Source organism: Triplophysa dalaica, chromosome 23 (assembly GCF_015846415.1).
Source record: "Triplophysa dalaica isolate WHDGS20190420 chromosome 23, ASM1584641v1, whole genome shotgun sequence".
NCBI classification, from domain to species: Eukaryota; Metazoa; Chordata; class Actinopteri; order Cypriniformes; family Nemacheilidae; genus Triplophysa; species Triplophysa dalaica.
Window position 1 is genome coordinate 10,410,835 of NC_079564.1, and position 285,505 is coordinate 10,696,339.

At 37.4% G+C, this 285,505-nt stretch overlaps 12 protein-coding genes across 14 annotated transcripts in view; 7 read left to right on the forward strand and 5 right to left on the reverse strand.

Moving 5' to 3' along the window:
• The first annotated feature begins 5,149 nt into the window (after window positions 1–5,149).
• On the forward strand, window positions 5,150–11,745 carry LOC130413469 (uncharacterized). The gene is made up of 13 exons (XM_056738707.1): window positions 5,150–5,366; window positions 5,785–5,984; window positions 7,402–7,539; window positions 7,664–7,778; window positions 8,175–8,373; window positions 8,787–8,928; window positions 9,304–9,459; window positions 9,543–9,598; window positions 10,020–10,195; window positions 10,328–10,728; window positions 10,950–11,046; window positions 11,131–11,311; window positions 11,398–11,745. Exons 1-13 carry the CDS (start codon window positions 5,241–5,243, stop codon window positions 11,550–11,552), a joined length of 2,142 nt encoding a protein of 713 aa, XP_056594685.1. The 5' UTR covers window positions 5,150–5,240; the 3' UTR covers window positions 11,553–11,745.
• A 9,180-nt stretch (window positions 11,746–20,925) lies between these two features.
• LOC130413546 (CUB and zona pellucida-like domain-containing protein 1) lies at window positions 20,926–23,841 on the forward strand. Its single transcript, XM_056738829.1, has 9 exons — window positions 20,926–21,124; window positions 21,206–21,347; window positions 21,465–21,611; window positions 21,701–21,756; window positions 22,475–22,653; window positions 22,747–23,144; window positions 23,229–23,325; window positions 23,413–23,602; window positions 23,686–23,841. Exons 1-9 carry the CDS (start codon window positions 20,995–20,997, stop codon window positions 23,829–23,831), a joined length of 1,485 nt encoding a protein of 494 aa, XP_056594807.1. The 5' UTR covers window positions 20,926–20,994; the 3' UTR covers window positions 23,832–23,841.
• A 17,930-nt stretch (window positions 23,842–41,771) lies between these two features.
• LOC130413434 (uncharacterized) lies at window positions 41,772–46,742 on the forward strand. Its single transcript, XM_056738658.1, has 13 exons — window positions 41,772–41,929; window positions 42,331–42,524; window positions 42,619–42,759; window positions 43,205–43,343; window positions 43,456–43,648; window positions 43,730–43,871; window positions 43,989–44,135; window positions 44,225–44,280; window positions 45,080–45,258; window positions 45,352–45,749; window positions 45,834–45,930; window positions 46,018–46,207; window positions 46,291–46,742. The coding sequence occupies exons 1-13, from the start codon at window positions 41,810–41,812 to the stop codon at window positions 46,434–46,436; spliced, it is 2,142 nt and encodes a 713-aa protein (XP_056594636.1). The 5' UTR covers window positions 41,772–41,809; the 3' UTR covers window positions 46,437–46,742.
• A 2,076-nt stretch (window positions 46,743–48,818) lies between these two features.
• On the forward strand, window positions 48,819–61,130 carry dipk1c (divergent protein kinase domain 1C). Of its 2 annotated transcripts, none has more exons than XM_056738859.1 (4): window positions 48,819–49,473; window positions 56,561–57,295; window positions 58,731–58,895; window positions 60,605–61,130. In XM_056738859.1, the coding sequence occupies exons 1-4, from the start codon at window positions 49,261–49,263 to the stop codon at window positions 60,857–60,859; spliced, it is 1,368 nt and encodes a 455-aa protein (XP_056594837.1). In that variant the 5' UTR covers window positions 48,819–49,260; the 3' UTR covers window positions 60,860–61,130. The 2 variants fall into 2 exon arrangements, with proteins under 2 accessions (XP_056594837.1, XP_056594838.1); XM_056738860.1 differs by having other exon boundaries at window positions 48,819–49,211.
• Window positions 61,131–75,616: 14,486 nt separating this feature from the next.
• LOC130413164 (uncharacterized protein C18orf63-like) lies at window positions 75,617–87,602 on the reverse strand. The gene is made up of 15 exons (XM_056738182.1): window positions 87,345–87,602; window positions 87,124–87,248; window positions 86,769–86,903; window positions 86,516–86,594; window positions 85,097–85,153; window positions 84,428–84,539; window positions 82,777–82,818; window positions 82,221–82,297; window positions 81,431–81,537; window positions 81,127–81,223; window positions 80,050–80,135; window positions 78,897–79,080; window positions 76,805–77,389; window positions 76,570–76,647; window positions 75,617–75,998 (listed from the first exon to the last, which is right to left on the reverse strand). Exons 3-15 carry the CDS (start codon window positions 86,900–86,902, stop codon window positions 75,876–75,878), a joined length of 1,761 nt encoding a protein of 586 aa, XP_056594160.1. The 5' UTR covers window position 86,903; window positions 87,124–87,248; window positions 87,345–87,602; the 3' UTR covers window positions 75,617–75,875.
• A 114-nt stretch (window positions 87,603–87,716) lies between these two features.
• LOC130413166 (cytochrome b5) lies at window positions 87,717–90,592 on the forward strand. The gene is made up of 5 exons (XM_056738185.1): window positions 87,717–87,964; window positions 88,749–88,877; window positions 89,729–89,758; window positions 89,864–89,898; window positions 90,162–90,592. Exons 1-5 carry the CDS (start codon window positions 87,830–87,832, stop codon window positions 90,244–90,246), a joined length of 414 nt encoding a protein of 137 aa, XP_056594163.1. The 5' UTR covers window positions 87,717–87,829; the 3' UTR covers window positions 90,247–90,592.
• Window positions 90,593–92,062: 1,470 nt separating this feature from the next.
• On the forward strand, window positions 92,063–94,068 carry ppp1r3g (protein phosphatase 1 regulatory subunit 3G). The gene has a single exon (XM_056738184.1). It carries the CDS (start codon window positions 92,516–92,518, stop codon window positions 93,278–93,280), a length of 765 nt encoding a protein of 254 aa, XP_056594162.1. The 5' UTR covers window positions 92,063–92,515; the 3' UTR covers window positions 93,281–94,068.
• Window positions 94,069–95,131: 1,063 nt separating this feature from the next.
• On the reverse strand, window positions 95,132–136,310 carry LOC130413291 (LYR motif-containing protein 4B). The gene is made up of 3 exons (XM_056738385.1): window positions 136,205–136,310; window positions 125,385–125,505; window positions 95,132–95,755 (listed from the first exon to the last, which is right to left on the reverse strand). Exons 1-3 carry the CDS (start codon window positions 136,288–136,290, stop codon window positions 95,696–95,698), a joined length of 267 nt encoding a protein of 88 aa, XP_056594363.1. The 5' UTR covers window positions 136,291–136,310; the 3' UTR covers window positions 95,132–95,695.
• A 152-nt stretch (window positions 136,311–136,462) lies between these two features.
• Window positions 136,463–243,539, forward strand: fars2 (phenylalanyl-tRNA synthetase 2, mitochondrial). Of its 2 annotated transcripts, none has more exons than XM_056738986.1 (7): window positions 136,463–136,558; window positions 169,958–170,608; window positions 170,997–171,159; window positions 171,239–171,370; window positions 195,275–195,435; window positions 200,162–200,313; window positions 241,649–243,539. In XM_056738986.1, the coding sequence occupies exons 2-7, from the start codon at window positions 169,976–169,978 to the stop codon at window positions 241,785–241,787; spliced, it is 1,380 nt and encodes a 459-aa protein (XP_056594964.1). In that variant the 5' UTR covers window positions 136,463–136,558; window positions 169,958–169,975; the 3' UTR covers window positions 241,788–243,539. The 2 variants fall into 2 exon arrangements, with proteins under 2 accessions (XP_056594964.1, XP_056594963.1); XM_056738985.1 differs by lacking the exon at window positions 136,463–136,558 and adding an exon at window positions 167,520–167,602.
• A 15,488-nt stretch (window positions 243,540–259,027) lies between these two features.
• nrn1a (neuritin 1a) lies at window positions 259,028–265,584 on the reverse strand. Its single transcript, XM_056739096.1, has 3 exons — window positions 265,215–265,584; window positions 262,596–262,740; window positions 259,028–260,657 (listed from the first exon to the last, which is right to left on the reverse strand). The coding sequence occupies exons 1-3, from the start codon at window positions 265,267–265,269 to the stop codon at window positions 260,429–260,431; spliced, it is 429 nt and encodes a 142-aa protein (XP_056595074.1). The 5' UTR covers window positions 265,270–265,584; the 3' UTR covers window positions 259,028–260,428.
• A 2,846-nt stretch (window positions 265,585–268,430) lies between these two features.
• On the reverse strand, window positions 268,431–275,732 carry LOC130412859 (coagulation factor XIII A chain-like). The gene is made up of 14 exons (XM_056737639.1): window positions 275,591–275,732; window positions 275,155–275,340; window positions 274,050–274,301; window positions 273,817–273,935; window positions 272,923–273,030; window positions 272,662–272,839; window positions 272,312–272,450; window positions 271,706–271,809; window positions 270,444–270,532; window positions 270,168–270,321; window positions 269,805–270,083; window positions 269,561–269,721; window positions 269,330–269,466; window positions 268,431–268,575 (listed from the first exon to the last, which is right to left on the reverse strand). The coding sequence occupies exons 1-14, from the start codon at window positions 275,730–275,732 to the stop codon at window positions 268,431–268,433; spliced, it is 2,193 nt and encodes a 730-aa protein (XP_056593617.1).
• A 6,835-nt stretch (window positions 275,733–282,567) lies between these two features.
• The window catches only part of LOC130412860 (coagulation factor XIII A chain-like), an 8,952-nt gene continuing 6,014 nt past the window's right edge, over window positions 282,568–285,505 (reverse strand). Inside the window, exons 9-14 of the mRNA XM_056737640.1 lie at window positions 285,353–285,441; window positions 285,075–285,228; window positions 284,580–284,858; window positions 284,228–284,388; window positions 283,987–284,123; window positions 282,568–283,037 (exon numbers count right to left, since the gene is read on the reverse strand). Coding sequence (XP_056593618.1) covers window positions 282,800–283,037; window positions 283,987–284,123; window positions 284,228–284,388; window positions 284,580–284,858; window positions 285,075–285,228; window positions 285,353–285,441 — 1,058 coding nt within the window. The 3' untranslated portion in view covers window positions 282,568–282,799. The remainder of the gene's footprint in view (window positions 283,038–283,986; window positions 284,124–284,227; window positions 284,389–284,579; window positions 284,859–285,074; window positions 285,229–285,352; window positions 285,442–285,505) is intronic.

The following is a 285,505-nucleotide window of genomic DNA, read 5'->3' on the forward strand; positions in this document are numbered from 1 at the left end:
TGTGTGCTTTGCAGTTGACTCACTGGCACTGCTAGGATGTTAAGGGGGGTTGCCAGGGGGTTGCTATGGTTACTGAGCCAAGTCAAACAGCCCGCCCCAAGTCACCCCAAGGCCTGGGTCATTCGTTCTGCGTTTTAATGTTTTGTGCTGTTTTATTTTGTGTTTTATCATTGCAAAGGAAATGTTAAGTAAAAGAATAAGATATAAGTACTAGGTCATTATTCCAGTGTAAGCAAATTAATGACATGGCCGTCTTCCTATCCTGCTCAAAAACATAGTTTTTTTCTTCATCGAAGCACACAGTAAGATTCCCAGATCAGAGTTCATGCCAGCTCAAGCACTGTTGCATCAAGCAGGTAAACAAATGGACCAGTCACTTTCTATCCTTAATAACCTCTTAAGGCCAATACAATTGATGTATAAAAATCTAGCCATAAATGAAAAAAAAGAAAAATTCAAGTATTTTTACTTGTGTTGTGTCACAAGCCACTGAGCACAGCATTGCATGGACCCGATGTCATTCCTCACTGGCAACACGGGATCTAACATAACATCCATAAAAAATACATGTTTCATTCCCATGTGCTGCAGACCTACTTATGCATGTGATGTTCTTCATTTTTAATACTGCGGGCGCCCCCTGGTGCTCATTCACAGAAACCGCATCTCTCTACACCCATCCCCCATCAGCATCCTCTTTAGAAAACCAAATTATGCAATTTATGGATAAACATGCCCGCTTAACTTTAGTCTCTAATGCAGATGTAAAATAACCCATGTAAAGCATTTTGTAATTCATCATGCTCCTACACGACTCTATAGATTATCAATGGTTTATGCAATGAGTGCAGTTTCAGTGCAATGCTCTGCTGTGACGATCGACACCTAACAGCACCGAATCAGCGCTGTAAAGCTGTAAAATGTATTTTTTCCCATATAGTTAACCCACAAAGTGACATCTATGGATTAGCAACGGAAATTGTTATCTATTGTTGGTGTGTAAAAATGGATATATATTGGTGTTATTAAAGATACAATGTGTCCCCCTTTTTCATGCGTACTGGTTCAAGTGTCACGTGTGGTTGAAGTGTCGTTGTTGGCATCTGCTGCCATCTGCTGTATAGTATCTGAATCTTCAGTTTTTGCACCGCAGTCCTGCTTCAGCGCCATCTGGTGGATGACCGAAAAAAGGGCAACCAATGTACTATTCCTGCCTAAAAACAGTAGCCTACTTATGACTTATAGTGTAGTTGTAAGGTTTATTCCACTCATATGCTGTTTTCCGTGATGTATATAATCATTTTCAAATGTTATCATATTACAAAACTCAATTTTCAGCTAAAGAAAAAAGTATGGAATCAATTTTACAGTGCGATTGCTTTTCATGTTATTTATAGTGTAAAATCCCTAAAAATACCATTTTCCCAATGAAGTATTTTGAATCTGAATCAGTGCGATTTGTAGTCAACCATATATTGGACAGGGTGAAGGAAAATCAACATAAGATGACTCTTAAAAACCAAATGGTATCTACACAGGCATACTTTAAAGCGCCACAATCCCAGAAAATGCCATTTTAAATGTTTATCTACCAGAAATCGAGTCGCCAGATGACTTGTGACCGACATCATTTCTGTAAAGCTTATTCACTACAACGAAAGAAAGTTATAGCACTGTCTTTCTCGGTGAGTTCAGTGTTTTCTCATGTACACTGTAAAAAATGTTCCGTAATTTTTACGGAAAAATACCGGCAGCTGTGGTTGGCAGGAAAATTCTGTAAAAAATACAGGAAAAGAACGTAAACAGTCTTGCAGTTTAAAACTTCAGGGCACAAACTTCAAGCTGTGAATGAACTTAATACATTTTAGTATTTTATATCAACAGCATTTCTTTATATACAATGAAAACTTGGTCCAAAGTGAAAACATAACATTTACTTAATTTATTTCTTTGTAATTCTTTATTAAAACATCAAAGTCACTTTTAAACAAAGCAACATGCAGCATGACATCAGCACCTCATTGCTGACCTTGAGTTAAACACAGACTCCACTCATTAGCATAGTGGTGACCCACCAAACATTTAATATCAGAAAAGAAAAGAGAAAATACAAGAAAAATACCGGCAGCTGTGGTTGCCAGCAAACTAGCGTAAAATTACGGGAACATGCTGTTTTTATTCATCCAATCAATTCACAGTAGAAAACATGAGCCACACCAACTATTCATTTTGGAAACACGTCAGAATACTGAAGACGATCACCACTTCTGCTTCACAGGGACTGCAGCATAACAGCCATGAATTGATGCTTTATTGATGTATTCAAAGTCACCGTTTTTGTGATCAGGGTTTGCTTTAGTTGGCCTCTTTCAGCCGTCATCAATAAGTTTCCAGTTATCTTTGGGCTGCTATGACATTGTTTTATATAAAACATAGTTTTGTAGCAAATGATATCAAATTAAAATGTGTTTAGATATTTTCAAAAGCTTTTTCTGGGATGTTGTTTGATTACTTAATGTTTTTTTGTTACAAATGTCTCAATGGATTTACATTTAAAATTCACAATTCCTGCAATTGTCAATATAAAAAGTATTTGAACCGTTAAAAAGCTTGCATTTGGTCTTTGACTCATAACTCAAGAATCAGAGTATGAATCTCAACAGTGGTGACTAACAAATGAAAAGCTTACAGCCGCAATGCATGCTGGGAGTCATTGATGAGTTTTGTGCTTTGATGATAGCCAGAATGCATTGCGTTTATCTTAAGTGTTTTTCTGTTGTCACCATTGTTGAGACAAACTGTTATATTCTTGGTATCGGCTAGAACATTTATCATGTATTAGATTAGCCGTTGAAGATATTCAGTATATTATTTTATCTCATATTATATCATAGATGTGGACAACAAATAACATTAAAGCACTACTTAAACTCTCAAACATGTAATTCCTCTCCAATCTAAAGAAGTTAATGCGTTAGCTTTTTCTGAACTTTTTACCCTGCTGTTTTGGCGTCTGTTTCCCCACACAGATATCAAAACTGGGCAAAGACTTCTTCACATGGAAAGCAAAGGGTCAAGACCACAACTAAAGCAAACACTCATCACCATAATGGTGACTCAACAAAACCATCAACATGTTAACTTGTGTTAATTTTCAATTAGAACTTTTGTAGACGTGCAACAGAAATAAAGTGACAGTGGTGTCTGTTAGTGAAGGTGATAAAAGTTATTGTGGAGTTGAAAAAAAACTCCTTGTGAAAACTTTGGAATTTCACTGCTCATTTCCCAGAGAATTTGACAATGTTTTTTTTGAACAAATGTGCTGATGGAAGATCTAACCATGAACCATTTGAATATTTCAGGTTTGATTTTTGTACTTGTTGGTATTTGATATAAAACATGATGACATGTATCTGAACAAAATGTCCAGAACCTCTGGTGTAAAAATAATTTAACACTGGAGTAAAAATAGGTTCACAACAATGCAGATCTGGTGACATTTAACTGTGGACATGGGGCATTCTTTTATTCCTGTGTGCACCAAACCTATCTTGTGTTATTGCTGCCAAAAAAACTATTTTTCACTCCATCATCAGGTGATGCAAAAGCCTACAGCACGTCCAGAGCTTACCTGAAGAGGGGCATCAAAGAGGCCAAGAATTGCTACAAGCTAAAGATGGAGGAGCAATACGACTGAATTATGGACTTTCTGACCAACAGACCCCAGCATGTTCGATCAGGCTCCATTTGCTCCACCACCATCACAGTCAACACTGGTGTACCACTGGGCTGTGTGCAAACCCCCTTCCTCTACTCCTTCCTCAACCCCGACTGCAGGCCTGTGAACGGATCTAACTCCATCATATTACGGTGATCGGTCTCATCAGCAACAACGATGAGACTTCCTACAGGGAGGAGATCCAGCACCTGGCCACATGTGCACTGACAATAACTTGCTCCTAAACACCACCAAAACGAAGTAGCTCATTGTGGACTTCAGCAAAGAGTCAAGAGGCACACATGACCCCATCCACATCAATGTTGTTGAGCATGTCTCCAGCTTCAAGTTCCTGGGGATCCACATCTCGGCGACCTGTCCTGGACAACCAACACCTCCTGCCTGGTCAAGAAGGCTCACAAGCGCCTTTTCTTCCTGAGGACACTAAAGAAGAACCAGCTGTCCCAGGCTATCCTGGTGAACTTCTGCCGCTGCGAAATAGAGAGCATCCTGACCAACTGTGTCACAGTATGGTATGGGAGCTGTTCTGTTACAGACTGCAAGGCACTGCAGCCGGTGGTGAAAACCACCCAGCGCATCACAGAGATTCCACTTCCAGCCATTGTGGACATCGAGAGGAAACGCTGTCTGCGTAGAGCTCGCAGGATTCTTAAGGACTCCTCCCATGCCGCCCAGAGACTGTTTTCACTCCTGCCCTCCGCCAGGGGTTTCAGGTGCCTCCGGACCAGGACCGGCAGACTTGAAGAACAGCTTTTTCCCCAGAGCTGTATCCGCATTGAACTCTGCCCCTCGCTGATCCCACTGCCCTCATGTACCACTTTACTCTCCTCTCCCCCCTCACTGCACATCTGGCTAAATCTTGCATTATTCCATATCCATTGCACTACTGTTATAACTGCTATAACTGATGATTGTATATACTCATCTGTAAATTTTCTGTTTATAGTTATTGCCACCTGTATATTATGTTCATTGTACATACCCGTCTGTAAACTCAAAACCATTAAACAGTTTTTTCCTGCACTTAATCAACCGCTTTATATCCTGCAGTTGCTGCTTCTGCACTTGTTGTGAGATAAAATGACTTTTCGTTGCCCTGTACGTATACATGTGTAAGACAATAAGGTTGAATGTAAACTAACAAACATAAACAACATGTATCGTTTTACAGTAATTGTCATTTACCTCGGTTAAATTACATTTATGAAAAAATGTGCTAACAGTTTTTTGGAAGCATGTACTAAAAATATATGTCTATAAAATAGGTAAAAAACAAAAACACATTATGTAAAATATTTGCATGTAGAACTTGTTCATAATCATGTTCTCATCAGGAAATAACCTCTGAAAACAGATATCCCTGTGACTTAAGGAAACTGTTAAGTGTTATCAGAAAGACATTTTTTCCTTATTAAACTGGTAGAACAAGCCAGACAGTAAAAGTGTTGATGCAGTTCTTTGTGTATGTGGCTTTGCTCACTGTGTGGTTTTATTAAACAATATGTCAAACACTGTGCTGCTTTTGCTGCTGATCTGCTCGGCCATCTCTGTTGATCCAGCCGTGGGTTTCCATGGGGGGTCTATGACTTTTTCACCTGAAAACAGATATCCAGATGGAACAGTGGAGGTAAGGCCAGATTATTACACCCTTCAGTCATAAATTGACCATAGCATGACTCAAGAGGCCAGAAATGTGATTATAATATTATATATTTGTTGTATTATATTATTCAGAGTTATTATAGTTTTGATTTTAGTTTAATTTAGTTGACATTATTTAATTTGTTATGTCATGTCTCAAACTGTGCTCAGATTTGCTAATTTGCTGAGGTCTTCTATTCTTTAAAGGTCAAATGACAAGATCTACACTATTCATTTACTTGTACAGTATTTCATTGATTATTTAATTGTTGTCTACATTCTTAAACAGAAGGAGACATTTATGAGACTTTATAGTCTCGTGTGTATACTTAATATAACAATAGTTAATATTAAAATTCAAGCATATTGTGAATTATTGCGCATGTTGCGTGTGTTCCTGGCAGATGCATTTTTACTACAGAGAGTCGGGCAGAGGCCCGTGTGATCCAAAGTACTCATGGCGATGTGAATCTGAAGATTGTGGACATCTCATATCTGCAGAACCTCAGCTGACATATCAGGACCGCTTAGATCAAAGTTCATGGTGCCAGACAGAGCGTCACATGATCACTAATGTCACAAGTAATGACGTCTTTATTCTGGGGTAAGATTAATAAGATCACATTGTTACTAATCAAATATTACTAAAAGTGCTTTGACCTAATTATATATTATATGAATAGAACCTGAGATTAAAGACATGTGTTGATGCCATATCCAACAATCAAAGATCACCTTGGACCCTTCAAATATGGTTGACAACCTGTGTATCAGTGACCCTTAGAGACAGATGCTAATGGGCATCTATGTATAAATACTGGATATAAAGACGTGCTCAAATTTGTTGGTGCCCTTACAGCTTATTGAAATAATGCTCCATTCCTCCTGAAGAGTGATGAAATTAAAAGCTGTTGTATCATGTAAACTGAGGTATGTCATAGAATAAAGCAAAGAAGGTGTGGAAAGAGATGAATTCTTTTATGTCAGTTTCTGATCGGACCATTCGTCGCTTTTTGAGCATGGAAGAAGACCCAGGAGGACTCCACCTTTGAAAGAAAAAACATAAAAAAGGCAGAGTAGAATTTTCTAAAATTCATATTGACCAGCCAAAATCCTTCTGGGAGAATGTCCTTTGGACAGATGTGTCCAAACTGGAGCTTTTGGGCAAGTCACATCAGCTCTATGTTCACAGAAGAAAAAATCGAGCTTTCAAAGAAGTGAACACCATACCTACTGTGAAACAGGGAGTAGGTTTTGGAGCTGGTTTACTTGAATATGTGCAGGGCACAATGAAATCTCAAAACTATCAAGGCATTCTGTAGTGAATTAGACTTTTCTGAAGTGGCCTGATCTGTATCCTATCGAATATCTATGGATAGAGCTGAAACTTGCAGTGTGGAGAAGGCACCCATCAAACCTGAGACAGCTGGAACAGTTTGCTCATGAAGGGTGTGCCAAACTACCTGTTAACAGGTGCAGAAGTCTCATTGAGAGCTACAGAAAACGTTTGCTTGCAGCGTTTGCCTCTAAAGGTTGTGCAACAACATATTAGGATAGGGGTCCCATCATTTATGTCCATGACCTTTTCATTTGTTTTATTATTTACAATATTATGTTGAATAAATATCAAAAGCAAAGTCTGATTTCTATTAAATATGGGATAAACAACGTTGTATGCCAATTACTTTTGTTAGATTCAAGTTATTTCAGAGACAAATAAGCATTTTTTTGTGGAGGGGTACCAACAAATTTGAGCACGTCTGTATACTGTATGTTTAAGATTTCTAAATTCATGAGTCACAATTGACATAAATATCTTGAGCACATTAAAATGTGTACAATATATCAAACGATTCCAAACATTTCATGTTCTTTAACAAATGTAATGACAAGTAATGGCTTTGTTATAACATAGTTTCAACACAGCTGTTACACTGTAATGACATATGAGGAACACATTTTAAAAAAATCACCATTTTGACATTGCAGAAGCTAAGCTAGAATTTAAAATCTTTTTTCAGTGGTGGGAGTTGCTGCTGGGCAAATAATGTCAATGATATCCGTGAATTGACACTTCACACACATGTTGACGCAAGACAACGTTCAGACACTCGCACTCCAAACAGATCTCCAGTTTCAGCAGCAATCCCAAACATGAGGTGTGCTTGAAATTAAACAACATCTGATACTCACAAATACATATACATTACTGTAACACACCAAACTATATCCATGATACATAATACAGTGACTTTAAATCATTTTCATAATTATGCAAATCAGGGTTCCACAGAACTGCTTCGAGACTCTTCAACTGCTGGCATATGACCCTGACGGAGATCAAGTGAGATGCAAGTGTCCATCTTGTAATCAACATCCAAACATATATGTTGACGAGGTAATGTTTACAAACACATGTGAAAACATCTAATACAGATTGTGGAGAGGAAACACATATGGCAATACCACAATGGCAATATCACCTACCTGTCCTCCTCTGAAAACGACCTTGTTTGTCAATTGTGCTTATTACAGCTTCTAGTTAAGCGCCCTCTAGCTGACGTACAAAACAACATCATGAAGCGATGTTTGAGCTTATTCCCAAAAGCAAAAATGTTATTGTTGTATGGAGGCAATAAGCTTAATTACAAAAACAAATATTGTTAACAAAAATAGCAAACAACAGAAACAATACAATATACCGTATAGTGTAAATTTAGTGTCTTCACTATAAGACAATTGAAAACTCCAGACTATGTGTACATTTTTCTAAATTATATCACATTGTGTGCAGGGGTTGTGCGCTCTGAAGAGAAACGGTTTGTTGGGTGTGGGACTGCATGTGTTTCAACTCATTCTGGAAGATTATTCTGTTTCAAACATCACTCTGACGAATGGAAAAGGGATTTCCACACTCAAAAGTGCTTTTAACAGGACCACAAGCAGTGATGCAACTCCTCTCAGTCAAGTGCCACTGCAGTTTGCTGTTGAAAGTGAGTGACAATCATTTAAAGAGACAGTTCACACACAAAAAATTATATTTATACTCTGGAGTAAAATATTCAAGTTTCAAGTTTATTTTTCTTACATTTTTTTCCATTTCTTTGGTCACTTTTATTTTAAGTAAATACAAATTTAAGATTTTTTTAGATATTTTAGACAATTTCTATTTAAATAAAGATGAAATGTGTTTTCGTCAGGTCACTGGGAATTGTCAAAGTGCTCCTGATGGCTAGTCCAGGCCTGGAGAGAAACTAAGACCTTTTGTTAAACGTCGAGCTTAAATTAGTTTTTGATAAATTAAATTTTGACAATGCAATTACAACGACTCCGTACAAAGCAAAATCTAAATGTATTTAATGTGCAGTATAAAGGGCATTTAAGTTTGCCCTCTATATATTTGCAGTTCTTCCTCCAGTTGAGAGCTGTGTTCCAGGAGTCACCAGTCCAATATTCTTGACACCCACTCCATTACATGGAGATGTGCAGCACGCAGCTGTGGGAAAGATTCATGTCATCAACCTCCGTGCCCAAAGCTCAGGCCGCAGGTCTGAAATAAACACAAAACATCAAATAAAATGCAAAGTTTCAGGTGCAAGTCAGGCCATTCTGAATAACCATTGTCTACAGCAGATGGTTAAAGTCAATATAGTTTACTCTATTACCATTTTACACAATCATATGTCTTTTGTACAAACTCAGTTTAGATTTATCAGATTGGTCTGTATCTGATTTGTCGCTAGGCAGAGGTTAAGTATGTGTCGACAGCATATGATAAATATGTCTAATCAAGTTACCAGATCACAGTGTTAAGAGACCGGCCCACTTGATCCATTTTGTTCCAGAACAAGTTTGACATGTAATGACTATGTCATGCACCCGACCAGTAAATCTTATCTTATCTTACTTTTAATCTTGTGCAGGATTAATGATTTTCAGGTGAGTGCTCCGTGGAATATGTCAAAGTCCTTACAGAATGAAAGTGATGGGGTTACTGTGGCAACACTGACCTGGACCCCGCAGGTAAAAGACCTCCATCGTCACGTACCCGTGTGTTTCTCTGCCGAGACACTTTACAGGTAGAAGAAAGTCTGTGTTTGGGCTCACTGGTTACGTTTAAGTTTCTCAAAACCTCATGTTTGTCTTTTTTCTTCTTAATCAGCCAGTCAAAGATGAGATGCATTGTGGTAATTGTGGCAAAATCAGAGGTTCTCTCAGGTAAATAAAATAATTAGACACAGTTGACCCAAAACCGGAGAGTCTGTCCCCATTTACTCAAAAGGATAGTCATATTCGTGCAAATCTGTGTTTTTGTTGTCTCTCGTTTGCGATAACAGATGGAATGTAGATGTATAGGTTGCAATTGAAAGAGCAAAAAGCAGTGCCAAGAAGTGAAAAATCCTACAACAACATGTTCATTTTTTACAGAGGCTGAGAAAAGAACACAACGAAGTGCAAACTTTCTAAAATTCAATTTTCTTCAATGGACATAGCAACTGTAAAAACACACCTGCGATGTGAAAATCCCTATAGATTTAGAACAGCATTAAAGTATGACAACAATTTCTGTTTTGGGTGAACTTTCTTCCGACACCCTAGAACAGCAAGACTCACCACTAAATGTATATCATCTGTCAAGGTGAAGCTGAGATCCTTTGTGAAGATAATAGTATCAGCATTGCAGTACAAAAAAACTCCATGAAGGGGATTGACCAGAACTGGCTCAAACTGAGAGACCCCACATGTTCTCTTACCTCCAATGAAACTCATATTCTAGGCACCATGTCCCTCAATACATGCGGCACTACAATTGAGGTAAACTTACTTCTTTCTGTACCTGTGTCATTCAACCCAAATTGTCAGTCTAATGACATGTATCTCTTTAATTTCTGTTTTACATGTGCATTCGAAACACAAATGCACACTGTCCTCTTCAACAACATCCAGGAATCCGGAGATTTCCTGGTCTTCAAAAATGAGATCAATTCTTTTGAGAACCCCACTGAAGTAATAACCAGACGCAGTCAAGTTAAGATCAGCTTCTCTTGTCAGTATCCCAGAGTGTCCAGTGTCTCAAACCACTACAAGAACCTTAAGTCGGACTACATCTTTACTGAATCCAGCTTTGGCACTTTCGGTTACTCGTTTGACATTTTTACTGACCAAAACTTCACTAGACAAGTGGATTCCAGCCTGCATGCGATGGAGGTGAATGTGATGGATGTGCTCTACGTGGGCATTGAAGCCCATTCTGCTCTTCCAGATGTCAGACTCTTCGTTGAGTCTTGCAGAGCAACACCAGATGACAACCCATATAGTGTTCTCTTTTATGACATCATCAAAAATGGGTGAGGCCGGCCCTCATGCTGTGTCTAAACAAAACTCAACATGATAGTGACAAGCCGTAAAATGGCAAATAAGAAAGAATGAATAAAGGGATAAACGATAAATGATCTTGACAATAGTGATCACATTTCATTTTATTTCATTGAATGATGAATTCACATTACTGATAACTTCCAGGATCTCATCAAAGAAGTCACTGAGCTCTTGTAATGTGTTTCTACAGATGTGTCTTGGATGATACAGTCAATGTCTTTTCTGGTGATGTAAGAGAGTTTAAATTTGGGATCAAAGCTTTTAAGTTCACAGGAGACTACAGTGAGGTACAGCAGATTTTTGTAAAGTTAATGTTGCTCATGTTTTGAGTAGAAACATTACACTACAAGAAACTGTTAATCTGTTGACAGGTGTACATTAGCTGTTCTGTAATTCTGTGCGCTGAAGCAAGTGTGAACTCCAGATGTGCCCAAGGCTGCCTCGAAGAAACCGCACTCAGACGCAAAAGAGATGTGACGCAAGAAACTGCCACACATTACATCACTCAGGGTCCCTTCCGTGTGTTGAGACACAATCAGCATGCTGAAGCAGGTAGAAACGATGTGGATTTGCCTAAATAAAGGAGATTGTTTCATGTCATTTTCATGAATTTATCCTTTTTGATCGTTATTCTGCAGCTTCAGGAAATGAAGATTCTCTCCACATCAGTGTAAGCACCGGTGTCTTTGCTGGACTCTTCATCCTCTGTCTTATGACGCTGGTGGGACTGTTGGTGTATTATGCAAAAAAAGCAAGAGCACAAGACAGCATGTATCTGTTATCCAGCTTCTGAGATACATCAGTGTTGGTTAATGTGCTCACATATATCATATGTGTCACATATCTGTCTCTCTTTCTGTTATCTACAGTATGTCTACATGTATCTACACACACAGTTGTTGGGTTTAATGTTTTAGGGACTTTACATAGACAATGATTTTTATACCCTACAAGCAATTAATAAAGAAATAATTAATAATAAAAAATGTAAATAAATGACAGGATCTGACTGATATTTTTGGTAATTGATGATTGTCTGAATTTGTGATATTTGATTAAAACTTTCTTTTCATTTTGAATAAAAAATGTTTATAAATCAATTAACTGTTACAAACATTGTATCCTTCGATATTTTTTCCAATCGACACGTAAAACACATAATTCACCTAATATGCAGTTTTGCAATAACTCTAACGCTAAAGCTAAACATGTGCTTTCTTTTGGAGGCATGTTATTTAATTTATCTTTAAGAAAAATAAGACAGCTTTGTAGTGTGCACAAATGAAAAAGATTCAGATTAATTTGTGGGGCTTTTAAAACTAAAAGTAACCCTCAAGGCTCAAGGAAATATTTTTAGTGTTGGTGACTCATCTCAACGATTAAGTGTGTAGTGAAGTGAGACTGTGACCATTTGCTACAGTTAGTGGGCAGAGTTTTCTTGCTGACACTCTTGAAGTTAGTAATATACTGACATTATATAAGAATTTACTTAAGGTTAAAAGTTAGAAGAAGTAAAAAATCACAACTTTTATTCACCGTTTTCTTTATAGAAGTAGATTTATTAGAGATCATATATGCAAATCTGAACAACACAACACAATTGTTTTACTAGGATTTTCAGGAACTTCAGTGGTATGAGCCAAAATGCAAACTTTTCCAGTACCTAGAAAAGTTACAATAAAAGTTCTTTCCTGTAGGTCATTCACCTGCTTAGTTTATGATGTATTATTTTTAACAAAACACTATATTCAGTTTTTTTACAAAGTTTAACAAATGTACTAATCTTACTACTGTGTCAGTAATTTGAAATAAACCAAATGTGCTTATTTTTCAACTTGTAATAGTAAGAAATGGCTTGGCAGAGTTATATGTTGACCAAACATCAATAGATCAAGCAAAATTCAATCCAAAATCTAAAATAAGAATTGCAGATATTTCCATCCAAAACCTTTCATTTCTAATGATCTGTGTGATTTAAATGAGTCATGATATGATAATTATTGGCCAAGTCATTTGATCATTGCCTTATACTGTACTGGACATCTCTAGCTCATTACTGAACCATGTTGAGGTGACCACTCAAAGTTTGTTTTATTTTCTGAAACAAAACCCAGAAAGTTCACAATAGTGATAAGATGTATAAAATATTTATCACAGGTTTAAAATGATCACAAGAACAATCAAGACATTTTTAAAGGAAATAAAAGATGTTGTCTTCCACAACAATGTTGCAGTATCAGCAGGACTGGAAATTCATGTTCTTTAACACACTCTAAACACACTTCACACCTTAAAATCTCATCCACTGTTGACTCTCATTGTATTTCATTTCCCTTATGTCATCAAATGGGGTATGACATCTGTTTTGTAACCGACATTCTTCCAAATATCTTTCTCTGTGTTTAGTAGAACAAAGAAATCCTACCAATATGGTTCATTAATGAGCTAGAGATGTGCATTACAGTATAAGACAATGATCAAATTACTTGGCCAATAATTATCATTTCATAACAAATTTAAATCACACAGATGAGGATGTGGACATTTCTTCGGTGAGGATGAGTTAATGATGACAGAATTTTCACTTTTTGGTGTACTGTCCCTTTAAAGGACAATGTATTTATCAAGCAGATTTAAAATGTATATCAAACATTCAGCCCTAGCACAAGCAGGCAAAAACGTGATTGTCAAATCCAGTTGAATTTTAAATATGTGAAAAACATATGATGTAAGAATGGATAGTTCCCCCAAAAATGAAAATTCTGTCATCATTTACTTACTCTCATGTTGTTCCAAACCTGCATAATTGTTTTGTTTAAACACAGAGAAAGATATATTGAAGAATGTCAGTTACTAAACAGATCTCATCCACCTTTGACTCTCCTACTATTTATAATTATTGCCCAAGTAATTTGATCATCCGGCAGCAATATCATCCTATAGCCCAAAACTGGTTTCCCACTGAAGCTAAGCACGGACGAGCCTGGTCAGTACCTGGATGGGAGATCTCCTAGGGAAGCTAGGTTGCTGCTGGAAGAGGTGTTAGTAAGACCAGCAGGTGGTGCTTACCCTGTGATCTGTATTGGTCCTTATGCCCCGGTATATCGGGGACACTATACTGTAAAATATGGATGAGGTGTTAAACCGAGGTCCTGACTCTCTGTGGTCATTTAAGATCCCATTGCACTTCTCGTTAAGAGTAGGGGTGTTACCCCGGTGTCCTGGCCAGATTCCCTGCAGTGGCCCTTGTCAATAGCTGGTGTGTGGTGAGCGCCTTGTGCCGTAGTACTGTGGCTGCCGTCACATCATCCAGGTGGATGCTGCACAGTGGTGGAGGTTGAGGAGAGACCCCATATGATTGTAAAGCGTGTTGGGCGTACATCAATACACAATAAAACGCTATATCAATGCTTCATTCATTCATCATTGTCGTATATACCGTACTGGATATCTTATTACTGAGACATGTTAACAGAGGCGACCACTCAAAGTTTGTTTCATTTTTCAGAAACAAATCTCAGAATGTTCGCACTAGTGATAAGATGTATAAAATACAAAAGCAGGAACCATCACGGTATCTTTTACTGGAAAAAAAGAGATGTTGTCTTCCACAACAATGTTGCAGTATCAGCAGGACTGGAAAATCACGTTCTTTAACATGTTACATGAATTAGACTGTAATTAAAACACCCTTTGAGTTTGTTCTTAGGAAAACATAGGTTGACCTGGAACAATATACATAAAAGTGAAGTATGACCAAAAATGCCCTAAATGTTTTTATGAAGAGTAGATCATTATCACTCAGGTGATAAAATGTACATGTAATAAGCATAATTGGTTTATTTATCAAGTGGATGTGGGGATGTGTATAGTCGGTTAAAGAAGCTCACTCTGCAGTTTTTAAAACTTCACTTTGTGGAGGACAGCTTCACTACAGGCCACTTTCATACATATGCCATATTTTCACCTGCCAGCAAGAAGTTGTAGTCCTCTTGTGTGACTGTAACAAAGTCTGTTGAGTTGATCTTGTGCATCAATTCTTTTTTCAGTGGTCAACCAAGTGTCTAGATCTGACTTAATGTGTGAGTTCAGTATGTTGGAGAGATTTTATCAGTCTTTAGTTGAAGCTGATTTCTCAACTCAACTCAACTCAACTCAACGTTAATTATATAGTGCTTTTTACAATTTTCAATGTTACCACGCAGCTGTACATGAGACAAGTTGAATACAAGAAAAACAACTAAAGTCATATACCTGTAAAAACAAGAAAAATGTGAAATCAACAAAAGACAGACATACAAATGCTCCACACACACAATATGCATACATACTTACACACATTGACATAGACGCATACACGCAAACACACTCGCACACACGCGCAGTGAAAGCACACATAGGAGAGTGAAACACAGGTCAAATATTAAACGGACTATAAATTCTTAAATGCAATACTAATCATGTCTAACTTCTAAATTCTAAAGCAGCCCCCCCGGCTATGCAAATAGTGTAAAACAATATGCAAACGGTGGCGAGGAACCCAAGACTCCAATCGAGAGTTCTGGCTAACTCACCTTTTTTCTGATAAAAAGTGCCCTAAAAAGTTTTAACAACAAAGAAGAACATCCTTTGCTATTTGAATATACAAGCCATGGGTGATGGATCTGTTGCGCTTTTAGATATATTTATTCTTTTTTTGTTTCATTCTTTCTGTACAAAACATGGGCGGTCTGTAATTGTTAAATCTTGTTAAGATCAAACAAATCAAACTCGACACAACAAATCAAACATCAAAAGCAAAAAAAACCTTTCATAATGTCTACCATCATCAAGGTGTTTCTAGAGTTTTCCATTTCAAAGGAAGTATGAAAATGTTTTGCAATAAGGTACTATATATTTCCAGCATCCTCATACCACCCAAACATTCCCAAAACATGATGCTATACAACATGATTACTGAGAAACGATACCTTTCTTTTTTAATTACACAAACGCACACCATTGAAACAGGCTATTAAACAAAAATAAACACAATCGAAAAATTTAACATCTTCCTTTCAGCTAAACTCAAATTCAGAAGAGAACATAAATATAGAGCAGAATTTTCAGTTGTAGGATAATAAATTGTCTACAGTGTTAATATCAAAATATAAACCCTCTGCTAGTGAAAACACACATTTGTGTTATTTGACTTGTGACACCAAACTCCAAGACTAGCATGCACTGTAAAAAATCCAACTTGAATTTTTTTCTCCCTACAAAGATAAATAAGTAACTTGAACCTTTTGTTAAAGGAGTCTTGATTGTTTTGCGTTTTGCTAAATTTGTTTCTAACAAAGATTATTTTGTTGAATGGACTTAGATTCTCAGGTTTTTGGCCAAAATGCATCAGAAAGTTAACAAAACAGTGTATTCTGAACAAGCAATATTGCAAGAGTTTGAAAGTTCCCAAGATGCATTGCATTTGTTATCTGTTGAGTTTAGAGTTCTGTTAAAGAATGTTAGCTTTTGGATTGTTTCCATGGTTGAAGTTTGTGTGTTCAATGTTGAGCGGTCATGTTGCCATAGCACAATGTCAATGCCGGTATATAAACACTCATCACAAACTTTATTAAACTTCATTAAACATTTATTTGATTATTTGAAGTTTGGGTCTGTTTGAGGCAGAAAACATTTACAATTGTAGTAAAAGACAAATAGATTTGTTTTTTTTGTATTTAACAGTACTTAAAGATTACTTGTTGAACTCTAAATGCTAAAGGTAACTTACAATGACAACAAAAACAAAAAATATAGACAGCAAACACTAAAATAGCAATCATTTTAATCATTTTAACTAGCAAATTGAAAATTCTGCAAAGGATGCAGGGAACTTTCAAACACTAGAATTGTTTTTTGAGATTTCGCACATTATTTTTGATGTGCTTTTGAAATTCACTTAGATATCTAAGTACAGTCAACAAAATAATCTTTGTTGGTACCACATTTTCACTAATTTTGTTCAGCACACTCAAAATAATTAATGCTTCTTTTCTACAAAAAAAACCTTCAATTTACTTTAATACTTGTTGGGAGAACGATTTGAAATTGTATTTTTACAGTGCACAGACTGGGTCACATATCATATATTATAATAAAAAAATGGACATGCTGATCTGAACATGACCCCAGTTATCTTCTTACTGTTTCTGCTTGCAGATTACATGCTCCTCTATTTCGTTATTAAGTAGATACTGTACCATTTTTACATCTGATCCCATCATGTTCACTTTTTATTTTGGTTTTGTTTGGTTTGATCACGCACTTAGCTGTTACCAAATGTCAAACTTTCATATCAAATTATTTACTTTTTGAGAACCTGAGGCAACAAGAACAAGAACAACAGGAATTGTTTCACTTCCTTATAAGCAGAGTTTTCCATTACACGTGTATTTGCCACATCTTTAAATCTGCCTATAGAGAAATAAAAATCCAATGTTTTCCTTGTTTCATATTTTATTAGTTGTCGTCCTTGCACCATGTTTGCCAGCGGGTTTTTGCAAATATTTAACAATAGAATAGATTGAATAGAACTTGTCTATGTTGAAAACGCAGTGTTTAATTACAGAAAAAATATTGTGTCTATTCATCTTCTGTAAAGCAGCTGGTTTGGATAGCTTTTAGTCAACAATATATTTGTTGTCACCCAATACTCTAAAAAAGTTGGGTTATTTCAACCAAGCATTGGGTTTAAAATGGACCAACCCAAACGTTGTGTCATAAATTACCCGACGCTGGGCTATTTCAGCTCAGAGTTTGGGTTGTTTTAACCCATTGTTATGGTCTAAAATAAAAGGTTAAAAGGTTAAACTTTTGCTTAGGTTGTGTAATATCAATGTGATACTATTAATGAATTTACCATTTGTATGGTCTTATAAGGTAGGCATACTCATGTATATGCACAATTGTTAATTTATGAGGTTAAATTATCTAATACTATTAGTTTGAGTGGGTCTGTTCTGGTCTTGACATGCAAATGTAAATAAATAGTGAAGTACTGACAGCATCTAACAGGATTCATAAAACGATTTGGTACACATGCCAGAATGTATTTCAATGAATTAAAGTAAGTTTGTACTTCTTATTAGAAAAATTTGTTTAAACTAGGCCTACTTGTAAAGTTTACTTATTTATCGAGTTTAATGCCTTCTATTTATTAAATACTTTTTTTGGATTAATATGACATTTTAAGAAAAAGTTAAAGCACAAAGTCATCATGTCATTGATAGAAGAAAATGGGACACACTGAATTGCATTATATGCTGGAAAAATCTTTGATTTGGGTATTTCTTTGGCGTTTTTTACAAACAAGCACTTGTAGTTTCTTTAAGAAACCGCTTCTGTAAGCTAAATATTTAACAACTATCTTGCTCCGATTCTTTCATAGCCTACATCCTTCTGATGGTTTGATGGGAAAATCGCACCAGATGAAACAGTCGGACACCCTCTTGCCTAATTATTTAAAGGAATGTCCTACGCTATACAAAAACATTTAGACGTTAATGAGAACCCTCAATCAGGATGTGACAGTTGAAAATACACAATTGATCAACTACATTGTCATACCAATCATTCTTTATAAGTTGAATGTACAAAATAATGCACAACATTTAACTTCCTCAATCAGGTCCTTTAAAAAGGGACCGAGAATTAGAGAGTCAGACAAGATTGATAGAGCCTCACAGCATCATGGCACTCCACATTCATCTCTTGTCTCTCCTGCTTCTGGCCACAACAGCCACTGCTTCACACTTCTATGGAGGATCAATGACCTTCAACCAAAGACGGACCAATGATGGTAGCTATAAGGTGAGAATTTTACCTTTAATTTTCTATCAAAACATTTGCTAAATTCACAAATAAACATATTTAATTGCTCTATGATTGTGCAAAGTTATGTAAGCAAAACTGTTTTATTTATTTATATCCAAATACTTAAAAAAAGAAATAACTTAAAGGGATACTTCACCCATAAATGCATTTACTAACCTCCGAGTTGTTCTAAATCTGTATAAATTACTCTGTTTTGATGAACACAGAGAAAGATATTTTAAAGAATGTATTTTCCAGACAGATTTTGTCCCCCATTGATTACCATAGTAGCAAAAATAAAATGGTAGTCAAAAGTGCCCCAGAACTGTTTGCTGTCCTACATTCTTCAAAATATGAACGAATGAATGAATGAATGAGGCATTTATATAGCGCTTTTTTGTGTATTGCTGTACACCCAAAGCACTTTACAATCACATAAGGGGGTTCCCACCACCAGCGGTTTAAAGATCTATTTATTAAATAAAAGCTTCTGCCAAATGCTTAAATGTAAATAAAATTTATTTTGGGCTAGTGTATGGTCATTTCAGTAATTGTTTATAACCTTCTGTTATATGGGGATGGTGGTCTAGTGGGTTAAACCACTGAACTGGTAAATCAAAGGTTGCTGGTTCGATCCCAGCAGCCACCACCAGTGTGTCCTTGAGCAAGACACTTTACTCCATGTTGCTCCAGGGGGATTGTCCCTGTAATAAGTGCACTGTGAGTTGCTTTGGATAAAAGCGTCTGCCAAATGGCTAAATGTAAATGTTATAATTTTTTTTGATGCTGTGTCATCACTTGGTATCCATTGTCAATTCTGGGTCTCGAAGCAAAACCATTTGAGTGAAAAATGTTGTATTATTACAGGTGGATATTCGATTTAAGGAGGCCTATCACGACTGTGATACAAATGATTATTGGACGTGCTCGTCTGGAAACTGTGGCCCCAAAACAAGTTATAAGAGTGGTCGTATAGATTCAAGTCGCAATGGTGGATCCTGGTGTCAAACTGAGGCCGTCATGACAAGAACCCTCACCAGCAACTTGCCGTTTCAGCTACAGTAAGCTCACACATTCAACAAGTCTTCAGCACAAGAAATTAATCATAAAAAAGAAAAAATATACAATAAACTTCTACATGTATCAACAGAAAATTTAGCTGCTGTTGGATTTTTAACGTAATCACAACAGGTGGAAACTGGAGACTTACCACGACCATCGACCTCGGAGTCAGATCTGACACCTCTCAGCCCAACAGATCTCCAGTCGCAACCACACTACCCATCGTTAGGTAAAAGCACATGAACCACATCTGAAATATAAAAAATTATAAAGATTTTAATTTGTAATTTGAGGGTTTAGGTTTTGCTTTGTTGACCTTTAGGACCTTAAGAAGTGTCTCGTATTATTCAGATTTTGCAAGAAATCTAAGGGTTTTCCTTTCAGCTGCACTGTTATAATAATATGTTAGAGTGACAGTACTGTTAAATGATAGATAATGAGCCTTTATATCACAGTAATGCCATCTTTTCATAATTAATTCTCAAGTGTTAATGTTACATGCAATGTTTACACAAAAATGAAATTAGTGTCATCATTTCAAACCTGTGTGACCTTCTTTTTTCAACAGAACACAAGAAGATATTTTGAAGCATGTTGGTAACCAGATAATGACATTGACTTACATAGATTTTGTGTTCATACAATGGAAATCAATGGGATCCGATGTTGTTCGGTTACCAACATTCTTTAAAATATCTTATTTTGTGTTCTGTAGAAGAATGAAAGTCATATAGGTTTTAAATGACGAGATGGTGAGTAATTGATGACATAATTTGGTTGACCTAACCCATTGAATGTGCAAATACCTTTTACAATCTAAAAAATACTGAGTTTCTAATCCATTGTTGGGTCAAACATAAACATAAACATTTTCTGGATTAATTTAATTTACGGTTGTGTTTTGTCCAACCCAACCACACCCGGGTTGACACCAAGAATTTTTGAGAGCGTGGGTTGATTTGCCTCTTTGAAAATAATGTCAAGGTCATTGGAAGATGACTATGTTTGGTCTGTTTCTAGAGTTCCTCAGAACTGCCCCAGGAACTACAACCTGCTTTCCTGTGATCCAGATAAAGATCAGGTTCGATGCAGATATGGACTCCTGAGTGCAGGCGAATGTGGAATGTGTAACCAACATGCAGGATTCACTCTGGATCAGGTCAGAATGAACAAGTGTATTCTGCAACATATGATCTAAAGCAGAATTATCTCGTTCAGTGTATCAAACTATGAAGCTTACTGTTCATTTCCTTATATAGAATACCTGCACTCTGTCCTATAACAACACTTCAACACGTGGTGTTTACGGATTCGAACTCGTCATGGAAGATTATCCTACAAAGAACATTAGTTTGGGATATTCCAATAATTCCACAGCGCTCAGAGTGCCTTTTTCCAACAGTCCTTCCATTCAACCATTGAGCAAAATCCCTCTCCAGTTTTCTTTGGAAGGTACATTATATAACATGACTTGGGGATGCATTTACAACATTCCTCTGCAATGTTGTGTTTATGGTTATATTGTGGTTTCAGTGGAGGCTCCAGCACCATCTTGCGTTGAGGGCGATTACATGCCTCGATTCATCCACCCAACACCTGCACACGGGGAACACCTGGCGGCTCGCGTTAACCAAGAGCTGGAGATCAGAATAAAGGCTACTGCCATCTATACAAGGTATGATAAAAAAGTCTGTTCGCTTTAACATGTCACATGTAGTTACTTGAACATAAATGGAGCTTAATTTTTCATCATTTAACCACATTTTAATGATGTTTGTATTTGGTTATCTAGTATCGTTGATGTGGTCATTAGTGGACCTCTGAACAGCACAAAGGAGGTCACCACCTCTGGAGAGTATGTGATCAACTGGACACCAAATCCAGACAACCTTGGCCAACATTTCCCATTTTGCTTCATTGCAGAAGCTGCCCAGAATGCGTACGTTCGTACAGACAAATCACTCTGAGAAAAACACAGTATGTCTTTAAAAAGATTTAAGGCTAATTTATATCCAATAAACATTTTAGGTCCAGAACATACCAATCTGAGATGAGATGTGTCATTGTTGTGGTTGGTCGTGCAGGTATTTACAGTTTTCTTCAAAATATTATTTGAAAATGATCTCTTTAAAATTTGATCAGAATTGTGAAATAATAGATAAAAAATAAGATGGTCGAGTGGTCCGTGCTCGGATACATGGCACCGACGTGTCCCAGGCGACCTCATTTTGAATCCTGGCTCGTGGTCCTTTCCCTCTCTCTCTCATCCACGTCGCTTCCTGTCCTCTGTACTAATAAAGGCATAAAATGGCCAAAAAAATTATTATTAATAAAATGATCATATTTATACATTGTAGAACCATTAACATTTACTCCAGTGATGGTAAGGGGAGGACTTCAGTGTGGCGTTTTTCCTGTCATTCTACATTTCAAAATGAAAGATTCACATGAAAGATTCTGGATTCACAAAACATTCTTAAGAAGAAGATTCTGCTTAACCGCCAAATTTTGCCACAAGGGAAAGGTTCTTGACAGCGATGCCATAGAAGAAGCTTTTTTCACAAAGAACCATATTCTTCTTCCCTTTTTAAAAATTGAAAAATATTTCTTTACCACAAAGATGCTTTTGTAAAACAGAAATTATTTTTGTTGAACTGTACAAACGTCCTGTTTTGGCCAACAAAGAAGCATCAATCAAAGTGAAATTTTTGTACAACATTGCATGTCTTCTTTTCATTTTGGAAACTATGTGGCTCAGTAATGACTGTTACATCTATATTCGGATTTTTTTCCATTGTTTAGGTCCAAAAGCTGATGTTGTATGCACTAAGGATCGAATGTCAGTGACAGTAGAACGAGCCAATATTTCTGGTATCCATAGCAATCACCTGCGGCTCAACGATCCTTCCTGTCCCGTTACTTCCAATGACACCCATGTTTTCGCCAATTTCTCCTTGAACGCCTGTGGGACTCAGATGGAAGTAAGAAGCTATGAAGACTCATTTCGAACAAAAAGAGGTTAAATTTGTGTCCATGGAATGTCTGCATCTTTCATCTTTATCATTCCATTCTAGGAGACAGATGAACATCTAATTTTCAAGAATGAAATTGTCACATATGATAATGCAAAAGATATCATAACCAGGAGACACGAGGTGGAAATCGAAGTCATGTGCAAGTTCCACAAGCAGAGCAGTATAACGGGAAAATTTGACGCTCACAGGCCGTCCATCAACATCACAGAGAGGGGCTTCGGCACATTCTGCTATCAGTTTGAGTTTTATGAATCTGGTTTCACCACCAGAAAAAGTCCAACCTCTTACCCACTGGAGTACGAAGTGGCAGAGACCATCTACATGCAGATTTCACCCGTCAATTTGGTGAAAAATACAGAATTGTTCCTGGAGTCCTGTTCAGCAAAACCCCACGATAATCCCAGTTATCCCATCTCTTACCCCATCATTGCAAATGGGTAAGACGAGACATCATCTAACTCAAATCCATCAATTCTTTGCCATATTGCTCTATCTCAAGATTGTTTTGTTATGTTTTTCAGATGCAAGCTTGATAGCACTGTTAAGTTCCTCTCCAGTCGTCAGTCCAGTGTCAAGTTCAGTATGGAAGCCTTCAAGTTCATTGGACAGTTTGACCAGGTAAAGACAAAACTGCATTGTTTTGTACTTTACGACTGAGTTACTGTGATTTTACTCTTTTCATTTCCCTCTCGTCTTTTCGTTTAGGTATTCATCACCTGTTCAATCATCATTTGTGAAGCCAACAACCCCTACACCCGCTGTGCTCAGGGCTGCACCAATGGCTCAGTACCTCTTCCATCCTCTCACGTGCACAAAAGAGAAGCTCCAATGCAGACCGCAAGTCACTTCATCTCTCAGGGTCCTCTGAGACTCAGGAGGAGTTCATCTCTTACTGGTACATCTCATTTTTACTTTGATAGTTTATGTAAGGAGTGAAATGAACAAGTGTGCCTGATACTGTTTCTTTTTGGCTTTCAGAGTTCGCAAGCCAAAGCCTGAATCTGAATCTGGTGTTCGTCGCCGGATGTCTTCTCGCTGTAGTTGGCATGGTGTGTGGAGTGATGGTCTACAAATCTAGGACTTCAAAGATCAACTATCAGCTTTTGAAATCAGATGAGATTTGATTCGATCAGTTTCATCAGCAGTAAACCATTTCATGGAATTTTTGCACTAGGTGTTTGTTTGGGAACTATAAGTGGGAAATATTAAACATTATTAAAATAAGAATAAATGTATTTTAACCCTCCTAAACATTTAGATAATGCAATATATGTATGCCAGAGGTGTTGGTAAATAGGTACACTTTTTTAATGCTTATTGTTATAAAAGTCTTTCGGGGCTTTAAAATATATATTTACCATATCAACTTGTTCATTTTCCATGCTATGTAACTGCATCTTTTCTGAGTTGACAAATAAAGCTTGTAATGTATACAATCAAATTTCCCTTTTCAGTGCATTACTTGACAATTGTTGCATTGATGTCTGTGATAAACAACCGAATTGACAAATCAGACATCCATAATCATAATTTTTTTTACACTTCTACAATTACCTTTAAACTAATATAATTATTTGTCTAAAAGCTGAAAAGCTACTTTCAAATTGAAATCACACTAGAAGGAAATGTTTCTACATGGCGTTCATATGACAAGATTATGCTAAAACTGTATGTCTAAATGGTCTTCAGATATGAGCAAGGGTAACCACATGAGCCATTTTTTCCATACACGTCCTTGCCAGAATTTCATGTGCGTCCTTAAAAACATTATGAATCAAACATTTATTTATCTAAAGCAGATAATCATTGTAGTTTTATTCTTACCTTGAAATAAAACGGTTTCTTTTCTGAAATAAAACCTGAAATAATAAACCTCGATGATGTAGGCTATGCGGTGGACAAATGCGTCCTCCGGAGGAGGCACCCGAAATCCTGGCCAGGACGTGTCCGGGAAAAGTGTCACGTATGGTCACTCTATCTAGCCCAGCTCTGTTTTTGCACAATAATTCTTTTCATTTTCAAACCTACTTATTCGTTAACATTATACCGAAACTAAAGCTATAAAAGCACAGATAACATCCATTTTAAGCTTTTATTAGAAATTGTGAATTAGAATTGTGTTTATACAATTGGTTTAAGGCATCAACCTGTTGCTAATAGCTGACTTCTGTTGTAAACATGTTTACATGTATTTAAAACACTCATTTAGTGCTACAATGTGATGTTTTATGACAACAACAAAGTTCACATGTACAGTTGGTATTGATTACAGAGTTAATAAATAAATTAAGGATGAATTAATGCTGTCTTAACACTCCTGTTTTCTGCCCAACAGAGCCATGTCTTTTATGTGGAGAAAGTCCATGGCATTGTTTCGGTTGTGTAATGCCATGCTCTCTCTACAGTGTCCCATCCTTTAGCCCCTTTTAAGTGTTTTCCTCCTTTGTGGATTTTTGTTTTAAGAAAGTTTTTGTGTTGCTCCTTGGCTGTCCTGCATTTGGGTTCTTCTACCTTTGTCCTGATATAACACTTCAAACACTGTTTTCTTTAATTAAATATGTGTCATTATGCAAATGACAAAGGAGTTTGCGTTTGAGTAAACATTCCCTCTTAAAAGTATAAAAGAGGTTTAAATTTGAGTTGTAAGTAAACCAAAATAAATGCTAAATTAAAGTAAATTCTCTCAATCACATAGCATTTACATTTCCACCGTAAATACCCCTGCGTGTGATGTTGTTACTGTGTCACACGTTTTTAATTTAAGTTTTAAACTATTCTAATTTTATTTCTTTAATTTTATTTCTGAGCCAACATTAAACTTTTCGTTTAGTTAGTTTCTTCCCAAAAACGTTATGCCAATATTAATTTTTTGATTTCATAAACCGAAACAACTTAAAAGATTTTATTCAAATAAAACTACAATTACCTTTATATTATTTTGTTTGTCATGTCATGTCTCAAACTGTGCTCAGATTTGCTGAAGTCTTTTATTCTTTAAAGGTCAAATGATCAGATCTATGCTATTCTAGTACTTTTACGGTATTTCATTGATTGTTTTTAATTGTTGTCTACATTCTTAAACAGCAGGAGACATTTCTGAGACTTTATAGCATGTTGCGTGTGTTCCTTCCTGGCAGATGCATTTTTACTGCAGAGAGTCGGGCAGAGGGCCATGTGATTCACAGTTCCCCTTCAGTCGGTCTCTCGACCGTGTGTTGAGAGACAGACTGGGGTTTGATTCTGAGACTGAACCTATCATCTCCGAGATAAAACTAAAACGCCAATGGGGATTGGCGAATGGCCCGCCCACGCCAGTCTCTGCCCCGTACATATGGGTATAAAAGGAAGATGGCGGCGGTCATTTATCATCCTTTGTTCTTTGGAACCTGATGCTGACAGCTACTAGCTTACGGTATCTTCTCTCTTCGAGACTTCTACCGCTGGATATACGACGCAGAGCAGCGGACCTCCCCCCACTGAGAGCGGACTTCCCCTGGGCGTTTCCGCAGAGAGACAGAAGTCTAAAAGAGAAAAAGGCCCTTTTCATGGCCGCATTTTCCCACAGCTGTGGGCATGTCTCGAAGCTGTGTCCTGGGGTGTGACAGACTCATCCCTGAGTCAGACGGCCATGATACCTGCCTCATGTGTTTGGGGGTCAAACATGCTGAGGCCGGTTTCTCTGATCCCTCATGTTCTGTCTGCGAGAACATGGCAATCAAGGTGTTGCGGTCACGGTTGATGGCGTTCTTTGTGAGTGCCGCCACCACCCCGTCTATCTCCCAGGTGTCGACTACCGCTACGTTGGATTCGACACCTTCGGCGAGCGACGGGGCCGATTCAGGGGTTCCTATGGATGTTGTTCTGCCAGCTCCACAGACCACCCAAACCCCGGTACGCTAACCTGGTGCATCCCCGATGGGCGGCGGTCGTCCGTCCCATAACGGCCAGACTCGGAAAAGGGATGAGGACGAAATTTCTGTCTATGCATCGGACAGCTACCTTTTCGCATCAGATGCAGAAGACTCCTCTGCTCTCCCGTCTTCGGCCGGTCGAGGAGTCCGAAGCTGAGATGTCAGCCATGCTAAACCGAGCGGCCGGAGCATTGGGCTGTGCTGCGGTACGGTGCCTTCACCCATGTGCTCGCGGCTGGATTCTTGGTTTTCTTTGGTCGGGGCGTGACCGAAGGCCGCGTTCCGCCCCGGTGCCTTTTTTCCCGGAGGTGCATGAGGAGTTATCGAAGTCCTGGAACGCGCCCTTCTCGATGCGTTCTAAATTTAGGAGCTCTGTAGCTGTCACTTCCCTGAAGGGGGGGCAGCTAGAGGACACGTCGACATCTCCCAGGTGGAGCTTGCTGTCGTGGGACACTTGTGCCGGCAGACAGCGGCCACCTGGAGGGGCCGGCCTAGACTCCCGTCCAATGTTTGTAAGCTCTCCTCGACACTCGTGTCCAAGGCTTTCAATTCCGCTGGACAGGCTGCTAGAGCCCTTCGCACTATGGCGATTCTCCAGGTCTATCAGGTCAAAGCCCTGAAGGAGCTGGGGGATGGGAAGCCTGACCCAACTCGCATGAGCGAGCTCCGCACTGCCACGGATTATGGCACGTGCCTTGGGTCGGTCGATGTCCACCATGGTGGCCCAGGATAGACATTTGTGGCTCCACCTTGCGCAGATGAGTGACGTCCAGAAGGTCCGCCTTCTGGATGCACCCCTTTCGCAAGCTGGGCTGTTTCGTGATACCGTGGAGACGTGTCACGACAGTTCTCCGCGGTACAGAAGCAGACTGAGGCAATAAAGCAGATATTGCCTCGCCGCGACGTGGCCACCCATAGGTCGACACAATCTCGTGCACAGCCTGCTTCCCAGCAGCCCCGTCCGCCTGCGATGACCCCTCCGGTACCAGGATCCGCACGGCAGGATGTGGTTTCCGTAACACACTCTCCAAGGAGAGCAGTGTTTTTCCCGGCTCCGGACGGCGCCTCACTTACAAGGCGAACACCCTGTCCTTGATGACTGTCAGTACAGGCTTCGAAGTATGTCCACTACTATTCAGTGGAAGGTTACATCTCGCTGCACCGCTCACTTGGACTCGCCAGACTAGTCAGTGTCGCTCAGCTCGAGGTCGTAATGCGGCTCAGCGCCGTGGCGTGTTAAGATAGATCTTAGACAGATCTAGACATCTCGGTTACGTCTGTAACCTTCGTTCCCTGATGGAGGGAACAAGAGATTGTCTTCATGCCACAAAGCTTTGCCGATCCGCTGCAAGGAGCACCTCACAGGTTCCTCAGCACAAAGGGTGATGAATGACCGCCGGCATCTTCCTTTTATACCCGTGTGTACGAGGCAGAGACTGGCGTGGGGGGGCCATTCGTCAATCCCCATTGCCGTTTTAGTTTTATCTCGGAGATAATAGGTTCTCAGAATCAAACCCCAGTCTGTCTCTCAACACAACGTCTCGTTCCCTCCATCAGGGAACGAAGGTTACAGACGTAACCGAGACGTTTTCACAAGGAGTTTTTTTTTCAACTCCACAAAAACTAATATCACCTTCACTTACAGACACCACTGTCACTTTATTTCTGTTGCACTTCTACAAAAGTTCTAATTGAGAATTAACACAAGTTAACATGTTGATGATTTTGTTGAGTCACCATTATGGTGATGAGTGTTTGCTTTAGTTGGGATCTTGGCCCTTTGCTTTTTATGTTAAGTTTTGCCCTGGTTTAATATCTATTTGTTGAAACAGACACCAAAATGGGTGGGGAAAAAAGCTTGGCAAAGTTACTGCAATGGCTTCTCTAGTTGGGGGTGTTTTTACATGTTCAAGAGTTTAGTTAGTGATATAAAGTGATTTGTTGTCCTCATTCATGATATAGTATGATATTAAATAATATACTGAAGGTCTTTAACAGCATGTCCGTCACATGACGGATGTTCTAACAGACATCAAGAATAAAACACTTTGTCGCAAACACTGATCACAATAACGGTGACTTTAAACAAGAAAAAAACATCAAGTCGTGGATGTTATGCTCCAGTCCCTGTGAAGCAGAAGTGATGATCGTCTTCAGTATTCTGACGTATTTCCAAGATAAATAGTGGGTATGGCTCATGTTTTCTACTGTGAATTGATTGGATGAATAAAAACAGGATGTTCCCGTAATTTTACGGTAGTTTGCTGCCAACCACAGCTGCCGGTATTTTTCTTGTATTTTCTCTTTTCTTTTCTGATATTAAATGTTTTGTGGGTCACCATTATGCTGAAGAGTGGAGTCTGTGTTTAAGTCAAGGTCAGACAATGAGATGCTGATGTCATGCTGCATGTTGCTTTGTTTAAAAGTGACTTTGATGTTTTAATAATGAATTGCAAAGAAATAAATTAACTAAATGTAATGTTTTCAATTTTATTCAATTGGACCAATTTTTCATTTTATATAAAGAAATGCTGTTAATATAAAAGACTCAAATGTATTGTTCATACACAGTTTGAAGTTAGTGCCCTGAAGTTTTAAACTGCAAAGCTGTTTACGTTCTTTTCCTGTATTTTTAACGTAATTTTACTGGCAACCACAGCTGTCGGTATTTTACCGTAAAAAATTACGGAATTTTTTTTACAGTGTAGAGAGCCAGATTTAAAACGCAGAGGTTGCAAGTTCAATGCACAGGCTGGCAGGTTTCCAAGGGTTTATTAGGTGACCCCCAATGGGATCACCATGGCATACTGTCCACGTTTAAATTCTTATTTTAATTTTATATCCATTTACATAAAAAAATACATAAGAATTTGACATAAGATTTTCATAGTGACTGCATTACTTAAAACTGTCTTTCTGATCCTCAGCCTGCTCCTACAGTTTAGTATTGAATGGCCATTCTCCAAATTACTATAAGCCTATCAGGATAGGCCGTTTCCACCTCTTTTAACATTTATTTTAGCAAACAAAGTAAAAAGAAACTAAATGTATGTGTATTTGAAAGGGATATATAAAAGCTACATGATTATTATGTTTGACTGGGCCTAACATTTTAAACCTCGACCTCTGTCCCAGCAGACCTTTATCCTATGCTGTAATACATTATCATTCATAGTGTAGTGTACTGAAAAGCATTACACATTTGTTTTCCAAAATTATGACCAATGTAGTAGTTTCTAGAATTAAAAGAGTCTCCATTGATATGACTTCATCAGCAACTGTTGCAAATAAAGAAAACCAAAGAAAGGTAGATTTTTTAGGGAACATACAGAGAAGGAACATAATTTTGAATGCTGGCTTCAAAATAAGTAATGTGATTAAATACATATACATAAAACTATCATGGTAAAATACCATGAACACATTAATATAATAGTTACAAACATCTCAGCAAATGTACACTTTATGAACAAAGACAGCCATGATGAGTAAATATTTTAAATATTATAGTATAAAACACTGCATATAGTTATATACTTAATTAAACAATTAATTTATAGCGTTTATAGTTTAATAAATTTAAATAATTTAATTTTATGATTTTTATTCCACACCTTATACACTTGATGCAGATTTAAGTCTTCTGTGAAAAGAACCTCTGATTTGTAACGTTGTTTACAGTCCCGGCCGTTTCCATGGTGACTCGTGAAATCTGTGATCCATTGACAATGTCTTTATGTTGTTTCTGTGAGCGTGCATTGACTCTGGGTATCTTTCAGGAGGTCGATTAAACAAACTCTTCTCAGGTGTTTTGGAACCGACATACCCAGAGTAAGCAAGGTTTGGGTCAATCAATTGTGAGTTCAGGGTTTCGCTGACGGAAAGTAAACCCTGCTTTCTGGAATACACCCCAGGACCGCTTAGATAAAAGCTCATGATGCCAGACAGAATGTCACATGATCACTAATGTCACCAGTAATGACCTCTTTTTTTCTGCATGGGGTAAGATTAAAAAGATCAAATTATTAGCCTCAATTATCACTAATAGTGCAGTGCCCTTTCCATATTTTATGAATAAAACCAGAGATTACAGACATATGTCGATGCCATGTCCAACAATCAAAGACCACCTTGGACCCTTCAAATATGGTTGACAATGTTTGTATATTAGTGGAACTTGGGACAGATGATGATGGGCATTTATGTATATACATCTATGTTTAAGATGCAGGGCGAGTCAGCGTTTAGCCATTACGCCACCCGTAGCTGGAATCTGCTTCCAGAAGATATCAGACATTCACCAACAGCAGCTACTTTTAAATCCAGATTAAAAACACACTTGTTTAGCTGTGCATTCACAACCTGAGCACTGTGCTGGTTAACATCAACTGCACTTTTAACGCCATTTCTAATTTATTTTTATTTTGCTCTTATTCTTTTAACATTTTTTTAATCAATTTTATTGCTGTTTTACTATTTCTTAAAAATTTAAAGTTCTTGTGATCTTAAATCATTTGCACTTTAAAGATACATTTTACCTCTTTCTGTAAATTATTTTATGTAAAGCACTTTGAATTGCACAGTGTATGAAATGTGCTACATAAATAAACTTGCCTTGCCATGCCTTGCCTAAGATTTCAAAATTCATGATTCATGATGGTTCATATTTTTTGTTTAATTCCCATTAAGGGCTGATTTAGATTGGATTTAAAAATTACACAAACAGTAGTCATAAATATCTTCTGCACATTGGTCAAACCATTCTAAACACTCAATGTTCTATAGCAAATGTTATGATATGTAAACTTAGAAATATGATATAATTACAACACAGCTGTTACATTGTAAATACATCTGAGGAACATATATATTTTTTAAATCCATATTTTGACACAGCAGAGGCTATGCTTTTATGACTATACATGATAACGGAACGTTTCATCATTAATAATCTTTTTTCAGTGGTGGGAGTTGCTGCTGGGCAAATAATGTTAATGATATCCATGAATTGACACTTCACACTCTTGTTGATGTGTGACGACGTTCAGACACTCGCACTCCAAACACATCTCCAGTTTCAGCAGCAATCCCAAACATGAGCTGTGCTTGAAATTAAACATTATCTGATACTCACAAATACATCTACATTACTTTAACACACCAAATTAATCATTGATAGATAATACAGTGACTTTAAATCATTTTATCTTTCATAGTAATGCAATCAGGTTTCCACAGAAATGCTTTGAAACTCTTCAAGTGTCCATCTTGTAATCAACATCCAAACATATATGTTGATGAGGTAATGGTTACTAAAACATGTGAAAACATCTAATACAGACTGTGGAGAGGAAACACATATGGCAATACCACAATGGCAATATCACCTACCTGTCCTCCTCTGCATTTCAACTCATTCTGGAAAAGGGATTTCCACACTCAAAAGTGCTTTTAACTGGACTACAAGCAATGATGCAACTCCTCTCAGTCAAGTGCCACTGCAGTTTGCTGTTGAAAGTGAGTGACAATCATTTAAAGAAACAGTTCACACACAAACTATTATTTCTTTCAATATTAACTCCTTAAGTCAATATTATTTCACTGCTATTTTTACTGCTATATAAGAAAAGAGATAAAAGAGAAAACATGGATAATAAACGTTACTCAATATTTTTGAATTACATGGAGATGTGCAGCACGCAGATGTGGGAAAGATTCATGTCATCAACCTCCGTGCCCAAAGCTCACAAAATCCCCACAAAACTTCAAATAAAACACAATGATTCTCTACAATTAATTTTAACAAAAGTCAGGCCATTCTGAATAACCATAGTCTACAGCAGATGTTTAAAGTCAATATAGTTTACTCTATTACCATTTTACACAAACATATGACTTTTGTACAAACTCAGTTTAGATTTATCAGATTGGTCTGTATCTGATTTGTCGGTAGCAAGAGGTTAAGTATGTGTCGACAGCATATGATAAATATGTCTAATCAAGTTACCAGATCACAGTGTTAAGAGACATGCCCACTTGATCACTTTTGTTCCAGAACAAGTTTGACATGTAATGACTATGTGATGTACCCGACCAGTAAATCTTGTTTTATCTTACTGTTAATCTTGTTTAAGTTAGTGTTGCTCATGTTATGAGTAGAAACATTACAATACAATAAACTATTATTCTGTTGACGGGTGTATATTAGCTGTTCTGTAATTCTGTGCGCTGATGAATAAAGGAGATTGTTTCATGTCATTTTCATGAGTTTATCCTTTTTGATTCTTTATTCTGCAGCTTCAGGAAATGAAGATTCTCTCCACATCAGTGTAAGCGCCAGTGTCTTTGCTGGACTCTTCATCCTCTGTCTTATGACGCTGGTGGGACTGTTGGTGTATTATGCAAAAAAAGCAAGAGCACAAGACAGCATGTATCTGTTATCCAGCTTCTGAGATACATCAGTGTTGGTTAATGTGCTCACATATATCATATGTGTCACATATCTCTCTCTCTTTCTGTTATCTACAGTATGTCTACATGTATCTACACACAGTTGTTGGGTTTCATGTTTTAGGGACTTTCCATAGACAATGATTTTTATACCCTACAAGCAATTAATAAAGAAATAATTAATAATAAAAAATGTAAATAAATGACAGGATCTGACTGATATTTTTGGTAATTGATGATTGGCTGAATTTGTGACACTTGATTAGAACTTTTTTAAATAAAATTGTTTATAAAGTAGTTAAGTGTCAATCCACAGGTTATTCACCTAATATGCATGTAATAATCTCCATAAAAGGGAAGGAAGGAGGCGGGAACCGGCAAACATTTAAACGTTTAATACAAATAATAACAGCCGGCGACCCCTCACAGCCGACTGCCGGCGAACAAAACATAAATACATATACAAACACTTCGGGCCCGGACCTCTCTCTTCGACGGTCCGGTCACTCGCTCTCTTATATGCTCCCAATCTCCTACGTGATTCGAGCCCGGTGTGCGCACAGCTGGCGCTCATTCCCAATTACTCACCGGTCTCGAACCACGGTCTCGCCCCGCCTACTCTACTACAATGCAGTTTTGCATTTATGCAATAACTCTAAGCTAAACATTTGCTCTCTTTAATAGATATGTTGTTTAATTTATCTTTAAGAAAAATAAGACAGCTTTGTAGTGTGCACAAATGAAAAAGATTCAGATTAATTTGTGGGGCTTTTAAATCTAAAAGTAACCTCAAGGCTCAAGGAAATATTTTTATTGTTGGTGACTCATCTCAACGATTAAGTGTGTAGTGAAGTGCGACAGTGATCATTTGCCACAGTTAGTGGGCAGAGTTTTCTTGCTGACACTCTTGGGAACTTGAAGTTAGTAATATACTGACATTATATAAGAATTTACTTAATGTTAAAAGTTAGAAGAAGTAAAAAATCATTTGACTTCAATAAGACATGAGATTGATCTGTGAATAATGAAAGAATTGACATATTTTTCCATTGTGCTATTATGCACTTAGAACTTGAATTCACCATTTTCTATACAGAACTGGATTTATTAGAGACCACATATGCAAATCTGAACAAAACAATTGCTTCAAACACAATGACACAATCACATGATGTGAGGCATAAGATCAAATTTGCTGAAAGAATGAAGTATAGGTGGTTTTTAATGATTTCCAGGTACTTGAGTAGTATGAGCCAAAAAAACATTTTTTCTGTAACTGCGAAATAACCAATGGCATGTTTGAATAACTAGAAAAGTTACATTAGGGTTCTTTCCTTTAAAAAGTTACCAGGTCAGTCATTCACCTGCTTAGTTCATGACATTTTATCTTTAACAATACACTACATTTAGTTTTTTTACAAAGCTTTACAAATTTAGCAATCATACTACTGTGTCCACTTTTATTTATATTTTTTACAATTTATAATCGTTACAAATGGCTTAGCAGAGTAATATGTTTACATTAATAGATCAAATAAAATCCAAGCCAAAATATAAAATAAATATAAAAAACTGAAGATACTTCTATTTAAAACCTTTGATTTCTAATGATCTTTGTTATTTTTTTATTTTTGTATGATAAGATAAATCCCCAAAGTAATAATGGATGATCAAACAAACAAAAAGCAGATGATTGAAAAGCAAGAAACAGTCTGTTTTCTGCAAAGGTTTTCATTACTAATCCAGAGATGAAACAAAAGTTTTATTAATAACAAGTTGTGTCAGATGTCACGGCTCTCCTGTTTTTGCCAAGTGGTTGATATGCCTGGGACAACATTTAAATCAACCAATCAGATTTCAGAAATAAGTTTACAGTTCATTTAAAATATAATCTTCCAACCAGGATTAGGTGCTTCTAGACGATTGTTTTTCACTTATCATTTCCCTCTAATTTTAGGGGTAAGTTATGGTTAGGGTTGGGGTTTAGTGCGGGTTTAAGTTTTATTTATAAAAATGTTGTCCTTAGGTCAACAAAATATATTGACCTGAGGACATGAACCACTTGACAAAATCAGGTCGAGCCAGATGTCACAGCATGAAGGTCATTAACATATGTCATGATCCTGCCTCATCTTGTCTTACTTTTCTAGTGTCATGACAGCCCCATGTGTTTTTTGTGGAACAAATGGTCATTGTTTGTTTATGATGGCCATGTGTTCTCCTGTCTCATCCCCCACATTTAGCTTCCTGCCAGTGTTACCTTTCTGTCTGTCTCTCGACGTTGTGTCAAACCGACAGATTGGGTTTGTCATGAGAACCTATCAACTAGACTTAGAAAAGGCCAATTAATTTTTTTCTCTGAAAAAAGCTAATTTCTCCAGCGTGGCATGTCGTGCTGTTCTCGGGGGTGCAACAGACTCATGGAGGAGAGGGATCGACATGATGTCTGCCTCAAGTGTTTGGGTTTCCACCACGCGGATCGTTCACACCTCATCTCATTCGTCTGATCATTCCCCAAGAGAACATATTCAGAAACGGTGCGTGATGATGAGATGTTCCTTGCAGCATCGGAGGGTGACTTACTGCTATCCGACTCCGACGATTCCTCGGAGATCCCTCCCTCGGGGGGTCGATCCCAGCAAGAAGCGGATGTCGAAATGTCAGCCATGCTTTCCCGGGGCGCAGTGAGCATTGGGTTGCTCATCTTTTTAATCTTGCATACACTACACCTCCATAATATTAATCCTCAGAGGATTTAGGCTGCATTATCTAGATCAACCGGAACCAGGAACACATCCAACAACAAATGATGTACTTGTTGCATCAAAGAGTGCAGAACAGTACTCTACTCTCAGCCAGTCTTGTCTCTTTGTTCCAAGGTTACCGCAGGATGCAGTTCATGCCCAGACCTGATGGCAGAGCTGAGAATGGGAAGCGGTGACCTGACAAGAGCTAAGAGGATAGAGCTGGATAAAGGACGCGACAACTTTGTTTTTCCTACAGCATTTCAAATGCTATTAGATTGTTAATGATAATCTTAAATCCTTAATTTTTATATTTTTATTAAGCCTTGTTGTGCAAGCACTGTTGAGCTTGTGCAGAGGCAGCAGCTTTTGCCAGAGGGGAACTGGAATCCTCTGGTTGGGCCTGGGTTCCCCTGAGGTTTTTTTTCTCGATGGGAGTTTTGGGTTCCTCACCACCGTTTGCATATTGTTTTATGCCTGGCCGGGGGGGCTGCTTTAGAATTCATACTTGTATTCAATGTGACTCATGTACAGCTGCTTTGTAACAATGAAAATTGTAAAAAGCGCTATATAAATAAAGTTGAGTTGAGGTTGCAGTGCACCGTACTGCCTCTCCCCCAACGCTCATGGCTGGATACCCACTTCCGCCCCCAGTGCCCCTTTTTCAAACTAGTTCCATCACCCTTTCTTCCCTCGATGGTGGGGATAGAGGATACGTCGATGTCCCCCAGGTGGAGTGTGCCTACGGGTGACCAAGGTGACTGCGCGAGCCCTGGGTCGAACGATGTCCACACTTGGGACACCTCAGGCTGAACCTTGCACAGATGAGTGACGCTGAGGAAGTCCACTGGGGGCCTCCCCAAGGCAAGGGATTTGCACTGCCAGCCATCGAACCAACCCCAGGAGGTCCATAAAGCAAATCGTTCCCCTAGCCCCCCTGCTTCGGTCCCTGGGAGCCTGACAAGAGCTTCCCAAACTGTCATGGTGGCTACAGGATAGGATCCGTCTCGGCTATGCGATCCAACTCACCAGACGCTTGCCCAAGTTTCGGGGCATCCTCTTAACCTCAGTCAGAGGCAAGGATGCTCCCGTGCTTCGTGTAGAGGTCGCCACCCTTCTAGTGAAGGATGTGATCGTGTTCATCTCTCTAGCCGAGATGTTCATCGGGTCTTACAGCCTGTACTTCATCGTCCCCGAAAAAAGGTTGAGCCCCATTAAAGATCTGCATACCCTGAACAGGCACCTATGCAAGCTGCCGTTCAGGATGCTCACGCAGAAGCGCATCCTGTTGCTATCAGATGTCAGGATTGGTACATGGCAATTGACCTGAAGGTTACGTACTTTAATTTCTCGATTCTCCCTCGTCATCGCCCGATCCTACGGTTCGCTTTCGAGGGGCGAGCATATCAGTACAGAGTCCTCCCTCTCACTCTGTCCCTGTCCCCGCAAAGGCCGTGTAAGCTACCCTGGCTTCCCCCAGGGGGAAAGGCGTGCAGGTACTAAACTATCTCTATGACTGGCTATTCTTGTCAACACTCGCAAGATCTAATGTGTACACACAGGGACCTGGTGCTCCGACACCCAGATTTCTTGGGACTACAGGTCAACAGGGAAAAGAGCAAGCTCTCCCCTGTGCTGAGCCTCTTTTTTCTGGGTATGGAACTTGACTCTGTCTCCATGACTACCTAGCACACAAAGTCAGTGTTGAAACACTTGAACCTTTTCAAGCAGCCAGAGGTCACCCTGAAACAATTGAAGAGGCTCCTGGGACACATGGCAACCTCAGCGGGGGTGATACCCCTCAGGTTGATGCACATGAGACCCCTCCAACACTGGCTACATAGTCAAGTTAACTGGAGAGCATGGCACATCGGCAGCAGGCGCAACGCGCCTCTCTGCCAACGCACCGGTCCTATGCAAGGTCAGGGAAGAGGAGTATCAAGTTCTACAAGTTGCGCCGTACTGGCCCAACCAGACTTGGTTCTCGGAGCTAATGCTCTTGATGACAACTCCCCCCTGGCCGATTCCTATGATGAAGGACCTGCTTTCCCAGGGGAAGGTCACGTTATGGCATCCCAGACCAGACCTCTAGAACCTCTATATCTGGCTCCTGTATGGAACATGAGATCCTGAGTGGCCTACCCTTGGCGGTGGTTGAGCCTACCACTCTGGCTAGGGTCCCTGCCACTAGGCGTCTATATGCCTAAAAGTGGCGCTTCTTCTCGTCTTGGTGCTCTTCTCGAAGAGAAGACCCATGGAAGTGCTCGATTGGGAACGTGCTGTCCTTTTTACAACAGAGACTTGAGAGTAATCTCTCCCATTCCACACTGAAAGTGTATGTAGCCGCCATTGCCGCTCATCACGACCTAGTTGCTGGTAAGTCTCTTGGCTAGCGAGAAGAGTGAATCCACCTCGTACACGCTCCGTACTCTCTTGGGACCTCCAGAGGCCGCCCTTTGAGCCCCTCCGAGATGCCACTCTTTCTCACCTCAAGATGAAAACGGCTCCCTCAAGAGGGTAGAGGATCTACAAGCATTCTCTGTGTCCACAGATTGCCTAGAACTCGGGACTGGTGATTCTTACGTTATCCTGAGACCAAAGCCCGGCTAAATGCCCAAAGTTCCCACCACTCCCCCTTGAGACCAAGTGGTGAACTTGCAGGCACTCTCCACCAGGGAGGAAGACCCAACCCCATCCGTGCTGTGTCCAGTATGCGCATTGCGCCTCTACTTGGATCACACACACAAAGCTTCAGGAGCTCTCAGCAGCTTTTTGTCTGGATAATGGATGCCGTCACTAGGGTGTACGGGTCCCAAAATCACCCGGAACTGGCTAATGGCACCTCAGATCCTCCTGTCCACCCTCAAGGCTATGGGTGTCTCCGGAATGGTGCTACAATGGTTCAGATCTTACCTCTCAGGTAGGTCATTTAGAGTATCCTGGAGAGGTGAGGTGTCTGAGTCCCAACATCTCGACACAGGTGTGGCTCGGGGCTCAGTGCTTGGTCCGTTGCTATTCTCTGTATACATGACATCCTTAGGCTCTGTCATTCGGAAACATGGTATTTCCTTTCACTGTTGTGCAGATGATACCCAACTCTACCTGTCCTTTTGGCCTGACGATCCGACTGTTTCTGCATGCATCTCAGCTTGCCTAGCCGACATCTTGCTCTGGATGAATGGCCATCACCTGCAGCTGAACCTTACAAAAAGAGAATTGCTTGTAATCCGGGCCGACACAAAGACTCATCACAACCTCTCCATTCAACTCTGGTCATCAACCATCACATCTTCCAGAAAGGGAAGAAACCTGGGAGTGGTGATCAATGATCAGCTTAAGTTGCCATTACCGCCCGGTCATGTAGATTCATCCTCTACAATATTAGGAAGATTAGACCCTTCCTATCAGAGCATGCTACGCAAGTCCTAGTACAGGCTCTTGCCCTGTCCAGACTGGACTACTGCAATGCGCTACTGGGTGGACTTCCAGCTTGCACAACCAAACCTCTACAGATGATCCAGAATGCCTCGGCAAGAGTTATCTTTAATGAACACGTCACTCCTCTATTCATTAAGCTACATTGGCTCCCTATAGTCGCTCGCATCAAATCCAAACTCTGCTCCTGGCCTACAAGACCACCACTGGTTTGGCACCCCCTTATCTTCACTTACTAATGCAGACTTACGTACCCGCCAGATCCCTACCCTATGCAAACGAACAACGTCTTGTGGTGCCATCCCAAAAAGGTAAAAAATCTCCCTCACGTACCGTCTCCAGATCGGTTCCACCTATGTGGAATGATCTGCCCACTGCTACAAGATCTGCAGATTCTGTAGCCATCTTTAAGAATCGTCTGAAAACACATCTCTTCCGTCAACACCTGACTGATCAGATCTTACTTATAATGAGTCCTTCCGAAGTGGTGGTGAAGGAACCCATGCTGATAACTTTGGCGTCCATTGAGTGGGCGATCACTGGCGGATGGAGAGGAAAAAGGGAAAGCCCTCTCTCACAAGCCCACGCTTCATAAACAAAGTTGCCCTCTGCTCCAGAATCAACAAGAGCCGACACAAGGAAGGAGACAGGGTAGAAGGGTGCAGGTTCCTAGACTAGGGGAGATTGAAGTGCTGCTTGCCAGGACTCCCCTGGTTACTGATGAGCAGGGCTTTTAGCGGACAAGCTTGGTGGCCTTGCCCCCACAATAATGACAAACTCCATCATTTATACTTAGCTGCTTGGGTTCAGCCTCATCTGCGGGGACCTGAGGTTTTCGAAGCGAAGACCAAGGATCCATTTGGAAGCTTGATGAAGACTTGCCGCGCTGCCAGACCTCTCTTCTACCATCCAGCCGAATGGCCAAATCAACTAGATCAACTGGGAAATCTCAACGTAAATCTCATCCTTAATATCACCAATAAGACCCTCTAGGAACCACGCCATTAGAGCCTCGGAATTCCAGGAGCAGGTGGCGGCCAGATCTTGAGATGTCGCATCGAATAGATGTGTGTGTTTCAGCCGGGACAAAATATTGTGCACTAGGGTGGACAACGTCTCCACCGTCAATTTTGATGGCGGCCCAATAACTACCCCTGCCGCTCCATGGATGTGCGCAGGATGGAAGCTTCTGCTGAGTCCATGCTGGCCAGTATGTTCTGTCACAAAAGCAAATGAATTACATTAGTTTATTTGAACACAAAAAGGCAAACAGAAGTATACTGCCGTCGGGCCGAGCAAAAGGCAGGAAAAGGCAAGAATCAGAGTCGAGCAGGCGTAGGTCGGTTGAGGCATCAACAGTGTCCGTGGAAGTGAAGATAGCTTGTGGTCAGGCATCCGGAAAAACAGCGGCGAGACAGCAACCCTACGGAAAGCACCCCCCAGTATGATACTGGGGAAAAGGTTATTAAATAATAACTAGGCTAGACAAGACAAGACAAGAACTCTGAGTGGTAAACGCTAAGAAAGCAAACACGCTGGCCACGGAAAGCTGCAGGAAAATATGAAGTGAAGGGAAATATTGAGAAACAAGTGAGCGAGGGTGAGAGAGCGTTTGTGAGAACAGCTGTTCTCTCGTTTCAAAACGGGATTGAGTTACCCCGCTTTCTCGGGTTTGACATACCTCGCATTCTGAAATTGAAATCCAAGAGTTACCCTCTTTTCAGGGTTAATTTAATCACAGTTTTCACTAAACCTTCTTTCTGAAACGAGCCCCTGGTCTTGTCATGCAAACGGAAATAAATAGTGAAGTACTGACAGCATCTTATGCAACAGGATTCATAAAACTATATTTGTTACACATGCACAAATTAATTAAAATTAATTAAAGACAGTTCGTACTTATTAGAAAATTATGTATAAACTACTTGTAAAGTTTGTTATATATTGAGTTTAATGCCTTCTATTTGTTTAATAATGCCTTTGGATTAATATAACATTTTAAGAAAAAGATAAAGCACAAAGTCATCATGTTATTAAAAAGAAGAAAATGGGACACCGAATTGCATAATATGCTGGAAAAATCTAATTCCTACAACATTTGACAAACCAAAAATTGCAAACTTTGATTTGGGTATTTCTTTGGAGTCTTTACAAACAAGCATTCAAAGTTGATTTAAGAAACCGCTTCTATAAGCTACACATTTAACAACTATCTTGCTCTGATTCTTTCATAGCCTACATCCTTCTGATGGTTTGATGGTGAAGTTGCACCAGAAAAAATAATCCGACACCCTCTTGCCTAATTGTTTAAAGGAACTTTTCGAAAAAATGAAGATGTTAATCAGAACCGTCAATCAGAATGTGCCAGTTGAAAAGTAACACTGGGTCAACAACATTGTCATGCCAATCATTCTTTATAAGTAGGAGGTACAATGTAAAGCCTTTCGCTTACTGGAATATGTATAATGACAGAGTGCAGAGTGATAACTTCCTTAATCAGGTCCTTTAAAAAGGGACCGAGAATTAGAGAGTCGGAGAAGATTGATAGAGGTTCAGAGCATCATGGCACTCCACATTCATCTCTTGGCCCTGCTGCTTCTGGCCGCAACAGCCACTGCTTCACACTTCTATGGAGGATCAATGACCTTCAACCAGAGACAGACCAGTGATGGTAGCTATAAGGTGAGAAATTTTACTTTAATTATCAAGTAAAACATTTGCTAAAGTCACAAATAAACATATTTAATTGCCATATGATTGTGCAATGTTATGAAAGCAAACAATTTTGTTTACTTATTTATTTATTTCCAAATACTTAAAAAAACTTTGTTCTTAAAACATTTTTGTAGCTGTCAATCAAAAGTTTTTGTATTATGGTGCATATTCACCTATTGCATTTATATGAGACTTCTATTGAATAAAAAAAAATATATATACATATTTTGGGCTAGTGTATGGTCATTTCAGTAATTCTTTACAACCTTTTTTATAAAAAAATTGGTACTTTATCATCACTTGTTATCCAATGTCAAATCTGGGCCCTGAAGTAAAATCATTTGAGTGAAAATGTTATATTATTACAGGTGGATATTCGTTTTAAGGAGGCCTATCACGTCTGTGATATAGGTGATGAATGGTACTGTACGCTTGGAAACTGCGGCACCAGAACCAGATTTGTGAGTGGTCGTATAGATTCAAGTCACAATGGTGGATCCTGGTGTCAATCTGAGGCCGTCATGACAAGAACCCTCACCAGCAACTTGCCGTTTCAGCTACGGTAAGCTTACACATTCTGATCAACAAGACTTCAGCACAAGAAATGAATCATAAAAAAGAAAAAATATACAATAAACTTCTGCGTGTATCAACAGAAAAGCTAGCTGCTGTTGGATTTCAAACGTAATCACAACAGGTGGAAACTGGAGACTTACAACGACCATCGACCTCGGAGTCAGATCTGACACCTCTCAGCCCAACAGATCTCCAGTCGCAACCACACTACCCATCGTTAGGTAAAAGCACATGAACCACATCTAAAATATGAAGAATTAAAAAGACCTTAAGGGGCTCTGTCCAACAAGGCGTTTACCCCTGCGGCCAACGTGTTTTTCCATTTTTTTAGGACGGAATCACCGCGTTCAAAAAAAAGCCATCAGTTGACATTTTTTCTGTGCTCAGCACTGTTGCTATGCGTTTTTCAAACTATCAGTGCCGGCGTTCGACCGGGGCAGAATTGAGAAATGCTCAAGTTTAGCCAGAACGCTTTTTCAGGCTGTTTTCGATGGAAAACTATGCGGGTCAAACTTTTTTTTTTTAATTCTGGGTTTAATTATTTAATTAATTTTAATTTAACCTAACGGCTGGGTTGACACCCATCATTTTTTTTTATGTTCATGTACCTCCATGAAAATAATGTCAAGCTCATTGCCAGATTGACTGCCTTTGGTCTGTTTCTAGAGTTCCTCAGAACTGCCCCAGGAACTACAACCTCCTTTCCTGTGATCCAGATAAAGATCAGGTTCGATGCAGATATGGACTCCTGAATGCAGATGAATGTGGAATGTGTAACCAACATGCAGGATTCACTCTGGATCAGGTGAGAATGAACAAGTGTATTCTGAAACATATGATCTAAAGTAGAATTAACTCATTCAATTTGCTACTCCGTGTATCCAACTATGAAGCTTACTATTCATTCCCTTATATAGAATACCTGCACTCTGTCCTATAACAACACTTCAACACGTGGTGTTTACGTATTCGAGCTCGTCATGGAAGATTATCCTACAAAGAACATTAGTTTGGGATATTCCAATAATTCCACAGTGCTCAGAGTGCCTTTTTCCAACAGTCCTTCCTTTCAACCACTGAGCAAAATCCCTCTCCAGTTTTCTTTGGAAGGTACAGTATATAACATAATTTGGTCATGTATTCACCACATTCCTCTGCAATGTTGTGTTTATGGTTATATTCTGGTTTCAGTGGAGGCTCCAGCACCGTCTTGTGTTGAGGGCTATTACATGCCTCGGTTCATCCACCCAACACCTGCACACGGGGAACACCTGGCTGCTCGCGTTAACCAAGAGCTGGAAATCAGAATAAAGGCAACTGCCATCTATACAAGGTATGATAAAAAAGTCTGTTCGCTTTAACATGTCACATGTAGTTACTTGAACATAAATGGAGCTTAATTTTTCATCATTTAACCACATTTTAATGATGTTTGTATTTGGTTATCTAGTATCGTTGATGTGGTCATTAGTGGACCTCTGAACAGCACAAAGGAGGTCACCACCTCTGGAGAGTATGTGATCAACTGGACACCAACGCCAGACAACCTTGGCCAACATTTCCCATTTTGCTTCATTGCAGAAGCTGCCCAGAATGCGTACGTTCATACAGACAAATCACTCTGAGAAAAACACAGTATGTCTTTAAAAAGATTTAAGGCTAATTTATATCCAATAAACATTTTAGGTCCAGAACATACCAATCTGAGATGAGATGTGTCATTGTTGTGGTTGGTCGTGCAGGTATTTACAGTTTTCTTAAAAATATCTTTTGAAAATGATCTCTTTGAAATTTGATTTCATTTGATTTTTTTTCAAACATCGTATTCATACATTGTAGTACCATTTACATCCGCTCCAGTGACAGTTAGGAGAGGGGCTTCAGTGTAGCATTTTTCATATATTTTTTTTTATGAAAGATTTGGATAGTACAAATTCACACAGATTAATCCTGTGAGATAAGATTCTGGATACACAAAACATTATTTAGAAGAAGATTCTGCTTAACTGCCAAAAAAAATCCTAAATTCGAAAATATGTATTCCTAAAAAACTTCTTAAGTTTTTCATTATTATCTTAAGATTGATTTACAAAGCATATTTCATTTTATTCTTATGAAAAAAATCAAGCTGTTCTTAAGAATACATTTGAAAGCTTCTCCAGAAGGAATGCTCTTATGAACTTTCTGTCATTTATCATAAAATCTATCTTTTATTTTATCTCTTTTTTTGTGAATCTGGCTCCCGATTGGTAGCTCACTAGCTGGATTTCTAAAGGGGCATGACATGAAAAGCAGAGGGGCGTAGTTTAGGGAACACTCTTAAAACTAAAGGCGCTTGAAAAGTTCTTGTCAGCGATGCCATAAAAGAACAATTTTTTTAACCTTCTTCTTACCTTTTTGCAAATTGAAAAACATTTCTTCACAACAAAGAACCTTTTGTTAAACAGAAATTATTGTTGTTGAACTGACCATACAACCTTTTTTGGCCAACAGTTAATGACTGTTACATCTATATTCTGATATATTTCCATTTTTGTTTAGGTCCAAAAGCTGAGGTTGTATGCACTAAGGATCTAATGTCCGTGACAGTAGAACGAGCCAATATTTCTGGTATCCATAGCAATCACCTGCGGCTCAACGATCCTTCCTGTCCCGTTACTTCCAATGACACCCATGTTTTCGCCAATTTCTCCTTGAACGCCTGTGGGACTCAGATGGAAGTAAGAAGCTATGAAGACTCATTTTGAACAAAAAGAGGTTAAATTTATGTCCATAGAATGTCTGCATCTTTCATCTTTATCATTCCATTCTAGGAGACAGATGAACATCTAATTTTCAAGAATGAAATTGTCACATATGATAATCCAAAAGATATCATAACCAGGAGACACGAGGTGGAAATCGAAGTCATGTGCAAGTTCCACAAGCAGAGCAGTATAACGGCTAAATTTGACGCTCACAGGCCGTCCATCAACATCACAGAGAGGGGCTTCGGTACATTCAGCTATCAGTTTGAGTTTTATGAATCTGGTTTCACCACCAGAAAAAGTCCAAACTCTTACCCACTGGAGTACGAAGTGGCAGAGACCATCTACATGCAGATTTCACCCGTCAATTTGGTGAAAAATACAGAATTGTTCCTGGAGTCCTGTTCAGCAAAACCCTACGATAATCCCAGTTATCCCATCTCTTACCCCATCATTGCAAATGGGTAAGACGAGACATCATTTAACTCAAATCCATCAATTCTTTGCCATATTGCTCTGTCTGAAGATTGTTTTGTAATGTTTTTCAGATGCAAGCTTGATAGCACTGTTAAGTTCCTCTCCAGTCGTCAGTCCAGTGTCAAGTTCAGTATGGAAGCCTTCAAGTTCATTGGACAGTTTGACCAGGTAAAGACAAAACTGCATTGTTTTGTACTTTACGACTGAGTTACTGTGATTTTACTCTTTTCATTTCCCTCTCGTCTTTTCGTTTAGGTATTCATCACCTGTTCAATCATCATTTGTGAAGCCAACAACCCCTACACCCGCTGTGCTCAGGGCTGCACCAATGGCTCAGTACCTCTTCCATCCTCTCACGTGCACAAAAGAGAAGCTCCCATGCAGACTGCAAGTCACTTCATCTCTCAGGGTCCTCTGAGACTCAGGAGGAGTTCATCTCTTACTGGTACATCTCATTTTTACTTTGATAGTTTATGTAAGGAGTGAAATGAACAAGTGTGCCTGATACTGTTTCTTTTTGGCTTTCAGAGTTCGCAAGCCAAAGCCTGAATCTGAATCTGGTGTTCGTCGCCGGATGTCTTCTCGCTGTAGTTGGCATGGTGTGTGGAGTGATGGTCTACAAATCTAGGACTTCAAAGATCAACTATCAGCTTTTGAAATCAGATGAGATTTGATTCGATCAGTTTCATCAGCAACACGTTTAGTGAATTTTTGAACTAGGTGTTTTTTAGGTTAAGGGAAATCTAAGTGGAAAATAATAATAAAAAAACATGATTAAAATAATGATTTTAAACATTTAGATAATGCAATATATGTATGCCAGAGGTGTTGGCAAATAGGTGCATTTTTTTAAATACTTATTGTCATAAAAGTCTTTCGGGGCTTAAAAGTATGTTTTTTCAAATCAACTTGTTTGTTTTCCATGCTGTGTATTTGCAACTTTTCTGAGGTGACAAATAAAGCTTGTAATGTCAAATTTCCCTTTTCAGTGCATTATTGTATTATTATTGCATTGATGTGTGTAATAGTTATAAAAGCTCATGTGAATCAAACGAAATAACCGAATTGACAAAAAAAAAACATAATCATCATCTTTTTTGTTTAACACTTCTACAATTACCTTTAAACTCATATAAATACTTGTCTAAGAGTTAAAAAGCTTGTTAAGTTGAAATCACTCTAAAAAGGAAATGTTTCTACATTGCGTTTACATGACAAGATTATGCTAAAACTTTATGTCTAAATGGTCTTCAGCTATTAGCTAGAGTGACCACACGTGCCATTTTCCAAAGACCTGTCCTGTGCATCATTCTTAGGTCTCATTTGTGCAGTTAAAAAACATTATAAAACTAACATGAATTTCTCTTAAGGGGTCATTTGACTCGGCTAAAACGAATATCATTGTTCGCTTTAGATGTAATACAATGTGTGTATCCGATTTAAGGTTAAAAAACGCTAAGTTTAATTCTTACCTTGAAATAAAATGATGCTTTTTTTAAATAAAACCTGAAACATTAAACCTCGATGACGTATGCTATAGGGGGGACAAATGCGACCCTCGGAGGAGGCTCAAGCACTGTTCTGTTTTTGCACATTTTAAAACCTACGTATTCGTTTAGCGTTCACATTGAAACTGAAGTCATTATGAAACGGAAGTTACGATTGACCTATTTTACCTGTATCCGAGCGAAACAACTTCTGAAAATAGAGTTTGGAATCGTTCTCTCTTAAAAGTATAATAAATGTTTAAATTTGAGTTGAAAGTAAACCAAAAGTTGTGCCGTAATCGATTGATAAATTGATAAATTACATCCGAAAAGCTTATTAAAGCTAATTTAAAGTACATTCTTTCAGTCACGTAGCATTTACGTTTCCTACTGTACCCTGCGTGTGATGTTTTTAAATGTAAAAGTGTCATACAACCACAAGATGGCAATATTACACCATCTAAAAAATCAAAGACTTCGAGCGTTGGATTTTTGTTACCTTTGACATTATACATTTATAAGCTTTATGTTCTTATTTTTTTCAGCTCAAACAATAATCAGATAAAATGATATATGAAATAAAATATATTAAATAAACAATTACAAATTCAAGTTACAAATAAGTGCAATATTTAGTATTCAAATGTAGTTTTACAGCAATGCCATTATCAGTAAATCTACAATTCTACTTTTAATTCAATCACAGAAACAATTTGTGATGAATTTTCACTTTACAGATGTGTTTCTCAATGCCCTCACAATCAAATTTGCCAGAAGTTTAAAATCCATGACCATTTTAACAATGTGTGCATTTAACAGTGCACAACAAAGCAGAGGGCATCTCAAGAGTATCTGCAATTTGATGATGGCTTTAATACGTTTGAAAACTCACAGAGCACATTTATACATCTATCTAATTGGCAATTAAAGCAACCCGAGGCATTCCCCATCAACGTGTAGAGACTTAGAGAAAAACATATTAAATGAATAAATTATTCTTGTCCTTGGCTGCAAAGCTTTTTCTTTTCTAAAGCCGGCGATTAGGGATTCTGTGCACCTGCGGCCGTTCCTGCAGACTCCAACAATCGACGGGAAAGCGTCCGCTGAGATTCCCGCTGCTGCAGTTCCAACCGCAACTTGCAAGCTCAGCCCTCCACTCTCTCCTGATCCTGGAAATTAAATTCCTGGTTATTATTACCGTGGGAGAACCCGTCCCAGATCAAATAACCAGTAATACTGGTCCAAAGGGCAGCTTGTGTATTAGTGTTTTATTTTGGTGGGGTTGAAAATACAAACAGGATTTTAAGTGAGAGCTGAAGGCTGTGGAGTGTCCGAGTCTGCCGCGGTTGGCACAAGCATTTGGCAGAGCTCGCACAACACCGCAGCCCAGGAGTGGTCTGTGCGCCGGCAGGAAAGGCCTCGCTGCCTTGGAAACAGAGAAGAAGGCGACCCAGAGGAGGCAAGCGCTCAAGAAGGGGGCGGGAGGCAAAGGGAAAAAAGGTGGAGTGTTGTATAGAGAGAGAGAGAGAGAGAGAGAGAGGGAATTGAGAGCCAGAATCAGAGAGAAGACAAGGGGAGTAGGTGGAAGACAGAATTCAAGACGTTGGAGAAGACTGAGAAACACATTAAGCGTTCAGAAAAAGGTGAGTCGCCGAAGGACAACTTGTGGGAAATGAAGTGCTGAAATGAGACTGAAAGACAGTCAAGCAATCTGGGCCAGACTCTGAGACTTTCTCCACACACCACTGCCTGCCTCCTTCATTCACAACACAAATGCAGGAAGGCAGAGAGGAAGCTGGGCGACAGAGATCCGCAAGCCGCTCCGCTTAACAGTACGGCGCGACCAGGCATGCGAGCCCCCCCAGAAGAAGGCAGGAGGTTAACCGCTGACACGGACCCCAGAGAAGAGCAACAGGGCAGATATCCTCAACAAAACCACCACAGATGTCCGGGGAAGAAACGGTGAGGAAGATTCGCAGCTCCAGCAGACTCCTGAGGGAAGGGGTCCCAGATGCGGCGGTCCCTGCGCGGGGCCCTGGGGTCGGCCCGCGGGGGCTGCGTCCTCAGGTGGCTGGGGGTGAAGGTGTGCCGTAGGAGCGCACTGGTTGTCGTTCTGGTCTGGCTGGTCTCCTGGCTGTTCCTCAACAGCCTGGTGTTCGTTCACAGAAATATGTTCTCTGACTTCTGCACCGACGACAAGAGCAAACAGATTCTGCAGAGGGTGGTAAAGCTAATTTTGAACTTTATTCAGTTGTATGAAAAGATGAGCGCATGTTAGATAATTTTACTTGTAGTAAGATGCAAAGTAGTTATTGTTTTAAGAAACAGACTTGTATTATAACTTGTCAGTCTTGCTTGAGGAAAAACAAGAGGCAACAAATTACTAGTGCAAAGTACTTGTCTGGATTCGCTTGGATTGTGGAATATGTAGGCAGGTAGATTAAAATGTGGAAGGAAAAATTGAAAATTTTTACTTTTTTTTAGACTCTTAAAATATTGATTGGCTAAAAATTAAAAACTCGCTTAAATTCGTTCTAAACTTTTCATCAAATAAAACAAAGCGTTTCATACTGCAGGATTACATAAATCAAGCGTTGAATTATGGGTTGCGGCAATATCAGGCCTCTATTAAAAGATTATGCATTGCTCCTCAGGGGATACCTAAAGCTCTTATTGAACTTGTGGATTACAAGATGTCAAGTGAGTGCTGAAGGAACATTTTGTTTGTTGCCACATCGTGAACCGCAAAACCGTTCCTGGTGGTCTTTAACAGGGTCTGAGAGATAATTGCAGCCTCTTCTCATAAAAAAACTGACAGTTAGTCGGAAACTCTTTGCATGGCAATTGATGTTACTGAAGCTTAATTTGCAAGTGTAAGTGGATTCAGAGCTTTTTCCTTTCTGTTTTTTGCAAAAGACTATAAGTTAAAAAGGATTTGAAATGAAAGTGCCTTGTAATATATATATTCACAGAAAAAATTAAGAGACCAATGCAAATGTTTATTAAATCCGCATTTCTAGATGTATTGTGGCCATTTCAGTCCAGTGTCTGTTAAACTTTAACCTGACATAAAGTCTTCCAACAGTGATTCATAAAACGAACAGTATTATCACATACACATTTTTTTTTACTTTTCCTAAATACATGTACAAATATAACTGTTGTATTGCTTAAAGTGGATTTAAACTTGTTTTTTCTTTGCAGTATTTGAGGTCTGAAAAAAATACAGAGCCTACCTTCTGTTATTTTCACTTGTTTCTCCACTTTTTATTTTCTGGAAATAAATGCAAATAGATACAATGTTTTTGTTTAAAATTTGGGAGAAATATTGACTGTAATTCACAGAATGGAACAAACATGATCATTGCACTTAAACACATACAATACCTACAAATACAGTGTATTAATTTTGAAATGGTATGTATACAGTTGTATTATACAATTATACATACATTTATAATGAGACGTATACAAATACTAATGCAATTCTTTGAGAAATGATATAGTGACACGAAAGTCTTTCACATCACAGTCTCTTCTCTTTTCACAGTCTTTCACATCACTGTTGGATGACTTTATGTCACTCCCGAGGTTTGATCTTGTTAAAACTCAGCAGACACTGGACTGAAATGGCCACAATACATCTAAAAATACTGATTAAATAAAAATTTGCAATGGTCTCTTAATTTTTTCTGTGCATGTATATATTACAAGGCTCTTTCATTTCAAATCTTTTTAACTTATGACTTACATTTAACTTGAGTCTTTTGCAGAAAGGAAAAAACTCTGAATCAACTAACGCCAGTATATTAAGTTTCAGCTTTCATGTAGCTCAGTTGTAAGAGCAAGGTCATGGGTTCGATCCCAGGGGATTGCACATACTTAGAAACAAATGTATAGGAAAGTGCAATGTAAGTTGCTTTGGATAAGAGCGTCTGCCAAATGTGTAAATGTATGGAAAGCACCGTTTTGATTCAAGTGTGTAAAATCTGAAAATCATAGAACTTTAGTCTGACTTCAAACAGCTGCAGTCAGTGGAATGACAGCACTGATGATGACTGGGTGGAGACACAAACAAGGGTAATTGTCATTTTGGCAATGACTTAAAGGATGCCGTCATTGTTGGGCCGTATTCAAATCCACATTTCCTTAAATAGTTTGTGAATTCTTTTCAGAACCACGTTTAACAGCTATGTTGATAAAAACAGTATAATGTCCACCAATAACCACATGAAGGTCTATTAAGTATTTTGTGTCAGTATTAGATACTGTGTTAGTATATCTGTATCGAGACAGTTGGAAGCAGAATTTTTTTCTTCCTGTAGCTCATAACAACATAACAAGCAACGTGTGGTAAGAATTTTAAAGCACAAGTGACAAAAATATATAATCTGCTTGTTTTGGTAAGACATTCAGAATGATTTATGAAATGGTTGTGTAAGTGATTTAGGCCTTTCCTGTCCTACATTGAAAGGCAAAATTCCTCTCGCATTGATCCCAAAATGATCTCATTGATGAATTTACAATGGTTAAAATACAGGACGCCAAACGTTATTGAATTTTGATGGGTTTATCATGTGCTCTGTATTGGATTACACTGCAGTGATAGCGCTGTTCTCATAAGTCACGTCCGATATTTGTTTGGAAAATCATCAAGTGAGTAATATCCTTGCTGGAGTAAAGCTTTCACTTCCTTCTATGACCACACACTCTGTGATAAAGATGCTCATAAAAAAGAAATAGTAATATTTAATGTTAATACGACAGTAATGAGTGTAATAATAATGAAAGACGTTCTTCTTATGTATGCAAAGCAAAATCTGCAAAGCTTAATATTCACAGTAGGATTTTTTTGTACACCAAAAGCAATTGTGGAAGTTTTCCATCATTCAAATTCCTAAACACTTAATCCAACTTCTCGGCTGATGAGCTGTAAAACATTCTGATAGTCTGCCAAACAGTTAGCTTTTGTACGAGGTTCAGCTCTGCAATAAACAAATAAGAGTAAACTGTTTATGGTTTCTCCCAGCATGGGGCTGAGAACCTTTGCGCAATTGTTGTCTGAATTACACAAGACCTTTTTTTAATCAGCCATGCCATCTGTCACCTGCTCAATGAGACCTATATGTTACAGGATTCTTGGCACGGTATCATAGAAAGAACATAACTGCTCTTTATAATGGTGCTCTTCTGCACAGGTTCATTTCATGCTTATATTCTTATGTGAGGGTTAAGCACAGATGGTCCTCCATGTGGTAGATGGACATGACCCACCAACCTGAGAGACTTTAATGTAACGTTCATTGTTCTAGAGACGATTTCTTGCTTCTCTTTTTATCATTAATATCAATCCACAGAGGACCTTATTTGTTTAATGTGACTGTTATAGACATTTTGGAGGATGTACTGTTTATGAAGCACTTTCTTTATTTTTTGTAAACCAACGTTTGCACAAAATACAATGAACAGAACATGTACAAACTGATTTAAACGTTAAACAAACTTCTTAATGACTTCATTCATGTGAAATTAGAAAAAAACATTTTTCGGAAAACTGACATATGAAGTGCTTCAGGACTAACTTTACACAAAGAAAATATATTTTTTTATATATTAACTGCTAATATATATAGAAAACAAAAATTATATAGAATACATTGCTAATATAGTTCAATATATTAAATGATACAGAAGACATTGCCGCTTTTCATATATCAAAAAATTATTATTACAAAAGTATTTGGTCAGATGATGTCAGCTCCTGACTATAAAAATGATTCCAAATTTATTTATTTTTTGCATAATTTTTTTACTGTTTGTGCCTTATGTGTTTCTTAATATTGTGCCCTTGTGTAAAGCTGCTTTGCAATAGTGTAAACTTTGAAAAGCGCTGTAAAAATAAGCATGAATAGAATTGAAGATTTCCATTTTTATGGGGATGTTTCATTAACAAAACATCCTCTATGCTGTATATGACTACATATCCTCCAAACTTAAACCTACCCCTCACACAACACATTCTGAGTTTCCACTTCCAAAAATAGATAAATGAGCTGTTTTCCAAATCAATGTCTCCACTATAGGTAAAAATACACGTATAGACGGTTTCATCTTAACAAAATAAACAAACGTTACTGCGCTCTTTTGTGACCCACACCTAACTTCCGGTACACATTCACAAGCAATAGAGTGCAATAGAGTTTTTAATACAATTATAATACAGTTGAATAATAAAATAAATTAATATTGATATACATTTAATAAAAATAGTTATATTATTAGACAAAACAAACTGGAAGTTATCTGTGGGTCAGGGGCGCACGTGCGATGAAACGGTCTATTGGTAACATATGGTTTGGATCTTTGTGGATGATATTAATTTCCATTTTTTAAACAATAAACACAAAGTACTGTATTAAGACATGAAACAAAAATGTTTGAATGTAATTGCATTGCATGACAAAATATAAAATGAGGCATTTTTGTTAAAAGCAAGAGGCAAACTCATGCAAATCATTTTAAGTTTGTTAGGTTGTTTGTATGGTTATTAAACAGCTCTGTTTTTACAGTACTTCTAGTTGTGATATTTTGATATTTTTCTTGATCAGATGTCTGTAACAATGCCACACCTGTGGATTCAAATTGAATCAATATGATCAAAAAAATGACTATGGTACAGTTGCAAGTCACTTTGTGCGAAATATGGTTATCTAAGACATATGAGACACCATATGGCAGACAACTGCCTTCTTTGAACTTTCTGGGTTATTTAAGTGAGTTTCTGGTGAAAGAGATGGAGTGATGCAGACATTCTTAACATGCCGACACTCACCAGCAAGAGCACAGATGGCAATCCAGCCTATGGGCAACAGAAAAAGAAGATGTCCGCTAGGGTCTCTTATCATAACCTTAGATGCTCGAATAAAATAAATATGGTTTTTCTCATTTCACATCCTTAGTACCCATTGAAGATGCTTTTAAGTTACAGTAAGTTGTTTTTTACAGAGATATTATATTTGTTTAGAGAGCTTAAATACAGAATGAGATTTATTAAAATCCTTTAAGCCTCAATTTAGTGATACAAATGACTCAACATACTCCCAGTTGGTAGTTTTAACATTAGCTTGTCTGAATATGGTAGTGTAAATCTCAGAGGTTTGTTATCAGGGGGCTAAACATAGACCCTCTCGCGGGCCTCACGCTGTATTTGTGTGGGATAAAGAGCCATCATGTGGTCACACCAGGGCATCTGGTCAAGGCCAATGTTTTTTTACACTCTATCCTTTCCTGCCAAATTCCACACATCCACTTTAATTCCCTACATTTTTCCAGCCTTGCATCAGATGGGACAACAGTTGTTTTTAGCTCCCGTTTGCATGTAAACTTTCCCACCACAAGGTCTGGACATATTCAGGATGAATGGCCGCCCTAAATCTCAGTCTCTGTGTTTGTGTGTTCAGTACAGATAATGCAGTCAATGTGTACAGAGATTTGAAGATGAATGCGTGGAGGCAAGGAACACACGGAACACAGATCAGAGGAAGCTCGAGTCGTATGTCATAATTCATTGCTTTGTTTGCAATCCAGCGGTCATGCTGACAGAAACACATACTTCTTATTCAGTGTGGCCAGAGCACAAAGACACACATAAGATAGCATGTTTGTACATTTCTGATGATGTTAACATTTAAAATATGGGAGTGGTTTGTTTTATCAATGAAGAATATGTGTCCTGGTAAACAAACGTTTATTCTGGATGCGATTCATCGCGATTAATCATTTGATAGCCCCGATTTATTATTACTAATGACAACTGTGACTTTAGGTATTAAACTCATTATTTTTCAAATCGTCCGGTTTGTCTAGAAAAGGGTGTGCTATTTTTGTCAGGCGAACGATAAGCAAAACTTCTGACTTGGGAAAGCAGCCACTTCAAACACCAAAAAAACATGATTTAACTTTTGCACAAGCAAGAATCTGTCGCATTGACTTTAGAAACTGTAAAAATCAAGTGTTTTCATTGCCATCTAAAGCCAAGCAAGTTTAATCAGCACAAATGTATGATGTTAAGATTAAAGTCATTTTTAGGTTTTATGAATTATGAATACAAGGTCATGGCTAGGGCTGTTTTTTAAAACACAGTTGACATGTTTTTAGGCAAGACCATTCAATAAACCACTATGATGGATAATGATAAGGAAAACATATCACTAAGATCAGGAAGGACCATTAACTGCCCGGTCCAGCTCAGGACTGAATACAGATGACAGCTGTTTACTTTGGAAGGTGGCAGAGGAGGTTTTGCGGTGGAGTCTCTCTAGATCACCCCGGGGCCCTTGGCTCCCTAAACTGACATATGAGCAGACTGCCGAGGCAACTCATAACTCGCTCGTTTTTTATGGCAGAAGGGAAAAGCAAGAAAAAGAAGAACTGTAGTAATAATCATTGTTGGGATTAAATTAGCAAATTTTATGCATTGAATTAAAAGATGCTGACAGATGGCTTTGGAAACATATCTCGACACAGGCATATATCCAATAAGTGTTATATGAGATTGAATTAAGATTGCATTCATTAAATACACTGTGCATTCATTTAAAGCAAATGAAATGAGTCACACTGTGGAGACGCATCATAAAACATAAATTAAATATAAGAAATCTGGGGATGTACAGTAGAATTCAATACACTTGATTGTAGACTTTCGGTCAATATGATAGAATACAAAATGTAAAAATTGTAATTAAGACAAAATAAAAAAACAATTAAGAGTCTGTAGAAATCCACCTTAATAAGCGTGAAATTAATGTGCATTATTCTTTTTTAAGTGCTATTAAAGTCCTAAAATCCCTTTGAAGCTTTCTGCATTTCCTTGGTAAAAGGGAACATTTTTACCCCGCAATTTATAATTCTTGGGTTGACGTGATCTTCAAAAGTAATAAATACATTTTATTATACATTGGAACCAGTGGTTCCACAGGCATCAATATTTCACAGTAAACAAAAGTGTTCCCAATGGTTTTCAGATTTTTATCCTTGCTAAGGTGCTCTTGGTGGTTGTTAGTTTGTTGAAAGAATGTTCTGCCCATGCAACCCTAAAATAAGGCTTAATAAAGTGATCCTTAATAAACTTACCTTCTTACTAATCCATCATTATTAACTGTCAACTTTTACAGTATTTGAGCATCATCTTCATAACACAAACCTATACTTTAATGTAAAAAAATTGTTTCTGTAAGTAATGTATATTCAATAGTAAGAGTGTTGTTTGCCTCGGCTAGCTGATGTACAGTTATGTGTCTGTGTTTCAGTGTAATGACTATCATCAGGGAGTGCTGACTGGCGACCTCTGCGAAGACCTCTGCGTGGCCGGTCAAGTGGAATACAAACGCTGCCTTTATTACGAGAACGGCAAGAAGGTCATGGCCGCCAACTGGCGTGGGGTGCCTGTCGTGCTCAAATCCAAGCTGGAAAATTTCTCCTCCTACGAGGCGTTAGCTCTGCTTGATTATCAGGACGCTGCAGGAGGAGCGGGTGGCGAGGAAGAGCTCTCGCCCCTGGATGTCATCTTCTACGCCACCCTGGAGATCAAGAACTCACTCGGCCTGGAGACGGGAACTAACCTGACACTGCCCCGGTTGTGGGGCCAGAGGCTGAAGGAGAAAGAGCGGACTTATTCGCGAGCTGAGCTGGCCTCGCTCTGGGCTCTCCTTCAACAAGAGGAGTATACTTTCCTCCGGGTACTGCAAGATTTAACCCATCACGTGGCCAAGATTCTGGGCTCCTGCGGTCACTTTTACGCAGTGGAGTTCTTGGCTGCTGGACACGCGTGGGACCAACATATCTTTTCTTTGGAGGAGCTTTCACTCAACCCTTCACCGAGCCCATGGAGCGGAAGGGAGAGGAGGCTAACAGCAAGAGATATGGTGCCCCGGGTGGCCTTGAGCTTTTTAGAGATGGTGGAGCATTTTGAGAACGACTTTGCCCATCGCTTACATCTCTGTGATATCAAACCAGAGAACTTTGCTATCAGGAAGGACCTGACGGTGAGTAAACACCAGTAATAGATTAGACCATAAGGTTGTTATTCAATATGTTTCGTATCGTCGCTGTCCTTCCAAAACCTTGTATTCACTGTTTTTCAGGAAATGGAAACACTGTACTTTTGAAATTATTAAATATTGTGGTCAAAGTTGACAAGCACTTTTTGTTAATTTTTTTGATACTTAGATGTTTGCTAAACCCAGTGACAAACCTAAAGTGTGAGTAATAATGATGATTTATGGAAAAAAATTGAAAAATATGGAGATTCATGGTTTCAGAAGGACAGTAGTGACATGTATCAATTTTAAATGGTGATTATTAATATATTAAACATAAAAAAGATAAAGGATGCAAATTATAGTCCTATTTTTAAAATATATAGTATCATTATATTTGTATTAAATTCAAAATCAAATAATTATTGTCTTATGGTTTTACGTTGTGATTTTCCAATACAATAACAGTACAGTAGTGCATGTATAGTAGTGTTTAAATGGATAGACAAGTGATCAAAAAGCTTCCTTAATTTTTTTTAAAACAAAGCAAAACTCCTTTTCTGAACTGCAGTTGTTAATATCCAAACTAAAAGTTAATTATAGCAATCATAGCATACATGATTTATAACATATAGCAATTGTTTATCAATTTTTAAGTCCTCATAAGTATATTAACAATACCTCATGGACACAAAAGATTATTATTAAATCTTTATTTATTAAAATATTATTTTGGCAGGGGAGAAAACTCAATAAAATGAGTTTTGAATATGTTTACTCATAAGTCGTGTAACATGATTTAAATTGAGATCAATATTTATAGACAGTAAATACTTTGCATTAGACATTCAGTCATGTTCCAGTAAAGCCGTCAAGACTGAGATTAGAGACGGCTCATTCTGTGGGTTTTAACTCTGTAATGTTTGCTACTGTAAACAACAACTGTCATTTGACAGTTCCTATTTATACAGCGTGTGATGCTATGACACCCATCTATCAAGTGTAGATGTTCAAAAAGCCTTTTGACAATGTGCATGTAATTCTTAAATCTATGCCGAGCCTCCCTGTGCGCAAGTTGTTATGCAATGCACAATGTCTCATTAATATTCAAATGAAACAAAGAGCTCGGCATGTACTAACCTAAAACAGCTTTGTCAATGCTTGGTGAATGTGAATTTTATTAGTTGTATAGAGAATTTTTAGTTCAGAGAGACTTCACAGAGGTTATGTATATATGGAACAGTACGTTTAGTAAATATTGAGGGATCTGAATGTCTGAGGTGGGAATGAAACTCAGATTTTCACATTTAAATGTATAATGGTTATGTTATGCCCTAAAATGATTGGATACTATTCAGAAAAATAAACTTAAAGCCTACACATACAATTATACGTGGGAAATTCTATATATTTAATATGAATGTATTTTGTAATCGGTCAGGTGGTAGCAATAGATGTGGACATGGCTTTTTTTGAGCCTAAAATGAGAGACATACTTGAGCAGAACTGCACCAGTGACAACGACTGCAACTTCTTCGACTGTGTCTCCAAGTGTGACAAGAGTAAAAACAGATGTGGCTCGAAACGCAAAAACAGCAACCTTCAGGTGAGGGTGCCACTTCTTACTGTGACTGTCATATGTTAATGCATCTCTTTATCAGTGAATAACACCACAATTATGTCACGGCTTCCAGCTATGATTGTACATTCCAGTACCTTATAATTTTATGGGCTGTAATTAGTAATATGTTTGCGTTAATGTGCTGGTTTAAAGAACAGTAAATGACTTTGTTTTGGAAAAGTCTTGTAAAACAGCCCAGAGTAGACAATTGTTCTTGAGCTGTAAACACTGGCAACAAAAATGCAAGGAATGTTAATAGTTCATGATAACGCTGATGGGAATCAGATAGCACCATCATTACTGCTTTCCGACACAATGGGGGTTAACAGGGCTGACCAAACTGAAGGAACGCAACGAGCGAGTAACACAAATTAAAGTTCATTGTTATGTCTTCAAAAAGCAACCGGCAAAACCATCTCCTTTAGCTAAACCAAAAAGTTGTCATAAAATGTTGTTTATTTATTGTTGTGCAGAGCAGTAAGCAGCAACTGGGTGCTACTGTGCCACTGAAAAGTGTCTAGAAATGCTGTTTGCACCAAGGTTTCTTGTTATTCTCTCCACCTTACAGAGGAAATCAGAATAGAATAGAATAGAAACGTTCTTCAGGTGGACCTTCGGAAATAATAAAATATATATTTTTTAAATGTAATAAAATTAATATACAATAAAATATTACTATAGATTTATATTAAACATAAAATAAATTGTTATATTATAACCAAACACAGAAGTTAATGCCAAGCTAACGCCAGAAGTTGACACCAAGCGCGTGCCTCAGATGAAACCTCTATAAAATGTAAATTGTGATAAACATTACAGTACATTGACTTAAGTCCACAATCAAATGAATAAGGCTATGTTGACCATCACTGATCTACAACTCCATTCAGACTCCAATAAACACTGCAGTAAAACAATCTGAGCATTTAACCTCACGCAGGTAAATAAAGAAAAAATCTAAAAGAAAATAGATTTTGGCAAACTACAAAAAATTAAACACACGTACAACTTAAGCTTATATGTACATTAAGATTTTTAAAATAAATTCTTTGCAGCCCTATCATATAAACTCAGAAAAATCCTTTAATTGATGTTGTCTATAATATATGACAGAATAATTTCATCGGAATTGTGATACATAACCATGTTTTTCCAAAAGGCGCCTTTCTGTTATGTAAAAAGCATGTTTTGAAACTAAATGTCTTCACCAATTAAAAAATCCCGAGTCCCATGCTTCGTCCTTGTCACGCAACCTCTTTCATCAGTCAGTTGCGTGTTTTGGTAGTCAACACCTGTTGTCAATGCCAACTCTCTTTAAGGAGAGCAAGCTAACAGACGAGCTATAGCTTCATGAAACCAATTCCAACCCTGGACCGCATGTGGCTGAGACAGAGCCCATCTCTCCATCCCCGATCACTTAACACAACCCATAGTGACCTCTACCTTCCCATTGTATGGCCTGCCATTCAGAACAATAAGGGCTTTGTATCGTTAAGGCCAATGGGTCGAGTAGACCATCACATCTCGAGTCCCTTTGAAACGGCACGTAAAGCGAATGCGGCCGATGATTGCTCCGGACATGATGAAACGAGACCGGGATGGCACTAATGGCCGCTTCCCTCATCCGTACCGATGCTTTCCTTTTGGGCTCGATACCTGTCACGGCTCTTTATCGTGTCTCTTTCTTTCTGCAGGTGATCTGTGAGAAGATCTTCAGGTCTTGGTTTTCTCCCACGCTCCTCGGTGAGAAAGCAGGGCTCCCCCTGCAGGTGGAGCTACAGAGAGCCGTGCAAGAATGCGGAGAAATGGAAAGCGGGGAGGACACGGGCCGCAGGCGGGCGGTGAGACAGCAGCTACGAGGACTCCTCATGGAGCTCATTGAGGAGGACGCAGGAAGCCAAGAAGTCCAGGAACGCAAGAGATGCGTCCACACCGCACTTAACTTTTGAACAAACGTGGCACATAAATAGCTATTAAAGGACGATTCATGTGCAATGCTGGAGAAATTTCAGATTGTGAACTAGATTGTAGACTTTTAAAACATTGCTTTATCTTTAGCATCAGAGGTTATTATCACTTATATTAAGGGTGCAGATATGCTTCTTATCATAGGCTCTCACGGATCATCTCAGATAATGTTTCTCATGTTTATTTGCTGGAGAGAAATTGTCTCCCTTTGAATTTCTACAAGCGTTTCAATAAACCAAGGCTTAGTCATGATCCTACCGTTTCATTTCTTACCAGCGGGAAACCACAGCTGCCCGCTGTCACGCCGCACTACATTCCCTTTGCATATCAACACTTAGCCAAGAATCCGAGAGAAGGCTCAAAGATCAAACTAACATTTGGTTCCCATTGACTGAAGAGGAAAACTCCGTAGGTTTGTTTGGACATGCCTTTAATGTTTTCTGAATCACAGCGGATCAGGTTCCAATCTGCCCCCAGCTGTCTTTCAGGAGAGGGTCGGGTAGAAAAGACTAAACAGAACCTTTGGGCAAGGGTAGGATGAGACATTGCGTGATTCGGGGACGAGCAGAGCACTAGGAACATATTACCTCACAGCAAACTTCACTGATTTATGTTGTTCTGTCTCGGTTGGACTCTGAACATTTCCCCGATTGGCTTGCCGAGGTCATCACTGTGTGTCTCCACGGCAACGACAAGGGTCTGGTTTTGATCTTCTCGGAAATAACGAAATAACGTAACGTAGGCGGATGTATGTTTGATGTTTCTGCTAAAGCTTTAGAATCTGATGTTTTTCTTTCGAGATTGATTTACATTAAAGAAACAATTGTATAAGCTAAACAGTACCAAAACATTTAAACATGACTTTAAGATCGAAAGCTTGTTTGTTTACTGTGACACAAGATTCTTACATGTCTTAGGAACAAGACAATGTAATGAATTCTGTGTTTTGTGAAGGGTGGGGCGGATTAGTTGTGAGATAATGAAAGGCAGTGTTTGTAATTATATGCTGTTTACACCACAGTCTTCACTGTTTAGAAAGAAGGAACAAACTACAGGGTTTATTATTCAATGACTCGCAACTGCGTTGTTTACATCGACTGCATTGTGTTGAATGATTTTTTCTTATTTTGGAGAAATGCTGGAGACTTTCTCAAAGCTCTGGAACACATCTCAGCGTATAATATCTTACATTTGTATGTTGTGACTTAATATGTCCTGAATAGAGTACAGGAGCCTGTTCGTGAGTACAAAATCATGAACAGAATGTCTTGGACGAAAAGGGACAAAGGAGGTAACAAACAGGTGGTAAAAAAGCAAATTTTGGCTAAAAGATTAGTGCTTTCTTTTTTTATCTGAATTTATGTTAAACATGTTTAGAGGAATTTAATTGACATTTTTGTGCAAACTCTTTCTCTTCTCACATAAAATATGTTTTGCTGTTGTTATAACTCAATATGTGTCGGCTGTCAGATATAAAAATAATCGTTTTTAACAATTATTAGATCGCCACATTTATTTTTTATTTTGGATGTTAAAATGTAATGTTTTTCAGGAAATTGTTGGTTGTCAAAGCACCTTTGAATACTTTGTATTGGTTAGACATTTGCAAAACCCAGTGACAAACATAAAGGGTGAGTAATAATAATGATTCATAACAACAACAACAAAAATCATGAAATATGGAGATACAAGGTTTCAGGTGTGCGAAGATATCTAATCCTATACTAGATTATCACCTGAAAAATGTATTGTAAATGATATTTGTGATAAAAATCTGATTTTGCATACTAGACATTATAAATGCTGTAAACATTTTGATTTTTAAAAAGAACATTGCCAGTTCAATGTGTGTGACACTTTGTCAAATGTCTCAGAGTCAGCAGCATCCCTAAATTTTAAAGGATAACCCAAGGATTCCAAAAAGATTGTTTGACGGCACAATAGTTCTTGTATTTCTTAATAAATAGAATGCAAATAAATTTTGAAGCTTCCCTAGAGGACAATTCATCTGAAGAATTACACTAAATCGCTCATTAAAATGCTTAAATTTGCAGATGTCTTCAATTGGCTACACACATTCGTCTGTGATTTACACTACATGTTCAGAAATTGGTTTTGAAAATGTAAGATCATAAGGTCAAGTTCATTGACTGGTTGATTGGTCATACAAGAACTGTTGGTTGTCTTATCTCATATCTTGTTTAATTGTTTTCGTATTAATGGAAAATTATTTGTTGGATGCAACTTTGGAAGAGGGTTCTCCGTGAGTACACTTTAGATAATCACAATTTTTTTAAATCTTTATCTGACACAACTAGTTAAGTAAATAGGGCTTAAAAAGAGAGTTGCAGTGCAGCGGGGATCCGGAGAGCAAGGATTAACTCTGGCTTTAGATAGTTCATAAACATGATTTTCGACAACCTACTAAAATATCTCTAAATTCATCCCTTTAAAGCTCTGTGGCTACAGCCATCAAAACACCCCTTTGTAACTATGAACCTGCCTCAACAATATATTTCAAAGCAATTACTGTCACACTTAAAATCGCCTGAGAGCAATTTTCCCATTATAATGCAAAATCTATAGTTATTTAGTCTGTTAATGTTCAATGTCAGTTACCCTTTAAAATGATGAGTTTACTGTCTATGATTATATAAAATGTGTCTGATTTGTAAAATGCAGCATCATTAATTTTTATTTTAAAGCGGGGGAGCCACAGTGTTTCATGAATTCTGACTTCTTTACTATGTTAAACGTGCTGTCTTCTCATGCTTGACAAGGTCAACTTGTCAAAAAATCGAGTAGGACATATGACATAGTATTTCTCTGTATTTCTCTGGGCTCACCTGTTTTCAGAAATAAGATACAGCTGTATCTGTCTTTTATAAATGTGATCAACCTAAAAGTATGCAATACTACTGTATAGGCATTCAAGGTTTATATTAGATTGGCAAAAACTGCGTGTGTTACGTCTGCTTTAATGAGTCGTTGATGTTTCGGTCCACCAACAGTCATCAAACCGCAGCCGCACAGCCCAAAGGGAATGCAAGGCATGTATAAAAATTATATTTGATGTTAAGAGTGACAATGTAAGGGCAGAACAGCCTGAAGTACAATGGTGTGCATTGCCAATATCATTAAATTCCTTTATGAAAACCAGACTTGAGGAAAACTTTAGACATCGAGTTCTGGAAAGAATTAGACAAGCACCTCTGAGGAGAAATAGCCACTATTTAGGCATTGTGCAAACATTTCAAAAAGCAGCATGAGCTTCAGGGCAGCCATGTGCAGAGATGTAACTACTGACAACAACAAAAACAACAAAAATGTTTTTTTTAAACATTGTAGAGATTGTGTTACTACATGCTAGAAGAATGATGCAACACAAATGGAATTCATATTACGGCTGACAATATAATAAGTGACTCATATGGTGCATGACATCATGGTGAAGAGAAAGGAAACTTTCCAAACAAATGAGTTTGATCTGAATTTATATGCACAAAGTCAAAATAAGATAAGAATATGTGTGGGGAATGGGACTAGTTCAATCACATGTGAAAATTGTGACAATGGCTTAAATATTGTAATTTCTGTCCTAGATACAGTAATAGTTACAAAATCTAAATTTTTAAAAAGCTATTGTGCGAACAATCAAACGTAACAAAATCACTATAGAATATTAAGGCAACAGTCAACTATAAAGGGAATTTTGAAGCGAAAAGTAGTTATCAAAAATGTAAGATTGCAATTTTTGGAGGACAAAATAATGTTTCTAAATATGAGCAATGAACAATACTTTTACAGCATCTATTTGTATTAGTTCATGTTAATATCTGCATTAAATCGATTTTAAAAATCTAACATTTGAAAAAGGATTTTGTTTGTTGTAAGTTCATGTAACTTAATGTATTAACTAATGTTAACAAATACAACCAAGTGTTACCTCTTATTCCCAACAATAGTATAAAAAGGCTTTTTATAGTCAAAACAATGAAGGAAATTGTTTCTCAAACATACATTCCCTACTCCATTCTCTGGAGTAAATGCAAGTTGTGATTTGTGACGCAATAGAAACATTGTGTGTTAGTCAATTGGCTTCAAACCCGACATTCAAAAACAAACAGCTGTACAAGCTATACCAACTTTTCCAACAAAAGTCATTAACTACAAAAAATAGTGATTTCTTTGGAAGCGAAAGAGCTTTTTCTAATTAACTGAGCCTTTACAATCCCCTGGATGCTTAAATACAATGAATAGCAAACTCATCTGATTCTCCATCGAGTGCAGACTTAATGAGGCACATTTCCAATAACAAATATAGCTGCTGTTAGATTTGTAATTTGGACACATTTTGACTGGCTGCACACATCACTGTGTAACAAATAACAATACTATTAAACTAAGCTATTCTTATCGTGTGCAAAAGACCTGGAATGATCTACAAACCTCAGCAAAACTAACCAATTAGGGTCCTATAATTTTTAAAGTAACCTGTAATTGTATTCGCCAACTTAATTCCTAAGTGCTTCATGCTTTACGATGTTCATACAATTCTTGCCTTATTGTTTCAGTGGTTGTCGTGCCATGCGTAAAAGGACAACAGTGGATTTCACACTTTTTAGGCACTATAGTGTATTCTAACACAAACTGTAGAGCAGATGTTTCTTTGCAAGATCATTTTTTAATTCCTATACAGACCTCAGTGGGCCGACAACCCTTGAAAATTGAATAATGTCATGTCTAAAGTAGCCACAAAATGTTACTCTTGTTTCACAAAAGTGCACGAAAATGTTGAACACTGCATAAAATTTGATAAAATTTGATTCATTGGTGTAAAATGATCCATTCAACCTCAACCGTCCTGACTCGCTAGTATATCCAAGTCAAACCAAATATCCCATAAGAATACTGGCAAAGGTCTGAGAAATGTGCTAGACCATGTTCAGGAACCGTTCCTTGTCCAATCCTGAAATGATTTTTTCTTACAAAGCAATCAAGCCTTTTGTCTGAGTTTGGTGAACGAATCTCGGTACATTATGCAATTTTATATCAGCAAACTAATCAGTGGATAAACCAGTGATAAATGAACTACATTAGGGCTTGAGTGAGTAATGGATCGAAAAGGGAAATTTCTGGAGCAGATAGTATATACGGCTCTTTTCCAGCGGGGCTGATGATAAATTAACGCATGACCGCATTACAATTGGTGCCTGGGAAAACAGTAAGAAAAATGCACTGCAGCTGATTTATTGGTATGTCCCTCAAATTACTGAGCTCTTATGGTAATGAAGCAAATGCTGCTGTTAGTGGTACATTTATCGCGAAGGTCAATGCAATTTACCAGACCAGAGAAAAAATAAACCTTCTCTTGAAGCTGTTATTAAGCAATGGAACTAGTGGGATCAATCCCCTGCTTAAGTGACCGTGAAGTGTGTAATTGTTGAAAAAGACTTTCTTACCACAGAACAATGTGTACTTGAAGACTGTTGTAGGTTCTCAGAAGTGTAACATTAACATTTTTTTTGTGTAATGTTATGACAATCTGAATTTAGCCTATCTGAAAAATTTTTGGAAAGTTTCTGTTTAAGATGCTGTGGTGTTCATTCACATTGATTATAGATTATTATGCATGATCAGATGTCAATCCCATATGGAGAATCTGTGGTCAATCCTCAGTGGACAATTAGAAGTCCTAAAATTGTGATAAAATCATAGCACTAATAAGACAAGCGACGTATGCCATCAGTAAGGATGTGGCACTTAAGCTAACACCCAGCATGCCAGAGCCAATTACAGAGGTTGTGAAAAACAAGGCTCAACAATGTAAATATTGACTCTTTGCATATATTATGTGTTTGCCAATAAACGCCTTTAAAACTTAAAATATGTTAATTTAAAGATATCCACCATGGAAAAATGTGGCAAAATAATCTACAAATACAGAAGCAGAACACTTTACAAAACACAAAATGTATGTCACTGACAACACTTTTTGCCATGACTGTAAGTGGAAAGGGTGATATGCGTAACTTGACAGTGAGCCCCCTTTTATAATATGTAGAGCTGGAGCTGTCAATGTCACAAAGATTTACCAATCTTGAGCAATCTTCAGTCTGGGAATTTCTTGTCTCTGAGTGAAAGGAAAAGTTAAGTCACGGAAAGAGAAGGCCCCAAAATGGAACAATGGTGAATGAACAAGGGGAAAATCTCTGTTTCTGTTTACTTCTGCCGTCCCACCTGGAACATGTATCAAGTCTCTGGCCGGCGGAGAATCACCTGATGTATATGCTGAAAGTCGCTTCGGGCAACAGAAAAATATACAAATATGTTGAGGAATGATAATGCATGACTTGTATTGGTTAAAGACAGAATAAATCCTAAGGCCACACATGGTTAGGCTTGCGTGTGAGGTATTCCTAAGAGAAACCTTCAGGTGATTTGAAACTTGTCTTTTCAAGCTTATAATGGAATAAAATGCTTGAGGCAAAACCCAACCATTCTGGTAAATAATTCATGTTATTATTGTATTTTTGTCCATTGAAAAACATTATAGTTATTGGATGATTTGGATGTTCTAGTGGATTGTTTTAGCACGTTTTTCTTATTTTTATGCTAGGACTGAAGGGTCTAGTAGATCTGCTTTATTGTCTGTTGTTCTCAAACTGGGGGTCCAAGATGGATCCTGGGGAGCCTCAGATTTTGTGGTGTTTTATGAAATTTAACAATATATAATACATTTAATGCAATCAAACATCAGAAAATAAGAACACCAATCAAAATAATTCATTTTATTAAAACCTAAATATGGTTTAATAAAAATTCTAAATTTAAGATTATAGGTTTTTCGGGGGCCGCAAAGCGATGCATCCTACACAAAGGGGGCCTTACAATGAAAATATTCTAGCAATCATCACAATATAAGATGTGAGCTTTATTATGTCAGTTTACAAACTATTATGAATTGAAGTTCAGCAGTCTTTTGTATTACAGTACATATATTCCATTCCAAACAGCCTTCAGGGATTGAGTTACCCTTTTCTTCTCCTGCTCTCTTAATTGTAATTTTTTTTAAGGCCCAATGTAATCTGAATCTGGAGATCATCATCATCTCTTGAATCTTGCACTGTACCCTCGTGGTCACCAACAAATCCCTCACCTTACATAAAATGTTACAATTCATGTTGTGTTGCCAACATAAATATGTGATCAGAGCGAATTAATCGATCAAATACGGAAAATCAATAAAGATGCTTTTGGAAAGAACTTCAGAAGACATCTTGAAATAATGCTATGTGCAGTTTTGTGAGAATGTGGAGAAGAAAAGTCTAGAATCCATAATGGATGAATTCATTGGTAAAGATCTTACATCTCCCAAACAATAAATGTCCAGCACAACCTACCGAAGTGGAACACAAGCAATGCCACCAAACAAAAAGACGAGTTTGGCTTTGGGGCTGAGAAAGACTAAGAGCGTTGTGCTGTTGCCAGTTCTCTTTGTCCACTTATTTTTAGAGCATCCTTTGAGGTTCTGTTGCTTCTTTGTAGACTAACGGGTGGGCTTTTCAAAAGGGGGTGAGCTTTTTAGTCTTTAGCAACGATCCAGAGCAGCCTAGTAACCATCTACCAATCAACAACCTGACAATCATTTCAACAAGCACACGAGTGGGCATCATGTAAGAAGCTTTCCTATGGAGCATGGCGCAAGCAACACCAAGGTCATGGGTTCGATCCCAGGGGATTGGACATAGTCAGACACAAATGTATAGTACAATTTTATCACTGTGGATTAAAGCGTCTGCCAAATGCGTACATGTAAATGTAAGAATGTAAGCATAACTCTTTCGGTATTAAATTCAAAAAACCTTATTTATGCATTTAGTCAAATGATGATAATGAGAAGATTTCATACATAGTAATTATCACACATTCACTATATATTTGATAATAAACACTATTCTGATCTGGACATCTGAATTCAGTTCTTGTGTAAAATCAAGTGCAGGTTGAGCCTTGCCCCAAAATGCTCGCAGCTAAAATTAATTCACCTGTCATGCCTGCCTTCACCTGTTCTTCACTCCACCCCCAAGCTTCAAGTGTCTTGCATTTCCCTTTCAAAAGATTTAATTTAATCTTTGAGATCAATTTGGATGACGAAGAGGGACAGATATTTTTTGGAGATTCAATCTGGAGATTACAAGGACTTTTAATATGCCTCTGAACAAACCCGAACAAAGCATGCTTTGTGCTTTAATCTCAGTAATAACGTCATTTGCAAGCATATTGGTCAGATTCCAGTGTTTCTAACAACAGCAACATTTATACAGTATAGAGACGCTTTCAAAGCAACAACATTAACAAATGTTACTGCACATAAATGCTTTGTGGCCTAAAAGTGTCTTCTGGTACACATCTGCACAAAATAGAGACCCTAGAGATTTTTTCTTATAACAAGCAAAATAAATAACAAGTAAATTATTTGGCAAGCGAGATAAAAGTATGTTTTGTCAGTATTATTTTGGGATACCAGAAGAACCGCTACTTAGACTTAAATCCAACAGAGTTACAGTACACGATCCATTCAAATTGTGTATTTAAAAAATATACTGTATAATAAATACAATAAAATACAACAAATAATTTATTTAATAAATTATTAAATAAATTGTTATTACACAATAAAAGAGTAATATAAATTAATATAAATTTAAATGAAGTAAAATATAGTTTTATTATTTGCTACTAGCCAGACCGATCAACAAATTTCGGGCCAGGTGTTTGCGTCCGAAGAAACCGTCTATATAACAGAATGCTCTGTTCCGAAAAAAAAGAGAAAATGTAAATAATCCACGTTATAAAATATGAAAAAATCTTCTCCTATGCTTTGTCTCAAAAGTCACTTACCTGTTATGTCACCAGAAATGCACAACGGGATTATTTATTACCTAAAAAAATGTATTCAAGTTGAAAAACACGAGGCTGAAAAGTAAATGATGACAGATTTTTCGTTTAAGCGTTAACAGTTTTAGTGCTTCTATGTTCTCATCTCTATGTGTTAAATATGGATATTCTGTTTGTACTGAAGGTCTAAAGGACAGGCAGAGTACACAGAGCAGTGGCTGAGTTTCTGAATCATTCTCATTCTGCAAGTGTTCTTCACAGGGAACATTCCAGGTCAAATGTAGTAGGAGTAGTCCAATTTATTTTCTGGCAGGAAGGTAATTCATTTCGTTCCACACAAAGACTGGCCTTGATCACTTGCATAAATCTCACATTTTTTTACACTTTAGAAGAGGACAAGATGCAGCGCTGCAAGCTTAAATATGACAAGCACGTCTATCAAAGACAGAACAAAACAACACACAAGGAAATAAAAACCAAAAGGACATAAATAAACAATGATGGAGGGCAATGTTTACTTGCTTTATAATGGAATTATTGTCATCGTACTTGTAAAGCTCGCTGCTTGGTTGGTAAAAGAGCGATAATTTTTTTACCTTTATTTCTATTCTAAAATGAAATTGATATTCTCAGAACGTTGGTTTTACAAAAAAATATAGTGTGTTATCCATAAAACATGTTCATTTCACAGGTTCAAACGTTTAATCAAAAGATCTAATTGAAAAATATTGAATTGCTGTTAACTGCAGAACTATAATGAAAGCTCTTTTTCTAAGAGAGAAAAACACAACAACAGGCTATTATGAATCACAACATCACACAAGCAAAAGCAGCAGCCTGGCAAGCATACAAAACACTTGTGGCAGCAATTTCTCAAAAATATCTTCAATTCTTAACTAAATATTTTCTGTTATTCTCCAAAAACATGTAGTCCTGCATCACACACAGTATTAGTCAAGACAAAATTTCATGTCACATGTACAAAGCAAAAAAAAAACTACACTGATATTCTACAACGATTTAATCCAAATCCACACCCCTGTCTGCATATACATGTCAAACACTTCCTCTATTGTCTGGTTAACATCAACACATCCATCCACACCCTCGTCCTTATGATAAAAAAACTGCTCATTCTCGCCTGAAGTGGCATGTTTTATTTCTGGATGTGAGAGTGTTCTGGCTCTGTGAACTGATGTGTTAAGAGGCAGGAAATGTCGCTCACAAAGTCTGGATGGATTGCAGCCCTTTTTTTGTCTGGGTCCTTTTGTTTGAGACCATCCTGAAACAGAAATAACTAAGCAGAAGAGAAGAGGACTGATAATCAAGAGCAAGTATATTTCTAAGAAAGGCATTGCCATTAATATAACTATTGCTCATCTTTAGGCTTGGGTGTTTAGAAAAAGTATGAACCATAACATTAAATTCAAACTGATTTTTTTTTTCAAAACTATTGCAGTGTTTGTTATATAAACTGCGTATATATAGCATAATAATATGGAAATGAGCAGATGTGGTGTTTTTTATAAATTACTTATATATATGGGTCAATATATTTATAAATATATAACATTTTTTTCATTTATTTATATTTATTAATTGAATTTGAATCAAACACATGAACTCTGTCAAAACAACATCTTTTCTCTTCATGACATATGTCTTGGGACTAATTGACTGATTGATCTATATATCTATACTGACAATGAATGAACGATCTTAAACAGTTTTTCCACAGTATATATGTCATATTTTATATATTCATATAATAAAAAATTGCTGTCTGGACATCTGTGATTTCGTTATGAAGATGAATAACTCCTGCGTTTATGGGTAATGGTAGTCAAAAGTGCCCCAGAACTGTTTGCTGGCAAACATTCTTCAAAATATCTGTCTCTGTGTTCATAAGAACAAATAAATGTATATAGATTTGGAACAACTTAAGGGTGAGTAGATGATGAAAGCATTGTTTTGGGGGTGTGAACTGTTCCTTTAAATCATGTGGCTTGTTTAGGTGAGATGTGATATGAATTTTCTAATAAGTTGATTAAGTGATTAGACTGCATGGTAGACACTAAAACCAGCTATATCAGGGATAAGAATATCACAGATATTTGGGGAAGAACTCTTTTTACTAAGCAACCACCTAGAACACCGTATTGCAACAGCAACAAAATAATCTCCTTCTATTCGGAAGACCTCAGCAGCTTGGCAACCGCACAAAAGAGTCATGGCAACTAATATTTTAGATATTTTTATGAATACTTGGCTTCTGAATTTGACACGTTTTGTTTCTCTTCAAAGCAACTAAATTGTAATTATACGAATGGGTTTCCAAAACGCTGCTTCTCCATCTATCATTGTTCACAAAGTGTCTAGCCCCCCACCAAACTCAAGGCGTATTTCAATCAATATTTCTAACAGCTTGAAGTAAAATGTGAACACAAATGCCAATATACAGTATGTCCTAATGGGCATGAAATCAAGCTGAAAACATTTCTTTTCCTGCAGGCAGTCTACTTCAACAGAACCCATTCTTACATTTGTGGCACAGTTCAGTGGGTTCAGAAACACAATGGAGCATTTTTACGCGTTGACCTCCATAAACCAGTCCCTCCGTGAGAGCACAACTGAAAGGGTGACATTGTGATATTTCATATGAAGGAGTAAAGTGAACTTAATGGAAAGCATGAGCATTTTCCCCCCGAAACCTCCAAAAATCCAGGCAACTGCTGTCAGCATTCTTGTGTGGAAATGGAAACCAGACTCCGGGATAGTCTGCAGATGTCTCCGGGGAAAACACAAGAGTCCTCAAACCACAAACTCAGTAATTACCTCATGGCAACACCATTCACATGCATTAATTCTTAAAAAAAAAAAAATCAAAGCCAGTAATTTACGGATTATTGAGCCAAAACACAATTATGTTCAGATTTACTAACTAAAACAAACATACAGTGAATCATCTAAAACTCTATGTTATGTTTTTCGTCCAGGATCTCACCCATGCAAAGCTAATGCTTATAAACTTAAACAAACCTCAGCCACTAAAATCCATGTGATACTATCTGAAACGAACTAAAACAATGCACCTAATCTTTCCTGGTCCCCTTCTGTACGTCATATTCATATATAAGTCTTATAAGCACACATGTTCATGTTGTCCAAATGCATGTTTTGAAACAAGCTTTGTGGGACATCATGAAGACCTTTTTCTCTTCATGCTCCAGTCCTCCCATTTTCTAAAACATCATGCTTGCCAGAGACGACTAGTCTGTTAATTCAGTTTTCACATTGAAACTAAATATACAACGCAATGCAGAATTCTCTTCATGCGTGACCAAACTCCTGCTCCCACAGCAGTTCCCACACCTTTTGAACAATTAATTTTTCATGACTTCTCCAGATGTTTGTGATTTACTGACCCAAAAAGTAATTGAAAAATAAGTTGATGAAATGTTTTAGACCCTTCCCAGCCTGAAAATCACAATTTTTCTTGGGCCACTCATTACATCATTTGCATAAAAATAGGCACTGTAGGCTTACAACATTTTAAATAAACTTTTATCGCACCAGCTAACACACACACTATGGGTTTGAGAACAACTGAGCTCAGATGAAGGGTTCATTTTTTTAGGGCTGGGTAAAAACGCCCAGCTGCCACCTGCCCTGCTCAGAGACTCAGTGGTGAGAAGGTCCCTCTGGTATTTCATATATTAGGGCACATTAAGCACGGAGATCATTCTCAGCTTGGCAGCGAAATGTAGCCATGTGTTGAGAATGTGAGAAAGAACTACAGCGTGACCGAACTGGATATCATCATGACTTTGTGGGTGTTCATCTGTACAAGATCACTTCACTTTTCCTAACCATATATACTTTAATGGTTCTTTCAGTCTGGCTCTTATCATACAATGTTAGATGGGTATTATTGAACAGTATTAGGTTGTTATTATTCAGGTTATGGTTTAAAATCATTATAACATTAAATAAAAGAAACTGTTGATACATCAGCAAAATTAAAAATATATAAACTAGCATTTACATTGTCTATTCAAGAACACACCTGATAGACCAATGGTATAACTTTCGATTAACTGTTTGAAACGAACCAAAATATGGCTACACTATTTAAGTTATGTTCTGTAAAAGTAACCCACATCAACAATCATATTAAAAATAATGTCTTTGCTCAATCAATAAGTCTTTAAATTATAAGAGCTCTCATAAGTGACAGCAGTAGACTATTTGACTCCATATATTAGTTTGTGGTTTTAGATAAAGTCTGCCAGGTCATAATTCAGGAAAACAGTCTAATTTTGAGCAGTAGATGTGTCCTGAGGGATGGGAGCATGAACAAGCATGTAGGAAACTCAGGAATTGTTGGCGTGCCTTGTTGCTTTTGGCATTTAAACAAAAGTACATTCTGGGGTGCATTACTGAAAGATATGATGAAACAAATGATGCTAGACCTTTTTTTCAGAACTGAATCTGTTCGAGTCCTTTAGCGAACCAAATATGTCTTAAGATGTAATTCGTTACATATGGATGTGTAGATATATTGTTTGTTTATTGTTTATTAAGCTTGTTTTTTTGAGACTTAATATGCTTTTTTAAATATACGAAATACCATTTAATGTGACATTTTGTTATCTACAAAATAAAATTACATTCATACAATTTAAACAGGTTAATTCTTTAACAACACGTTGTTTTAAATACTGCATATAAATGTATACTGTAAAAGTAACTACAATTTTATCAAAATTGTAATTTTGAATCTATCATATTCAAACTTTCAATGGATGTATATACTGATTCAGACCAAACAAAAGTCCTGATTCTGAGAAGTATGAGAAATGTAAAAAAAATGGTCTTGCACTTGACCTATGACCTAATAATTCATATATAACATTTTTGCATATTACAAACAAGCCATCCATCAATTAAACATACTGAATATCAGAAGCCATTACGGTCATAAATAACAGTTGCCCTATTAGTCGCAGTGGGGTCGGTATGAAAGTTTCACAAAGTTCAAGTTCAGAATAGAAAATCGCAATTCAGAAGTGCATACTTGCTCCTGCATGACTTCCTACTGTTCTTACTGCAAGCTCTCAAGTCAGATTTGTATGGGTCATTAAGCTCCGTCAGTATAAAGGGCAAAAAAGACAAGAACAAGCCTGCTCTTTTAAGATACAGAAAGCGTGTGTTTGGGCCCTGTCATTAGCCATCTGAGTGGCTGGGCCTCATTTCCATTTCAGTCAAGAGCCTCCAAGAGACTGTGGTATTATTAGGGTTGGTGAATGTCACAATCATGCATGCATCAGTCTTTCCTTATACCGTAACATTCATGGTTGTCTGTGTTTTAATGGTTTGGCAAGATTGCTGAAGAAACATGTGGGAAGAAAGGATCGAAAACATTTCTCTATCATAAGTGATTCTTCTTGGCAGCAATACGATTAAATCAAATGAAAAATTTTGCTCCAGCTTCTTCCAATTTTTCTTGTGTATCTCTTTACAAGTTTCAAAAGCTCAAGGTGTGCTTAGATTAAATGCCCAAGATACCAAAGTTACAACCAAAGCTGATCATCTAGGTCTTCTAAACACTAATTTATTTATTTTCACTTTTTAAGCTATGTAACAACGGTTGTCTCATTTTTGGTTCACTGGTCTTTCATCTGACATAAAACTAAAATAAAAAGCATACATATTACTGAAAATTCATTAAACTATAAAAGAACAATGCGATTTTATTATTGGATTTTTTGCAGTGCTAAATGTCATTGGTTGACTAAATACTAAATAATAATATGTGTAAAAGAAGCAAACCATCATGCAATTAAAAATATATTTTTTATCTACAGTACCTCTTTCTTCAAAGAAAAGATCCAATTAATTTTGTTGGTCCACACTGAATGAAATGCTTTAACATAGAACAACTCATGGCATACTGAACTGACACAACAGTTTATTAGTTCAACCAACAAGAACTTGGAAAGTTTCAAACCTCTTCAGTATTCTCAATTATAACGTGGTATTCAGTTGAGTAACCCAACACTTAGGTATTTATACTAAAGTAGTGGTTCCTCTGCCTTAGGTTTCACTCAAACATTTCATAACCTTTGACACTAGCTCCTCTTTCTTAACCTTTGAGTGCACGCTGACCCCTCGACTCTTCAACCATGCCTGCAGAGTCACCGAATTGACCTTTGAGAGCTGGGAACAGACAAAAATGAAAACCTCTATGTAGCAGGTTAACGCCTTTTTAACCTCATTTCATCAGCAGTTCAAAGTTTTTTTATATTTAAAACACTGCCAAAACGTATTATGCAAACTGTTATAAAATGTGCTAAACGTGCGTTTAATGCCATTCATGACAGAGGAGAAATTAATTCTGCATTATTGTTGAGATTTTATCACTCAAATACAAAATTACAGATATGCTGAAACATTATTTATTGTTCAACTAATCTTTTTTGAATGTGAATCCCATTTACGGTTTCTAAATATGCTGACAAGAAAGCTGCTGATTGTATTTTGGTTACACTGTTATGGTCAATATTTTGAAAGAACATTGGAGGTGATGCTATACATATACACCCTTACAGTGCCTTTAAGCTATACATTTTTTCCAAGAATGTTGGTTTCTTGGTAATCAAACACATGACCTTTGTTTTGTTAACCAACTGAGCTGTAAGAATACCTAGCTATCCGATTTTAGTCATCATCAATAATGTTTAAAATTCACATTCAAAGCACTAAAAATTTAAAATGCATCTTTAAGTACCTGCTTGTTTTTTGCATACATGTCCACATCCCGCACATTCTGTTTGAGTCGCTTTGGTTTTGACTCAAAAGTGTCTCCCTGAAAGATGAGAGAAGCTCCATCAGAGAGAGCACCAGCACACATCTATCTACACATTTAGTACAGTATGAACAATAGTAAGAGTAATGCATTACTTAGAAAACACTTGATTTCTAAATATATTCAAATTTTGCTGTCTGAGACCTGACTGACTTACCGCTCTTTTACTGGGGACCTCACACACTTGAGGCTGTGTCTGAACAAAAAGTTGGTTTGGGAGAACCCTAGTGACTCCATCGATGCCCGTTTGCCTTTTATAAAAGGGTAAGGACACCCGCTCAGGGACAAGCCTGGAGAACCGTGAAGAATGGATTGGAGGTGCAGAGCACTGGAGAGCAGTAGTCAGAGGTTTGATGACTGCCACCTTCTGTCTTTCCAGTCCTCTCTGCTGCTCCTCTACAGGGATCTTGGTCACATTTAGGTGACAAGTGTTTGATTTGTTCTGGAAGACCGGCACAAGCTTTGGTTTCTGAAACACAGCAGACTGTGACAGGCTGTGTGTAAATTTAACATTTGTTTGAGAAGCGGAGACCAGAGTCGTCGAGCTGATGAGAGTCCCCGCTTTTTGACCGGGAGACGACTCCAAACTGAGACTCCTTTTATTTTCGGTCTGTTTACCAGTCGACTCATGCTGAAAGCAGTTGTGTTGGGTTGTGTTCTGTACGGAGCTGCTGGGTAGATGGTTCAATACACCCTTGCTTGTGTTTTCTGTTGTCAAGTTTACAGGCAGGGCTCCACAGTACTAAAATTTAAGAAAGAAAAGGTTGTGTATGTAAGATATGCAACACACTGATATACATAAGGGGTTTTATTAATAAAATGTTATATTTTTTATATACTCTTATTGATTGTGAGTTTTAATGTTAAACTTATAATGTTTAACACCGCACAGACAATTAAATATTTGGTGGTAAACCAATAACACATCAACATAACACAATGACAATTTCTTCAAAAGGACAGAATCCACAACTTATGTGAGTGCATAAAATATCTATTGTTACCGGGTGATATACATTCTTAATATTAATACATCACAGAAACCAAAACTGACTCATGATGAAAATATTACAGATATCAGACCCAACAAGAGCTTTCAAGTTTTCTATCAGTCAGCTTCTTTCCTTAAGAGCTCTTTGAAATTATCAAGAGAAATTGTCTATTGGGCTGTTAAGGACAGGCCATCTGTACAGGGTGTTTCCCTGCCTTCAGCCTGAAATTATTAGCTCAGGCTCCAGCACTTCCTATGACCCTGCATGAGATAAGCCTATAATATCTATAGAAGCTGTATATTTCATTTTAGTGTGGTAACGTGACTTCAAAATCTGGTAGGTTTCACAGTCATATGAAATAAGAAATCTGTAAAGTTTTGTCTGCGCTGATCTATGATTGAGGAGCTGGTGTGTGAATTAAACGGAGTCAGTTAATCACTGTTGGCCTAATGCTGTTCTCATCATCATCATTATCAATCATGAGAGTTTACGATGTTATGATAATAATGAAGCTTCACGTTCACTAGTCTTCCATCTGTACCAACAAAGGGGTGACACATATCGTGTTTCAAATCATATCATATCCACATTTGTCAATGTGACATTAGCATTCAGCATTCAGTTCTGGCCAGCATAAATTAAACCTCAGTCCATCTGGCCGACTGTCAGTATCTCCTCCTTGCGCCAACAATAATCAAATGGAAGAAATGACCTAATGTAGTGTCAGGTATTGCTCTGACTGGAAACTCTTATATTATGTGTTTTAAATGGCATTGTTCCTACAAAGTGATGGATTGTTTTATGAGGCTGACTGTGCGAAGGCTTTGCCGATCATCCATATGTTCACTTCTCATATGTGTCATATGTCAAGTTCGGGGGTGTAATTATATCTGGCGAGCAGTTTGAAGATTTTGTTATCATCCAAAAGATCCCATAGGTCTCTTTTCTTGAAAGTTTGTAACTCACTTTAAAAGATATGTTTGGAAAAATAAATACAAATGTCAAATTTATTGAATTTATCTTGCAACATGAATGTAAAACCAGGGTAGCACATGCAGGGTAGACCATCCATTTGCATCTGTGTAGCAGGTGAGTTTTGTCACAAGAAATGAGCCAATAAGCCAATGTCAAATGTCAACAGTCCCGTCATGTTACGTTTAATTGATGGATTCTACATCACGATGAGAGTAATCTAAGTATCTGATCAATTGAACTTGTATGTTTGAATGTATGTTTATGCACACGTCTGTGTAATACCTCAGTGACTGGTCTGATCAGTTCATGGTTGTAGTAGAAAGGCTTGTTGGACATCTGCACTGGAAAACCACACACACTTAGCAGTTCAGCCTGCAGATCTGATAGGAAGGTTCTCAGCACCCCCTGCAGGTCTACTCTGGGAAAGCACTGTACTGGCAGAGTCCGGATACAACACAGTGGATATCTGAGCATGAGTTTAAGGATACGTGTGTGAAACTGCCGAAAGAGAACAAATCTAAAAATTGTTATTAATATGACAGTCACACACAGCATGTATAGAGAATAAAGCTGAGTTGACCTTCAGATAATACACTATCTATTTTTTATACAACTTTTTCTGTAAATTATATTTCGTCTTGCTGTATATAACACATACCTTTTACTGAAATAGTCTATTCTATTTTTTACTTGTACATATTTACATACAAACATAACTTTACTCTTATGTTTATTGTATTGTATTTCTTTATTTTTATACCCATAGACCCTTACTTAAATCATCTGTGTAACTGTTTTTTGTATTGTTTGATGGTCTCTGTGTTGTTGCTTATTCTGTGTACTGGATGCTCCTGTCACCAAAACAAATTCCTTGTATGTGCAAACATTCTTGGCAATAAAGCTCTTTCTGATTCTGATTCTGGGGTTCGCCACAAACAATGGCTATTGTCCAGCAGAACACACTGTGGTGAACGCTGTACACCATATTAAGCGCATGTTTACAGAATTAACCATGCACATACTGATGTCATAGGACAAACCTCTCTTATACAATAAACATAGTTGCATGCTGTGGATTGTTTGCATTTTCAGAAAGCTTCATTTCAAATAGATCCTCAAGAATAAATTTCTGTTCTATAATAACTACTTTCCTAGCTCATGACCACTAGGTGTCATTGTCATGTTGCATAACTTAGTGTTTGAACAACAGGCCTTTTTAATGCTTTCAGAATGAATCTCCAGAAGAAGATTTATGACAAAAAGCGATTTCTGTTTCTGCCAATAAACGGTAACATTATCATGATTGTAAACGGATCAGAACAGCACAAAAGATATGGTATAAGTGTACAGTATTTAACAGAAAGTGCTTCATGAACTTCTGTATATGCTAAACAAAAATGAGATTAACACCGTCAGAACACTTACTAAAGGATACGTGAACAGCTTTTCACCTATTGGTTTAAAGTAGACACTGCAGTAGATAACTTCTTCTTCCCTTGCAGATGGAAGCTTGTATCCATACTAAACCAAAAGTGTAGTAGAAACAAACAAACAACAAAAGTGATAAAAGACGGAGACATGAATACAGAACAGAGCTACATGCAATAAAACAGCTTTCTTTTAACCGGCAGATTTTTCCCTGTTTGTCTGTGTAAGTGTTTTTATAAGCAAACAAGCAATGTTCTAACAAAATATTTAGATGTGTTTTGGACTTGAACAGATGGTGTATATACAATACGAATGGGCAAACCGTGCATGTCTGCACATACAGACAAATTCTGTGTTACAGCCAAGCCCCGCAAGTGTGTGCGTCTGTTTATGATCAAAGGTTAGGTTTCAAACTCTAATCCAAACATAAGTAGATCATAGTGTTAAACACAAACACACATACAGGTAGTACTATACGTGCAAGCACACACATAAAACAAAGTAGAATGCTGTGAAAGCACAACACTTCCAGTGTCTGACAGTCAATTTACATAAACATTTAAATGTAAATGGCAAAAGCTGTTTCAGAAACAGAGTAGGTCTAACGGTTAACTGTTAACATATGCTGTCAACCTGAAATGTAACCTTCATAACACTTTTGAGGCCCAGCATCTGTTTTGGCTGCTGTAAAGGACATCATTTTTTATTTCTCTAACATACAAGCCACAGATGTACGTTACCAAATTCATCACATTTAATAGAAAGAGGCGAAGAAGATGTATTATGATCATTTTTATGGGACTTCGTATACACATTAATTATTTAAAGTATTTAAAATTATAATTATATTATAAATTAATATATCTGAAAAAAACGATTTTTTTGCTTTTATAGCTACAAAGACTGTTCTATGGGGGAGACTAAAAATAGGTACGTAAACGATATAACAGTAAAATGTTAATACATGGTTAATATGTTGTAACACATCGTAATATACAAAAAACCCTGCCACTACACAATAAACATGAGGATTTAACTCTTAACCAGAGAGCATTCGAAGATGCATGACTGTGGTTGTATTTACCGTGCTGTTCCAATGCTCCTGGAACTCTGAGTAAGATTGAAATGGACTTTCCAGTGGAATTCTGCGACTGATACTGATGAGCTGACCTTTCTTCATACTGCTCACACACACACAAGATACATGAAAAACAATAAAACTATGTGTTACCTGTAATAGAAAAGCCATACAATTCTGAGAAAAAATATTGCTGAAATCCAACTGTCAACCAGCAGTACAGTGCAAATCACCAGTACCGATTTATGTGTGTTTTTAGATGTAGGACTTCAATTTTAAAAAGCAGTCTGACTGTGCTGTATACACACACCTTGGTAGAACGTGGCACCAATTATTTGGCATGTTTGTATGAAGGACAGCGTCATCAGTGTGGAGAAAATGGTCCACCACAGCAGTAGGAAAATCGAAATCCTTTAACTGCCAGAAAACACAAGAGCATGTAACTGACAACATAAATTATAATACGAGAGAGCATGGATTAAAAATGTTTAGACCACATTTTATTGTGCATATTACAAACAGTCAGAAGAACATAAAAAGTAAAACGGAGATGTTTTAAAGATTTATAGTTTCTGTGTCACTACAAACATATTACTTCAGATTGGTTTCCTAAACACGCCCTCCATTTGTGATTGATCTGACAAAAAGGTAATCCCTCTCTAAAGTCAAGACCTATAACTGATGTTGTTACATGATCAAAAGCACCAGCGTCACATGCCAAATTTCACAGACAAGGCTTAAAACTAGTCCCAGACTAAAATGAGTGTTTAAGCTGTCTTAACTGAAAATAAATGTTGAACCGGGGCATATTGTTTACTTTTTTAGGGGCTATCAACCTACTATTGGTTTAATATATTGTATAGTTGTATACAAATGTATTTGTGTGTCTAAATCAACAACTGAGGAACAGATTTATGCAGAAAACAGTTGATTGGACAGTTTTACTCTGTCATGAGCACATTCATAGTTGAGCAAGTGCCAAAGGCATATAGGGCATGAATTGTGTCAAAGGGTTCAACACTTTATAATGGCAGTAAAGATCTTCACAGGTTAAAAAAGGCTAGACTGGGATTTGTGACTCCAGGCTGAGAGTGTCTTACCACAGCTGGAGGAAGTCTGACTGTGTTGGCCTCAACACTAATACAGAGCTGAGTCTCTGTGATGTTCAACTCAAGAACTGTGGGTGAATAACAAGAGCACATCCTCAGAGGACATGAGAATGAGTAAATATATAAAGAGAGTAAGAGGCGATAAGACAAACAGAGATAATAAAAAAACAGTGTGTGCGTTTTTCATGAGTAAGTGAATAAACTATAGAAGAGATTTTGGTTTGATGATACAGTGTTACATCTTAAACTGTGGCCTGAAGCATGACAAAAGAAAATGATTCTGGGCTAAAGGGAAAGAAGTGTATGCAATGAACATTTACAAGTACTTCTGCGAGGGAAGGGGTGATACTTACAAACACTCTCCAAGATTATTTTCTTATACTAGAAAGAAAATATTATTTAGATATTATGTAAGAGGGGTTTTCCTTATGTGTTCGACCATCTTAGTCACTGCTAGACAGCAATCATGGGAAATCAGTGTCCAACAATGAGAATAGAAATGGCAGTGTCCTGTACCAAAGTATATAGACAGACAACTCCCACCTACCAACCGCATTTAGTTTACCAGAGTGACTTAGGAATTCCCTTCCTGGAAAGAGAGAGAAAAAAACATAATTCTAAGAAGTTGAAACAAGTTGCATGATGGGAGATTATTGCATAATTTATAACAAAAAAATGTTGTGGGGAATGTTGCAATCTGGTAGTATCATCAAAAATATGTTCATTAAAAACAAGCACATATTTATTAGACTAGAATTCATTTCTATAAATTGTCCCTGCCAAGCTTTGAAGAACCTCCAAACACCTCTGTCAGCCTCACAGTCATAAACACAGTAAAAGCACCAAATGTGTTCAAGGACTACACCACACAATTTTTCAAGGAGCGACCTCCAACACAAGGGCACAAAAACTGCCCGGTTTCCTTTTCCTTTTATATTGTTCCTTTTATATCCACTTATCCAAACCATACTGATGACTCAACGGTAATAGGCTGTTGATTTGGAAGCATCACACACAGTACAGGTACATGCTTGTTACATATTTTCTAGATTAAAACATTGTGCTACTAATTAAGGTAATGAAAATTAAAATCTTTAACAGTGATAATTCATAACATGACTGTTAAACATTGAAATTACTACAATCCTGCCTTTTAATTTCTAAGGGTTAAACTGAGACTCCTGACATATCCCTTGAACCCCAAGGTAATAAAAACAAGAGCTCTGTAAATGAAATGAAAGCGACATCCAGTAAACTGTATGCATTGCTTATTCCTCAACTAGAAAAAAGTTTAAAAAAACGCTAATACAGACTGAAGTTTAGCTTTATCATAAAGTAGACTGTTAAGATCTTTTGAACAGCGTTTCACATAGGCATCCAGTCCTTTTTCAGTGAACAATCGCTTACTATTATTCCTTAATGGCTGTGTCATTTAAATTCACAAAGGCAACAACAGTGTGTGTATCTTAATGTGCAATCAGGTAAAAAAGGCTTATGTAAGGCCCATCAATCACACATTTAAAAAAACAGCTGAAGACCCACCTATTCTGTGAGCACTTAGAATTAAAATTTCATGATAATTCACTCATCCATATGTCATACAAGCCGTACGTGTGTTTATTTCTTTTGTCGAAAAACAAAGGAGGCTTTACAGGGTTCTTATCCATATAATGGATTTCAACGGGGGGCTGTTGGTTAAGGTCCAGATTTCATCTTGGAGGCGGTGCAAGCCATTTATTTATGTTTAAGAATTATATCATATTTGGAATATATATTATCGTTTTCTTGGAAGATGACTAATCTTTTTGCTAGACAACACCCTTATTCATTGGCTGGTGTCCTGTAGAGCCTTTCGAAGCTGCGATGAAACTGAAATGATGACCTTAACCAACAGCCCCCATTTAAGTGCATTAAATGAAGACATATGGGTGAGTGAATTATCATGAAATTTTAGTACTTCTCAAAATGATTCTTACAAAAAAAAACTTTTGATTGACTCTCTTTAAATTTCTGTACTTTTCTCTGTATGCTTGCTTTTATCATCTTAACGTCATACCCTAAACTTTGTATTGCTGGCACTTCTCGTGTATATTGCCTTACGTGTACGAATTTCTTGTTGTTAGGATCATTTTAAAGACGCTTTGGACAAAAGAGTCTGCCAAATGATTTAATGTAAATGTGATTGTATTGTCGCTCACCTGCAATAAGGTATTGGCCAGCTTTATTCCATTTGGGAGCCATCTTGGCAGTCACAGAATAGGACAAACAGGTCTGCAAAACAGGAGGCGATACCCTTTGGGGGCTGCCAAACTACAGAAACAGAAGTTAATGGGATGGATTAAAGGTCTGTGACAGACAGATTTAGTATCATTGTACAGAAGCTTCTGTTTTCTGGTTTATATTGTATGTCTTAATTGCCCATGTTCTCTATACCTCTGTTCTCTCGCTACATTACCATAATATTTCCTTTTTACCTTTTTATTTTACCTTTTTAACTCTATTGCTTATCTTTACTTCTTGTCGTTTGCTAAGACAAGGATAACTATTGCTATTGCCCATACTGCAGGATAGTGATTTGATCAATATCCTACCAATACACTAGCAATGACCCAGAACACCTTTCACTTTGATACTACACTCAGTAATAAATACATTATTGAATAAGGTATATACAGCTCCTAAATTCGGAATTGTTGTGATCATTTGTTCACAAAAAGAGGTCAAGAAGGGTCAGATTGGGTTCAAGCTCAGACTGAACTCATGGAGCAACAGAAATGCTTGAGGGATTTGTCTGCAAGTACAACCTGGAGGTAAAACTGTCTGAGAGAAGACAAAAAAAAAGCTAAAACATTTTCCCTTAAACTTACCTGCAGACCATGTGTCTGTGCAAAAGCTTGAATGATGCCTTTCTTGTAAAATGTATCCTAGGAAAGCGCACAAGAAAGAAAAACAGACACTTAAAATAGACCGGTAAACAAAGATATCATGTTCCCGATAAGAAACAAATCTGAGGAATGAAGCCTTGCAAAAAAGAATAAACAAATTTTCATTTTGAGATGCATCGGTACAAAGGCATGTTCTCCCTTTTTGACTGCACAAGCACAAAAGGCACGAAGGTTACATAAGCACAACAATGTTAATTATTCACTAGCGTTCCAATTGAAGTCTGGTAACACATTCACAAAATTTGTAAAACTCAAGAAAAATGTGTTCCAGATTCAAATCAAAGGCACTACTGAAGGGACAACACTGGACATGTTAGCTTTAAATGCTGATTTAAGTGGCCTCAGTTCAGGACAGGAAAACAGATGATGGAGTGTGTGGAATGTGCCTCAAATATTTTGCTTTGCACGAGACATGCCTTAGCACGAGCTGTGCTGACACGCACACACACATGCACCCACAGATCTGAAGTCACGCACATGCAACATCACACACTCCAATGACAGGTGCAATCGCACGCAAGGAGATGCAGATATCACAAAACACTCATAAAAGGGAGGCACGATGACACGCAATGCAATCAAAATAATATGCGCTTCGCCTAACGTATAATTTTGCAATAATAAAATGTATTTTGACATTAATTAAGCTAAATTAAGCTTTCCTGTAGCTCAGTGGTAAGAGCATTGCATTAACAAGTGGGTTCGATCCCAGGGGATTGCAAATACCTAGGTAAAATGTATAGGATAAAGCAATGTAAGTCGCTTTGGGTAAAAGCGTCTGCCAAATGCCTAAATGTAAATTAATTATAGTCATCATTGATTAAATATTATTATGTTAAATAATTAATAAAACATACTTTTTTGTTTGTAAAATATCCTTCCCTACTTTGGACTGTATTACACTAAAGATTTTTCATAATGAATATGGTAATTAAACGTCCAGCGCACGAAATGTAGCGGCATCTAGAGGTGAGGTAGTGAATTGCAACCAACGGCTAACTCCAACCCTCACTTAAGAAGCCCTATGGAGGCAGACACAGGCCTGAGAAGATGTTACCACCTTTGTGCTTTGCTGTAGATGAGTTTTTACTTATTTCCTGTAGAAATAACATGCCGATTTCCATGCAAAAGGACCCTCTGTATTTTAGATCGAAATAGCTCATTCTAAGGTAACAAAAACATAGCCTAAAGCTTTATACACCTCTGAAGATATAGATATGTGTATTATATTGCATTTCTGTCAATAGAGCCTGCATAAAATCACACGTTGACCTAATTACCACTTACTTGTACAATATCAGATTCAAATCAAATCAGCTAGGTTAAAAATGTCATACTTACAGTCATGACAACAGTGATGCCCACAAAATGACCCAAAACAGGTGAGGCAATAATGCTCGAGTATAAGAGCACAAGTTCTCTGAAAGAGAGAAAAAGGTAAACATGAATAGAACACAAAGCAGATTTACACGGAACAGTGTTCAAAGATAGATTCAACTTAACATAAAATAAATAACATGCAAATGATCAACTTTAGCCAGGCCCCAGCCTATACCAGTAACTTCAATATATTACATTTGTTTTTCTTTTTCACCTGCAGGTTTTCACTTGCTTGTTTCTCAACTCTCCTTCATCATTGGTGTTGGTGAAGAACAGGTTGACATAACATAAACTCCTCAGCTCCGGAAGAGCGATGAAAAACAACGACTGTGTCCCACATCCATTCATTCTGAGGGGAAATGTGGGTTAACCAAACCATTGAACTGTGATACTGAGGTACAGTACGTTACTATTATTACTAGTTCGCCAAATCTGAACTACAAATAAGAAACGTAAGTTACACATTATGAGCAATTAAATTATAGATTGTTATTAGTGTATCAGATATCATTTAAATTCGCTTGCCACAGAAAGAAAGAAAGAAAGAAAGAAAGAACGTGATATTTTACCTCACAGTTTCACGTGACAGTTACTAGAGCGCGATATTGGCGGTAAGCGCGAGACGCGTATCGCGTGACAAGGGAAGCCGTCGTGCCCATCCCACCAAACAATCTATATTAGCCTAATAATGAACCTGAATGGCATAAATTAATTCAACAACTAACCTTTTTTTACAAAAAATAATCAATTTGTTGTGAATACTGCACTAGTTTTATCATTATATTATTACGTTTTATGTTAGATCATATTTTTTTGTGCTTGCAGGATAGCCACTGTGTCCCTTTAACCACCAATTATTACAACACACGTCATCTCAGCCTGGTGTGGCTTTTAATGAACCATATCATAGTAAACTGATAAACAATAAACTTCTGCGCTTCCGTATTGCGTGAGAACCACCGCTCTAGTGAACTTGAGCAAACTCAGCAAAGTCACGCTGACGCTTTAGCCTTGATATCCGATGTGATACACGGCCAGACACTTTGATTGACAGCCTTTAAAACCAATAGAAACCGACACGCCAGGCAAACGAAATGCAACTCTATCCAATAAGATTTCCTCTAGAGCGGAATGGGCGTGGCTTGGCGTGTTGGGAAACGCAATCGTTGGTTGGCGCAGTGTTGAAGTACGTTACGCTCGTGCGTGAGGGTCGCTTGGTAACTTTTTGGAGGATTTCCTTGTGACTTTCTTTGCGGAAAACGCACGTTTAAACCGATGGAGGTTAACGGGTCAGACGCGGAGGGTGTTAAATATTATCGTCTGTCAGAAGTGGAGGAGCGGAACTCTTTTAAAAGCACATGGATTATCATCCATAATAAAGTATACGACGTCACGAAGTTTCTCGAGGAGGTGAGTGTTAACAATTCTATACCGACACAAACACTTGTGCGAAATACGTTGACAATTACAGTTAAATGTGTAATACATGCATACGCTATTGCATTTGGTAAACAAACAGTGTAGCAGAATGAGTTTGTCTGTTGTGCACGTTATTGTGTACATTGCCTACAGAGAGGCAGATAGGTGTGTGACGTAAATCCACAGGCTTGCAGCGTCTAACACAAGAAATGCACGGACACACTTCCGCCAAGTGTCCATAAATTTGCCAATATAGATACAAATAGTCAACTAACATTAATGTGTTTAATGTATGTGTATTAAGCAATAACTATTTCTTAATTCATGTCATTTCTCATATTTGTATGAAGGGATAGTACCACACACATGCTTGCGTGCTTTATCAGATTGGCATTTCCCCTCTTTCCAGTGTTATCTAGATTACATGTTGAGAAATATACAGCAATCCAGCTAGATCTTAAAATGTACAAAAGCTATTTTAAGCATACAATTGCATGACTTAGTGTATAAGGGTTTCCATACCAAACACCAGATATGACTAGGACTTTAAATATAGCATCATCTGTGAAAAATAAAATGCTTTAATGATTGCATTCATTTAAAGAAAAAGATACAATTTGTTTATCATGGATCAACTTTGACAGTATTCACCCAGTTTTCCATTAGCAGTGAACTGTAATCCGGGGGGCAAAGTGGATTTTTAAGCAATCATTTATGGCTTTCCTTTGAAATAAGTGTGACCCGGATGATCTCATGCATTTACTGGTGTCCACAGCACCCTGGAGGAGAGGAGGTGTTACGAGAGCAGGCGGGTGGAGATGCTACAGAGAGTTTCGAAGACGTCGGGCACTCCACAGATGCCCGGGAGATGGCCAGTTCTATGCTTATAGGAGAGCTTCATCCAGTAGGTTGAATGGAAATATCGTTGATCAATAGAAAGAAGTCCTTTGTGCTGTTTTTAACACAGCTTTATATATAGAATAACTGATGTGTATGCTGAACATGATTTATGTGAAGGCAAATACAGTAAACTTTTAAAACGAATTAAAAATAAGATGAAATGAAAGTACATACTTTGACAGTCTTTGACATACACTACAGTGTGTGCATGTTTGTCTGTTTGCAAGTCTGTTCCGTCAGTCAGCCGTGTCACACAAAAAAGGCCTGATCAGACTATATTTGATGCATTTTGTAGTTTGTGTGAAATTATGTGAGTGCAAAAAGGCTGTGGTCATGGGTCATTGGGCTCCTTGGCAACAGATGTAAAAAAGACTTTGTAACTTTGTTAACTGGATTATAGTGTCTGCCATAAGCATGACATGTAAAATCTCAACAATTTTGATGGTAATGTTAAACTGTGTGAAAATGTGCTTTGTTGGAAAAAAGCACACACTTACCCATCCTTGATATCTTGTCGAAGTCCCGAGTTTACATCCCCGACAGCATCAGGTCGGTTTCATAGTTGTATCTCACAAAATCCAAGATGTTTTTCTAGTCCTACCGGGGTTTGAGATACTATCAATCACTTGGAATTCTTTTTTTATTCCTACTAGAGGAAGTGTGGATTTAGTTCAGATGCTAGCTGAAAGTTTCTATGAAGGTGCTGGGAAATTAATTTTTTTGTAGCTTTGTAAAACATGGATATTAGGATTATATTAAAGAAATCATGGTAACTTTGTGATGAAGCTGAAAAAAATAAGCTCACGTCGCAATTTTAACGTCACCTCACGTCTCTTTTTTTTTTTTTCTTCACAGGAAGACCGAGACAAACTAGGCGGACCACCAGTACGTAGTGTTGATAATGTCATTTTCAAGCTTTTAACAAACATTCTTCGAACTGTTTTAAAACGCATTGGACAAACCCAATTTTGTTTGTTTTTTGTTTAACAGGAATCACTTGTAACAACTGTTCAAGAAACAACAAGGTAGGTTGCATCTGCTTTCATTAAAACGACATGTTGTGTGTTTTCTGTATTACAGAATGTCTGGGTAGATGTGACTTAAAAATGAAGTTTGCAAAGATATGTAGATATACATAAGGGATCATAACTTTTTAAATAAACTATTTTCACAGTTTTTTGTATTACAAACTTTCCTTTGTAGATCATGAGTATCTGATTAATAATGCAATCTCATTCGCAAGTGTAAGTGCTTTGTTACAAACCTTCCCTTTGGTCTCTTGTTCCAGCTGGTGGTCAAACTGGTTGATACCCGCTATCGCTGCAGTTATCGTCACGTTGATGTACCGTGTATACACAGCAGAGGAGGCATGATGGGATGCTTTTCCTTCTATAAATGCTGAACTACAATGCCCATTATCTATTTCAGGTTTTTCCATAACTATAAAGATTTATACTAATGAAGGCAGTTAATTGTGTTAGTTTCAATGTTTTGTTGTCATTTATCCCTTGAGATATAAATACAGATGTTTCTTAAGATATATGGAAGTATATTTTAGATCTACTACAAGCATTATAAATATGTGTACTAAAGATGAAGTCTTGATTGTCAAATGGTTTTGCTGTTGTGTACCACTTTTTCAGTCGCCCACAATGAAATGAGATATGTCGAATAAGCTGTATATTACAACACATAAACATGTTTTGCACCTCAAAGATATCATTTGGTTAAGTTTTCAAAGTTTGAATCTTTACCTGTTTAAGTTAAATTCAACACTGTAGTAATACAGAATTTAACAGTGGAAACAATCATATTTCACCCCAAAAATTTGGCCAAAAATATAAATACATTATTTTATTTTATAACCTCAAAGAGGAAGAAAACACATTCCTGCTTATGAATGTTAAGTGAAAAGTCTGTTTTTTCATTTCATAACTATAATCACTATATCACTTGATCATTATCCAGTAAAGGTTGATCAGTTGATTTAGCTCACAAACATTTTTCATACAGAAAAAGCTTTGTTTAATTTCTTTTTTATCTGAATGGAATGTAGGTTGATGACCATTTGTACTTCTAGTACATGTAATCTTATAACTATGAAGATGTCAGAAATCACTATTATCTGTGGTTAAGATTCCATATGAATGAATGCATATCTGCACATGAAGGGTGCTGACACATTCCCTTTATAACAACATCGAATGTAAAATACTTTTATATAACACAAGGTGTTTTCCAATAGAAGTGTCCATCAATGTAGAATCTTGCACAAGCAGATGTACAAGATTTGTAGATGATGCGATGTGTCTTCATTCCTGGTCAAATGCTGCTACCACACTAATGTTAATAGCCGAGAGAAATACATACTGTAACATGCAAATGTTCTGATGTCATGTTGATGCTGGAATGCAGCAGTTAAATCCATCAGCTTTACTGTGTCTTAATAAACTAGTAAACCTTTAAAGAAATGATTCATTTGTACACCAGCGGTTTGGAACCAAGTTTTATTTACACACTTAAGCCACTGTATTTGTGTTATTTGCATCGGTATGACAGAAATGTAATAACATTGACATCTGCTGGTGAATTAGAGTTACAACAAACTTCTCTAAAATTTGAACAAGATTATTAAATGTTTTTTAACAATTTTAAATATAGTGACATACACAGTACAAGGTGTCTTTATATTGTTATTAAAGTTTAAATAAAAATGAATAGTTAAAATCCCATTAAATTCTACTGGACTATATTATAACCCTGAGCGAAACTTGTTTTGTTCTGTTGATGCTTGCTTGCTTCTGGAAAGTTTTACAGTATTTAGAAAAAAAATGTTTTAAACAACTTTTTAGTTTTCTTCTTTATGATTAAGCATGGCATTTAAAAGGAAATCTCCATTTGTAAATGATCAACAATAATTCTAACATCTTGCATTGAGGCCAAAGGCTCTTAACACAAAAGTGTAGGCCTACATATAAAGACCCATTTAAGTCGAATACGAATTGTGTTGTAGTTGAAACTAATTGTGTTGTAACAGAACTAGAGGTTTGCTGAGTTTGTTTGTTTTGACTGTGATTTCAACATGTTTTAAAGATCTAACTGAACTGTGGTCATTGGTTGGGAGAGCAGCCAGACAGCTTTTAGGAAAATAAAAAGGCCTTTCGGGCAGGCAAAGATCTTAATACGAAACCAAATGAAACATGACAAGTCTCTAATGAAAAAATAACTTTGAAATGCTGGAAAAGTGGTAGTTGTGTTATCTTTTAAAATGTTATTTAATAAAAAAACAAATTTGCATAATATTTTATCTTAGGCAATTACATAGGCCAATGCTAATACGGCACTTATGTTACAAGTATTATTATTATTGTTATTGTTGGTAGTAGTCATATATTTATGAAATTATTTATTTATTTGTAAAGATGATGCAATGGACAAACGCTCTATTTTTCAATCGTGTGTACACCAAGGCGTGCTGGACCCTGTCTGTGGGTGGGCGTATCTCACAAATCTAACTGACTGCACATATATTCTCCTCTGCACTAGGAGCCCTGGGGTTGTCACTGGACCACTACTTTGCACATGCATTTATAGAATAGTCTTCTCACCTGTTTACATCCTTGGAGACTCACACCTGAGTTAATGGACATCGTGAACGAAGAGCAGATGGAGAACGGTATAGACTCTGATGATGATCTCCAACCCGACGAGATACCCGAGTATCTGCGTGACAGAAGAAGAGCCAAGTCCTTGCCTGCCTATCCGGATCAGGCGACCCTCTACCACCAGATCTCGCAGAACTGCAGAAAGCGCGTCAAGTTCGCGGACGCGCTCGGGTTAAATCTGGCCAGCGTGAAGCACTTTAACACCAGCGAGGATCCGGAGATTCCTGCCAAAGTGTTCACTAGACTTAACAGCTATCCTCTCCAAAAGGACCGGGACTTCATGGATGACTTGTGCGTAAACCTGAAGTCCACTCTGACATTTGAGCGCCCTGTGCCTACCTTTAAGATGCCCGTGGACACTGTTGATATGGAGACGCGGCTTACGCGCTGTCAAGTCGCGTTGGAAAGCGTGACGGTCACCCAGTTTGATATACGTGGGGTCATACGGGCGATGGGTAGGAGTAATTGCAAGAGAGTGGTTGGAGTCAGGTATACTTTTAATGACTGGCTGTCGTTCGTGGACGCGAATGCCACCCTCGTGCCCAACGAGTTGACGGCGCTTGGAGAGCGCTTTTCCTTCACTATGTACACGCCTCCTTTCTTAGGCCCAAGCGATTCTTTGCATTTCGCGTTGTACATGAAGGATGATAACTTTGAATTCTGGGATAACAATGACGGACTGAATTACACCCTGAAGTATATGCCGTCCTCGTGCGAGACAGCGGCTTTCAATGCTATATGAAGATGCGCTTTTACGCACTGCTCTAAACGAGCTGTTTGTGCGTTTTGACTGTAAAAAGACATTCGTTAAGGAATGTAACTGCGCTTTGAATCCCAAAACAAACTTCTTCGTCATAATTTACTCCTTAATTTATTCCAAATCATTAATGACATTTTGTGTGCGATGAAGGAGAATGTGTATACGTTTGGGAAAGACATGAGTAATTAATGACATCATTTCAACTGTTGAGTGTATTCTTTTTTGAAAATTGACTGCGTATCCATGGAAAATGCAGACTGGCCTTTCATTCTCAGTGTTTTAAGGATGTTAAAACGTTGTAAACATTATATGTCAGACTAAGCTCAACATCAACTTCTGTTGGTTCACTTCCTTGAGTTACCACACAGACAATGCGATGGACAACTTCAGTTTGATTCCAGCCTACATTTTCAGCTGACGTACTGCTCACAATTTTGTTATTTTCTATAATCTCAAAGAGTACATGCACTATTTGAAGTGCCTTGTTAATTTTTTTGTAAACAACACACCCCAATGTAAAATATTACACTGAGTTCAGGATTTCCTGAGTTTACAAATGATCTGTCTGTGAAAAACATGGCGCAAGCAACTAATGCATGTCTGTAGCAAACACTTTTGGGGGTTGTACTGAATGTTCACTCATTTATATTATCTGTAAAACAAATTAAGCTGTCTGCACAAAATATGATAGAATTGTAATATAACACGTATTATGTAAGGATACAGTTAACACTGGCTTCATAAATTAATTAAAAACAAAGCAAAACACACCTGATGCACATTCTTTCTATTTCATTTCAGTAAATGTATACTGTATTTTTCTTTTCACATCTGATGGAGAGGCGTACACACGTTTTCTGTGCGTACGTTCATTCGTTGATTCAAAACATACGCACTTTGAAAAATGATCATAATATCAAATTTAGGGCGATTTCTACGCAACATTTGATAAATGAGGCCTCTGAACTGGGTGGGTCAAATAAGGTTGTTGTTTAAAATGGTCAAGCAGCTGATGTCCCAGTCTAAACCAGCTGCAGCGGTTTACGGGACCAACTAGAATCAACAAAACTGATTTCAGCTGGTTTTGGTTGAATAAACAGATGTGCTTACCGAAACCTTCATCAACTTGTATCAAATCGGTTCATTACATTATTTTACGCATACTGCATGTTAATAAGTCTGGTGTATATTGAATACAAATATTTAAGTTGGCATATATACTAATGATATTGACTTTATAAAAAAACTACACATTTGTACTCATCTATTTAGATACAAACATATTCAGATCCCTCTATGCTGGAAAATGTTATTATGATTTTGTATCATTTAAACTGCCTTTGACGTTACACTTCTGTACTAAACAATACCCATCAAATCCTTTGAGCTAAAAGAGCTCCAAATAAAATATTCAATAAAGACTGTTTGTGTTATTGTCATTAACACTATAATGATAAATGCAAGTCGCCTCTGTCAACCATGTTTTCCTCATGAATAAATGTAAACCCACATGGAAAATTTCTTTTAGATCTCCAGATCTCTGCTGTTACATGATGCTGTTAGAACTGGGCCACATGCTAGGCTATAAACAACTGAAATCTGTTTGCTTTTCTTATCTACAACCTCTTTAGACGTTGGGAAATATGATCTTTATACCCATCACTCGGCCACTACTGACCTAAAACTAACAGAATCCAGTTATTTTTAACTACTTAGCCTTGTCAGACACCTTTAACCCTTGTGACACCGGCCTAGGAATCGAACCCTTGGTGTTGGCGTTGCTAACACTGTGCTCTATATTGATCAGCGAAAAAACACAGAAGAAGATTTGAATAAGTAACATAATCGACAAACATTTATTGCAATGCAATGCAATGCATTAAATACAAAGCAAAAATAATAATACATACAGTATATACAATTTTTGTATCATGTGAGATAATAGGGATAGTTCACTCAAAAATGAAAATTCTGTAATTATTGTAATTATTAATCCTCCTGTCATATTTTGAGGAATGTAGGTAACTAAACCATTGTGAATCCCATTGAATTGCATTGCTTTTGTGTCCATACAATAGAAGGGAATGGGTACCACCATTGTTCGGTTACCAACATTCTCCAAAATACATCTTCTTTTGTGTTTTGCAGAATAAAGAAAGTCAAGTTTGAAAAGTCGGTGTGTAACAATGACAGAATTTATATTTTGGGGAGAACTATCCCTTTAAGATGTATAAACGGTGCAATTCATTCTGATGCTGAAGTCATGACGACCACAATGAAAACACCATAATCCTGCAGCTTCCATCCTGAAACACGGAGAACAAGCCACAGTCTCAACTCCAACATCAAAGATCAGTCCTCTATAACAGTCTTGATTTCCAGACCAAATCAAATTGGCTACTTTTCTCCATGTTCAATGACGGTCTTCTGGACCTCATACATCTTGCCTATGGACACCTGTAACAGAGATCATATCAGAGTTGTAAAGTAAAATTTACTTTAAAAAACTGAATTCAAATTCTTGCACAAACAAACCCACAAAAGAAAATACTAGGTGTTTTTTACAGAGTGGATTTGTTGACCATTTCCTAAATGTTACAGATACTTTCTAAGCACTAAAGGTACCTTGAGCTGTTTCGTTCTTTGTCGTATCTGCATTACCACTCAATGTGCATACATTTTTAATAATTCAATGCTTAGTCGTCACTTATTCCGTACTTTACAAAGTTAAACACGTTTATCTTTTTTGACAACTACTTAATACTATTGTGTCTGTTGTCTAAAGCAATAGTTCCCAAAGTAGGGGACGGGGGGTCATAAGGTGATTTCCAGAAATAGTGTATTTAATCAAAAAGTGTAACAAAATTAGTGCTGTCAATCAATTAAAAAAAATAATCTGATTAATCACACATAATATGCATGTTTTTAAATATACATTTAAATTCTAATAATTTCACATTTAATCTCCAAATTAAAGTAGAATTCTTTAACAACATCATTTTATGAATGAAAGACAACATTCTGATATTAGTATTGCAACTGGTGAAAATTAAATTGATAATTTTTTCTTCATTTTAACATTAATTATAGCAGTTCAACATTGAAGTAGAGTATACTTGAGAGCTGTCATGTCTTACAGGTAGGAAAAACACAGAAATTTAATAAAGTTTTCAAACACTTTACAGTCTTTAAAGCAGCCCTGCAACGTTGTGTCATGCATTCTGACTTCTTTACAATGTTAAACGTGCGGTCTTCTCACACTTAACGTGGTCAACTTGTCAAAAAACGAGTTGGGCGTATTATGTAGTATTTCTGTGCTCGATACACTCCCCCAGCGATCCTACAGGTTTTGGAAAGTTTTTTTTCGAACATTTAATACTGTTTCGTAACAATTTTCTTAGTCCCTTATTGTACAATTCTCCCGGAAAAGCACGCGGCACGGCCACAGGAGAGCAGGAGCATGCGCAGACGTCATTTCCACAGGAGAGAGAAAGAGCATACGTTCGAGAGGTTCAGGTGTTTGTTTGTTCACTGCATTTGGGTGATGAATGTTATATAAACTGTGGATATAACGCTGGATTTGGAGATCGTTTGAAACTGATATATGGGGCCGTCCCAGCGCTTAAAGATGCCGGACATGAACCGCATGTGGTGAGTGAAACTGATGTCTGTGTTTTGTTGAAAATGGGAGCGCAGGTGCTTTGGTTCAGCCTACCCCTCCCCCCTGCACGCACCGTATGTTTTCGCAAACAATCGTAAAGCTGTACCTATCTTTTATAAATGTGATCAAATTAAATACTCTTCGAAGATACAAAGTATGCAATACTACTCTATAGGGACTCGAGATTAATATGGGATTGGCAGAAACCCTGTGTGTTACGCCCGCTTTAATGCCGAATTCTAAATTAATTACAGAATAAAGGCTATAAAACACACAGAATTCCTCTTTTATTTTGATCTTTGATTAACATTAATGACAGGAATCACAGCAGCAGGTTTAAGAATGCGGCCCCAACAGCCACACTTCGCATATCTGACGCCCATTCCCATTTCCACAACTCTTTTTATTCATTTAGGATTTCATTTAACGTTGACAGCCGTAAACAAAATATAAAAATATAAGTCGAGTTAAGAATAAAACCATGCAAATAAAAAGCCATTAGCCTTTGGAATCCCCCCCCCTCGATTGTGACCCCTGAGGTGATTTCGTCACAAGTGATGCATTTCTCAGGTATTAAACGAGGCCGGCCTTTGCATGAAGAGGACATCCATCAGTACTCAAATTAGTTTGATGAAATTTGACCGTCTGTGGTAATAGTTCATGGTGTATGTATAACAACAAGTAAATAACTATTATGTCATATTATGTGAGGCTGTGTTTTTTTGTGTTGTCATTATGCGCGTGTTCAGATATACCTAAAAAGTGTATGTGCGCAGTTGCGTTTGTATACTTTACCCACCTCCGAGGATAGTGGGGGTCTCGAGTCCCTGGCACTGTTATTTTTGGGGTAGCGGGCTGAAAAGTTTGGGAACCCCTGCTCTCAAGAACAGTAATTGCACATTTGTTTATTAATTGATGATGATAGAAAGTCTTCTTGGAGGCTCATTTATATATGAATACAGTTCAGATGAGGACTTTAAGCTATAAAGTTATTTCCAGAGTATGTTAGATGGTTACCATTAAAATTCAGTGCATACACCATTGGTTGCACAACTGTTTTGGCCGGGGCCCCCTCATGTAGAAAAACATGTTTACAGAGGTCCACCCAGTGGATCTCCACCACCTATATACACCTACAGAAAACATCCACATAAACATCCTTACCTGCAAATTCATAATATTTATTGAATTATATTGGTTTGATTTCAATGTAATATGATTTCATCATTTGTAGATGTAGAGCTTTCCTGTAGCTCAGTGGTAAGAGAATTGCGTTAACAACGCAAGGTTCTGGGTTCGATCCCAGGGGATTGCAAATACCTGTGTAAAATGTATAGGATAAAGCAATGTAAATCCCTTTGGATAAAAGCGTCTGCCAAATGACGTAATGTAATGTAATGTAATGTAGAAGAAGTACAAGTGCATATGTTTTTAAGCAAATCCCAGTATCATTAGGAAGATGAGAAACTAAATATTTATTTATATATTTATAATAATAATAATAATAATAGTTATAAATAAAGAACAGGGCTTTATTTGATACATTGTAATACATTTATGTGACGACTTAAACAACCTAATTAAGGAACCAATCTGACAAATGGAAATAAACAGCAACATTGTCAGCTTGTAGTTGAATTTATAATGTTGGGAATCACAGATGACTACACCCAAGCCGTCGTGCCCCCATTTATTTAACAAATATTAACTAAATATAAATAGTTATATTATTAGACACTAGCCAAACTAGTTGACTGGGGTTCAGGCGTGCACGTCTGATGAAATGGTCTATTGAATGGCAGATGTGCACGTAATGTTAGATACCATTTGGTAGTGAAATGCTCCGAGGTCCAAAGGATATTTTGTAATCTTTATTTGTCCACGTTTTCAGCAGAGTTCAAGCCCTGACGGAGGCCGGCTACATACTAAATCAATAATGAAAAGAGTCAAAACAGAACGATTCATGACGTGCAATGAGACACAGAGTTTCTAAGAACGTTCCAAACAGCAACGGTAAAAAGTGCACGAGAGAACAAAACGATCAGTCTGTATTTACTGTACCCAGAGAGTCAAACTAAAGAGAGAGATGTGGGCGTAACATCTTTGGAACATGTTGTGGCCTCCAAGAGTTGAGACAGCTTTGCATCATATATAGAAACAGTTTGATGACGATTTCACAAAGTGCAGCTTTCATTTAATCTATTGTTGTCCAGTTTTGATTTATCAATATAATCCTCACCACCACACTTACAAATCTAGACAGACACAAAGGAGAATAAATCAAGCCAAACCCCAGTTAAAGCTCTCCACACGAGCACCGCTGCGTCCACATCTGCTCTAGAAACACAACAGATCTCCCATATCTCCATTTTGTCTACTGATGGATTTAAGGCTAAACGCCACACGTGGCCGCTCTATTAAAGACGCCTCAGGAAGACTCAAGGAAACCATCCGTTACCAAGACACTGAAAGTGCTGCAGTTTGCGCTGCCGACGGGAGAGCGGAAGGTAAGAGAAAAAGATGCAAGGTTGGCGAAGGAGGTGCACGTGTTCATTTTTCATAGTGATGCTTCAGCAAAGCGGAACATTAAGATCAATTTTGGACCACAGGCGGCCCTCTGTAAATACACCCTGCGTCCCTGTGACACGAACCATCTGTCATCTTCAGCCGCTCTGGCTGCATCTCCTGTCCATAACCTCTCTTTAAGAAGACAAGAGCAGGGCATTGACGCAACCATGCGCATCATCCCGAGGGAAGGCGGCCAGACGACTGATGGGATGGCGAGGGAGCAAGTTGCATTGCGGTTTGGGTGCCAACCTGAGGAGTCAAGTGGCCAGCTGGTTTGAATTAAATCAAGTGTTTAGTAAAAAGAAGGCCAGGGTGGATCTGAGTGTTAGAGAAAAGAGTAATAAAGAAAACTTATTTTGAAATGTATTTCAGAGTTATAAAAAACACTGATCAGTTTGGGCTGTAATAGATTAAAAAAAGCTTTGATATCAAAACTAAATATTCAGCATCTAACCTTCTCACAGTGGACACACAAACACACTCCAGTCTTTATCTAAATACTTTTTTTTTTCTTCTGTTTACCAGATTGCAAGCAAACGTGTCCAAGCATGTATACAGTTCCTCCCCACACAGCAAGAATCCTCGTCCTGTTCTAAACTCATATAAATGTCTTTATGTCCCCACATGTTTTCTCTTGCTTCTATTAGGCATTAAGATATTCAATATTAGTCGTTATCTATATCATATTTAACTATTGAAATTGATGACTTTGACTGAATAATGAAAAAACAATAAGAGACCAGCACTGATGAAAACTCCAAGCAAAAGTTTACCATTATTCCAAAACTTGAAATGAAAAAGCCTGTCCCACACAAATGTCCATCCCATCAGTTTCTGTCTATACTGTACTGTCTGGCAAAAAGACTGTTAAAACCTTATCGGATTTCCAAAATGTTAGAGACCACATAATGTTAAAAAGTTTAGATTTACCAGCTATATTCCTATGATTTATTGGATGTGACCAAGACAGCACAACACAGACTGTACAGATTCCATTTACAAACAACCAGAGTACGACTTTGAGCACAGGAAATCACACAAAATCTCCTGGGTAAAAGTGACTTTGGAGTCAACAAACACAGCAGACAATGGCCAAGAAAAAGCGGTGATACTAATGTTTTGACAGCTTTCTATAGATTTGTAGAAGAAAGTTAAACAGAAAAGTATATGGCAAAGAAACGTATGGAGCTTCCTTAAAGAACCCCTGTGGTGAAAATCAAGTTTTCAATGTTTCTGTTTATGTGGTGTTTTTAATACGTTTTAAGACAAACCGAGATTTATAATTGCAGATTTATAATTATTAACCATTGCTGAGTATTTTCTCCATAAAAATGCAGTTGGAAACTGCCCCAATTAATGACGTTACAAACCTGTTACCAATCACATCAACTCATTTGACGTCGTGGATCAGCAGTGTAATACATATGCAAAGATGGCACAGATTCGGGCAAAAATGATCTCTGCACTGCTGTGTCAGCTCTCAGTTTCACTTTCAGTTTAAGCAGCTTCAGGAACTGCAGAGTGCGACTGCGAGGAGGCGGAGCTAATTTGCATATTCATGTCTCTGCATAAATTTTATGAAAACTATAGTACTCAATGATGCCCTCAGAGCTTTCGCACATTCTTCTTGGTTCATCAGAACTAAAAGATACAGGTTTAAAACAAGGTATAGGGTGAGTAAATGATGGAAGTATTTTAATTTTGGGGTGAACTATCCCTTTTATACCCACAAGTCAGTTTTTCAATACCCTTAAAGGAAAAGTTCACCTGGAAATATTGTCATGATTTAATTACCGTCAACTTTTTCCAAATCTGTATACATTTTGTTGTTATGTTGAAGAATGTGGGACAGAAAACAGTTCTTGACCACAATTGTCATTTATCCTACTATGATAGTCACTGGTGGCCAAGAATTGTTTGGTTACAAGCATTCTTCCAAATATATTTCTCTCTGTTCATCGGAACAAAGAAATGTATAAAGATTTGAAACAACTTGAGGGTGAGTAAATGATGACAGAATTACATTTCTGGTGAACTGTCCCTTTAAGTGTCTTGATTGTGTTAAACAAGTCAAAGTTTTCTTCTCTCTAAGGAAGAAGGTTATATAACAGACAAAGCAGAGGTTAACTCATTCATGATTCATAATAGGAAGTGATCCAAAAGACAACTGTACTTTTTCACCAAATGTATGCTCAGACATTTATCCTGTACTGTACACTGTGAATCGAGCACTTCACTTGACAAACAAGTGTAAACGCTTCTGTGTCCTCTGCCAAAGCTTGACTTTCCTCAGGACCAGTTTGTGCTGTGCCATCACAGCTCTTTTTCTGCTTTTGCCTGACATAAGCAGGGCATGCAGAGTACATCACACTCTAGGGAGGCACCTGTGCAAACTCTACCAGAACAGACACCGTCTCTCACCATCATCAATATTTGACCAAGAATTTTGACTCCAGTTGATCTTGGAACGACATCTGCAATAACTAGACGAAGGAATAAATGACTATCATCTGGAAAGAAAAAACTAGAGCAGTGCTTCTCAGCTACTGCACACTTTGTTCGTCTCTCTTATCTGACACACCTGATTCAGATCATTACTACAGACTGCAAGACCTGAATCAGCTGTGTCAGATGAAAGACATGAGTGTCGTGCTATGGTGGTCCTACAGGACTGGGTTGAAGCCACTGAGTATATTGTGTAGCATAGAATAATGACTGCATTTCTTATATGTTACAAAGCTTATAAAACAACTGATTGCCAATTCCAAATCTACGGTCTTGATGGAAGGTGCATGAAGCAATGACGGGTGACTATGTCTGGAACTTGGTTCGTGAGGACAATCATAAAAGACAAAGCAAATGTACACTTCTGGAGTTTGTGATGACTCATTTTCAGTAACTGTTATGTTAAACTGTTGTTTTGAGCTCAGTGTTATGCCAGTACCTTGTAATTTCTGCGTACGAGTAATAATACCAAAATGTATAAATGTGTGAAAATATTTTTTGTTTTTTGCGAGTAATGTTGATGGTTAATGTGTGTGAGAGAGAAAATGAATGTGATTTTCCTATTCAGTTCACATTTTCTTATTCTGTGATGCTTTTTTTCTCTACGTTGTGTACATTTTGGGACTTTTTTTAGAAAAAGTCAGAAAGTTTTTAAAGTCAAATGGAATGCAAAGACATTGAAGCTCAATATCTCAAAACTGCTCACAATGCAGATAGAACCTTAGAATTACACGGCAACCAAAAGTTCATGCCGGTCACATGTTTGCAGCTCAACAAAAAAAACTGCCATATTTCTTCAATACATGACGTTGTAGTTTTGCCTCGTGATATTATGTATAATTATAGTAAAATATGATTAAAAGTCGCCGCGTATAAAGGGCATAACTTTACATTGACTGTCCTTGTGTGTCCCATCACACTAGATTATATTGTACAGTATTAACAAATGAAGGTTACTTCTTCAATTATGAGTTTTGTACATCATGTGTTCTATTTGACATTGAACATTTACAATGGTTTCTCCAGGTCCAGAGCTTGGTTTCGTTTAATTCACACACACTCACAAAAGCCCTAAGTTAGCATCTATATCCGCGCTCTCAGCTGGTGGAGCAGCAGATGTTTTCACAGCATTTAAAACACATCACAACAGCTGCCTGTGTGTCAATGCTGAGGGATTCTGGGAGATTACAGCCTGCCGTCCTAAACAGTTGAAAACCAAACCTAAATATTACCAGGTGGCTCAAATATATGCATAGCATCATGATGAATAATTCTAGCACCTACAGGTTAGTCTCTTGCTTTAGTAAGAGCTTTTTACCGAGAAAAAATACAAAGCAGAAAATTGTGAGCACAGGTGGGCAAACAATGAGGAATGGATTATTCCTTACAATCGCACATGCCTCCCTCGGCTCTTGCTTTGCTGACCCAATGCTGCCTGGACTTTCGGTCAGTTTTTTCGCTGTGAAGTGAAATCATTAAGTGACAAATTGGACACCCTAAGGTCTCATAGACTTCAAAGACACACAGTAGCGAAGGCCACAAGACCGCTAATCCACAACAGAGAGGCATTACTTGATACCTTCTGTGGAACACAAAAGAAGATATTTTGAGAAATGTCTCTGTTGTTTTAATGGAAAAAAATGAGTGTTGTTTGATTACCAACATTCTTCTAAATATCTTCTTTTGTCATACAGGTTTGAAATAACATAAGTTAGTGAGTGAGCGAGTAAATGATGAAAGAAATAGATTTTTTGGGGTGAACTACGCCTTTAAAGAAAACAAAGTTGAAAACCAGTGAACAATGTGTATTGCATGCACGCACAGCTGAACAGATTCACTAGGTGGCAGCAACGTCTAAAACAACACTTGCACAAACTCACGACACAAAGGACTTGCAGTTTACTCCTTGCAGGCATGTCCTTGTATCTGACTGGCTGAGTTTCTCCACTAAAGGTAGGCGTGGAGCTGCGAGGGCGGGCGTTAAGGGAAATGGCAATCCTCTCAGCCAATCAGCATGCAGCAGGTGCTGCCTCATGTTAATTGATGCGGTTGCAGCAGGCACCCCATTGTTGGGATGTCACGCTGCAGATTCCCAGTCTATCTCTCTCGCTCTCTCCATCTCAAACACGCACACACATTACAGAGGTGTCATACGGCTCTTTTTTCTTTGGATCAACAGCAGTCACTGCAGAAAAACTGTTGCAGTCATTCACCGGCGCTCGCATACATAAAACACGCATAAACACCCAGGTTCACTGTTCCCTGAGAGAATCCAGACGTGTGGGTGACTACACTATACTATCTACAGTTAGCACTGCAGATAAAAGAAGAACTCTCTGCAAAAGGTTAATGAGGGCGATGCCAAGAGAGGTGAGAATCCACGCCCGCTACAGACCTGCGGTCACACTTTTATTTTAAACTCTTCAAAAGGACAATTACTAAATCTGAACCGCTGCTGCAAGCTTTAGACATGCGTTTAGGAATTATATGAGCGGAGAACCTCAGCGTGTGCCACATTAATGTGGGACAAAAGATGAACCACGATTTTGAATTCGGGTCACATCGATTACGAATCATTTAGCGAAAGAATCAACAAACCCGTCCCATTATTCTCAGATACCTCGGCCTGAGAAGTATTTCTGCACAGTTATTCCACAAACCCATAATGCACTGGGGCTTTCTAGTAAGGTGGGCATTGGAAGAGCGATATTCACGTCTAGATTATAGTCCCTCTCAGGTGTAGCAATTTTTCGGATACTTCTTATTTAACACAATGCATGAGCTCTCGCGCACTTCGCAGGATACTGTGGAAACGGCGGCCCTCAGTGGCCAGGAATACACCCGCGAGTGCAGGAACCTGAGGTCTGTACAAATCCATCGGCTCTTTGGACGCAAATCCTAGAGCTGTTCGTGGTAGGCGACGGATAACGCGCCGGCGGGCGATTCCAATTAAGCGCCTTCCTTGCCCTTGTCAGGCATTAAAAGCAATTAATGAAATCCTTGGAGCGTCGTACCAGCGGATCGGAGAGAGGAAGACTGTGGAAATTAACGGATGACAGACGTGAGGGGAGGGTGTTTGGCGTCGAGAAATCAACGAGCTTGAGTAAATTAAAGCGAGCGTTTTACCTCCTACTGAAATTTTCAGATGTATAAACAGACCCCGAAGTAAACGGGAGCGAACGAGAAGGGGGGAACGATTACATCCAGCTGTCTGCTCGCATCTTTTCCGCCTTTTTTCCCCGAAAGCCGTTTTTCATTTGCATTTCTGAAGCGGAACGCCAATAACTCACTACGATGGTTTGGTAGTTGCCTTGTGTTAATTTATTTGACCTCTCCACCTTCAGCTCTGCGTGTTTGCACAGGCTGTTTGAAAATTCAGCTTGTTTAAGGTCAGGGGATGGGGAAGCTCCTGATTTTGCCTTCTCTCTCACACACACACAAAGGCGCACAAATCCGCAACGCTACACCTCCCTACAGTAAGCTGCAGTAACAGGACCCTTCCCTGTTTCTCCGAGGCTCATGGGAGGGGTAAGAAAACAATAAGGAGAAAAACTAGAGGATACGAAAACAGGAATCAACCCCTGATTTTAAGGACCATTTCTTGTCTGTTTCTTTAAGTATCCGAGTCCAGGTTTTGGTACTCAAGAGGGTCCCAGGGCTGCTTTGATTACCCCTCATCTTCAATTACACCAGCGGTGCAACAGAGAAGGTCATACCCTTGAAAGAGTAATGTGTGGGGGAGTTGAAGAAATACTAGTCTCGGATTCAGACCGCATAACCACAGATGATTTACTCATGGTGTGATGTATAGGCCTCGCAATCTGGCTTTATGAAGTTTGCGGTGGTCCGAAAGCACAGGTTTTTATTAGGCCTTTGGAGTGTTTGGATTTGCCAAAAGGTTAATTGCAATCATTGAATCAGAGTTCAGAGATATTTCGTAAAATGTAAACAATACGTCATCGATTGCACATTTATGCTCTATTTTGTGATTTCCAATGCCCCTCAAGGTCACAAAGAGCAAACTGTGGATTGGATGTTGCCATTTAGGAATGTCGCTTTATACCGGTATTGACAATAGGTGTGGTATTAAAGTGATAGCTCAACCAAAAATGAAGATTCTTTCATCATTTATTCATCCTTGTGTCATTTCAAAACATGTATGACTTTCTTTCTTCTGCAGAACACAAAATAAGTTATTTTGAAGAATGTTGGTAACCGGCACCCATTCACTTGCACCTGTTTTTTTGTGTCCATTGTGTTCTACTTTCTTTCAACTTCCTTTTCTTTTTGTGTTCTGGAGAAGAAAGAGAATTATACAGCCTTGAAATGATAAGAGTGTAAGTAAATGATGAAAGAATTTTCACTTTGGGGTGAACTGTCGTTTTAAATGAGTAGTCCACCGAAAAATGAAAATTCATGAATCGCTTGTGAGTTGTTCCGCAACAGTGAGACCTTCGATCATCTTCAGAACACAATTTAGGATATTTTTGATGAAGTCCAAGAGCTCTCTGACCCCCCACAGAGCAATGCAACTACCACTTCCAAGGCACAGAAAGTAAGTAAAGACATTGTTAAAATAGTCCATGTTACTACATTGGTTCAATGTTCATGCTTTGAAGCGTACAGAACACTTTTGTGCGCACAAAAAAACACAATAATAATGTTATTCAGCTGTTTTCTTTTCAATCTTGTAATTAACAAGTGCACACAACACATTTTGCTTTAAGAATCACAATCACAAGTTTCTGGTTCCAAATTTTGAGTGGCATTGTAAAAAAAAGAAATAAAAATTACGATTAATGTGACTAATGAGATTCATTAAATTTAAATAGATATTGCAATAATATGCTTATCAATACTTCTTTCAGCCAGAATTATCGACAAGTGACAACCCGAAATGTTTAACTATTATAATCCAAGGTCACCAATATATCACACATAAGAATATATTAGTAAGCCTTCAAGAGTGATGAAAACTGCACCCTTTTTAAGCACTTGCTTGCTCACACTTCAGATCTGAAAAATGCAAAATGACGGTTTTATTGTATCTGAGGGTCAAAACAAGGTAAATCAAAGTGTAATCGTTACATATCTGTTTAAAAAAAATGCTTTAAGCATTCATGACCCTATTAGTGGACAAAACTTTGTGTCAACGGTCAAATGTATGTAAGACTGGAGAAACCCCACCTGGCACAAGAACAAATGTCAAACTCTGCATGCGTCGTGGTCACCTCAATTAGAAACTTCGAGCCTGAGGCAAACCTGTCAGTCAGGAGTAGATGGATAAAAGGAGAAGAAATGAGAAGAAGGCTGGGAACTTTGCGTCTCGATGGACTGGAAAGAGGCACACACGTTCACTACCTCGTTGTCCTCAAAGGTTTTATATGCAATGTGTATGTGCTGTGAGCGGCGCTGGGGCCCATTTGGGGTCAGGCAGCCTACAGCAATCATTACCATAGCAGTCATTGCAGTTTAATGATGTTTCTTCAGCAGCCAGCTCGACCGCAGCCTTTCAGATGCAGAAGATATGAAAATGCGATGCAGAGAAACAATGCCAAAAGCCTTCGGGCTAAAAAGCTACGTGTGGGATGATAGCTGCCCACACAGGCACTCTGCGAACACCCACGAGAGCGCACGCTTTCACAAACACATTCATTCACAAACATATGGCAAAGTACACTTTAACTCAGTCCCGCACGCACGCACACACACAGGAAGGTCAGAGGCTGTTTAAAACTTGTCTTGTAAATTGAAGATCCTGCTCTGATGTGACTTTTTGACATTGCATGACTTGTTGGGTGATGTTTGCTAACACGAGCATTTATGTTACCCAAACAGGATTTTAAGTATTAAACTTTTTTAAATAACTGGCACTGTTTTTGCCACGGACATGAGATACCAAAGATTTAAAGGGATAGTTCAACCAAAAATGGTTTTCATCACTTCCTCACTCTCATGTCACTGCAAACATGTTTGAGGTTCTTTATTCAGCAGAACACAAAAGAAGATATTTTGAAGAATGTTGCTAGCCAAAAAACACTGACTTCCATTGTATGAAGACAAAATCACCGAGACATTTTTAAAAATAAATGTTTTGTGTTTCAGAGATGTCATACTAAGACATCATGAGGGTGAATAAATGCAATGCAAAATTGAGGGACCAGAGCCAAGTACTAGGGACTAGAACCAAGGATTAGAATGTAATAAAGGCTTGATGAGCAAACACCCTCAGCACCCTAGAAACCGTGACATCCTCTAAGAACACCTTAGCAACCACATAACAACACCCTGGCAACCACATAACAACAGCCTGGCAACCAACCACCACACCCTAGTATTGTGGACATATTCATAGTCGGCCAATAATAGCATCTGGCAAATTCTGACATAGCTACCAAAATAATTCGATTACCCTCAACACGGTGCAGGCCATTTCACATTGGAGTTTATCTCTATACCAGTTCCCTTGTCACACAGATGTAAACTCTTGTGGCCTTGTGCTGCACACACACATAACACACAGGCAATCACAACAAACCAAAAACACATTGAGTTCACACACCTGGATTCTATTGTATAATATGATGGCAGGATAAGGCTACATTAAACTCTCACCTTTCCTTTAAGTGCAGATGTAATATAACCGGGAAAGGTCATTTCTAGGCCAGGGATGTGTACCTGTATATTAAAGAAGATTTGTGGAAAGGAAATATGAGAGAATGAGAACCAGTGAAGGAGCTAATCTGTCTGAGAGTCCATATATGTGCTTGACTGAGGTCACCTGTGGGACGAGGCCACTTTTGTGGTCAAACTCTTCATCGGTTGCCCTCCTTAGTCGTGATCTCACTCTTTTAGAGAGACGCTGACCCCATCATCATGCATTATGTAGTCTATGGGCTACCTACATCATTCAGCCTGGTTTAATGTATAGTGCATGAAGGGCCCTAAAGCAAGACACAACTTAAACATAACGAAGGCTTTGGGATCCCCTACATGACCGGATCGGCCATATTTAACAGCATTTTCATTTTTGAATTACACTACTAAATGCTATTTTGTTGGAATTTAGTTTTACATGGCCAGTTTGTACCTGTTACTTTACCTTTTACACTTCTATAATTGGGTACATGTAAATGACCTGATAGCGACATAGTTCTTACTAAAAATATTGTTCCCACTGTATATCCTATTAAAGTAAATGTATTATATATAACAATGTATTTGTTTGTCAAATAATGTACGTTATGTTATTTTGCTAGTCAGTATTCCATATTTTTCACATATTCATGCACGCACTTCAATCTCCACGCCACAGGCTCGTGCTAATCTTCAATTGAAAATCTCCTTGTTAAGATCGACATTCCATAACGCCGCAGCTTTAGCTCCGTGTCTCGCATTTCACACGGACATAAATGGATGTTGTTTATATCATCTGGCCCGGCTAAGCCCGTAAACTCCAAATTAAAGTCACCCCTTCTTGCTGTGTTCTGATGAATAATGAATTATATATAAAAGCGAGCGGAAACGAGTCCCCCGTCAGCGGTTTAACAAGCCTCTCGCTCCTGCAGAGGCAGTTACCTTTAAAAGCTTACAGCATGAAGCAATGAGGCAGACTGAATCAGAGACTTCTCTCCAGGCCCTGTGGGATGACTGACCTTTAAAGTCAGCTCTGCATCCTTCTGGAGTCAAAGCCACAGCTAAGTCCACATTGCCAACGCAGGCGACTGGGATTTAGTGGCGTGCTAAACTATACCAGACAATGTAATGAAATCTGCATAGCGTAAAGCATCAGAGAAATTAATTATTTTGGGGCCCGTGGGTCCTGTGTGTTACAGTACAACAGTAATGTAACCATGAAAATCACAAAGGACAGAGACATACTGTACTGTGATGATCATCACATACAGGGAATTGTACACGGATGGTATAAGAATGTAATATACCATTCTTTAAACTCAATGTCGATGTTTTGTGTCCCAGCCAAAGTTGCCAGGTCATTTAATACATTAATTAAAATAAATGTGAAATTAAAGTTATTTAAACTGTATATTTTAATTTAATATATAGTTAGGTAAAAAAAGATATTAAAATATACAAAGTACATAATACGATATAATAGATTATATACATATATAATGTATGTACAAGTATATTAAATATATATAAAGTGAAAATAATTACAGAAAAGTATATTTACAGTATAAATATTAACAGTTAAAGTATTTACATATAATACATATAATATTATTAAATATATTATAATCTTTAATAATATTTAAAGGACAATAATTCTCTGTTTAATCGCATTTATGAAAAAGGTGATATATTCAAATCTTTGAAAAAAGTAAAATATTTTATGCGGGTGAAAAAACAAATATGAATAAAGAAATATTAAATATAGCATTTAATATAAATGTCTGATAACATTTAAAGAGTTTAGTTCCTGTTTAATTTTTTTATGTGCATTCCAATTAATATCAATCAAACTGCAGTTGATTTGATTTAAGCCATAATAACTTAAAAAATACAGCTAACTAACACAATAAAAAAACACGATAACCTTATAAAAAACATGAATTTTGAAAAGAAAATAGTTCTCATTTGGAATAAAGATGTCTGAGGTTGATAAAACAATTAAGTTTTAGTAAATATTAAAATCAGGTCCCACAGACCCAACAAGGGTTAACAAATACCATGGAATTAAATAATTACCATATTTATTTATTTTTAAATAAAAAAAACATGGTATTACATTTCACAAAGGTCAATAAGCGCGGTACATATCCAGATAAAAAAGTCAATTCCATGATACATGATACTAGAATTACAATTTTGAAAACAAAAACATGTACAACCAGACATGGAAGGTTAAAAAACTTGATCTAGAAGCATAGTGCATGTTTAAAATGATACCGCCTTGATTGATGTAACCATGGTATCACCACGATTCATGTACATAAAATAAAATACAGCATTACTTCAAACACACACATGCATGTGTATGAGATGAATGTAATGAGGACAGCTCCACTGCAGCAGTGAGAGAAAAGAAGAGAAAAGAGGAGAAGAGAAGCGGCTGTGCTGTCTGGAGCTCATAGCTCATCACACTCCACACTCTCTTTAATTGGAGCCACAGATACCCAGCTGAGTGTTTGCAGAATCTCCTCAGAAGGTGTAAGAGAGAGAGACTTGGTGATCCTCCACCGTTGGAGTGCTAAAAATAAGCAGCCCAGATAACGGCCAGCTCAATTCACATTATTCTCACTTTTTCCCTCCTACTGCTCTTAGAAACTTCACTTCTGTAAGTGTGGGGGGTTTAGCGTCTGCAAAAAGCTCTTATTTCAATCGGGTTTGGGAGGAAAGTTGGCGCGTGTTGACTTCCTAAAAGCAGACACATGCTTGAAGTCCCATCTTTTCAAGTGGCTGTAATCAATGAGGACTGGCAGACTGATACTGAGAGACATGTCTCGCTCCCTGATGAACATGAGGAGGTGACCGCACTATTGCACAGTTTAAAAGGCCATCTGATCCCTTACTGCTCTCGAGGAGAGAGAGGGAAAAACAGAGATGAGCAGTGAAAGATCAAGCTGCAACTTATTTGACAATTTACTCCAATTTGTAAGTGAAGGCCAACTACACATTTCTGCAAATGTGGAACACCGTCATTTTAGTTGGCATGAAAGGGAAGTTGCAATGGTGTTTTCTTCCAATTGATGACGTATATCTCAGTGTAATGTCTTCTGGATTGAGGAAAAAATGTAGGGCGGGGCTTGAAGATTACATCCTTCGAGATTTGATTGGATTGTTGACAGTAAGAAAGCAATACAGTCCCGTCCTCGGGCCGAGACATACGTAATGCAAAAAAGAGAGGCTGTTTTGTGGGGGAGGGAATGTTTATGATTGTGATTGGACAATATGAAGGCACATGATTTAAAAAAGGTTTAAAATATTTATGTTTATAATGTTAATAAAAGGTATTTATAAAAAGGCAATATTCTGTTAAAAAATTGATTTCATGGCGACTTAAAAATTGTATCACCACCAACTGCACTGTTGCACTAATTGTAAATCATTTGTATCCTTATTTTTTGTCATTTTTGTTGATTTACTATATTGCTACAACAGGAAAAGAGTTATTGTATTTGTTTATTACCAATAAACATTTTCTCAGTCTGTACAATTTCACAGATTTCCCCAAACAACAAATTCGAGAAAATCATCAGGGCCTGGTAATGGGAGAAAGAAACAGAGAAAACAATGTTAGATGTGCATACAGGGATCCTTACTGCAGCGGATAGAAAATCAAGACTTGAGATTCCTCCAGAAGTTTTGCACCACAGTGCTTATAGAGCAGCTACAAGACATTAAACGGCTGACAGATAGAGATGTTGACAGACATACACTCTTGGGAAAAAACAAGAATGAGTGGGAGAGCGAAACGATGCCAAAGAGTGAGTGAAAGATGATGATGAATCAGAACATAAAAATAAAGAAGTGTGCGTTTGTTTGAGAAATCGGAGAAAGCAGAAACCAATGAACTTTGATTTAGGAGCATAAAATGTAAATAATTAATTCAAATTACAGATTATGCTATTACCAAATTACAATTGTTATTGTTACCAATGTGGAACACACTTCCAATTTAAATAATACAAAATGCAGTATGATACTGAGGTACACAAAGGACATTAGATGGTAACACCATGGTATTTCTATTTACACCATGGTACTGAATTTTCCTTTAAAGGTACCTGTTAAAATGGCACATTTAAAGTGATAGTTCACCCAAAAATGAAATATCTGTCATCATTTACTCACCCTCATGTCATTTCAAACCTGTATGACTTTCTTTCTTACACAGAGCACAAAAGAAGATATTTTGAAGAATGGTTTTGTGGCCATACAATAGAAGTGAATGGGGGGCAATGCTTGTTCTATTACCAACTTTCATGAAAATATCTTCTTTTGTGTTCTGTGGAAGACAGAAAGTCATAAAGGTTTGAAATGACACGAGGGTGAGTAAATGATGACTGATTTTTTATTTTTGGGTGAACTATCCCTTTAATAAATCTATTTAGCTTTACAGTACAATGTTTTTTTTGTGTATTTACTTCAATTCTCACTGAGGGCGAATAGTTACCATAGTTTTACAGAACTAACTATAACAATTGCACAGTATTTGGACAGCGACTACGCTCACCATGTTACATTCTTTGTCATTTAAGAGACATGCAAAGGATATAAAGAGAGATTTTGATTGACAGGATCCAGATAACCCCGCCTCTCTCGGCACTGCTCTCTCACATAAACAGACTGATGGATCAGTTCATTAGTGTCCACCTGACCATCTCTTTAAATCACTGCGAAATGCCCCTCCATTACAGCCAAAAGTTGTAGCTGTTCACTACCACTCAGCCGCAGATTGCTCCCTGCTAACGCTAACAGACGAATAAAAGACAATTCCAATAGTTCAGAATTAAACGTTATTTCAAATTTTTTCAGTTCAAACCAGCTACCCCTCCTGGGTCTGATTCATCTTCTTTAGTCTGGGACATGCATTATTGTAACGACAGACTGTGCCAAATGTAATCTTTAAATTTCTAATATCCAGATCGTAATATCCATGAATCTGCGCTAGTAAAACCACAGACTGTGTATCAACTGAAGAAGCAAAGCAGAAAATTGAAAGGATCAGTGCACATCCATAGGGTTTTGGAGCGGGATTAGAGATGGAGGGAAGAGAGATATATGAAAGGTCAGAACGGCACCTGCTGCGCGTGACCGACGCCTGGCACGCAGCCCTTAGAGCGACTGCAGCTTCTGCACTAGAAAAAGCGGTACTGAATAAGGTAAACAAGGCATTCTGTCTTCCCACAATCCATTTCATTGAGATTAAAGATAACAAACACATCTACTTGTGTTTCTAACATTCTATAGTGCCGACTAAACTCTGTGATGCTTTGTGTGGGAAAATTACTAAATGAAGTCACGAAAAAAAGACAAAAGGATCATGATACTATCATGGTATTGTGGATGTGTACCACGGTACAGTCATTTCAGTACCAATACATTACCATCTGATAAAATTACTGCACCGTTGTACTGCCATATAACTTACTTGTAAAGGATTGTAAAAAATGGATGCTGGTGTGGAATGAGATCATTAAATAAAACGAGAAAAACGGAAAACAAAGAGAGGCAATTAGTACTTGAAACAATCAAATGACTTGCTGGATGTTATTGAGGTTGATTTTCTAAAGGGTCAGGGTCCGTGTACTTTTGCGTCCATTCGTTTTTCTTTTTTTAACCATGACGATAAAAATAAAATATAAACGGTTGTTGTATTTTAAGCAAAAAAAGTTACATTCAAAATTTTGAATTAGAACTGTATTCAGAACATTCTACGAAAAAAATGTATATTGACTTATTTTCAGATTTTTGTTTATGACTTTTTGCACCTTACTTTACATTTATAAAATACACAAATTAATATCGAATTAAAGCGAATTGTACTAGTTTTCTGAGGCCAAATTAGTGACCCGGAAATATTTTTTCCCGCACCATTGAATGCGAAGCACCATGTCTCTGGAACCGTACAGACATGATTTTAAAACATCACACACACAAGGACGTTGCTGAGCATCTGTCTCAAATTGGTGTTGGACGAGGTTGTTCGGCGAGGACTGTTAGAAGATTTAGATTTTTGAAGCCATGATCCCGAGCTATCCGTAGTGCAACTAACACAAATTGCATATACATTACATTAAATATCCAGAAGTTAGACAATAATTATTTAAAAAAATTGCATTTTTGTAAAACTGAAAAAATAGTTGTATACCAATAATTTGATTTTCATTTATAAAATAATTTTAAATAAGAAAATGTACTTTGTTTGTGGTTAATCTCTCCATTAACTTGAAAACAAATATAAAGAAAAGCACATTTTTTGTTTTTTATATAGTTGTTAAAAAAAGAAAAACGAATGGACGCAAAAGTACACGGACCGGTCAGTCTGGTTCATTAGTATTCACGTCAACAGGGTGGGAGGGAAACTTTCATTCATATTTATGGCATGTCAGTACGTTAATGAGGTTTTTAATATGACCCTGGGTCTTTGGCCACACCCCACACAAAGACACAAGTATATATCTTTACACACATACACACACGTCAAGGAAATTAAAGTGGCCTCAGAAGACATCTGTCAAGCTACAATTCAATAAACACGTGAGAACATAGTTTCCTCCGTATCGGTTTCAATCACTCTGGTGTTTTGAACATTTTTAAGTTTTGCATAAGAAACAAGTGATGGACACTAAAAAAAAAAACCTTAATTTACACTTTGCTTCCAGTGCTTTTGAGGTGTAAAAATGCTAATTATGGCAGACAAAAATAAAAGACTTTCAAAATCAGTTTTTCTGATCTTAAAATGTATTTATAGTTATTTTTTTAGGTAAAATGTTCTTTTTTGTTTCATTCTGTGAACTCCTAATTACATTTCTCCCAAATTTCAAATAAAAATATTGTGCATTTATTTGCAGAAAAAGGGAAAAAAAAAAATATATATATGCGCTGTATTTTTTCAGAGCTCAAATACTGCAAAGAAAACAAGTTCAGATTTACTTTTTAAGCAATACAAAAGTAATATTTGTACAACATTTGTCTAAAAACAAATTTTATGTGATAACCTGGAAGTTTTTAACAGTTTCCGTGTGTCTAGTCATGCTGTCAGTCTTTCACATCACTGTTGGATGACTTTAAGTTACTCCTGAGGTTTGCTTTTGTTGAAATTCATCAAACACTGGACTGGAATGCAAATTGAACATCTAAAAATGATGATTTAATGAAATTTAAAATGTTCTGTTAATTTCTTCAGTGGCAGTATTTGATAAATAAAGCCTGACGTAGTGAACATTTCAACCATATGACGGATTGGCTGTTTTCACAAATTGTCTGAGGCATATTTTTACTGTTGGTGACCACTGTTTGTTACCAATGCCACCGTCATACACTCGCGCAACTTCATTAAAATGCACCTACTTTTGCTGTACACAATAGTGAATGAATTACAAATTCTCAATTCATCATTTGGAAAACATTTTCGTGAAGCTTTTACACAAGTTGCAATCTGATAAACATCTACAAGTTGACTTGTGGTTTGTCTGCAACATAATGTTTAAAAGGATGGAAATAAGTACAGTTACAAATATGGTTGATGTATTTATGTTGCATACACAAAATGGGCATTGAAATGTGCATATGCAATTTTCATAAAGCTCAATTCACAATAAGACTAAAAAACCCTTGCCCAATCATGAGTTGTTGAGTTTCTTAATCACAATGGAAATGCTATTTTGCCGCAACAGCACGATCACATTAAACACACACGGTTCAGGCTATCGGGCTGGATGCCAGGGTCAACAGTTCACACAAACAGCAGAACAGATTTTCACGGGTGCTTTTGTCGTTTCCTCAGCGCTCATTACGGCCTGATTATCAGTCAACCGTACCTCGCTCTCATGGGAAAAATGACAGCGTTATTAGCCCCGTAACAAACTTATCATGAAGTTATTACAACCCCGCTGCCCCAATCACTGCTGGAATAACCGTCGCAATTCATCAGAGTTTGTGCTTTAGACGTGCAAAGTCAACATCAAATACACATCGTTGCTTACGGGATACGATGGACGCTTCATTCCTCTCTTAATGATTAAAATCAACAAACAGCGCAGGACAAGACAATGCCCTCTGAATAGCTGAATAGTGTTTCTTCTGGGAGGGATATGAATAGAGAGAGAAAATCAATATGCTGATGCTGATGTGAAAAAGTGCTGAGCGGAAGAACCCAGGGGGTGGCACTGCAAGGCGGAGGCATTAAACAAAATATGCAATGGATACGAAAACAGAGGGTGGCCTTGTTGGTTCTAGAGCGCAAAGTCAGGATCAGTCCCATCTGTTGGCGCGCCGTCCTGAAGCCCAGAGGACTTAAGGGTTTGCTCACGCTCTTTAAAGTGTCCCTAGAAAGTGTGCACACCTCTGCGGAAGCTTCGGGGAGGATACTTTGAAATTGTGTCGTATCAAGCTATAAGCTATTCATAATTTAAAATGGTCAACTAGGATTCCGTTACCTCTTTGAAAAAGTGTGGTAAATAAGAGTAAACGCCCTTAGGGGCAAGTGCATAGTTGAATCAAGGACTCTAATGTCTAGACCTACATGAATTATCGACCGACCTATCAGTTTTCTTCCTGCAGAATATGTTTGTTTCAAATGCTCTCTGATATCAGAGAAAAATTCTGGCCTTGTTTGCTTTCACAAATAGAGGAAATTACTTAGAAGTTGAGAATTCTCATTCAACTGTAAAATGCTTCAGTTGCTTGGATGATCGATTGATTTATTCATACTTTGTAAATATTATTGCATTTAAAGGAATAGTTAAGAAAGTATAGTATAGTATAGTATAGGACTTCCTTCTTTTTTAGTTAAAACCAAACAAAACATTCTGTCATTCTGTCAAAATGTTCTCATGGTCTCATGAAGGCGGGCAAATGATGACATATATTTTCCTTTAAATAACTGTTTATTATTATTTAATGTAATCTACCACCAACTGTGACCCAGAAAAACCGCTATCTTGTATTTTCTGAAAAATAAGTTAGTAGAGGCTCAACCTTTGTCAACAACATGCTGCTTCACAGCATTTTAGCCTGCGGCAATGTCTTATAAATAATAACATTAACTTTCTTTTCTTTCTAAATGTCGTTCTTATAATATGTATACAGACTAAATGAAGTTCAAGGCAGTTCAATCCAGCTCCTGAAAATATGCTTTATTACGGAGTCATAATTACCGACTATAGAAGCACTGACTCGTTTGCACTTGTCCGTGGCCCTATAGGAACTCCGATACCACTACCCAGTGCAAAAAATGAGAAGAAAAACAAGACAAATACTGCATTTGTCTTTTCATCTTTTCGTTTGGGTACTGGTGCAGAGGTTAGACAAACATAGGGAAGCGTAGAGAGAGAAAGAGAGAGAGAGAGAGAGAGAGAGAGAGAGAGAGAGCGAGAGAGATGCTCTGTATTAAAGAGCACAACCCAAGAGGGGAATGCATTCATTTCTTCTGTTTGCTCAGCTCTTCTCTCCTCACACCATCATGTTTAAAAAAACATCCTGCATTTATTGGCCACTTTACAGGCAACAGAACCACAGGTGCATAGTATAACAACAAAACAATAGTTTCAGACCTGCATTGAAAACCAACAGGATAGCCAGAGACGGGATCAATGTCTCTGATTTATTTATTGATTCTGTACATTTATTCACCCTCAAGAATTGGAGGATGAGGTGCAGAGATAAAGATTCATAGCTCTTCTATTAATTTGAGTGTTTGTTCATATGATTCTCTATGGTGGTCATTAAGTAGGCCTACTTGGAACAACTAATTTGATTGAAGTTATGACTTGATCTGAAAAGTTTGAGAACTACTGGTCTACAGTATTAATAAAACAAGTGAGGAAAACAACATTTGTTATTTTGATTCATAATCCGACACTTGGCTCACTGATTCTGACGGACCAATGCAGTTTAGCAGCAGTAACTGTGTACTGAGCAAACATAGCTAAGAGGTGAATATTACTGTTCACAGATCTGAGATTTGTTGCATTCAACATAACATTTGTTTCTGGATTGAAGACGCTATTTTTGGGCCGTGGCGTCAGCCCATCGTAATGAGTAAATATTGTTACTTTATCTTGGGAAGAGACATTTTATGGATTGAAAAGCTGTCAGAAAAGATTTATGTTTCTGCTAGGCTGTGGTAATATAAAAGCAGACATAGGTTTTAAAGAACTAACTATTTAGATAATGAAGATTTCTTCCCCATATAAACTCCCAAGGAAGAGCTGAAAAAAGCTATAAAACATGCAAAAAATATATTTTGCCTGCAGATAAGACACATTTCTTCCCAATTATGTTGTTCAAAGGCTGCATAAGACACATTCCTCAGTGGAACACAAAAGAAGATATTTTGGAAATGTTTTGTGTTCATACGTCCAATGAGGTTTGGTTTACAACATTCTTCAAAATATCTCCTTTTGTGTTCTGCAGAAGAAAGAAAGTCCTACAGGTTGAAAATGACATGAGGTTGAATAAAAAATGACTGAATTTCAATCTTTGTGTGAACTTTCCCTTTAAGGTTTCCTTATACAAACGAGTAATAAACCGAATATTAAAAAAACAAGCAAAATCTTTGTCTTTTAATTAGCACAAAAAAACACGGGCAAAGCGATGGGTTTTTGTCCTTGTGTTGACTTGCAACTATAAGAATGCAAAAACCAAGATATATGAATGACAAAAGAGTTATAGTTTGATTGATCTGTCAATTCATTCAACCTGGCTTACCTGAAATTCAAAATCTTTAGGACCCATTCCAGAGAAAAAACATATCGATATATTAAATAGCATCAAAAGGATGAAAAATATCGAACCAAGTGCTAGAAGAAAAGACCCAGCCCTATTCTTAACCCACAAAATATAACACTATGCAACAAAACAAACAGGTTGTCTGCTAAGCCATTTATCATTATCTATTTAGCAAGCATAAAGATCTTGTCATCAATAACTCACATTAGAAGTCAGATTTTATCTCTGTAGCAACACAGAAGCAGAGAGGTGCTGACATTGAGGCCCTTCAGTAGTAGTTAGTGGAGATTGATTGTTCTGCAGAGGATCACGTGGAAGAGGCCCGTGAAGACGCAAATCACATCAATACTTTATTTCAAACACAAGTGGATAGAAGTCATGGCCAAAGACATGGTCAATAGCCTCAGCCGAAGCCTCCGATAAACTGTGACAGGTTTGCTCATGCCAAAACCAATATAGTGACATTCATACAAAGTCGACAACTCACTCAAATCAGTGTTCACATGTGAGAAACACATTATCCAGGTTCAAAAGGCCCTTTTGTAATAAAAAATACTTTATAGACTTATAATGCTAGAGACACCCAACAGAACTGCAAACAATAAAACAAAAAACTTTGATGTAGTGCATTAATGTCCATGAACAAATGACAACAGATTTAAAGGGACAGTTCCCCCAAAAATGAATTTATAACCATCCTCATGCCATTTCAAACCGATAAGACTTTCTTTCTGCGGCAGAACGCAAAATCTGATATTTTGAAGAACGCTGATAAAAACCAAACAACATTGACCCCCATTGACTTCCACGGTACGGACACAAAACGACTGAGACGTTTCTCAAAATATCTTCTTTTGTGTTAAACATATACAGGTTTAAAATGACATGAGGGTGAATAAATGACAATTTTTTTATTTTTCGGTGAACTATCCCTCTAAATCAAACATGGGAGATAACAGAGATGTTTTGATAGCACCAAAGAGTGAAAGTGTTAACAATCTTTCAGGAAAAGTAACCTGTCCATGTCCAAGTGGAAGGGGAAACATGTTTACACAGTTGTAATAAACAAACACCTACCCGCATCACTCGCCTCACCGGGGAGAAAGATGAAGTCATTCCCATGGGAAATAAAAGTCATTCACAAAACATAAGCTAGACGAACACTACCTTTTCCAGATCACTAGGGAAGAATTACATGGAATGAAAACAAATCTAGTCCTTCAAAAAAGTCTGACTCGGGTCATACAATTACAGGTGGACGGCAGCAAATGCACACAACATCTCGGATACAACAAGCTCTTTTTCTATTCATCTGGATCTCTTTCCTTTTACTTCTCCGATCAGCCGGATCCAGTCGGGGAAGTCCCTCTCTAAATCATTTGGGTCTGCTTGTCATGTTTGAGATGAAGACCAATATAAATGATCTGTCATGTCCAAAACATTGATGAGCAGAGAGTAACAGCTTGATTGTGTCGGCACCAGGCCTCTGGAGAATTCAGTCTTATGTTTTCCTCTCGTGTCTCTATCTGGTTTGGAGAGATTCTCGCAGGATGTGTTGACTACAGCAATGCAACCTTCAAACAGCGGCCAAAAGAAGATTAGATAATAATATATAACTGACCACATCTAGAGCATGGAAAGAAAAACTGAAAAGGCGAGAAACGCACACATACTGTACATATGACGGTCTGTTTATGGAAAGCCCTTGCGCTGACTACAGCCAGATTTACACACATTGCTTTAACAAGTCAGACTCATTATGCGAGTGGAAAATATACAGCGGTTATTCCACAGTCAGATGAAGGGGGACAGGGAGGTAAAGGTGGGAAAACCCTAAATTAATCTGGTCATGCCTTTCACACAAACATCTCAACCTCTGCTTTATTTTCAGTGCGGGCTGAATTATAGCCACCAATGTACCACTGCAAGAGAAATACAATCCACTCGTAAGTCCTGGAAATCAACAAAACACCCATGAAAGATGCCCCCCTGTCCCCTGAGCTGGGCTAAGAGGGAATAAATTATTTTAATATGTGTCCCAGGAGTATAGTATGGAATTCATTTTGTTGTGGGTGGCTGTTTATTTGCCTTCTGAGGACGGCACTGCTCACCACATGTGATCAATTACATTGATCATTTCACTGGTGGTAAAAGCATATAAGAAATAAGGTCAGACTAAATACGCATAAACGCAAGTTGGGACTTGACAGTGCGCGCGACTGACCCCAAGTTAACTTCGGGTCATGTTTTTGGCTAGTGTCTAATAATTTAACGATTTATATATATTTTTTTCGTTAAGGTCTAATTATGTTCTCGTACTCACAAATAAATGTTAAAAATAAAATAGGTGACCCTGGACCACTCAACCAGTCATGAATAACTAAGCTTTCCTGTGATTTGTGGTTTGTTAGGATAGGACAATGTTTGGCCGAGATACAACTATTTGAAAATCTGAAATGTGAGAGTGCAAAATAAATCGTAATATTGAGAAAATCGCTTTTAAAGTCGTCCATCAGAGGTGCTGTAGCAGGTCGTTGCTCAGAAGATACAGGTTTGTTTTAACGCTCTCTATTGACTTAGCACTGTAATGACGTTGTGGAGAGTAGATGAACCCGAAAGCTGAAATTCTAAGCTTTACATAGATACCAAACTTGAGTGGGTAGTTTTCAATGATGCTGCATCCACTCACAATAATAAGTTTTGATATATTTACTGTAGGAAATTTATAAAGTATCTTCATGGAACATGATCTGTACTCAATATCTTAATGATTTTGGGCATTAAAACAATCTAAAATGTTTGAGCCATGCAACGTATTGTTGACTTATAGCTACAAATACATTTGTGCTACTTTTGAGGGTTTTGAGGTAAAAGGTCACATATTGTTTTTATTTCCATTTATTTGCATAAGAAAATGAAAACTGGCGAAACAGGTCAAAATAACAGAAAAGACGTTCTGTTTTTGTTTCAGATCGGCAAAGAAAACAAGTTTGATATTCACTTATAAGCAATACAACAGTAATATTTCTACATGCATTTATGAAAAGTTCAAAAATTTGTAACGTCAATATTATAACTGTATTGCACTGTCCTAAAATTGTTTATTTTATTTTCAAGTTAATGTTGCCGTTTTGCCTTGAGCTCACAGATGTTGTTGTTGAACATTGCGAGATGACATGCAGCTTTAACAGTTACACGTACAGTTTCAAGCCGTCAGGACGCGACCGGGCTTTGGTTGTTTTTGGTATAGATACAGCGTGTGGCTTTCGTAATAAACATAACTAAAAAGTTCAAACAGAAATGACATAATTTCTGAGTGAATTAAAATATAATTTTAATCTAAAAACAGAAAGGAATTTAATATTCACATCAATGTTGCAACCTAATGTAAATTAACCATAAAACGTCCAGTTCTTCAAAGAAAGATACGATTAAAAATAACTAAAGAAAAGTTCCCTTGAGCTTCCACTATAGAGCAGAAGAAATGGAGTAAGTCTGTGTCAGTCTGGGGTGTGGGTGTGGATAGAGGGTGGCACGCACGCTGGTGGTGTCACGACACACACCGGGATGAGTGCGTGGAACAGAGACAGAGAGGCATGGATCTTTCTTCCTGCAGCGTCCTGAAGCCTGTATGCTGTGATGAGCCTGTGGTATACTTCTTTTTTACGTGTACGCGAGGGTCCGCGTAAACACACTTGCAAAGTATACTGCTTTCGACTCACATTTCCGAAATTTGCGTCACGCGCACTGTGCGCTGTCCCTCGCGTACCCTTAAAGGGGTACTATACTTTAGCCTTTAATCAACTAAACGCTGGATGACTGTCAGTTGGTTATAATGTCACTGGCAGTGATGAGACAACCAGAAGCCTCCTCCACAAACGCAAAAAACTACAACCACTCACATGACACATCGCTTGGACCAGAAACGCTTGGCACACATATACACAAATGCAGATGGCAATGCTATGTCCACTATGACAAGATGACATTTCAGAATGTAAAAAAAAACATTTTTGTTCACTTCTGCATTTAAACAGCCCCGAATATTTTATACCAGGCCTGAATCACAGACTTTTCCAAGCTCGAGGGTGTGAATCTGCTCTCTTTGAGGCTGACCCTAAAATTTGTTCCTAAAGTTCTTTCTTTTAACTCCCCAGGAAGTTAATTCCCATGCCGAGTCTGTCAGGGTGACACAAGCTCTTAATGCAGATATCATCATGGTCTGATCTCTGAGGCTGTACTTTGATTCAGTTTCAAAGAACAGCTAAACCTCTTCAGTAAAAGACAAGAGACAAATGATCTCAGTGTAACAGATCCTCTTTTGTTCCTTTCGTACACCTGTAGATGTTCTTCTGTGGTCTTATACACTCCTTGCTGAAGAGGATTTTTTTGTAAAACAAACGCTAAGGTGTGCAATGCCTGTCAGGCTCCAAAAAGCCCTTTAAAAGTCATTCATACTGTGTCTTGAAAGTATATGCGTGTGAAGCTATAAGTTCACCCCAAAATGAAAATTCTGTCATCATTACTCTCCCTCTAGTCATTTCAAACCTGTATGACTTTCTTCCTTACGCAGAAAACTAAGGAAAATATTTAGAAGAATGTTCTTAAGCGGCACCCAGTCACTTGCATTGTTTTTGTGTCCATTAAATAGAAGTGAAAGGGGGCCAGTGCTGTTCTGTTATTGACTTTCTTCAAAATATCTTCTTTTGTGTTAAAGGGGGAGTAAATGATGACACTTTTTTACTAAAACAGACCGAATAACAGAATGAAAATAGATATTCTGATGTCACAATCATCAACCCCCAGAGATTCAGTCCATTTTCAGAGTGGAATTATGGGAACGTGGTGTGTGGAATGTGCCAGCGGACAGGTGGGTGCAGAGCAGGTGTTCATCGACATGCATCTGAAGATGCAACAGGTAATGTCTTCCTCCAGCTCTCAGGAGGATAGATTGAATTAAACAAGAACAGAATGAAAAAATGAAGCTCACTGCTCTAGCTACACCAGGAGTGTGAAAATTAAGTTGATAATAAAGGTCACATGGAGGGCAGCCTTTAAATTAAATAGCATGATCTATAGGTGTTTCAGTGTAGCACACTTCATCCATATAGGTTGAGATACATGGAGTCAACCAAGTGTAACTTTATTTATTAGGTTGAATTACTTGGAAAATATGAAATGCACAATAACCCAGTCACCCTTACTGCCAATCTCATGGTGTAAATGGGATTTGTTTGTGAGTCTATAACAAGTACGGACAGGAATTTAATGAGTATGGTTTCAGTCCAGCAATTCTTTAAGAACTTTTCAAAGAATTATTGGAAGTAACTACAAACATTGTGAATATAGTGAAAATGGACAGTTGATGTTTTAACATTAGTGAACACATTACAAAACATAAGCTTATAATGTATTTTTATAGCATTTTTGATAATGCTTTTTCATTTATTGTGCATTAGATTATTTCAGTTTTTGATTTTAGTAAATGTTGAAATTAATATGAATTTAGATTAACAAACGCAGTATTGCTTATTGTAAGTGTATGTTAGCTAATGCATTAACTAATAATAACAAATATAACTTTATTGTAATCTGATTCCCAAAAAATGTGTATTGCGTCTCGGGTTTTACTTCTACTCTCTGTAATCAAAATCTACATATTCATACCTGCAAATGTTTTTTTACACTGTAAAATAATATGGAAAATGAACAGATACATGTCTGCCAGTACTTTATCCATTCATTGTCCTTGTATTTTACGGACATTTCCTTAAATGCTAAAATGTAATGCAATGCCGTGCAACATTTTAAATACAGTTAAACAACTGTAAAAAATAAATACGTAATATTCCTTCTTATTCATACAGTATATTGTGTATTATTTGTGTAGATTTTTATATAGTTTTTATTTTTGATCTGGTTGATTCGTACCTGTCTTTGGATGAGGGCCAAACTGTCCCGGGCCCTGTTCAAAAGCTCCTCCAACACTTTCGGATCCTCCAATGTCTTGTTCTCTCTGAATGCATCTTGTACCCTCCGCAGCGCATATGTCCTTCAGAAACAAGAAAGACACAAAGAACTTGATATTAAAGGTCATCTAGGGGTGAAAAAGAGTTAACATTACAAATTCCATGTAGGGGGACCTACGGTGTTTGTAGATAGAAATAACTAATTCTAAGATATTTAAAACATAACTGTGGTGAGGAAGGCGGGACGAGAGCCGAGGGACGAGGCCGGTCGCGGGAGTGATAGTTGGAATCAGCTGTGCGCACTCTGGTCCCGCATATCTCACGGAGGAAATCGGGAGCATAAGAGGACCAGCGACTGGACTGCTGACCAGAGAGGACCGGGCCCGGACATGTTTAGTTTGTGTTTATGTTCTTGTGGCTGGCAGTCGACTGTGAGGTGGCTGGCAGTCGACTGTGAGGTGGCTGCCGGTCTTTTTCTTCCGTGTTATGGTTTGTTTATTTTTGATTAAACTTTATTTAATTGTTCGCCGGTTCCCGCCTCTTTCCTTCCTTTTATAGAACCTTATTACAATACCGCTTTCATTTCTAAGGTCTTTACAATACCTCTGAAGAGAAAATAAGCTATTTTTTTCACACATTTCAGCCTTAAGTAGTGATGGTCCACACAAAAGACACCTCCACAATTTTGAGGAGTTTCCTGGGCTAAGTTGATCTTTTATTGGCTCAGGGCAAAAAAACTGCCTTGTCAAGTCTCCGTTGATGCCTAGATTTGGCCTCCTTTAAGATAAATCTATAATATTATTTTGCAGATCTTATCATTTGCCAGAGAAAAACTGATGACTTAGGAAAGTTAAAATAACTCCCACTCTTCAACAACCTGCATGACTTGAGGTTTACTTCATTCTGTCATACTGTATCTGTAGCACAAATGCTCATGCCAAATTACAGATCAAAGTTTATTACTTAGGGGTTTGTATATATCCCAAGCAATAATGGTAATACTGGTACTGTTAAAAGCACCAATGAAAATGTTCAAACCAGCACCTGCAGTCAAAATGTGGATGATGTGGTATAATGGTGAACGGTAATAAATGGAAGGATGCTGGTTCGATATAAGTAGTGAATTACGAGTCATCACCTTCGCACACATAAAACACTAAATTCCAGGTTTCTCCAGAGGGCTTGTCCTTGTAATTATGCTGAATTTAAATTGTGTCAGTAACACAAGAGATGACACCTCAGAGATACTCTTATCTACTATGAAAAACTTCACTGAGCTTTTCACAACCTCTGGCTTAGTTTCTATAGCAACACTGAACACTCAAATGGGAGGAGTCGGAGCTTTCTTAGACAAAGAAGTGAACGGTTTAAAACTTCTTCGGTATAATGCAAACACAGAAAAGTATTTGAGGCTGTATATGTCGATATCACATAAAATCTAAGTGAGGCCAACTAATTTAAAAATGTTTTTATTTAAGATGCACCAAAACTAAATCTCTCCACCGATAATGTTTGCCAATTATTCAGTGTGATGTCTGCCGATAAAGATTCTGAAGATTAAATGAATATTTCTTAACTTTCTGAATGTTATTAATTCATATAAAGACTATTCATATTGAACATCAAACTGGTGATGTTTCTTAACATTTTATATATACCTAGCAAAAATGAATTGCCTTTTACTGTCCTCTTTTGATTGACAGGATATAGGGCCCTGATCATCATCTGTTTTTAAACTAAGCTATTTTTGGCCAATATTTTGATGTATTTCTAGTATATTTATTTGTTATAATTAATCTCAAATTTATTTAAAAAAGTTATTTTATATGAATAATATTTTCATTGAGCAAATGATACAAGGTGAGATAAATACGTGAAAAATTAAGAATGAGCAAAATGAATAAAAATACCGTAAAAAACTGTAATATTAAGTGAGCTGGGGTGGCATAATAAAACGTTTTTGTTAATGTTATCATTTCTTGTACATGTTAACATGTTTTTAGTGTCATTTTACCCCCAATTTGTAGATTTTCAGTTCATTCTTGTAATTTCACTTTTTTATGCCACATTTCAAAAATACTCTTTTAAGTCTGTAAAATAAAACCATAAAGTAACAGAAAATTACAGGTTTTTAAAGTTTACAATTCTCAAAAACATACAATGAAATTAATATATGTAAAAAAAATCAAATTTAAAAGAAATGAAATAAGACATAAACGATAACAAAACGATATATTGATAAATTTAATTTACGTTTTTAAAGATGCTGTTTTAAATAGTATGCTGCAATGCAGTTGTTACATTGAAAAAAACCACTCGGAAAAGTTGCGTCTTGCACATTTAGCTTTCACCACAAAACCTTAATCAACATTTATTTTGATTTAACAAAAGGTTGCATTTGTTTGTGTTGCACATCATAGAAAAACAATGTTAGCCACCGTACGTTATTACAGTATGGCAAACTAGTTAATTTTGAGCTTTTTTAAGCTATTTCTGCCTTCCGGGTTTAAAATCCTCATCTGGCCAAGAATGTGACGTGGCGATGTACTATAGTACATTGAGGACTCGTATGTGTGTCATAATTATTCATTAGCCTGTGTTATTTTGAATAATGAGAAGACATTTCTCTTGATTATTCATGACAGCACCTTGTGCATTTCTATCTGACCCTTCAGAAAGAGGCGTTCTTGGCACATGATTGTAATCTGATGGATAAATGAGGAAAAAGCAGAACACTTACCAGGGGTTGCAAAAAATACTTTTATATATAATTATTAGAAAAAGTAAGTATATTTTTATGTGAAATGCAATATATGCGGTATATATGTGGAGGAAGGGCTTCTCCACTGAAAGTGCTAAATACATGTCAATTGTTGAAATTGTGATGCACAGAAACAGGTACACGAGGGCCATTTGAAGCTCTCGGTGGGCCGGAGCTCATGTGAACCAGTACAGCTCAATGTGTCACGTTCTGAAGTCAAAAGACGGAGTAAGGGAACTTGCTCATGAAGGCAGTCTTTGTCAGGAATGCGTTCTTTCCATCTCTTCAAATGAAGTAACTGTGATATTGTACCTAGAACAGTAACAGTTCAAATAAATACTCAAATTACATGTTGCATCTACTCCTGCTATAGAACTCAAATCCGTTAGCAAAACGTGAATGGATTGGCAAGGATACAGTGAGCTCATCATACTGCAGTGGGGAGACAAGAGCCGCTGCGACAGCGCACTGGGAAATGCAAAGACAAACTTAAATCACTTTTCTGCTGGATGACAGAGTTCATTAGCGGCAGCGCTGTGTGTGCCACATGCTAATAATGGAGCAGTCATTAGACGGCTAGTTACTAAACTGTGAGGTTGATTCGCACCTTGATGCTTCTAGGGAGTCAACAATTTTCAATCTTTTAATCTGGCATTACATGCAATGCGGGGCACAGAGGAACCGACCATACCACATCGAGATCAAAGTGCCGCCTGGCACCCGATGAAGCTCCTCCGTCAAGACGAGGCAACTTCGCAGACAGTCAAATTCAAACCTCCTCCTGCTTCACTGGATTAGGGGTCAAAAAATGAAGGGGAGGAAAGGCGGAAAGGCTCCGGGAGGCAGAAAATAATGAGAGAGACCCACAGAGAAAGATTGAGAGAGGTATACAGAACGGATGAGAGCAGAATCGTGCGCAGGGTGAAAAATCTCAGATCACACACAACGGATGACAGATGCAAAATTGTGACGTGAGAATGAAAAAATGGGTCATCTTTAGTAAAGCAACGTTGACAGACACGTCAAAAGAGTCAGAGATAAACAGGGGACTTTGAAGTGTTTAAAGTGCACTTTGATGTGCATTTTAAGGGCTTGTGTGTATACAGTGTCACAGCCGTGTAAAATACAAGAAAACATTCAGATCAAGATTTTGTCCATAAACGTCTGGATATGCCATGTTACTCAATGTTCTGGCAACAGAAGTGTAGCTAAACCTTCTTAAGCATTATTTTAAAGGGATTTGCTATACTTTTTGCCTGAAAGCACTGTATATGACAATGACATGAGCCCTTGTACATTACAAAAGGGAAAAACAACAGCCTGAAGAATATTTCACAAATGTGATCCTCCTAGGCCAACAATTACTCAGCCTACATCACTTCATTATCTCATTACCACAGAGAGACCCGGTTAATAATAATCCACTCATATCATCCATTTCATGCAACAGCTGATAGTTATTTTCAGCATTTACAGCCATCTGGCTTTAAGGTCACCAGCAAGACAAAGCGTTTGTCAAGAGGAAAACAGAGAGCGAGCTGTGGATCCGTGGTAAAATCTGGTTGGACCCATTGGACAATTAAGCAGTTGGTCTGTGTCACCGGCGTAGGAACGGCTGATTCATCGAGCAGCACACACGCCGAACCCTCGGAGAGACAAAAGCTACCTGTGCCAAGCCGCCAGACCTACTAATGAGCCATGATGCGTGTGACAGATAAACAGAACTCGCCTTCCTGTGTTTTTAGGGGAACGCGTCATGCTGTTGGATGTGCTTAAGCTGACCTTAAACAATAACATAATGTGTTGTTTCTTGTAGCTGGTGGGACTTGATTAACAAAGATATTTCTGGAGACGAGCAGGAACTCGCGCTTAAATATCTCACAATGGCAGATTAGCAAACTCTTGTTCTGTAGGCGACAATTAGCGTAGCATCACCCATGGGCAGTTAAACACACATTAATTCACCTCACCGACTGGAAAACATGAGGAAAAATCGGCATCTAAAGAAACATTAAACAACTTGTTTCGTGGTTCTGTGAAGTGGAACCAATTACAACGCCTTAATATTTAATGACACCTTCAGCTGTGAATACATGGGCCATGTTTTATTAGCTAAAGATGTATCCGTCCCCTGAAGTGGATTTCACACATTCAGCTGGAAAATGATGAGACTAGTCAAAATGATGAAAATAGATGAGAACTATGCAAAACAGGTTGATTACAAGGGGATATGTTTACAAAGAGTCAAAAGTAAAAGAAAATATGAGAATTATGATGAGAAGAAAAGAGTAGAAATGCTAAGTGTGCAGTAGAAGTGCAAAGTGACGTTTAAAGTGACTTATATATAAATAAAGTTATTTATAAAAATTGTAGGGCTGGGATGATATACAGTGGGTAAAAAAGTATTAAACAGGTCGCCATTTTTCTCGTTCTGTGGAGATTTCCCCCACATGTCGGTAACAACCCAAGTAATCCATACATGCAAAGAAAACTAAACAAATAATTTCAGAAAGTAAAGGCACCAGCTGAAATCTATCAGTAATTAGAAAGCTATCCTGCCCCTTGTTTCAGTGGAAAATATTATATCAGCTGGTTCAGTCCCAACTGATGGCCTCTAAAAAGGTGTCACACAGGAAACATCTCATGATGGGTTAAAGCAAAGAGCTCTCTCAAAACCTCTGCAACCTAATTGTTGCAAAACATACTGATGCCATTGGTTACAGAATAAATTCTAAACTTCTTAATGTTCCAGTGAGCATTGTTGGGGCCATAATCTGGAAGTGGAAAGAACATCATTTCACCATAAACTGGTCACGACCAGGTGCTCCTCGTAAGGTTTCTGACAGAGGAGTGAAAAGAATTATCAGAAGAGTTGTCCAAGAGCAAAGGACCACTTGTGGAGAGCTTCAGAAAGACCAGGCATTAGAAAACTATTAGGAATGCACTCAACAACCATGACTTGTATGCACGCTCACCACCCAAGACTCCATTGCATGTGAAGATTTATTAAAGCATGTTGAAACTTATTTTAGGTTTGCTGCACAGGATTAAGACAAGCTTGTGACATACTGGGAGAAAAAGTCTGGTCAGATGAGAACAAAATTGCACTCTTTGGATGCCATAATACACACCATGTTTGGAGGTCAAATGGCACTGCACTTCAACCCAAAAACATCATGGTGTGGTGCTGTTTATTCATCATACATCACTGGCAAACTCGCTATATTATTGAATGGAGGATAAATGGAAAAATGTAATGAGACATTCTTGTTAAAAATCTGCTGCCATCTACCAGGATGATGAAGGTGAAACGAGGGTAAACATTTCAGCAAGAAAATGATCCTAAACACACAGCGAAGCAAACTCTCAATTGGTTTTCAGAGAAAACATTTAACTGCTAGAATGGCCAAGCTAATCAACTGACTTGAAACCAATAGAAAATCTATGGAAGAAACTGGGAAAGGCCCACGGAACCTGTTTGTCTAGAAGAATGGGCCAAAATCACACATGACCAACATGCATGAGAATTGTTTCTCAGATACAGAAGCCGTCTTGACGCTGACTTAACCAACAAAGAAACTATAAAGTATTAAATAAATTTAAGTGAATTTCAATACTTTCGTCTGTGTCTTTTCATTTTATTACACATCGTCACATTACTTAATTTCTGAAATTATTTATTTTGTTTTCTTTGCATGTACGGATTGCTTGGGTCGTTACCGACACGAAGTTGAAAATTTCAGGTCAACCGAATGTTTAGAAATACATTTACTGAGAAAAATGGTGATGTATTCAAAACTTATTTTTACCCACTTCATCATGCAATTCTTATGGTCAGTTTCTCAATTCATTACGGTTAAATGCCGCCACATCCAAAAGCCATAGGACGCTCTTCGCAGAAACTTTGAATACGGACAACAGAAGAATTACGATTTACACACTCAGTTCCAGGAAATACCATTGGTCATATTATACCGCTGTTTTTTAAACCTTTTCAGGTGTTTTCATGATAATAAAGTATATTTATAATGATGATGTTTGACGAGTGTAGCTTTTCCAAATGTAGGTTATAAACTGAGGTATAAAATAACGCTTCATTATGTAAGCTCTTTATACACCTCTGAACACATAGTTATGTATGATATATTGCATTTCTGTCAATAGATTCTGCAAAAAAATTACCCACAGCACCTTTAATTTCAATGTACTGTAGGCCAATTGCCCTGTTCTCAGAGGAATAGTTCACCCAAAAATAAATCTTTCCAGCTCGGTATTGGCATGTGAGAGTGCCCCAGATTTTGAAGCTCCAAAAAGCGCATATATCCGTCATAAAACTAATTCATATGACTCCTGGTGGTCATTCTAAAGTAAAATGTCTTCTATAGCGATCACATTTTTATTTCTTTGAGATATTTAGCCAAGATAGAGAGCGTTAGACTTTGAATGTGTATTACACGCCTAGTAGCGGCATGCTGGCTTCATGTATCTCAAAGACGATTCGCGTTTGACACAATGCCATTACAAACCTTGGAAGAGCCAGGACACCTTTCAGAATAACCAAGTTGTGTCTGGCTAAAGAAAGAAAGTCACATACACCTGTCAGATGTCATGATGGTAAGTAAATAAAAGATTAAGATTAAATTTTAGATGAACAGTGGATGAGCATAAATTCCTTTAAGCACAGCATCATTACCCTAACATCGAGACTATCTCTGGAGTTTATGGAGTATACTGTCATGAAAACTGAAGACAGGCTGAACAAAGGCTGAAAAAAACATCTGAAATAAAAAGCAGACTCAACTTTTCACAAACTTGCCCAGACTTTTGTTAATGTATATTAAGTAAAATTTTATGTCGATGTATGCATTAATTTAGTCTCTGCAGTGGAAAAAGAACATGTGCGGTCGTGTTGAATGAGCAAACAGCTATGAATGAATCAATACAAACAGAAAGACAAAAAAAGCCTTTTATTTCCAGCAGGCATCACGGACGCCTCACTGATGCGATCAAATAAAGCAGCTTGGCAGAGTGACGCACACACTTTCAAAGGAGATCTGTGAGATTTCACAAGCGAAACCTCAGCATGATGCGGGGAGAGCCGGTCCCTGATCACTTATTTATCTCTGGCTTTTAAAGCTTTATTGGTTGTGTGCTTTATGAATAAGATCCAGCGCAAATATGTCGTCATTGGCTCTGCGCTAACATCGAACCCGAAAACCACGGGGGAGGCTTATATTTATTGGGAAGATGCCTTACGTAGGAGCGTGCCCTACTTTCTGTACTTGGAGCCCTATTGGTAATCTGCAGCAGGCACACAGAAAACGTGCTTCCAACTCTCAGAAGACATCTATTTCTCTTTGGATTTTTTTGTGACTTATCAAAATCAACCGTTCATTCATTTCTCGCCTCTCAATCATTGCCTTTCACTGGCTGAATTTGTTTGTTGTTTTCAATCATCTTGCAGTCGCTCTCAGTTCTCCTGGATTTCATTCACTCTTTTTACTCCCCTTACCCCCTCCTTCTCTCTCTCTACATGCTCTTTCAACTCTTGTCTCCTGTGCAAATTTGAGAATTTCAAACCAAATACAGACAGAACTCAAACCACCAACCACAAAAAAAATCCAATATAAAAGGTACATGACGATCCTTATTGCACCCAAATGTGAGTCTGGAACTATTCTCACGCAAACTAAATCAAATAGCCACTGAATTACAAAAAACTTCACGTTTCAAAAATTGAGGCCCATTCTAACACAATTTACTGCATTCAATTGACTATGACAATGTATGTAGCTATATTTTGAGAATTTGCTCATCACATCCTTTTCAAATCGATCATTTATCGCAAATGGTTTCATGAAGAATTCACACTGAAAGTAATTCTGTCCCTGTTTCTTAAATGAATTGCAATATAAACTAAAAGGATTATAAAAGAATACAGCGATTTCAGAGGGAATATCAAAGCTCTATGGAAACTTGGTAGAGGATTTTTCTTTAGTTGTCAGATTTTTATTCAGTTAACACTTTAAGACCTTTATTGCTATTTGTACTACAAACACACTGAATATAGAATATCCTGTAGAAATTATATTATGGATTAATTTCCCCTGAATCTCTCACTGGTAATTAAAGGGGCATTATTTATTTACACTCGTTTTTTAGACTATAGATTACAAAAGAGAAGTCAGGCTGGCTAGTCATGCTACTCTACTTTTCCACGCAATAAAAGTGAAGTAACTAGGGCATATTATGAAATTTTGTTTACATTTAAATATGGCAGATGCTTTATGTAAATCTACTTGAACTGCATTCACGTTACACATTTTTTATAATTTGCTGGGACACAAACTGTTAGCGCAGTCTCTAGTACCATTTGGCTGATGAGGACTAATGTCTAATGATTACAGTGAGAAATTGTCTGCTTCAGAGATTTGAAAAATTTTATGTTTAATTATCATAAAAAATTGTCATTAATGTATTTTTGTGTATTTGATTCTAAGGCACAATCGTAAATCTTTGTAAATAGTATTTTTTGGAATAAGAACAAAACATTGAAAACTTTAAATGCTAAGGCTACGAAATGAAGAAAATACTTCTTTTGTAAGTGTAAAAATCATGTAAACAACAATTTTTTGAGTTGTAAGAATAGTGTCGTCTGCCTCTAAATGCAATGAAGTCTCCAATTATTTGATCAAAAAATAAAAATATAAAGCATAAGCAGGTATGACTTTTAGAAAAGTGGAGAAATGTCAAAATATAAGGTGGAGTAAAGTGCTTCAATAAACTGTAGCGCTTCGGTATACTGAAGGTCTGGGAACTTTGGCTGCTTTCATTGGCCAAGGCCGGCCCAAGAGGCCTTGTGTTATGTCTGATCGGTAAAGCAAGCGACCAATCATGTTTGTTTTGATCCCTGTACGTTTAGAGGCGTGGAAATGTCCCCTCAGTAACAAACCAATGTACATTCAAGCAGATGTCCAAAGTTAACAGCAACAACAATATTTATGAGTTTATGCTGTGATCTTTGCATAATTTAAGACATTGAGCGTTTAGTCGATTGTGATGAATTCTTATTGCAACCGATGTAAACACGTCAGCTTACTTCTTTAATCATACGACTTCGTGTTCTTTCCAGGCAGACCGCTCATACGGAATATTAATTTTCTTAAATTAATCTTGAGTACCTATAGAGTAGTATTGCATACTTTGTATCTTCGAAGAAGTTTGATCACATTTATAAAAGACAGATACACCTGTATGATTATTTTCGAAAACAGACGACCTCCTGAAGGCGTGCGCATTATCCCTGCACAAGTGTGCCTCATGCTTCAAATGTTAAGAAAAAGGTCCATGGGCCCATGGGTCTGAGACTATTCATAAACCAAATGACTAAGATGTTTTAAATAGTAGTTTTAAAAACTACGCGACTAAAATAGCAATTAAACAGCAAATCAAACAAATTATTCGAAATCTTTCCTATACAACTACTATTAACCAACCAGAGACATGTTTGCCATTTAATAGGCTAACATTTCAAGTTTGTGTTTGGTAAGGAATATATTGGCTTGCTTAGATTAACATCCTACTACGCTTGCTACTGGATCTATTATGTGGCATGCAATATTTATACTGTGCACAATATGCCAATTTTTATTATGCAGCTTACAGAATACTCAGATCACCTACAAAAAGTTAAACAATGGTTAAATGCTTAAAATGCTAAGTTATAAATATAAAAGGCTAAAAGATATTTTACTAGATCTTTTGTTGTAAAACAGCTTAATGTAAACGTTCTGCTTTATAAAAACTTGCTGCAAGAATTAGAAGTAGCTGCTTATCTAGAATCCAGGAACCCAGACACAAATTTAGATAAACACCCTTGTATTATGACATGCTGTTCGTGTCCTATGTTGATGCTAATATACTCAACCCCATCATCCAGCAGGAGGCTAAAACAAGCGGCGAAAGCTCCTTTATAAAATATAATCTCATACCGAAATAAAAACATGGATTCGTGTAAATACCTGTAGTTGTAAGAGGGGAATTTATTGCTCTCCTTGAGCAACAGTCTGTAAAGTGACAGCACCTGCGCTCTGTTGGATGCCGCCATGATGAAAACAATGTTGTCAGTTTGGCGCTAGGACCCCAAAATAGCATGTTCGCGAAGCGCGCCTGAACAAATAACATGGAAATTACTTCTAAACATAAAAATAAAACTCTATTTTCACATCATTTTTTAACAGCGTATTAACATAATGAATATAATATAATTAGTACACACTGTGTGCTCTACGTAAGCTAGTTTGGAATATGTTTCGATTATATAGATCAGGCGCATTCGTTTTCTCACCAAAAACAGCACGCGTGTTCAGACAGAGGTGAGTGAGAGGGATTGTTTTGTAAATGTCATGTGTTCATTTGCTCATATTTGTTTTGTATTTGTAATTTATACGATGATCATTCATGTTCGTATGATCATAACGTCTCTTTTTCACGAATTGGTCCAAGAGAATCGTTTTTATGTTTGTCAAGTTCTCTGTCATGATATTGCAGGATAGCTTTAGCCGTATCACTTTTGTTTAGATTGTTTCTCTACTTTATTTAATTTCTACACAAAAAACTGCGTACTAAGTGATTGTTGTTTATTTCGGTTAGGTTCATGTGAATAAATATTCCAAACTGTAACGTTAAATAGTGTTTGACCCTTGTGAGAATTGCATTCATTTTTCTTACTAAAGAACACATCAAGCATGTGCTGCTGTCAGCACTTTATCACTATATTAGAATAGTGTAATATAGTTTAGAATAGTCTTATATTAATTCAGTATAACATGTTTGTAAATTATAATAAAAAATATATAATATTAAGTTAAAAACTATATATGATATTTTACGTATTTACGTATAAGGTATGTTTGTTTTATATATTCTTTATGTCCTCTGCATATTTTAAATAAGCCCCATTTCATTTTTGCTTCTGCTGACTGTTATGAATGTGAAGCACATTCTGGGTTAATTTATCCAGCTATTCTTCATACCGATTATCACTTATGGGGTCACAGGGAGTGCTGGATCCTACCCCAGTCATCCTAAAACAGGAAAACACCTTTGACAGGCGGCCAGTCCATCACAGGACTAGATACAGAGTTAAACTCAGGTGAAATCGATTTACTCTTGTTTTTGTGTAATCGGGGTTAAGAAGAAAGGATACTGTAGGTTGAAATTCAGCCAACTCTCTCTTTATATTTGATATACAGAAATTGCTTGGCATGAATTGATATATATCTGATATAATGTTAAGGACATTGTTTATGGGTTATCCGTTTAGAAATCCTGGTCAGAAGCTTAAGGAGGATGTAGTTTGGGTAAAGAAGGAAATTCCCCAATGACTGCTGTTTCCTGGCATCCGGATGGTAAAAGTGACATTGAGATGGCACACAACTGTTTTGCAGATTCGTGGCTGTTTTAATCCCTGTTAGAACACATCTGATCTATAATCGTTTACTCAACTATAGATACGATCGTCCAGTTTAAAATTCTTAACATCTTTAACTTAAAATGAAGTCCTGATGATGGTTGTTTTCCTTGAGCCTTATTTACAGACAGCTATTTACCTATTGGCTTCCTATTCATTTAGCACTCTGTTTACATCAACCAGCTAAATGGAGATTTGGCTGGAGATATTAGCATGGCAGAATCTGCTTGTTGACTTCGTAACCGCTAATAATGTGCACTTTGCTCATCAAGTACTTTAAAGGGAATCATACGCTGCAGCGTTTTGCACTGGTGTGAAGAGAGAATGTTTGAAGATCAGTGTGCTAAAATAAAAGTGTGAAAAAAGTTACGTAAATGTATCCGACTGCAATGTGTTGAAGTCTTTGTGAGTCATTGCTGCCGATGGCAGTGTACAGTGACTTATGTTATGACTAACATCCATCAGTTAAACACTATTTCTGTTTTCACTATTTTCACAGGCTTGAACTTGTTTATTTGGATGTGCGATGAACTGTAGAGTTGTGGTAAATTGAAAAACTAATGACTGCTTGCAAAGGTGGAAACTTGTGTGTAGTCCAAGATGCCGTGGGCTGTTATTGGGTTAGCAATTGTCACCCAAAGAATAAAATGATGTCATTATTTGTTAAGGTGTACACAATTCTCAAAACTACATTGGTTGAAAAGAACAGCCTGAATATTTTCTCTAGACATTTTCCTTTGTATTGGAAAATTATGTTTATGTATTGATTGCATGATGCTTAGTTAAAGGTGACCCAAATTTTCTGGTTTTGGCTAAACTGTCCCTTTAAATTTACTTATTGTAAAGTTTGAAGTAGCTGTTCTGTATATTTGTAGTTCTTTGGTTTGTTTAATGGCACACACTGGCAATCTTTCCACGTATACCGAGGAATTCTCTGTTTGACTTTTTCTAAGAACTCACCCATCAGCTTTATGAAAAACACAAGACTTCTCTCTTTCTGTCTCTGTTGGGTAAAAAAACAAAAACATCTGTGTTGCTCTCATGACACATCAAAGCAAGGAAATGTTGTGCTCATCAGGGTTGAAGATGACATTGGATTTGGGGGGGGGTGTTCCTCATTGTTAGTTGGAGAAGGTCACAGACGTGTCCTGTTTGCAGATGGTCCCAGGTTTGAGTGGAAAGTTCACCAGCGAGTAACAGGTCAAATCAACAGGCTGTGAAATCGTATCAGCTGATTGAAGCCATTTAACAAAAAGGAAAATGATGGCCGCCGCCGCCACTGTCCATGTTCCATTTTGAACTAGAAGGGTTTTTTTTGTCTCTTGTGACCGTCTGTTTTATGCAGTGTCATACATTGATGGTGACGAAACAATGTTCAGATTTTAACAAGACAGCGATGCATGGGGTCAACCATGTCAAAATGATGCCCAGTATGTTTGGGATGTATTGTGTTTGCAGTATTAGTTGTTCTGGCAGTTATTTCTTTATGAAAAAACAAAATCCTTTCAACAATAAATGTATTGCTAAATAAATAGAACATTAGGACATAAGAAATGATAAACAATGTTTCTAACAGTGCATAGGGAAAAAAGTAAGTCATAACAGTGCAGAAAAAAATACATCAAAGAATATCAGGGCAAGATATTATAAATAAATATTTTAAAAGTATTAAACCATGAAAAATAATATACTTTTTTTAGTATCTGTTATGTCAATCTGAACTGGAAAAACAATTCTTAGGTGGTACATTAACTGTTGCATTTTCTTTCTAAAAATGTACGTAGACATGTTTACATTTTTAGTCTTGTTAGTTCTGTTTAATGAACTGTGCCATACTTAAAAAAAACTTAAGATAAAGATAAAAATGAAGATATTTTGGTACTTTTGTAACCAACATTGCAGTTACAAATGACAGTATGTTATATGCACGTATCTTTTCTTTTGATGACACCCAACATAGTTTTGGCGAGTCTGAGGTGGAACGACATTTGACGGAGGCGGCCGTCTTATTATCGCAACAAATATCAGAAAATAGTGTGATCGAGTTTTAGGGCCATTTCGCCCATCCCTATTACACCCATTGGGCTGTAGTGGTCCTAAGTTCTTGATTTTCTTTTAGATCTTTTCAACTACTATTGCAGAACACCCTTAGCTCGTAGGTTTTAGGGATATTCATTTTACATATATATTTAGTCATTTAGCAGACGCTTTTATCCAAAGCGACTTACAAATGAGGTAAACAATGGAAGTAATTGGAACACCATAAGGAGCACAAAAAGCATAAGTGCAATAAAACTGGTCTCATATGGCCTACGACAGTACACATTTTAACACGACAGTGCTATAAACAATTTGTTATAGCACATTAAACATCCCTGCTTCCTGACAGGTATCTCTGAATGTGTCTTGAGAAATCGCACCTTTCTCTGTGACAACACTATTTAAAGATGAAAAAAGAGAAGAACTTTCTGTCTGCAATTCATTCTATGTAGTCAGGCTAGTCTTTTGGAGATAGTTTTGTTTGCAAAGATAGTAAAATGGCAGAAGTAAGAAGTTTTTAATTCATTTGAGTTTGGTCAGTCTACACATTTAGGATTAAACTACATCCACATTTCCAAAACTTTATGTTTTTTTGTGATCCTATTAATTCTAAAGTTCATGCATAATTAAGTAATAAAGATGTCAAGTGCATATAAAGAAAGTGCTTGGAAAGAATTAATGCTATCCTTGGGGACAGAAGAAAAATGGAACAGCAATATTAAAAGAGGACAGAAAATACAGTTTCAAGTAATGCTGATAAACTGTGTGAACCAGTGTTCTGTCGCTTTTAAATTTAAATCATCATGAACAGTTTTTATATTAACAGCTCTATATAAATGAATAATCTAGGTTTAACCGTTATAACCGGGATGTTGATTAAACCTATTTAAAATATAACTAAAGTATTCAGAGAAAAAGAAAACGCTTTACAGTAAGGTTGTATTTGTTAACATGGATGGCACTCAAGTCCTGAGAAGTGAAGCAAAAGCAATTTGTTTGCCTCCTGGTGGCTGGCTCCATGTAAACAAACTGGAATTATGCCAACCTAAATACATCCTCTTGCACTTCAAATACATTTTTGCCAAGTATGGTTTCTGTCATTTTAGTTTAGTTCTTTTCAAGCTGTTATATGTTAAAGTATTTGTTGGTGTGGTAACATGATTTCGAATTTCTTACGATTGAGTCATCGAGGAATATGGGCGGGACCTTCAAACCACGGCTTGCACCTCGTGCTCACTAATGATCAGACTCTGGCCCCAAATGATTAAAGGGCTGTGTCCAACGAGGCGTTTTACACCTGCGACCGACTTGTTTTTTTCAATTGTTTTCAACGGAAACGGCATCAGTTGACGTTTCCGCGCTCAGCACTGGTGCTATGTGTTGATCCCACGATAAGCGCCGGCGTTCGACCTGGCGTCGCACCATATCATGGTGCATCACCTTTTGTTAATAGATACAACTTTTGCTTTTATTAATAATTTCCACAAATTAAGTTTTAATTGTTTTGAGTAAAAACACAAACTATATTTACAAAACGCATCAACTGCAAGTAACCGTAAATAACGATCTACGGTTCTTCTCCTTCTTCTTATTTCCTTTTAATGGCTGGTCGCAACCAACATGTTTAGGTGTATATTGCCAACTATGTTACCAGGGTGTGTAACATCAGGGTTTTCAGTACTTCGGTGGATTATATTAAAAAATCAGATTTTCTAAACCTGTACTTTAAAGAAATACCTGAAACATCCTGTTTATTCATCCTTTTTGCGCAATTTAACGGAAGCCATATATGTTGTTCTTGCATTGCACAGCGTCAGTCTGCAAGTAGTGTAGGGATGCTGAGATAAAATTACCAGAGTTAAAGTTCGAACTTCGGAGAGCTCAGCGAGCAAGTGGAGGTGAAGTATTTCCTGTTCGAGAGTGGAGCTCCACTCGGCCCATCGGCTGCAGCTAGAGCCCTCTCGGCTTAAAGGTCCCGTGAACCGGAAGTTTCAATCTTTTCTGTATTTTGACACATTTTTGAGTGAAATGGAATTCCTAATGAGAAAATATAGTGGGGGTGGCTTTTGTATTGTTCTGCGATTTGATAGGATGTTTAAAACAGCCGTTGCATTTTGATATGGAACTAGCAGCAGACTGACAGTTGAAGGGGAGGAGTTAACGGATGCTCCACCCAAGCCGTCTAACATACGTCATTTAAGATGCATAGTCATTACAGGAATTGTGTATAGTTACGTGTGGTTGTGTTCCTGTGTTTACTCTCCTGTGCTTTGTGGATTCATTAAATACTTCTTTGTGGAGTTGTCGTACACTTGTCTTCACACCATTCCGTGACAATCAGGTTATATTTCTTAACTAATGTTGACAAAGACATCTTTAATATAGTGTATCCAAAAATGTTTTTGACGGCATTATATATAGCGGTTTAAACTAACAATACAATAACAATAGTATTATACTATGCAGAATAATATAGTACGCTCTTTTAACCTTTTTTTTTAATACTTGATCTGTCTGTTTTAAAGGTTATATTTGTTTACCTTGTCACTTTATTTGCACATTGTTATACTGGTAACATTTTCTGTTTTGACTGGCTGTTTTTCTCACCATCTCAAGGAATATCTCTATTTTTACTGTCTTGAAATTAATGTTTTCTTAAACTCCCATAATCTCTCCTCACATGATATTTGTATAGTGTCTTTGTGATTACAAATGTTTGTCAACAGAGAACAAACCTAGCTCTCGTTGACAGTCATGATGGATAATAGTGTATAGATCCTATTTAAAAGGCTATAATATTTGTCAAATCCTAATGCAGTTACTGTTTTGTTTGAGGTTCTATATGCTTTCAATATATGCCACAGATCATCATCAATATGCATTGTGTGAGGTCTTATTCAAAGCATATGCCTTTTATAGTCTCTTGTGAAAGAAAGCTCCCAGATGTGACAAAAATCACTGAAACACAATATTAAGAAGACTGTAGTGTGTTGTGGCCTTTATGATGTGATAATTAAGTTCCAGAGGGATTCGTGTTGTTGGTTCATTTCTTTAGACATTTTTCTCCTGTTGGTTTTATAGGTCAATCCAGCCCAGTTAGAAACTATTGACAAAGACACAAGTTTTTTAGGCTTGACTGCAGTCTTTTGTCAGATGACGATATGTGGAACATTCCTGGAACAACAGATTGACATTTCAGAGACCGTACATGAATGTTTAATGAAGAAAGCAGTGAGGCAGTTTATGATTGGTTGTTTGTAGCAAAAATAACCGACTGTTACAATCTAACACTGCATCTTTTCACTCTGTGTAGCTTTGGTTCCGCAGTGCGGGGTGACTCTCAAAAGCTGTGTAAACTCTTTTCCTCAGAGGCGTTTCATTATTCAGCGTTGAATGCTAATTCCTGACTTAAAATGACATGAACAAAGTGTAAAACTTTGTTTAACCCAGAGTCAAGCTTGGTTAAAGTCCCAGTGAAATGAAAAATGTAAGTTCCTATTTTTTCATGAAATATTGCAGCGTTCAATGTGGGTCATTCTTTAATCTTTTAAGTGAAAGTGAAAAGAATGTTAAACATAGTAATACACACTTCCTACACGTGATTACGATTTTTTTCATGGTCTCATAATTTTCCCCAATGTCAATCCCACAAGCTCTGGCTTCCCACTCAACTCCATGCATTCGGCCAGACATCAGTCATGACTTCGGTTCTTCTCAACCTTTTCCCCTATCATTGTCTAATGGAAGAATTTTCCGATCATGCAGTGCTCACAGTTGAGTAATGGAGCTTGCATGGGAGTCGTCACAATCTCAGAACCTGCTGCGTCTGCACTGCATAAACTCAGCACCCACTCATCGCTTCTGTTAGCGACTGAACCCAGAATGCACTTGAGTGTCAATGAAAAAACAGCCTACATCACTCTGCAGCCCACAAGCTCTTTGACAATGCTAGATACAGTAGAGCAACTGAGCGTTCTGTTGACCTAGCACAGACGTCCATTGTATGAACTGGTCGAAGGGGTTCCATCTTCGATGTGGGCCGCAGTCGAGCATGCGCTTGATTGAGTGGGCGAACAAGAGACGCGAAGTTGTTCGTTCACTCCATAGAAGCCGTCAGGCTTAAGTGCCTGTCATTGATTTCCAATGGTATCTTTGTTACGAGCAGGAATGTTCTGTCCTGTGGTTTGTGTAGAAGATTAGGGCGTCGACAAGATTTTAGTTTATGAAATGTGAAAACTCAAACATTATACAGCCTCTTGTTGGGCCAGAGCCTTATTGTGTCTTATTTGTTTAGTCACTTCTGTAAACTGTGCTAAGATACTGTATGACTTTAGAAACTAAAAAAATTATTTTACAGAATTTTACAGTTTTATTTAACTTTTTTTGAAATGCGGTAAAATGTCAGATTATGGTTATAGTCTACAGATTAAGATGGGGAGTGTAAAATAACAAGAAAAACATCTAAATTTCATTATAGAAAAATGTGTTTATCATGTTGTGTGGATTACTCCAGTGTTCAATTTGAATTGGGTAAAAGCTTTGACTCGTAATCCATATTACGTCTCCCATTGTGGCTTCCCTCTAACCAGGTTTTCCAGTTTATCCTTCTGTTCGTTTTAGACCACTAGGCCTGTGTGACATTTTGACTTACTGTGCTGAACATTGTATTGATTTTATTGTGGTGTTGATATTTACTATGCCACACTTGTGTTTCACTTCAGTAACCTCAAGGGACTCTTGGCAGAGTTGAGAAATGTTGCAGCGGTTAAAAGTTCATTTATGACAAGACCTGCTAAGATGTTAAGACCTGCTTTGGCCGTGTGCATGACATTGGTCTATTTAAAAGCTTGATAGAGGAGGAGAAAAAATCTGTTGATATCAGTAACTAACAAGGTATTCTCTGTATTCAATAAATTAATGGATGGCTGCCTAGATTAATTATATTTATAATAATTAGGGCTCGATGATATATCGAGCAATTCTTATGATCATTGTTAGTCAATAGCTGTGTCTCGTTTCGTAAGTCAGCGTCCTTGTGTACCATAGGTATCATATTCTAAAGAATGCGGTATACGGAGGATTATCAACTTAGAATGAAACAAGATGTCCTATGTAGGACATACTGGCAGAAAAGGAAACAGGAAGTACCACGTTGTTATGACAACACGTTGCACATTAGCAATTGGTTTAAATGATTTCTTAATTTAAGAGATACAAATATGGTTACTTTCTACCCTAAATAATGCATAAAAGGTAAACTCTCCACCCTTGCGCAGAATCTCTGAATGTGGGAAACAGAAGAAGAACGATTAGTTCCAGGAAATGCCAATGATCATATTCTATTGCTGTTCTTCAAATATTTTCAGGTATTTTCATTATAATAAGGTATATTTATAGTGATGATGTTTAACGAGTTGCTTTTTAAAATACACGTTATAAACGACTCAATCTCGTAGTGATTTTAGATCAAGCAGTACTTCCTACTGATCCTGGACCCGCAGATCACGGAAGAGCTGTGCATAAAACACAGAATCGATTTCAGAATCAATTTAGACATGTATAGTTAGTGTGAATCGCGATATATATCGCCTAGCCAGTATATTTAAATTGCCCAATGCATAATTCCACCTTTTCAAATATCATCTCTCTTTTGAAATGGTCCTCTAGTTAACATGACAGAGTGACAGAGTGATCTCGATTTTGTCCAATGTCATGCCAAAATCGAGCTTTCGTATACACTAAACATTTTACAGTTATTTACATGCAACAATTTGAACAAAAATAGTACATGATAAAAATATATTTAGTTAATTTTTTTTATTTAAATAAACTTAAATAATATATGTAAGTTGTAGAGAAATTAACTGTTGGATTTTTATCTTTTTTATATGTCCTACTGAAAAAAATCGGTTAAAAGATTTTTAACATGTAATATAATAATATTTAACAGTAAATATAACTGTTTATTTTGGTGATATTTACTAAGCTACATGAATATTTTTAGAGTGAACCCGGCATGAAGGCTCTTAACAGCATCGCTCACATCATACGTCAGATCGTATGAACTGAGCATTACATCCAGTGAGAAATGTTGTTGTTAGTCTGGCTTCAGTCTTTTAGCGCAAATTAAACTAGTCTATCTTCACTTACGGGCCTGTAGCGGTGCATCAGTCAGACACGTAGCTTCTGCATTTCAAACCATTACTGCCATGAACATGCAATTGAGTGAATGAATGATCTGTACCAAGCCAAGAGACTTTTCTGTCATGAACTAAGCGTCAATTCAACTCATCTCTGCTTCACAAAAAGTGAGTGCAGCATAATGAGAGACAGAATTCGCAAGTCAGCAGAAATAAATATTGTAGCTGTGCTGGGTACTGTTAGGGGAATGTAGGGTTGTGTTAAATGCACACACTTAAGAATTCACAGAAAAAATATGTTTGTGAAGAACTTCAGATAATGGTTCTCTTAAGTGGGCACAAGTCCCACCAGCCAAATAAAATCCCCAAATTAACATAAGGAAAAACATGGTTATATTCACCTGAGGAGATAATCACCAGCTCAAGATTTATACCATTTCTTTTTGCGTACAACATTGAAGTCTTTTGGCAAGCATCCATTATGCAATCTTCACAAAAAATAGTTAGCATACAGTGAAATATGTTTTATAATCTGTAGTATTAGTCGTTCTGTAATATGCAGATTCGGTGATCTGTTACATTTCACAAAGAACATTTTAAACCCAGAGCTAAAGAGTCATTATGTTGTAGTTTGCGTGGTATCGGGGGAAGGAGTTTCTCCCAAGAGGTTAATTGTGTAGCCTGGAGCTTTAATCACTTATTGTTGGTTTAGCAAGGCGTCAGTAAATGCATTACCCCGCGCTGCCTTGATAATGACCTCCTGTTGGAGTTGTAGCATTTGTTTAGCTGTCACTGAGACAAATTAGCTGGCTTGATAATTGTTGGAAATTGTCTGAGATGTTAAACCGTATGTGGGAGAACAAAGCCTCCCCAAAAGATCTAAAAAAGTAAACAACAAGGACATAGTCAGTCTTTACATACATTTTTCTTATAAACCTGATAATATGAAACAAATTCACCTTAATCATCAGGCCTCTAGACTGCAACCAAATGGTGGTTTTGCTATTTTTCTTTGTGGTGCGACCAGTTTTTCTTAATGGTTGCACCGGTGCGACTGCCAAACTGATCAATATATAATCCAATCACTCTATTTGCCCTCCCTTCTTCAGCCATTTTCTTATCTATCAGTGCCCCCGCCCCACAAAGACGTAATATGCACGGGTAATAGTGGCATTCAATACTTATACTTCTGAAGCGGAAGGACTGACAGAGCAGATGAGCGAACCGCTCACTCATGCAACTGAAACAAATATGTTTCGCCTGCAGAATGCAAGAATTTCCATGGCTAAGGTACAAAACAGGAACCAAATGAAATATGTTGCCTGTACTGTATGGAGTGTGAAGCTAATGCAGGAAACAAGATTTACACCAGGGTGTTTAAACTTTAAGCAGTACACTATTTTATTAAACTCTCCAACAATACTGCAAAGCATAAAAAATGTAAAACACAACGTAAAATATGTTTTATCTGTGAGTCGTTATGGATAAAAGCCAAACGCACGCAACAATGCAGCTTTCAGTTTGAGATATGCACCCGCCCAGAGAGTCAGAGCGCAAACTACTAAACTTGGGTACTCACGTCTTCTTACTCTTGAAACGGCCATATAAACACAAAATTACGTCATGATTCCCATATTAGCAAGCAACGTATGCGTCACCATATACAGTATTAGATCCGTATACTCGCCTTAAAAGGGCAGCAGCATAATAAAAATCTATGTGTGTAATGTTCATTAAAGAAAGGCCCCAAAAACAATCACTAATATTAAAGGATTTGTGTACTCCTTATATGAGTTGTTTGTTACAAAGGAAAAAGTAGCATACATTAATTTGGTTTTAAAGATGTGCTTTTAGTCTGGTAAACTGTTGAAAGAGTTTATGTATAAACAATTATGATTTGTATTAATTTGTTATTCATTTATTAATGTATTTAACATGTTTGGATGTAGTTTTAGTGTTTCTTTTGTCTTGCCTCACCCTGGTGCTACCAAATTAGGGGCTGGTACCACCAACTGACTTGGTAGCAACAATGCCACCCCTCTCTAATATTAGTCTAGTCTAGAGCCATGTTAAGCATGTTAATGTTTTCCTTTTTTTGTCTAGCATTCCATATGCTTCCAAATGTCCATTGCACACATGCCATTGCAATGATATTAAAGAATAATGGCAAAATGTAATTCCTCTTAATAATAACTTTTTTAATAATCTCACAGTCCTTGATTTATTATGAAAAATGATGTCTCAATGTTAACAACTGTACAATTTGTCTTCACATTTTGTGTTGATGAATAATAGGGAATAACATCGAGTGCACTTTTGCTTGCTCTGACAGTAGCAGGTAGCCTACAGTCTGCAACTGTTATTAAGTGTTAAATTATTATAGTTCTTAACAATAATTCTGGATGCTTTCTTGTGAGAAAATACGAATCTTGATATTGCCCACCGTTCCCCACGTCACCTGGTGAGAAACGTGCTAATAAATTGGGTGGATGTTATCGCAGTGGTCCGACTGTGGTGAGTGCTCCTCTAAGACTTATGAAGGTTTGTTGCTCGGCGGGACACTCCCATCTGCTACATATAGCTCTTCCTGGCCCTGCTGGGTCCACAGCCTCAGCCTGTGCCCGTGAATAGTACCCAGCAGCCACCTTAGTGCCAGCTTGCCTCGTGATGTAACATGGGATGCGTCCCCTGCCAGCTCTCCATTCACTTCCTCTTACAATCGGTTTGCGCATGGTGAGGTTTCATTGCTTAGAGTCATAGAGTGACATTTAGATGTTCTGTCTCTGTGGGCTAGAGGACTGCTTGACGAGGCACGATATCAAGTGATTATTTATGCACTCACACTTTGAATAGGTCAAGAGGAATATTTTATTTCGGTAACATTTTGCCACTTGTTTGTTCTTAAGGCGACGGAATGTGGGCAGCAGTTCCGATAATATTTGTGGGAGAGTGAGTCATTTTTAAACGCTTCTTTCTTTGCTCGAGCATGTTTTAAATATGTTTTATTACCACAGTGATCAATTATATGATCATAGTATTCATCTTACTACAATCTTATTTTACCTACACTTTGATTCTCATACCTATTCGAAATCATAGCTTAATTTTTTTAATTTATCTTCTGGTTTTTAAGACTACAAACCGAAAGCTCTATACCAGTGATTCGCAACAGCGGGGTGTGGCTCACAATGGGGGATCCCAGCTGACTTCTAAGGGGCCCCAGGATGACTAATAATTTCAAATTAGACAAAATGAGCAGAGAAAAACAGAATACACTGAAAAACACTTTTCTAGGTTTATATCAAGCTCTGAAATATTTTATTAGGTAGATATTTTGAGTTTTTTGAGTGGGAGGGGGGCCAATTTAGTTGAATACAGCGGGGGACATTGGAGTAAAAAATGTTGAGAACCCCTGCTCTATAGACCGTTTTATTGGTCACGCGCATCCTAGGACTGCAGGTAACTTCCGGTTTGTGTTTGTTTATCGGTCTGGCTAGTGTCTAATAACTATTTATATTTAATTTATGTTATAATTTATTTATTTTCTTCCTTTATTTTTATATACATTTTATTTACTAAACGATTTGTTGAATATTGTTGTGTGAATTCTATTAAATAAACAATTTGTTGAATGTGTCGTGTATCTTCGTCGCTTTTAAAGAAACCTTATGGGACATTGACAGCGGCTGAGCTTGGTTTCGCAGTCTAAACGTAAAAAATATTGACGAGAAGTTTAGCCAAGTAACGGTTCTAAGTTTCTTTTTATCAGAAATAATCTACTGGCACTCTATTATTTGCAAATGTGTACCATAATTTAAGGGCAGTCCACAAATGTTTGCATGCGCAGTAACGTTTGTTTATGTTGTTGCTTTGAAACCATCTACACAGCAAGAAGTCAGAAAAATGAAATTACTGAAGTAAAATGGGTTGTGAAATCTGTGCTTGTCAAAAGAATTGCAAAGAAGGTCATTTGTTATAAAAAGATTGCAGCACGGACTGCAGTTTCTTTAAGATGCGGTTTGGGTGTCTTCAGTCTATAATTGAATCAACGTTGAGGAAAGGAGGACTCAAGTCTAGGGGGATTCTTACTCCAAATCCAAAACTAAACTAAATGCAGGTGAGCGAGTGTTGAATTTCAATTGATTGAGAGTGGGGCAAAGCCAGGACAAATAAACAAATGCAGGGTCTGCGTCATTATAAATTGGGGCTGCTCTCAGAACCAATAGGGTCAAATGCTTGGCCTGGAGAGATACGCTGTGTGTAGCGATGATGGAGGACATCGCGAGCTGGATAAATTACCCCATGCACAATGTCATTGAGGGTCAGGATCCGGATTTTGCAGGCAGAACACAGAAGTGGGACTTCATGTTCACGTAGACAGCCAGTACCAAGGCCCGAATGATGAGGGATACGTGTCTCGAGAGAACGGCGCTATCAAGGTCGGGCATTGGGCCAAGACACTCCAGGGATGGCTCGTCAGGGACTTCTTATCCATGGTTGGTAGTCCCAGTAGTTGGAACCTGCTGACTGCACATCATTGAGACAGTCTGTGGGCAAGCTGGGGCTTTAAAAAAGTCAGGTCAAGTTTGTTTCAGGCTGGCATTGCTCTCGTGGGTTTGCAGGTGAAAGCTGTGAGCTCACCTCAATATGGCATAAAGATGGAGGATGTCTTGCCAACAGAAGTAAAGAGACTGTTCCACAACCTCGCAAGCTGGCTTGCTATCAAGTGCCCAGACATAGGCAGATGTCTTCTAAAAAAGCATTCTCAACTAAATTGTCACTTATTCAAAACGCAACAGCATTTTAGTAGGTCACACCAGCTAGTAAAAAGTGTAATGGTGACTGGTTCAAAGTACTTTATTTTTTTACTGTTAAAGCAGACGTAACACACGCAGTTTCTACCAATCTCATATTAATCTATTCTGGAGAACCTGTAGAGTAGTATTGCATACTTCGTATCTTCGAAGAGTCATGATCACATTTATAAAGGAGAAATAAAACTTTACGATTATTTCCGAAAACAGACGACCTCCTTTAATTTACTACATAATAAAGCATAGAATTATTTTTAATATATTACATTTGATAAATACATGTAGATTTTTTACATAAGTACATTAAATATCTAGTATTTTTACTTAGAGTCAAAGTGAGTACTTTAAAAAACATAGGTGTATTTATCAAATTTGAAAGAGTAGTTAAAGGAAGTAAAAGGGTTTTCAAAGTAAAAACACTAATAAGATTTATACATTTGAAAGTAAGTGTTATAGTAAAAAATACCCAAGTAGCCTACTTTACACCTCTGTTAACACCAGATTCCAATGTAGTTTGATGTTAGCATGTTGCTACGCTAATAATGTTAAACTCCTATGGGAACGTGACATCGGCATCCAACTTCAGGCATTTTTAGGTTAATCAATAATATTTTTGTTTAAAAAATGAATGTGTTTTGGTTTAGTTTAGCTTACTGGTTTTCTTTGTATGCGACTGGTACATTACCCAATTACATGCTTTGGTGAGCACATACCTGTGTCGGCTTTGTAACTCCACCCACACACTTCCTTTAACACACATGATGCTCCTGGACTCCTCTGTGTGCTTCTAATTATGTGGGAATTCACCATCCTGTTGGAAGCAAGATTACCTGTTGGCAACATATTGTCCCAGTTATTGACTGAATATCAAGCCAGCCAGAACCAATCTCTTTAAAGAGATTTCAAATTCTGTTATTGTTCATCCATAAAGTAATTTTAACACATATGACTCCTCCCAAGTTGCTGTTTTCCATAGGCTATACGATAAGTTTATAAAGATTTCATTGCAACCGTGAATGAGCATTGAGCTAAAGGTTCTTATTTTTATATTGGTATAATTGTTTACCTTGGAAATAATCCTAAATATATTTAATGTTTGTAATATTTTTTATATTTATTGATTAAATTAAATATGTGCTTCTTTATAAATTTTATTTAATTCAATTCAATAAATTTTATTTAATTTAATTAAAAAAACGTTAAAACCATTAAAAAACGTTAAAACCGTTAAAACAGAAAAAACCTTAAAACCACAAAAAACGTTAAAACCATAAAAACCGTTAAAACATTAAATTTGTTAAAACATTAAAAACATTTAATACATTTTTGTATGTATGTTTAATTGCTGTATGAAATGACACCTGAAGGCAATAGGCAATCTTACATCAAGGTATACATTAAGATAACGCATCAAGCGCTCATAATGCTCGGACATTCCATTGTAAAATGTGAGCATGCACATTTATACCAAATAAAAAACAGCAGTGTGATTGATCAAGAAAAATATAATAAAGCCATAAAGATTTTAGACCAGAATTAAAACACGTTAAAACATAATAACCGAATGACGGAAATTACCAGTAGGGAACGATCTCATGAATTAATAGCTCAAAAGGCTTCCATTTCTATTGTCATGAAAAAGTTTCTCCAATCTGGCAGTGATCGTTTTTCTAGACTAAAAGTAAACTTGAGCTTTACAAACTCCTTAAGATTTTTAAAGCCCTCTTCTACGACAAAGCCGATCGGAAGCATATCCTTAGCGATCATCTTAGTAATTAAAGCCGTTATTTGGTCCGCCCGTTTGGCATCCAAATTGGTTGGACTGACCATAAAACAAGCAACTGATTGCTGACCTGTAGATGGACCCGCTGGGTGCTTCGCCCTCAAATGATTGTGGATCGTAGTTGTTGGTTAAATGAACACCTTACTCGTGAAAACACTGCGATTTTTTTAAGATCGCACCTTAGATCGCACACTGTTTGAAATTCTGTAATTAAAAAACGAATGACTCATACCTACCACGCACGCACTACGGGGTCATTTGGAGAGAGAGCAGCGCAGATTGCGTTATCCCTGCGGTTTAATATGCGAAATGTGAATCAGCCCTCATGCATCGAAGATGTCGTTTTAAATATTACAATTGTAATAAACCATTTTGAATTAGTTAAGTGAATTAACTTCATAAATGGTTAGGTGCATGGATATTTTGAGTATATTGGCAGAAGTTTATGCCGGAAATCCCAGTTTGAAGTCATTTTATTTCTGTAAACATTATGTAAATGTATGTAAAATGACCTGCAATTTTATGTTTCAAACAGAGATGCCGATAGAGAGGCAGAAGCTTTGGATGGCAGGTTTAATTTTTATGTTTCACCAGAATCCATGTTGGCCACATCACGTCACTCTCGTCTCATCCGTGTCGATTTTAAATCCAAGCTTAAAAGATGGTAGAAAACCTTTTCCATGGCTTCAGGACTGTTACATCACAGATTCTTTGATCTTCGCTCAAGTAGAAATGAGTGAGCTGTAACGTCTCAGTGGATTTCCGCTAAATATGGTCCTTTTGACTGTTTCACAAATGAGTTTTAGACAGAGATTGAAAAAGAGATGAAAAGAGAGGCATTCCCTACAAGCGGCCTTCTAAATTCGTCTGTTTCTCTCAGGAGACACCGAGTGGTTTAATGTAGTGTGTCAACAGTGTGTTACAACCTCAGGGATTCCAGTTCAGCGCTCTCCAAACCTGTTGCCTCTGTCTGAAACCTGTTCTGTTTAACATCACATCCTGATTTGAACAAAGAAACACTGAACATTTAGTCACCTTGACTTTCCAAGCAAGATGACCGTGATAGAATCCCAGCTGGAAAAAGAGGGACAAAGTCAAACCACAAGTGAAAAAATTGTCTGGTAGGCAGACTAGTATCACTTTTCATCAATATGGTACGTTGTCCCATAAATTTTGTAAAGCTGCAGATGCACAAGTCCCGTTATTATTGTGAGAACTGATAAATATGTTGGATATTGGATGGTAAATAATATATGTGCAATATGTATACGATGTTTTGGTAGATATCATCGAGCATAAAGTTGACTTACAGTAGCATTTCAACTTTCAGATTTTTCCACCATAGAGGTCCTTAGATTTACAGTATGGGGCTGTTTACACCTAGTATTAAGATGCGCTTTGATCGATCGTATGTAGTTGAAGACGAATTTGACAGAAATTATGTTCCCTCCCTACATTGTGAGAAGTTCAAAAAGTTCAAGTTTCACTTCAGTAAAGTTATTGAAAGAACATTTAGGAAAATATTTTAAACATATATTTTTCTTTTCTGTAACGTTTTGGTTTAAACTTAACCAAAACCAGCTTTTGACACAATTCATAATCTGTGTTTTTAATAAAGTTGCCTAACTTTATCATGATTCACGATGTTGCGTTTAATAATGATTTATAAATTAAACTTTGAGGTCATTTTGGGAAACGAAAGTTGTTAAGTTTAGTGAACCACAATTTTATGTTTCAATCAGAGATGGCAGTAGAGAGATAAAAGCTACGGATTGGGGAAAAAAACATTTATCAACACTTACGATCTAAAGTATTAGGGATGAGTAACGATCTTCGAATATCCGATTAGTTGATTTAAATATAGAACATCGAATAGTGTGTGCGATTGTCAGAAACAATTCCCTGTGTTTTTCGTGTTGATGCGTTGGTGACGCTTTTGTGTAACCAAAGGTTGGCCCTGCCAAAAACGGTCAGTGACAAAGGTCAGTGGTAATCGGCTAGTTTCATGATCAGATCAACCAAGTTGAATGCTAGACAGAGAGCAAACAACGGGTCTCATCACTAAGATGATGCTAAAGATACGCTTCCCATCAGCTGATACTTTGAGTGCCATCATTAAGGCTCTTCGTAATATGTTACGTCATTTGGTTATGTTTATTATGTTAATACGTTTCATGTTATCCAAAAATTACTATATTCCCAATCGCTTATGAATTAAACAGTCTGTCATCGTACAAATGGAAATCGTGAATGGTCTCTCTCTCTCTCTGTTTATGTGTGTGTAGCCTATACATGCATGCGTGCTGCGTATATGCGTGCATGTCCTGGAGGAGCTTGCTTTTCAAATAATTTTCAATTATTGTCAGCGAATATCAATTATTATTTTTGCTTTAAATTACTTTTGCCCTACAAATTATGGTCATAGACTATCAGACATCTACTGAGTTGTGGGTTGGTTTAAAGGTTATCTTAGTTGCAAGTTTTCAATTTTTTATTAAACATTGATTATTTGTATATGTTTTAATATTTTGCTAACAGGATTTCATTTAGCAACATAAACTTTCATTTGTTGAAAAAGAAAATCAAATATATTTCATCAATCGTTTTATTTTTTTAACGTTCAGTTCTTATCTTGTTTCCCCATCATAAAAGGGCCCAGTGCTTTCAGAGTTGTCATTTTACAATTATTGCATCCGATATGACAGTTCATAATAAAGACTGCACTAGCAGGACAAGCAGAATACATTTAGGGAAGTGACTTGCTCTCAAGACCAGAGGGGGTTGGTTTGAGGATGACATGTGTACACGCATAGAGAACGAATGAATGAAGGATGCAGACGAACAGAGCTCTGACAGCCGTGGTGCAGCGGTGCTTCTGAAATACACTTTTATTGCATTTATATCCCTGTCAGAGCAGCTTTAGAAAGATGCCCCATGTAATAAGTTTGCTCAATATCATAAAAGCGAAATTGAAACAGCTTCTCTCTGTGAAGCATGCCACCATAAAGCTTTTAAATATGATACGTTTTCAGTGTTAAAAAATACTTTTTCTCACTTTAAAATGCAGAGACTATTATACGTGAGCCTTTTATAGGTTGATTTTTAGCATGCATGGCAACATCTGCTCAACCGGTATCATACGTTTGTGGTTACATTATGGTTTTTACCTTAAATGTGTACTTAGACGAACAATTAAAATAAGAGTCTAGATGGATTGTGTTCTCTTTAAGGCAACATTTTGCATTCTGAAAGAGCAACCTGCTTACTCTGGACGTGCACAAAAATTCTCCAACAGGACGGGGAGCGGGACTTTCTATTGCGAGGGCGGTAGAATGTTGGCAAAGGTGAGAGGGACACCAGTTACTGCGTGGGTGCGGAAGGCACTACCCCGTGTTGCCGCGGGAACACCGTGTCAGCCAAGATGCGTAGCTCCTATCTCTGGCCTGGCTTGAGGACTGCCCCATCTCAGCACCCAGCAAGGCCTCTGAGCAGGCTGCCTATAGATCTCTGCTTCCTGTCACAGGGCATAACTCGGCCGTGGGTGTTTGTAACAGCAGAGGTGATGAAGCGCAATGGGATGGTTCGTTTCGGTCCCACCCTCGGCCATTTAACCCCTTGGCTGAATCACCGTCTGAGCTCTGGCCATGAAACTATTAGAGGCCTTGTAGGAAAACACCTTCCTGACTCTTACAACATGCATGAGTGCAGGATGACAGCTTGTAGTGCCTGTTTAAAAAAATGCAACTTTTGCTGTTGTTGTTGTTGTTAGTGAAGTTATTGTGCAGTTGCTTTATGGTTGATAGAATAGGGTGATATGGAATGGTGCTGGGCGGTGTTGGTACTCATCAGTTTTGTGGGAAAAGGATTGTGTGTATTGATACTTTGTTTAATAATTTCAACGTTTCTTAACACTCAACAAAAAGTTGTTGATTTAAGAACATTGAGTAATTTGGCTTGATGGGATTCCAACCTGACCTTGTCTTGTGTGGCTTTGTGCCATGGTCATGTTTTCAAATAATGGCCTCATTGGCCATGGCTTGACACAACATTAATCGGCATCTCATTCTTTTGACAGTGACAGTTTTTCACTCCCAATCAAATAACAACTTTGTGATTTATTGATCCTATCTTACAAACCGCACGTTCGTGAAACCACTGTCAAGATATTGATGGAGGCTAACAAGTTTCCGCTGCAGTCTCCACGTCGGCATTGCATTTGTCGCCACTGACGTTGTTATCCTCACAATTCAATTTCACCAGTCGACTTGAAGTTGACATTGAACGTTCTCATCCCTATTTTAATTGCAACATCCATTTAGAATGTTGTTTTGTAGGCCTTAGCCGTTACCAGTGTTCTTCTTGATTTTCCAAGAATTGCAACACTGTTGCTGTCTCCTCTTTTGCAGGTCATTTGATGCCGTTACGACAACCCACATGATTATTGTCCATCACAAATGCAGTGGAGAATTCCCACACATCATGAATAACTTATGACTTACCAGTCGTTGCCAGCATGTAGGATAATAGGAAGATTAGCCCGGAAAGGGGAATGATCTGTCTTAATGATCCAGAAGCAGGGATGTGAGCATGAACCAAGAAGTGGCATACTGATGTAGCGATTACAGCACTGAGGTGCCAATTACAGATGGCTCTGTATGTCCTTGTCATGCTCTTGTCGGCTGGTAACCTTCAAACTGCTTTGGGTTTCTATCTGCCATTAGAGAGGAAACATGGTAGGAACATTAGCAACAGTGGGTCATAATGATGATGTGGAGGTTCTGTCCTTGAGGAGATTTTCCGAGCTCTTTCTGATGGGTAACTGCTGCATGCTCATGTTGGATGGTGCCCTTGCGTGTGATCTGTTGGGATGCTAATCTAAAGGTTCCACCAACGACTGCAACCTCTTGATTGTCTACAAGAAGCTGTGAATATTATACCTGAGGACATCATTATAACGCAAATTACAACCAAGCCTTAATGTTTATTCAGATTGCTTCATGGAAGAAAACACGTCTTTCAAGTTTAATGATTTAAGGCTATGTTATTCTGAAATGTGTAGTTTTGGCCCCTCCTTTTAAACATAATATTACAGCCTTGCTTGACCTAAGTTCAAGTCCTAACTGGAGGTCCTTTTCTGATCTTTTTTCTCCCATTACTTTCCCATACAATGTGCAAAAATGTTGTACAACATGGAATCTTGAATTAAAATGTAGAAAGAAATGGTGTATAATTTCTTAATGCTGTAAAATTGGTTTGACCTGTTGTACACAGTCTCATATTAGTAATTCTGTTTGCTGGCCATCTGACCTCTCTGATGCCAGCTCATATGAGGGTGACCTGGCTCCGCATGGATCCACTGATGCCCACAGTGACTGAGCACACAGGCCAATCAGGCCTGGTTACAGGCGTATGGCACAAGATCCATGCCAGCCTGGCTCTCTCAAAATAGCATGGAAAAAGAAGCCGGAGCAAAAATAAATGTCATGCCATCTTCTGGATGTCCTGGAATCATTTCAGTTGCATTAACGTGTGACTACTTGTGAATGCATAAGACCTGCACAGAAACTATTGGTTGCATGATGATAATGAGAATGTTTATTTTCATTACTTTATTAATTTTTTATAGTTCAGATTTATACTAGACGTGTTGCCTTTTCTGTAGAACTTGTTTGAAAAATCTTGTGCCTCAAGGGGGTTGCTGAGGTTTTGCTCTGGTTTCTAGGTGGTTGTTATGAGGTTTCTTACTTGTCAAAAGTTTCAAGAGTCCATCCTTGGGTCACTGTGATATTCTAGTGCTGAGCAGGGTTTACTGAAACTTTTAAAACATTTATTTTAAGAGAAATATAGGCCCAAATATTATTTGAATATTTAAACTGAAGAAAAAATAAATAACATAAAGTAAAGGAAGTTTAAAAGTTTGGACACTAAAATCACTAAAACTAATAAATGATAACTAAACATTAAAAATACATTTTATGAAATAAAAATACATTCAATTTAAAAAAAATAAAAATAATACAAAATTTAAAAAAGAAATAATAATTATAATGAACTATTAACAATTTAAATGTTATAAATTGTACTATAAATATTTAACACATTTTATATTTAATATTATTAAAGTACGTAAAAATAAAAACTACAACATATAATTATAATTAAATGTATAATTAAATATAATTGCAAAAATTAACAGACTGGTGCTGAGATATGATTGACGTTCCTGTTTTGCACGTCGTCATTGACAGTTTGGCTTTTATTAACCACAGGTAAAAATACTAAAAGTGAGAAAATTAATAGCACACCTCTAATGACAATCTGTCCTCAACAAGCTTCACTATTTTGATGTATCATTCATATCTTTAGCACAAATGGTGCGGGACGAATTACAAGTTTAATACTTTTACTGAAGGTTTATGAATGTGTTTATTAGCTTCTGGCTATCATTTAGCTTTTTTCTGAGAGAGGTCTAAAATCATCACACCATATAATTGCAACTAATAAAGGACCCCTATGTTACCTTACATAGGCACCTTCAATTTTGCATAATGGTAATGAGGACAATATATCACCATTAGACACCAAGCAGCGTCGCCATCTGTCTGAACTGCATTTTGAGCTCTGAATTTATGAACAAGGACACAGTAATTGACGGTAAGAGTTATAGAACATAAAGCCTGATTCTATAGTCAAAATGTCAGGAGTGCAGTATCGCACATGATTTATAACACTGCAGTGAGTTAAAAATCCACTTGGATCACCTGTAATGTTGCATTTATTGAATGTTTTCATGCTGAAAGCTGTACAGTTGCATTACAGTTTAGTTTTTGCCTACTCTCTTTCTATGAAACGTCTCTGTCTCAGCTAATTACGGATTGCTTGCCATCGACACTAGTCCCAAAGTAGGTGATACTGACTGACGCCTCTATCTGCAGCTGAGCCTGCGAGCGAGCATGTGTGTGTGCCAGGTCATGTGCGAGTGTGTTTGGCAGAGTCTGAGATAGTGCTTGGAGTGGTGCTCCACCGCTGCGATGGCGTCCGTCTTCTGAAGCCGTGAGTGGCGTGAATTATGGCTCCACAGGGGCTTCGGCTGAGACCGACTCACAGCCACAGGAAAAGACTCATTCACATCATCAAATGACTTTGGGCCGGTTTCCCGGACAGGGAATAGGTTAAACCAGGACTAACTTTTGAGTCAGTCTGGGACTAGTTTTAAACTCTGCCCGGAAAACCTCCCATAATGTACCATAAAAAAATATTTTATGATTATTTACTCATTCAAACCTTGTTATCTTAAACCTTTATGACTTTCTTTCTTCTGCAGAACACGAAAGCAGATATTTTGGAGAATGTTGGTAATTAAACCACTGATACATGTGTCAAAACTACAGGTCCCATTCAACAAATTGTTTAAATAAACATACAACAAAATTCAACAAATCTTTATTTAATGCAATTATTAAACAGTAAATTGATAATATATATTAATGTGATCATACATTATATAAAATATAAATAGTTATATTATTATGCACTAGCTAATCACAAACCAGAAGTTAACTGGGGGTCTGGCACCCACAGGTCCGATAAGTTTTCAAGTTGCTCTTTTTTGAAATTATAAATTAGCTATTAATAATTGTAATATTATTGATATTGATAATTGATTTTTTTAACCATACATAAAAATAATAAGACAAACAACTGAGAAAAGTAATAGCACACCTCTAATAAAAGTGTTCCAACATTTAGTGGAAATCCCCCAAACGGCTGCACATACTTTTAGCAATGAAGAAATAAAGTTGTGTGTGGGTTTGAAGAGAAATCGCATTTGTGTTTTCCTCCCATTACAATTAGAAGATTCTTGTCAAATTCTTTCCCTAGTCATGCATGGTTTATGAAGTCTACGGTATTTTTAGTAGAAACAGGCTTGCTAAAAACTAAAAACTACGTTGTCATGAGAATGTGCGAATCTCTGTTGCTTTGATAAATGGTCTTGTAATTGCCCACGAGAATGATTTTTCTAAACTTTTAAGTGCAGTGAGTCAGCTTATTATTTGGTTCTTTCTGGGGGTTTTAACCACAATTAGTCACCTGGACAGAAATCTCATAAAATTACATCCGGCTTCACACTGTTAGCTTAAGCATTATGTTGCAGCTAATCTGTTAGTTGATGTATGGGGAAGTGAACATGAGGAACTCTAGAGATGCTTTCACCTCACTGACTGTAGAGACTAGACTGCTTCACACATGATTTACTGAATCTGGTTGATCCCTACAGATCCCGCTTTCATGTTCCTGAAACCTTAAAGCTCTCAATGACATTTGGATTTTTGGTGTTTGAAAAGTAGTCGGGTACGATGACAAATTGGGGTCTAGCTAGGGGATTCCTTGTGGAAATGTCTGTAGAAGTAATGGATTGTGGTCAGCTTGAACACTGCACTGGTTTGTGGTTTATGTGGAACACGACCAGAGAAATTTAGAAAATCTTGGCAAAAGGAGTTTCACCAATAGTGGGAAACTTTTTGATGAGCATTGGCTAAGTTTGACATTAAAATAGGCCATGGCACACTGGTGGGAACACTTTATGTGAATATCCTCCACATATCACATAGTTAATCAAAAAAAAAATTATTGGGTCAGAATTGTTGCATTATTCTGAATAAATATACTATGATCCGCAAATAAATGTTTCACAAACATTTTGAAATCCACAAATTCACTCTCACTTACCTTCTCTGGATCTGTTCCAGATTTGCGGACTGATCTGCCCGAATGCCTTCTGTGCATTTGTTAATTGCAGCACGCCATTGTGGATCAGTGCATGCATTTGTAGATCGCAAAACATTTCCATGGTCAAGACGTGCACACAATCCACAAAAAATCTGGACTCCGCCAGGGGCCCACTATCTACTCAAGCCAATCAGGTAACGTCCCCCTTTCGCTGACTGTTACAACTCCTGCCTCTTAGGGAAGCAACTAAAGGAGGGACAAACACATAGCTCAATAGAAAAAGGCTTTATTAAGCTTAAAAGTAAGCATAAACACAACAATAACATTATTTCTGAAAACATCAGCATCAGCTTTGCCCTTGTGATGTGATGTCAAAGTGCTCAAAACAATGACAAAAAATCCTAGTCCAGAACCCGAAGAAGCTTCCTCGTCTCTACTAGTGATCTCCTTTAAAGGAGCATTTGAAAACCTGCTACAGGTTAACTCAATGAACAGTACGGCAGAATTCGTAAATCGTAGGCAGAGCCGCCATTCACAAAACGTCCAAATGACAACAACGTGAACCGTAACATTGAACACGTCACAACTGCATGGTGTTTGTAGAAGTAAGATCATTCTAATAAAGCAATGTTAACTTAACTTACCGAACCTTTAAGCTAATCTTATATAGCAGTCTACTGGTGAGCAAGCCAACATGGCCCTGTGGCGAGGAACCCACACTCCAATGATAAATAAATGGAGAAAAAAACCTAGTCTCAGCCGGGAGGGCCAGGTCTCCTGTGACGTGTCACAGCTGCACTCAATGACATGGATTCAAAATTACTGAGTAAATGTTTACGAATAATAAGGAGAGTTTATTAAATGTGATTTGGAAAATCTTTATTTTAAAGACAATGTAACTGCTGGCTGGCAGCAGACCATATCAGTGGGATTGTCCACCCCAGTCTGTGCACGCAGTCATAAACGTTTCAGTCGTTTGTTAGTAACATACAGAGAATGCATATAAACTAAACCAATCATTACTGAGTAGACTGAAGAAGAAGCCATTCTCATTTCTTAGTATCATGCATTAAGACTGCCATGTTTGCACCCTGAATCTTAGTGTAAGGCAAACGTGATTGACTGAAGCATGATCGTGCCCTACTGGTCAACAAAAGCAGAAGTTTCCCTATCGGCTTGATTAGATAGTGGGCGGAGTCCACCTATTTGTGGATTTTGTGGACCTCTTGATGATAGAAATATTTAAAAATCCACAAATGCACAGAGAACGATCCACAAATGTGTGCACTAATCAACAAATGCATGCTGCAATTTACAAATGCACCGAAAGCGACCCCTAAATGAATACCATTAAAATATATCTGTAAAAAAAATGTGCAAATCTCATTCTATTTATTTGGGAATTCCATTCCTATTGTGGTAGACTAGCATATATTTATGGTTTGCTTTTTGTGCATATGTGGATCTAAAAGATTTTATTTTATAGATTTTTTATATTTATTATTTATTTATTTTATAGATTATATTATAGATTTATTTGCGTATCATATTATATTTATTCATAATAATGCAACCATTATGACCCCATTGTTTATTCACCAGTGGTGATATTTTGAAAGCAGGGTGAATGATTTAATGTTGATATATACATAGCTTAAAAAAATTGCTTCTTATTTTAATGTAAATTATCATTTTTGATTTTGGAAATATCAATGTCATCATTATGAGAAATCAAATGACACATTTGTCATTTGCTCAAGTCAACACAGTTGATACTGATGAATTATTTAGCCGGACCAATACTACCATAGACTGTTTATATAAGATCCATATTTGGTATTAACACCTTTATACAATAATTATGACAACCTCAGTCAGGATTTATTTTCCACTGTGCTTTTATTGCTGCTTGAGCAAGATTTTATATTTTTATTTACTTCTCATTTTCTTCCACTTGATTGAACATCTGAAAAGGGGACCGTGTATATTGGATGATGCAATGGTTTATGATGCATTTCATCTCTTATTTTATTACTGATTTATAGTATGTTATTGAATATTGAGATTTCATTCCTTTACCTATTTCTGAATCTGCATATGCTGAATTTGACAATTTAAAGGACTACGATTATGTGCTTTCTCATGAATCTCATCCATGCTGCTGGGGACTCACAGTACTTCACATTTTGTATATTTCCCTTATTTAACGCATCTGACACCCAAGAGATCCACAAACTGAACTGATTGTGTCAGGCAACAGAGCTTTACCAAATGTTCAGTGCTGAGTGTCCCAGCACAGAAGTTGAGAACCGGTGCAAAACTATACCGATTGCCTTAAAATGAACACATTCAAAGTCACAAAACACTAACTTTGGTATATTTAAACAAGAAAAGGAATAATTAGCTCGACTTGACATTACAATCGTATTTATCACCTGAAATCATCTGTCCTCATTTTCACACCACCTCTTCACTACCCCAGGGGGTGAACAAATCATGTTCTTATGTTGCATCGGAGCTATTTTTTCTGGGGCGATGCATCAGACGACATATTTCGCAGTTGCGTTACTGTAAGTTTGTCAAGTCAAATAATAATTTCAGCACGTCGTTGGAGGGACATGCGTCATGTGCTTATTAAGCATTTGCTGTAGACTTAATAATTATTTTATTTTATGTTATTGGTGTCTGTTTACTTTGAATTACTTGAAAAATTATGGATAAGCATGTATTATTTTCCCAATAGTGCTATGAAAGAAATATCTGTAATGGGAAAACTCTGGTGTAGAGCAATACTGAGCGTGAGCGTTACATGCGCATCTGCGTTCAACATGCTGTTCCATTCCATTGCATGCTGTCTGACTGTTTTTGTACTTTTCCTGTACGCTTTTCAGTATTGACATTATCTCAACTGCAGTATGTGTCTAAGCGGTATTGCGGTCTTCATTCCATTCAGTGTGAAGCTCAGAACCAGACTCTGTTAAATCAATTGTTCACATCATTCTCAACGCCCGTACTACCATCGCATATCGTGCGCATGACAATCCATAAACCCATCAGACCACAGTATGACAGGCTTCTCCAGTTTTTGACTTTGCAACGAGGTTGAAACTTTTGAGAAAAGTCTTTCGCACGGGGGTAAAAATAGTGCACCTGGCTGCATTCATGCTGGGCTTTTGCAGGTGGGTGGATGACCTTTGACACCCCAGCACACACCGAGAAGCAGATGTGATCAGGTACAGGAACATGAGAGTGACTTCATTAACCTCTGAGCTCGCTCGACGGGTCTAATTAATACAGTCTACTTACGTTGCACTGTTGGTGTAATAGTTCAGATGTTGGCCTTCTCGTATTATCTAGTCTGGTGTCCCTATCACACCACAAACCAAAATAGTCCTGAAGTGTGGACACAAACCTGCCCCAAACATGCATTTATTGCTTTGAAATACAGGGTGTAAGTATACGAGGGTTATATTTTAGCTAAATTATTATGGGTATGGGTGGCAAAATTGTAAGTGTTGGCCAGAAACTTGCTTGAGTGAAAAATGTTTCCACGTTAGATTGAATTTAAGAACATAATTCATTTTATGGCTTTTTATTAACTGATTAAATCAACAGACAGTGGAGCAATTAAATCGACTTGGATGCACAAACTGTGCTACACACATTTCTTTAAAGATGCAGCTTTTAGGAGCTTTAAGGGTTAAAATCAGTGCTCGAATGAAACCAAGTCTTATGGGGGGAAACTATATACTATTTATAAAATACAGGCTTACATAAAGAACAGGCTTCTTTTACTGTTTTTTGGATCAAATCAATGCCGGCTTGGTGAACAGAAATGACTTTTGAACAGTAGCGTACGCCCAACAGAATAATTCTAGCATTACCAAGTTAGTATTTACTATTTTCCCTAAGAACAACTGGATGATTGAAACTTTATGATTATAATGTTTCTTCCAAAGGACTTGTTTGAATGCAACGGTCTCCTAGGTTTAGCTGTCTTTACACGTGGGGCGGGTTGTTTTAAATTTAAAGAGACATGACAACCAGCCCATAAACAAACTTAATATAAATTATTGTAAATAATTAATTCACGAAATTTACAATATCGATAGCATGAATTTAATCACATTTGTCATTATCATTTTTACTCAAATAAAAATATCTGTGGGACCCCTCTAAGTCTATTTTTTACTTCTTATGGGGGGTCCCTAATGCCTTATGGGGGTCCCGGATCCCCCCAGTCCCCCTTCAATTCGAGCACTGGTTAAAATCAACAAAAAACACAATTCCTGAATCAAAATAATGCAATTAAATTGTAGTAAAACATGCCCTATGTCAATCGTAAGAAAACATTTAAACACTATAATCACGTTTATCCCATTTAAAGTGTGCATGAAATAAACCGATAACGTGCCACGAACTGACCCGCAGATTTGTATAACGCAATAATAACGCAATATTTCTACTTCCATAAATAACCATGAAAATCATCTATACTAAGGTGCTTTAAATTGAACATGCGTATATAAATATATATATATATATAATGGCATGAAACAGAAGTAGCAGTATTTTCCGAGTGTGACGGTCCTGAAATGAGAAAAAAATGTAGGTGGTGACTTGATTTCATCAATCTTGAACTTACTGGATCGTTGTCAATCCCTCATTGCTGTAATCTTTTCCCAGGCAGAAATTAATCTTTTATGCCGTTACATGTGACAGGAAGTGAGGAGAGGTTGTTTCGAGGGGGGAGGTTAATATTTTTGATTAAGGATTATGAGGGCACATGAACTTAAAAGAAAAATATCTGACATTTTGTTGCGTTGTCGGAATTCTGAATGAACAAGTCATTGTCTACATTCGTTTCTTACTGTTTACCCACAATGCAGTCAGATTTTGAGTGTTCATTCACTAATTCACTATTTCCTATGATACAACAACATGAGTCGACTGCCTGATTAAAATCACCTGGAGGAAACTGAAAGTTAACACCACAAAAGTTTGTTTATACACTTGTGTTTATTTTTGTTGAGTTATTTTCTACTTTTAAACAATAAACAGATTAAGTTAATGTGATAGATAGTTGTGTTTTAAGCAAATTTAATAGACTTAATAAACATATTTGTAAATAAACTTGATCTAGCAGTTGTTTTGTTATTATAAACAAACACAATAAAAGTGACAAATAAGGTGTAATATAAGCAAAAGCTTTATGATTATGACAAGTCATGTTTATGACAAGACAGTCAGACGTAGGCTATACGTCAGTTCCGAAATCACTCTCTCAATTTTATTCACTTCTTCCCCATATATCGGACCATTTAGCATTTGCAATATAGGGAACTAAATAAATGAGTGGCCGAATGAAAAAGGGACCGAATTCGGGTGCAACCACAACAATCTTCTTTTCTCACTCCATACAACAGTACACTTAAAATCATGATTTATAATTTGATCTTTTGGGGACAATTTCAGGGAAAATATCATGTTTGACATCATTTGGCTTTCACTCGCTTAAACATAAAGTAACATGCAATTTTATGTTCCAAACAGAGATGGTGACAGACAGGCAAACGGTTAACACTTAACTTTAAGGAACCTTTGTTAAACATGTATTTACTGTAGCATATAATATAAATTATGCAAACATGTAATTTAACCTATGGCCTGGTTTCACAGACACGGCTTAGCTTAAACCAGGACTATGCCTTAGTTGAATTATGATATTTTTTTCACATTTATAAAAATACCTTAGAAGAATACATTACTGGTGTACATCTCGAGACAAAACAATGGCACTGTTATATTTAAAGATATGTCTGAACAAGTTATATTCAGTTAAAACAAGTCACACATTCATTTTAGTCTGGGACTAGCCTTAAACCTTGTCTGTTTAAATGGGCCTATAAGTACATGTACTTAAATATATATTTACACTATAACACAATTAAAATAAAGTATGTACACTACATGTGTTTGCACTGTCATGTTTTTTATATGAATATAGTGAAGTTGGTTGGTCTCAATGACACCCATCTGTGGTACAGTGGCAAAACAATGGTTTTACCCGGTGCAGCATCTTAAACACTGTCATACTGCATCGGCTCTGCAGTGCAACACATCTTTTATACGTGTGACTCAACACAACACTCTTACCCCTGACAGCATGCATGTGTACTTGTAAGATCATAAGTTTCACTGCTTGACAATTCTTCTGTTTTGTGCCGCTCGCCAAAGAGAGCGAGGAAGAGTGATGACTGAAGAAAAAAAATGAGTCACAACTTTTCCTCACCCTCATAAAATATTGCTTGGCCGAGGCAAATATTTGCGCTGGCCTGAGAGAAAGAACTGTTAGTGTGAGATAAATACAGCGCTGTTCTCCCCTGTGTCCTGAGCGCAGCCGGCACCTGAACCAAACCTGCAGCCTGCTAGATACTGAGGTGAAAGTTTCTGAAAGTTTACCAAAAATAAAAATTCTGTTCATTTATTCATCCTCATGTCACTCAAACCTGTGCATGACTCATTCTTCTGTGAAACACAAAAGAAGATATTTTGAGAAATGACTGTGTGGTTTTGTGTCCATAGAATGGAAGTCAATAAGGGGCAATATTGTTTGGCAACCAACTTTCTTCAAAATGTCTTCTTTGGTATTCAGAAGAAGATCTGGTGCGGCACATATATGGCTTGGCTATAAAATATGCAATATTTGTTGCTAAAATCAAATGGGCCAATGAGAGACCACACGCAATGATGCTGCTCCTCCAATAAATCACATCTCCAATGTCTAATGACACCAGGGTTTCAACGCGGAACGTGACTGTTATCAGCTCTCACTTTAATGTGCGTTCGGTACCAAAAAAAGCAAGCTGTGCCTTGTCTCTCTGTTTGTGCGGACGTGAGCTCTCACCTGTTATTTCCATCAGCTGTCTCCCAGGGTCTCTCCTCCTGTGTCACGTGTTCAAACAGGCACGTTGCATCTCACGGAGGATGTCTGAAGTTGAGTCCCTTGCGCGTGAACTCGTCTGACATCCGTGTAATGTAATCTAAATCTCGCACCGCTCCACAAAGGGCCCAGCGTTCCCGGGAACATCCATTGTTAAGTACATCAGCATCTGCTGGCAGAGCAATCTGGGGAGAACCGAAAGCCTTTTACAGCGGCTGGCAGGAAATGACATGAGAGTTCATGCATATGCTTTTAACGTGCCACTGTATCTACACTAGCTTCATATTTGTGTTGAAGATGTGCTAAACTACACATTTCAAAATCCACTAGTCTAGGTTTACTGTTCAAATACTCTGGCTAAAAGTCAACACAAAGCACTGTTTGCACTCGAATGTCCTATTTAATGAGGAGAAAATGTTACACCGTGTTCACACCGGACGCGACCGACGCGACATGACACTCGGCTTATTCTAAAGGGATTCTCACGTCGCATCCATCGTGGACAAAATTATTAATTAAAATGGATTCTAATGTGTTTCATTTTGTCGTGTCGCGTCCGGTGAGCCGACATGATTTTACCAGTTGAAATAGATTGAGTTGTGAAAGTGTGCGTTGGGTTATGTATTTCTTTATTTGGAGTAGGAATAAGGAGGTAATTTAGATTCATGATTTTTCTTCATCGGACAGCGATGAAACGCATACGAATAATGTAACTGACAGATACTAGACAAACGAGTCCTCTTAAATAACCGTACGCTTTTATTGCAACCATCAGAGTCCTGCGAACGAAATGGATTATGCAATCACAAAGGGAACACTGCTTACGGCAGATGTTATGAAGCTGGACAGTAATTATCTTGAAATGTGTTGTTGAAGGTGGTGAATTGATTACAAAAGTGGCGCTTTGATGGTTATAGCTGCAGCGCTTGATTAAACACAGTGAAAACAATGTTGTAAAAAAGTTATATACGTTCTTTTAGAAAATCAAAGAACGCTATCGACCAGTGAATCATTTTGTTTTCATTGGGAAGGCAGACGTGTCTTTAGGGATGGAGAATATGTGTAATTCAGTATAAAATCACTTAACGTTTCATTAATTTCAACTTTGTTAAAGGGATAGTTAACCCCCAAAAAATGCTGTCACCATTTACAATGTTTCAAACAACTTGATGGTACGCAAATGATGACATAATTTACATTTTCTATCCCTTTAAGGCTGCAAACTGCACTTTATCGCAATCTCTGTTTGAAACATAAAATTTCAGGTTACTTTAGGTACTTTTCTTTACGTAAATTAAAGTCAAATTATGCCAAATTGACTGATTTGTTTATGTACATGCTTAACGACATTATGTTTTACAAAACGTACAGATTGCAGCGTTAATGGTTTGTCTTAAACATGAAGTCTAAAACACTAAATGAATAAAATAGAATAAATAAGGGCCTGATCAGACAGAACGCGTCTTTTGCTGTGATACGCGCCTCTTTTGAATTGTTTTCAGTTAGCAGGGAGTTTCAGCTAATATGACAGTTACTGGCAACTAGAGGGCTCGCGCTTCAGTCCTTGACTGACAGTACAGCTGTTTCGGTTGTTGCCCAGCAACATAAAAATGCTGCATGATGCTCTTTTCATTAAGTCACTGAAAAAGCAGCACGTTCTGTGTGATCGCCCCCTAATGCACCAATCTTGACAGCTTCACTTGTTGGCATCACTTATTGTTTGGACAGTTTGGTGGATGACTACTCTACAGTCCTGTTCCATTCCTAACAACCACTAACTTTTTATCACTTTGAAACAGAAATGTAAAAAGATGATTCATTAACTTATATTATTCTGCTTTTCTCCTTGCAGACTTATGGACCATCTACTATGAGATTATACTGTAGATCTTTCACTCTCCTCCCATTCCTCCAACACACAACCCGCCATCGGCCGTCAAACTGTCGACAGACCGATGCCCTTGCTGTATCCCACAGACTCCTGCCCTTCAGGGGGCTGTCCACAGATGGCTCCCCTCAGCCCAGAATTTGCCCAAACTCTGTCGAAGTTCTGGGACATGTCTACCCGCGAGATGACATGACCAACGTGACAGCGAAAGTCTTATCTAAAGTTGGCTGCCAGTTGCACAACCGTCCGCACCATCCCTTGTGGCTTATTAAAGAACGCATCAAAGACCATTTCTACCAGTCTTACGTGGGCCGCTCGGGAAACCCGCGCTTTTCGGTACATGACAATCTCAGCCCGGTAGTGACGGTGGAGCAAAACTTTGACAGCTTGCTCATTCCTCCAGACCATCCTAGTCGAAAAAAAGGAGACAATTACTACCTGAACCGCGCGCACATGCTGCGGGCGCACACCTCCGCCCATCAAAAAGAGCTGGTGAGCTCGGGGCTCGACTGCTTCCTTCTGGCTGGAGATGTGTATAGGCGAGATGAGATAGACTCCAGTCACTATCCGGTTTTTCACCAGATGGAGGGAGTACGACTTTTCTCAAACCATGAGGTTGGGATCTTTATCTGCCCTATTTGCGTGACGTAGGGAAGCGTATTTATAGCAATGAATGAATGCAATGTTTTAATGAATAGGATGTTGAGGTGTTGCACAGATATCATGATGAAATCATAATGCAATCTTTCTGGGAATGCAACTGAACGTGAAAGTTTGAGACCGCTTGTTAAAACAGGTGGAATTGCAAAATGAAGGTTTTGTCAGCATTTAGTCACCTTCACATTGTTCCAAACACAGAGAATGGACTGTCACGCTCCAAAAATGACAAGCATTGAAATCAAAATACCATAGATTTTTGTTTATACTGTGGTAAATTTAAGGGCATCCATACTCTAATCATAGTTTTTTGGGTGAACTTTTTCCTTTACGACTTACCTTTTAGCTTTTCGCCAAAGTGGAGAATGGTGAGGACCTGTCGCTGTTTGAGCGTGCTGGTCACCATACACATCAGAAACAGGAAACACACACACTGGAGGCTGTCAAACTCGTGGAGTTCGATCTGAAACAGACACTCACACGTCTCACGCGACACCTTTTCGGTGAAGGTAGGAATCCTGCGCTATTCACACTTTGCATCTTCGCTTCTTTGGTCCAGCTCTCCATCTGTTTGTTCTCGTGTTTCAGATTTGGAAATCCGCTGGGTGGACTGCTACTTCCCCTTCACACACCCCTCCTTTGAGATGGAGGTGCGCTTTCAAGGTGATTGGCTGGAGGTGCTGGGCTGTGGGGTCATGGAGCAGGAACTGGTCAACTCAGGTTTGTGAACACACAAATTCATACACCACTGCAAACCAAACTGAAGTCATGTATAATGAAAGATGATGATTTGAGGTGACGCTGCTACAGTCCAATTGATGGCAATTTTATTCAACTTTATGCTTGAGAGCAATGGCATGATGCGTTCACAAAATGGGAGGGCAGATGTGGAGCTCAGGTGAACCCAGTCCAGACTGGAACATCCTTCACATTCATTATAAAGGTTGTTTACCCCAGGGATGATAATAGTCAAGATAGTTTTTTAAAGAATATAAGATAATATTCAGCTCTGGTAGATTGGATGTTGCAGAGTAGCAGTATAAGCAGGATAGTCTTCATCTAGCCACCACAAACCCATTAGTAGGATATGATATCCCTGATCACCATGTGGGGCTTTATTTTGTGATAACAACTGTCTGTATGTACATTATCCCATGCTTAAAATGTTGCCAAGATTAAAGGAGTCATGGCATGGCTAGTTAGTTAAGGATGCTAGCCCATGCTAGTTGATACTCTTTATTGGCGTGTATTGTTGTGATTTTTTTAAGCCACAATGTATAAAGCACAAATATTTAATGAATAATTTCTTTTTTGAGGCTTTAAGCAGGCCGTCAACTAAAAGTACCTTTAATGTACATGTCATGTGATCAGTCACTCCGTGTGGCTTAAAGGAATAGTTCATCTTCAAAATGAAAATGGGGTCTTCTGCAGAAGAAAGAAAATCACACAGGTTTGAAAAGATAAGAGGGAATGTAAATAATGACAGAATTTTCATTTTGAAGGTGAACTATTTATCCTTTGTTCATGAAGATGGCATCATACATCCAGCGCTGAGCGCCACAGCTGAGCCACTGCCATTGAGACGAATGGGGTTATCAATGAATACTTCTCTCATGGTATATAAGATCTTCTTGGTGTAGATGGGCATCACACTAGGGTTCAGAACACAAGTTTATAAGAGTGGAAGACATGAATGAATGCTTACTAAGTGCTTAAATAAGCATCTACAGACCGGTAAAATGGTTTAGTGTTCACTGCTTGTCCTTACAGTAGCTAAGACGCTGTCTTTAAAAAAGAAGATGTAGGAAACAGATGGCCACACCTTTTAAAGGCATTCTGCCTCTGCCAGAAGATGGCAGTGTTGTGCAGTGCAGTGTAAAGTAATCAGCCCTGATGAAGTGAATGGGACCGTCCCACAGGGGAGAGCCAGGCAAACCAATAAAGGGGGAGGGGACAGACACGCGTGACTGCAGAGACATGCTTTTCCTCCCCGGGGACGGGCCCAGGATGACCGCCCCTCCCACTCCACTGGTCCACTTCTCACTGCCACTTAATTCCTCAATCTCATCTGCACTCTTCATCGATCCAGTCTGTGTTAAACAGCACAGCTTCCTCCCGCCGTCTGCTCGCCAGACACGCGGTACATGTAACAGCCAATTAATGACAGCGGCACTCAGATGTACAGTGATCTCTGTTTTGTACCTTACTGCTCTGTTAACTTTTCTGAACATAACATTTGAATATATGACCTGATGGTGATTGAAAGATTCAGATTCGTACGTTACACTTAGTGTTGAAGCATCACCTTTTATAGAGAAAAATAGATGCTTTATGGATATTATGATATTTTTTATACATATTAACCAGTATAATCAGGAGGAAAAACAAGAAACAGAAACATGATTTTGGGGTCCTTCTCTGGGTGTACTGGTTATATTTGGTATTGTGGTTTATTATTTGTATTAGTTTATTTTTGTTAATCTAGTTGTTTAAGCTATTCATTCAACTCATGAGATCTCAGTCATGTCAGCGATGAATGAACAAATGTAGGCCATTCATTTTTTATCTCTTGAATTTTAACAGTCTTCATTTCGTAGGACTCGTTATATCTCTGTATGGACTGAAATGCAAAAGTATTCCATATGTTTCTATATATTTTTCTATATATATGCTTGTTCATATAAGTGGTTATTATCGATGTATTATAAGTATATATATGTATATATAATAGGTCAGTGGTTCATAAACGGTGGGCCACAGATTTTGTGGCATTTTATGAAATATAGAAATGTACAATACATTTTATGCCATCAAGCGTCAGAAAAATAAGACCAACAACAAAATGAATTGATGTTACGGAATTGTATAACTGAATGTGTTTTTGGTTTGTTTAAAACTCAAGATTATAAGTCTTTATTTGGGAACCACTGATCCAAGTGTCCTCTTCATAACAAAAATACTTCTCTCCGTCCTTTCCTCTGGTACTCTTGTGCTCTCTGGCATTTTGAGTCTGTCAATAATTGAAAGCTTTTCTATCTAAAGGGTTGTCTTAAAAGGCCTCCGTCCCTCTCATACTTTATTTCTTATTCTTAATTCCACCCTTCCGATCTCTCTCTTTATCGGACCACTCATGGTCAAGCACGTGTCTTCCGTTGTGCTGGAACACTCTTAGTCCCTTGCGTTATATTGGCAACACGTACAGTTTCTTGAAAATAGCTTTCTATTTATAGCCTCTTACATCCTACAGTTTATATCTCATAGTTCTGAAGCAGAGGGGTCGGCCTCCATAATTGTAGACTGAGAACAGGACCAGTTTCTCGCCAAAATGTCACGTTTTGCAAAACTTGGCAAACGTTTTGTCGCCGCAAGGACACCTGTAATCCCAATTTGATTGGACCTTAGTAGAAGTTGGTGTCTTTCGTGGTGCCGTGCCTGACAGGAGTACAGATTACTGAGTCTGCGTCTCGCTTCCTGTTCTCTGTGTCTGTACTCAATCACTGCTTTATCCCTGTGTACACCCACTCGAGTGGCAATGCATATTCACAAGTGAGTAAACAAAGCCCTCATGTCTTCAGACAGCTGTCAACAGGGCTTCCTCAAGGTTTTGCTGCTCAGACGAATGCGCTCACGGGCGTCTTTTTGGCAGCATGTGACCAAGCAGTTCCTTCCTGTCTAGGTTACGGGTCATATTTAATAAGGGTTTGCGTCGGGAAGAGATTTTAACGAATGTTGACAAACCCACACAATTTCTGTCAAAGATAAGGTCTTATTAACCAAATATCTGTCAGAGGCTGGTTAAATGAGCCTCGCGCCAACATTGAAGACCTCCATTATTTTGGGGACAGTAGTTAGTTTCCATCAGCATGAATGTTGAGGTATTAGGGTTCGGCTTTACATGGATCTACTGTATATCATAACTGTGTAGACATCCGAAAAAATGGCTTTACAAAACTGTTCTAATATCTGTAACATTATTTTGTTTTCCTGAGGTGGTATTTCAAAGTACAGAAATGGTGGAACATTGTGCTTTCTGTTATATCTTTTAAAAGTTTTGGTGACGTCTGTATAAATGGTTCTAGAGTTTAAGCAGTTATACACAGTATGACTAAATGACATTAAAATCAATATTAAGCGTAATGTACAACCCAATTTTCACTTGAGTTAAATTACGTAAATTATTTTTTATAATTTTTATAAATTATATCTCACAAGAATTCATAATTTTTTATATTTTTATTCATTTTTTATTCGTACGGTGTGAATTGTACAAAAACGTACGATTATTAGAAAAAAGCCATACTAAAGCCCCTCCCCTAAACCTAATCGTCACTGGCACAAAAGCAAATTGTACTAAAACTTTTCAAATACGTTACGAATTAGCTACCTCGTAAACTAGTTAAGAATTGCCGTAAGATTGTGTTGGATATTCAGAGTGACAAAAATGTAGGTCAAAAATTGATTTTGGCTACCTTGAATTATTTTGATCATGAAAAGCAGGGTCACAGTGATGTTAGCCAGGCAAGAACGTTACAATTTCATGAATGACTACAAAGTATTCTTCGACAATAGCCTGTGTATAAGAGTACTGTAGTATTGTAGGTTCAATTCTGATTTCTTGTTGATTTGTAATGTAGATTCCTTGTTTCATACTTAAACACGACTTTACTCATGGCAGATCTGATGTTATTAAAAAAGTTTAATATGATTTACTCGGTTTACTCTGTTTGTACTCTGAATGCTGTAGTGGAGTGGATTTTTTCACAACTGCTGACGAACTGACTGTCCTCTGCATCGACTGTCGTCACACAGAAGCAAATGCAAACTTGTGCGTACTCAATCTCCTCTTTGACTTCTCTCGATGTCCCAGCCCTCTCCTCCCTGCTTCCTCTCTGGATTGCAGGGATGCTGTCAATCCACTGTTCTCCTTCACCCCTCCCATTCTCATTTTCACTCTTCCAAACTCTCTCTGAGCCTTTCTTCACTGCGGCAGAGCGGAGTGTGTGCGTTGCTATGGCAACTTCCCATTCAGTCCTCTCGCACCCCCTCCCTTTACACACCCCTCCACACTCATACATTCCCTCTTTTCCCTTCAGAACAGAGAGACAATAAAAAGCTGCCAGCAAGACGGCATTAAGCGCAAACGAGGACGAGCGAGGGCGAGAGAGAAAAGAAAGAGAACCAGCCATCCTGGGAAGTTGAAAGGTTATTTATTCGTCTCCGAGCGTGACCGCCATATGCTAAGCGCGGCGTAAGTGTGCCAGAGGTGGTGTGTTTGGTTTAGGGGTGGAGCTTGACTAATGAAAGGGGAGGAGGGGAACTGGTGCGGCGCTGGGGTTGGGCGGTGGATCCACTTAGTTATTCATTAGAGCGCGGCGTGTAATCCCTGGATGCATCGATTCTGAAGCGGGCCCAGAACAGAGCCCTGTGGGACCTTGCCGGAGCGGTCCGCAGCATATGGGACCCGTGTTAATGACGGCACGCGTCAGCGGCGTTGGTGAGGTTTAGTCACACCCCAGAGGGCGGGGGGCCCGGGGAATGTGATTAAAGCCGTGTTTGGTGACAATTAACGGCCCTTCAAGTCACGCGTCCAGGGGCCTTTGGGACTGCAGGGGAGCGGGGGCGGCTGGTATGTGGGGAAGGTACCAGCTGAGCTCCCATTCTGGTTCAGGTGGCACATTCAATCTTAGGCTTAATCCTTAAAACCCCCCGCCCTCCCACACTGAATAAATCATGTGCCAGTTGTGACGGCTCCTGTTCAAGCGTTTGCTCCCTCACACACGCATGTGTCTTTGGCCTCATTACAGCATGTCTGTCAGGATGCTGGTTTTTTGACGAGCTGGCGTTTTTTTTAATCAGTCAGCTTTCGCTCCTCTCGCTCTCCCCCCTTCCTGTTTTCTTTGTCTCTTGGTTTTCATATGTAATGGTGCTTTATTGGTTAGATAAATAATGTACATCTGGACTATCAGAGCAGATGAAAATTACATGATTGGTATGATTTAAATAAATGGACATATCACAAAAAAATCTGAAATATCTAAAGATTTGAAATAAGAAGTGGTGAAGTTTATAGAAGGCCGATTTTATTTTATAGTATGACACAAATTGCATGGCAATTCTGAATCTTCCAGAGCACAAAGAGTCTGGAACAATGTCTCTTTTAAAATAAAACTAGTCTATCTATTCATTCATCCGTCTCTCTCTCTCTTTTATTCACACAGACAGAGACCTTTCTATTTCTTAAAAAGGCAAACACACATTCACACTCAGTCACAGTTTCCACGTCTTGTCTCTCGGGTTTGCACTGTTAGAGCAAACATTTGTTTGTGCACTGTTCCATTTCAGACCTCTCTCCCAAATAGAATATAAAAGGGGCAAATAAAACGACGTTTTATCAGACGTTTAAGCGGACATTCGTAAGGAAAAAAGGTAAAGAGGCAATGGAGAAGTAGAGGAAAATGAGAAAATGTGTTCTTCTCTGTTTCCCTTCATCATGTTCTGTGTTTTTCTGGCCTACTTTCTGAAATGAAGGCTTTGTGGTAGTGCCTGGGGCTTGCATTGTGTAATGAAGAGAAAATTACATCTAATTTTTACGAGCACCAACAGCAGCTATTGATATATACCAGTAGCGAGCCCTAAGGGACATCTGTGATGGCCTAAACTATTGTGAAAAATATTTTAAAAATGTTTAAATATTATCACAAGTTGTCGATTTACCCGATTAGATATGTATATTTTACTTCCTGGATTGATGGGGACTCTACCAACGTGAGATTTCCAAGTCTCACGAGAGTAATTCAAGATCATGGAGCAGTCGCAGTTCTTGTAACACCCGCAGTACCAGATCCTACCACGCCCCTTGCACCAGAGCCTCTTCCTTCACTTCCTCACACGTCATCTCCGGACTTTTAGTTATGGACTACACTTCCCAGAACTCTGTGCACTCTCTCATTATCCCAATTATAGTCACTGCACTCAACCATCCACACCACATATATTCGGCACTCTCCCAGTCACCATTGTCTGGTCTTGTTGTTTCATGTTCCGACACATTTACCTCGACTCCCTTGGATGCCTTTGTAAATACCCGTGGATGTTTCTCGTTTACGGTACCTGTGGATGTTACCTGTTCCTGTTTTCTGTGGATGTTTCCTGTTGCCTGTTTTTCTGTGGAGTTTCACAAATAAAGTGGTGTTGATTTAGTTGGTCGTCATGGTATTGTCTCCCTTAAGTGTGTCATTACAGTTCTGTGATGTCATATGCTGTCTGCGTAGCCTGCACATGCTGCAAGAATCGAACGTATGCTTATGTGGGAGGCCTTCGAAGAGGCTACCCCTGACAGTACAATCATAAATCAATGAGAGAATGTTTTTTTGAGGGCAGTTAAACTGACCAATCATATCATCTTTCTAAATGGGCGCGCTTTGTGTTTGCTTACGTTTTGCCATCTGGGGAGTTGTTCGCAAGCAGTCTTGTGATGCGGAAAAAGCACCAGAAGTTGGTTTGCCAACTGCCATAAAACTTCAAAATACATGCGGAAAACTTCATTCAAAACAGAATGTTAATTAACTTTATCGAGTCTCGAGAAAAAATGAGAAAAGCTGATAAACATTGTTCAATCAAAACAACAGGAGGAAGTCTTTGTAATGAAGTAATTTAATCATCAAATTGTAAGTTATTTATTAGTCCGCAGTGCCTCCATTCATTCTGGTTGCAGATGTGCACAGTTGTTTATGTTGCTAAGTTTTTTTTGAGATGCGTGATTCTGACCGTGGTCAGTTTTAAATTTAACATATTGTGCATATTTGCACTAATTCTGCATAACCAGGGCCATTTGTTCAGATAAAAGGCAAATTACCTTTGGTCAATTCCATACGTTTAGTTCACTGTACCAGTTTAATATTACGATTTATTATAACCATAGTTTTTATGCATATTTGTAATGCGTAAATGATTCAGATCATCAAACAATTCTTTATATTACACAAAGAAAACCAGAGTAAATACAAGATGGAGGTTTTAAATGATGGTTTTATTTATTAAGGGGAAAAATCCAAACTTTTCTGACCTTTCTGGCAATTTCACTAGCCACACTCAAGCCTAAATACTGCCAAAGCTGTTGAATCAAGAAATCACTTACAGTCTGACAAACTGAAGTAGTCTGAAAGATCTCAAATAGCAACACATCATGCTGCGATCTAAAGAAATTCAAGAACAGATGAGAAACAAAGTTATTGAAATGTATCAGTCTAGAAAGGGTTAAAAAGCCATTTCTAAGGCTTTGGGACTCCAGCAAACCACAGTGAGAGCCATTATCCACAAATGAAGAAAGCATGGTAGAAACTACATAATAAATTCCATGCAAGGGGACCCACTGTGTATGTGGATAGAAATAGCTCATTCTAGATAATAAAAACACTTCATTATAAAAGTTTTTTAGACAGTCATGTATATTATATTGCATTTCTGTCAAGAGATCCTCCAAAAATTACACACAGCACCTTTAATATATTTGTTTTTATAAGAATTATAATTGATTTAATACATCTGTATTTTAGTCTTTTTTTTGTTACATGCCGATTCGAAAAATACGTTTTCAATTCACTTGTTGAATATTAATTTACATACAATTATTTGTGTTATTTATAGAACATATTGAAGAAATCCACACTCGCTGCACAATTAATAGACACACCTCTGTCTATTTGAGTTGCAGAGTTCCTAAACGTTTTTTTCTATGTACCTTAACACAATATTCACAAAGACACTTTGAGAGTGCTGTCACTCAAATGCATATAAATCGGTAACAAAGTTTAGGTAACCCTGCTCATCATCACTTAGCATCATTTCTTGTGCCTTTTGAGTGGCATCCATTACGTCCCTGCATGATGTCTCTCCACATCTGAACGTCTTTGGGCGGGTGTGTGGGAGCATGCACATATTAGCACAGCTCAGCTACTGAACTGCTTGACTCAGCAATCAATGAGGCCGATGCTGTCGGAATGACAAACAGGTGTGTTAACCACTGGCACCATGCCCACCTGAAGCCATCTTCAACCTGATGGCGAAACAACAGCACACTTGGGGAGGAAAGCACCTTTCAGAGCGAAAGCAAATGTCAAAGTTGCTTTTAAATAAACTCAAGGGAGTTGTTAGTAGGATGTTTCTAAAAGGATGCTAGATAGCAAACGTATTGATAAACACCTTTGAAAGACTCTAAGGGGTTAAATAATGTGTTCATTGTGTGGTGTCAGAGCCAAAGTGCTGAATCAACAACTTTATAGTTCTCAGCAGTTATGCAGACCTGTTGCCTGAAAAAAAGTCCTGATCTATTGTGCAAGAAACTTATTACAGCTTATTCATCTTAGTCACTGAATATTTTAATGTCCGGATGTCAGAGACACCAAACTTAGGATGGTCCTAGATTCCACACATACACATGTTCGACTTTCAGTTGTGATATAATAATTTGAATTGATATATGTGCTGATCTCAGCAACAGTTTGGACCAAAATGAACATTCTTTTTTCTCAGACTTTTTCAGGACTCTTAACCCTTATGCGGTCTTCAGGGTCTTTTTGACCTGCAAATGACCTTTGCTTCAAAAAAGTTATTTTTTTCCAAATGGCATGAAACTTTATACGATGGTCAACAAATAATACAAATTTAAAGATATCTTGATTTTATGGTAGTGAGAAAAATGTCACAATCATGGTCTTCGCATTGAAAATAGACAAAGTTCATCCTCAAAATTAGAAACAACTTGGAACATGTGTAGACAGAAATGAAGTGGCAGACATTTAACTATGCACAAAACATTGAGAGAGAAATAAAAGATGAGACAAAACAATTTAGCACAGACACACAGTTCATTTACAGTTAGTAACTAATATTTAGATTACATTTTTTTAATTATATGGAAAACAAATGATAAACTCTAAAGACTCCAACTTTTCTCTTTGTAACATCTTGATCGGGTTTGATTCTAATCATAATGTAACATAATTGAAAAAAAATAATTGTAGAAAAATGCTTAACTTTAAAAAAAGTATTTTAATATATTTTATAATTGTGATTTCATAATATGTATGAATAATACTGTATGAATCTAATCTATAATATGAATCCAACTGAAAAACGTGTGAAAATATATGTTTCAGTAGGTCTAATAGCACAAATAGTGGAGCTCTGCAGCCATATACTTTTTTACTTTTAAAACTGCATTTTCCAAAAGATGGGCCAAAATCTTACACTAAACCATGTAAAATGACCAATGTTATCCTCATAAATGAATTTTGATTAAAAACCTATTTATATAAACCTACTTATTTATATACATTTTGGGAAAATATCACAAATCTTCGCTTCACACCTCCAGGGTTGGGGGTTCGATTCCCGCTTCCGACTTGTGTGTGTGGAGTTTGCATGTTCTCCCCGTGCCTCGGGGGTTTCTCCGGGTACTCCGGTTTCCTCCCCTGGTCCAAAGACATGCATGGTAGGTTGATTGGCATCTCTGGAATAAATTGTCCGTAGGGTGTGAGTGAGTGAGTGAATGAGTGAGTGTGTGTGCCCTGCGATGGGTTGGCACTCCATCCAGGGTGTATCCTGCCTTGATGCCCGATGACTCCTGAGATAGGCGCAGGCTCCCCGTGACCCGAGGTAGTTTGGAAAAAGCGGTAGAAAATGGAATGGAATGGAATCACAAATCTTCCCAAAACTGCACAAATGTGAAGTAAAAATTTTATTAAACAGAAAAGAAAAACAACTATTTTGTTAGAAAATTACATTTTGTTGCCTTGGGTCTCTAGAGACCCCACGACCATGAATGTACACCCAAAAAACAAAGACCTCATAGGGGTTAAAACAATTAGATTTTTTTTACGGTTGACAAAACTTGTCTCGACACCGTTCTTGTGCACTAAGACAATATGCAATATGCATACACTCAGTTGTTGAAATTACAATCTTGCGTGTTTGTGTTTGGTAAATTACCATAATTAACCACCAGCATCCAAACAAATTTCACCTGCCAGGAGTTTAAAATCGTAATTGTTAATCATCATAAAGTTTTGTGTGTAAATCATTTTCTCTTCCTTCATGTTTGCCATTTCACCTGAAGAGCTCATTGACAACTGATGTTTGACACACATAAAGACACTCTCCATCGTACCACTCATGCGAATATACCTTACTGATCCCATGAGTAAAAAGAGCAAGGAATGCAATGCTAAGCGTTTGGTGTGAACATAGCATTAGGCACAATGGAAAGTGTTGTTATTCCATATAGACCATTTTGGAAAACGTAAACAATGCAGGTTCTATGCTGGTCCAGAAAAACTTCCTGTTTTAGTTTTTGAACACAAGACAAATGTTTTAACAGAATACAACCCACAGAATATTTATAACCGAATCAAAAAGTTAAACAAACTTAAAAAATTAATTATATATGTAAGTATAAAAATAAAATAAAAAGTTTGTCTAAATAAAACCCAACAAATATGTTATTAATAAACAATATTGCTCTGCCAAACAGTAGCTCCATCCAAAATTTCATACGATGACAGTATGTACATAGGTGTTGATAAAATCATAATTTAGTCATTGAGAAATTCATTTTCTCAACTTAACGTCTGCCTAAATTTTTCCACTATTTTATTTGATTATCTTTTGAAATTTGACTGTTGTTCAGCTCCCGGGACAGAGGATCATGGGATAGAGTAGTGTCAAATCAATGGACACTCACAAATCTCTGCAGAAGCATTAGGACATCTGGGTATTTCTCGAATGCTGTTTTTTTGCATACTGAGCTCTCGGACATACTATTCAAGACTGATTTCACCTAGTATATTGTATGGAAGCCGGATTTGGTTTTACACAACTAGGTCATGTTTAGTATGAGCGCTTGTTGCGTCCGAATTCCCATTTTATGTCAGTACGTACTGAATTTGAATAAGTACCTACCTATTGGCCGTCAAAACAGTACGTTCTATATGGTATGAGTGGGAGTACTATAAATACATTTTGGATATATTGCATCTGCCATATATCTGAAGCAGTGAATCCACTCCCCATGTATCTCTCGCTCCAAAAAATGTTTAAAGTGATGAGATGTTATTGGGAAAATCGAAACCTGATCAAAACCTGTTCGGCTTAGTCTGGTTTTGTCAACTCAAAACTCACCTCGCTTCGCGATACAGGCCACAGGTTCAAACATCTTAGCATTAACATATTTAAAATGGCACCTTTTACCATTTAAATACGGTATACCTACTATTTACAGCATATACATTATTTGGAACCATATTTGGTAGTATTGACCTGTTGATCCTCTTTTACAACTAAACTTATAATGCGGTTTGGTGGACAATTTGTAGACTCGCATCCTTCAGTGAGAACAGTCATGAATGAATAATTTATGAACTGGATAGATATGAATGTAGGTATGCATTGTTTATTTCTCCATTCACTGAATCTTTTGCATTCAGTGTTTGATTGCCTAATATCATTTTCATCCTCCCTCTGCTTTATAATTATAACAGCCATTGATTCAGTTGTTTGGCTCTGTTGCATATTTATGAGCCAGGGCTGTTTAAGCAAACAGACGACTGAACAAATCAATCATTTCCATCTCACTACAATTTCTTCGATTAGCACAGCAAAACGCAAGTTTTGGTATCATAGCAACAGCTCGTTTTTTTTCCAGTTATTGGTCCACCCTATTGATGAGAGCAGTTTGGGCAAGATTGTTGAAACACAGATTTTGATTTTGTTATAAAACTTTACGGAAGGTGCAAGTGTGGAAGGTGGCAGACGTGCCGATTCAGTCGCCTGCTTCTGGTACGATCAGTCGACATGTTAATTCCCTTCAAATCAAGAGCCTGCACACAAAACAGCTCCATCTGATATTTATAAGACCAGGTGGCAGCTTTGCATATTTACTTTTTACTGTAAGCTGTCCTTAACTTTAACGTTACAGGATGTTTTTGTCGACATTTTTTTCACCTAAAAATGAATATTCAGTCACGTCGCAACAGAGATAATTAAAATTCAAATTTTCCATCCACCGTTGACTGACGATTGCACATGATTTTCATTCGACTGCAAATTCACGGTCAAGGGTTAGAATTGTCTTTGTGGCGTGAGCCTTCCCCACCCACGCAACACAATATCTGTTATGCATCATTTGAAAAAGAATGCAACATTGGAAAAGGAATGCATCACGACATAATTAAGAATTAATTGTAGTTCTTGGAAATAGATGCAAATGGAATGCAAAGATGCCAGATCAAGTGTATTATGAGCATAAATTTTAGATTATACAAGCCTGGAGATTTAATTAATAAACATAATGACTTAACTTGATCAGCAGTCCTGTAATTTTGGTCTTTTATCACCCGTATGCCCCCATCTGACTTTCATTAAAGTGCAGGAATAAAAAACACTAATTAAAAAGGAGGCTAAAAATAATAATTACGAATATCGCTGCGTTTACACTTGAGTGCAAATGCTGGACAGTTGAACTGCAAAGCATGTTTATGGAGGGTAATGGGATCGTAAAATGTGTTCAGAGTATTGACTTTATGTCAAATGTTTTTGTGTCTCAATCAAATTCAGAAAAGCTATTCAGGTGTATGAATTTTCACATACATGTGCAAAATCCACTCTAACACTGAGTCTCCACCGGATGCAGCAAAAGACAACAGAACGTATTAGAACTTATTATAATTTTAAATGTTGTCCACACTGAATGTGACGCGACAATCCAATTAGAACAAGCCGTGTGTCTGGGACTAGGCTTAAACCCTATCCAGGAAACCGCACTATAAAGTTTAATGCGTAAATCATTTTCTGTAACTACCTGGAATTTTTTTTTAGTTTTTTTACCCAGCGCTGGGTTGAAAATAATTTTTGGCTTGTATGTTATTCTTTAGTCTTGTTTCACAGTTCTAGGTAATTCTTGATTCTGATCCTTGTAAAGATAAGCGTCCTGTAGCTGTTGCGTGTGATGTCATTAAATGACGTTTTACCGTCGCTAACAATCAAAATGTGTGTTCATTTATAGAGGGTCTGCATTGACGCCACTTTAAACGTGCCGGGACACACCCCCTTGAGTGGCAATACACAAAATACACATTTTCTACTCGAGCAAAACTTGTTTATCAAGCTGGACTTTACAAGATTTACATTGCTTTTTTAAATGTTAACGTGTTGACAATACGCTTTGCGTTTGTATGAAATACATCTGTTAATAGTGTTAAAAGAAATACATTTACCCAACATATAAAGGTGTATAAAGTAGGTAGGTAAGGCTATTATGGTATTTTTACACAAAAACAAACATCCATTCGCTTTTTTCAGTCTTTCTTCAGTCTTCAAATAGAAATCTTTGATTTTGTGCTAAATCTGTTCGTACAATCAATCACACAAGAACTTTTTCCAGTCAAAATAGAGTACAGATAACAGTAAACCCTGCTGCATTAAGTCTTCCTGCCACTTGTACGTGACTTGCTAGACTTTCGTGTGCGGTGACGTCACGTACATAGCTTCTATACAAAATGTATGAACTTTATACATACTTCCTTGCTCACCATTTTTAAAACATCAAAAAACACACTTTTTTTTAGATATATTGGACAAGTGACAGTGCATTTAAGGTATATATTTTATAATAAAATGTGTTACTTGCGATCAAATCAGTGATTCTCGCTCTATAACACAAGGCTAATCCGGTTGATCTGCTATAATTTACGATTGGAACGAACATTAAACCCCACACAACATCTAGGTGAACATTCCCTCAGGCATCGTGGTCTGCAGGTAAAGATATAGTTAAAGTTCCTATCAAGTCATATTTGAAAAAAGGACGAACGACATACTGTATATGGTATGTAAACTGTTTCACTCTACGATCTCTTTCTTCCTACTAAAAAAATATATTTTATGTCTTTTATTAATTATAAGAATTTTACTTCGTTTTAATAACAACCAGCTTTACTGTACACTGTCTCTTACATATTCCATGAAGGACTTCCCGATCTTAAGCACTTTGTCACATTGTATTTACAGGATTTTTTCATCCAAGAGTGAACCAGTTGAACAGGTCACGACCCAGACCTTGACCCAATCTGAATTAAAATGGTTCACCGCTCTTGTTCCGCGCATAATACAGAAGCAAGAGGCTAATTGCGGCGGAGCTCCACGCGACAAACAGAATGAACATGTCAATGTGAGTGTAGGGGTTTCATGTCCCCAGGCAGCTGGTGCAGTGGGACCAGACTGCAGCCAGACAGAGCAATCATTCCAGCATAGCCAACAAGACACGCTAATTGAGATATAATACGTTTATAAATAAACCTGCCGCTAAAACACAGTTTAAAAGTCCACATCATAATTATGCAAATCAGTAGTTGATTTCAACCTGAAAATGCACAGACAATGTAAGGATATTGAAAAGTTGACCAAAAAAATACAAATTAAATTGCAAAAGTATATTTTCACTTGTGGTCTCAAACTTTGTGTCTATATATTAAAGTTTAGTTGGCATGTTATAAAGGCGCGACTATTTAAGGACCCATTGCATTAAAGTAAAAAAAAAAATCGGGTCCCTGTTGCATCTAGCAACCCAGAAAAAGTTAAGAACAAGATCCCAGTAACTTTGTTATGGACAAGCCTTTCTCTGCCAGCATGTGAGAAATCGAGCCGTTCAGATTTCTCACCTGATGTGACGGCTCTTATTATAATATTACCGCCCCTTAATCTACACAATTCCACCCTCTGCGCTGTCGCCATTGGTGTTTTCACCAGTGACAGCGGTGTACGTGATGCCATGGCAAAATTCTAGGACAACATGCATTGTAGTCGCTGCACAGAGTCCTAAACTCGCAAGAGATAGGAGTGGATTTATTTTATTTTTATCTGAAATTCCTCAGAAACCATGAGTGAAAACCTGCTTGTTTGCGCGAATCACTTTAAGCCGAACTACTTTATCAACCTGGGACAGAACAAGCAGGATTAGCTTCAAAGTTGTTTCTCAAGAGGGATATAGGCCAACTGAACGAGACCGATGTAAATAATATTTATCAACAGTCTGAATTGACGTACATGTACCGTATATATAGGAGGATAACTTTAGCATACGATAGCGAAGGGAGCTAAGTCAGTCAAGTGCTAGAATATTCAAAAGCAGTGTTAAACTTACTTTGTCATATTATTGTTATGTCATTTGGCAAATGGATTTCAGGAAACATCATTTAGCTAAACCATTGCCACGACAGTACTACACGTGTGTTGTGTTGACACGCCGGAATGAAGGGGGGTGGGGTTCGCTGTAACTCATTATCATTTAAAGAGACATGCACCAAAATGGGTTGTTGTAAGCATAACTGTTTTTGACGAGGCAAAGGGGTTTTTGTTTACACAGCCATTGAGAGTTTTTAAGCAAAATATGTTCCAGACATTTCATGAAGAACCTAATAAATCATACCAGCTTGTTGAAAGTGCTCATTTAATGAGTCCTTTAAGTGTATTAAATCAAAGAACTCTTTATGTGAGAGCGACAGTAGTTGGTTTTAATATAATTTCATGTCGAGGGAAAGCTGAATTAATTTATTACTGCGTATCGAAGTGGTAGTCGCACACGCGATTCCTAAAACAGCCTTTAATTTGGAGAGGATTAAAAGCAAATGGCAGCGCGAGGCGAACAGAGGAAGTTTTCGCTAAAGTGGAACTCGACACAGCTTAGTTTTTATCCGGCGTTTAGAGGAGGTTAAGCCACAATGTCAACCTCTCATGAATAATTAGCTGTACTTGCTGTTGCGGTTTATAAAAGGAACTTGGTTGTCATCGTCCTCGGCATGGAGGACAAAATGAGGCTGGCACAACAAGAAAAGACTCCAGAGAACTGAGAAATGAGACTGAGATAAATGAGGAGTCTATCAGCCAAGAGTTTAGTACAGGTCAACGTGTGGAGTTCACGAGATGCGGGTCAGCTTAACTGATGCTTGGCACTGACGCTGGCTAATTTGGTCTTTTAAGAGGTTAACATTTTGATCATCTCAAATTCAGTTGAAGGACCATGCATTGCCATAAACACAACAAACATCTCGTCTTTTCAAAAGACTCTGAATGATGCATTCATTAAGAAAAACGATTCTTGCATTTTCAAGCAGTACCACAAATTTTCCATTGTAAGTTCCCGTTGTTATATTTTGTAAATGTTATTCTCTTTCTTAAAACCCACATGTGGCATTACACACTATAGGCCTGCTTTTCATTCTGGCCGCCCGGTCGGTCATTTTTGCATTCCGTGTTGCTCATCGCTGGTGCTCTCATCACAAGCCGGCTGACCCTAAGGCCGGGAGCAATCCTGATGCTTTGTCTGCTGCGTCCCGCAACCTCTTCTGGGCTTTTCCTTTGACCACGTGTCCTCAGCAAAAGCTGTGACACTCCAAGTCACAGGGAAGGGGCAACTAACTCTCATCATTTGTATGAATAAAACAAGTGCTACAAACGTTATTTGCCCTCAATCATATTATATAAATATATAAATAATCCATGAAAGCAGCACCCTTTACTTCATCTCTGTTTCTGGCGGGCGATGCTCAGGCTTGATTTATTCAGGCCTGTGATAAAGCTCATATATAACGAAGTATACGACACCTCGGCAGATAACCATGCTAGTGCTAAAGGTACTCATTTTTTTTTAAATTATTCCACAATATTGGTGTGAAATTCATTTAATTCTTTGACATTTTTAAAGCGGTGGCCCTGCATCAGTGTTTCGTGCATTCTGATTTATATTCATATTTATATGAATAATAATTTATATTTACATTTTACTGTTTATTAATTGTTAAAAGTGACATATTTATTGATATGGTGATGTTCAATTGATAAAAAATCAGCTGATAAATATCGCCGGAAGATACTTTGTTACATCTCTAATAAAAACCATGTGGATGTACACTGTAAAAACAACTATAGGATTTACCTAATTTTTGTGTAAATTTATGCAAGTTTTGCATTCAGTTTTTTGTGTAAGGTTTCTTACACAGTTATTATAGTAAAATGTACTTATTACTTACTTAAAATGTACTTTTTTGCGCAAATTTACACAAAAAAGTAAATCTTATTAGTTGTGTTTCACAGTGTAGTGTGTCCATAATATAAGCACACTGTGTAACCCTTGTGTTTGATTAATACATGTGAATTCCTTTCATGTTCCTTGTTGCCCTTTTTTGCGTGTGCGGTCTGTTTCACTGTTTTTGCCTGAATGTACATGATGCTTTGTTGAAAATCCAGCCAAGCGAAAGTCTCATTTCCGCCTCAGAACAGCTTTTGAAATCTTTCACCCTCAACTAATGTTGAACTCTCTCAGTATTGGCATACACAATGTAACAAAAAGCACTTCATTACTAGTCAAACTGCGGCTCTTAAAACCTATAGTGTTAATATATGATGATGGTAGCTGGAGCTGCGTGAGCCAATATTCCCACTGCAAAATCCATATTAATTTCACTATGCAAATGCGATTTTGTGTTCACAGGTGAAAAATGGCGCTTCCTTTTGTTAATATGGACTGCAGGTGTCTGTGCTTTGCTTTAATCGAATCTTAGACAATATACCTCATTATGAAGTTTTCTAATCTGCTTTTTCTTTTCTCTGCACGTAATGAATGACTCTTAAAATTCAAGCAAGCACCAGTGGCGTAGCCCTGAATCACAATGATGGTTGGTCCAGAGAAAATTAGGTGGGCCGTGCCTAAAATGCATCTAAAATATTCCACTTCACCTGATTGAATACACCACCGTTTAAACAGAGAATACGCCTGACTATCATTATAAACAGCGCTAAGAACATAACGATAAAAACAGCATAAGCATGATAACCACACAGTGGTGACAGACGCAACTCAAAACACCATCAACAAATCAGCAGGACATTAGTGGGTAGGACAGTAGTGGACAGTATATTTAAACAATGCTTTATCATGGCTCTATGGCTCTGACTAGGCAACCACACAGTGAGAAAATGTACCTACAACTGATGACAACGAGAGAAATGCTTATAAAAATAGCCTATGAATGAGGTGTATTATTTGTTTGATGTAGGCATACACATTATATTGGTTATTTATTAATAAATGCAGGACAGTGTGGAATTAGAACAAAGGTTTTTTTTTGGATACATCTAGCCATCGTAAGCTAAATTGACAAACTCAAAAAAATGCGGATTGTTTAGGCTGTTTAGTGCAAATATTTGGAGCCTCAATACATATTACAACGGAAGACAGCGGAGTTTAAATGGATACAAAAATAAGTAGCCTATATTTGTGCAGGTAACAAATGCAAAAAGCACTGGATATTAAGGTACGGCTTTTTCAGTAGCCTATATTACTTGATATACTTATAATAAGCAATTTGCACAGCAAGTTTATATGCTGAATTTTTTTAATTCAAAATATGCAGTGCGTGTGTGAGTGCAAGGGTACAGAACAAAAGCATTTTGAGCTCACGAAGAACGGAAGACCTGTTAATAAAGCAGATGTACTGTATATATGTAGGGAACAAACATAAACATTTGAGTCGGTACATGATCCTAATGTTTATATGTTGTTTTACATGCTTTGGCAAGTAAAATCAATAAATGCTTAGATTAGGTCGGGTCTTTCAGGCCGGTTCGTGGGGAAAATAATGGGCTCCTCCGTGGCGTGTGGGCTGCATGAAATAGGCCTCCAGCCCTCTTTTAAAGATTACCAAATTGATCAAAACGCTTGTATTTTTGTGTCTTGATTTAAGTATTTCAACTTTAGAGGCAAAGAACGCCACATTCTGTTCAGTTTGGGGGCTCAGTCTGGACTTAACAGCATTAGATCATCTGTTGACTTTTACGAAAAATGAATTATTCTCCTAAATTTTGATTTTGTTACCTAATAATTTAACCTTTATTAGGCTATGCATGAATAACCTCTAAAATTAAAAACGCATAACCTTGTGGAAAAAAAGAGAATGTGAACTGTGGTTGCTTCGACCTGCAGTTTCATTAGGCTGCTAACAAAACGGGAATATAATGCCAAGCTTGCTCATCTATACAATTGAACAGATCGATAGATTTGATTATTAGGCAAAACAAAAATCAAGAAACAATGCAATTTATTTTTATAGGTCATGTTTTGTGATAATTGCAACAGAATTTACTAATTAGGCTACCATGCGAGACAGCCGACTGGGTGTGACTGACAGGTGGGTGGCCTCAGGACCACCCGGGCCCACCCTTAGCTACGCGCCTAGCATGCACACTGACAACTTTGCACATGTAGCTTGTTTATGTACTGTGATAGTGATTCATTCTCAAAAAGCAGAGACAATTGGCCAATTAGTTCAGGGTGGCGAAAGATTTTAAGACCGGTTTATTTTAAGAGCATTTCAATGGAGCGAATTGTGACTCCTTCATTATCAGGGGAGATTCTTCATGTTTTAAGTGCTCTCCCCATGTATGTGGTCTGGCTGGCTTGCAGATGCGAATAAGCAGTGTGGATTGTTAGCCCAGTTAATGATTAAAAACATTTGCTGTGTGATCATTGAAGTGGCAAGGAGAAGAACAAAGAGATGTGTGAGTACGAAAACTCCAGAGAGGATTATAATAGCGCAATAAGTCATTCCCCTGAATTGAACTTTTCTTTTTTAGAACACAGTGTGCCGGTTTAATGTCAAGTATATATTTTATAGCAAAGGTATAAAAATTCTTAAAATGCAGGCCAGAACCAATGTGTGACATTTTAGCTGCCTGGCACATAAATGCTACTCGCAGCAGGTGATGCCTTAATCACAGCCACAATCAGTTCTGGAAGATTTTTAAAAGCCAGACTTCCACTTTCTGGCCTGCAGACTGCTTGGTCACAGACTTTGGTTAGTTAAGACGCAGAGAAATCAGTTGATCTGTGTTGGTATTTCCTGTTGAAACGGGATGAAGAGGCAGGACATACCGAACGGTTGGATTTTTTAATGTCCTAAAGCCGTCATCAAAATCATGAATTATTGCTGCTTGTGCGTGGCATTGTTCTTATATTAGATAGCAGTTGGTTACAAATTTGTAGAACAAACTGAAGATCATTTATCAGCGTTTTGGTTTATTTTCTCAAAAGAAAGATAAGAAAGGTCCTGTTTACCCCATGCTAAACTTTCCCAAAGCTAGAGAACAACTTCTAGAAAAAGTTTGCAAGGCTTTACAGTTCACATGGCCGGGCATGCACAATTTTTCCCAATTAGTTTGGTAAACTCTCAATTAAATTGTAAACCACATCCGATTTATAGCCAAAGCTTATAGTTTATGTGCTCACCACCTATATCCGTGTCGTGAGGTAAGGAATATTGTTTCCGGGTCCACGCCTCAATCAGTAAAAGTGAGGGTACTCTTTAAACAGACGTTAATAAGCACTTTCCATTGCACATTTATGCAAAAAAAATTAAACTCATGGTGTACACTACAGTAGTGGTTCAATTTTTAAGGCCCCCTTTGTGTAGAGTGCATCGCTTTGCGAACCCGGAAATAAAGACATATAATCTTAAACTTAGAGTTTGAATTTGAATTATAACATTTTCAGTTATACAATGCTGGAACATAAAATCTTTTGGTTAGTGGTCTTATTTTTCTGATAGTTGATTGCATAAAATTGATAATAAATTTCTATATTTCATAAAGTGCCACAAAATCTGTGGCCCCTTAGACCCACCTTGGGCCCACAGTTTGGCAAACACTACATTAGTCTCACAGAATCTCCAAAATCAATATTTTAATAAATTGTAAAGATGCTGCCTGGACATCTGGGATTTGGTTATTGAGATAAAGGTTTTTCTTTTTTATATTTTATAGCAAACCATCAGTGTATTTCAGTACTTTTTTGCTGATTGCCATGCCAAAAATCCCTCTCATTATCCCCTATTCACTTCACAGCAAACTATGCACGACAAAGCTGAAAGTCAACCCAAATTGGCTCAAAATATAAGAAATCTAAAAAAAGCTAACAAGTGTGTAATGGTCTCATGTCAATTGATGGTGTTGTTGCCTTACATAATCTTTGTTACATAATAAATTGCGCCTTGCCACCTTCAACAAGTTTGGCATTCCATATTCATTTTAAAGAGCTATATTTAGAATCAACTAAATGTATTTCCTTTAGACAAACCAGAATCAAAATGAAATGTTAAAACACTAAAGAATTGAGACGAAATAAAACCAGAGAGAGAACGTGGCAGGAGAATGGAAGCTGTTGGGACGGATAATAAAAGGGCGAGAGAGGGTGAGTAATAGAGAGGCAGAATGAGAGATACGGTGGAAAAGAATGAAGGATTGGAGTAGATGGCAAAGAGGCGGCAAGCTGTGAAAGTCGGAGCTGCCAAGAACTGTTAGCCGATGTCGTCACAAGGTGAATGCCGTCAAACACAGCCCACACGCAGTCTACCCCCTTTGCTCCGATTGGTTGAAATCGAGATAGGCGTCACAGACTTGAGGAGGTAGGGAAAGGGAAGCATGGAGGTTGGTTGCAATGTCATTCGACTGTGGCGTTCGTCTGAGGTCATCGGCGACGGCTGAGATTCGTGCCAGCTTTTGGCTGAGGTCTCTGGCGTTCGCTGTGTGTGTGTGTCGGCGGCGGCAAGCGTTGAGAATTCCACTTCTTAACTGTGTCACACCGCTTTACGTCGCTCTTTTATCTTCCTAGATGTGGTCGTGATTTTCACTGACAGGCGAGTGATAGCAATCAGCCTTCCCATCAATCCACGGCTCGGTGCCTAAGCAACTGTAGTGGAGTGTTGCTTCCGACTATCTCATCATGAAGTTTGTAAAGGAAAAGGTCACAGAAAATGAAAATGATGTTATCATTTACTCAACCTCGTGTCGAAGACCTGATTGACTTTCTCTTACAATAAAACAGTAAAGGAGGAAGCAGAATGCCTGAGTTGATCATCTGTGTACTGACAGTGGATGGGGACTGGAGCTGTCAAGCACAGACAAGTTCATAAATGCAAGAAAAGCCTTATAAAACAACCATACATTTTTTTTTGCTTTGATTTTCTGTTGCATGCACTGTAGATGAAGAAAAGTTACAAAGACACATTTTTGAGGGAACTTGAAATCAAATTTAAGATACCTCTCAAATCATGTTTATTCAGCTTGGAGACAGCAAGAGAAAATTAACATTTGTGGAAATGAGCGTTTTAGGCAAAAATTTAATTCCGTGATCCTGAGAGAAAACAGAACCGCTAATGCGTACAGGTGGGAGAGAAAGAGAAAGTTGATTGATTTGTACATCTGAAGTTGAGATTTATTCCGATTTCTGTTCCATCTGGCTGAACGCTTTGACCCCTGAGCATTTCCTTCATTAACATATAAAGCACATTTCTCTCACATCTGAAGGAATGTCTCGCTGGGTTAAACAAGAATGGAGAGGGAACGATTGAGAGTGTGAAAAGCGAGAAAAGATAGGAGATGTTCTGTTTGTTCACTCTTCCCCTCACCGTGGGTCAGACAGGGGTTGCAGAGCAAATAAAAATTCGTAATGACTATAATCACATCTGTGATAGCGGCACTGCTGTCCGCCCAAGTGTGACACAACCACTGCTGCCTGCCAATCAAACTGGATGTGTTCCTCAAGTTATCTGACTCACTGTGGGTCACAAACCGCAATGAAGTGAAACACTGTTCGCAAACAATTTAGATTTCCTAATATGATGGATTTCCATGAAAAATGGGATTTTATTTTAGGGTACAAATATTGGGCTGGGCCCTGTCTGTCAAGTAGTCCAACACACCAGTGCCGCCCTTGTTCGCAGCAACTGAGCTTCCTATCCTGCGTTCACACCAAATACGGTTTGCTCAAACAAATTGCATATAAAGTCTGTGCAAATACGCGAATAGATGCAATCTCGCACCGGGCGATACGAATGATGCAATTTTGGCAGCCAATTGCTGTGAAAATTTCTCAATCGCGTCTTTCGCGCAAATTGAAAAATTTCAACTCATTGACGCCTACTGTTTGACACGTCCGCACACATGAAGACACTCCATGTTGCGCAATTTTTTTTTGTCACTCGCGCGAAAATAACGAACTATTCCCGCGAGGAATGCGATGCTTCGCTTTTGATGTGAATGCAGCATAAGAGGTTTCGTCTACGGCAACAGCGACTACTTTGATTGGTGGTTTTCTCTTGAATATCATAGTTAGTAAGCAGTAATTAATACATTTTTCTGTGGAAGTAACATTATTTTTAGAAAAACACATTCTTATTATTACTATTATTAGTAGTTGTTTTATTATTATTATTATTATTATAATTAATTATTGGTTATTATTATTTATAGATTGTTACAATAGTGTTGCTATTGATTATTTTTTCTCCGATAATCTTATTGTGAAAATTAGATATTGTGACAACCCTACTTTACAAAAGCTCATATTTCAATGCAGCATTTAAGAGCGTCCATGTTTTGGCTTAATATAAATTAGTTTTGACTGGTAACTGTCAATTTTGTTTCATCCCCGAATGCATATTAATAACAGAATGTCATAGTCAGTGAAATGAATGATAAAATAGATTGTGTTTGTAATTCAATCGTTTTTTTCTTCCACAGCTGGTGCTACTAATAAAATTGGCTGGGCTTTCGGTTTAGGGCTGGAGAGGCTCGCCATGGTTCTGTTCGGCATCCCGGATATCCGACTGTTCTGGAGCGAGGACGAACGCTTCCTGAAGCAGTTCTGCCTGTCTGACATCTATCAATCTGTCACCTTTCAAGTAAGACTTATGCAGTTTCTCACTAAAGCAGTGCCATAATAGCGTCACTGCACGAAAAGTGCTGGCCTGGAAAGTGCAGGTTCCTGCCATCGACAAAGATTGCAGATTATTTTTATGTTACTTTCTCTTGAATTTTAAGTCTTGTCTGGTGATTGGATCTGTGGAACTAATTTTCAATGTTAACAAAAAAAAATTGCTAATATTTTTATATAAATATATATTTTTTGTAGATAAACCATATAATAGATTTCCCTTTTTAGTACATTTTTAACCAAAACAAACATCATTTTTCCTAATGTGTGATTTAACGGATGGAAATATGTAACGCCTAATAATCAAGTCTACTAGACTTGTGAATACTGGCTGAATAACAAAACATGAACACCATACAAGGGTTAAAGATAGTTAACATGAACGCACTTCAAGAATAATAATTAAAATATTTAGCAAATGAAGTTCGTTGGGTTTTGAATAATAAAACGGATAAATTATTCAAAATGAAGATTAATATCAAGACATACATGAAACATGTTGTAGTTGTTGTGATTATTGTGATGAAACACGCCTGTGGTTAATTGGCTTTGTTTATTGTGTAATTGGCTCTATAAAGTCACTAAAATGTATACATTTTTAAAAAGTCGTCCATCATGTCCAAATGAAAAGTTTGGTTCCACAATGAGATAAATTGTTAAAGAAATCTCTTTTTTTAATGCTTTCCAATTACTATCAATCAAACTGCGGACTTGGTTTGTCTTGATTCAAGCCATAATAACTCAAAAAATACAGCTAACTAACTCAATAAAACACAAATAAAAACATGATTTTTTAAAGATTTTAATACCAATATTCACATACTTTTTGCGGTCATACTAGGTTCCAAAAATGTTAGTTTTAAAATCAAAGTATTGGCCACAAAGACTAAAATTTGGCATACACACATGCAACTTGTTATTAGGGGTGTGTGTCATTAAACGCATTACTTTTTTGTTCATTATTTTTTTAAGGCAGACACACAATCTCAACAGTTTAAACTGCTTTAATAAGATGGAATTCTTGTTGGACTCACTGGAGATGAAATGTTCTCATTGACCGAGCGCGCTTTTCTAACAGTTACCTTTTTAAATGCTTAAAGTTTTTATTGTACATACTCATCATAGTTGTATGCAGCGTTAACCCTGTTATTGTGTGTCAGACATAAGTATCTCAAATCATCGCAGACACATACCTTCGGTTTAACAATTTTCCCAGAGAACAATTCTTCTGTCTCATTGGTTTCCGCAGGAGCATATTGGTGACTTCAGTAATGCCTACAGGGCTGTTGTGTGGACTTTAAAAACTGTTCCTCATTTTCTGCAAGCCTGTTGTGTTTTTCATTTCACAACACAGGGTCAAAGCAACATGCAGTACAATATCCCATAATAGTCAGTCGTATGCACAGCTGCCAGAGCACATGGACCGTGACAGACAAGACTTCGCGAGCTGACTCTCAACAGCTGGATTCACTGAAAACTCTGTCACAAAATTTTTCTGAATTCAGAATGAGAGATATTCTGTTCACACAAGCAACTTTTCTTGCAGCGTAGGCCGAAGACTCAACAGTCCATTACAGTGGATTCAAAACAATAGAGGTGCATTATGAGTGACTTTAGAGCGTAAAGGATATTTCACCCAAACGTGAAAATTATTTGATCATTTATTTACCATCATGTCATTTCAAACGTGTATGACTCTTTCTTTTGCAGAACACAAAAGAAGATTGTAGTGGAGTAGGCAGGGCGAGACCGTGATTCGTGTCCGGTGCGCGAACAGCTGGCGCTTATTAACAATTACTCACCGGTCTCGAACCACGCTCTCGCCCCACCTACTCCACTACAAAGATATTTTGAGGAATGTTGGTAACCAAACTACAATTTGAGCCTCATTGACTTCCATCGCATGAACACGATTTCTCAAAATATCTTATTTGGTGTTCCACAGCAGAAAGACTCCTTTAAAGGTTTTAGGTGACACGAGGGCGCCATCAAAAAACACCTCAGGGCAGGTTGCGCTGACGCCTTCAAAGCTTCTCCATTGTGAATGAAGCTGCACTGCAGATGTACCGTAAGCAACCCAAGTGACGTCATGAGAGTAAATGGTGACAGAAAAGCAGAATCATTTTGCCAGCAAACCCAGTGTCAAGACATGACGTGCGTAGCTTCCAGACAGAAAGAACAAGGTGTTTTGAGGACAGTTAGGGAGCGATCCATCTGTACTCCTCTATATTTTATATATGGCATATATTGTTGGATGACCTTTGTACATTGAAGGGCCAGTCCTCACACTATTCTCCTATAGAACAATGTGTGTGTGTCCGCTAGATAGTGTTCCTGGTGTGTGTGAATGATTACCTGTGCTCTCTGGCTGCAGATCATTTCTCAGCCCATCTCCCTCGCTGCCCACTGTCCATTACTCAGAGAGAGAGAGAGAGAGAGAGAGACATTTGCCTGTCAGTTTGCCTGATGCACCACTGCTGTTATATATGACAGTCTCTCTCTCTCCCTCTCTCTCTCTGCTGGTAATGAGGTATGACCGTAAGGTCAGTGCTCTTCTCCACCCTTGTGTGTTTTGCTGTGTCCTCTGAGAGCGGCGCACACAACATACACACCACTACACAGTATAAATCACCACACACAACAAGACATACAGTATAATACACATCCTACTCTCTTAAAGTACACACACATTTACAGACAGACTGGAATAGAAAAAACGTTCACTTTCACTTCAGGAGAAGAGTAGTTTACTCTTACACTAACAGCCTGCTCTTACAAAAATCAGCATCTGGCCATAACCAGAAATGATTGGTTAGTAAAGCAGTAATGTCTTAAACTGTCTTAAAAGTCGTTTTTAGCACTTTAAATACTTCATCCACTAGCAGTTTAATGTGCTGAGTCGACTGAAAGTGATTTGTGGGTGATATGTACAAAGTAAAACACTGTGACTCTTAAAATTGTTTTGAATGTTTGAGCATCCAGCACAGCAGTGTTGCGAAAGCAATACAACATTGTTGTGAGTTTTCTTTTTTAATGTGGGAAACCTGTTTTTAGTAGTATTACATTTGTTGATGCTAGTGGCAAACACTAAAATACAAAAATACCCACATCACCCATGACTAGAGTAAAAGCATTGTAACACAGCTTTTGCATCTTAAGGCTTGTTACTTTTATCAAATGTTGGCAACATCATATCTTATGATAGAAGACGGTATGTTCAACAAATAATTGAACAAGCAAGTGTATTAAAGTGCTTAAGCATTTTGCTAAAAAGGGGTACGTAAAACTGCCTTAGCACCCATACAAGTGTTTTACACATTAAAATTTTACATTTATACATAATAGTTTTTCGAATAATAATAAAAAACAGAGGTCCTCCACCAGGTAATCCTTATCAAATATCATATCACACATCACCTATCATGTATGATATCTTACACCATCTCATATATCATATGGTATCACAGATCATATAATATCATAATTTATGATTTGTGTTGGATTTACCAAGCAGTGTTCTCTGGCACATTAATAGCCACAGAAGAAAATAAGAGACCATTTACAATCATGATTAGCAAAACTGTTGATTTGGTAAGTCCAACTGATTCTCACATACAGATTAAATCCATGTTAAACACCGCAACCCGCTTTGAAGGGTTTGCCAAACGCGTACACCTTGATTAAGCTCGAAGAGGCGTGTCATGTGCTGTCTCTCACTTCCTGTACACGCACACACATCTACAAACAGCTTTTATTTAATCTATTTTATCTTCCACCCTATCGATCTTCTGTGGAAGACCAGCACATCCTCCAGCTGATAGTAGAATGGTTAGTGTTTCATAAGTGTTTGAAGGTTTCACACAGCCTACAGGGCTCAGAGGTCTGCTGTTGTAAGCATACGGGCCTCGGGGCATGACTGTAGATTTAACCTCAGGCTTAGATGTCTGCCTTACACCAACACCTGTAGGTGTCTAGCTGCTGGAAAAGCTAAATGAGGTAACTGTGAAGTTTCACCCTGTTTTCATCACATGCTTAAAAAATGTTCTTTATAGTCTTGGATTTGTACTATATTGTATTCTTTACTGAAACTACCGGAAATAACGAGAAAGCTGAAGATTTTCTCCTTGGTAGCCACTCTTGTGTAATGTGTTTTTTATACATAGAATTTGATGTCTTTATAAAATAGTATTTCTATAGGGAACACAAAACGCATTTGGACACTTGAGGAACTTAAACTAAATAAAAATGTATAATATAATAAACCAGTTATATAAATAAATATATAATAGACAAAAAATATGTGTCAAATGCAAACAAATTATCTAAAACTGAGCTGACTTGCCTTTTTTTGTTTTGCTGTGTGGTTGCAGGTGTGCGTTCATTATAATCTCACAATGACTACAACATTTGAAAATGCATTTAAGGAAATGAGATTTATGGCAAAGATTGTCAAACATCATGTATTGATTGTCAGAAGAGCCAATGTAATGAAATGTAATTATTTATCAAACATAACGTTTTTTATACTATTGCTGTCATTTTGTAAAAGCAATAAGCCACACAACGCAGTTCATTCTAGTGATTTTACTACAAATGGGGTGATGTAATGCACAACCCTAATGTCTTTTTTGTCGTTGTGCTGCTAAACACACTTCACACGAATAAGTTCTTCCCTCTTTCTCTCCTCATTACAGGCTCTCAGTAAGTATCCTCCGCTCTTCAATGACATCTCTTTCTGGCTGCCGTCTGACGGTTACACGGAAAACGACTTTTACGACCTGCTGCGCAGTATCGGAGGAGACCTAGTGGAGAAGGTCACACTGGTGGACAGCTTTATACATCCAAAGTAAGAAATCCAAAAATCCTTGGTCGAAACACAGATACTGCTTATCCCAAAAAATTAGCTGTCTTGTTTTTCAGTTAACACCAAAAACCTATCTGCGTTGTGCGCTTCAGACCATGCACCAAGATCGTTAAAATATGGCCATTAGGTCTAAAGATTTGTTTTTTGAAAATGACACACTTTCAACACAGATCTTTCATAAAAACTTTAATATCCTATTTGAAGGAATCATCTAAAAACCGGTTTTGATTTTGAATATTTCGATTTAGGATTAAAGGGGTTTAAAACATTTTGATACAAGCTAGGAAAGTTATACTGCAAAAATATCGAACTAAGCATTTTTTTCTTGTTTTCTGTAGTACAAATATCAAAATGAATTTAATATCATTTAAAGTATATAAAATTAAGATAGTCTATGTTTACTTGACAAGGAAGGTGAAGATATTTAGTCTTGTTTAATGAAAGAAAAGAAAATAATTGAGTACATTTATGTTTAAATTAACAAAAAAATATGCATAAAATAACACCATTTTACTTCAATTTGAGTGTATTTTTCTTACTCTGTTGATTTTTTTTATTGCTTGTTTAAACACAAATGTCCTTAACCTTCTTACATTTGTACAAAAACAAGACAAAATGCTAAGAAATGTTTTTTCTCAGTGTAATCTTGTGTCAAGAACAAGACATGTTTGATTCTGGGAAATTAAAAAAAAATCATATATAACAGAATATTCAGCTGATTGTATGAATATTGCAGATACAAAATTTGAACTCCAAACTACACTTGTCAACCCTTGAAGACCACATTAGAAATCCGAGCATTCAAACTGAACGTTAACCTGTTGTAAACACACAACTTTGTTTTGTTATTCTATTTTTGCTGATGCAAATTTATGATTTCCTTTTTCAAAGCTGCTTTTGTGTTTCATCTAATTGTTTCCCAGTGACTCTGCAATCTTTCTCAAGGCTAATGTGTTTGGCAGAAGATCATGTCAATGTTATTGTGCCACGCTGTTTGGCAGTGTGGTGTTTGTCTATTGACGGAGTGAGCAGAGGTCAACGATGCCTAATGGCTTCGTTTAAAGCTCTCGGGCATTAGACTCCATTTCACATGGTAAAGTGTTTGTAAGGCTCTTCAAACGCATTAGGTCTTTCCCCCACCGTTCATTCACAAACACAAGCACTCACACAAAACCTCACAAGTTCCTGTGTGATTTTCCCTGAATGTAGTTCGAGCAGTTAGTCTCTCCTGCAAAGGCAGGGCCGCGCTCGGGTTGCCCTTTTCCTGCATCCTCGCCCCGTGACATCAGCCGACTGATAATTTATTTTTAAAGAGGCTGAGATCACCTGCAGGCACAGCGGTTCGGCTGTCCCAGGCACCCTCTACTGGAGCAGACTGTGTGTGTGTTAAATGATAGAGTAAGAACCTGCAGTGCGTAAAAAGAGCCGCAAACATTCATCTCTGTCCCCGCTCTTAATCTTTTTTAAATAGCAACCTTTTTCCTCCCCTGCACCTAATGACATCCATAAATAAGATGACATCATGAGATGCTGCAAGGGTATAATAGCCTGTACGGGAGCTAGAAATAGATTGAGTTTTTTCCTCTCTTGTTAATTCGATTCGGCCTAGACCTATGTTTGTGTGCACATTTATTCGAAAACCAATATATTTGTAGAATAGTTTCCCGATCAATGCTCGATCTGTCACGCTGTAAGTGTATTGCTGCAGCAAAGTACTTTTTTAAGTAGCTCTGATGTATTTGCGTATGTGTATCAAACTCTGTGTATGTGTGTGTCCTGCAGCTAATTTCCTCTTTATGATCATTTTGCTGCAGTCGCATCAATGCCTGCAAGCATCGCTTCATAGTTTTTTTTACACCAAAAGAGAGAGAGAGAGGGCGAAGGAAACATCAATACTTCTTCTCCAACTTCAAAATACTAATTACAGCGAGAGGACGGCCAATCGCAGCTCATATAGCCTCCAACCGTCTCCACTGGTCAGGAAAGTCACATTCACAATATTGTCCTAATCATTTTCTCTCCTTTTCTCTTTGGTACTGCTGACACGGGCAGGTTTCGAGAGCTGGTAATATGATTAGATTGGCAGTAAGTTTCCCATAATGCTCTTCTTCTGAGTGCTAAGAAACATTTGGGAAGTAGACATGACATCAAAGAGCCATCACGCAGGTAGCCCTTATCCATACTGCTTACTGTTTAACTCGAGACATCACCACAATTATTTTCCTCATGATTCTTAGCCCTGCGTTTGTGATAAGTGTAAGTGGAGGAGTATTGTGCGCTGTGGATGGTTGCCAAGATTCAGAGCGTTTGAGTACTTAGACCATTACTAGGATGTTCAAGCTGGTTGCTAAGATGATGGTAAGTGGTTGCTAGGGTGTTATGAGTTGTTGCCAGTGCTGTGTTGATGATAAGATTCAGAGCGTTTGAATACTTAGAGGGTTGCTAGGATGTTCAAGGTGATTGCTGAAATGTTGATACGTTGTTATGGTGTACTGAGTGGTTGCCTGGGTGTTGCTATGGGGTTGCTAAGATTTTGACTAGTGCATTGTTTGATAACTGCTAGGTTGTTCTGTGTGGTTGCTAAGAGGTTGGGTAAGTGGTTGCTTGGGTGTTCTGGGTCATTGGTTGCCAGGGCGTTGCTGTGTGGTTGCTAAGATTCAGAGTGATTGTGTGCATCATTTAAAAGTTGCTAGGATGCTCTGTGTAGTTGCTTTTTGTTGATAAGGGGTCATTAGAGTATTATGGATGGTTCCAGGGCATTGCAATATGTGGTTGTTAAGATGCAGAATGGTTGAGTGCAAGTCTAAAGTCTAAAAGCCACTTTGAGATTTAATACTTAGGAATATACATTTTCTCAGTATGAACACTAGAAAGAGTGATGCTTGCGGGATACACCACCAATTTGTTTTCTCTTTATTCTATATTTTTGGCATTGCAAGCTAAGGCAAAGAATCAAACAAAAATAAAATAAAAATAACTTGGCATTAATGTATACACTATCGAACCACACCACACATTTATCAGCACGTCAGTTATTTGTACCGTAATTCAATCACCTTCACCAGCCCCAGGCCAGGCCCCATATATGCTGACAATAGGTATACCCTTCTAGATATATGTTGCCTGACTCTTGTTCCTGGATTTCAGTATTTCACATTTCAATAACAACCAAAATGTTACACCCAAAGCTGAAGAGTCATTTATAGTACACCATGCCGGTATATTTTAGAGGTATTTGTGACACTCTTATCCTCGGCTTGAGAGGGCTTGAAAGATTCTGGTCTGCCAGTCATGTATTTATTTTCCCAAAATGTTGATGTAAAATTGTTTGCAGAAGTTTTTCCGGAGTGAGTTGGCCCCGTTGACGAACACAGTCTTAATGGTTTCTTCTTAGACAGTTAGGGAGGCAGTGAAGTGCATTTTTAAAAGAATATTTGTGGTTGCGGCTTGCGTTTGTGAAAGAGGTATGTGAATGTTAAAAAGGGATAAATGTCACATTCTAACTCTAGATTTTGAGCCGTTATATGATATATCGCTCTATATCGCTCACAAATGTCAAGGCATTACAGGTAAGCTGTCCAACAGTAAACATTTCTGATGATTTGTAGCACCTGACATTCAAAGCATCTCCTGCTGTTTCCTGGACATAACCACTATGCAATATATAACTTAAAATGTCACTGGAAACTAGTAGAAATAAACAGAGAGGAAAAGGAAGCATTGTTGAAGTGGGTTGAGTTGGGTTAGGTTTGTTCAGTGTTAGTTAATTCTTTAAAAAAAGATTTTTACAGGTTGCCCTGGCAAGTACTGTGGAGAGCCCCTCCTCCAGAAAATGTATGGATGCTGATTGGCTCTGTTTTACTGTGTAAGGCATTGCTCATTGAAAAGAATGGTTCACCCTTTTTTTCATAATTTACTGACCCTAATGTTATAGATAAGATATACAAAATAAGATATTGTGAAGAATGTTGATAACAAAATAACATTGAACCCCATTATCTTCCATTGTTTGAACACCAAACCACTGAGACAATATCTTCTCTTGTGTTCCACAGAAGAATTGGTCATATAAAGGTTTTGAACCACATGAGGGTAAATAAACGATAAAAGCACGTTTCTGGTAGTACAACAAAAAATATTGTCAGTTCAAGTGTACTCCTGGAGGAATCTCCCTCTCTCTATTTTCAACACCAAACACAAATCTAACCTGATGGGCACTATAATCCTACACAAATCTGCATTTATCTGCCCGTAACGCTGTCAGGTGTAATCGGGCGGAATTAATTTGGAAAGTTGACAGAGCTGTCAATATATCTGACAGGTGTGGACGGGAAGCTCGACAGAGAAGCGCCGCTTCAACTCCTCTGTGCTAGTCAAAGCGTTCTGATGATTTACACGCTCTGCGGCATAATTCAGTGTTTTGTTTTTTGTTGGTGTGTTATTGTGAAGTTTGATCATGGGATATGTGTCGCCGTCTGCTGTAATATTATATTTGGTATTTGGGAGTGTCAGCATGGGCTGGGATGACAAGACTAAGCGTTTTCGCAGAGGCCCTCATGGTTTATGTATTTATATGTGTTGCATGCGTCAAATCAAAACCTGCATTATCAGGATTTATGTCATGCTGGGATCAGCGTTTGCCTTGTCGTGGTGCTGTTCGTCTGGAAAAAACACTTGTACACCACATCTATATCATTTATAAAGTGTTATTTTTTTAATAAATATATTAAACAATTACATTACTTTATCTTGTGGATATTAAACTGAAATCACATGTGATTGCCATAGTGCTTCCTTTAATTAATAAACGACACATTAACAATCGATGTTTATAAATTGGACTTCTTGACACAGATCTTGAAAAAGAAATAAATCTCTGCATTCCCTCTCTCCAAAACCCCACCCTTCAGAATCATAAAGCAAACTGTCTCAAGTCTGTATTTCAACAGCCGTCACAAAAACGGTTGTGATTTCTCAAGATACCTACTTCAGTGATATATGAAAGTGAAAGTGACCTAAATGTGGGGTAATTATTATCAACTTGTTATTTATAGAGATTAACACTTTTCATAAGACACCTCACCTGATGTTTATAGAGTAGTTGGATCCAAATGTTTTAAAAGGTTGGTGTGAAATTTGCAGGGTGAATGACACTGTGTGAGGGAGAGAGAGAAGCTCTGTGTTAAAAAGTGTGAACTTACAAGCCTATAGTTGCCTTTAAGCACAGGCAGTCAACTTTGGAAGACAGTGATAGCAGAAAGGGGATGTTCTGCTAGCAAATGGCGGTCCTCATCAGCAGGCTGCTGGAGGAGCTAGACTTGTTAAAAATCTGCCCTCTTTGTCGGAAGCCCGGGGGGGATTCTTCCGGAAGGCTCTACAAGCCAGCAGGCTAATGTCTAGTGTGTGTGTGTGTGAGACAGAGAGAGAGAAGAGAGAGAGAGGAGTGTATTTAATGGCCCACAGCTCATAGAATGTCAACCATTGGCTTGTGAATAATGGGGTGATGTTGACAATGCAAAACTGTGCTGGGTGAGATGGTGCGCATCACATCACATCACACCTCATACACTCATGTACTAGCTTTTCATATTTTACACATATAAAATAAAAATTACTAATTCAGGCAATGGTTATATTACATTTTTGTCCTGTTAGATTTATTTTTGATTCAGATGTACAGGTACTGTACACTGTAAAAAAAACCTTGAAAATCAGAAATATACCGTATAATATTTTTATCCCTGTAAAATTATAGGCTATAAGGATATATATTAAATTGTTTTCTTGTAAATTTGTTGTCTTTTTCTGTGATTTTATAGTTTTTGACCTTCAAAGGTAAAGTGTATAAAAAATCTTGTTAAAAAAATGACATTTTAATAAACGTGAGTTTACACAATTCTGTAAAAAAATATAAAATTCTTTATTTTTTTAGGTGTAAAATCTGTAAATTATAGTTTATTTGCGTACTCTGCTTTAAGCACAAAATCACATTTAATGAATTGATTTTCATTCTGTTCTTTTGTCAATTCAAATGAAGCATATTCAAAATATTTGATATATATGCATTTTTGAATTATGTTAAATGGTTTAAAAAAGGTTATTCGTTAGATAAATATATTATATTTTTTCACTCAAAGTTATTGGTTCTTTCAAACACACTAAAATTAGAACACTCCCACTGGTTTTTGGTGGTTGATGCAAGGACACTTTTTTCTTTTTGTTTCACTAGTTTATAAACGCCTCATGGAAAGTAAGTTTTATTCCAGTGGATATAGACGGTTTCATTCGATGCATGAACCTGTCCCGAAGCTAACTTCTGGTCTATAATAAAAATAATATTCTTATTAATAATAACACGCATTAGCGCCTTATGACCCCTTTAAACAAGCAATTACATCTTTATTTGTTTTCCATAAACCTGTGTTTAAATGAACATCATTTAATTTGTGAGGTCGCTCAATTAAAACAGATGAGATCAGTCGTGCAGACACAAAGCTAAGTTTAAGAATAGCACTTCAAGATGATGTTATTAGGAGGACAAAAGTGATCTGAACTTCCCTGTCAATCCTGTGAAGTGCAGTGTAACAAAATCTCTAAAAAACAGGATACAACCCAAAGGCTGCAAAGATCAAAACGTCCCACCAAATTGAGGAACTGAACCAGAACGTCTGTTGTCAAAGTGACCAAGAGGCCTGCGAGAATCTGACACCTTAGAAGCTTTCCAGACATCAACAGTGTCCTCGCTAGTTCACAGATTTAGCAGCTTTGGAAGAGGTCAGATAAGTACTATGTACCATGAAAAAGTAGTAGTCTACCTCAACATTTTGAGAATAAAAAAAGGGAACTGTGGGACTTTTCCTTGAAACTGTCACTGCTGAGCAAGTAATACATTTACAGTGCTAGTGTGTTTTCAATTAGACCAGACAGCTGAGCAGTAAATGTCCTGACATTTCCTCCAATGAGAGTCATTAACCTCTCATATACAAATTTAATATCTCCTCGCGTTCAGTTTTTGTTCTCAGAAGGCCTGACTCATGCTCCTCAGACTCTACACAAAGGCAGTGCTCATGAAGCCTGGGCGTTCTCATTACCAACACTAACGCGCAGCCGGCGAGCGAGTAAAGGAATGAATGAATCTCCAGCGTTCTTTCGAGAAGAGAGGCTGACTCACTTCACTTTGACTACTGCTTTGTCGGCTTTTACTCAGGAGTCAGTGAGAGATAAGGACTTTTAAAGGTCCAGATGCTCAGCTGTGAGGTTAATGAGACGGCGCTATGCTGCGATATGTTTGTGAGCAATCCGCGATGAAAAAAGACGGGGGTGACACCACGTAATACGGGAGCTAGCGTCTTGGAAATTTACTGTATGTTACCATACAAAGGCGGTGCGTTCAAAGTCAACATGAAACAGCATTCATGATGCATTCATGACAACTTACATAAGCTGACTTATGCAACAGAGTGCTCAGATACTGGATGCTGATTGGTAAAAGCTTAACGCTTGAAAACTATAGGCAGGAAGGGGGTTGGATTGTGGGAGAGGGCCCACTTGTTCCACTAATAATAAATAATGGTGGCATGGGCGTGAGAAGATGTGTATATAAGCAGGCTGAAAAGGAGAGAAGTCTGCTGCTTTGCAAACCAATTTGGCTTTGTGTGTCTCTGACAAGGAAGATATCAAAACGTTAGGGTGATATCTGCCGATGCCGATACAGATACCGAGTCTAAAGATTAAATCAATATTTCTTAAATTTCTGAATGTTATTAATTAATATAACGACTATTAACACTGAACATCAGACTGGAGCTGTTTCTTAACATTTTCTACATACACTGCACAGATTAGTTGCATTTTCCTGTCCTCTTTTGATCGACAGGATATATCGGCCCTGATCATTAGCTGTTTTTAAACGATCGTCCAACAGCTTTTAATTTGAAAAATAGCTTTTATCGACCACTAGCATTTGTTGGCCGATATATCTGTACATCTTTAGTTAGTAGGTTACCAATACCACCATCATTCGCTTGAGGAACTTAATGGAAACCAACCTATTTCCCATTAGTGATATTGCAAACTTTGAAAAGATTTGCATTACGTTTGGGATGGAAGCCCGGCTACTGACAATCTTTCCTAACCATTGACACGATTTTCTGTTATTTATGACACAACATTCCCTGCCATTGCTGCGTTTTTACAGCTTCCCATGTTTTCAATGTTACTGAATAGGGGGCGCTGTTACACATCTTCTGAAAGAGCACAGCATCTACTGACAAAAAAAACATAAACTTAGTTTTGATCATAGTTCAACGTCTTTGACGAAAACAATTTTCTCAGCATTTAGTTTAAAATTATATATGTTTGAAGAAACTGTTCCCACATTCAAGAGAATGCAGAGGCTCTAGTCTTTCATTTTCAATTTGTATGTTAATTGAAGAAAATAATCTGAGGGCCATACATTTTTTTTAAATGATCATAAATGACTGCTTGCTTCTTTAAAGGGTTAGTACATCCAAAAATGAAAATTCTTTCGTCATTCTTCCACAGAATACAAAAGAAGATATTTTGAAGAATGTTGATAACCGAGCAGCCGTGGTACCCATTGACTTCCATTGTATGGGCACCAAACCAATGCAAGGGAATGTCTGCCATCGCTATTCGGTCAACAACATTTTTTAAATATCTTCTTGTGTGTTCTGCGGAAGAAAGAAGATCGTGCAGGTTTGAAATGACAAGAGGGTGAGTAAATGATGACAGAATTTTCATTTTCTTGATGTGCCAACCTACAAGAAATGTCCTCTTGTGTTCCAAAGATGACAGGTTATGAGGTTTCAACAACACTTTTTATTTTCATCTGAATTGTTCTCTTAAGGAAACATGAGACATACACACTAATGATAATATATCAATTAGCTAACAACAAGAAATTCACCCAGAGGTGTTTTACTTTAAGAGAGCTGATGATATTTGTCATCTGTTGGAGAGCAAATTGGTCTTTCTTGAGCAGCAGTGTGAGCAAAGCTCCATCTGTATCTCCCTCTCTGTCTCTCCACGCCTGTCGACGTCTATATTAGTCGCGACTCCCTCCTGTGTGTATAGGAGCAGGCAGTGTTTAATGGCGTTACCAGGCGGGAGTGAGCGTAATTGTGCCGGCACTAAATTTATAGGGGCTGACAAGCCAGGCCGGGGCTGCTGGGTAATCTCTGTGTAATTGAGAGTAGAGGTCACCGGAGGGGAGTGGCCATGTCCTACGATTCCCACAGGCCCGAGTGTGACTGTAAGTACAGCGATACAGTATTTAAAATGCTGTGAATTTAACAGTACATGTTACAGTAATACCATTAAAATGCTTTTAGGGTTCTGGACTTGTGCGCAGAATCAATTTCGTCATATAAAATGACATCTTTACTGTTGTTCGGTTATAAAGCATTTTGTACTTTTACACTGAGGTACTATATTTCACTATATATGCTGGAAAGAGATTTATCAAAGCTGAAAACAAACAGAGAGTCACAGATGATGTACTGTACTGTTTTTATAGTAGGCTGAATTATTTGCCACAAACGTTTTTTTTAAGAAATAAATAAACAAAATTAACAATTCTTCAATTAAAGAATTAAGAAATATATTATTCAGCAATATACTTCATCAGAGTTATTATAGTTTTGATTTTAGTTTTATTCATATTTTAAATTAGCTTTCATTTTTAGATTTTTCGTTTTTATGTTAATTTTAGTTAAGGTTTTAGCAATTTCATTATATGCTTTTGTCATTTAATAATTTAATTTTTTGTTGTTTTATTATTATGATATATATATATATATATATATATATACATACATATTATAATAATTTATTCCATAAAACTTATTTCAGTTTATGTTTGAAGCAAACCTCTTTCTTTTGAGTTTTTCCAAAATTCAATATTTTATTTCATTTCAATGAATAAAAACATTTTCCAAGTTTTAATTTAAGTAAACTAAAATAACCTTGCACTCCATGTGTCACTTTTCAAGAGTCCTGTTGGATTAAGAGGCGTCTCCTGTTGCGTGTTTACACCGCCGTGCTGTTTTGTCAGTCAACAAGCACTTTGATCCACTAAAAGAATCCATAATAAGCATTCGATCATGAATTATTTTGTTTCCTAGACTTCCAGCGAGGGTTCTGGACACCAATGGCATTTCAACATTAACAAAAAAAACTTAAATAAATCGATGAAATAAATGACACCATCATATTTGCTGACGTCAACTCTGTCCCCCCAGAGTAAGTGTCGGTATTGAAACTGGCCGTGTTGCAGGTGTGCTGCTGTCACGCTACCTGAGACGCAGCAGTCCCACAGATGAAACAGGTGTGAGATCTCCCAGACAAGAAGTCGGCTCGGCAACAGTCTCCATACTGTCAGAGAAACCGAGAGAGAGAGACTGTGTCCGCTTGTCATAACCACACATTACCGTCACTACAGCGAAGCGGTGCTGATGAGCTGTAAATACACTGGTAGGGCTGCTGTTTTGACGGTGCCTGATTCAAAAATTGTGGGTGTAGAAGATAGAAGAAAACAGATTTTCTTGTGTCAGATGATTTCTAGGACAGATTCAAAAAGCCTTTGGGTGACTTTCATCTTTTGCAGCCATAATATCTGTCTCGGTTTATAAATAGAATTCAATAGTGCCTGCCCACTTTTTATAGCAGCTTTGGCATTTTTCCTATTCGTTCTTCAAAGGCAAACAATTTTTAACTAACAGGTTCATTCTAGTGTATGAAAAACACTAGAAACCATTTACAATAGGTTTGGGATATAGCCGTGATGTTTATTGTTTAGTGTTCTTTATAATGCTGCTTTTTGCAATTGCCATGGCAACAGCAATGTCTCAGACTTATGGATTTGACTTGAGGATTATGGGTAGTGTAGTACTTTATGTAGCCCTAATTTGGCAGCGAATAACATTTTTCACTTTTACAGAATTTTCAAGAAAAACATATAATTTTACATGATAAAACAGTTATTTTACGTTATTTTACTGGCACTCCAGCTGCCAGAAAATAATAGATTTTTAAGTGGATTTTTTACAGTCTACATTTTGAGATTTTAGTCACTAAGTTAGACTAATTTGATGATCATCAAATTGAATTCTAAAAATGATAAAGTCTCCTGAACACTTCTCCTGTCTTTCATTGTTAAGTCAAACAGATATCAAAGTTGTAAACTCACTTCAACATCAATGCTTTGTAAGTGTTTACACATGCAGGGGTCTAGACTCATTTTCACCACTGTTTGCACTGGTGCGACCCACTTTCTCAGTGGGTCGCACCAACATACAATTTGGTCGCACAATTTTTTATTGTAATTATAATGACCTTGCATAATGACCTTAGTGGATGAATCATTCTATTAATTTGTCACTCTGTCTTTTAAAATAGTAGGCTATTGACCGCTTTATATTTGTGGTTTAACACTTGCGAGCCAATATATGATTATGCTATTGTTATTATTAAGTTTTATATTCAAGCTTTATATTGGCTATGAAATGATCTGACACAAATATAACCTGTCACTCTTCACAATCCTCTTTTTTGCCCTCTTTGCAAAAAGCTGTAATTTTGCCACTGGCCTTCTTTATTTTTACCACATAAAATTAAATTAAATTAGCTTGCTCAAAAATCAAACGTAACTCAGAACTAAATTATTATATATGTACTACAAATTGTCATAAATAAACTTTAAATACTACATCTTACTAACTACTCTTGTTAAATGGTCTAAGCACGCTTGTGTTCTGGGATGTTTTGAGTGACTGATTTGATGGGTTCAGACAGTGGGTCTCGTGAGTTCAGTGTTTTACATACGAGTTGTTTCGAAAAAATGAATCGGTTCAAATGAGTCATTACGTTGCAAATCGGACATTAGCGGACATTGACGCTCTGTTTGTTTTTCACAGCTTTTAATACACCGCAAAAGATAGAAGTACACACAGAAAACACTTCATTGGATTTTTCCGTTATGTCAGCTGCATGTGCGGAACATTTGTCAGTGAAGAAAAGGCAAAAGGTTTTTGAGCACATTCACACCCAGCTGTAATTCAGGTAAAAATATTATCCGATCGTGCCACGTGAAACATTGATTCCGTCTTCAGACCTTACTTTTGATTTAAGTACGAGGGAGAGAGATAGTTCAGAAACCAACTTCATCACGCGCAGCGCAGAAGGATCGGAAAATTACATCAATGAGTTTTAAACACTTTAGTTTGGAGACAGAGTGAATGCACAAGCTTTCCACTCCCTCTTTCCTGAAATTATCACAAGTGCGTCGTTCACCACTAATAAATCACCTTAAATGTAGAGATGCACCGATTGCAATTTTCTTTGCCGATTTCAAATTTATTAGGTGAAACCTGCCGATTCCAATTTTATATCTACAAACTATAATTTACAGTATATGAAAAACATTAACTTTTCTTCAATACACATTTTTTCATATTTTCTTATTATAATTTCAAAAATTATTGAAAATTACAATTTCCCTAAATTCAGTTCTACAACCTGCATTAAATTACAGAATCTTCTTTTGCCCAAATATCTCTTAAATTTAAGAACTCTGTGACTGAAAATAAGTATAATTAATAAAATATAAGTAAACCTAATCACTTAATCAACCTTTTTTATTTTTGTACTCTCACAAAAGTCTAAGATAACAATAAAATACTTCAACTTTATTCTTAGTAAAGTTGTAGTACTAAAAGAAGTGGGTTGATTTTAGCTGCCACTTCAATATAAATAAAAAAATCTTATGAGTGAATTCTACTGTAAATATGTATATGTATTTGCCCTTTTTTGTGTTAGTAAAGAACTCAATCAGATATATATCACAAATATTGGTTGATTTATAATTTTTTTTAGTTTGTTTTTTCAAGTTGTGTTGAATGTCATTTTCAATGAAATTACCATAGACGCAGCAACGAAGGTTAACTACTGGACAGTCAAAAATTGTCTGTGCACTACATGATGTGTGTGCGCGCTCGCGGAGACTCCCGCAGTTCGGTGGAACCACGCAGTCACGAGCGTAGATGACCCGCGAAAGACAGCCGTCTTTAACTGACGTTTACCTGCGTATTTGACGTTATTGCCCGCATCGCTGGCAACATACGATCGGCTTCGAATCGGCAAGACGTGAGACGGTCAATCGGTGCACCTCTACTTAAATGTCAAAATAAATCTTTGGCGGGGAAAAATTTGTTTTACGCACTAGCACCAATGCGACCCTGTGAAATTTTATCTCGCACGTTATAAAAAATGTTCGCATTTTCGAGCATTTTGGTCGCAGCTCTGTCATGCGATTTAACCAACCCATGCTTCACCTACAATAAAGTCAGAGAAACTGACACGAAATAAATAAACATTTAAATTACGTTGTTTAGTGTAAGAGCCAGAATTTTGAATAAAAAAATATTCCCACTCAAGTATTTAGATCTTCTGTAACCACACCGAATGTTGATCAGACTGTTTAGCAGATTTGATGAGCATTCATGAAGTGCACATGGGGATCAGGTAGTCTTTGTCGGGAGACCAGGGAGCGAAGTGAAGAATGTGATGAAAGCGGAATCAATTATGTGCAATGTGGCTAAAGACTTTTACCTGGGCAGGAGGCAACTCATTCAATCCTTAATGCTGAGGACAGTATTGATTCTTGTTTTCTTTTGGCTGTAATGAGCCTGTGCTGATTACCGAACTGAATGCATCTTAGAGGCAGCGATAGGGAGCACTTAACAATACGGCATAGAGGTCTTTAATACAGCCATAACACATTTAGGTGTGCCTTTGCCAATTATCTGTTCGATTCTGGACTGAATTGCCATTCAAAAACTTTCCCTGCACTAACAAAAAGTACAATTATATCACAGTGGTTTTTGGACTCAAATACCGGGCAAAGGCCCTGTTTTTACTAGACCATTTTACAAGTGTTTAATAGCTGTAGACAAATATATTGATAAATATCAACGTGATTATTTTTGGAGTATAGGAATAATGTCAGCATTTGATAGACAGTAAATTACCAATTACCATTCACTTTTTAACTAATTCAGACAAAACTTTGTACTTTACAATCACAAATCCCTGTCCCTGAAATTAAACTGATGCTTCCTTGTGTTTTTATCACAACTTCATAAACAAGTTGATGTCCCATTCAGACTCAAAAGCTTGTGTTCCCCAAAATGAGAGATGGCTCTTGGATGAGACCTCAACATTGAATGATAAGTGACCTATTAGTCAGATATTGTGCCCCATACCCGAAATACCAGAAATGTGCTTTAAACTTATCCAGAGAGTAGTGAACACATGTACACCTGGAACAGTGGTTAGCTATCACTGCAGCCCCGGGGAGCAAGTAGTTGTAAGGTACCTTGCTCAAGGGCACCTCAGTCGTTACCCACCGGCCCTGAGAATCGAACCTGGTCACGGGTCCGACTCTCTAACAATTAGGCCACGACTGCCCTACTATAAGTAAGTATAAGACTGCCCCCTATAAGTAACATTAATACATTTTCTATACAATTTATTACGTTTTATTTTTGCAATATTTAACAGTCCATAATGTTTTGATTCTACCAACCAGGTCTCTCGGGAATTGGTGCAAAATCTTAAAAATATACAAATGAGATCGTACGAATTCATCCGAATTAGCCACAGCGTAAAATAGTTACATTTTTGATGTTTTTTTCAATATCTCATTTACCATAGTTACATTTGTGTTATGTCGGACCATTGGCCATTAAAAACACGATTAAGCCCAATTCACGTTTTGTGTCTTTTCCACGCGCATATTTGTTATTTTAAAAGTAGACAAATAGGGGGTGATGCTGAGCGCTTTTTTTAAGGCGTGTCGCCGCTGCATCGATATGAATATAGTTCAACTTTTCAGAATGCCGCACACACACCGCATGAGAAAACAGTGCAGCTCACGTTTTTCCACACTGCTTAAGACACGTTTAAATGTGAATCGCCCCTTAGCATTGTTTTAGTCCTTTTGGAGTACCATAATAATATCATAATATTACCATTAATGTAAGTACATTTCTTCGAAACAAGAAAATTGTGAAATTTGTATGTCCATAGAATAGTTTATTAACTGGACAGAAAGTGAACCAACCGTAACAAAGCGACACACTTTGTGGAGTGCTATGGTATAACCGTCTGATACCATCACTGTACCATGGTACTGCCAGTGGGTTTTGTATGGGTAATAACATGTTAAAAAAAATCGTTGATTCATAACATCTTTAGCAATAGCCTTTGGAAAATTAGCCATGGTTTTATTATAAAAAAGTGAAGTAACCAAGTTTTTGGTGCCATTTGTATTACCATAGTTTAATTATAAATATCATTGTTAAACTATGGTTACTATGGTACATTGGTGTCTATTATGGTTTCACTACAAAAAAACCAAAGGGGGCAAAATGTGCATTAATCCACATAGCTAAACTGTTGTATTAGTTCATATTAGTAGTTTTATCAGAATGACCCTTGACATCCAGCGATATCAAACCACCTGTTAGCTAACACCACTCATAATTCTCTAAAAATACTTGACTGAAGAGGGGACGTGTGCGAAAGGAGGATGCTGCCGGTGAGTCAGGAGCCAGAATTCACTCTGATTGAATCAATAGAGTAATTAGAACAGAGTCGCTGAGGGTTGCGGCAGTGAAGGAGCTTGTCCTGTCCTCACAGGAATGCTACATAAACACTCTGATGTCCTCTCTGAAGGTGTGCGCGCGCCTGTTCTGACATGTCGCCCCCGAGAGCCCTTGTGCTTTTTCGTGTCTCTGCGATTTGTTTGGTGGCTGTCTCTGTCTTGTCGCATGGCGAACGGTGAGGGGAAAGGTCGATGAGTTAGACCCCGCTCTGCATGTCATTTCCTCACAGGAGAGGCCGAAAATATTAACATCGTACGCCTGGAATCCATCAGCCCGTTTTTGAAACTAGATTAGCTATAAAGCTATGTTTAGGATTGGCTTTGGGGATAGGTTTCCTTAAAAAAAAAAACAGAGAACAACCAGTGTGTGTGTGTGTGTGTGTGCGCATGTCAGTTTGTGTTGGTGTGTGTGTGCGTGCGTGCACATCCAGACACGCACAAACAATATATTAGGTCATCACCTCAGAGCCTCTGTTGATAGGAGCTAAACAAACAAGCGGTGTTGTATCACCAATGTCAGCCCATTCAGAGGTCAAAGGTCAATGACTGAGTGACAGCCGTGTTTTCAGGGAGTTTAAGACATCGAAATGGAGAGAGAGAAAGATAAAGAGAGTCATTCAGCTTTGCTTGGTTTATCTGGTTTTTTAAAAACAGTATCTGGTTTGCAGAACTACTGTGTTTCAAAAACCAGCTAGACCAGCTCAGTCTAGTCTGACGTGGTTTTCTCCGTAACAGATTGGGTCATTCACTAACCTCAGCTGTTTCTTTTGACACCCATTAAAAAGCATTTTGGCCTCATTAGAGTGAATTGTCTAAATGGGTTACAGAGGGAATTTGCATGTCTGATGTGCTGTCAAAGGAGTCGAAAAAATGAAAAACATTGACGCTCCTAACTGTCCCCAGTTTGTCCGGAAGAAAAACAGATCGATTCTCAAACACAAAACTCATTATGAGATTTTTGATGCCACAATACACAAGCAAAATCTTTGCGAAGGAAAATAACAGTTTGTGATTTAAATGTGAATACACGACCGTTCCTGGTAGAATTTGATTAATTTTCTTCTCCAAAGATGAATGAAAACATGTAGTGTGCTGCACACAAAAGATCTAGACGCTTATGAAAATGAGATTCTTCTTACACATCAGCTTCAATCTTATTTGTTGTATTGTTCTGTTTAGATTAGACGGAAATCTCGGTGAGTTCAGTATTGTATTCTCAAACTGTTTTAGAGTTTTCATGAAAATAGGTTTGTTCCTGTTATATCATGTACCAGTCACAAGCCAATATCAACCAGAAATTTACTTTGCATTCCGTCGTTTGGTATTTTAACCAACCCATGTGCTTTTTTCATGTGGTTTTATTTTCAAAGAAACATCATTTTTAAATAAGCAACATGATTTAGAATAATTTGAAATTTGTTTCTTCCTGTTTAGTACTGAATGTGCAGTGGCTTTGAAAGACAGATTTACCATCTGTTTTACAGTCGTAAATTGCATTTGCTTCTTGGGATTTGTGCTTGCATTTACAGCCTTATAAATATCTAAATAGTCACTTGCCATTTTTGGTATTGCTCAAACTGTAAAAAGTTAAGGCAAAAACACATTTACTACACTTACTGTAATAAAATAGTTTGTTTTCATGGTTCATTTTATTAAGCTCATCACCAGTTAAAGGAACAGTTCACCCCAAAATGAAAATTCTGTCATCATTTACTCACCATCGAGTTGTTCCAAATCTGTATACATTTCTTTGTTCTGATTGGGCGAATGTTCGTAACCAAACAGTTCTTGTCCTACATTGACTACCATAGTAGGAAAAATACAATGGTACTCAAAAGTGCCTCAGAACTGTTTGCTTTCCTACATTCTTCAAAATATCTTCTTTTGTGTTCAACAGAACAAAAATATATAAATCAATTTTCCTACTACGGTACTTCATCCAGTCTTGTAATTCTCCATTCTGATGATCTCGTAGATCTTGTGTTCTGCGAGTGAATCTGTCTTTACACTGTGCAGCAATACACAAGCTAGATTAACTTAACCCAACATTAGAGATATTGATCGGATCCCACATAGCAGCCATCACTAGCACAGGATTCTCAGATTGCCCAACCAAACTTCAATAAATCTCAATTTATCATTACCTAAACCTCCACACCCAGTCTGAATACATCAACTTGAGTTTTTTATAAAGGGCTTAGGCAGCCATTCAGTCAATAAGGATGTACCCCTTTGGTTTGGCCTTTATTGCTGTGGATTGGACTGATGGGCTAATCCGGCCCAGCTCCTTTTAAGTGTCTCAAAGCCTTTCCACACTCTTTATTGACCAACACAGTAATTAGAAGGGAAGAGATCACTTCTATCAGTGATGGACAGAGGTTTGCTTCATTTTCATTATTGCGTTCGGTTTATTGGACTTTTTCATGTTAGAAGCTAAAAAAAATACATTTGAAACGTTTTTTTATACGCTGAATTATTGTGGGGCAGTTCCCTTTGGTGCCACTAGGGGCGCAACACATACTGCACCCCCATTTAAAAGAAGATATTTTAACACACGTTTTGTTGCTAAATGTATCCTGAAAACCTCAATGGCTAAAGAAAGGCGATCTACCCTAACCCTCATCCATTTACCCCTCAGAGGAGGTTTCCACATTTCACACACGCAGACACACTCGCGCTGCAGGGCATTTGTCATCTCCCTGGGCTTGGGTCACCTTACAGAAGGTGCTTTCAGGGCACTCTTGCAGAAAGCGTACAGTAATCCCTATCTCTGTACTTTGATCCTTACCTGGAACCTGACCAGACCAGATTCGATCAATGTGGCTCCACTCTGCCAAACTGAAACCTTCAGAGCGGCCTATGGAAAAGATTCACGGCTGTACTATATTATGTATTATATTTATGATAATCATGCAGATGTTATATCTACAAAAACAGTTTGTAAGAGCTTAGAAGTATGTGAGCGGAATGAATAGATTTTTTTAAACGCCTATGAAAAGCGGGAATGGGGTAGTATTAGAGTGCTGGCAATTAGCTTGGAGATGTATGGATTAATGGCTTCCAGCAAAAACTGACCGACAGCCATCGGCGCCATGCTGTCTCTAGTGATTTAGTTTGAGTTTCTGGCCTTTTATAATAGACATAAATCTTGCGATTGTTAGATGAAGAGCGTGCAATACAGTAAAGTATTTCGACTTCAAAGCTATCCGTGGAGTTTTGCAGGCATGCTGAATTCAGAGCTTTCTTTGTCTGCCAAATGCATAAATACACTTTATTCCTTTACTGACAAACCAAGAAGCTGTTAAATAGTTAAGGCAGTGAAGTCTTCAAGTCCAGTTCCTGCTCCCAATAGGCCTTGCAGAAAAAACTTACATTGCACCTTTCCACAGAAATGAGTAATGGTGATGGTGATGGTACGCACATCGACTAAGAGGAGGTTGGAAATGGGTGTGCACCTTGGCTTAGCTTTATTCTCATGTTACTTTGCTCTTCACCTCTTGTGCAACTCCTTCAGAACAAAGTCCCTTTAAGAGAAGTCATCCCACTCGGCGGCCATATTTGGAACGCCTCCGGGCAGCTATTTCAGTCATACTGACCACATCCTTTCCACTTAGGGAAAGACTGATATCTTTACAATAGCTTGTTTAGATCTCAATAAAACAGCATATTTCCAACTTAATATTAAACCTGACATCACCTGTACCATAAATTCAGTTTCTTAAACTCAAACTGCAGTAAAGGGGACTCGGGCTGCTGTGCATATACACAGGTTTATACCACTCTGTGCAGAGCCTCTCCCCAAGAGAAGCGTCAGTCTTTAATGATTGATGATTGGTTCTTTTTACTGGAAGGTAGGACTTCAGACACTGTATTTAACGTTGCATTTTCCAGCGTAGTTATAGAACTATGGCATCTTGTTAAAATCTATCATCGTTAATCATCTATATTCAACATAATTCAATTTTTTTGTTCTTATTGTGCACAATGTAAACAACGCAAACAATGCAACAACTGGTCAGTTGTAATCCTTCCTTTCAACAAATCGAGTAGGGCTGCTGACTCAACATTGAGTTCCATAACTGTCAAACTGTTCCTACACCTGTGCACAGGCATTTGGTCGAGGGAATATTTGTCTCAATCCCACCGAAGGCGTGATTACCTCTTCAATTATTTACACACATTATTTAATTGTTTGTTTTATTAGGCTCCAAACAAGCAATCATCATTTATATATTGTTCAACATTCAATCGGAGTTGACCTCTGTCTTCGAGCAAATAAAATAGCTGATTATTACAAACCGTAATGGAGTGTTACTTGAATACAAACTACAAACACATCATTTTCTGTTTGCTTTTCTGATCGGCGGCAACACACCTTCCAAAAGTAAACGGTTTACGACGAGACGTTTTCAATAATTCCTCCAAGACTCTAAATGGCATGTTTGTTCTTGAGCTTTCTTATATTGGATATAAGCTCTGTTCCAAAGACCCAATAAGCTGACTCTTCTGTCTGCTGCCATCCTTTCTCATAGGTGACTGATTTGAAATGAACTACATAGAATTTACTAATGTGAGAAAAAAACAACTTAATCCCAATAGATTTGATCAACCTGTAGCTAAAATAATACCATGATACTCTGATGAGCAAAAAATATGTGCAGTAGCACACAAAAATATTGGGTACAACATAATACTTCTAATTGTGTTGAACTTTTAATCATGAATTTTATTTGTATTATTTTGCTGAATTGTATTCAATGTTTATCTTGACCTCATATGCAAATGAGTTTCACTAAGCTTGTCATAAAATTCTCTGATTGCCTGCTAAAAACAACCATGTGATAGACGCTTCCAGTCCGATCAGATTGAAATCCCACTTTAACATCTTTTTACTCAAAAGTCACTGACTGCAGCTGTAACGTGTCAGATGAGAACTGGCCCTCCTGTCTGAGACCGGTTCCTCCCGAGGTTTTTCTCCATTTATTCATCATTAGAGTTTTGGTTCCTTGCCACTGTTGCTGTGTTAGATTGCTCACCGGGATACTGCTGATATTAGATTTACTTCTGAAAATTACATTAACAGTGCTTTTATAAGGATGGCCCTCTCTGTTTGCATTTACACAAATTTTCCTCTTTTGTGTTTTCTTTATGTAAAGCTGCTTTAAAAATAAACAACATTGTAACACGCGTTAAACTTGAATTGGATTGATGTCAAGGCATCCTACAGTCGTCTGTTTTTCCTGGTTTTTAAACCTTTTCATGGAATTTTACCCCAATATTGAGGTAGCTACCGGAGTATGTTTTGGAACTGGGAACTTATTTATTCTGTTTTGCATCTATATTGTTTATGTATTTTGCATAAAATTGTCATTTTACTCTTAACTTGGTTACGTTGTGATTTTTTATATAATGTTCATCAACACAGAAGTTGAAAATGCATTAGTCGCCATTAGAGCTCCACTATGCGGGTTAAGGTGACCGGTTTTATTATTGCAGTACATACGGCCCTGAAGATGAAAACAGACTGCTGGCATCTGGCCGCCTGTTCAGTTCCAGGCAGTAGCTGTGATTGACCCATCCCATAATTAAGAAACACACATTAAAGCATGCGCCACAAACTTGTGCCTCATTGGCCTCTTCATTGTTCATGCAAACGCCATCACTGGTTTTACAAGGCAGAAAAAACAATCAGCTCACCCCCCCACAGTATCTGACACTGTCAGACTGTTATAAGTGCTACACGGCTCATAGACACTGCTGAGACTCGACAGCTTGCTGCCCATTATTGATCGGGTGCAAACGGCACAGTAGTATTAAACATTTATACCTGTGAATACCGTCACTTCTGCTTCTCAGGGGTTCGGTGGCGCCTGCTGACTCGCAGCGCAAGCAGTCGATAGCCGATGTCAATGCAAATCCAAAGAGATCTGGAGAGTTTTAAGAGGGTCATTTTATAACACCTGTCGTCTGATCCTGATCTCCAACATTTGGATGTGCGTCGTCTGTGATCCATCAACCTCAAGAAGTCAAAGATCACTGCGGCGGACATCACAACAAGTTTATAAAGGAATATTATTTAGGAAGTGAGATTTTTATCTTCTTTAAAAAAGGTCAAGTGAAACATTTAACAAGCAATTAAGAGGAAATGCCATCTGGCAATCGGCAACTGTAAAATAAATTGGCATAAATAATTAAGGGGAATAACGGGAAAGGAAATGGAATAAACTCTGGCTAGATTGCTCAGCTAATGTCAAAGTCTGCCACAGACCGGTGTCTGTCTCTCTCTCTCTCTCTCTCTCTCTCTCTCTCACCAGTGCTCAGAGCCATTCATTACTGAGAGAGGCTTTGCCACTAATGTGTGTGATAGCTCCCACTGAGAGCTCCAGCTCCCATGAGCCTCTCTCCTGCTGCAAATGTAACTGTAAGCCAATCATCCTTCATATATCCCACTCTGTCTTTTCTTTTCTTCTTTTTTTCCATTGGTTTTCCATCTTTCTTTCTCTGTTTCCTCCCTCTTGCTCTTCCTTCTTTATTTTACTTCTTTCGTGCATTTAGTGAAATTTGACAGGTTGCATGTGGAGCTAATAAAGTGTTCAAATTGGATTTGTTTCTTACCTCTTCATTGTTTCTTATGATGTACATTGTAAATATGAATTTGGGCACAAGAAAGTGAAGTGAAAGACTATAGAGGACAATATATGGACAGTTTATGAGACGCACGTGCATGGGCTGAAGTTAACTTCCGTTGTATGTGTGGTTATAATATAAACATTTATTAAATATTTACTTGATAGTAATATTAATTGATATTAATATTTCATTTTATATTAATTGTGTTAAATTTAATTAAAACTATTCTTCAGTTATTATAAGGAACAAAAGTTGAAACAAAATCACGTAAAATGTGGGCCAAAAGAATATTATATATAATATATAAATAAATTGAGGCTTTAAAATAACTGAAAAGAAATATCAAATCTGAAAATAAATTACTTGTATAGCAATTTAAAATGAAATAAAACAGTGATGAAAGCATATAACAAAATAACAAAAAAAAACATGAAAATATAAAATAAAAGCCAACTTAAAATTATAATAAAACTTTTGTACAATAAATCAAATCAAATAACTCTCCACAATGACACAGTATTTTTGTCTGCAAATTATTTTAGACCAACCATATCATGTTTTTCATTACAAAACTACAGATGTATTCAATAAAAATGTTTTCGTAACGATCACTTTGACAGGATGATGAAGAATGAATAAAGCAGCCAATAAGAGACCAACATAGATTTCAATATTATTAAAAATGAAAGATTTCTTTATAATTACTTTCAATACCTCCTACACCCCATCAAGATCCCTGCGTTCAGCAAACGAGCAACGTCTTGTATCGCCTTCTCAAAAGGCCAGTAAATCACTTTCCTGCTCTTTCTCATTCACAACTCCTTCCTGGTGGAACATTCTTCCTAACTCTGTCCGGTCAACCACATCTCTCACAACATTCAAATAACTACTTAAAACCCGTCTCTTCTGTGAATACTTGACAGACAAATGAGATTGTTGAGCCTTGTTTTTAATAACCTCTGCAATTGGCTCTGGCATGCTGGGTATTAGCTTCTGGGCCAAATCCTGACTGATGGCAAACGTTTCTTGTCTTATTAGTGCTCGGAGTTGATCACAATTTGTGGGCTTCTGCTTATCCACTCGCTTTTTCAGGATTGACCACAGGTTCTCAATATGGGACTGACATCTGGTGTGTTGCTTTTTTTATCACTCTGCATAATAATATATAAACAATTTAAATTAACTCCACAACAGCTCAACCTGAAACTTTTGGGCACAAATATAAACTGTTAACAGTTGAAATTTTGACATACTTTAAATTGGGTTCTCAGCCCCAAATATCAGTGATTTGGATCTAAACACTTCTGTATTTGCTTGGTTATCTTTCTATCCGCATGAGAGGATTAAGGTTAGATTATCAAAGGCTAATTGAACAGGATAAAGTTATGGCGGGCGGATATGTCGACGTGTACTAGCCATTACAAGACAGTAAGACACATGTATTATGTCAAAGTCGATGACAGGCCAGTGTGTTTGATGGAAAACCAACATAGTTCAAAAAACGATCTTCGAGAAATACTCTAGTGAGCTGCCGCCTCTTGTACTTCAGTGAGTCTGAGATCTCTCAGACCCCCCAGATGAGAGAGATTAAAAAACAGTCACGATTTCTCTGGTACCACCCTGCATCAACAATTAATTATGGAGCTGACGGTAAAGACTAGCTCGCTCTCCAAAACTCATCACCGTGCATCTGAAGTAAACACCAGACCTGTAAACGCTCTCGTACATAATATCTTTAAAATATTTAACATTCATGAAAATTTTATTGTGATGCCAAATCTGAATATTTGTATATGGATTGGAAGTTCGAGCAATTCATCTCAAAGAAGTTATACAGTATGAGTAATGGAAGGGCATTTATTTATTTTATTTATGATTTAGGGAACGATTTCAAGAGCGTCAATCAAGACAGATTCGGATTTTGATTAATGGCTCTAATTATGAAGTTACACTGTTCAGATTTTGAGTAATTTACATCTGCAGAAAAGATGAAGAGAACTATCCAAATTTTCATTTAATCAGTTTTTCTAGATGTATTGTGGCCATTCCAGTCCAGCGTCTGATGTATTTCAGTAAAATCAAACCTCAGGAGTGACATAAAGTCATCCAACAGCAATGTGAAAGACTTAACAGCATGACAAGACACAAAAACTGTGATAAAAATCAAGGTTATCATAAAATAAATTTTATTAAATTTTTCTTAAATATGTTTACAAATATTATTGTTGTATAAACACAGCTATCTATATATATTTTCTGAAAAATAAACAATATTTTTATTTACAATTTGGTAGAAACATTGTTCACAGAATTAAACAAAAATGATAATTTGACCTAAACACATGCCTATAAATATAAAAACTGAAAATAATTTGGAAATGGTCTCTCAATTTTTTCTGCGACTGTATGTGAGAATTATATTTTATAATATTTTAGAAAAGACAACTTGTCAGGAGAAATTCAAAAACCAGTTGGATTTGACCTTACCGATGTGCCGCCAAATTTTAATCTACTATGATGATCTGTAGTTTTCAATAGATAAGCGATGTATTGATAGGAGTAGTTTTTTCTCATAAAATTCTCTCCACTATTATTGCCATTTTTAGTTGATTGGATGTTTTGAACCGTGCTGATGGATGTGCTGATGGAAGATCTAACTAGCCCCATTATAACACTTCAATATAGGGGGCAATACTCACTATTAGCTACTTGTTATTAGCATGTCTATTATTGGCATATTGGCTGTTTTTTTAGTACTTATAAAGCACATATTCTGCATGACCATACTCTACATCCCTAATCCTACCCAATACCTAAAACTAACAACTACCTTACTTACTGTTAATAAGAAACAAATTAAGAGTTTATTGGGGGGGGTCCTAGTTAATGGTTTGTTAACAGTGAGAATTGTTCCCTATACTGAAGTGTGATCTAATATTTCTATAAAAGACAGTCAGATATTGATTTTTATATCTGTTGGTATTTGATATAATTCATGATGCCATGTATCTGATCAAGATGTCCAGAACCTCTGGTGTAAAAGTAGATACACAACAATGAAGATCTGGTGACATATTTAACTGTGGACACGGGGCATTCTTTATCCCTGTGTGCACCAAACCTATCTTGTGTTATTGCTGCCAAACTAATTTTTTTCATTTCATGTGGCCATGGAACCAAGTCCTGTTTGAAATTCCAGTATGGCAGGTTAATAAGGAGGAGTTTATTTTTCCACGAGAGCAGAATATTTGTTTCTTGAACAGCGTCCCAAACAACTTGTGTTGATGAAAGTGCAGTTTTCTTTTTATTTTATTTTTTACGACACAAAAATTCAACTAATTTCTGCAATTCTCCATCCGTGATCTTTGAAGATCACTCAAAATATTATCTTTCCTGTGCATTTGGAGAATATAGACACACATTTTTTCAACATCTCGAGTCAGTTAAAACTTCTTAATTATCGCTCTGATGTTGGAAATGGGAATTTTTATTATTTCAACCATTTTCTTTTGAATCTTTCTATTTTGTGTAGCTTAACCATCTTTTGCCTAACACCAGAACTATATTCTTTGGTTTTAGCCATTGTGATGAATGATCAGTGGGTTTGAGTCATGGCTGAACACCATCATGTTTCTAGTCACCTTGGTGTATTTCACTCATAAGAATTTCTAGGGGTGCCAATAATGATCATGATATTTTATATGGTTTTTGGAAGATTCACCATGTTGTGATCCTTGCAATGTGATGAATTATTTCTTCTTCAGAAGAATCATTTGTTTGTGCTCAATAGAAAAGTCATATACATCTACGATGGCATGAAGGTAAAAAAGATAACTTTTGAGTGAAGTTTTCCATTAATAATTATTTTAGATAACATATCCATTAAGATTTTCTTTTAAAGAAAAACAAAATCTTTGCCACTGGTTTGAGAAAGAAACGACACATATTTTAAAGCTTTATAATTGTACACAATTTTACTTACCAGGTAAACATCCTTTTTTATATTAAAGGTGAGTTTAGAAACTGATATTAAAAAATGATTTTTTTGTAGTGAATGGGGATGAGGCTAAATAGACTTTACATAAGCTCACACCGCAGGGATACTGTAAATAAATGATGGAAGAAACGTATTCCTGAGATGCATGCAGTGGGACGCTATTATTGTATGTGTGAGTGTTTCCGTTAGACCTGCCAGACCTCAGCCGCAGTAATGAGAAGGCAGTGCATAGAGGCGGGCGGCTATGACCCTGCTACCATAGGGTAATGCCTTTCACTCAGTGACTGAGAGAATTCAATCACATCCTGCCGAAAGAACAGAGACAAACACAACTAACATTTTCTTGTTTTTATTTTGCTCTGCTTATTTTTGCAATTCCGTGTTTGATGCTTGTGGCATAGCACCTAACAAACGCCTAAAGCTCTTTTAGATGGTAAATTCCCAACCTTAGCCTTAGATTTGGACATGCAAATCTGCATATACTTTAGTAATGTTTCCTCATGAAAATTTAAAATCCATATTAACGCTCTTCTTGATCCAGATTCTAGCAAGGAGACCCTGGAGACCTATCCCCAAAACAGATTTACCAAGGAACATTTGCTCTGCGTGGAGTTAATAACTGTTATTTATTTGTTGTTTATGCTTAGAAAACAAAACGAACAGAAAAAACAAAGTATTTCAATGGTTTTTGGAAAGAGTCATATTGTATGATGGACTTCTGTGAAGTGCCTTTTTCCATGTAAATGCCATTTATAAAATGTACTTGTAATAGTGTCCACAGGTGGAAGTAGCAGTGTGCACTTGATCTTTTATTCGTAAACGCTTTTATTAGACGATAAAAATAATAATAATTTAAGTTTTCCCACATCCTACCACTGCATATGCACTTTTCAAAACATTACTTGTTTTAGGTTATAGCTTTGGGTATGGCACAGCATTCTGACTCTCTAAATGAGGATCATTTTCGTTTTAAAATGCAGTTTTCGTTTTAAAACGCACTAGTATCAACACCGCCTCTCTTTACCTCTGGAGGGAGAGAGTGATTACATCGCTCATATATATTTTACATCCTGAGTTCCTTGAGCCCTGATGGAGAATGGGTCCATAAAGCTAAATCCATGAGAATCCGGCCTCCCTGAGCACAGCTTCACAGCGACTTATTTGTTTCACTGTTGCATGAACAGGATCGATACAGGAAGCTGAGAAGCAGTTTAACCCCCTGCACAGCAAACAAGTCCTCTAAAATGTGTCATGGCTCTTCTGTCTTATAGTTATTAAATGGGAACCAACACAATGTTCTTGTATTTTTCCCATTGGTTTGAGAGGTCTAATCCTTCTTCTTACTTATACTTGCACTGCCATTCAAAGACATTCACTACAATTCAACTTGTCACTTTACCTTTGTTAAAAAATATATAATTGTGCCAACATAATTGTTTTTGTCGTCAGAAACTAAAATGTAACTTTTGAAATAGCCAAGAGACCATTGAGTAGATTCTAGGAAAAGAAGTCTACTTTAAATATGCTAGAATATAACATTCCATATGTTATTCCATAGTTTTGATGAATTAACCTTCATTCTAAATGTGTGGAAAAATATAATAGGTGACCCTGGTTCACAAAACTAGTCTTAAGTAGCACGGAAATATTTGTGGCAAGAGCAAACTGAACATTGTATGGGTCAAAATTATAGATTTTACTTTTATGCCAAAAATCATAAGGATATTAGATAAAGATCATGTTTAATGAAGATATTTTGGAAATTTCCCACCATAAGTATATTTACAAAAGCAATATTTTTGTGAGTAATATGCTATTCTAAGGACTTCATTTAGACAACTTTAAGGCGATTTTCTCAATATTTAGATTTTTTAATAGGTATATCTCTGTCAAATATTGCCCTATCCTAACAAACCATATATCAAGCTTGACCATATATTCAGCTTTCGGATGAAGTAAAAATCTCAATTGTGAAAAATTGACACAGAAGACTGGCTTTGGGGTCCAGGGTCACATATATGTTAAAGTGATATATTACCAAAAAAAAAAAATTCTGTCATGAATTACTCACTCTCTAGTTGTGCCAAACCCATATACATGTCTTTGTTCTGATGAACACAGAGAAAGATATTTGGACAAATGCTTGTAACCAAACAGTTCTTGGACCCCATTTTGCAACCAAATTAGGATCAATTTCAATGGTAGTCCCCAGAACTGTTTGCTTTGGTACAGTCCTGAAAATATATTTTGTGTTCAACAGAAAAATTATAATAGTAATTTACTATTGTAGTCAATGGGGTCCAAGAACTGTTTGGTTTAAATCATTCTTCTAAAAATCTTTCTCTGTGTTCATCAGAGCAAAGAAATGTACGCAGATTTGTAACAACTCGAAGGTGAGTAAATGAAGACAGAATCTTCATTTCTGGATAAACTGTCTCTTAAACAAGATGTGCCACTGCCAATACTCTAAATGGGGAGGAAACACTCAATATGGCTGCATTAGTGAAGGAAAGAAGGTGTTCTTCTGGTGCAATTTTATCTTGGGAAATAAAAGGTATGGCTCAGTCGATGTCAAGTTTAATTGTTGGTTTGAAATATTCCATAAAAGTGTGTTTCGATATTATTAGTAAATACTGAAAAATACAAATACAGAAATTATTCATTTCCCAAGAAAATAGCAAACAATAACAGATGACAATAAGGTGACACTCTACGAGCATAACTATATGCCTATTCTCCTAGCAACACTATCCCATAATTCTCTTAACTGTATGGATGACCACACAGTGCTTACAGTCACATGATGAACAGAAAACTCATCAGCCGCTCACTGGCTGAGCAGATGGTGAGTAGGCGACTGTCATACACGCATGAAATCGCTTCACATTGACAAATAACAGGTAGTGCTTCAGTGTGTAGTCGTGTAAATACTGCTGGCTGTCCACTCACACCCATCTGGAGCAGAACGGGCCTAAGTTAAGAAGACCAAGCTGCACATGCTCCTTATGGTCCATTACAACTGAATATAGTGACCCAAAACAGGTTATCAATTTATTTTAATCACATCGCATCTAACTGTAGTCTGGTCTGGCCTAAATTTGGTCTAAAGTGACATAATCCCTCCTAAAAGGTGTTCCTACAGTATAAAAAGGGGGTACTTACACCAATACTTATAGAACCTATAAAAATGTTTCTGTGGTATGAAGGGCACATCTAGGCTTAAATCGCCCCAAGCGACACCCATGCTGTGTGCTTATATTCTTGTTAATGTTTCCCTCAGGCTAACAAAGAGTCCAGTCAGTCCTTGCGTTTTCTTTCAGCTAGCAACTAAATCTTTTGTTCCTCTGTTCCCCTTGTCATAATTATTTATGGTACAGCAGTTTTTACTCATTTCTGTATCATTGTGCTGAATGCTGGACCACTGCTGCTTTGCTGCATAGCCACAAATTACATTTTCAGAGAACGGGATCGTAGCTAAAACATAAATTTGAAGCAATGCGGCAGGGTTTTTTCATAGTGGCTTAAAATATTAACTGGGGTTTGCTCATGTCAAAAACGGGTGGCTTTTCATCTTTAATCAACATTTCATTATTTGTTTTGTTATTAAGTCTTATTTAAGCGTGCGTTTATTTTAAAACATTTAAATCATTGATACCTGCTCAGAAAACAAAGGTAAATATATATGTTATACAGTTCAAAGCTGGGAAGGAAGGAGGCGGGAACCGGCTAATGTTAAACAAACTTTTAATCAAAATATATAAACAATAACATTGAAGAAAAAAGGCCGGCAGCCACCTCACAGTCGTGAGGCACTGTGAGCGTGTGCGTGTCAGTCCAGTACTTTTTAAAATGACTGAACTTAGAGATGTTATGTAAAACTAGCCAATCAGATGGAAGAGGGGCAATTCCAGGCTTTTGGATGTGACATTTTGTGTTATGGACGTAACAATGCTACTTATGCACTATATCATTTGTGTATATTTTACAAACCTTTTGTGGTCTAAACAAATATCAGAAAAATATCACTCTATGCACAAGTTTTCTATTTAAAAACAAAGAGAAATAAATATGTTTTATGGATGTGACATCAAGGATTCTCATGTTTGACACAACATTCTTTTTTAGGATTTCTGTGAATTAAAATGTATAAACTAGAAGCAGTAAAACCCGTGGGGAAGGGATGACTCTTTATAGAAGATAAAGTAGTTACTTTATTTAAATTTTTATATGTCCATTTATGAGGAATATGTAGCGTTATGGATGTGACATCCTGAAAATGACACTTGCATGCTATTTAAAAACTTTGAGACCTCACATGGGTATTTGAACCACCAAATGTTGACATCTGTGCCATCGCTATAGTAAAACCTTTGGTTAAACTTAATATTTTTAAATTTAAGGTTGTCATTTAACGTGGAGTTGCCTAACTGCTTCATTGTCTATCTGAGGGTTCAGACTACTACTTTTTATTCAGTGTTTTCATTTAAAAAAAAAAATCAACAACATACATGTTAATACAACATAAATGTTGATATCAAAAACATATAAATGTATGTCGTTTGACATACTTAATCAGTTACACTTCACTTCAGTACATGCACAAACTAGACAATGGGTCTATTGAAACTGTGTTTCTGATTTTTTTTTTAGATTAGATTCAACTTTATTGTCATTACACATATACAAGTACAGTGTAAAGAAATGTAGTTTAGGTCTAACCAGAAGTGCAATTAGCAAGTGCAGGATATACAGTGTGAATAAATACAGAATACAATATTAGGAAAATACTATACAATGGGCATGTACTATGAAAATATGACAGTCAGGCTATAATAAACAGAAGGCTATATACTGTGAACATTAATGTACAGGTGGTTATGAACAGATAACAATATAGACTATACAATAGTGCAAGTTGTATTTGATAGCATCAGAAGATGGGAACAGGTAAATATTCAGAATTACACTACTTTAATAATGAATATGTTTCACAGACTTTACCACATAAAAGATTTAAAAAATCCCCTTGATTAATACTTTATCTGCTATAATCAGTCAGGCACAAACTGTTTTTTACCCATCTAAGGCGGTCTTTGTTGACTGAATATAATCATTGAGAAATGGTGGCTGAAATACTTTTTCCGTCTTTTTGACAGCGTCTCAGGTGCATTGTGGTCTTTTATTTTAATTGATCATTAATTCAGCTGAAATAATGACAATCCTATTTGAGTCTTGAAACTATATTTTTACTGATCCTCAGGTTGATTAATGAACTGCAAATTAATATCCATGCAAAAAAATGTTTACCAAGATTTGAATCTCAGATGTACGTGAACTTGTAAGCATCTGTGGCATCTGTTCATCTAGATGTTTTCGGCCTATGAAAACATTTTGTGGCTCATTCGCCAGTTTCAACAGCAGCACTGATGCTTATTTTAGACTAGCGGCAGGTGCATTGAAGAAGCTTGTCAACCTTCCGTGTGTTCGTCTGCTGATAGAGGTGCTTCCCCGCTTTTATGACAGAGAGCTTAATAATTCAGTGACTCCTTCTCTGCCTGCCTGCCTGTAGACGTCCCTCCGAGCTGGAATTTTAATTTCATCTCCCTTAAGTTTTTTCTTCCCCTCTTCACATTATCCGAGGCACTTTTCTTTTAATTAGCTTCATTATTTTCTCATGAACATTGGCTCTTTTTTATTTGTCCCCTATGATACTGACATGAGGAGCTGGTTTTAGAAGAGAGCCCTGAATTGGTTTAAGTGTTTCTTTATTCAGGACTCACTGGGCTAAGAATCAGATACCAGACTTATCTAATGGGGACTAAGTTTTAAGACTATAGTTGGATATCGGTGCACTAGAGAAAGAGACAACAAATAAAACAACACAATCTCGTGGCAAAAGCCGAACTATTTTACGAGGTGGCTTATTCGTGTAATTTTGGGCGATATCATCAGTGACGTTAGATTTAGGGGCGGGGCTTCATTGTTGCTTTTTCAGATCAGGTTGAATAAACCTTTTACCATTGAACAAATACTACAGGAAATACAGGTATAAGTTCTTCTGCCCATGTGCTTAATACATTTACATTAATGCATTTGCCAGACGCTTTCGATAAAGCTACATTTTTGTAATCATATATTGACACACAATTTGGTCAGAACATGATTTATTCTAATAATATTGATTTTTTTTCTCTATGACTGTAATCTCGTTATTTTATTATATTTTTTAACGTGGCCCTTACCTCTTTCTCAAATACAGTAGAAGCTGTTATCGTTTTAAAACAGATAATAAAAATAAACCGAGTAAGGGGGCGATGACATAGAACACGCTTTTCATGTTCGAAAACAAGAGGCGCTGCTCATTTTGCGTTTTTTATGTTGCTATGTAACCACCGAAACAGCTTTCCTGTCAGTGAAGGATTATAGCGTGAGCATTCTAGTTACTGTTAACAGTCATATTATCAGAAAGCAGAGGGCGCTTGCTTTGACCTTGCTCGGTTAACCCGCGTCAGCCAGCACAAGTTTCTTCTTCATGCATTATGTCAAGTGCTTTTCTACTAAGATTTTCTTTTTCCACTTCAGGTGCTCAGATCGCTCTGCCAAAACGTGAGGCCCAGCACGTGGCAAAAACATGCCACGTCCAGCGCGCATATGTAGCGTGCAAAACTGAAAAACAATTCAAAAGAGGCACGTCTAAAATCAAAAAACAAGTTATGTCTGAACAACCTGTAATTAAATAAACAATGAGCTGAGATACTGTATGTGCAAAGATATATGCTCCAGTAGAAAATAAAAGTCAGTGGGATTCAAAATGAAAAAAAACAAATAACCGATAATCCCGAAGAGTGAAATCGACCAATCTGAGAATTTTCTAAAGAGACCACTCACATGATGCATTGAGGAATGACCTAAATCGTCTTTTTAAATGTTTACACTTTTCACATGTTTATATCAAAACATTTTTTAGTTAACTTCAAGAGAAACTGTAGTTTTATTCTAATGTCTGTCTGAGTCAAATAACTGTATGTTTACAGAATGACTAATGTTTTATAAAGCAATTTAAAAGCAATTTACATATTTTGTTTACTTTTCTCAGATTCATCTCAGAGCTGATATGTTTGGCTCTCCAACTCCCTCTTAAAGATTATTATGAAATTCCTATAAAGAAATTAATGTGAATTGAAAATAACTCCACAAGGCACTAAAGAAGTATGCTGTATTGTGCTCTTTTGCATTCCACCGAGATGTGAAGTCCTCCTGTGCTTACGTAGCGTCCGCCCAAACATGACCTCTGAAGAACCCTTGACATAGTCCTTATCCAGCCGCGCGGCCAGTTTCTCGACACGTAGAACAAGAGGTCCTCTCGGTAACCCTCCTTTTTGTCAGGTATGATTAGAAAATAAATTAGTTGTCGGATTAATACAGACAAGAGGTTCGGCTGTGAGTCAGAACGCCCAAGTCTGGAGCTCTTAATGGAATGCAAATTGATTTCCTCCATGCTGGTGAAGAGAAAGGCCGCCATGCCTTTGATGGAAAGAAAATCGTCTTGTGTCTTTCACAGTCTGCCTTTTCGTGACAGGCTATGAAAGTCCAAACTAAATCCTCTTATCGGAAAACAAGCTATTGTATTGCATTTATTTTGGCATTACTGAGGGTGGCATCTTAGCGGTGATGTGCGTTGCCTGAAGTTGTGGCTCAGACAGGGCCGGGCCGGTGGACCCATGCCTCTTTTCTATTGTGGGAAAGTGGTTTTGTTCATACACTGGTAGTCAATAAGGGTCAATGTTTTTTGGTTACTAGCATTGTTCAAAATATCTTCTTTTGTGTTCAAAAAGCTTTGGAATAACATGAGGGTAAATTAATATTAAAATAATTTTCATTTTTGGGTGAACTATCCCTTTAAATACCATTGGTTTACATGACCTTGGTTAAAACGATGTTGATCTTTTGACCGTGAACATGTTATTTATATTCAACCGAAATTCCCAATGTCATTTTTATTTGTTTCCTGCATCTCAATTTGAGTTTTGTATTTGTGATCATGATACAGAATGCTGGCCCATTTTTGTGAATTGTGGCTTTTTTCTTCAGGAAATCACTTTGCTTGAGTGCTGGGGTTGTTAGCATGTTAGCAGCACTTCCTGGTTCACATCATTAGCAGAACATTAAGTGAATTTTCTGTCAGCCCTTCTCTCTCCTCTGGGATATTCAACCAATAGGGCAGAGTCTTGTTTTATAATCTCTCTCTCTTTCTGAAAACCAGGCGCTTGTCTTGTCTGTAGAGCTCCTCCCAGGTATGATGACTTTGAATGAAACTCTATTCCTGTATGTGTGTCCCCATTACATGTAACAAAATTCCCGTCTACCACTTGATGGTACAGCCTGTGTTTTTATTGTGGACTTGGATGATCCTAACACATAATTTTTTCACAGCGCTGATTTAATCGATATATGTAATGGGCTGGAACATTGGAAAGCTCAGGGCACACAAACCAATATTTGTAATTATTTTATCATCAGTTCCATCGTTTGAGAGGTTACTAAAAGGACATGTTAAAGTACCATGTTGAAGGTTTAAAGTGTGGCGGTTCATACCATGTTGGAGACTAAATAATTCAGGGCACGGTGTGCCTCGGAGATGAGCTTTTTATACGAACAATATACAGGTAATTTAATCAGATGTTCAGTCCAGATTTACAACAGATCCGTACATATACTTCTGAAGGGCGGTACGAGAAAAATATAAAAAGATAATAACACAGCTAAAAGAAAATAAATAGAGGATGCAAATATATGCAGATTTGGTCCTCGCACTGAATCATTATTTTTCAAACTGTTGGTCTGAGACTACAGACGCCCCTAAACCAAATCCATTAAAATAAATTAGCAGCCAGCATTGCCAAGAAACAAATATAGTTTGAACAAAAAAAATGTTTGTTACGTGTAATTAGCCAAAGACAAGCATACTTCAACATGAAACTAGACATACCACTATTTTTAATGTCGAACAATAGCTGCTCTCCTTTCAAAGCAAGAAAATAAAGCCATGTTACGGCTGTCGTGTATCTGTTTAATTCCACCATAGAGTCGCTTTCTTGGAATACTGCTTCCAATTACTGCATGGAGAGGCAAAGGCCATGCTGAAGCCCTGATGTTACAGCTCCTCACACACTGACAGACCATATACACAGTCTGAGGACATGCACAAACATGCTTTACTGTCACTATGGCCTTTACAGCTGCTGCTGCTGCTCCTGACCTACCGGAACATGAAATCCATTTTTTATAACTGTAGCGTATATATTGTTGTGACTTTATTTTCACATCTACGGTCAGTACAATAGATGTGGTAAGGCTACGTTTTTTAAACTAAAATGACACCCTGGAAACGTTGTGGTAACGTTGTTTATGTGTTTACTATAGTATTTACTATACATTTTGCATAATTACGTCTAACTAACCCTAAACAGCAACCTACTGTAGCCCTATAGTAAGAACTTGTCGTTATAGTGATAGTTCACCTAAAAATTTTAATTCTGTCCTCATTTACTCACTCTCTCACGAAAGAAGATATTTTGAAGAATGGACCCCATTCACTCGCATTGGTCTTGTGTACATGCAATAGAAGTGAACAGGGTCCAGTACTGTTCGGTTACAAACTTTCTTCAAAATATCCTCTGTTTGTTTCTTTGGAAGAAATAAAGTTATACATGTTTGAAATGACACGAGGGCTTTAATTATTATTACTGGATACTTAAATAAATAATTACACTGTAATGGTGGACTCACACAGTATGCGGCAGTCGGGTTTGTCCAGTTCACTTTCAAAGTGAAACATGCTTTTAAGTGGCAAAATGCAGGCCACTTCGTTGGCGTAGCGGAGGCGGCGTGCAAGGCGGTGCTCATGCATCCAAAACCCCGAAACTTGCACTAGCACAGCTTTTTGCGCTATGCGCAGTTGAATAAAAATATTGTATCTTTTCGTGAACGGCAGCGGCTGCTGTGCACCAATTCCACGGCTTGTGTGAATCCAGCATTACACAAGACACTTCAAATAAAGTGTAATCAATGTTTTTCTTTCAATATTGCGATATTGGTATGTTGTGAGCCAATATTGTATCTCATTCTCATACCTGGTATGTAGAACCTGCACCCCTTTTATGATCACAGTAAAATCTGAAAATGAGTTTCAAAATGATATACTAGCATGGTAAACAAAGCTGTGACATAGCTGTGAAGATATCATTGCAAAAGCTAAATCTGTTCACATACTGTATGTTTATTTGCACATTAATACTCTGGGCCGCGAATAACGGTGAGTGCCCATGTTTCATTTATTACATTACTGGAGGTTTTTTATGAATCTCAATGGCTTCATGGGCTGTTTTTGCTGGGTTTTATTAGCATCCTTAATTGCAGGTTGGAGAAAGCTGTTGACGGTCTTGTTTTGTGAAACAGCCTTATAAAAACTGTAATGTATTGTGGTAATAAACCAAAAATAGATGCTTGGTTGCCTAGTGCAGCTTACATATAAATTGTATTGAGCTGTAGTGTAAGAAATCTTACTTTTTGGTGACATAAATGTACATCCATGGAAGAATGTGTTTAACCAAAAAAAGAAATGTATACAGGTTTGGAACAACTTGAGGGTAAGTGAATGATGACAGAATTTTCATTTTTGGGTGAACTGTCCCTTTAATCAATACATTGTCAGCTATGACAAAAGAGCTATTCCATAGCCTCAACTGAGATGAACAGAGGTCTTTAAGTTGCCTGACCTGGTACAGTTATTGAGTTTATCTTAAAACAACTGAAAGGCATTTCTAAAATTAGATTTTAAATGAATAACAGAGCACAAGCTCACGATCTCTAAGGTCCAGTTTGTTCTTTGTCTCTCAGAATGAATTTCATATTTGTACGTCAGTTTTTGCTCTCTTATGTGCCGCGTTGCAGTTTATCACACATACGTTTCCATTCGAGACAAAGCCTGTATGAATAACTGCACCTGTCGACTCCCACACCAAATTTTGCCAAGCAATAAAACTGAGTCGGCTCCAATAAAATGGAATTGTTGTGTGTGTTTGGATCACTGTTCGCCTTCTGTGACCACTGAATTATTGAACACCTGTGTGTTCACTGAAAATGTCAGCTGTTCTTTCTACCGAGCCGGACAGAGAAAGAGGAAGTTGTGCATGAAACTGAAATATCAGTGGAAACACATGCTAATTTGAGATTTGTTCATCTTGGTAGATTCATTTATACTCATTTTCAGTGACTGATAATTAAAATAACAAGATTGTATTGATTGTTGAAAGATCTTGTTAGCTTTGCTAGCTATGCAGCTTAGCAACGATGCTATCTTAAATACATTATTCAGAGGTTTGAAAATCTGGTTTATGTGCTGACAAAACGCTGCATCTTTTTATGTGGAATAGTTGTGTGGTGGAAAAATCTGATTTATTTCACTGAATTGATTCAAATAGTGATTCACTGATTCAAGTCAAATAATTGTATCTTCATTTTTGCTTTTCGGTCAAATAAGTTGTCCAATAGCTATCTGTAAAAATAGACGGCTATGAATATATCTGAGAAACTTGACTGCTTTCAATGACTATAAATAATTAAGACACTTTGTACTGAAGCGGAAATAAATTCTGAAGACAGAAATAAAGAGGAAATTTGGTAAAAAGGGAAACTCTAGCGCTGGCTGAAAATCACTTTATCCAATTAGCTACTTTGGCTGTTCGGGATGCGTGAAAATGTACATGTCCCAGTGGCAGCCGGTGATAGCCTAAAATTGTCAGGATCCGTGGCGTTCGCACGGTTGATGTCTGGCTGAGAGACGGAGCCTTCGCGCCAGCCGCAATTCCACAAGTTCTCAGGAACGCTTTCCACAGCATGTGTGGGTAGAAAGCAGTCACGTTTCTCAGATATATTCATAGCCGTCTATTTTTACAGATAGCTATTTATGTCACAGTGTTTCTGTCATTTCTGGGTTTACGCTAATTGCTTTTCCCCTCTTTCTTTGTTCGTGCTAACTGTATAAAGCACCGGTGGGTATGATCTTTTCATATTTGTCTATCAGTTACGGATGAGGTTCCCCAGGGATCACACTCATCTGTTGGTTATTTTTAGCAGCTTGACTGTGAGGATGCTGGTTTTCCCTGTGGGGAGAGAAGCTTTATTGACACAGATGCAGGGAGCGCCACAGCACTTACGATTCAACTTTATATAGCCAATTATTCCAGAGATTAAAGGTTTTTCCTATGAAAACAGACAATTGTGACATACAGAACAATTGTAGATGTCTTGCCTTAAATATACCGACAAATGTTCAATACAGTTAAAGCACAATATCATATAACTCATGTGGAATGACATTTATAAGCACAGAAAATGATTTTGACTTATCCCTCATCTCTCTTTTGTGTTTTTAAAGAAACAGTTGCAGTATCACTTACATTTCAAGCAAACCGGATCAGCTTTCCTGAGGGTTTAAAAGTGAAAATGTGAAGCTTGTATGTGGTATGGTTACCAAATTTTTGGGATGGTTTGTTGTCTGCTACTGTGCATGTAGCAGGTGAAAACGTACTGCTTTACCGGTATTGTCGTCATGGAAACAAAGTTGAAATATACAGACTTTTTCACACTGGTCACGTTACAGTATACAGTATGATAGTCTTGTAGCTGTATTTAAAAGCATCATTTGTTTGAATGTTTGTTACCTGGCTCTGTTACTATTGCGACTGACTTGCTGTAACCACTAGTTTATTATACATTTTTATTTTTTATGTGTGTGTTGAATATTATGCATCAGGGATGTAGACCACTTCGGATGACATGTAACTGTTTTTACATACAAAAGTGTCTACATCTTTTGAACTGGTCTATACAGTAGCCTGTATTAAATCCAGAATGTTGAAGTTGAGGTAGTCTATTAATCTTAAAAATAGCCTTGACCGCTGTGCTCCAGTTGAATCATGTCTTATGGGGGTCCCTGCCTCGAAATTTTTTTTGGGGGGGGTGTTGACTTAATTATTGTATATATTTTATTCATATTATTTATTTAGTGGATCTTATGTGCGCGCATTTTGTTTATTTATTTATTTTTTATATCTGATGTAAACATTTAAGGGGGTCCGTAATACCTTATGATATATCACCTCTCCTCTTAAATTGAGCCCTACTTGAAAGACACTTACCCCCTCTGTAACCCTTTATATCAAACCCATTCCAACCAATACTAGTCATAAAAACACTTAAAACCATGTTTTGAGCTTGTAGTTGTGATGAAGACTTGCTGGTCCACGTGGGATCTGCTTTAACAACTGCTTGCTGTGAAACCTTTGGAGATTTCTACTGAATACTGCAGATCCAGATCCCCTGACTCCGTGTCTACACCAGACACAATGTGCGACTTTAAAACTAATCGCTGCTAAAATAGAATCCATTGTAGCTCATAGGTTGTCACCTTCATGGGTTTTGTGGACAAAAACTCTAAACAACATAGAAAATATGTATTTCCTTATGTGACATCGCATTACACTGGCATAATGTAATGCTGATCTAGTTCTTTCAACCAAACTCAGACTGGAATTAGTATTGACCTTAGTATGAGATTGTGAGGTTTTATGACATTTATTCATTTAGCAGATGCTTTTATCCAAAGCGACTTATAAGTAGGAGAGCATATAAACATTTTGTCAAAAGACTTAACAATACAGTTAGTTTATGAAGTGCATAGATTTGGCGGTTTATGGAAATGCAAGAGCCCAAAATTGTACTGCTTCCGGTGTAAACACCTTTGTAATTTTGTATCTGTCAGATTTTTCTGAAGCCCTCATTTTAGGAACTCATAATCCAATAATCCTTGGTTATATGCCAATTTTAATAGCAGATCTAATATACATACAGGGTCTACTAAGCAAAAAAAATGTTTTTACTTTTCTACTATTTACTATTCTCCATTTTGCATTATTTGTTGCAATTTTTATGTGGCTATGGATGTAGTTCTATTTTTGTTTATCGAGTTAGCAACCACCTTTTTAGGACACGTTAAAGCTTTAAAACATAACCAGTTTGGCAATTATTGGTGTGTTGTATGTCGTACAATAAAGCCAGAGAGTCTGTTTCCTGCATTTGGTCGAACAAATAGTTAGCTCACACTCACGTCATTGGTTGAACCAATGTTCATGGTCTTCTAACTGTCTTTAAAGGTCTTATACAGTATATATTTTTTTAAATGTACACTTTTCCGCTTTAAACGCATAGTGTGCTTTTCGTATACATTATGATGTCTGTGCGCTTCTCGATGGGCCTCAGCCGGGCCCGCTGCCTACAAATCCAATATCAGCAAAGTGAATCCGATCTATCCTCACAACTCCCCGCTGATTTGCACTGGAATCCCAGCAGCTGCTTTGCTGCCGTTGCCTGTCAGCCATTTTGTTTCACTTCGTTGCCCCATAAAGATTCGTTCGAGTCCAACCGCTTCCTTTCTTCCTCTGTATTTGTCAGGGCTGCGTACGTGCAGCCGTACAATGAAGAAGGAATCATGCCTGACTTTCCTGCTCTCCCTGGAGAGCTCTGTGTAAGTGAAAACTTTCTAGTTTCTTGTCTTTGTTAATCCAAAACGTTTCTCTCCTGAGACGAAGCATCCTGCGTGTGTGTGAGAGAGAGAGAGTTTCGCAAAGATCTCCCTGAACGGGTTTGTTCCACGTATTAGTTTGACCTCATATATTCTGTTATATAACTTCTTCGTCCTGAAACATCTCTGCCATACGCCAACTAAACTTGCATTTAAGGAATAGTTCACCCAACAATAAAAATTCAGTTATTGTTTGTTCGCCCTCATGTTGATATAAACCCCCATGGTTTACTTTCTTCTATGGAATAAAATATTTGAAGGTACTGGTGGTTCTCAGGTTAAGATGAATGACTCAACGGCCCGGTCACAGCATGTAAAAGACTTATCATAACTATGTTTTTCTCTTTTCATCACCTTGCAGGACGAAGAGAGCGAGCCACTGTTACCGCATCGTGTACCGTCACATGGAGAGGACCCTGACCCAGGAGGAAGTGCGGATTATTCATGCAGCCATTGAGCAGGCGGCTGAAAAAGAGCTTGGAGTGCAGGGAAGATATTGAAGTGATCTTCAAGAAGCCTCCCACTTCTCATATTAGGAATAGCGGATATAGTAACATCTCTCTTTTAACTGATAAAAGGATTTGTAAAGCAGTTACAACTGTTCTGAATCAGGGAGTCCATCTAGATTTGTCTTTAAGTCTATCCAAAGTTTTGTCTTTGTCTTTAAGTTTTCTCACTCAAATACAAAAATTACTAAAGCACTATATGTGTTTTTTTTGGATTATCTTTTTCTTTAACGATCATTTATTTTAAATGAAGCAGGATTTTGAGAGTTTTGAACTGTTTGTTCTTGATAACCCCTTTAAACCTTATAGCACTTTCTCATACATCAGAGTTTGGCACTCACTTCTTCATAGCACAGTCTGGAATTTCTTAAAGGAACAGTTCTCCCAAAAATGGAAATTCTCTTATAATTAATTAACCCTCTTGCCAGATGTATTTACTTCATTTCTTTGTCAAATTTGATAAAGATTCCCATACAGTTTTGCTAATGTATACAATGTAAAAAATACTCAATCATTTTTTTAACCCATGGTTGAGTTAAAAGGGATGCATTTAGCCATCGGGTTATAAATGATTCTTTGATGAGTTGTTTCAGCCCAAAAATGCTAAATTATTTCAACTCATTGCTGGGTCAGATGTGACCCTGGACAACAAAACCGGTCATAGGTAGCATGGGTGTATTTGTAGTTATGGCCAACAATACATTTGTAACAATCCTGTTGGTCCCCGGCCTGTTTTCCCGTGTTTTCCCCAAGAACTTAATTTTTTCCACGCTCCCTCACCTGTCCCTCGTCAATAGGCCTTTTTCACATGACGTCACGCACCTTCCGTTCTGCCGCGAAGCAGTGTAGAGTTACTTTCACTAGCGCCTCAAAATGGAGTTTACCAAGTCCCTTGCACAGTTTCCACAAATACAGCTAGATGATGTACAACATCTTGCAGACAAGATCAAAGCTAGATAAAGGATTACGAGTTGAAACGTATCTGTTTGATTATAAAGGTAAGTGTTTTGTTTTCTTTACGTGTTGGCGAAGGTGCTAGGATAAGTGCTTGAATACGTGTTCTTTTATTTTTTTTACTGTTTTTAAATTCCAGAGCAACGGTAAAACAGAAGTTTTTCTTCTTCTTGTTTGCGGCAAGATGGATGCTATGATACACTGCTTTGCGAAAAGGCGGAAGTTACATCATTGTGAAAAGGGCCTATTATCCACGCACCAGCCTAAAGATCATGTTCCATGAAAATATTTTGTAAATTTCCAAACGTAAATACATCAAAACTTTATTTTGGATGCAGCAAAATCGCGGACAAAACTTAACTAGTTTTGAGGTCCAGGGTCACAAATATGAATGTTCTCTGGGTTTATTGAACTCAGTGGTTGGATTCGTCCCTTTTGACCCAACCATGGGTTGAAAATAGTTTAGGTAACAACTTGTTGAAGGTTTAGAATAGAGCGTGTAAACTATTTTCAGATAAACTTTTTCCTTTAACTCACTGTGTCACTATAAGGGTTGTACATTTGATTTTAGCAAATGTTAAAAATGGCTTTTACAGAGTCAAATGCCTGTCAGCTGCTGGTCTCTTGTTTCTACATTTGAATAAAGAAGATGTGAGGAAGCATGTACTGAGTTGCGGAAATCACTAAGAAAATTGAACCCTTTCTCAAAGTCACCCCACTATATAATGTTAAAAGAAAAGCTTAAAGTTCTTTACAGAGAAAGTAAATAAACAATACGGTGTTGAGGTGTGATTGTGTTTGCCTTTAGTTTGAAGCCAAAATCTGCTGTGCTAGTGCAATAATCAAAGTTGACAGATATTTACTTTTTGCAGTCATGTGCATCTCTTCAAGAAGAACAAAAAAGTTGATGTTATTTGCTATTTTAAATAGATGTGCTTTGTAAGGGACAATGCACATCCTGCTAGATGTTAGTGCAAAATAAACCTTATAGTGCCTATAAACCGTATAAAGTTACTTGCTACATTTGTAAACAATTGAACAGGAAAATACTGATTTATATTTATTACCTCAATTGTAGCAAATTCAAATGTTATTCATGACAGAAGTTAAATATATATTTATTTTTCAGTGTGTATGTGACCATTATGGCACTTAAGTTTGGCTTGTACATTACCAGACATTATTCTCAAAATAGTGAGCTTTGAACTTGTACAAGCAAGAACTCTCTAAATACAACATTGTGAATATATAAGAACATTTCAAAGGTCAGTCCTGTTTATAAAATAAACAAGGATGGAAAATTACTTTTTATTTAATTTTTCTCGTGTGCCTATCAGGCCATCACTTTAGATCAATATTATTCATTCTTTTGTTTGTTAGAAGCCATACTTCTATAACGCCCTTTTGAATCCAGCAAGAACAATACCTTCCCATCACCTCCGCCCTGCTTCAAATGTATACAGAGAGACAGATTGGAAGAACTGACCCCGGCCAGTATGGCATTTGTTGGAACAGGCCAAAATGTCCTCTGCATCTTAATGAGCCCTTATGTAGCGGTCTGCTCACGTCGCTTCAGTTTTTGAAGAGTTGCTAAAGAATAGAGGGATCTTCCTTTGGGGAGCAAGCTCAATTACAATCCAAGTAATGAATTTTTGATGCCATGCAATCAGAAACTGAATGAATGGGGCAGTCATTGCGAATCATGAGACGGCCCAGTGGGACTGATCCTTGTGTATTAATGCATCTTTTTCTATTCATGCTGGGTAGGATTCGATCATTTTAATGTCTGTTTTCAAAACGAATAATGAAAAAATACAGTTTACAAACCCAAAAAACATTCTTTCAGAGTGATACGGGATGCATTGGTAGAGTTTAAATGAACAGTTTTTACAGCAACATTAAGATTTTAGGTTAAAAGGCTCCATAACAGGTCTTCATTTCTACACTGTACTCTACAAATTTTTTATGCACACTTATAAATAAAATTGCTAAGAAGGTGTTTCACAGTGACACCATAAAGGAACCAGTTTGGTTCCCCAAAGAACCTTTCAGTCAAAAAGGCTTTTTTCTTTCCTTTTTTTAATCCTTAGAACAGTTTTTCCACTCCTACAAACCTTTTATGCATCAGAAAGTTCTTATGGATGTTAAAGGTTCTTTATGAAACCAAAATCCGTTATGTTTGTAGTATACCTTATCACAAGATGACATGAGATTGAAGTTATTTTAAGTCTATCATCTGTCAGCTTTGTTGCAGTTTGGAAAATGTCAAATCGAACCTGGATGTCTTCAATATTCTCATGCTCTGAAAATAATCACCTTCTGACTTTATTTCTGATATTCTATGTTCTAGTCAGATCAATACTTAGACTGGAAGCTGGCAAACACAAGATCAAGGGGAATTCGAAAAAGAAAGAAAAAATGCAATTGAGCACCCTCTTTGTAATAAGTAATGGGTCAGAACATCACATCAACTGCACTTTGGATGAGATCTTTTTATGACATCATTTTATGTGGAGAAATATCACTCGCATTCGACTTGGATCGGAATTTGCATTTAAGATCAATACGTTTCTAAAAGTAGATCAAGACCTTGACTTGGCTCTTGACTCATCGTAGCGTTCAAATGGACATATGTGCACTATGACCTTAATTCCAAAACTGAGATGCGGAGTTCAAAGTAAACATTGTGGTCTTTGAGCAAATAAAGAGAGAAAGAAATAAACAGATTTTCAGCCTGCTATCTACAAAATGTGTATACCGGTGAAAACTACGGTTCATCTTTTAAAAACATGAAAATCTATTTTTATTTTAAAAAGTGTAGTGTTCAGTTTTCAGTGTTCAGTTCAAGTCACCATTTTTTCATGTAATATTGCAGTATTGATTATAAAATATTTATGTGGCTAACTATTTTTTTTAATTCATGTGCCTTCATAATCTTTAATCAAAAACAGGAGCTTTCTCTCCCCCTTCAAACTAATTTCTTCTCTGCGTGACGTATGTTTCGGCCTGAGGGCGGCACTATATTGACTGTTCAATGCCTGGCAGTCCAAATCAAGCCCCACCCTACACCCCAGCTGTTTCACTGAGATCTACTACACAATTTGACATAAAACATTATCGCAGCGTTTGTTGTATGCCGTCTTGTTTCTTTACCCATCTCTCCCTAAAAACCTTTGCTTGTTCCCATTATTCTGTATAATAAACACAACAATTTAAACACACGATTAGCATTTTACATAAAACAAAGAATACAGCTTTAATGCAAACAAAAACATAAAAATTTGTTATTATAAATGCTAGATTTCTTTTTATAGTTCTCAGGTAAGCAGCCCTCAGCTGGGGCTTCTGCTGGAATTCTTACAGCCAATTTTCTACAAGTGAAATGCAATTTGTTCATCCTCCCGATCTTGTGATTTTCTTAGTCTAGCCAAAAAATAATAACATGAGCATGGAGACAGTAAATGGTCAAACAACAGATTTTAATTTTGGGTTTTTGCGAAATAACTAAATCAGATTCTTAAATGGTAAAATTCTGAAACATGCCATTTGACAGCTGTGATTTTATGATGCTGTTTATCAATATTTTACACTGAGGCAACAGGACTGATTTACATTCACTCCACCGGTACGTTTGTGGATTGACTAATAATATTGATTTTGGGAAATCAAGAGTTGTTCTTGTCATCATGGTTTACTTATTCTCTATGTGTAAGTTACGTTTGGGTATTTTTGAATAAATTTCATCCCCATTAATATAACATTACAAACAGTTGTTTTCTCTACAAGAGCTTATTTAGCTTACGTCCATATTTCTGTGGACATATGTTGGTACATCCTTATATAACGTGACATTTCAACATTTATTCTTGCGTGATGTTAATTTCTTTGAATGTCTAAATGATCTGTTGTATTTAATTAACCAGATGGACTAGTCCTCTGTGTCAGCTGGCCAATGTAACCCACATTGGACACTAAGTTCCCAGCATCATCATAAATATCAATATTCATAAAACATCCATAAAATTAGCACTCAAATGCATTACCAATAATCTGAAATACATAAATCCAGTAATATGCTAAATTATTAACATGTCAACGTTATTAATATTTAATACATTTTGAGAATGGTTTATCAGCATAACAGACATTGTACAATATTATATTATTTTAAGACAAATTATCATAGACTTTGATTGGAGAACATGACCTTAAACATTAGTAACAAAGGATATAAGAAGCTATTTCTCTAAGCTTCTAAACCCATTTATTTTTAGTTTGCTGCTGACGGTATATAAAGGGTTACTAAGGGAGCTATATTGTGTCATATATCAAACTTGTGTCTCATGGAGTCCGTAAGAATGTCTGGTGCTGCTGCAAAAGGGTTAATAATGGCATTAAAGGTTTGCCCGCAGGCATTGTGGAGGCTGCATTAAGCCGAGAGGTTATTCAGATCGGATCCTGTTATGAGACGTAATGGCGTTCCCGGCCTGCTCACCAGGTGACACCCATATTAATCAAACTGTTCGACTGCCGCCCCTTCTGGAAACTTCATTGATACACTCTCACCCTAAAAGCCCCGGAGGAACCAAACACCAGAGAAACCTGCAGTCTGTACTAATGTGGTGGTCAAACAATCAAGATCAGATTTTAAACTTTTATTTCAAGATTTAATTTAATGGACGCTGGAATAGCACCTCGCCACAAATCTATGGATCTGAAATGGAAAATGTAACCCAGGCGTTGTAATATGTGATGCCAAATAACAGCAAGGATTTCATGTTTGTTGGAGGCGAAACGAAACATCTGCTTCCAAATTGGATAGATAACCAAACTACTAAAGTACAGAGTCTTATGGCTTTCTTGAACATGATTATATTACGCTAAAATATTGCATTTAATAACATTTAATTACGTTTAAAATATTGTTATCCATCATACAAAATATTTTAAATCAATATAAAATCTTTAACTAAACTATTAAAATTTAAATATTCACTTTATATGTTATTTTTATATTTACTATATTTTACTTTTATATAATATATTATTTTCAACCAAATATTTAACTTTAAAGATAAAAATCCTAATACACATTTTTATATAATTATATTATTAATATAAGTCATATGAAATATAATACGTTTTAATTATGTCATTATTATTTATAAATAAAAAAATATATATTTATTCAAATATTTACATATACAAAATATACTTTTACACTTATTGGAAAATAATGTTTTTGTTTTGAAAATTTGTATGACCAACCAAAAGTTTAACTTAAAAAATAAAATGCATATGTATTTTAATAATTAATGTTTATCTAAGTTATAAATATCGCTATCCCTCATACAAAATATTTCAAATTAATATCTTTATCTAAAATATTAAATATTTTTACATATACATTTTATTGATATTTTTCACTAACTGAAAAGGAAATGTCACACATTGTTTCTTTCAACTAAATATTTTACTTCTTTATTTGTTCTTTATTCTTATATAGAAGATAATTTATAATAGTTTACTGTTGTCATCCAGGGGTCCAGTGATGCCCACTTGAAAACCAGGATTCGATGCTAATTTAACATCTAACTCGGTGCTTTACATGACAAATTTCATCTCGTACTTCCCTTGAGTTATTCGCTCTTCTGTGCAACAATGGAAGCCGCTTCTCTTGTCAGAGCGTGTGAAGGAGAGCCCATTCTGTCTATGAATCTATACGTAATAGCACTTCAGGTGTGTGAGGTGGGCCTTTGTGAATTGTAGCCCCGATCTTCCACATAGTAAAGGGTTGGCACGTCACGCTGTGTGTATGTCACAAAGTTATTTCTCAGCGTTCTCTGAGTGCTCTCTTGTTATATTTCATTCTCTGGTACTCGTGTTCTATTTATTTTGTGCTTGTGTCATCTGAAAAACAAGAGCTGAAGTAGAGAAATGGAGAAGGGTCCAGAAAATTAAAGTCTCTCTTTGAGACAGAAGATTTATTGAACTGGTTTCTCAGAGACTTGAAGCATTTAGCAGCCTGTAGGACTTTTAGGACAACAGAAACATCCTACACCTGATATGCCGCTAAAAGGAGGCTGAGAGCTTCTGACGAGAGGTAAAAGCAGCAAATCTGAAGTGTAATGAAATTATCAACAATTTAGCAAACACTTCCCACAAAGCTGTCGGGTGTTAGATTTAAACTATTCTCGTTTCCAGTATCTATGTGACCTGCAGTGGCCCCAAAACATATGTGACCTAGTCTGTAAATTCTAGTCTCAAAATCGAATTATGAGATAACAAGCATGTTCATCCAAAAACATCATTTATTCACCCTCTTGTCACTTCAAACCTAAATTACTTTATTTTTTAGACTAACATATAATGCATAACTAAAAAACATAATTTTGAAGAGTTCAGATCAGTTTTGTCACATCACGAACAAGCATGTGCAATTGTAAAAAATGTCAAGTTAACAAATCAATAAAAGCAAATATTTATTGGATATCAGCAACAGTTCAAAAAACATCTGATGATCAGGAGTGATATATCCTGTCGATCAAAAGAGGACTGGAAATGCAATAAAGTTGAGCTCATGTGGAGAGAAAATGTTAAGAAACATTATCAGTTTGATTTTAAAATATTAATAGTCATTGTAAATAGTAAAAACTTTCAGAAAGTTAAGAAAAATTATATACATCTAATTTATGAATTTTAATTAAGTTAACGCAAGTTAAAAGAATCACCAACCTATCTGTATCTTCTGATATCACTCTGTATAATCGGATATCGGTATAGGTGGAGAAATGAAATCTATAGTATCGGTCCATCTCTAGTTTTTTTTCAGTGTTGTTAAGAATGTTGAGCTACAACAACTTCAATGTCATGTGTTTGATTCCCATAGAACACTCACACACTTGAAAACAAAAAAATAAGTTGTGGACAAGAATTCAATTTTATAGATAAAAGTATCTGCCAAATGTATGCCGTTATTGCAATATTGCTAGTTTCTGTAAAATGATCTTATTTTAGAAGCAGAATTAAATATTACTTATCTTAAACCCTGTCTGAAAATTTTCATATTTGAAATGGTCTGGAACAGATAGTACCTATAAGCTTTTGGTGTCAAGTACAATATTATGCAGACTATCCTTGTAGCTTGCGCATGCTGCATCAGTCATGCAGTTGTATCCGGATTTTAGTCGGGCATCTCTAAACCAAGCTAGCGTTTGGAGTGTGGAGAGGCCTGTGAATATGGATGAAAAAGAAAATGAAATGTGTTTCAAACCTCCGAGGGTTAGAGTCAAAGAATCAGGTCCTTGTCATTGTAAGCAAATTCTGCCATACGAGTCCACAGTTGCTTGGTCGCACAAGTGAGAGCTGTGGATGACATCTGCTTATGTCGTGTCTAATAATACACTGTGATAACAGAATGCAACGCCAACTTGCGTTTCAGAGGAAGAACTTTTAGAAAGGAAAAAGAGACAAATGTGGTGTTCAATAGGTAACAAATAATAGAAATAAAAATAAAACTTTAAAAGTGGGCACACTTTATTTGAGATTTAAATGAAGAAGGAAGATGATTTAGCTTAGGGCAATAGTTTTTGGATCATTGTACATGATTCAGAAGACAGGGGTAGTATTCAAATCGTTGAACATGATTCAAGTGAGATGATTATTTGAATCACTGAACATGATTCGAATGAGTTGAGTAGATATTGAATCATTAAGCATGATTTAGGTGATGGAAGTGGTATTTGGATCATTGAACATGATTCAGGTGAGTGGAGTATTTGAATCATTGAAGTGGGTGAAGAAAGTTGATATTAAATCACTGAACATGATTCAGGTGATTGAATTGGTATTTGGATCATTGAACATGTTTCAGGTGAAGGGACTATTTGAATCACTGAAATGGGTGAAGAAAGTAGATATTGAATCATTAAACATGATTCAGCTGATGGAAGTGGTATTTGGATCATTGAACATGATTCAGGTGAGTGGAGTATTTGAATCATTGAAGTGGGTGAAGAAAGTAGATATTGAATCATTACACATGATTCAGGTGATTGAAGTGGTATTTGGATCATTGAACATGATTCAGGTGATTGAAGTGGTATTTGGATCATTGAACATGATTCAGATGAGGGAAGTTTTTGAATCATTGAAGTGGGTGAAGAAAGTAGATATTGAATCATTGAACATGATTCGGGTGAGGGGGAGTAGATGTTGAATCATTGAACATGATTCAGGTTAGATGAGTATTATTTGAATGATTGTATATTATTCTGGTGAGGAGAGAAGATGCTGAATATGATTCAGGGGAGTAGATATTGAATCATTGTTAATGAATTAGCTGAGGACAGTAATATTTGAATCATTGTACATGATTCACATTAGAGAGGTAGAATTCGACTCAATGAACACGATTCATTTGAGTGGTGTAGAAATTGAATGATCGAGTTGAGGAGATCAGAAAGTGAATCACTGAACATGATTCATGTCGTGGTAGTAGTTTCAACACATTGTACATGATTCAGGTGAGGAGAAGAAATTGAATCCTTTAAAACGGTTTGGAAAAAGACAGGACAAATTGGAGAAATTATGTTATGATTTAATATCGTCAAATGAGAGTACAAATTGAATCATTCTATATGATTCAGGTGATGGAGGTGGTATTGGATTCAATGAACATGATTCAGGGGGGTGGAATAGTATTTGAGTCATTAAACATAAGGTAAGGGGGTATGATTCAAATCAGGGAGTCATTTACAAGTTGTTATATATTAGTTCCAGGTTTTTGAACCATTGAACATGATTCAGATATGAGCAGTAAAGACGGTTTTACATCAGTTTAGTTGTCCTAAACCATTCCACACACTTCAGACAAATGAGTCAATATTAGCAGTATATAACATGATGAAGAGAGATGGGGGCGGTGTATTGAATCACTGAACAAACGTCATTTTGTGGAATCAAGTAGTCTAAAGAAAGATTGAATCAAGTGACAAGTAACATTCAAATCACTGAGGGTAATTTGGATAGTTGGTGGTATCACTGATCTTGAAATCTTCAAATGCAAGAAGCAGCATTTGAATCCTCAAACACATTTCAAACTGCGTGTGCTGTGTTTGAATCGTTGTACAATGATTCAAACAGAAGATTCAAGTTGTTGAAATCCAAATCGAGCTGCTCTCCGGGGAGGATGAGGCAGCGTGCTCTTCTGTAGTGAAAGCATAAAAAGTGCTGAAGATTGGATCATGCAAGGACAAGATGCGATCTCAGCCAGCATGCATGGAACTCAACCAGATTTGAGCAACCGAGGTGGTACAATGTGGTTGCCATGGAAATTCAGCTCAAGTCCAATCTGGCTAGAAAGAAGCCCAGCTCGCATTTAAAAGGCGAACAGATGTTACACGCCTCCTAGTGTGTGAAATTTAACCCCAAATATAGTTTGAGGTTTTTTGCATGTAACATACCTCACCATTGCTCGGACTCAGCATATAACCTGTGAAATTGCAGTTTTTGCTGTTTTATATACGTATCTCATGTTCGCTTGTCAATGGATTTTTTACTTGTCTTAATGCAAATAGTATTCCTTCACAGCAGTTGGTGTTAAACCCGTCCTTAATATCACCTTGAACAAACATAGTGAAGGTAAAGTTATATTGTTTTCTGAATCAACGCTACAACAGCACCTTGAGGCAAGTGAACCAAAGGCATAGCGCTCGTTCCCAAGGGTTCTTAGACATGCAAAAACATTCAGATATTTACCAGACTGGCAGAGAATAGGAGCTTCTAGATCATAGCATGAATAATGCATATTGTTTTTATTGGTTCAGTCATTTTTCTCTTGAATTGGGCTAATGTCAAAACCTTGCTCAGTTCAACAGTGTTTTTAGTTTTGCGTGGCAGCACTTCACTGTATGCTTGGCGTATCCCTCCTGAGACAACTTAACAGTTATCTAATGAAATCGTTCGTAAATGCTCGACTTATTGATCTTGTTGTTTTGGTCTAGCAGCAGGTAATATAACTGGAATACGTCGAGAATACACAAAACACTTCTTGGAAATTTCAAGGGATCCGCTTACAAACAATGTTTGATGATTCATATTTTTGTGAGAATGAAGCAGAGAGCTTGTTTTTAGATAAGCATTAAACGTCTATATTCAGTGCTTCTGTGTGTCTCTGTTTTGGGTTTGAGATATTTAGGACAGGTATTTTTAGAAGGTGGTGCAGCGCTCTACAGTCTCCTTATTGGGAAAGTCTCGCTGCAGCGCTCACATCTGATAGAAACTGATGAAGACATTTTTCTCTGTACGACCACAGAATTTTTGATCAGAAACAAGCAATGTGAGGAAATCTAGTTATTGCTATGAAATGGTGTAGAAAGAGGAGGGAGGAGAGAGAGAGAGAGAGAGATGTGTGAGTGAAAAGCTGTGAAAGAGATGATGTAAGAGTATGGTTCAGCTGAAAAATGCTTCAGCATTTTTACACTTTTATCCATCTATCTATCTATCTATCTATCTATCATCTATCTATCCGTCTGTCTCTCTGTCCGTCCATCCATCCTTCCCTTCTTTCTATCTGTCTGTCTGTCTGTCTATCTATCTATCTTTCTGTCTATCTGTCTGTCTGTCTGTCTGTCTGTCTGTCCGTCCGTCCATCCATCCATCCATCTATCTCTCCATCTATATCTATCCATCCATCTGTTTTTGTTTGTTTGTTTCTTTATTGTGTTTGAAATAGGAGTCAGGAATAACTTGTGATTTAGAGAGAGAGAACGGGAGTGAATGGGGGGGGTAGGGATTTTGGTGGTTAAGGTAATACAATGGGTGCTGGTTTGGTCTCAGGTGGGACTGATATGTAAACTGAATTACTGAGCGGGGCCCCGTACCGCCGTGCCCTCTAGCCAGGCAATTCAGCACAGGTTACTCTGGGTAGACTGTCTGTATAATTACTGTACTATAAGCCGCTTTGGATCATAAGCATTTGGTCAATTTTATTATAACAAAAAGGCTAGATTATAAAAGTACACAGAAACAAAATGCCTCGCCAAGAACCATTCAATGTCTCACTAGCAATTCATGAAATAACTGAGAGGAACTGTTAAAAAGTGATAGTTAGATGCTTCGTGTCAGGAAGACCACAAAGAGTTGTTGAAAGAGAGATGGAGAGTGTACAGCGACATCCATCTATCTGCAGTCCACCTCCTCAACTCATGAGCACAACACAGGACTAATTCTCTTTCTGTCAAAAAGAGCACTTTCTCTGAGAAATTTTCCTCACACACCCATTTAAAGGGCCTCGGAGTTGACCTGGCATCACCTGTAGCGGTGGACGCCTCCTGTATCTCAGTGTCTGTCTGACTGTGATCTCTCCAGCAGCACAGGTGATCCGTGGCAGGATAGAAATCAATTTTAATGTCACTAGGCGGCATCCGACGGGTGCAAATCTGAGACGGAGACAATTAGTTTTACTTCCTCTCTTTCTCCTGTCTTTCTTTTGTTCTCTATTTCTCTCTCTGTCTATGTCTCTCTCTCTCTCTCTCTCTCTCTCTCTCTCTCTCTCTCTCTCTCTCTCTCTCTCTCTCTCTCTCTCTCTCTCTCTCTCTGGAAACTAATTCAATTCCTTCTTCCTTTCGGTTTTAACCGCTTTCACTCTCTCTGAGATTCTGTCTGTCAGGTGTCTTATATCTCTCACCTCTACCCTTCCTCATCTCTTGTCTTTCTTCAATATGTCCACTTCAACCCTATATTGTTCTTTAAGTAATGGCGTTTTTTTCCTAGTTTTGTCTCATGGATGTGAATTGTGTGGGCATTGTTGTCAGCTCAGAGTTTTGTTAAGCTTTTCTTTACTGTGTGAAACCAGGCAAAAATTATGTGATATATTGGCTGCTCATGAAAGATACCGAATAATGCTCGGTTGATCCTACAACAGTAGACAGGCTATTGCCCAGAGGCCCAGAACTCCGGAATAACAATGCCTTTATTTAACCACTGAAGACAGGTGAGCCAGTCAATGTGGGTTTCAGGAGTCACAAAGTCCAGTATAAAGAGAGATAATACCATATTTTTTATTTTTAATGATCGAAATGATGCAAAGTATCTCATGGTGGAAACTTCCTCATCTATATGCTTTTGGTAGATGTTTTTTATCCAAAGACGAGTGGTTTTTATTTGTAGTTCATAAGAGCTTTACACTTTTGTAAGTTGTACGTATGTTCTCTGGTAGTCAAACCCACAAGCTTTGTGCTATCAGTTCAGACAAGATTCATTTAACCTGTGATGGTGTGCTGGCTTGTGAAAAAGGAGAATCTATCATACTGTAGATAATTCAAAGTAGTGTTCTGTTAGAAAAACATTATCTGCCAAGAAAATTGTAAATGTAAACTGTGCTGCTGGCAGACTAATCCACCTATGTGTAATGTATTATTGATACTCTATCTGTTTTACGATTTTCAATATTGTCTAAAGTAAATGTGTAATTTTTTCAGATTTTTTCAGTTATTTTTTTCAGATTTTCCACTTATTGGCCTAATGTAATAAACACTTTACTATTTTTTCAGATTTTCATGTAGTTTTGAAAGCTGAAATTACAGAGAAATACCAGAAAACATACACTGTAAAAGCAGGTTTGCCAGTAACGAACTGTAGATTTAATTACTTTCCTTGTTTGCAATTTGAGTTAAACTTTACTTTTTCCAAAATGAAAACACTTTGATTTTTGAGATTCAAAATTAGCAAGAATAGACTGGCATAAACCCAGCAACACTGCAAAAAATGACATTCTTCCTAAGCATTTTTATCTTGTGTTCTAGTTAAAATATTTAAAACTTCTTAGATTACGATACATTTACATAACAGGAAAGGTATTTAAGATATTTAGTCTTGTTTAATGAAAGAAAGTCTAAGAAGTAGGTAAGTATATGTTTAAAACAAAATGTAGATTTAATTTACAGTAAATTACTGGGAAACCTGCTGTAAATCTACACCAAAATTTTACAGTGTATAATTTTACAGGGAAAAACTAAAATTTCTGGTCCCCTTGCTGTAGGACAATTTTATTTCTTTACAGTATTTTTTTACAGTTTATTTTTGAAAATACAGTAAAAAACATAATATTGCAGCATAAGACACAAATTTACAACAAAAATGTTATTATACGATTTTTTTACAGTTTATACAAATGAGAAAGATCCTGTTCATTCAGATTCAACCAACAGTCTGCTGATGCTCATTATGACTTTTATTTCATTGATCAATATATTTCAGTGCATTTTTTCTCTAGTTTATTCAAGCTCTCTGCCAATACAGCATAGGTCACCATAACCTCTAATGTCATATTCTTTGTAGTCGCTGCAGGACAATCTTTTATAGAACATTGTCAAGTGTTAAAGATCTGTGCTTTCATTTAACAAGGAATTGAAAGTCTTGAGGAAATGCCATTTTCTAAATGAATCTTTCTTTGCCTGAGGTTTTATACCTTTTATGGCTTAATGTCTATGAGAAGGAAGATGAGAGGATAAAATGATTGAGGTGAAGTCCAGTCTGGGCCAATTTTGTTCTGCGGTGGCTGCTGACGGTTTAAAAATTCTGCCAATAACATCGGCACAATTCATGTCAGAGTTTGAATGCAACCGTGAAATATCAGTTTACATGTTTTCTTGAAGGGGAACTACATTAGATTTCATCAAAAGAAGCAGGAGTTTAAATTTGCATCACAGTAGAACATTCTTGTTAAAAAGACTGAAGCTGTAAAGCAGTATAATTTTGTTTAATCAGACCTTCGTGAGCATTCTTTACCACCATCCTGAAGAGAGAACAATGTCCTCAAGTAGTCCCTACAGCTGATCTGGTCTCTAATTCCATTTTCACCCCTACATGATCCAATTTTTTCCCATTACGGTTGAAATCCATGTGGTGCATTATACAAGCTCATCATATGAGTCTGAGTGTCAACCAATTCATCTTCGCCAAACCATGTCAAATTGACACATGCGTTAAGATGGCAATAAATGAACGCGCTTCATCCGAGCTGAATCACTCCGGCATAACAGCCGCTCAAAAACTGACTCATATAAGAAAACAAATAAATGATTATACCTTAGGTTCACTCTTTTTTCTTAGGTTCAATCTAATCTCAGTTTCATTACATGAACTATTGGCTGACATTAATAGGTATTGCTAAAATACCCAGCTTATGTAATAACATTAGAATGATGTTTCCCCGTTGTGGCGATATGGTCGGCTCGGACATATGCTGCATGCAACTAACTCGCTTTACACTTATAATTATGAATCTTTGCTAGACTGCTCTCTATAAGATGCTGCGAGGAGGTGTGCATGCTATTAAAAGGCATTCCATGAACAGTAATTAGATCCATTTGTTCATTTATTTGCTGGAGATTAAATTTAAAGTTATTAGTAACCTCTCCATGACTTCAGCATCTGAGGTCATGCATTCTCTCTCTATCTCTCATGTGGAGTCATGTCATGACAAATGAAACATGATCGCTGATTTAAGACTTTTGTTGAAGATTCATGCTATAAGCATATAAGCAACATAGAAATGTATTAAACCATAATTTACCCAGTGTGAGCTGATCAAATGTGGTTTAAAGCCAAGAATAAAGATGAATAGATTTATAGATAGACAGACAGACAGATAGACGGATAGACGGATGGACGGATGAACGGATGGATAGATGGATAGATGGATAGATAGATAGATAGATAGATAGATAGATAGATAGATAGATAGATAGATAGATAGATAGATAGATAGATAGATAGATAGATAGATAGATAGATAGATAGATAGATAGATAGATAGATAGATAGATAGATAGATAGATAGATAGATAGATAGATTGATTGTCTCTGCTCAGTGGATTAGTCCCTGCCAGCTGACTCCGTTAATGAGGGAAAAACCCAACCTCCCATGATGCCCTGCGTGAATGTAATGCCCTGCCTTTGTGTTCACAGCACTGTGAGAAAAGGCACAGCTAAGCAAGCAATGCCACGTCTGCCTGGCACTGGCAAGGGCACATTGATCAAGTCTGCCAGCCCTTAGAAATGGCCATGCATAGTCTGTTGCGAAACAGCGTCAGGGGAGCCAGCCATCTCGGTGTGTGTGTGTGTGTTTGTGCGTGCGGGCAACGCGTGTCTGTGTGTGTGTGTGTGTGTTTGCTCTGATTTCATGGTTAAAGATTAAATGTCACAATAGGTATTGCCACTTTTCACGTTAAGGAACGTCTTCAATGTTGCGAAATTGTACGACGTAAAAGGAGAAACTAAAAATCTGTAACTCTATGCACTACAAAGAGATCTGGGCAGGATAACATATGCAGTGCCAGCAACAGAATAGCATGCATTTTAATGAGATTACAAATGTAGTCGTCATCCGCTTCCAGCGACAGAAGGAATTGAATCCAATCTCATTTTCGAAACCAAAAAACGAGACATGAGCTTCAAGGACCTCGCTTCCATTCACACTGCCTCACACCTCCAGTGAGAAAACTAGTGCTCATTTTGCGACTGCGTAATAAAGCCCGTGTACAATGTATCTAGCTTTTATAAATACATATATTTTATAGAATATTTTTAGATTCGATTTACAACGAAAACTTGGTGGCTAGTAAATAATTAATTACATTTTATTTTATTTTATGTCAAAATATGAGATGTAATACATTTCCTGAATAAAAATTGTTCACATAACTTTTTTGGAATTCATAAAAATTACCTTCATCTTAATATTCACAGGTATCCATCAAAAAACGCCGTACTTTAAATTGCCAGGGATCAATTTTTTGTTGCATAACATTTTTTAAATCTATAGAAATATGCAGTATCATTTCCTTATATTTAATTTTTCAATGTTGTCGCCGTCAATAGGGTTCTCGTTCAGACAAGCGCCGTACAGTACGCGTTTAGAAATGCGCTGAGTGCGGGACAATCAATATGAAACGACTCTCTCTGCCACCTTATTAATAATAAAACAATACGTCTTCACTCGACAGAGCCTCGCCCGCGTACATGCGCGCCTGCGCGCTCGTTCATGTACGTTTGGGGAGCTGGAAGAGAGAAAAAATGCTGTACTGAACATGAATGCCGTGGCTCTCGTTCGTCTACACAGGGACAGATTTTATTTTATTTTAATGATAGACATTTGTTAACTATCGCTTCCTTTGCAAATGAAAACAAAATTAGATGAACGATTCATGCATAGTTTAGATAAAGACATTGGCATCACCACCACAGAGGCTGAATCAATGAAAACAACACAAATCTCTTTTTAAACAGTAACTGTTTTTATTTAATACTTTTTAAATACTTCTTTTTAGCAGTCTATTTTTATATACCTGTATAATCAATCTGTTTTAAAACTGTATCGGTTAAAGTATCTCTCTTTTTCATATCACATACATCTCTTATTTACTTGTATGGTTTTGAATATTCAGGTATTTCATATGCAACATCCCCAGAAACGAACAAACGAACGAACAAACAAAATACACATCTTTTGAAGGCAGTGAAACGTGGTCTATGCCTTGGCAACATCAAATAAAGCTAGCAAAATGCACTTCATCCAACTAGTAATGTCACAGGTCCTGATATTGTCGTGCTACGATACTGTCGGGAGAAATACTGGCCACTCTTTACATTGCAGTGTGTAATTACGTAAGCACTGCGTCATAATAATGAACTGCTTGTACTTGATGTGTCATTATTTCAGAAGCTGCTCACTGTTACACGTTGTTAGCCTATATGTTATGTGTAATAGTGACACTGTAATGTAAAGTGTTACCCTTATACTTTTATATTTCCTACATAGAAAGAGATAAATCTTTTTGAAATGAAATGAAATAGATTTTCTTCTATGAACACTGGATTCTGGAAAAGAATGGCAACAGTCAACACTCAACTCAGACTCTTTTCCTGGCTACATATGACATGCTTAAGTTCATTTTATTAATAAAACTCCCTCTAAAATCTGATTTATTTCTTCTCTGTGTTCCACTAAGTAGATGCCTGTAGTCTTTCCTGAGGTTTCTTTATTGTTATCTTTATTATTATTATTTATATTATTAGCATTGTGATTAGAGATGTTCTCCATGTAGGCCTATTTTTGAATTCGAGGGTCAGCGAAATTTCTAACCCCCTCACACATTCAAATACTTGGCTTGACTAAACGAAATGTATAGATGAAAAGTAAATCTTGAACATTGTGAAAAAGCAAACGTAGGTCTGCGAACAAGGAGAACTCTAAACCAGTTCGATGAAAGAATATTTCCTATCTTTCTATATGCATGACGACCATGTGAAGAGCCTACAGTATTAATTCATACATAACAGACGGCAATGTTATAAAATGCTGCTATTCTAACCAGGACCTTTCATAAATTCAGGCCGTCATTTGAACTCAATATCTGATAAATATTTAATGAAATCGACCCAGAGTCAGGCAAATGTGCTTGAGCATTCCCAGAAGACCTCTGGTCGCCATTGTCTCCTGCAAAAATCGTCTTTTCTCCAGATGAAATATATAAATCCATTTGTGTGAGCATGAATTTTGACCTTCGTTATTCTTTTTTATTTTATTTTTTGTGTTGATGGGGTTCCTTGTCTTTCCTCGTCTCTTCTCTTATTTTTTTGTAGTGTGTTGTGTTGTTTTCTTCCTTCCCCGTGGGTTAAAACTGAATCCACGTCACGAGCGTAGACAGTGCAGTCAGGATCAGCGTTAAGCCGTACGGAACCGCTGACCGGCTCGCCCCGTTTCCACCAGCACACAGTTCAAACAAGCTGCCGCGGAAGTCCAGATTTCTGGACTCTTTTTTCAGCTTCTCCCACAGATCTGTGGCTCCCTCCTGACAGTCTGCCAGAGCAGTGGTCGCACATGAATGGAAATCATCCCAGTAACTGCAAATCAAACATTAAAAACTCATTATTTATGTCTAGTTTGCGTCGCACGTAATAATGCTGCCAGCCGTTCCAGAAAATAATCAAACGCCATGTTTTCGTAGTTCACTAAAGTAGCCACAATGTTAATGTGTTGTAATTTCATGTGTTTAGTAATAATTCAACTGCTCTTTTTTTATTAATGACGGGTTATTTTCAACATAATCCAATTTAAATATAAAAAGAATTTAGATCAAGTTTTTTGAATTCATGGTTTCAATTGCATTTTTGTCCTTTTTGCAATACAATGAAATGTATATGTATGAAGCTTTCCTGTAGCTCAGTGGTAAGACTATTGCGTTAACAAGGCAAGGTTGTGGGTTCAATCCCAGGGGATTGCAAACACCTATGTAAAATGTATAGGATAAAGCAATGTAAATCGCTTTGGATAAACGCGTCTGCTAAATGTAAATGTAAATCGGTTTTTTTAATCCTACAAAATGAAACTACTTTTTATTTTCCTACATGAATATATAATTGCTTTTTAAGAAACATTAAATTATTTTACATATAATTAAAATCTATAAATTATTATAAAATATGTTTTTTTATTCTTTTTTTTTATTTCAAACAACTTCCTTATTAACAATACAAGTACGGTAATGAATTTAACATTTTGTCCAAAATAATTGTATGTTCATAAGGATATAATGCTTTAACGTGTTCAGAAATACATTACAAACTCAAACATATCATATTTATATAGACGTCTCTTGATTTCGGATGTACAGATCATTCGTGCTATTGTATCTCCTCGCGTACGCATGCAGGAGTAGAGAGGGCACGAGGGAAACCCGAGTTGTAATGCGGCTCCGAAGGGAAAGTCTCCACATCACGTGTTTTCTAGTGCCCTCCCCATCTCTCTCTCTCTCTCTCACAACTCCCTCTTGCGCCCCACCCCCTTTCTCTATCCCACTCTGAAACCCATTATTTATTAATATATTTCCGGAACATCCCCCCCACTCACACACACACACACACATACTAAGCCCTAGACAACAAGTAGCCTGCAAACCCCATAGAAAATAAAAAATAATTCATATTTGCATTTGCTAAAATATAAATAGGATAAATTAATGCATGTCATTTTTCCTAAATAAAGAAATTTAATTTGCATTACTTTCAATAAGCTCATATCGACATTTCTGTGTTTCTGATTGTGTTATGCTATCAAGCATATTTATGCTGTGCCCTATATCGACAATGCATGGAGCGACAAGTGAGTTCTTGCTATAGGTCTTTTCTTTGTAAAGACGGCTATGTACGTTCAAAAAATCCCAAAATCAAATTTACGTAAATCGCCCAATTGCAATTCTTTGTGAGAATACTTCAATGTATTTAATTTGATATTAAATCATCTTAAGTCGCTGAACGATTTATTTTTTAGAAATTTAAAAATGAAATAAAGTAGAACACTAAAGATTATCTGGATGTATTTTGAACATGCTTGATCTGCTATTCAGGCAAGGATTAATTGCATAAAAGAAACAGGATTTTTACATTTTACGAAATGCTTTGCATGTCTGGTTTTAATGACATTTGGTTCCGTGCCGTTTTACAGATTTGATTCGTTCAGTCACGGCAGTAAACGAACCTGTTATTTTAGAGGGCGTATCGCTTACAATAATCGTGCGCTACCTCCCGATCTGATCCAATTACGCGTGTTGACCTTTGGCACTGGCGTGTAGTGATGGTTCATCTGATTGTAATTAACTGGTGAAATGTGAATAGTGTAGCAGCGCATTAACTCCATACTGGATGTACGGGTCTATTTATGCTCATGAAGTCGAATTAAGCAAGGGGGCCCCTTGTGCCATCTGGCTCCCTTTGCTCTCTCTCTCTCACTTTCGCACATACGTTTATAACATCTTCTGTTGTGTGTTTGCACTTTTCCCTTACGTGCAGATGGTCTGAAGGTTTTCATTCTCGTCCAGCTCCTGTGGATAGTTGGCCATGTTCTCTCCCAGTCGTAGCAGGCAGTTCGAGAAACCTTTGAACACTGTATCACATTTCCCTGCCGCTCGAACCGCCTGCAGCAAATAGGCTGCATAAAGAGAAATGACCATTAAATGCTTCATTTCATGTGATTTCAAAACGATTCCATCTCCACTTCTTTAAAAGTTGTGTGTTTTTTTAAAACAAATAGATTTGTGTTCATTATTTTACTTATTATTTACCTGTTGGCCTACCAAATTTTCTGTCACATATCTCAGCGCATTAGGCCTTGTTGGATACAATAAATAGATTCAATAAAAAAACATAACTAGTCAACAAAAAAATAAGACAAGAAACACTTCCGCGATATATTGTGTATTGAGTGTGAGGGTGGCGCGTGGACAAACGATGATGTAATGGTTTACAAGAGGGTGGGGGCGAGTGGGCTTGTGTGTGGTGAGATTTTCATTCTGAGTGATTTGTATTCCCCCTCCTTTTTTCTTTACACATCTAGAAAAAAAAGTATCTTCACCTCATGACAGATCTATTAGCGAAAATTAGAAAATTTGGACACGGATGCTTTTCCTTCCCAAATTATTGACAGACTGTTGGAGTGGAAGGTCATCGTTTGATCAGTCGTGCGGATCCCTTTGCTTAACGAAGCATAAAAGCTGGTTGCTTCGGTTTGTTAAGGAACTGGCTATTGTCAATTGTGAAAGTATCTGAATATTTCAACTGGTCAGGCCGAAACTCGCACCACCGGCCTCGGTATATGAATATGAGAATTATATAATTAGGCCTAATATGAATACATTATTTGCATTGTGTGTTACCATTGTTATATAGGCCTGAATGCTGTATTTTACGTTATTTATACACACAATATGCCCTCACAGAATAAAAAGAGGACGAATTCTCCAAAGCCTTCTGCTGATCCTATAATTGAAGCAAAACTATTTTGTGTATTCATCCGACAGAATCAATATTTTAAAAACTGTACTGTAAATCACGGTGATTTATCAAATAATGATATTATATGGGCTCTATTGCCTTTTGGGAATTAATATATAATACATCGTCTATTATAGCCTTACCCTATTACACACTAATCACATTTAAAATCCGGACAAAGAAGATTGTTACTGTATCGTGCCGCACTGATGAAAGCTTACATAACGAAATATCCTGCTATAATTATGCTATCACGATCGGTTCGCCCTTTTTCAATAAGCAACCATTTTAAGCATTTTTCCGACTGTAATTCCTGCTACAGATTAAGTCAAATTCATAGATGCGTTACCTTGTATAAGGGTATTTGTTGCCTATTTCGTCCTCAACATTTTCGATCAAAATAATGTTGATCAGACTTCAACATGGCGGATATGAGGAGGAGAAATGCAACGACGCTCTTCACAATATCGTGCAGCTCACAGAAAACCTTGTTCTGTGGAGATGGCTGATTTCGTATAAAATTGACGTCAATAACTCGTGCAATGTTCTCGTATAGAACAATAGACACCACTTTGAACGAATGTGAATTATGAAATCTTTTTCGTCTTCTGCACGGCGTATGGTCTATATTTAGATCGCATCGAAGATAGACTCACCTATCTACTGTACTAGTGGTCACGACCACCTTACTAGACCCTGTCAGCGTTACTGGTGTCAAACTGGCACATAATATGTTCATTGAAGTCAGGAGATGGTTGTGGCAAATTAATAGTTCAACTGGGTTACGAATCAAGCGGACATTTTTTTCGACGAACGAGCACAATAAAATTGGTCGTGTCCGAATATTCTTACATGTTTGTTGGAGTGACCTGCAGTCCTTTACAATACCAAAATTATGCCAATTTAAAAGTCACAACATTACAAAGACATTAAGCTAGCCTACTTGTAAATTCTGAAACAACGCCTTTAAAATGATTGTCATGAAACAATAGATTGTCAATTATATTTTAGAGCATCCATTGGTCGAATGCGTGAATGTAAATGGACTCAACAAACTGGACCATCCAAAACTCTTTATGCATCTATTAAACTCACTTTTCAGGAAAAAACAAGAATAACGATTATCTATGACCGACGAATGGCAAAACGCATTTAATTTATTATTACCTGTTCAATGTTGTTTGTTTGAAATGGGGTTTGAATTATTTATTGCGGAGAGGGTCGGGCGGTCCCACACTTCCTGCAACTTGCTCCATAAAGATTTGCTTTATTTTTGTAATCTCTAAAATGGGAAGGAGGAGAAGTAGACTTCGACATGACCGTATTGCCGCAGTTATGACATTAAAGCACATTCGTTTGTCTTTATACAATTCGTTATTGTGTTGTCTCATTTAAAGTCCCCCCATTTACACATCTAATCGCTATCCGGACAGTAACGTAACAATTAAATATGCATTCGATTGCACCAACATGCGCCCTACAAATACAGAAAGCGTATCGTAATGTCCACCCTTTTCTTATCTATAAACTAGTCGTTTCAAATTTAATGCATATACAATGAGATGAAAAGCAGTTTTGAAAATGGAAAAGTCCGCGCATCTCAAAATGTACACGGGAAATAAATGGACTCACCTATTTGAACAGCAAGAAACAATGAAATATATCTTCCGGTCAAAGTTAATCCCATCCTACGTCCAGTAAAACCATTGGAGTATATACCAATTTTAGAGAGTTTGGAGTGGAAAAGATTGCCAAATGTGAGCGCTGAACATCGCCGTTTAGTAAAAGCAGCTCTTCAGAAAGTATGTACGATGTTCCCGTGCGGTAAGGCGCAGAGGAGTGAAATGGTGCACCCCGTTAAGAGAAGGCGGTAATGCCTCGTGTTTTTTCTCTCCCTGCTTCACGCCCACATCTCATGCTTGACGTAAAATTCACCGTCGGACTCCCCACTTCTCTATTTTCTCATTTGCTAGACCGGGCTGCTCCCCTTCTCCCAGTGCACTGGCAATTGGGATTGCGGAGATGTCCGCATATATGTGCTCTCTGGTGGGTCACCTATCCACCCTCACGAAATAAGCTGTCTGTCTGCACGTTTTGCCGTGACCCATATACAGATGCAGATTTCATGACATCAGGTTGGGTGGACTATAGGGTTGCAGGAATTTTCTTAGATTGAGGTTGTCAAAGTCTGGTTCACACGTGTTGGTAAATTCAATTAAAATAGTTTCGAAATGAGCATATGAATTTGGCTGTCCGAATATAGTCCCGTAAAAATATCAGTTTGTGAATTAATTTATAAAAGAAAATATGATTTTGTCTCAATTCACCGCATTGAGATTACCAGGGACTCTAATGGGTTGACCCGAGGCAAATTATGTACAGTAGTGGTAAAAACAATTGAGGACTGGGATCTTTTTGCTCTGAAATAACATGTATCCTCAGGTTAAGCATCATTAAAGAAACATTTGATGTCAAGGAGACAAACGTTATAGTAACAAAAGCCAACGAAAATGCTTTCAAAGAAGTCGATTTCATACAAAAAAATGGTAATACTTTACAACATTGAGTAAAACTAACATTTGTTATTCTGTAGATGTGGAAAATTACTGGAATCAATTCATACTGGTTGAGATAGGGTTACATTAAAAGTGAGAGAAAGGCAGTGATGAAGTCTGAATCACCGAAAAAAGTTCCCTGCTGACGTCAGCGGAATTTGTAGCCAACCAATGGGTACTGAGTATGCATTGCACATCTTTTTTTTTCACAGAGACTGACTTCAGGAGGAGAATACTAAAAAGTTACCTAGGGCATTATAGCTGAAGGAGAATCCGATCAGTGAGGAGAAACCATGTTCACGTCTCTGCTGAGTAATGAGGTCCCTCGACAGTTCATTTACAGTCCAGATTAAAGCTCAGGAGTCCGATGCCTTCAGGACTTCTCACGATATAGGCTAATCGAAATTTCTTTAGTCGTTAATAGTAAGAAAGTCATTCACTGGGATTTGAACAATATAGTCTTTTATTACGCATTAAAATGGGAATGCCTTTAAGACGTTTCTGCATACGCATTTATATCACAAATATAATAAAATACTTTGCTTCAGACTTGTATAACGATTCGTTGTATAACCACGATCTCAAGGTTTATCGTTACAATATCGTGAAGGCTGTTTTATTTCTAGAGTAGGCCTATTACGCACACGACCACAGAGCCCGAACATTGTCGGATGTTTTGTCGCCATCTTTTGGCGGAGGTGTGCTACAACACCATAATACGTCTGCGGGCGCGTTATCATTTTCATCACAGACAAACATTTCGACCCTGAATAATAATGTTAGACGGCCGTCTTGATGAAAATCGAGTGATGTGTCAGCTCGTATAAAACATAGTCAAGTGGACCACGATTTCAGCGGCACCGCAAGAAAAATAATGCCGGTCCGTCAGGGAATCCCTGTTTAATGTGTTTGTCCCCATCCGACCCAGCAATTACTCAGAGAGGTTTTCCGTGGTGACTCATTCAGGTGGGTGTGGGGAAGGCTTGGGGAAAGGAGGGGAGACAGAAATAGAGAACGAGAGAGGGGTATTCCAGCAGCATTGATGCAGTAAAGTGGGCTGTCTAAACCACGGCATGTCTCATTAAAATGGAAGGAGTGGACTGAGTGAGGTAAGGCGGGCTGCGGCAACAGAGGAGCTTTCCTTGCCTTGAATGAATCGGGTAGGTAAATGCGGACAAGAAATATGGGGAAAATTCAGCACCACAATACGCACATTTGTTCTACAAATTGTTTTACACATTTGTTCACCACATAGATACCAGAAAGTGAGTAAATGAACAGACTTCTGTCATTTGTTTAAATACCAACAAATGTCATATTTCTTTTACTATGAATTAAGATATCTGTGAGCCAGCTGATCTGAGGATTGACCAGTGTTGGGTAAGTTACTCTGAAAAAGTAATTAATTACTAGATACTCATAAAATATTCAAAAGTGTAATTAGATTACTGTCCAAATTACTCTGTCCAAAAAGTATTTAGTTACTCATTACTAATTACTTTCTATATCCTACATCAATGTAGTTAAGTTATTCAAGGATAGACATGAAACGGCTTATTGAATTCATTCAAATAATATTATTAACTGACCAAAGTATTACAAATGTGAGAATTATTCGTTAAAGCACATATTTTAAAGTATGACTTTGAATTTTGAAGTCAATTACGCTATTGCACACGCATATATTTAACAAAGTATTTAGTTTAATTGCATCAAAAGTAACTGTATTTAAATTACAGAAAACATATGAGTAATCCCTTACTTTACTTTTTCAAGGGAAAAGTAATTAAATTACAGTAACTAGTTACACCCAACACTGACATTGACTATATAGTGTTTTTATGCAATGCTATGTGAATGTGTATGAATGTGTAAGATTTGCAGGAAAGAATCCATTAATTTGCTTTCTGATTAATGTTTATTGTTAAAATGCATTAGCAAACCATGCTTTGTGGCATTATAGCAGAAAGAAAAAATGCATTATGATTATAACTTCGTCCTGACCCTTACCCTCACCCAACCAAAGACAAATTTATGTTTTTCTTCACGAATTTCAGAGTATATTTTCGATATATTTCCCAATTCTATCTTCACACTCAACTTGCTATTCATCCTTAACACTGGGGAGGTCAGGCGTCTATCCCAAAAGACATTTAAATCATTATATTGGATTGTATTTCAAACAGACATTTGTGAAGCAAGCCAAGCTAAATTAATAATGTACGTAATGTATGAGAATTCTTCTTTTTCTGTTTTTCTCTTCTTGGTCTTTCTGGGTCGGTCATTCATACGGTCAGACTGCAAGTATGTCGATTTCCAGCTGATTGGTGACCTGTCTCAAACGAGCGCAGTCCAGACCTGCTATCAACACCCTCTTGCCAGGATTCAAAGGGGTGATGGACTCTGTATATTGCAATACGCCACCAGGTAAAATTTGTCTGCAAGCATAAACATACACGTTAGTTCATTTATCTAACTAACTTCATTCACAACTATCTATATTAAAAATATAAAAGACGTCATATTATAATATTACACAATATTATACGTTTATATATAAATTCTTATCACATATAAGTATATAATCGCTGTCCCTCTGAAACCTCACATGTCCAAATCGGCTATTTTTCAGGAAATGAAATAAACACTACTTTTAAATCATTACATACTGTGTTGTCAAAGTTGACAAGCACTTTTTAATGCTTTTTGTTTAGATATTTCCAAAACCCAGTGACAAACATAAGGGGCGACAAATGTTAATGATTTGACAAAATATAAAAAGTCCCCAAATATGGAGATACAAGGTTTTGGGAGGACAGCAGCGATATAACTTCTCCAGCAGAGAAAAAGGAAGGGATTGTTTGCTTATTTACTCTCACGCCATTTCAAAAGAAGATATTTTGAATTATGTTGGTCACCGAACAACATCGACCCCCTTGGCTTTCTTTGTTTGGACACAAAAGCACTTGGACATTTCTCAAAATATCTTCTCTTGTGTTCCACAGAAGAATGTGTCACATACAGATGTGAGCCAAGTGAGAGTGAATTAAAGATGACAGAATTTTTTTATTTTGGGGCGAATAACCCTTTGAGCCAGTATTTAGGGACGGTTTTGTCTGTATTTGATACTTAATTGGATGATCCTGAATATCTATGAATATGGACAGATATGAGACTGTTGAAGCGGCTTACTTGTAGGACTTGAATTTGGTCTGTATCAGACCGGGTGAGTCAAGGCGTAACTGAACGTCTTCCAGGGCGAAATTAAAGAGATTCCGGAATTCCACAATGACGGTGAAATCTTTGCCCACCTGGGGACTTCCGCTCACCTGTACATGAAATTTAGGAACATTAACAGTTAGATAAATAAAAAAATCAGATCATCAACAAGTTCCCATGTGAATGGTTGCTCAGGAAATATACCAGTATGGTGAGCTCGGGAGGGCGAAGGGTGACAACTCTCATTCTGGTGAGGGTCACGCCTGTTTCCTGAATTCTACCGTTCACGACAAACAGCAGATTGGATTGCTCCACCAGATGGGCCATGTACTCCGTAGCTCGGACGTCTATCAGCAGGTTCTCAGCTGTAAATTGAGAGTATATTCAGGAAAAACCAAAAAAAGAATCCTAAATGTATTATTTATCAAATTAATAACGGATGTCATACTTTTCCAAGCCTCAACAGTAGCTTGTCTGGTTTCCTGCTTGACGGTGGTGCTAGTAACCCCGGTGTAAAATACCACAGAGCCAGTGATGGTGGCATTGATGGTGCAGCGTTTACTGGTCTGGTTATTAATGTGCATGGTGAGCTTGAAGTCTTCACCCACTTTGATAGTATTGGCTTGGAGTTGGATGTCCACCCCAGCTTCACCAGGATCGTCGTATTCTCTTGAAGGAACACCACGGCTCTCAGCCATCTGCATGGCCTGCTTGTCACTCTTGCTTCCTGGAGTCAAGACGATGATCGAGAAATAAGGACAGGGCGCTGTGGCAGCAAATGATTCTTGAAAGTGAAAGCAGATGAACTTACCCTCTGGATACTTGTAGGTAGAAGTGACGTCTTCATATTGATTACTGTTAATTAATTTAGTCACGACGCGTTTTCCCACATAGGTAGTGTCCACATGGAGGATCTTGGTTTTTCCATACTTATCAATCTGATGGTAAACCACATCACTGTTCAACTGAAAACAGGAGAGGGTGCGATATGCAGTTAGCAGTAGATGAACAACTAAAGAAATGTCCAGTCACACATGTGAAGATGTTCTAATCAGTGGACAACTTCTAATAAACATGGCTTCCTTACCTCTGCAAACACAAACTTCCCATCAAATGGGTAGCTCAGTTCTCCTTCTTTTATGGCAGTGACTGATGTCGGACCACAGCGATAAAGACCTAAACAACATCATGTAGTTATCATTTTTATCTAATAACGACGTGCATTTTGGATGTACTTGTTTGGGCACCCATACTTTACTATGTAAAAGTCTTTATCAGACCAGATGTTGATGGAGCAGAGATGTTCAAACAGATAATCCTTAAAGGGATACTTCACCCAAAAATGAAAATTCTGTCATCATTTACTCACACTTAGATGGTTCAAAACCTGTATAAATGCATTTGTTTTACTGAACACACAGGAAGAAATTGGGAATAATGTCAGATCTAACCCACCATTTACTGCCATAGGTGGGAAAATAAACACTGTGGGAGGCAATGGGGGGGTCAGATTTTGGTGAACCATCCCTAATGTGACGAGGTGCCGTTCTGGGATCAGCGTCACCTGGGAAACGGCCCGGCAGCTAGTGCTGATTGAGATCACCTGATGACGATTAGCTGCCGGGCATAAAAGCAGCGTGCTCCCAGCACTCTGGGTCCCGATTCATAAGACGCCTAACGCTTGGTCCTTTCTAAATCCCCCACGAGAGAGTGTGCGAGAGGCCAGCGAGGGAAACACAGGACACCAGACTGCACGAGCACGGATCGGACGACAGCACACAACGAGCACCCCGGACATCACAGTTTTGGACATTATTTTATGTTTTATAATAAATTCCCCACCGGGGTTGCTATGCCTTATCAGTTTTGTCTGTCGTATTCTCTTACCCCGTCACACTCTAAACACCGAACAGATGGAGGGGACGAATGCTATTTAAAGACTGATGTCCTCTTTAAAGGTCTTTGGATTTTGGGTATATTATTCTTGAAACTGAAATTCACAAATTGAGGTCAGTTTGCTTGTTCACGTGGATCTAAATCATCTAAATGCTGGAAACTGTATAGTAAATATACTTCAAACCCAGTTTTTCACCTGCTGTTAATGATAACGCACGTTTTCCATAAATTAAAGATTTTGTTTGTTGATTATCTGTCTTACAATATCTGTAACAGGGCTGAAAAGTTGAGCTTTTTGAATTCAAGTAATAGGACTATCAATGAATACTAATTTGAGAAACTTTATGATATTAAAATATCTTATATTTATGATATTTATGATATAAACCCATTGGAAAAGCAAAGTTAGTTTGGGACTTTATGAATTATATCAAATCATAAGGAGGATCTTACCATCACTGGTCTCCTGAGGGGTGCTGTCAACCACCTGCCAGCCAGAGAATTTCTGTGGCAGATCAGTTCTTTTCATGTACACCTCATTCCAGCAGTGATAGTTCCTGTAAAAACACAGTATCCTTACCTTTCAAACACAATAAATCATGATACCAACAGTGAATAACAACAATGAACTGAGCCGTGACTTGGATCTTAAAGGCTTAAAGTGTAAGATTCAGGAGGATCTATTGACAGAAATGCAATATAAAATACATAACTATGTGTTCAGAGGTGTATAAAGACCGTAAATAATCAAGCGTTATGTTTTTATAACCTTAGAATGAGCTATTTCACCGCGGGTCCCCTAACATGGGTGGACTATGTTGTTTCTACAGTAGCCCTCAACGGACAAACTGTTTACAAAATGCCTTATCTTCTTCCGCAAAGAGGCAAAACGTGATGACATCTTTGGCACATGTCAGCCACCGTAGTACTTAGATAGGAGGAGGGGGTGGAGTGAGCTTTTGGTTGCAATTCACAACCTCACCACTAGATTCCGCTAAAATTCACACACATGACCTACAAAACATTTGTATGCTCATGCAATGTTTTTCAAATAATCACCAGACTGAATCTCTTGTTCGAGATCTGTTCACTTTCCCGTCTTCATCCAGCATGATGTCTGTCTTCAGGTTGCCGTTGTTGTCGTGAGCGGAGTTGTAGTTGGTGATGACCCTCGCCGGTATCCCCAGACAGCGCAGAACTGGGTGGAAGGTTGAAAAAATATGTAACGCTTGCTGCTGTCTTAATCTTGGAGTTCCTTGGAGTTAGTAAGTTTTTTTAGCAGTAACGCTGTTACAAAACAGTACGATATCATTACCCCAGGATTGGGACATGTACCAAGTAAATTTGAATGGTGTCAAAACACCATGTCATGTTTCATTGTACTAAACATATAAAAAAAATAAACTTACAAGTATTCATCACACCAGCATATACCCAGCACTGGGCAAAACAAACCGGCACTGCATCTTCTCTGGCATATTTGAGCAGGATTTCAGGACTTCCGGTCCAGGCAGTGGGTGATGTGCCAATGGCGTAATCTCCACTCCAGTTTCCAACCAGAACGCCATCATCATCCTGAGAGTTCATCTGTAAATATACCATATACATTAATTTGAGAAAGTATTTAGTTAATATGTAGGAAGCGTTTTCTTTGTGAGTTCACATCATACCAGGGCTGAGCCCTGCCGGACTACTTCAGTCACATTTCCACGATATACTAGCGGTACTTTGCCAGAATCCAGAACCAGAAGGCAGGCATCCAGAACTCCTTTTTCAAACTACAAGAAAATACACAAGTTACAGGTTGAGACTTTAGTTTGTAGACATTTTGTCTTTAAAGGACGGATGAATTAAAATCACAATTTTAACCCGAGCTTTTGTTATATAAGAGGGAATCGTATTGACTCGAACATCATGTAAGTGTCAGAACTGAAAACGCCCTTGTAACTGAGATAACATCCGTTAATGACACCAGGCCCAGTGAATGCCAGGTTCTGGAATGCACCTATCCATGAAGAGATTGATAGGTTGAACACCGCCTTCACAGAAAAATATCAACGACTACTTCTCTAGCCCCGCCCACTGGTTCGCGCATGACTATTCTGAAGTAACACAATTGGAGCGGAACCAGATAGAGCGAGCAAGCAATAAACAAGCACGACGCTAAAGACAGCTAAATATTGTGCCATCCCTGGTTGTGGAAGAACACAGTCTTTCATCTGGATCTCTGTGATTTGTGTCACAAATGTGTCACATGAAATACAGATTTAGGGAGGTAATTTATAAATCAGAGGAGGTCTCCAGATAATACTAATGCCCTGCAAAAATTACTTCCAAGTGTCTTCAATGCGGCACACCCATTAAAACCAAATGTTTGTAGAGGTGGCCTCAAAACCTGGTTAGAAAATAGCCTATTACTTATTGACTTTGATGTTTTTGGATGTTAAAAACACGCAAACGTCATAAGTAGACCTCCTATAACACTATGAAACCAGAAACAAGCCCAGTTCACCAGACCTTTAATGTAAAGAATCCCAAATGATGTGAAGGGGCATTATACGAACCTGCCCATAGTTCCATGGGCGGGAGGACATGTTGTTTATTTCTCCATTGAAGATGACTCCCACATCATTCAGAACATACTCCTGCCTGTCGCTTTCTTTAGACATATACACTTGATCCGCTGTGTAGAGACACATATAGCAAGATATTGATGTTTGACCTAATGCAACATTGCAAAGGCTGTCCTGTTGTTTTATGTCAAATGAGAGCACCATGTGAATGCAGTTGTATTTACCAGAGTCCCAAGGATTGAACAGCACATAAACGTCTGTGTCAGGGTTCTTCGGGGTGCGCTGTTTTGCTAATCCCCTCACAATAGCCACAAAAGTGCGAAAGCGGCCCACGATGCAGCCGGTGTCTGGTGTGATGCCCACTGTCACCTCATTGCCATTTGTGTTTAGTACACGGCACCTCCAGATCATGTCACCTTTATCTTTTCCAAAGGACACAGTGATGTAGGTGCCCCTGTTTACATCAGGTGAACTGCCTGTGAGATGAGCGCAACAGTCATTTGCAAGAACAAGTTTTCAGCGAGGCGGACAAATTCTCCTGACAGCAATAATGACATTAAAACGCAGAATGAGGCACATCGTCTTACTGATGACGGACAGATGTTTTCCGAGGTCGGATTTTGGAATAGGATAACAACGCCTGTGTCTTTGTTCTTTTTACTTGTGCCTCTCAGGTTTTGAAAACACCAGAGATGTAATTCTAGCTTTTAGTTTTTATGCCTTTTATTGGTTTGTGATTTTCAGACCTAACTGTTTTTAGATACTGTAATTATTTTATACATTTAATACAGTCGTTTAGGCAGAATGCTAACTAATCTAGGTTGACTGACCATTCAATTTTTTAGCTTTAAAGTGTTACTTTCCATAACAAATAACGTAATTGCCATTTTGAGAGTCGTCAAATCCGTAACAATAGATTTTTATAGTCATCCCTTCTCCATTTGTTGGCTAATGTTGCTTCTTTTTTGTGCATTTTAATTAACAGAAATCCTAAAAAGTTTGTCGTCTCTCAAAAATGGTGTTCTTTTTTTGTCACGTCCTTAACGTACATTTATTTTATAATACAGAAAACATTTTCGGATTTTTAAACTCTATCATCACGGGTTTAGTAAAATGTAAACAGATGGTTCAATATATTAGTCATAAATACATTCTCTGACAGTTTATATATGTCATATATATGTCATAACGCAAGATGTCAGATACATAATGCTGGAAGTGCCCAAATGTTCTTTTTAATTAAAGCCAAAGAAAGATTTTAAACGCAGTAATGAAGCCTCTATGCAAATCTAAAATAATGTTTGAAGGAGATTTCAAAAATAAGCTCACCAATCAAAAACTCAACCTCCACGGTGTCTTCCATTATATTGAAAGGACGGTCAAATCTGATATCGATGATGAACTCTTTGTTTCGGCGCACAATCAAGTTGGTGTTCTTGTACCTGCCGGTGTTGTGAACTTTCTTGTTATCCACTATGCGCATATTAACACCCAACACTCTGAAAGATGGGCTTGCTTGAACACAAAGGAAAAACAACTTAATGATATTTCATTATCTTAGTTTCAGAACATGAAAAAAGCTAAACAGCTCATGAAAGAGAGTATCTTTAGGGTAGCCTTGCTGAACAAGACAAGCAAAAATTCTTTGTTAAAAGATATCAGGTCTTTTTTTGCCTGTTGACAATTTTAGCTTCTAAGTAATTTAAATTTAAAGATATTCTTTTTCTCACATGAACTTCACATAAAAATGGAAATATAACTTTACAAGGTGCTCTTGGTAACACCTCGTCATCCAAGAGTAACGGTTCAATCTCAGGCAGGTTAAACTCCCCTGAGTTCGAGTTGGCAATGGTTATACGGCCCTTCTGGGATTGCAGGTAAAATGTGCTGTTTTCAGGATTTGACATGATGTACACAAGTTGTCCTCACGTTAGCCTGAAGGACAGATCGGATATTACACAAAAAATACAGGGATATTGTTTTACTGCAAACAATTTATTAGATACATTTGTGAGACATTTAATATGAGGCATTCCAGGCCCAGAGGAGTACATGCGTGTTTGGTGGCAGGTGGTGTGTGTTTGAGTGAACTACAAGATTTTGTCTATTTCTTTTGTTCTCCCTCATGGGAAGATTGTGATGCAATATAGTGTTAAACTATTTTGGGAATACAAGCCTCACATTGGATCCCAGAATCATAAGACACTGATGAAATTTCATTCTCAACTGAGCAACGCACAACCAGTTGTATAGCAAGGTCGTTCAAATCACAAAAACATTGACATTTCATAATGTTTCTCTAAAAGGTTATTATAAATATTCCAAACAGGCGTTAAATTGAAGAATGACACAATGTGGGTATAGAGGAAAAAACACAGTGAAATTTGTACGCAGGCTTAAGAACTGTGTCATGAAACGCTGAATAGTTTGGCAGGAAGATATTACAAAATATATATTATAAAATGTGTGCTGTGATTAAAACATTTGCAACTTTTATTTGTATATTCAAGATGCCTGACAAAGGCAATCCTTGACGATAAAAGAGATTCAGTCTTTATTTATTTTACACCTTTTTTAATAATAGTAAACTCATCAAAACTGCAACTGTGGGAATTGTGTTGTGACTTAAAGCATCTAAAATCAATCAAAACTATCATATTCTAGCATCTTTGAAATTGCAAATTTATACTCTTGGCATTTTATCATTTAGCTTCTTGAGGTCTCACCCTAACCCATTTTAAAGAGTAGCCTATTGAAGGAGTTTATAATTTTTATTTTTATTTTATTGATCTTATTTTATTTTGAGTTTTTAAATACAATTTTTGTTTTCTAATGAAATAAATGTATATGTTAACACAGTTTTATTTGTGTCTACAAACGTAATTTCAAACATTTAGGCATATTTTGAGTAGTGCTGGGAATTCCAATTCTGGAATTGAAACCACAAATTCACAATACAATTTAAAACTTTGCTGAAGTTTTGCAGCCGGTTTTTCAGTAACTTACTGTAGATTTAATTTAAGTTTTTAAACATAAACTTACCTAATTCTTATATTTTCTTTCATAAAACAAGACTAAATACCTCAGGTCAGTTTTCTTGTAATGTTAATTTATCGTATGAGAGTTTTACAAAACAAAACACAAATGCTCAGAAAGAAGGTCAATTTTGCATTGTAATGCCAGTACTGAGACCAGTCTCTTCTTGCTCATTGTGTTTTAATCTTGAAAGTGTTTTGAAGTAAAGTTAAACTCAAATTAAAAACACTACTTATAGGAAAATATTAAGGAAGAAATCAAATCTACAGTAAGTTACTTGCAAACCTGATGCAAAATTACAGCAAAGTTCTACAGTTTAGTTTCATTATAGTAACAAATGTTTAACCATGATGTAGTTAAACTATGGTATACATTTTTTATAAATCCGTCAAAACATGGTTGCTGTGTGTATACAAAACGGTGCTCATAAATATATATATTTTTGCAAACCAGTCAATAAGCGAGCTAAAGACCATACAGGTTGACATCTATATGTTTTACTTCAATTGTGGAATCAATATTAATCAGAATCGATCAAATTCAAACGATACCCAACCTTAACCTTGAGATTAAAAGATTCTTAAAATAATGAAAACGGTTCAGTCATGCGTTTAGAAACTTTTGACTAGTACTGTAATTATAATACAAATAGTGTTTGAGTTAATAGTTTCAAATAACAAATACTGTAAATATCTGTGACACATTGCAATTAAATTAAAATTATTGATTTTATAAGTACTGAGTCCGCTAATTCTAGAACAATTTTAAAAACAGGGTAAAACTCAAATGAATGATGAATACTTAGCAAAGCTCAGTAACATGAAGTTCATGAGTCATTAAAAGTGCTGTACTCACTGTCTTTGTAGAAGAGTTGATGAGTCTGCTGAGGATGCTCCAGGCAGATGTGCTCATGAGGATCCTCATACTGATTCATATAGGGTCAGGACTTCCTCATCCACTGAAGAAAAACACCTCCAAGGAAGCAGAACATCCAAATTCAACATGATCCCAAGATCAAGTCAGCCTGACACACAAAGACGAATCTGACGTCTTTTTTATTCTTTTACCACAACAACAAATTGCTGACAATTGTTAATTTATGACAAACATTTATAAATTCATTCATAGCAAAGAACATGTTAAAATATGAATGCATTTGTATTAAAATATTCGGTAACACTTCAGTACACCATTAACTATGATTTTTTTCCAAATAAACTCTTAATTTGTTGCTTATTAATAGTTAGTAAGGTAGTTGTTAGGTTAAGGTATTGGTCAGGATTAGGGATGTAGAGTATGGTCATGCAGAATATATGCTTTATAAGTACTAATAAACAGCCAATATGTCAATAATAGGCATGCTAGTAACTTTTGTTTATTGCCCCCTATACGGAAGTGTTTACCATATATTCTGTATAATACCAACTAGTGCATTTAATAGACCCAGATCTTTAAAATAATAAAAATTGACAGTCAGCACAATGGTTTCAGACTAATAATCTAAAATAACTTAAACTGATACAAAAAACTGAACAACCCTATAATAATAAATAAATAAACACAACCAAAATTTGGAAGCTTTCCGACCTAAGAAAAACTGATTTGAATGTCTTTAAAATGAATACCAGTGTTGTTGCGTCATCAAACTAGTTTTATGACTAGAGGGCGGTTTCCTGGACACGGTTTAAGGCTAGACCCAGACTAATTTAAATGTTAGAAGTTTCTTGCTTTGTCTCAATATGTACGCCAGTAATGTTTATTTGTAAATTATGTTTTTTAAAAGGATTTAAATATCCTAATTTAACTAAGGCATGGTTTAAGATAATCTCTGTCCGGGAAACTTCCCCAATATGTTGAAACTTTTACATAGTTGTGTCACATAAGGACATCTTGACCTGTCAGATAGGAAGAAGTGTTATGATGTCAATGAATAATTCTTAGAATATAAAGGGAAGTAATACTTGGACATTAATCTGATGAGTTTGACCCAAACGAAAGGTTGTGTTGCCTCCACATGCAGCCTAAAGATTACCACGTATTATCATTTGTCTGTCATTTATAATATTGTATGTACACAAAGGTTTTGTATTTTTCAGATGATGAATGAGGAAGCAAGCTAATGTTTCTACCCAGGCAGATAGTTTGATGTAACCCTATACGATTTTCTTAACATTTATGGGGGTTTCATTAGTTGTGATTGACTGGTTGTTTGACTTAAACGGACGATAAGTTACAATTTATGCACTACTAAATATTTTTGAGTTGCACCATTCAACTTAAGGCTAAAATACACTACACGACTTTTGCTCAGATTTTCAGTCTGGACATGTTGCAGAAAGTCTGTGCCAGTCTGCAGATATGATTAGTTGTGTCTTTCTTTCTGGAACTTTCCAAAAGTCTGCAACTGTATGATACCTGTTCAGATTTTAAAAGTATTGTAGTGTATTCAAGCCAATAGTTGAAGCGTAACATTACGTGTAAATTAAATATTAACGGAATCCTCCCATCAGGAGTGGTTGTAGGAATAAAATAGCAGAATCACTGAAGTAACACGCTTCCGTGTGTGTATCCATCTGCCTGTGTTGTGCAAGTAAGAAAATCATCCTTTTTATTTTATTGGCGGTTTGCAGTAAAATAAAATCATGTATAACATGTCATTTATTATGATTTTGTCATGCTGTATTGTATTTAATTACCTTTTGTTTATTAATTTAGTTAAATTACCTTTTATGTAATTCATAATGAGGTAGTATTCTATTTAATAAAAAAAATATTTTTACCGTTATTATGTTATGTAAAATAAGTTTAAATAAAAAATTCAACACAACTTTTCCTTACGAATTCAAAGGCTGCTATTGGACTATTGAAGGTAAACGTCATATTTTGTGACTACACATTACTTTACGGAGAGCTTACGAACTACTAGCTACGTTCTGCCTTAAGACCAAATGGTGCAACCGAATAACGTAAAGAGTTAGTAGCTAGTAGTTTAGAAGCCTCTTGTGTGGACTTTAAGGTTCTCATTTCATAAAAAGAGAACTAACTAAGGGCTGGTACAAGCCAACCCAGATGACTATTTAACCATCATGGCCCATTCCTAAACCAAATCCAGGAGTCGACAACTAACACACTGACTATTCAAAGTTTTGTATTGAACTAAATCTAAATTGTACTGCATAGTAAGTAAGGAAGATAGCAACTGATGAATATTCTCTAAATAATAATTCACACCGTAAAAACTCCAACACCAACAAATAGCAACATTCCAAATTTTCTTTGGCATTGTTCAATCTAAAACACTAATGTGTTTCAAACGAAGTTTGTATGATCAGTGTGAATTAGCCTTCAAGGGATAGTTCACCCAAATAGGGAAATTATGTCCCAATTTACTCAGACCCTTTGTGACATTTTTCCTTCAGTCGAACACAAAAGAAGATATTTTGAAGAATGTTTAACCAAACAATGGCGTTACCCATTCAGAATGGACACAAAACCAATGCATGTAACTGTACAGCCGTTGTTCGTTTACCAACATATTCAAAATATCTTCTTTTGTGTTCTGCAGAAAAATGACGAGTAAATGATGTAAATGATGTAATTATGACAGAATTTAAATTTTTGGGTGAACTATCCCTTCAAGACAGAGAGATGCTTAATATATCTAAGAATGCACCGATTTGTAAGAGTTTCTCATCCATGTTCACTATTTAATTGACAATTGAAAATGGTTTTATGTAACACATGGACCAGAGCAACTCTGACTTTTACCAGGAGATGGCGCCATTGCTATTTTAAAATGGGTTGGGTGTTAAAAAATATGAAGTATTCAGGAGGGCTATTACTTCAAAAGCCGTTTTTATGGTGAGCTCACAAATGTTTAATTTGTAAACTAGTCAAACAGTTTATAAGATGACGTTTACATTTATGCATTTGGCAGGCGACTTACATTGCATTGTATAATACATCTGTTTCTGACTCTAAGCAAACCCCTGGAATCGAACCCATGACCTTAGCATTGCTAGTGCCATGCTCTAACCACTGAGCCACAGCCACAAGAAAGATGAGATAAGACCCAGAAAGATCCATTCCCAGACGGTGTTTAACCTGCCTGTTTAGAAGTCTGCGCTTACCAACTGGCCCCCATCTTCACACAGATCTTCAACAGATCTTCAGCAGCAGACGTGCACATTGCTCATACAGAAGCATCTGGAAACTGCATATTGTAAGAAATAATAGTTTAAACATGTAAATAACACATCTGTACACTCTTTAAAAAAAGTGTTAAACGAATCCTGGACCAGTGTTGGGAAGTCAAAGAATATCAGGCAAACACATTTGACCTTTTATCTAGATTGGTAATCTTTATTTCATGCCATATATAACATATAGGATCAATACAAAGAAAGCAAAATATATTTAAATAGACTTACAACAAAATGTGTAAAAAAAGTTATTATTATGTGACAAAGGAAGGAAAAGATCTGTGAGCTTCACAGCGTGAACGGTGCTCTGGAGCTTTTGTAAAGGAAGTAATTATAATTTTTCATTTATTTATTTAATTTTCCCAAAAATGTGCATTGCTGTCAAATATGCATATCACCCCAACATCAATGTGATAAACTGAGAGAATGCAAAGAGAATTGTGAAAAATTCTGGATTGTTCCATCAAATATTCATTTTTCTTAACTTTTCGTAAATAGGAAATAGTAAATTCTTTGAATTTTGTTCTTTAAAATGAATATAAACATGTTGTCTTTGGAGTAGTTGAGGTCTGGGAGCATTTATAATCGTTTTTTTTATTTTGACCAGTTCTAAATAAATCCAAATATAAAAAATATATAACTGTTTGGATTTGTAGAAAAATGTCAGTAGTTCACATGAATGAAACAAAAATGATTGATTTACCTAAACACATACTTGTTAAAACACATACCTGTTCCGCAATTAATATATTAATTATAATAATAAAAATTTAATTCTGTATACAGGGCCTAGTATATTTATCCTATAGGTTACATTTCTGCATATAATTTCTGAAGACTGCTAGTTAAAACAATGCTTTTCATGTAAATCTTTGTTTCTTGATTCTGATTATTATCCTTTTACCTGACCTTCATTAAGTCATAGGCAAAAAAGGCCAGGAAAGGACTTTGTTAGATGATTTATTATGACCTTGTTTGACATTAATGCATTGGTATATCTTTAAAATGTAGATTTTTTTACTTAACAAATTGTTTATACAAATATTTGAATACGGACAATACAATAGACATGATTCCAGTCAAAGACAAGATCAAATGCATGGCACATAGAGATTGTAGTTAGCTCTAATGAAAGCAAGCGATCAATTGCAAAAGTGCTAATTTGCATAGATGCGAATAAAAGTGGAATATCAATCTTCTAACGTTTGGCATCACTGTAATATCCTTTTTTATGTATCTTATATTTCTGTAAATATTCCTTGTGTCTGATAACAGACATGATGTCTCAGCTAATCTGAAATAATAATATTTTTCAATGATGTTGTTTCATATACGAAAAGTACACTGTTTTGTCAAAGTGATGTCATGCTTGATGTCAGTATAAATGACTGATTCCTGTATAAATCAATAAATGTCATTTGAACTAGTGTAAATAAGCAAATTCAAATGCTTTATGTTTGTTGTTTATTGTTAGTTTGCATTAGTTTTTTATAGTCCATTGCATTACAGCAGAGAAAAATCAACAATTGTGATTACAATGACAGTTTGTTAGTTAATAAAGTACATGAGCCCCTGATCAACAAGATCATGTAAAATTCACTAAATATTTCAGATATTTCCACTTCTTTACTCTGGTAAAGTCAGGATGATTCAAGGAAATGTAAATTTGAATGAGATTATCTTTCAAAACATTTGTAAAGCAAGCTTAAGTAAAATAAGAGGGACTAGGAACTCTTTTATGGGTTGTTAATCACATTTTCCACCTCTCTTTCTTTTTCTATAGGTACTTCCTCTACTTTCTTCTCGATCTCTTCTATCACCGGGTTGGCCGCAGCCTTCAGTACATCGAATTTGATCTCATTGGTGACCTGTCTCAGTGCAGCGCAGTCCAGACTCGCGATCAACGTCTTTTTCCCATAAATTAGAGGGATGATGGACTCTTTATATTTGATTGAGCCGCCAGGGAAGATCTGCCTGCAAGTGCAAATACAAACTTTTCGTGAATCTGCAAAAACTTAAGTGCTTTCTTAGTATTTTGAAGTATTTTGAAGTTTCTTCATTTTCTTAAGTAAAGAAATAAATATCTCAAGCAAAATGACTTAAGACGTAACATATTTACTAATGCTTAAAACAAGAAAAAAGTCTGCCAATGAGGTAGGAAAAATAAAGTTGAAACTCGAACTAAAGTAACAGTTCATACTAAAATGAAAATTGTGTCATAATTTTTTCCCCCTCTTGTCATTTCAAACCTGTATAAATTTCTTCTGCATAACACAAAATAATGTTGCTAACCAAACAGCACTGGCACCCATACACTTCTATTGTATAGACACAAAACCAATGCTAGTGAATGGGTGCAGGTTACCAACATACTTCAAAATATGTTATTTTATGATATGCGAAAGAAAGAAAAGACATTCAGGTTTAAATTGACATTTTGTTATTTTTGGGTTAACTATCACTTTAAAGGGCTAATTCGGTTTTCCTAAAAAGGTGATCAAACTGCCCAAAAATCCCATAGATTTACATTGATAGAATGTTCAGCTGAGGATGTTTAGTTTCAAGCTGTTAACTCTAAAACATGAACACACACTCATACACAGTAATTCTATCACAGTCTACATTTCTTCCACTTCACATTCTACTCAACTTTAGACTAGACTTTCTCAAGCCAACATAAAGTTTGTTTACAAACCTTACCTCGTTTTGTTTTTAAACATTTGTACTGAAAGCAAGACAAAAATATAGAGTAATAACTTAATTTAAATGCATCTTTTCTTTTTTGCATGTTGTATATGATGGTAAATTGTCAAATGTAAGATTATACAATCTTTTAGTAGTCTTTAGGAAGCATATTATTGACACATTTCCCTATATATCTATAAATGTCCTACAGTATTGCTTTTTATAATCAAAAGTTTACTTGTATTTTTTCAACTTGGTCTTTATCAGACCAGGCCCATCAAGGCGGAGCTGCACATTTTTCAGGATGAAATTATATGGATTCAAGAATTCCACGGAGACCATGAGTTCCTTCCCCACCTGGGGAGTCCCGTTGACCTGCAAGAGATGAATTACAGCCGCATCTTATACCTTTCTTTTATCAAGAGCATAAACACGACTCCTGTAAAGTTCTTTAATGTGTATTATTTGTTTAAATAAACCTGTATAGTCAATTCAGGAGGGAGAAGGGTGACAACTCTCATGGTGGAAAGGGACTGGTTCAATTCCTCAATGTGTCCATACACAACAAACAGCAGATTGGATTGTTCCACCAGCTCACGCATGTACTCCGCAGCTTGGATGCTTATTTGTACTGTTTCAGCTGTTAATAAAGTTGAACATTTATTCATTTAGTACATGCTTTTATCCAAAGCCAATAACAAATGAGATGGCAAGGAAGTGACAAAGTTTTAGTTTTAGCTTAAAACTTTCTGACACAGTTGGCATCACAGTACGTATCAGAAGCAGCGTCACAACACACTGAATCACTATCACCGGTAAAATCTGACTCACTCTGCGAAGGCTCCACGGTTGCATCCTTGTTTTCGGTCTTGAAGACCGAGCTGGTAACCCCAGTGTAAAACACAACACACCCGGTCAGGATGATACTGATGGTGCATTTCTCGGTGGTCTGGTTCTTAATGTTTATATTCAGCTTGAAGTCTTCACCCATTTTGACGACATCAGCCTTGAGCTCCATGTCCACACCAGCTTCAGTAAGTGGAAAGTAATCCCCGATGGCAACACCACGGCGCTCTGCCATCTGCATGGCCTCCCTCTCCTTGAGAGTTCCTAAAGTCAGAGGTGTTGAAAAATGACACAAAGGAGAATACAGGCTACCCAATCTGATTTTACGGGAATTCGTAACTATTTTACCAACGTGGCTCCTCTGCAAACCAAACGTTGACCAGTAAAGGGTTTCGTGAGATCTAAAGGTCACGTTTGGGACATGATGTTCTGAATCTTATGTAAAAGCACATGAAGTAAAGTGAAAGCAGATGCACTTACCCTCTGGATATTTGTAGGTAGTAGTGATGTCCTCATATTCATTACTGTCACACTTTTTGGTCACAGTGAGTTTTCCCACATACGCAGTGTCCACATAGATGATTTTTGTTTTTCCAGTCTTATCAGCCTTATGGTAGATCACATCACTGTTCAGCTGAAGACAGACGTTTTCAATTACGCACATGCAATTTTAGCAGTTTGCCTGGATTTTCTTATCTACAAAACTTGATGATATCTGAAGTAAATATTGTCGTGTAAAGTAACATTGTGTTCGTTACCTCAGCAAAAACAAATCTTGCATCAAACGGGTAGCTGAGTTCTCCTTCTTTCACAGCAGCGACAGATGTCGGGCCACATCGATAAAGACCTTGATGAGAGAAGCCAAAAAACCTTTTCATTCCATTAAGCATAGCAGGATGCACGTAAAAATG

What these genes read in the sequence shown, in the direction of transcription:
- LOC130413469 (XM_056738707.1), top strand. Translation starts at nt 5,241, where the DNA reads ATGTCAAACACTGTGCTGCTTTTGCTGCTGATCTGCTCGGCCATCTCT. An exon ending in TCTGCCGAGACACTTTACAG is followed by an intron (nt 9,460 to 9,542) that starts GTAGAAGAAAGT and finishes CTTCTTAATCAG; the next exon opens with CCAGTCAAAGATGAGATGCA. An exon ending in CATGCGGCACTACAATTGAG is followed by an intron (nt 10,196 to 10,327) that starts GTAAACTTACTT and finishes AACAACATCCAG; the next exon opens with GAATCCGGAGATTTCCTGGT.
- LOC130413546 (XM_056738829.1), top strand. Translation starts at nt 20,995, where the DNA reads ATGGAAGATTATCCTACAAAGAACATTAGTTTGGGATATTCCAATAAT. An exon ending in TCTCCAGTTTTCTTTGGAAG is followed by an intron (nt 21,125 to 21,205) that starts GTACATTATATA and finishes TTGTGGTTTCAG; the next exon opens with TGGAGGCTCCAGCACCATCT. An exon ending in GAGGAGTTCATCTCTTACTG is followed by an intron (nt 23,603 to 23,685) that starts GTACATCTCATT and finishes TTTGGCTTTCAG; the next exon opens with AGTTCGCAAGCCAAAGCCTG.
- LOC130413434 (XM_056738658.1), top strand. Translation starts at nt 41,810, where the DNA reads ATGGCACTCCACATTCATCTCTTGGCCCTGCTGCTTCTGGCCGCAACA. An exon ending in CCTGTGGGACTCAGATGGAA is followed by an intron (nt 45,259 to 45,351) that starts GTAAGAAGCTAT and finishes ATTCCATTCTAG; the next exon opens with GAGACAGATGAACATCTAAT. An exon ending in GAGGAGTTCATCTCTTACTG is followed by an intron (nt 46,208 to 46,290) that starts GTACATCTCATT and finishes TTTGGCTTTCAG; the next exon opens with AGTTCGCAAGCCAAAGCCTG.
- dipk1c (XM_056738859.1), top strand. Translation starts at nt 49,261, where the DNA reads ATGCGGCGGTCCCTGCGCGGGGCCCTGGGGTCGGCCCGCGGGGGCTGC. An exon ending in CTATCAGGAAGGACCTGACG is followed by an intron (nt 57,296 to 58,730) that starts GTGAGTAAACAC and finishes GTAATCGGTCAG; the next exon opens with GTGGTAGCAATAGATGTGGA. An exon ending in GCAAAAACAGCAACCTTCAG is followed by an intron (nt 58,896 to 60,604) that starts GTGAGGGTGCCA and finishes TTCTTTCTGCAG; the next exon opens with GTGATCTGTGAGAAGATCTT.
- LOC130413164 (XM_056738182.1), bottom strand. Translation starts at nt 86,902, where the DNA reads ATGAATGGATGTGGGACACAGTCGTTGTTTTTCATCGCTCTTCCGGAG. An exon ending in GCATCACTGTTGTCATGACT is followed by an intron (nt 85,154 to 86,515) that starts GTAAGTATGACA and finishes GCGCTTTCCTAG; the next exon opens with GATACATTTTACAAGAAAGG. An exon ending in TGGTGCCACGTTCTACCAAG is followed by an intron (nt 81,224 to 81,430) that starts GTGTGTGTATAC and finishes GTGTGTGAGCAG; the next exon opens with TATGAAGAAAGGTCAGCTCA.
- LOC130413166 (XM_056738185.1), top strand. Translation starts at nt 87,830, where the DNA reads ATGGAGGTTAACGGGTCAGACGCGGAGGGTGTTAAATATTATCGTCTG. An exon ending in TCACGAAGTTTCTCGAGGAG is followed by an intron (nt 87,965 to 88,748) that starts GTGAGTGTTAAC and finishes TGGTGTCCACAG; the next exon opens with CACCCTGGAGGAGAGGAGGT. An exon ending in ACAAACTAGGCGGACCACCA is followed by an intron (nt 89,759 to 89,863) that starts GTACGTAGTGTT and finishes TTTGTTTAACAG; the next exon opens with GAATCACTTGTAACAACTGT.
- ppp1r3g (XM_056738184.1), top strand. Translation starts at nt 92,516, where the DNA reads ATGGACATCGTGAACGAAGAGCAGATGGAGAACGGTATAGACTCTGAT.
- LOC130413291 (XM_056738385.1), bottom strand. Translation starts at nt 136,290, where the DNA reads ATGGCGGCATCCAACAGAGCGCAGGTGCTGTCACTTTACAGACTGTTG. An exon ending in TTCCCCTCTTACAACTACAG is followed by an intron (nt 125,506 to 136,204) that starts GTATTTACACGA and finishes TTGTTTCTGAAG; the next exon opens with GACATATGCGCTGCGGAGGG. An exon ending in TGGCCCTCATCCAAAGACAG is followed by an intron (nt 95,756 to 125,384) that starts GTACGAATCAAC and finishes TCTCTGTTACAG; the next exon opens with GTGTCCATAGGCAAGATGTA.
- fars2 (XM_056738986.1), top strand. Translation starts at nt 169,976, where the DNA reads ATGAGATTATACTGTAGATCTTTCACTCTCCTCCCATTCCTCCAACAC. An exon ending in GACTTTTCTCAAACCATGAG is followed by an intron (nt 170,609 to 170,996) that starts GTTGGGATCTTT and finishes CTTACCTTTTAG; the next exon opens with CTTTTCGCCAAAGTGGAGAA. An exon ending in GCAGGAACTGGTCAACTCAG is followed by an intron (nt 171,371 to 195,274) that starts GTTTGTGAACAC and finishes TTTCTTCCACAG; the next exon opens with CTGGTGCTACTAATAAAATT.
- nrn1a (XM_056739096.1), bottom strand. Translation starts at nt 265,269, where the DNA reads ATGGGATTAACTTTGACCGGAAGATATATTTCATTGTTTCTTGCTGTT. An exon ending in GTTTCTTGCTGTTCAAATAG is followed by an intron (nt 262,741 to 265,214) that starts GTGAGTCCATTT and finishes CTCTTTATGCAG; the next exon opens with CCTATTTGCTGCAGGCGGTT. An exon ending in AACCTTCAGACCATCTGCAC is followed by an intron (nt 260,658 to 262,595) that starts GTAAGGGAAAAG and finishes TTTGATTTGCAG; the next exon opens with TTACTGGGATGATTTCCATT.
- LOC130412859 (XM_056737639.1), bottom strand. Translation starts at nt 275,732, where the DNA reads ATGTCAAATCCTGAAAACAGCACATTTTACCTGCAATCCCAGAAGGGC. An exon ending in GTTCAATCCTTGGGACTCTG is followed by an intron (nt 273,936 to 274,049) that starts GTAAATACAACT and finishes GTCTCTACACAG; the next exon opens with CGGATCAAGTGTATATGTCT. An exon ending in TCCGGCAGGGCTCAGCCCTG is followed by an intron (nt 272,840 to 272,922) that starts GTATGATGTGAA and finishes GTATATTTACAG; the next exon opens with ATGAACTCTCAGGATGATGA.